The sequence below is a fragment of the Canis lupus genome, chromosome 9, assembly GCF_048164855.1.
Source record: "Canis lupus baileyi chromosome 9, mCanLup2.hap1, whole genome shotgun sequence".
Classification (NCBI taxonomy): domain Eukaryota; kingdom Metazoa; phylum Chordata; class Mammalia; order Carnivora; family Canidae; genus Canis; species Canis lupus.
Genome location: NC_132846.1, coordinates 38,182,190 through 38,470,547, shown reverse-complemented (window position 1 = coordinate 38,470,547; position 288,358 = coordinate 38,182,190). Strand labels below are relative to the sequence as shown.

The 288,358-nt window shown below is 38.5% G+C and overlaps 2 protein-coding genes and 2 long non-coding RNA genes across 14 annotated transcripts in view; 1 reads left to right on the top strand and 3 right to left on the bottom strand.

Annotated features, from left to right (window-relative positions):
* Window positions 1–2,568, bottom strand: part of LOC140639417 (uncharacterized) — a 9,945-nt gene extending 7,377 nt beyond the window's left edge. The window contains exon 1 of the long non-coding RNA XR_012036145.1: window positions 2,477–2,568. This is a non-coding gene — a long non-coding RNA (uncharacterized lncRNA). The remainder of the gene's footprint in view (window positions 1–2,476) is intronic.
* Window positions 2,569–33,315: 30,747 nt separating this feature from the next.
* LOC140639488 (uncharacterized) lies at window positions 33,316–51,411 on the bottom strand. The gene is made up of 4 exons (XM_072837745.1): window positions 51,349–51,411; window positions 49,906–50,495; window positions 39,511–39,626; window positions 33,316–39,400 (listed from the first exon to the last, which is right to left on the bottom strand). Exons 1-3 carry the CDS (start codon window positions 51,409–51,411, stop codon window positions 39,569–39,571), a joined length of 711 nt encoding a protein of 236 aa, XP_072693846.1. The 3' UTR covers window positions 33,316–39,400; window positions 39,511–39,568.
* Window positions 51,412–54,725: 3,314 nt separating this feature from the next.
* SYT16 (synaptotagmin 16) lies at window positions 54,726–286,923 on the bottom strand. Of its 11 annotated transcripts, XM_072838859.1 has the most exons (10): window positions 286,515–286,565; window positions 285,680–285,767; window positions 271,896–272,173; window positions 269,295–269,525; window positions 173,487–173,663; window positions 98,022–98,234; window positions 91,959–92,215; window positions 86,323–86,763; window positions 82,670–82,859; window positions 54,726–66,509 (listed from the first exon to the last, which is right to left on the bottom strand). In XM_072838859.1, the coding sequence occupies exons 4-10, from the start codon at window positions 269,305–269,307 to the stop codon at window positions 66,196–66,198; spliced, it is 1,605 nt and encodes a 534-aa protein (XP_072694960.1). In that variant the 5' UTR covers window positions 269,308–269,525; window positions 271,896–272,173; window positions 285,680–285,767; window positions 286,515–286,565; the 3' UTR covers window positions 54,726–66,195. The 11 variants fall into 11 exon arrangements, with proteins under 11 accessions (XP_072694960.1, XP_072694954.1, XP_072694956.1 ...); XM_072838853.1 differs by lacking the exons at window positions 269,295–269,525; window positions 271,896–272,173 and adding an exon at window positions 283,416–283,519 and having other exon boundaries at window positions 286,515–286,575; XM_072838855.1 differs by lacking the exon at window positions 269,295–269,525.
* Window positions 216,945–236,687, top strand: LOC140640069 (uncharacterized). Its single transcript, XR_012036729.1, has 2 exons — window positions 216,945–217,530; window positions 233,921–236,687. It is a non-coding gene; the product is annotated as an uncharacterized lncRNA (long non-coding RNA).
* Window positions 286,924–288,358: the final 1,435 nt, after the last annotated feature.

Sequence of the window (288,358 nt, the reverse complement as noted above, 5' to 3'; positions counted from 1 at the left end):
CCTAGGTGGCTCAGCAGTTGAGTGCCTGCCTTCAACTTAGGGCATGATCCTGAGATCCTGGGATCAAGTCCCACATCGGGCTCCTCAAGGGGAGCCTGCTTCTCCATCTGCCTAGGTCTCTGCTCTCTCTCTCTCTGTCTCTCATGAATAAATAAAATCTTAAAGAAAAATACTGGATTCTGGGTGTGCTGGACCCAGGTGGATAAAACATAATGCCGTATCATGGGAGAATGAACTTTCAGATTTAACACTCTAACAAAGACCTTTGAAAGTGATATACACAGCTAGGATGGCTTCTAGAAGCACAAAAAAGATGTTGGCCCATACTAAATGAAATAGAAATAGCAGACTTACTATGCCAGACAATGGAAAAAAGAGGCTAAAAGATGTAGAGAAATGGTTATGTCCAAAGGATGTTTATGTAAAGCCAGAAAAAGCCATCAGCTAATTTTACTTCACAGGAGAGCTAGAAGCATAGACCATATATCAAAGCAATGAGGAATATCTGGTGAGAGGGGTAAAAACATCACTAAGCAGTCTGGTGGTGGCTCTCCTACATAAGCCAGTACAGATAAGAGATGCAGAAATGGGGTCAGGCCTGACAACAATGGGCAGGTTAAATCTCCAAAACCACCAAGGCCATATGTTAGCATTTAACCAGAAGCCAAGTGGATACAAATTTGAGTGGCAAGGTTGAAGCGTCAGAAAAAGGGGACCTGACCAGCTGGGGGTTATAGAGATGGTTAATAGACAAAAGCTTCTACAGGGCTGAACTAGATGGGCAGTCAGTAAAGGTGCTTTCAATCTATATAAAAGAAATCCAAGATGATTAGTCAGGAGTCTGAAGGCAGTTACCCCAATAGGAAGTCATGATTCGTTTATCAGTCTTCACACCTGAGCCAGGTTTCAGACTCAGAACCCACTGAATGAAGAAGTCAGATCTCCAGAAGGAAGAACCCATGGCAAGTATACAAGGAGTGATCCCCCCCAATCCTTCCCCAGAGATGTAGGATGTAGGCTCTTGGTTTGAGAGACTGTACACTTGAGAAAGGGAAATACAAACACTGTAAGGGTTGTTGACAAAAGGTCTGAGTTGACAGTCACATTTGGATACTCAGAGTCTGCATCCAATGGCTGAACATCATAGGGCTATAGAAGGCCCAAGTCCCTTACCCCAAACCTGGAAGAGTTCCCAAGTGCCACCCAGCCACCATGTTTAGCTGAGTCTTTTTTTCGGCACTGCATTGCACTTCATCTTCTCCCATCTTTGCTCTTCTTCCATGGATGTTGATTACAAAAACAAAACAAAACAAAACAAAACAACACTTCTTACTGAATATCCTGCAAGCCAGTCTTCTAAGGTTAACCAATCTGCAACATTAGGCAAATTTGAGAAGCTGGTGGGAAGCAAAAGATTCCTTCTGCAGAATATTTCCCACTTGCTCATCCAAGTCTGTTCTGCACCCTCTTCTGGCTCTATTTCCTGTTCTATGGACTGTGTCACCCAAGTTCTGTGCTCACTAACTTCTCAAGGGAGCCTACAGGAGACTGGAAGGGTAGAAAAGAAAGCAATCACAATATTTATCACCCAGGTTCCTTCACTGACTTGCCAGTTTGGGTCATGGCTGCAACCCTCTACTGAAGAACTTAGCCCCAGGGGGTGACTCCTCTCCAGTTTCCCCTAATAGTCTCCCATCTCCTCACTTCATCCTTGCCTCTTTAAATATAGTAGGATAAATGATTCTTGTCTCTTGCTAGCCTGGGGGAGCCTCATTTACCTATTTTTTGTTTCATTTAATCCTGTTCACACGTTTGTAAAGGGCCTAGTTATTAAACTCTGCTTACTCTATTTGTTGATGTAATCTGTTTTCTGTTGTGCTTCTGGTAAATAGAGACTAGCTGGAACCATACTGCACAGGAGTTTATATATTTAAGAGATCTTGGGACGCCTGGGTGGCTCTGCAGTTGAGGGTCTGCCTTTGGCTCAGGTCGTGATCCCAGAGTCCTGGGATTGAGTTCTGCATGGGGCACCCCGGCAGAGAGCCTGATTCTCCTTCTGCCTATGTCTCTGTATGGGTCTCTCATGAATAAATAAATAAAACCTTTTTTTAAAAAAAATCTAGCCCATATGTGTTCAAATATCCAGTTGCATGATCTAAAACAAGTGATTCCAACTCTGAGTCTTAGTTTCCTTATCTAGCACACAAAAGAACAATGATACCTAGCTGTTTTAGGACACCTTCAGCTCTAAGCAACAGAAAACCTGAACCAAATAGGTCAAATTAATAATCACACTTATCTCCTATAGCAGGAAAGTCACAGGTTTCAAGAACTGGGAGCATAATACAGTCAGGGCTTTGGCACCATTTCTCTACAATTTTCTTGTTCTGCCCTCCTTTGTGTGTAGGTTTTGTCTTCTAGCTGGTTTACTCCACTGTTGAAAGGAAGCCCATAAGCAGCTACAAGAGAAACACACCTGCTGCTCCAGCCAGTGAAAGACAGTGAACCTCAACCGTCTGAACCTTAAGTTAAAGCTTTTTCTTCAGACTGGATCAACTTGGTTTGGTTGGCCAACCCTTTACCAGTAAAAATTGCTCTGATTGGCCAAGACCAGGTACTGAACCAATCATTGCCAAGAAGAATGATATCACTATGATGAATTCAAACCAGTTAGGATCCATCCCTGGAGCTGAACTCTCACAAGCTGGCTGAGTTTTACAGGCTGCCTGGAGAAAGGATAGCTACTGCTCAGGCTAAGGGCTCAGGTGAACCATCCTATGGAGAGCAGGCTTGGGCTGACGTAGAATGCAGCTGTGCTCCCAGGAAAGGCTATCATTCTTATTGTTCTCCACTTTCATGATCAAAAACAATTCAGTTTGGTATGGTGATGCTGTTAACTAGACTTACTGTGTTGATCATTTTGCAATACATACAAATATTGAACACCTGAAATTAATATAATGCTATATATCCATTATATCTCAAAAGTTTTTTCTAATAATTAAAAATGATTTAAAAACAATTGAGTTTGGGATCCCTGGGTGGCGCAGCGGTTTGGCGCCTGCCTTTGGCCCAGGGCGCGATCCTGGAGACCCGGGATCGAATCCCACATCAGGCTCCCGGTGCATGGAGCCTGCTTCTCCCTCTGCCTATGTCTCTGCGCCTCTCTCTCTCTCTCTCTGTGACTATCATAAATAAATAAAAATTAAAAAAAAAAAAACAATTGAGTTTGTTCACCAACTTCTCTGAGTCGAGCTATATATATATATACTTGTGGTTTATGCACTTTTCTAGATGTATGCTAAAAACACAATTTAAAAAAACCTCAACCCCACATTCCCCATCAACTATTACTCATCTTTCATTTCCTGTTCTAAGGCAAGCTTATCAAAGTGTAATGTGCCATCTCGCTTTTCTATCTTCCACTCATTCCTTAGCCCACATTCATCAGGCTATTTGCCCCCCCATTCCCTCATAATTGTTCTGGCTACAATCGCCAATAAGATGCATGTTGTTAAATCAACGGATGCATTACAGTCCTAACTTTGGCTTCTGAGAAGCATTCCACACAGCTGACCTCTCCTTCATTTCACTTCTGACTCCACACTTCCCCAGTTTTCTTGCTACAACTCTCATCATTCCTTGGGATCCTTTGCTTACTCATCCCCCTCTACAAAACTTCTAAATGTTGGAGATATATACTAGTAGTTCTCAAACTTTAGCATGAATCAGAATCACCTGGAGAGCTTGTTAAAACAAATTTCTGGACCCCACTCCCAGATTTTCTGATTCACTAGATCCAAAATGGAGTGCAAGAATTTGCATTTCTAACAAGTTTCCATGATGTTGCTGTCTAGAGATCATACTTTAAGATCACTGAACTACCTGTCTTCTGGACCCCAGATCTGTGCCTGTAATGATAATACCTGGATATTTGTCAGGTATTATAGATGCTAGTTATTTAAAGCTGACCTTTTGAGGTCACATAACCCACATCTGTTTGTCTTCCCGTTATTCACATTTTAATAAACTCAACTACTTGCTGAAGCCAGACAATGGGACACCATCTTTGATTACTTCCTCTCCCTCACTTCCCATATAATTAGTTACTAATTCCTAGCTCTGTCACCCCCTACATCTCTCTCAAACCCATCCTCTTCATCTCCACCACCAGAACTTTTGCCTGGAAGACTGTATAGCTTCCCCACTAATCTCCCAGCAACCATACACTGAGTCATTCTCCATATATCTGCTAGTGACCGTCTCTAAATCAAGTTTGATACCATTACTTATTATTTTTAAAATTTTTTAAGATTTATTTATTTATTCAGGAGAGATACAGAGAGAGAGGCAGAGACATAGGCAGAGGGAGCAAAAGCAGGCTCTGTGCAGGGAGCCCAATGCAGGACTCGATCCCGGATACTGGGATCACACCCTGAGCCAAAGGCAGACGCTCAACTGCTGAGCCACCCAGGCACCCCAGCATTACTTATTATTTTCTTATCTTGAACTTTCACATAGATTTCCAAATGCTTTTAGATACATTTAAAGTCCATAGCATGGCCTATAGGCTGTGAAAGATCCTCTCCATCCCCATCTCATGCTCCTCTCCACCAGGCATTTGGATGCAGTCTCAGAATCTCATGTGTATTATGTCCCCTCCTCTGGGGCTCTGTGCACTGCTTCCTCCCTGCCTCGTTTCCCCCAGCCTTCTCCCTTCACTAAACTAACTCCTAGTCTTCCTTGGCTTCCCAAAATAGATTGTTTTAAATTCTGTAAGAATTTACTTATAATTCTTACAATAAATGTACTTGTCTTTTATGATACTTTTGAAAATATTGTTATAATTACATGATACTTCATTTACTACTGAGCTCCGAGAAGCAGAAACCACATGTGCCTTATTTGCTATGAACCTCAAATGTAGTTGGCACTCAATAAACATTTTTGAAAGAAGAGTGAATGGTTGTGTTTGGGAGCACAAAGAGGGTAGTTACTATGTCTGGACCTAGAAAGGGCCAAGAGAAGCTGTGCAGAGAATGAGCTATTTGAGTAGAGTCATGTCTTGGAAGATGCACCGGAGTTTGCAAGTAAACAAGGACTAACACAAGAACAAGACCAAGGACAGCATGATTGTCCCAAAGAGCGACAAGATTCTTACACATCTCACCCATCCAAAGCATTTCTTCAATGACTGTAAAGAGGCCTCAGGCTGTCCTAAAAAATGGCCATCCATCCAGAAACTCTTGTATTAAAATTCAAGTTCTGTTTATGCAGGAGATAGGCTGGCCAGAAAGATTAAGAGAGAGAGAGATATGAGTAAGTGACTTGCAGGACACACAACCATTCTTGTCCTCAGAAAAGTGAAGATTTTCATGCCTGCCAATCAGGAAAAACCCAGAGACAGAAGATTTACTGGAGGGTCATAGTTGGGCCTAAGGAGGAAAAGTGAGGTGGTCCACTGCAAAGTCGCTTCGAGAAATAGCCTGAAAATGTGTAGTGTAAGCATTAAAACAAAAACTTAGTGGATGGGAGTATATTTTCATCTTTTTAAGTTGCATGATCCACAACCTCAGCCTTGTAAATACTTACTTACCCCTTTCTTCAGAGGCATGTCACAAAGAGCTAATGCCAAGAAAGAACTTGTGGCTTCTTGGCTTTGGATAAATAATACTTTATAGATAAACGTTATGTAACTAACCACTTCCCCATTGTTGTCTCTCTTATTTTAGCAGATCCATATACAATGGTGAAAACTGTCCTTATCCGTTCCATGCCTGGGGCATGGCTCTTTTAACATGATGCAACATCGCCATCTAGAGGAGAAGAGCATTTCTGCAGCTTGTCACCCAAAAAAGAACCTGCCCACTGAATCCTAGAATCACAGTTCATAACCTTGCAGGGAGCAAAGTGGCAGGGGCCTGTGGAGTAACATGAAAAGCCTTACCATTTTGGATACCCTTTGAGCTGGCAATTCTCCCTTTCAGGACTTTACTCAAAGGAATTTATTCTCAAGCTGGGGTCAACAAACCATCAGAAATCAAGAGGGAAATTACAGGCCAAATTTTCTAAAGTTTATGAAATGATCTTAAATATAAAGTAATGGATGCACCCGAAGATTTACACATTTCTTATCAGAAGGATGTTTGTAACAACAACAGAACTTAAGTAATAACAATGTCCAGCAATCCAGGCATTGTTAAATAAATTGTAGAACATATTTCATTCACTGATAATAATATTACAAAAAATATTTAATGACTTAAAAACATTTTCACAGAATACAGTGGGTGTATATGCAAGTATGTGTGTATGTGAAAAAGCCAGGTTAAAAAAATCTGGATGTCCAGATGAATGTCCATATCATCCTACTCTTGGGAGTGAGGGACAGAGAGAAGGAAAAACAGAGACAGAGAGGGAGAAGTGAGAGAGAATGAATCTGTATCAATATACAGAAAGTGATTATCTCAAATTGGTGGATTAAAAGTGATTTTTATTTTATTCTTTTACCTTTATAAACATCAAGGTTATCATTGAGGTGTTTGGGGTTTTCTAACAAAAACAAAAGTGCTAGTCTGACAAAGAGTTTATGAACACAAGTTCACGGCAACTTTTAGCATTCATCTATACCCAAAATGATACTATAGGGAAAATAATTCAATCTCTGGCATCAATGGGAATACCACACACACACACACAGTTGTACCATAATAGTTCAGAGTCTAGTAATGATAAGACCTGGTTACAGCAGAGATGAGCATGGTCCTAGCCTGCGTGACCCCATCAGATCCAGCTGTTTTAGGCTGTGGCAATATTTGGCAGCCAAAGGCTCCCTCCGCACGGCTGCTGTCCTGACTCCCATACACTACACCCAAGCAGTGTGCCCCTGACTACCCTTGTCTGAGTTGCATAGGCCGCTATTCCCTTTCCAATTCCAAGGGAAACCTTTCCTCACCATAGCTTTCTGGAAATTTGTCCACCACTGTATCCTAATTGAATACCTGAAATGGAGATATTTATTGTCCCCTATCTTTCTATGCCAGACATATTGGCCAGTCAGCAAGCAGATATGGCTTTAGTGCTTGGCAGCTCCTAAGTCATGATCAATCCATCGATCTATCCATGTAGCAGGGAAAGCCATTCTAATTGGGAAGGAACTGGCTCATGAAAAGGAGCACAGGTACCTCCCAGCACTATGATAACATTCTCAGAGCCAGCAGGGAAAATATCAAAGAGGTCAATAGCGTGGTCTACAAAGATAAAGGAATTGGTTGGATTATATCAGGCTCCAAATCCTGGAGAAGAATATACAAATTTTGCCTAAACTCTTATTCCCCTTTGTTCCTATCATTGATGCTTTTTGGCCCTTTTTAATGCGGTCATTATAATTTTTAATATCATGCTCAGTGACCTTGCATATTCCCTTTTATATTAGAAAAATTGCTAAACTTTTCATACTTACAATATAGGCGCTACAGAATTCTAACATTTGTTTTATGTATGGATGTTTCATGTTCAGAGGCTCAATCAAAGCTCTAAGCAGTGTCCCCAGTATCTAGAATGTTGAAGGAGGCTATCATGTGCTGATGGATGGTGAGTCAATGTTTTCATGTCCAGAGCTAGAAGAAAATAAAAGACCCTGGGGATGGGGATGGACTTCCTTAGTACAAACATTGCCAAAGAAGGGAAGCCTGCATTTACAGGTTACAAAATAGATAAAGTTACCAGTTGAATTGCCAATTTTTATATTAAGGGGGAGCCCTTTGTAAGACCTTCATAAATTTTAACAATCTATAAGGATTATTTGAAAGTGTCATAGACTCTACCATAGCACAATTTTATATTTACCAAAAATAGCAGAGACATTAATGAGAGGCATTCATTCAATAGGTATTCACTAAGGGCTTACTATGTACAAGGCTTGCGGTTTGACATTGAAGAAAAGGACAGACATTGGCCTTGGGATTATGGGGCTTATAGTTTATTGGAGAAGACTGATGTTTAGAATGCAGAGCTATGTGAGTTATCATATGTGGTTGCCAGGCATGCTACTTTTAGAACAGCCTTTGACTTTGTTCTGGCAGGCATCGATTCCACCTCAAAGTTGGTGCAAAGGTGGGCCATGTGACCTAAAGCCAAGCCAGTCAGCTCACTTTGTTCTTCTCTGTTTAGGGATAGGTTCAAGATAGAGCTCATGATCTAAGGAAAACAAATCAAAACTAATAAGACACAGTTCCCAAACTTTAGTTTGAGCCATCCATCAGAGAGAAGGAAGCTCTCATTTCCCACGTTCCTGAGTGAGAGAGAACAGAAGGTCGAATGTGGCAGCTCTACCTTGCCACCACAAAAGACAATGTTGGACAGTGGGGACAGCACAGAGGAAGCCTGTGGATACAGAGAGAGAAACTGACCCCTGAGATGTTGTCTTAACCCACATAAATTTCTCCTGAAACAAGCCCCACAATTTCAACATTTGTGTATCACAGGACTCAGTATTTTCCCTGTTTGGATCATATGAAAATGTCCAAATGGGTAGGTGAAGTTCAGCAGGCCATGAAGACTTACGGTCATCAGAAAAGGTTTCCCTGAAGTTTCTAGGAGTCCACAGACTATGTGGGGGAGGGGATAATAATCCCAGAAGAGGGAACAGCATACACAGGCCTAAAGGCCAACTGAGCAGAGCACCTGGGCTATCATGTTACACACTACCTGCAGCTATTTCATTCATATTTCTACTAGGAAGTGATCATTGCGTGTATACCTCACTTTTAGATGAAAAAAATATGTTTCAAAGTCCCTGAACACCCCCATCATTCTTAATGAAGGAGAAAGTATAAGAAGTCTGCGAGGTAAAGAAGGAAAACTAAAAAAGATAAAAAAGAGAAATCAAAAGCAAGTCCCACAGAAAACTTACATCTACCAGACTCCCTCTGCAGAGCTCCTTTTCCATATTCAGTAACAGGTAGACAAATACACACGTACTACACTACACTGTGCACATGTATACACATTCCAATGATGCTCTTAATAGTGGTAACAGGGACGCCTGGGGGGCTCAGTGGTTGGGCGTCGGCCTTTGATTCAGGGTGTGATCCCGGAGTTCCAGGCTCGAGTCCTGCATCCGGCTCCCTGTGAGGAGCCTGCTTCCAACTCTGCCTGTGTCCCTGCCTTCTCTCTGTGTCTCTCATGAGTAAATAAAAAAAAAATATTTTTTAAAAATAGTGGTAACTTATTATGTGTCTTTCATAGAAAGATCTAGAACCAGTGTTACTGAGGTATGGTGATGTGAGCACTTTCAGGTGCTACAATATAACCATTCTAAAAAATAATTTGAGAATACATATGAGCAGTCTTATAAATATTAACTTAATTAGATGTTGCGATTCCACTCCTAGAAATCTATAAGAAAATTGAAGAAGGCTTTATGTATATCGATGGCATCACTATTTATAAAATCAAAGAAAATAATTTAAATTCCCAACACAAAGGTAACATTATTATACTTCTAACTGAATAAATACTTTATACCAAAGGATACTTATAAAAGTCAGTAATAACAGAAGAGTGCATTTTGCTACAATGACAAGTGAAAAAAACAGGAAACAAATTTGCATGTACACCATAATCTTGACTGGAAAACAAACTATGTTCATTTCAACCTTTTTGTTGATTCACCTCTTAATTTGTAGGAATAAATGAGAAATTGATTAAACGTATTTCCCAGTGAAACTAATCTTAACTTTCCAGTATGATCAAAGTAGTCAGCTCGAGTTTCTCCTCAGTTAGCTAGGCGTTGGAGGTGGTCAGCTGCGCTGGGTGGTTTCGTTTACGTCAGGAGCCCTAATAGCTTAAGACTGATCAGCTAACCAGACAGCTCTTCCAGATCTGAGCTGGGCTGCCCACTGTGATCTGAGCAGTTGTTGATAATCGACACGATTTCTATTATCAATGTGATCACATGCACTGCTTATTGCTTAAAGTATAGTTCGTAGCTCACACTCCCATTTCTTCCCTTAAGTGTGCCTTATAGACATATCTTGCCAAGAAACTCCATCACTTATCCATTCAAGCAAAAGTTACAAATGCCTTATTTAAAAATACATTTTCTTTCTACCAGTATGTGAAATAATATGATTCACTTGGCATACAGCTCAGATATCTGGTCTATACAAAACAACTAGGCAATGTACTGTTAAGAGAGGAAAGCTGAGATGCCCGGGTGGCTTAGCAGTTTAGCACCTGCCTTCAGCCCAGGACGTGATCCTGGGGTCCCGGGATCGAGTCCCACGTCGGACTCCCTGCATGGAGCCTGCTTCTCCCCCTGCCTGTGTCTCTGCCTCTCTCTCTCTGTGTCTCTCATGAATAAATAAATAAAATCTTTTTAAAAAAATAAATAAAATTCTTTAAAAAAGAGAGAGAAGAAGCCTGTTCCAAAATTTAGAAGAAAACAAACAGGTAGTCAATTCAGTTCCCTGGTATACAAGAAGTCATTTGTGTAAGATTTATTCCTGGATGGCACTTCAGAGGGTGTTCTGTTATATCCTGGAAAAATAAGAGGGAATAATCAAGTTAAAGGTATATTTCACAAAGATAGTTTTCTACTCAGTAGAGAAAAAATTAATAATAATAATAATAATATTAACAGAAGAAATGCCTTAAAAGCTTAAAAATCTCTCATGGGGCACCTGGGTGGCTCAGTCAATACAGTGTCTTACTCTTGATTTCAGCCCAGGTCATGATCTCAGGGTTGTGAGATCCAGGTCAGGCTCTCTGCTTAGCCTGGAGTTGGTCTATCCTTCCTCTGCTCCTTCCCCTACTCACTTGTTCTCTCGCTCTCTTGCTTTCACTCTCTCTTAAATAAATTAAGTATATTTTTTAAATATTTTATTTATTTATTCATGAGAGACACAGAGAGAGAGAGGCAGAGACATAGGCAGAGGGAGACGTAGGCTTCATGCAGGGAGCCCGATGTGGGACTCGATCCCAGGACTCCAGGATCACTCCCTGGGCCAAAGGCTAAACCGCTGAGCCACCCAAGCATCCCTTTTTTTTTTTTTTTTTTTTTTTTTAAAAAAAGAAGCAATCTGTTTTAAAAAAAATCTCTCATAAATGCCTGGGTACAATCACCAAAAGCCTAAATCTAAAGACACATCAAGTCACTATGATGTTGAGAGGAACAATCATAAAAGCCCACCATATCCTTCCCTTGGCTGTTGGTTCTCATGTTTCTCACACACCAGACAAAGCTAATTACTACAAAATCCAGAGGGTACAGAGTCTAGTCATTAAGTTGGTCCCAACCAGCCTGAACAGTGCCCCAGTCGCTGCTGGGGTCTCAGCAGTATGGAGATTCACAACACCTCAGATCTGGCACAAAATACCACACCTTTGGGGAACGTTTAGAATCTTTGCACTTATCTACAAAATGTTTCTATTTCAAGATCTCTCCTTTCATGTCCAACTCACAGATTTTAGGTGTCTTAGGACAGGAAAAAACCATGAGGGGCACCTGGGTGGCTCAGTCGGTTAGGTATCTGCCTTCCATTCAGGTCATGATCCCAGGCCCCTGGGATGGAGCCTTGCATTGTATCTGGCTCCCTGCTGAGCAGGGAGTCTGCTTCTCCCTCTGCCGCTTGCCTTGGTTGTGCTCCCTCTATCTCTCACTCAAATAAATAAATAAAATCTTCTTAAAAAGAAAGAAAAAAAAAACCCCGAGAACATTCCACCCTATTCACAAGGTGGAGGATGGGCACAGAGATGGTGGCAAGGCAGTGATACTTACAAATGCAGTAGGGGTGCTTCCGGGGCACTTGGCTTCCTCAAAAGTCAAGATCCCTCATCTGGGTTTTACCTGGGACATGTGAGCTGCTAAGCAGGATAGCTGACCACACAGTCCCAGATGGTCATCACCTAATATAGATAATGCATTTTCTTTCTTTTTTATAACTAATTTTATATTTTCAGGGAATTTTTCTTTCGGTAAAATATATGATCCAACCACTTTAAGGGCTCCTTCAGAACACAGCCTATGACTTTTGCCTCCCCAGCCTCCCCTCCTCTGGGTAATAGAACCTTCTCTTCATTTTGAAAAACTGCATCTCCTTCACTTTCACTCTGTTATCATTAGGAGAATTACTCTTTGCTCAAATGCCCTTCCCAACTATCCCCAACTCACTTAAAAGCTACCCTTGTTCTGGTCTTATAGCAATTCTGGAGCCATTCTAGGTTCTTCTCGTTTCTTGAAATCCAACCACTGACTTATCCAGTGGTTGCTTCCTCTGCAAAGCACCCCTCCTGGCCTCATACCTTTCTCTCCCTTCCCCTTAGCACCCGACTCTGGGATTGCTAAAGCAATGCCCTGTTTGTTCTCATCATCATTTTTCTTCATCCCAATACATATTGCAAACTATTATCAGATTAAGCATCTTTTAAAAATCATTTTCATCCTGTTCACATCAAGAAGCTGCGGTGACTCTCTGCCATCTGCCACGCAAGCATAAACTCCTCTCCCTGGCCTTTCAGCACCTCAAAAAAAATCTGTCAATGTTTATTTTCTATGGCTCCTTGCAGCAATGAACTTTTTGCTGCTCTTGAACCCACTGTGCTCTTTGGCAACCAGTGTGTGAACACAATGCCCCCTCTTGTTGAAACCATCCCCATCCCCTATCTTCCAGCACCACTTTTTCCTTCATCTCACAAGACCCAAGTCAAAAGTCACATCCAAAACAGCTAGTCATTGGGATTCCGCAAAGTGCTAACATTTTAATATTCTTTACGTAGAATTGAAAGTATCCATCTTCCCACACTGGATCGTGAGACCCTCAAGGACTGCATCTCCATAGTTCCCATACCTGCCCCATAGGAGAAGCTTAATAGTAATAATAATAACAACAATAAGACACATTATTAACTAATATTTATATAGAACTATTTTCCAGGCATTTTCTAAGGAATTTATATGTGCGTTTAACCTTCACAATTCTATGGAGCAAGTACTATCATTCTCACCTTAAACATAAGAAAACTAAAGTTCAGAATGATTAAGTTAACCTATTTTATCACTAGTAAATAGCAGAATAGAGATTTAGACTAGGGGTTCTTGAGCCTATACTGATGAATTTATCAAGAAGCAACAAAAAAACAAGTTCTAGTTCCTAATACTAAACCTTCCATGGCTCAGTTTCTGCTCTGATTGGTCTCTTATTATTTCAAACCCTAGTGTAGTGTCCTCCTGTCTTGACTGTGGAGCAACTTGCCTTAGAAACGTGTACCTGTCAACTCTCCCATCTGTGCTAATATCCTAGACCCTGTACTCACCTTATCAGTCTGGGGCTTCCTAAAAGTGCATGCCATCCTCTGTGATGACACATATTGGTCATTCATTGCCTCCACCCCTCTTTTGTTTCATTTTCTTTTCTCTTTAGCTACCATTTATTGTATACTGTGCTATTTCCTTTATATGATTTATTGAGTGGCCCTTCCTTGGTAAAGCACTGCCTGAAATTTATTTATTTATTCATGAGAGCACCTGCCTTCGGCCCAGGGAGTGCTCCTGGAGACCTGGGATCGAGTCCCGCATCCGGCTCCCTGCATGGAGCCTGCTTCTCCCTCTGCCTATTTCTCTGCCTCTGTGTGTGTGTGTGTGTGTGTGTGTGTGTGTGTGTGTGTCTCATGAATAAATAAATAAATCTCCTTGTGTGTGTATATATACACACACACACACACACACAAATGTATTTGCTTATTTACAGTTATATATTATATGCTATCACTCTCAGCACCTATAGCATCCTATTTTTTATTATTATGGCTTTATAATAATATTCAATGTCTGGTTCAGTAAGTATTTTCTCATGCTCCCTCTTTTCAAAATTTTATTATCCATCCCCACATTTTTATTCATTCAGAAAGATATTAGAATCATATTGCTAAGTTTTTAAAAATAGGTTTTGTGTTCCGGTTCAAGGTAGCGACTTAAGATCCGAAATTCACCTCCTCGGGTGAACACAGGATATCAACAGCTATGTGTGGAATGCCTTCCCCCGTGTGTGTGGGGGGGTTGGGGGGGGGAACAACAACCTAGAAACTGGCTAAGTGATTCCCAGGCATCGTATCAGATGAAGGACAGATGATCCACATAGAAACAGGTAGGAGCAGCTGGGACCCAGTCTCACCCTAAATCTCACGCCCAGGGCAACAACCCCCAGTCAGAAAGAAACTCAAAACCCAGGGCTTCTCCCTGAGGACCTAATAGTTTGAATCCCACATAGGGCACCCCCAGCTTTTAAGACCTGGACCTGGGAGATGAGCCCCCAAAATATCTCGCTTTGGAAACCAACAGGCTCCAGCCAGGAGACCCACAGGGTATAAGGCCGTGCGACAGAGCTCTTGGGGGCTTCCAAGGGGACTCGCCCGCCCCAGCGCGCGGGTCAAGGCCCCGGGCCGACCTTGCGTGGACAGGCCCACTTGCTCCTCTGGGATTCATCACAGAGGCCCACCCCGGTGCGATGCACATGTGGGGCCCGGTGGCTCCATAAGAACCGAGCCCAGGGGCGCCTAGGTGACTCGGTTGAGCGACGGGCCCTTGGTTTCCGCTCGGGTCGTGATCTTGGGGTTCCGAGATGGAGCCCGGGGTCAGGCTCTCTGCTCCCCCGCTGCGCCCTCCCACGCCTCGCCCCGCCCGGGGACGCCCACGAGCGCCTGCCTCGGGCCCAGGGCGCGGTCCCGGCGTCCAGGATCGAGTAGGGAGCCCGCTGCTCCCTCTGCCTGTGTCTCTGCGTGTCTCTCAGGAATAAGTAAATAAAATCTTTAAACCAAAAGTAAATAAAATAAATACATCTTAAAAAAAAAAAACAAACAAACCACTGGCAGGAGCCCTCATTTGCTCTCCCTCTGCCTTTCTTCAGCTAGTGGGCACCACTTTTTTTCTTTGTAACTCTGGGCTTTTCCCCCATCTCCTGGCAAGTGGCCCCTCCACACCCCCCCTCTGCCGCTCTGCGGGTGGGCGCTGTCCTGGTGCTCAGGCTCCCCAGCCACCGAGCATCAGTACCACCTGGAGGGGAGCTTCTGCGCCTGTGTGGTACTGCGCTTTTGCGTCTGGTGCCCAGTGGTTGTGGCTGCCATCAGAGGACGCCTCTCCATCACCTGGCTGTGGTGGCCAGTGGGGCTTCCTCGTGTGGGTCCCACAGGACTGTGACCAATAAAGAGTCCTTAAACAGCAGCCACCTCCAGCGCCCAGCAAGAGGCAGCAGACCCAGGAGCTCATTCTGTGGAAGAGGCCTATTTGCTTTTCATCCCAGCTGCAGCCTGAGGGGCAGCCATCTAATTATACACACATTTAAGGGCTGATTTTCATCCTTTCCTGAACCGCAGCAAGTAGGTGCTGTCTTCACATGCTCCCTCTTCCTCACTCCAGAGTGCCAGTATCTCCCAGAGAAAGCTTGTACTGTCATCTGGAGTCCTGGTTTTTCAACAGCCACCCAGGGAACACCTCTAGATCACCTGGCACTGGTGGCCAGAGGGGCTTACTCTTGCTATCCCACAGGACTACATATATTTCACTGTACATATTTGCATGTTTTAAGAGCTGCTGTCTGAAAGTCTAGATTCTAATCAGCCTGAATCTAGGTCCTGAGGTCCTCCTTTTGGGAATGGTGACGGGTCTTGGCACTCTCTACACTACCGGGAGCCATTAAAAATAAAATAGGCTATTTGGACAATCACAAAAGTTTGAGAGTCAACCAAGAGCTAGGGCAGGTTTGAACAATATGTTTCATCTTTCACACAAGGCCATTCCTTCAGTACTGGGAGAGGTGGCTGTTTTATCTAATGCATAGAAACCAACACAGAGAATCAAGCAAAATAAAGAAATAGAGGAATATGTTCTAAATGAAAGAATAAGATGAAACCTTAGAGAAATACCTTAATAGACAGAGATAAATAATTTACCTGCTAAAGAGTTCAAAATAATGGTCATAAATATGCTCACAACACTTTGGAGAGCAGAGTATGAACATAGTGAGAACTTCTACAAAGAGAAAATATAAGAAAGAACCAAACAGAAGTCACAGAAGAAAATGAAAACACTAATCTGAAAAGATATACACACCCCCATGATCATTGTGGCATTATTTACAATAGGCAAGAAATGGAAGGAAGCCTATTTATTGATGGATGAATATATAAAGAAAATGTGGCATATAAACACAATGGATTATCCTTCAGCCTTGAAAAGAATGAAACTTTGCCATTTGCCACAACATTGGACCCTGAGGCCATTATGCTAAGTAAAGTAAGTAGACAAAGAAAGACAGATACCATATGATCTCACACATGAAATCTGAAAAAGAAAAAATAATAGACTCATAAATACCAGAGAACAGATTGGTAGTTGCTAGAGATGGGAGGAATGGATGAATAGGGTCAAAAGGTACTTTTTTTCCAGTTATAAAATAAATAAATCATTGGGGTGTAATATACAGCCTGGAGACTATAGTTAATAATACTGTATTATATATTTGAAGGTTACTAAGAGAGTTAGGTCTTAAAAGTTCTCAACATAAGAAAAACATTTTGTAACTATGTATGGTGACAGATGTTAACTGATCAGATGTTTTAGTTGTGATCATTTTGCAACATGTGTGCATAATTTTCATTATGCAAATACCAAACTGTTATGTTGTACACCTGAAAGAAATATAATGCTATTTGTCACATGTGCCTCAATTAAAAAAAAAAAAAAGAATTAACTTTAATTAAATTAAATTGGTTTTCTGGAGTTCAGGCTGCTGATTGAACATGAGGAATATTTGTCTCTATTCATGCTTAATGTGCTCTGCTCTTAAGAGTATAAGACAATGCTCTGTGGAAATAAATAGCAAAAAGAAGCCATGGTACTGTGTCACAGCAGATCGAGAGCTTACAGAATATGTATTAATAATTGGTACTTGGTGCAGTGTACCTACAGTCTCCAATGTTTCGAACATGAATTAAAATTTTCCCTATGAGTATAAATAAAAGCTTATTTAAAAATCAAAAAGTATATTTTTATTAAAATTATATTTAAAAAGAAATAAAACTATTCTAAATATATAAATTAATTTGGGAAAATTGATGTTTACAGTACTCATGAACCCTGTTCAAAAATATGGCTTAGCTCTCTCACATGTCCTGGTTATATTATGATAACTCCATTACATAAGATACACTTAATAACTCCTATTATCCTAGATATTTGTGTTTTTATGGCTCTTCTGAACTGTATCCTTATTCCATTGTTGTTATTTTTTTCCTAGTAGATAGTTAATAGTTAATATGAAAGCTATTTTCTTCCTTTTATTTTTAAAAGGCACTTAATTAATTCTTTATTATGACTAATGATTTGCATTATGTCTAAGAAAAAAATACCATCTAAAAATAATAATGTCTATTTTTTCCTGTACCTATACCTAGAAAGTCTAGAGCAACATTAAATAAAATAGTCAATAGTAGATATTCATAACTCATTACTGATTATTTTGAAAATGTTTCTGATCTTTAAGTACCTAATGTAGACTTTTGATAGAATAATATTCATTATCATCTTCTAAAACTTTCTTCTATCGGAAGCTTAAAATATTGCATTTTCTTCTCTTGATTCACTAATATAATATAGTATAATCAAAACATCCTTATATCTCCAAACTAAAACTGAGTTTGTCCTCATACATTATTCTCTTAATTTACTTCCGTATTTGGCATTTTGACACCTACCTGTACAAATTGTTGTGTTTTTCCTTTCTGTTATATTTGACTGGATTTGTTACCAGGTTTTTCCTAGATTCAGAAGTGAACTAAAGAGTTTTTCATTTCTTTTTATGTTGTATGACAGTTGATATAATGTCTTTAAGGCTTGAAATAATTCAAACTGAAAAGAACATCTACACCCATAGCTTTTTGTTGTTGTCAATTACCTATAATCTTCAAACTTTTTTTCAAATATTTATTTTTTCAGCTTATCAATTTCATCTTGATTTTGGTTATTTATCATTTCTCATAAAATTAGCCATTTTAATTAAAATTAAAATCTAATTAGATTTTCATATTTATGGCCATACATAGCTCTTTTTTATAACTTTAAAAATCATTTATGGCGTCAGAGCACTCTTTTTAATTATTTTTGCCTATTTTTCTGAATCCAGTCTGGCAGTGATGTTTCTATTTTATGATTTTTTTCTGAGAACTAACTCCTGAATTTACTTACCAATGCTGCAAATCGTTCTGTTTTATAATTCATTAACTTCTGAATTCATATTTATTACCATTCTGCTTTCTGTGTGTTTCGCTATAAAAAGAATAAATGTGATTATTTTTCTCTGAGCACATGCTCCATCATAACACATAACTTTATATATATAATGAAATATATGGTATATATTACGTATATTTATGAAATATATAGTATATATTATGTGTATTCTATATTAATAAGTATATGCGTGTATATATTCATAAATATATATACATATAAAACAAATATATATACATATAGAGTATGTGTTCTTAATTTTCAAATAATCCATACTTTTTCTCTGTTAATAGAATCATTTGCTTTTATTATGTCAAGAGCATATAGGTTATTTCAGCTATGATATGTTATGCTTTCAGATTTTGTTTTCTTACTTATTTTATAATGTGTGTTGCCTAAATGGAATGTATTTTCTTTGCTTTTATATTTTTCAGTGTAAGATTCCATGCTACTATAATCCTGATATAAAATGGAAGAAAAAAATCTCATTACAAATAAAGAAACAGGGGATCCCTGGATGACTCAGCGGTTTGGTGCCCGCCTTCAGCCCAGGGCATGGCCCTGGAGTCTCGAGATTGAGTCCCACGTCGGGTTCCCTGCATGGGGCCTGCTTCTCTCTCTGCCTGTGTCTCTGCCTCTCTCTCTCTCTCTGAATGAATAAATAAATAGAATCTTTAAAAATAAATAAAGAAACAAAGAAACAAAATTTCAAATAAGGCTTCGACAAATCAAATTCAGAAGAGAATTAAAAGAATAGTATATTACCACCAGATAGCATTTATCTTAGGAATGTTGTGAATAGTTTATCATTAAGAAATCTATTAAATAAAAAGTTATAAACTATCAAAGCATCTTGAGAACAGATGCCCCAAAAAAGAATTAAATAAGATTCCACATACTTCCTAATGAAAACCTTCAATAAGCTAACAATAGAATAAAACTAAATTTAATAAAGGCCATTAACAAGAAATGTACATAAACCTTATGCTTAGTTGTGGGATATTAAAATTATATCCACTAAATCAGAAACAAGATAAGGATGCCCATTCGTGCTATTATTAGTTAGCATTACAATGCAGGTCCAAGGAAGAATCAATAAATAAAAGTTAAAATGATCAGATTAAAAGCAATGACAATGCCATCTTTGAAGTTAATCCTATACTTAGGTAAGCCAGGTAAATCAAATGGAAAACTTTTAGAGTCAGTGAAATAACCAGATAAGATCAGCAACAACAAAAATGAACAGGTTTCCTATAACCCAACTGTGATAGATGAGTGAATTTTGTTTTTTAAAAAAGATCCAATTCACTATAGCAACAAAGCCCATGAACTAATTAGGAATAATGTTAATACAAATGTACAAACCTTAGAGAAATAAACTGTAAAACCCCACTGGAGAATATAAAAGAAAACTTGAATAAACAGAAAGACATGATTTGCAACATGATTTGCAGACATGATTTCTTGATTTGCAAATTGTCTCCTATACATAGAGGACAAGGAGAAACTAAACAAAGAGGCAGACCACTTCACGTTAGTAGGTGGCAGATTCCAAAAGTAAGGGAACTTACATATGAAGCTTGTCTTGGGCAGCCACGAGACCGGTAAATCTCCATACCCACCCACCAGAATCCTAAAAGGTTATGTATAGAGACCTAACTAGGCTCAACCATGTGGTCAGTCCAGATGGTCTCAACAGCACCTCACTCTGTCCTTGAAACAACTTCTAGCTTGGAGTGGTGGGTGGAATGCACTTTCCGAGGAGAAGAGTGGGAGTGAGGAGTCTCGAATTGTCCAGGTCCAGCTTGAGGGTCAACTGGTGGTCACATCCTCCTGAAGACCTCCTCCAACATGTCCCTGTATAGAAAGATTTGCTATTGTAAAAGGATAACTCCTCCCCAATCCATCAACACTGATCACTGATCCTAACAGCTGATTCCCAAATATTTGAGCAAAAACATATAGAATGTTTTTTAAAATGTGAAAAACAAGTGAATTACCCTACAGAATATCAAAATTTCCTTTAAATCTATGATAAAAGGTTGGAGCAATGGCACAAGAGTAGGGGACCCCATCAGTGAGACAAAAGAGAGATTTCAGGAACACACCCTGTATACACAGGAATTCAATTCAAGGTAAAGGTCATATTTCAAACAATAGAATTAGATGGTCTTGGGTGACTCCTGGTGAAAATGCAGACTAAGCAAAGGAAGGAAAACTCACCACCACTACACACCTTACTCCCAACAATTAGAATAGCCAGATTTTTTTGTAGTTCATTCTGCATAGCCCCACTTAAAAGCAGAAAAAGAACATCTTCTGGTGCCAGAAATAAAGAACTTTATTGAGTAGGAGTTGAAGCTATGTGACTCAGAGAAATCATTGGATTTGACATATACTTAGGGATTTTTACTTTAATATCTATACCTGCTTTATGTTAAGAACCAGGAAAGGGTGGTTCTGTCAGGAAAATACTGCCTACCAACAGAACATTGCAACTCAAAAGCCCATAGTTATTGGTAAAAACCTGGTAGACCTAGGAGCCCTTCCATTTACAACATCTCACCACTGGCAAGGAGGATGGGGCAGAAACTAGGCCTGGGACACTACACTATTGGTGATGAAATCATTGATACTATTCTTTTTTACTTTTTAGATTTTTGTTTTTATTTTAGAGAGAGAGAGAAAGAGAGCATAAGCAGAGGGGGGGCAGAGGGAGATGTAGACTCCCCTCTGAGTGGGGAGCCTGATGCAGGGCTAGATCCCAGGACCCTGAGATCATGACTTGAGTCAAAGGCAGACATTTAACTAACAGTAGATTCAAAAACTCTCTAACCATGGTACAGGTCTACAAGGCTTCTTGGTTTTCCAGTTTGAGTGATAGATCTAGTTCTAATAATGGTACATTGATAATGATGAAAAGTCAAAGCAGGAATTTTATATTTCTTAGTCCTTCAGTTTCCCATAGATGTAGTCAAGCCCTATTGCTCCATCATCATGACCACCCTAGAGCACTCTAATCATGCTGCTGTGGTAGACCAGAAGGTTATCGATGAGATCAACTGAAATCTCAGCACTGAGGTTACATGACACTCATCCCAACCACATGAATGGATGAAAACCTTGCAAGTACTCCTCAGACTCCTTTGTTTCCTTTCTTCCAAAGGTGCTGTTTGCCTTCCTCAGCTTATTCATGCCGTGTGATCTATTTCTGGATTCAGATGAAATGACATGCCAAGGGCATGGTATCTAAGTTTCCTGAGCGCCTACAGCATGATGAATACTGGATTCATGGGCGAACCTTGACCAATGGGAAACGGGATGGGAGGAAGTTGTGCTTACAAATCCTCCCTTTTTTTCCTTCATGGAACTAAGACTCAGCTTCTCTTTTGTTGCCTTTCACACAATACCTGTGTGCTGAGTAAACACTCCTACTCCATGACCTACCAAGTCTCATCTTACTTGTTGTGAAGCTATAACCACTATTTTGCTTTGCCTCTTTCTTGCCTCATTTCACTTTTTCCTCAATCTCGCCACCTTTGGTTTGTGTTTCCCAAAGAAAGGGTATTTTTAATCCTAACTCAGCATCTCCTTTTTTATAAGGCTTAGACTAATTAGCAAGATTTTGTATTCTTTCAATTAATTCCTCAAATTTGATAATGCCCTGAATAGTGGACTGATGAATTCCAAATCAGTCCCCATACGCATTTCCCTCTGGCCATACATGCCACCACCACAACTATGGGGCAATTACATCATAAATGATAGACTACAGCGGAGTACACTATCAGATAAAATATTCACTCCATTGGTTAAATGTCACCCTCCTCATGGTAAACTTACTTTCAGCTGTCTGCTGTACTGGATTATCTGAATCTCAATAATGTCCATGCTGCCTTTGCCACACCAGCCCAACTGAAGCATGCATGTATATATAGGTTGGTGCTGCACGAACTTTGAAGTCATCCCTAGGGGCACCTGGGTGGCTCAGTGGTTGAGTGTCTTCCTTTGCTTAGGTGGTGTTCCCGGGGTCCTGGGATCGAGTCCTACATCGGGCCCCCTGCAGGGAGCCTGCTTCACCCTCTGCCTGTGTCTGCCTCTCTCTCTGAGTCTCTCATGAATAAATAAATAAAATCTTTTTTAAAAAGTCATCCATAATTACCAGCCTGCCATTATCATTCTCTGTGGAGATCTAGTCAAAACTACTGGGAGCTATGTGCATCATACTGAACAATGGTTGTGAGTCCTGTGGTTGAGGACTTGCCTGCACCACACTAGACCTGATTTATACCAGACACACCATTTTCCACTGGTACAAAGGTGAAAGGTTAGAGAAAGGAGTGTGTCAGGCACATAAAGATATAAATGCTCTGGAAAGGTTTCTGAGATGGTTGAAGGCCGTAGAACTAAGGAATTAGGTGAGAGTCTATCATATTAATTTGTCCTCTGCTAGCTTTCACACTCCCATTGTCTTGAGTCTTCTCTCCTCTTTACTATCCACAGTGATCCATGAAAGTTATGTTTTCAAGAACAATTTTTAAAGGATAGTACAGAGCTTAAGTCTTTAACAGTATATACTTTCTCTTTTAAAAATGATTTTTTTAATATTTTATCCAGTTTTGTTCTATATTTCTGGGATGCATTTATACCTAATGTTGTCTTAACTGATTTCAATGCTCACTGGCAGGTTTTTAGACCAGTTTCCTCATTCTTGATTTCTTAAGTGTGAGTCAGCACTTATTTTAGTAACTGTTTAAAGAATATGTTGGACTGACTGCAAAAATGCCCTCAATTTTTCACACCCCTTCCCCGGTATCCTTGTCTTCTACAATATACTTTTACAGGTTCTCCTATTAAGAGGTAGTCTGTTTTCCAACTCTCATGGCCTTGTGACTTGCTCTGACCAAATCAATATGGTGGGAGTGATACTGTATCAGTCTGAGCTGAGGTCTCAGAAAGTCTTGTGTGCTTCCACTCTTGGAACTCTGAAACTACCACTTGAATAAGCCAGGAATAGACTGTTAACTGATGAAATGTATGTGACTCCCTCACCACAGTTGTCTCACCTCATAGCCAGGTAACCATCAGACCTGTGTGTGAGGCCATCCTAGCTCTCTGCCAACTCATTAGCTGACTGCAGATGCATTAGGAGGCTAACCAAGACCAACACAGAGAAACCCAGCTCTACAAAACTATCCAACTGAGTTGCAAACTTATAAGCAATAATAAATTTTTGAGGCTTTAAGGCACCAAATTTTGGGATGATTTATTAAGCATCAATCACTAACATACGAAATATATTAGGGTGACATTTTCTAAGACCTTACATATAATGGAATATGTTTACACCCCTTTATTACCTACCTTTAATTTAACTCACATTTAAAATTCTTGATGTATGAAGTTCTTTTCTCAATACTCTGTATTCAAAGCTTTACTATCTACCAGCATTTGCTAATTTGTAGTCCTTTATATGCCTTTATATTTCATGTCTGAATGAGTATATTTTTATTCATCTTTATAATGAAACATATTTCTATGATTTGGAATTTTGTCAACTTTTCCTCAAACATAATGAGCCCTTTTAATCTGTATGCTGAGACATATTTTTTTCAGTAACATCTTTTAGTATCACTTCTGTTTCGTTTACTCCTCAGTTAAATATCTACAGTTTAAAATCTTTCCCTTCATTGTATGCCATCTATAAACACTCTTTTTCACAATATTTAAAACTCCTTAATTTTAAGGGGTAGCCCAGGTGGCTCAGCGGTTCAGCGCCGCCTTCAGCCCAAGGCATGATCCTGGGGACCCTGGATCGAGTCCCACCCACATCAGGCTCTCTGTGTGATGCCTGCTTCTCCCTCTGCCTGTGTCTCTGCCTCTCTTTCTGTCTCTATGAATAAATAAAAATAAAATTTTAAAAAGTAAATTGTAAATAAATAAAATCTTTAAAAAAAGAAAGAAAAACTCTAATTTTAAGGAGTTTTAAATTTGCTTTCATATTACTATTCCCATTATTGATTTTGTATCAACAGTCTGCTCTTTTTCCAATACTACTTTCTGTCTACTCTCCATTTTTAATGTCTGGGTAAACTTTTCTCTTCCCATTCAATTCCATCTTCACCTCTAACTATTGACTTTTAAGTTCATCTGATCATCTTTTCTTCATAATTTGCTATCTTTGTATATTCTTTTCTATTTTACAGATGCCACATCTTTTTTTTTTAAGATTTATTTATTTATTTGAAAGATACAAGAGTAGGGGAGGGCAGAGGGAAAGGAAAAGAGACCTTCAAGCAAACTACATACTGAACATGGAGCCTGACACAGGGCTCAATCCTATGACCCTGCGATCATGACCTGAGCTGAAACCAAGAGTCAGATGCTTAACCAACTGCGCCACCCAGGCACCCCAGATGCCACATCTTTATATATGTTATTGTAGACACTATTATTCTTCTAAACTTTTTTCTAACTCAAGGGTTAATCATTTAGAGATATTTCTATTCCTCTGAGTTATAATAGTCACATAACACTACTTTTATTCTGAAATAGTTTTGCATATTGAGCAACACCCCAGCTGTCATTGAGGTCTGTTCTTGTTTTTCAGTTTACTCCTCATGGAATGAAGAAAGATACATCTAGATTCAATGTTTGCCGATACACTAAGATTGTGGTTTAGCTTTAGTACAGCTTATTATAATTGGAAGGAGTATTGATATACACAGCATTTAACTCAACTTCCAGGGCTTGGAGATATTCTTCTATTGTGGCTCTTCTGGATTTTAGTGAAATCATTAATCACTTCCAACTTATGCTTGATTATTTGATATTGTGAACCATCAGAGTATTAGGATTATTCTTGTTTTTGCCCCCCCCCATAAAAGTCTTTTTATATATTGAGACTACATCTTCAATAATATAAAGCAAAGTTCTGTCACCTTCTTATACCTAAATGCTCATTTCTCAACTTTGTGTTCTCTAGAAGTTTCAGCATCCAATTATGTGTAAAAACAAGTACTAATGAGGCAGGTGGACATAGAAGGGGAGAGAACATACTCAGGATTATGAGGACCCCGATTAAAAAGGCAGGCTGTGAGACAGGGATAATGATGAGTTTAGTTAAGTTCCAGGTGGCAAAATAGATGTCAACAGTCACTTCAGCTCCATTTGTCTTACATAATAGAAAATTTTCCCAGAAACTAGAAACAGGCCACAACTTAGTCTTAAGGATACTTTCAATTCTTAGCATTTGCATGTGTAGCAGTGAGGTGGGGCAGAGAGAGGCCTTGTAGGGAGATGGAGAGTAACTGGAACTTTAGAGTGGACATTGTAGAAGGAAGTAAGAACTAAGTCAAGGAATTCTTGACATATACATTTCAACCCAGGAGTTTTTACCCTACATGTTTCCTCAAAATTCAATTTCATTATTTATATAAGCTTGTATAAATCTGTCAAGGAATGATTGAGATTATCCATTATCTAAAAACTCTTGAAGTTGACAGTAACTTGATATGCCCCAAAGAAAAATACAGATAAATTCAACCTCAACTAGGATGAAGAGAGATTTAATTTTTAATTTTACATTTTTAATACTTTTTTTAAAGATTTTTTTTGTTTTAGAGAGAGGTAGGGACCAGATACTCATGTGCAGGGGGGAGTGGCAGAAGGAGAGAGAGTGAAAATCTTAAGCAGACTCTGCACTGAGCATAGAGCCCCCTCTGGGGCTATCCCAGGACCCTGAGATCATTACCTGAGCTGAAGGCAGATGCTTAATTGACAAAGTCATCTAGGTGTTCCATTTAAAAATGTTTTTCTTAAAGATTTTACTTTTTATGTAATCTCTATACCCAACACGAGGCTCAAACTCACAACCTCAAGATCAAGAGTCGCTTGCTCCAGCAACTGAGGCAGCAAGGCACCCTAAGATTTAGTATTTTGAATGCACATAAATACTACGAATGTACGTTGAAGTCACTGAAATTGCTCATATGTTATGAATAATACTAATTGCTGCTAGCAGAACATTTTTGTTTCACTTGGACTTGCAAATCAGCAGAAATCCAAGTCTGTTAAAAATTAGTGCAATAACATAATATTTCTGAAATATTACCAGATGTATTTTTTTATTTTCAGAGATTCTTGCTCCAAACACTAAAGTTGAGGCATCCAGTGCTTCAGAAAAAAAGATAGATACAGCCAAGAACAAGGAAGGAATTGTCCAACATTGATTTTCAAAGCAAACTTTCTAAAAAAGCACAAGCTGAAACAGTACTCCTCTGTTGCCAGAATCAGGCACTGGAGAAAGAAGAGCTAAATCCAACAGTGTCCCTTTAAATATGCTGAATTAGACCCAGCTGATGTTTTTCCCTGTTGCCTAAAGTAGTTGAGTTTCTGTCATGTGAGGGAAAAAGAATCATTATCCATATATTGCCTTTTTTTTTTTAATGTGCTAAACACTAACCTCAAAAAATGAAATGTGCAATATTAGAGTTTAATTGTAAGGTCAGTGAGCTGAGTCCTGAGTTTGAAATTCAGAACTCCCAATTATATATTTTCTTACAATTGACTTTCAATGTAAGATTGAACAATCCATCATTTTTCTACTTCTACTTTAATGGATTGTACCTAAAACCCTTTTCTTTGAAGTCTTTCCTAGCGCTGGATAAAAGTACCGTCTTAATCTTAATACTTCCATCTATTAATATAATTTTTTGCAACATAGTAAAAAATTAGCATATAATAAATACTCTCACCTCCTTTATTCATTTAATCTTGGCATATGTTTCTTATTCTCCTTGAAGATTTGCCCTGACCACATTGGCACCAGCTGTTTTCCATAGTGGTGCCCACATGGATAAGGAATCCGATCTGTTTTTTTTTTTTTTTTTTTTTTTTTTTTAGGAATCCGATCTGTTTATCTTGCCCTGAAAGCCCCTACTCTGGCAGAGCATGCATTAACATTGTGCTCCATTTTAGCACCCACATTTGTTTAAGGGAGTCTTTTACTTGGTAGTGTCACTTGCATGTTAGCTTTTCATTTGCAATATTGATTTGCTCTGATTGCAAGTTTAGTGAATAGGAATTGTGTCTTTTATTCCAAGGACCCGTTTTCCCTATCATCCTCATGGTTAAGTATAGACCTACCTGAGTGTCATTTTATGTGAAGTGCTCTGCAAGGAAATTTCTCGGACAGGTTCATATCTATTCATTTATAATTCAAGAAATATTTATTTAGTTCCTGAGGATGAAGAAAAATAGATGATCTTTCTCTTGAGTACTTTACAGTATAGAGAAAAAGAAAGACAAAAATCATTGATGACAACAAAGAGTAACATGGCTGTAAAATAAACTTAATACTGAAGCTTAATCCTTAAATTCTTTAGCATTCATTAATGATAATGTTAACAATAAAAAAGTTAGTATGGGGATCCCTGGGTGGCGCAGCGGTTGAGCGCCTGCCTTTGGCCCAGGGCGCGATCCTGGAGACCCGGAATCGAATCCCTCGTCCGGCTCCCGGTGCATGGAGCCTGCTTCTCCCTCTGCCTATGTCTCTACCTCTCTCTCTCTCTCTCTCTCTCTGTGTGACTATCATAAATAAATTAAAAAAAAAAAAGTTAGTATGATTTGAAAAATGTTCAGATCTGGTAAAGGAGTTGAAATTTCTGGTTTCAAATCCCATTTCAGTCCTGCATCACTTAACTTCTCGGGTTCTGTTCTCTCTATAAAATGAGAAAACCAAGCAAAATGGCCTCCAACATTCTATCTGGCTACCACATGCTACAAATCCATGATTCTCAACGCTGTAGAAAAAATTATTCTACTAGTTTAAACTCAACCTGTCAATAATGTACTTTTAAACACATGGCTTTGAAGTTCTGACTCATTGCCAGCTTGCCTAGCTGTGTTTATTTCCTCTCAACTTGAACTATCAGAGTGGGAATTAAAAATTGGACACATGACTGGTAATCATACCCAATTCCTGTGAATCAGATCAATAGCCATCTGGCCTTGAGTATGTTTAAATACACTGCCAAACTTGGGGAAGGGCCCTTACTCAAACTTCTGGCTTTAAGTACTGAGTCAGATTCTCTCTCTGATTGGAATCCTTTGTAGGGAGGAGGCTTTGTGTTTGGAGAGCCTGTGGTTGTGGTTATGTGGTTGTGGCTATCACTTTGCTCATAGGAATATGGCCTATGAAATACACAGAGGGAGTGTTGTAGCCACACTTTACTTTTTGTTCACCAATGGCAGTTGCTCTCAATTCATTAGTGATGTGGATGTGTACATTTCTTAGATTTCTTCAGCATGTCTTTGGAAGGCAGAAGGCTGATTCTTATCTGAACACCCTCTTCCCCCACAGATAATTAATATATACACAAATCATCATTTATAAAAAAGAAATACCTCATGCTTTAAGAACTCCCATTAGAAGCATCAGAATGATTCATTTGGAACCATTTTATATTAGGCCATTTTGGAAAAAGTGGGGAACCCAGGATAACTAGAAAACTAAAGATTTCTCATTATTTCTGACTTAGTAACAAATTTACTTAATTGTGTTAATGAATTGGCATTTTTATCTTACATGGTTATTTATTTAACATAGCTAAAATTTCATAGACATTAAGTCGAGGCATACACTAATTCATGTGATTCATGTAATAAATGTCAGAGTTAGGTGAACTCATTTCTTCTACTCTAGATACAAGAAAACCAAAGTTGAGGAATGCCCAGGTGGCTCAGCTGGTTAAGGGTCCAACTCTTAGTTTCAGCTCAGGTCATGATCTCAGGGTCATGAGATCAAGCCCCATGGGCTCTGGGCTCAGGGGGAAGTCTGCTTAAGAATCTTTTTCTCTGCCTCTCCCCTGACTCGTGCTCTCTCTCATTCTCTCTTTCAAATAAATAAATAAATCTTTTTAAAAAATTGAAAGAAGCTTGGAGATGTTCTTACTCAAAGTTCTGCATCTGTAAGTCCAACTAAGACTTGGCATTGGGTCTGACTCTGAAAAATATTTTCCTAAAAACTATCATACCCTGTCCCTCATGTTGAAGTCTCTGGAGTCAGACCACAGGAGTTCCAACTTTGGCTTCACCATGGACCAGTTGGATGGCACTAGAGAGGTTTCTTAAGTTCTCTGTGCCTCAGTTCCCTCATATATAAATATAGAAATAATAAAATGTAACCCATATGGTTGGTGAGAAGTAAATTAAATACTTACAAAACGTTTAGTTCAGTGCTCAGAATATAGTAAATACTCGATTAATGGCAACTATTCAAATCTTTATTTATTCAGCATAGCACTTGCCGAAAGAAGAAAAACTGAACAGTTTGGAGCAGATAAAGATAAATATGTGGTTTCTGTATTCAAGGTCCATAGAGTCTACAAGATAAGAGAGATACATAATTATGCAGCTTAATACAAGGCAGACAATGATGACAAAGACAGAGAGAGGCCAATAGAAAAGGCCAGTATACAGAGGAGAAATATGAGACCCTCTAATGAAAGAGACAATATTGTATCAGAGTTTATAGAGCATCTACAATTGCTGGGTATATTCTAGATATACCAGGACTGAAGAAGAATCTCACAGTCTAGTGGTGTTTTATGGCCACGAATCAGATTATAATATCACAAAAACATCTTTGTTTCCTTCTGAATACACCCAGACATATCTGGTGGTTTTTCTTAGTGTTAATGCTCAGATCACCACACCCCAGTGATCAGTTTGGACACAGCTATGACAGCACACTGAACCCTCACCTCTCACGGCATCCTAAGTCCCCAGCATTTTGCATATCATTTGTATTTGTAAGAATTTTAAATTAAAGAGTATTTTGTGAGGATAAAGGCCCATATGGAAAGTCAAAGAGGCCCATATATGTCATATAAAATCTTAAGAGGTATTCCAGGAGAGTTATCATATACTCAAGATGATATCATACTTTTGAATTATTATCAGGAGTTCTGGAAGATTTAACAACTGACTTTGTTACTAATTCCATACTTTGGGTCTGTCTGACTCTATCACCCTCTCCTAATTCCACACTTGGATAGTCAGCTGCTTGACATTCCACTTGAATGTTTCACTCCAAGCTAAAATGTTAAAGTCTGAGTTGGATATCTTTTTCTCAACTAGCTCCTGCTCCTCTTTCCTCTACATCCATTGATGGTGCACCATTTTCCTAGTCCTCTAGAGTCTAAACAAGCACTACCCAACAGAAATATGTTTATTGCATATGTAGTTTTACGATTTCTAGGAGCCACATTAAAAGTTTTAAAAGAAACATGTTTTTCTAATAATTTTTTATCAGAATGTAAATATCTCGTTTTTATATTGATTACATGTTGAAATGCTGATATTTTGTATATTTTGGCTTAAATACAATATTTAAAATTAACATGTTTCACTGTATCTCAATTTATTTATTTTATTTATTTATTTTTGTATCTCAATTTAGACTAGCCACAGATTAAGTGATGAATAAGCTACATGTGGTTGTGGCTATCATATTGGACAATGCAGGTCTAGACCTTATAGTTCCTTTCACTCATTCTCTCACTCTCCGTAGCCAAACACTTACCATGTCTCTGCAATATCTCTCATAACTGTCTTTCCATTTCCACTCACCACATTATTTCTTTATCTGCTAAGCACCTTAATTACTTCACAAGGCCCCATCTATTCTGTTTCCTTCTTCCAATCCATCAGATAAACTACTGCAGGACTGTCCCAAAGTGCTATGAAAAAAAACATCAATGGCTCCCCGTTACTTACCAAAAAGTACTCAAATGACTTACCCTAATGCTCAAAACCCTCCATAAAATGCCCTCTAATCATTTTACAATTTCATGTTTCATTGCTTCCCTTGCTTCAGCTAATCCAGTCTATGGATCATACCCCTACATTACTAATTCTGTCCCTTTGGTCATTGACCCGCATCTTCTGCCTATTAACATTTTACCTTTTGTTTTGTTTTGTTTTTCAGAGTTGTTGTTGAGCTCTACTCTTTCATTAATACTTGCCTGTTCTTCCCAGCTGGATGGTATCTTCTCATTCTTTCACAGCACAATCCTTGTAATTTATATGTAAATCATACATTTCCTCACCTTGTCTGGGAGCATTTTCCCAATACTATAATCTTCATTTTGGCTTCTCCTAGGTAACATCAAACTGTATATCCAGAACCATTAAGCCTAGGTCTTTGTTCTTTTTTATAGGACACAAGTTTATAAAGCAGTAGGCCAGTAGTATGTACCAAAATATAAAAGCTTCTTCAAAAGAAATCAAACCAATGGAAATAAATTGTTAAGTACATAAGTGAGAGCAGCAATCATTTCAGCCCATTTGTCTGAAACGTACTCACACCCTTAGAGCAAATTCAAAGAGGGAAAAACAGCACTGTCTAAGCTTTTGGACCCATGCCCAGGATCCTTTTCTTCTAAATATAGAAATAGATATTTAAGTCCCTGGTGCCTTTGTACCCACTTTCCAGGTTGCCTCTGTGATTCTCCCTCCCTACAACATGACTCTTTCTTATCTCTCCATCTGTACCAATCGCATCAATTCAATTCCATTCAATTATGCAAGGATCCAGGAAAGTGGACATAATTCAAACCAGAGACAGTGAACTACTAGGTGTTTCAGATTTTTCCCCCAGTTCCTAATAGCCTATAACTACAGCAAAAAGGAGAGTTTTTAGAGTCGGCTTATTTGAAAGCTAAACAGAGACAACAATTGCTGGTTTATTTAGTCTCTTCATTATTTAATATCGATGGTGAAAATTTCTTTGGAGAGTTTGACATGAGGAGTTTAGCCTATGTGTCTTTATTATAAAAATAGGGCAGTCAGGATAAGATTCCGTGGTAAGGAGACAATTTCCCTATTCACAATAATCACAAACCCAGGTGGTCTTGGTTTCTACAGTGACACCACATTGACACTTGAGCCACAACAGCCTCTGATGGAAAAATGAGTCACTCTAAGAGGTTCCCCCTCTCTCTTGACAGGCCACATCTGGCTAGTGACCCGTGGAAATGGCCCGGAGCACCTCAGAATGGGTTTTCCCAGGAGAAAGACTGGACCTCCTTCCAGTGAAGTCAAGTGAGGATGAGGTAGTCTTAAGTTGATAATTAAAAAATTGTAAACTATTTTGTATCACAAACTGATAAGAAGGGAAAATGAGACATACACACACACACACACACACACACATATATAAAACTTCTGCATTTGGCTTCCTCATAAACTATAGAGATAACTACAACCACAATTGGTCAAAGTGGTGCTGTATTTTCTTGTCATATAAACTTATAATAGATTGATATATCTTCTTTTCCCTTGAGAGGAGTCATGGCAGTCGAATATAATTTGTGTTTATACAGCACTGTTTCCAAGTATTCCTACCTATAAAATCCATGGGGCAACAGGGAGAATATCTTCCAGATAAGTGAATGTTTGAGAGCGCGTCTCACACTATGGAATATAATTAACTGAGAGGACCCACTTCAAAGAATTTTAAGAAAACTGCCACAATATGAAGAAATGCTGAAATGATTTAATCAAGGCTTTATAAAGATTTGTCCTGGTAGAGCTGAATATTTGCAAAATTGATAATAAACATCAGCTTCCAGTAGAAAGAGAAGAAATCTAACTTCCTGCTGTGTTCCACTTGTCTTTGTCCTAACAGATCTATGGAGAACCAATAGTGACGTCTGCTGCTACTCTATCCTAATGGGAAATTATCTTTGACTCTGAGATTTATACTGACAATATTTGAATAAGTCCTAAACTAGAATGAGTTTTATCATGCGTTCTTATGACTCATGCTGCCTAAAAAACATTTTGAGGTCAATTTTAGTGAAGAAAATTTGCCAGGAGATTAGAATGTCTTCCAAATACTTAAGCAAAATTTGTGTTGAAAGGAAATTGCTGGAAGAAATACAACTATAGCATTTTAAAATGAGACCTCTGGAATCGAGGGACATAAAGCAACAGCCGATTGTTCATGCCCCCCTCTCCTCTACTTAATAAAGGCACCTTTATTTCACCAGAAATAAAATTTTATTAGTAACATGTCAAATATGTTTTAAAATACAGTTACCTTTCTTCTTCCTCTCAGTTTAAAAAACAATCCAATAAAAACTCTAAATCATGACCCAAATATTTTTAAATGTGAAAATGACATATTTTAGATTATGTAACAGATACACAGTTTCCCAAATAAATGTTGTAGAACACCATCTGCTTGATATTTGAGTGCATTCCCACAGAACTAAATTTCTGCTTTTTTTTCCTTCATTAATGGTTTATGACAAATTTATGACACTATATTTCACAATAGCTATATCAACAATTTATGACCAAAGGAGAGCCTGACAAAAATCACTTGGCATGCTCAAATTAGACAATTTGTGCAACTCCCTCATTTACACCAATCCTCCACCCTCACTTAGACACTGACAACTAAAGAGAAACAATGAGTCCACAGCAAGGGGAGGATCTCTCGTGGAATAAAGCTCAAGAAAGAGTTCAAAACAATAAGTTGAAGATCCAGGTGCCAATTTTCAGCTTATGTTTACCAAATTGTTCAGCCTATGCGTTCATCCACAAGTCCGACTTTAATATAAAACGTTTTTATAAGGTTTTCTCAGATTCGGCCAACCAAGAACTTGCCAGATTCTTAACTGTGAACAAAATTTCATCTTTGCTCTAGTGTTACCAAATAAAGCTCCCTTATCCGCGTATAATCAAGAGAAAAAAACAAGAAGAGAAATTTACCATGTGTCATTTCCTGACTGAAAGAATGGTACATGACTTCATTCATGTTGCTTTTTTGCACTTGGCATACATAAAATTTATATGAGAAATCATTTTGTATGTATTTTGCTATGTAAAATATTATAATATTAATGGCCAACTTGGGAACTTTTTTATGTTTACTATTTTATCTTTCACTTCTTTAGATTAAAAAATTCTATAGAAAACAGACATAAACACATATGCTCTGAAAGTAATCAGAATATAGGCTTGAGTGTATATTTTGATTTTCAAAGTGTAGTAGAGCCTTACTAGTCAAAGTGTGGTCGGTAGACTAGCAGCACCCTTATCACCTACGAGACTTGAGAAATGCAGATTCTCAGACTCCATCCCAGACCTACTAAAAAGAATTTGTATTTTAACAAAATCTCCAGTGATTTATATGCACAAGAAGATTTGAGATTCCACTAATGTAGAGGAATGTTCTTTATCTACCTAATTATAGAATAATTCCTGGGGAAAGACAGAACTACTCTAATAGGAAAATTTTGTTCAAAATGTTCAACCATGAGTATAACAACTTTTAGACATGATTCACTTATAAAAACAAAAATACCCAAAACATGTCACATTGCTGATGTATAGAATGAAGTTTGAGAATGGAAAAAGGTAAATTAAAATTCTATATTACATAATAATCACGAACTGCTTGTATTAATTGCACACAATCTTTCATTGTTTCCAACCAAAGGGATTTTCTTTAGTAAAACATAAACAAGTGATAATTATGACACTGAACCCTAGATACATGAAGATTACCTTAGTAGTCAATTTTTTATGACTAAATACAATAGTTTTTAAAAGAATTTTCTCAAGAAGCTGATGAATTCTAGTTTGATACCCTTTCCCAAGGGAGAGTTCAACCAGTACTGCAAATTGTTGCTTTCTTCTAAGTATCTTTGAGCAATTCAATATCAATGCTGGGGGAAATGGGAAGGTGAAGAATTAGAACCAGAACCTCCACTTACAGTGGACTGCAAAGTCTGGAGTTGGGCTGTGGAGGGAAGGAAGAGCTAGCTCCATAGATGGTGTTAAGAAATCCTGAGGTTTATTCAAGCAGTTCACCAGCAAAAGGCAAACTAAAGAAAGTTGCTCTCCTAACCTTGACCGCACTATATGCAACTCTCAGGCTGTGATTTCCTGATTCTGCTTTTCCTTCAAGGATCTCCTTGACTTTAATATTAGCCTGATTCCCCTATAAAAGAACATGAAAGCTAGAGAAGTGGGGGGAGAAGGAATTCTTCTGTGCTTGCACTGGAATCCCTACCTCCCCTAGAACCTCTGTGCCCCAGGAGTGAGTTAGTGCCAGCCACACTTGCCGTCTACAATAGTGGCTTTCTATTATGCTTCTATTATGCTTCCAAGTATGAAATATGTTGCAAAGAAGAATGTACCTTGCTTCCCCTCTAGATCTAGTTCAGTGGACATTCTCTTCTCCTTGCTCATCTTCGTAGCTGTAAACACTTTTAGAGGCACATGTGATAACTATCCCATGGTTTGGAAAAGAGAAATACAGGTGCTACTCTCGATACTTTAAAAACAAAACCAAACATCTCTGAGTTCCTCCTTCATCAGTCAACTGTTTGAGAAAAAGACTGTGAATCATTCACCTCTGTATCCCCAACCCTGACACAGTGTCTGGCTTAAGTAGACGCTTCATAAATGATGGGGAATTAGACTTATTTCCAAGTCCTCTAGCACTGAATTATTAAATCTTGAATTATACATTGAAATCTGATCATATGTTTGAGCTTGTCCATTTATATACAGGCTCACCATTAGTCTTTCTCCTAACTTAATTAATTTCTCTCTTTTCCTTTATTCATCTACCCAGAGAGCTCAGTTTCAGGGATATTTCACAGTAACGTCACATTTCAAATAATACATATGCTAAATAAAATCTAGTCTTATGCATCATTGATGAATAAAAGAAAATATCGATACATATGGATATCAGGTTTGAGGGTGTACAGCAGATACAGGGAAGCAAAAATGAGTATAGCGAGTAAGCAATTTGCCCTCACAATGAAACAACTTTCTCTTTCACTTACTAATACTGTTTTTTAATCCCCCCCATACACACATTTTCCTTCCTCGACTCTTCATTTTCCTCTTCTCTCTTTTTAAAATTTTCTTCTTCTTTACTAGGCCTCTAGGCTGAGAACCCACAAGAGTGATCAATATTACCAAGAGCATTCAGATTTCTCATCCTTTCTTACTCTAAGGATGGCTTTTGTTACCAAAGAAAGGATGTCCAAGTTCAAAAAAATCATAACTAAAAAAAAATCATAACTGGTCTCCCACCTTTTGCTTCTTCCATAACAGAGCATGTGGGATGGGGTCAGCATAGCAGGTCTATATAGAGTCTTTCTATATATCAGTTTCTCAAGGTAAAATGACAACAATCATATTGGTTGATTCAGACAAGTTCACATCATTTAAATACAAATTATTTTTTTTAAGTCAAGAAAACATTAGTCTGCTCCTTATCTATGAATTGTTTATTGGACAAGAAATTAAATGCTCTTAAGGATCTTTTTTAAATAACTTGTTTTGAAATCATTTTTTTAAAAAGCATATTCACAAATACCACTGGTTTCTAAGACAGGTCTTTCTCTACACATGAATATATAAATCAGAGAGCTCAGTTAATGATGTCATGAAATAAAACAGACTTTACATCTGTCGCTGGATCATTGCCCAAGAGTTGTTACTTTGTTTAAGATTTCTGACATACCCTATTATAATTTCACACTTTCTTGGTAATTTTTTCTCTCCCTCTCTATTCTATTCCAAAGTTGCATTTCTAGCCTCAGACAATTTCAATATAGGGCAGTTTTGTAAGTTGCATCAATTTGCACTGGTGTGTTTTTCTTTTAGACTAACCAAATGTTTCCTAAACCAAATCAAACCAAATGTTTCTTTCAGTAAAAATGAAGTTAAAACTATTAGAGAGCTAATTCTATTTTTAAATCATATGTGGTGTAATCATTCTATCTAATTTGGAATGTATTCAATTAATATCCTCATTATTTAAGAAACCTATATATATTTTTTTAAATGTTCTTAGAAATCAGATATTGTATAAACAGTGAAATAAAGTTTTTGAACTTTGGTGCCAAATTTTGCCCTTAAATTAATTTTTAAATATTTTTTTTTCAAAGCTATCTCACCATTCAAACAAAATTGTCTTTAAAAATCAGCCCAAATTATAATTTTTCAGTTTTTTCTAAAGTATTTTTAATAATTCTGATTAAGCAATTAAATACAAACCTGATACTTTTATCAATTATAGATATATATCATCTTCAATAACACATGCTTATTAGGGCACCAATATTTAAACCAAAACATCCATATGACTCACCTGACGATTCATTAAAGGGAACAAATAGTGAATTGGAACTAAAAACAAAATTCTCTTGAATAAAAAAAAAAAAAAGACTTCTTGGTCACAAGATGGCATTCAATTAGGGAAGGTACAATGTTGACAAGTCACCATATTTAGATTTGTGAAAACATATGATCACCGAAGGCCTATAATATCGTCATTTAAAGCAGTGTCCTTGATTTTCATAACTACATATAAAGTGCTCTGAAAGCACACTAGTGAGCAAATCATTTCAAAACTCTTTAACAATGTTCTTCTATGTCTTGTGCAGTCCTTATTTTAGATTCCTATCTTCATTATCAAGGTCTCTCTAACACTCATCTTTGGGTCTTTGGTATTTTCTTGAATATACCTTTGGCACCTAGTTTTCCCAATCTGTTTTATCAGTTAATGATAGTTCTTTAAATCATATGCTCCATTGAACATAACTCCAGACACTGAAATCAGACATCTCACTCAAACCTCAAAGAACATTATGAACCACTTCAAATAATTTCAGGAATCTATCCAACCTGTTAAATAATTATCTTTCAAATTGCAAAATATAGGGACTTATCTAAATTTTACCCCCAATAGCATTCTGAAACATTTTGTCAAATAGTGAATGGTCAACTATTATACAAAAATCAGTGCAAAGTTTCATTCAGGCAGCCTTAAGTGTACTCTTCGATGAAGAAATAATTATCACGTAGAATTTCCGCTGTTTTCACCAATTTTTGCAGATAAGATATTTTAAAATTAAAAACAAAATTGACCTGCCTACCCTTTTCCTGAGCTTCACAGCCTAAAAAAATGACATCATAAATAAAATGTAAACTCTTAGCTGAAGGCCCACCACAAATTTTTAACTGACCTCTAGAACTCACAGGTAAGCCCATCTGCAAGGCTCCTTTTATTAAATTTTACTTTGAAGAGAAATGTCTATCAAGCCAAAAATAAAATAAAGTAAAATAAAATAAAATGGATCAGTTTGGAGTAATCTGGTTGTTACATTCAGCAGTTAAGTTGCAATACGTTTGCCCCATCTCGAATTGTCACTCATGGGAAGAGGAGAATGGTGTCAAACAATTATTTGGCACAATGCTTGACAAGCCAAAGCCTTTCAGAAAGAACCTATCTTCCCCTCATTGTTTACAGAAAACTAAATTTGTTCCACCATAATATTCAAGGACACCACATTATCAGCTCAATGTCATTTTTTTTGTTACTTATCACTAAGAGTGGCAGATTTGGAAAACAGGGGACTTAAAAGTTTAAATCTGTATAAGGTCTCCTTGAACACATCATCTTATCTTAAAAACCTTTGCCTGTAAAGCATTTATTTGCCACTTCTAATATGTAGACATATTTTCAATTTGGATGATACTAAGGACTGCTGAGTAATAACCAGGGTTCTCTCCACTCAGTTCAGCATGCATGTCATCTTTGATCTCAAGTGCACTGGTAATTAGTGCCTTGTTTTAACATCTTCACTATAAACAGTTCAGGCATTTAGAAACAAAGTATCAATGAACTTAACGGTTACTTTAATTCATTTTATAAATAAGCAACTGAGAATTTTGCTCCAAGTGGCTGCTACTGTAGCCCATTCCATAAATGGCATTCTCCGAAGCATAAGGCACAATATGATATGAATGCAGCTCTTCATAATAAAGAGATTGAGAACAGCATTCCTGTACCATGAACTTCAGCCGTTTTCTTGTATCAGAATAAGCAGTCTTATAACAGGGAGCTTCTTTAAAGTATTCATAGCTCTCTTTCTCCGTCTCTAGATGTATCTTCCTCAGCAAATTGTTAATTAACACAGACCTTCTTAAGTAGGTTTCTGGGTCTTCAAGAAACCTGAGCTTCTCCAGAGAAAGTTTGAGAATGCAAGTCCTGTCCTCAGGCAATATCAGGTGCTGGAAAGCAAATACATCATTATCTACGTGTTAGAAAAATGAAAACTGGAGCTTTCACTATTGACAAGACTCATAAAAAAAGGAAAAAGTAATGATAAGTCAGCCCTTACTTTTGGAAAATACCCATGGTAATCTTGATGTAAATCTTCTTCTTCTGCATATTTTCTCTTAAAGTAGGCTACTTTCGACGTTGTTAATGTATATGTTAATACTTTTGTTGGATAAGCTAAACAAAATAAAATAATGGGAGAAAAGTCAGATTTTACTGTGGTGATGAATATTTTATCATTTAAGTTCTACTTACAAAAAGAAACCGTTGACCCCTGAAAATAAAATTCTATCTTCATTTACTAAGCAATGTGATAAAGTAGTCAGGAGCAATTCTCTTTGTGACCAAAAAGCCTGTTTGCAGGCAATTGCCACTATTCAGATCCAAAACTGATGTTCCAGGTTGGAGAATTATATTTATTTCCTTATACTGTTCCTTAGGAATAAAATACTTACCCATCCCCTATTTAATTTCATGCCATTTAACGTTAAAATATGCCCAAATTTGAAGCTGATTCACAAAGTTGATGGAAAGAGGTAAATTACCTTTCATCATTTTTTTAAACTACCTAACTTACAAAGAAAATTTCATGTTGCTAGGTTAATAAAATTGATGTAAAATGGTTGGCAACCCAATTACACCTTAAAGAAATAATTATGTATGTCTCTAGACAAATCCTATGAAATGGTCATGGTCTGACCATCCTCATAACACAGAGGTCAATCATATAGAAATGAAGGTTTTAAAGAAACCTAGCAAACTTGACCTTGGTATAATATCTGAATGTGAACATCTTTGTTCTTGCCTTTAAACTACTATGGTTATTGCGGATTCCGTCTTGCTTAAGGAAGGACAGCACTGTTCCGAAAGCAGGTTTGCAGAAATCATTTGGTTTAAAGGGGGTTCCTAATGTGGACTGTAGGTGGCGCTCATCTCACAGACAACAGGCAAGTTGACCCTTAAAAGCAAAGGACAAGCAACTTCCTCTTTAAAGCACTGAATGAATTTAGAATACAAACTGAGTCCCAGTTAGTACGTTCTCATTCAATCTCAGGGGGCTGAACCAAAATAAATGCACATATTTATATATCATCTATCTTATTTTTAATCCACATCCTCAAATATTTCTAGGTGTTAAAACCAATTGATTCACAAACTGAGTAGTTTATTAACGTGTTGGTTAAATAAATTTATCATTAACACGTTTGATGGTTTTTTCTCTATCTTAAACTTTAAAAATCTTAAGTATTAAATATGTGCACTTCAAGAACTTGCTTGTTCTAGATTTCCTTCCAAATCAGTGGCACCTGTGTAACACTTCCTGCAGCTTTTGGTGGCTGGATGGTTTTCCTAAACCAGTTGGAAAAGCTACATAAATCACACCTAAAGCATTCCAAACTTTCCTTGATACGAATGAAACCCAAAGGATCCCAGAACCCAAAGGAGTTTTCAATTAGAGCTGCCATGGGATCCCTGGGTGGCGCAGCGGTTTAGCGCCTGCCTTTGGCCCAGGGCGCGATCCTGGAGACCCGGGATCGAATCCCACATCAGGCTCCCGGTGGTGCATGGAGCCTGCTTCTCCCTCTGCCTGTGTCTCTGCCTCTCTCTCTGACTATAATAAATAAATTAATTAAAAAAAAAGAATTGCCATGATTTGTTAAGGGCAGTAAGAACTTTAAAGCACTGGTCGGTCTGATCTAAAAAGAGATAAATGTATAAGGACTATTCACAACTGAATCAAAGACAATAATTGCTACTATATGTATACAATATCTGAATTCAATTTATATAGAGTTTTTAGAGATTTCAAAAGGTGGGGGGAGAGAACAAAATGGAGTATATTGAAAACAAAGCATTACTGAATCTAATTTTCTCAAGGGCTGTTTTAGGGTTTTTGTTTTGTTTTGTTTTTGTTTTCTGTTTTTTGGGGGTTTTTTTGTAAACCACATTTTCTTGTATGTATTTTTAAAGAATTTAATCAAATAAATAAATAATAAATTTTAAAAATCAAATAAAATTTTTTTAAAAAAAGCTTCGGATTATTTTGTGATAACAATTAATAATTGTGACTGAATTCTTAACTGTTTAAGTAGTTGATGCCACAGTGGTTCTCAAATGTTGGAGAACATCACAATCATCTGCAAGGCTCTTTAAAATACAAATTGCTGGGTCCCACCCCCAGAATTTCTAATTCTATAGCTCTGGACTGGGAGCAGAGAATCTACATCTCTAACAAATTTCCAGGTGATGCTGAGGCTGTGGTTGTGGAGACTGAATTTTGAGAGCCTCTGTACTACAGCCCTAGACAGGGATAGTAGTTGCAGTCAGTACAACAGCAAGTGGAAAAGCAGAACATTCAGCCCATCAGCTGATTGCTTTATCTTCAGAATGCCAAGCAATCAGCATGATTGATTTTTGTTGGTGGTAGTGCCCCTATCACAACACTGGCTACATTGGCTTCAGTGCTGTAGCATCATGAGCTAAGCCAGACTGCCTTTTAACTAAGTAGTGAAGGAAGAATGAGGTCACTTTTCAACATAAATTCTGGCTTCACATTAAGAAGTATCAATGACTGTTATTAGCATTAGAGCTAGACAGGTCACTGCTTTTTTTTAAAATAAGGTCCAGTGGATTATTACAGTAGGAAAGGATTGATGAAAGCCTTGGAAAGAAGAATGACTTTACCATAGCAAACATTTTCATCTCTATCTATTTTGGTTTTTTTAACATCTGCTCATTTTATTTTCCAAAGGAATGCAATGTCTACAGCATTTTTTTTTAAGATTTTATTTATTTATTCATGAAAGACACAAAGAAAGCCAGAGACACAGGCAGAGAGAAACAGGCTCCTTGAAGGGAGTCTGATGTGGAACTCGATCCCAGAACCCCAAGATCACGACCTGAGCCAAAGGCAGATGCTCAATCCCTCAGCCACCCAGGCGTCCCAATGTCTACACCATTTAAAATCAAATAAAAACCTTTGAATGAATGACACAAAGCAGGACAAGTGGCAGCTTAGAGAGCTGAATGTCAAACAAACCAGGTGATGTTCTGGGGAAGGTATTTTTAGTTCATAGATCAAGACCAAAAAATTGTACTAAATGTCTCCAAGTTTCATTAATTAAGATCCTGTATGGCTGTATTGGAGCTTTTAGCCTCAGATACAGAAGTATCAGACCCAGAAAACACAGTAAATTCTCAGGGGTCCAGATTTGTGTCTTGGCTCCATGGGCAACACACTTAGCCACTTAGTTTATTGCTCTTAAAAAACACCCCCAAGGGTTGTTGAAATGCTGAAAAGCTTTCACAGCTGGTATTGGTTTGACAATTACCTCCTTGCAGGCTGTTTAGCTATTTGCAATGTTTTTGGCATAAATGTTTTTGGAGGATGTTTTTAGCCACTTTGAGGCTAAAATATATAGCAAACATAAGTTCCTACATCTGTTTTCTTGGCTGGATTGAAACTCAAAAAATTCAGAGCTGGAAACTAATTTATTGGCTACCTGAGTCAGCCTCCAAAGTTTACAGATGAGGAAACTGTGGCTCAGAAGGGTTCCATGATTTACAATAGTTGTATGGCTGAGTTTAGGTTTTGAAGTCAGGTTAAAGTGGGTTTGAATTCCAGCTCTGCTGTTTTTAGTTGTATGGCTGTGAGAAAGTTATATAAACTCTTTACAAGTCTTGTTTGTAAAGTGAGGATAGAAATAACACTGGCTTATAGGACCATTGAAATAATTCATGGGAAATGGCTGGCACTGTGCTTAGCATATAGTAAGCACTCGATCAAATCCGAGCTTTATTAGTGCCAATAGGCAGAGACCTATCCCACAGACATAAATCCTAGCCTGGCCTCCTGGGTCTGACCCTAAGATTCTTTTCCACTGCCCCTCCTCCCAGAGATACTAGATTGTAATTGGAGAGTTAAAAGACTACAAAGAAATATTTCAAATGGTCAAGGAAAAAAATATAGTACAGGTGCTATAACAACTCCAACAAAATGTTTCTGGATTTACTGCTACTGGTCATGTGTTTGGGGTGAAGGAAATGCAAATGGTTTTTGAAACATCCTGATAGTCATTTGAGGGATTAAAGTTACTTTAGATATTCAAAGAAATGTGCCTGTTATGATCCAGTCAACATGTGGAAATCTGTTTATATCATTCTCCCATACTTAAAGGGCCAAATTCAACCCAGCTTTGACATAGAGAAGAAGTAAAATGACTTTGTGTGTTCATTTTTGTGTCCTGAGTTTTGAGAACAGGATATAAATTATAAAGCTGAGTTAGGCTGAGCCTGTATTTTGAGTAGAAAGGTAAAATAGTTAATTCTGACTTGGATATTCAAATCATTTTTAACTCTGTAACCCCCCGGGGCACATAAAATATCTGTGCCCAGCTCAATGTATTTCATAGTTTCAAACTTCAAGAAGCAACAAATGAGAAGTTACAGAACAGAAATGACCACCTCTGTCACTAGAGCTCCAGCAGAACAATTTATACACAATTTTAAAATAAATGTTTCAAATGTAATTACAAACGATTGCTCAAGCAGTCTTCCTATTGTTCTGCTCCTGCCTCCAGACAACCAAAATCCTATTATTGCACAAGTGATTTCATTAGGTACACGGCCCAGGGGCAGTACATTAAGGAAAGATCATCAGCAAATTAATTTACAAACACTTTGAGAGAACAGACAATAATAAAAGAACAAGACCTGTCATGGCAATCCGTTCTTTGTCTGAGATTGAAAAGCCTGAGAGATGGTGAAGAAATGATGGGTTTGACAGATCTTCATTTTAGTAACCTTTCTATTCTCTTCCCCACAACACTTTAATCAATAACCTGCAAAAACTGATCCTGCTATTAGATATGTGCATCGGTAGCCATACACAACAGAAGAGTCTGATCAATGGGGAGAATAAGGCAGGGTCTAGCCTCAGATCCTCAACTGACTTGTGTGATGGACAAATCACTGGCCTCGACTTCCAGTCTCTCATTGATTTCCCTTGGCATGGTGTTAGCCTGGCATGAGCCTTCAAAAGTACACGTCTCTACCCGAGTAAATAATGCTTTGCTAGTTGCAAAGCTTGCAGACATCCTTCCTTAAAGGCCACGACCACTTTTGTTTAGAAAGAGCTATCTGTCACCGTTAGCTGCATTCTTCAATCTTGCTACATGGCTTAAAATATTTCAATAGGATTTTCTGGCGTGGTTCCACAGCAGTAGTTCAAATCCCAGCTCTACAATTCATTTGCTTAGTGACTTTAGGCAAAGTATTTAACCTCAAAGAGCCAGAGTTTCCTCCTCAATTAAATGGCAGAACAATATCAAAGTCATTGAGTTATATGTAAATTGAGTTAGGTGATGTTTTAAAAGCACTTCCTCAGTGCCTGTCACATTTCCTCGTATTTTCTGCTCTACAATAAAGGTTAGGTATTGTGAGTGTAGTGATCTCATTTTAGAAATCACAAATATGTGTCCTATGAGGCAGCACTGTGTTTCTTATAGCAGGACATCTGTCCTCTCTTCTGTGTTAAGCACAAGAGCATGAAACATTCACAAGTCCTCTCAAGAAGGTAGATGGAGGCAATGTTCAAGGCTGTAATGCTGCTCTTTCTGTAGACCTTTAGCTTTGTGATAGCAAGATTCCATCGATTTTATTCCACAAACCCCGTTGCCTGGCACTCTTCTAAATAACATATTCTATGGAGCAGAACTCAGTGCCAGTTTTTAGCTCCAAATCAATGGAACAATCTGTTTCTTCAGATTTATCATCCACTCCAAGCAAAAGATTGACTGTGCTAGCAGTTGAGAATTCCCAATAAGTTGTGGCTCCTGGAAAAGTTTCTTGGGAACTTCCAGGGATACTGACAGGAAAGGAGTTAAAAAGTTTTCCAAGACCAGCAGCACTGTCTGGAACTGGATTCCATGTCCCTCAGGATATCCCCAAGCATAGGCATGGAATATGAAATAAAATAACACTCTTCCACAGCCTGCCTATCTTGTTCCACTGCTGAGGGTCTCTGAACCAGAGAACATTATTAAATGGGATATGACCAGCCATTTGGTGCATTTGCTGCACCAAAGCCTAACTTCTGCCATGATCTGGCCCTATTAATAATAGAGACCAAGTGCAGTAAGTTTCATGGGTAAAATTTGTGCTTTAGCTCCCCTTAGAAGTGCATTCCTTGTTTTGAAGGATGATGCTCCCTTTCACTACACCTTTCACCTTGGAAAGTGGGGATGGATTAGAAAGAAAATTGACAAAGAAATCTTATTGCTAGACATAGGTTCCAAGAAATATCTTACCGATAATGCCTAGGGAGATGTAATAATTTCCTTAGATACCCAGGTCTGTTGCTCAGACAGGAGGGTTTTTCAATCCCTCACAAGTGGACTCCAGAGATCTTCTGAAAAACAGCTCATCTATATCACCCTCATCGTCTTCCACTTTGACTACAATCAGCTTTGGGTATATTGCCGAAACCATTTAGCCAGGTATCCCAGAAGGGAGGTAGAAAAACATGAGATGGACTAATCATTAACTTTACTCACTAAGAATATAGGAGACTTTGCCCTGGAGTTGGGTGAACTCTCCACCTTCACTCATTTGACTGATTTGTGTTGCCACCTAGAGTTGCTCTGGTGATGAAATGTCCTTCATTCACAGGATACCTTCCTTCTAAAGACTATAGGTGCCTCGTTAAATTTCATTGTGTTCAAATGAAGCACTACACTTCAACTAATAGCTGGTTTTATCCCTCACATCAGTCGTGGTGAGCTGAGCCATAAGGCAGTAAACTAAGCAGCACATGCAGACAAAATTAAGCCTAGAGTCTCTAGGCTCTTAAGTTGTGATTCTCTTTGCAAAACCCCCAACTTTTCTTGACTTTTGTGACCCATGCTTCTTTTTAACAATCATTATAAAAATAATGCATACTCTGATACACCACCACCATGGAGGGGACTTCACAGCCTCAAACCTGTCCCTCCTCTCCTTCTAAGCATCACTGATGTGCAGAAGACTTCTCTACCTGCCAAGAAAACTTTTTGTTGCACTTTATAAGATGAAAAAAGCTTCAATGTTTCTAACCATAAAGCTATATTATAATACTGAACATAACACTAGCAAGGCCTTAGTGCTTTTTATTACTGTCCCCTTTCTATCCCCCACTGAGAAATACTGCAGTAAACTAGATGGCTCTGTCATTAGCCTATTAACATAAATGTAATTGGGAAAAATTCTGAAAATAATTATGTAGACTAAAAAGGGGAAACATTAAAGTAATATATTGACCCTAGTTAAACAACCTATTAGAAAGGTGGGAAGTGGGGGATGAGGTGGGGCTGATGACGAGCATCAGCTCCTCCTCAAAATGACAGGTGTACTTCTTCCTCAGTTTCAGTGGTGAATATACATGGTCAATTTACCCCTCTGCTTCTGAAATCATTATTTTATTTTACCTTCCTCTAGGTTTCTGAAGCATATTGCTTTGACAAATAGAGCAATCTGAATTGGTTATGCCTCAGCTTTAGAGCTATTGTAAGAGTGTCGGTGTTTTGACAGCTAAAGCCAGCTGGCATAAGTCCTCAGTGCAGAGCCCAGGGCTCTGGCATCTTAATCAAACCTTTCATCATTTCTCCATGTTTCAAAGCATCTTCTAAATCCCAGGAAAGCAACACGACATAAAATTAAACATGGAATGTTCATAGACACATAAACACTTCCAAATAGAATATGGAAGGAAAAACTGAAATTAGAACTTGGTTTCCGTTTTAACCTGCTTGATCTCAGCCTTATGTAAGCCTCATAGCCCCAAGTACACCTCTCTTTATAACTCGTGGTATGAACAAGTACAGCTGGCATTCCCATCGACAAGAGCGGCTAGATCCTTAACTTACAAATGGGTGGAATTTTTTTTCACTCTTCCTTAGGATCTACCGATGTCTGTAGAAATAATGCTTATATTATAATGATATTATCTGATTTATTTTTATTTATTTAAAGCTAACTGCCATGATGACATTTTCTGATGAATGACTTGAAGCAGATATGTTCATCAAGATTGCACAGTATACATTCTGCACATTATACATTCATGATAGAATCAAAATTAAAATTTAAGAACCCTCTTCACTTGACCTTCTTGATTGAAATAGTGGTCTCAATGAAAGGGCAAACCTGTTCATGTAAATTAAAGGGCACTGAATGATTTTAAACTCCTATGCATATTACATAAAAGATAAGATGCATATAAATTACTAATGCACAAGACTAATGCATAAACATGAACCAATACTTGTGGCTGCTTTATTCAAACTTTCCTCAGATTGATAGCAGGACTAAAACTCTACACACCACTCATGGCAGATGACAATAAATCTTATTGGTCTCCTTGGATTTGTTTCTTATCATAAAATATAGTAGTTATAATGGAGGAAGGAAAAAGGGTGGTGGTACTAAAGGCTAATGATGGCTTAATGGTCATCTTCAATGCTTAAAATTATTAAAGATATTTCACTAAGTGACTATGAAGACCAGTACTTTTAAAGTCTCACGATTATCAAAAAAAACTATACAGCTAGACCAGAATAAATGTTCAAATAGCTTTCTAAATAAAATTGTTCAATTATTTGTTTTTACAAAGAGAGGTAAAATCAAGGAAGAAACACAGCATGGTATATTTTCATGAACATGACTGCAATTTGCTAGGCTGGTTACCTACAGGAACTGCACATGGATAGCTCAGTACATGTGAAAGTTAAACACAGCAGTGGAGGGCTGAGCACTCATTAAACGACTGTATTCACTCTTGAAAATTTCGTTTGAAATACTTGACACTCGATGGGTTTCTATCATCATGGCCGTAATGCAGATTAAATCTTTAAAAATCACCATGATCTCCTCTTGCAACTTGAAGAGTTCTCTTCACTTCCTTCATTCAGACATGCACCAGTTTGCTCATAGGGCTTCCGCTTGACATGTTCCCCAAGGCAAGCTGCCTAATTTGGCCCAGTCTATTCACATGGGTCTTAGAGAGGAAAATCTGCCAGCCCACAAATGTCCTTTCTACAGAAAATCTCTATTGACTTCTACCCAGCAACCATCTATATACACAACCCCTTATATTGATCTTGTAAGTCATGGTAATGCTACATTAGCATTTATTTCTCTGGATACATATTTAAACAGTAATTTCTTTTAAGGTAGTGATTACCTGGTAAAGCTGAATCAATCTGAAAAGTGTATTTCTAGGACAGCTTGAGAAAATCTGGTGAGAGTTCCCCTTTGCACAGCAAGCATTTCTCACAGCCTCAGGCTCATGAATGGCTACCTGAGATTTTGAAACACGGAGACAGATGCAAATAACATTGGAAGAGTCAGGACGGCCCTCACTTGAACTGGTTATCACGTCAGGAGAACCCATGCAATAGGAGGACCCTATCTAAGATGTTCTAGGTGGGGCTGTTCTGGACCAGATAGATAAATAGATAAACCTTCAAGCACACACAATCATTCTGGTGTTCTCCAGATTGAATTTTAAACATAAGGGATCTCTAACTATCCTAAGAAATTTGCAAATAAGTGAATAACTGATTTCACCAATCATTTACGGGAGATCATTTTGGGGAGATTATCAGCAGGTTGATTTTTTGGAAAAATCACAGTCATATATACTTAATTTGTTTTCAAACACCAGATTTTGCATAATTTCAAGAAAAATTCTCTCTAAAGTAACAATCCAGCCGTTAGAACAGTAACTCAATCATTCTCTGTAAGACACACTACTTCTCACAGGATTTGAAATAGCCAAATGGCACTTTTTCTTTGAAGAGAGTTTTTCCTTAAAGGGCCATGCTGTACTGCACCTTTTCTACATGGATGTATGCTTACAGATCTCATCATCTTCTATATTTAGAGAGATGAGCTTTCCAAAGGAAGATAGGCAGCCAATGAGGAGGATCCCATCAAAAGAGAGGTGAGTTACTATGGTTACTTTTCAGGAGATTGAGTAACAGTGAAGGGCTGCTCCCGGCCAAATGGACCCTTTCCAGAGCAGGACCCAAAAAGATTGTTGCTCTCCATACGTGTTGATTCCATTAGTCCAGACTACACGATGTCATTTTAGCCCTAACCACAGGCTTTGCATGGGTGCCTACTGCTCCCAGCTCTCCTAGCCACACATGGGCAGCGAAGTCAAAGGAAAAACAAGGAGGGCTGAAAACTTCCGAGCACAAACCTAGAAACGACGGGCATGGGGAATCCTCCGGAACCAATTTCACGATTTAAAAAAAAAAAAAAAAAGAAAGAAAGAAAGAAACCAGGTTATGCGGGACCACCACCTGGCCGCTGTTCAATGACCGAGGGCAGAGTAGGATCCCAGAACAGTCCCTTGCCCTCACCCTCAATGAAATGGGTCCTTTCTGAGCCTTATTGTGCGTAAGTCCAGACATACCTTGCGAGCTGGGTCCGCTGACCAGGAGATGGGCGCATGCACCTGCTTCGTAGAGGCGCGGGGCTCGGGGCTCCCTCCCGCGTGTGCGGAGCTGTCACTCTTCGGAGGGGCGCTGACAGCGGCGGCGGCGGCGGCGGCAACTGCAGCTCGGCGGGCAGCCCTGGCTCCTGCAGGTCCGTCCCTCCAGGCTCTGAAGCGCCTCTCGCTCCGGGTTCGGAACGCGAGGCGGGCGCGCAGCTGTTCTCCGCTCGCATTGGACCAGAGGGAGCAGATGTTACCCGGTTGCTAGGAGCGTTGCTAGGAGGCGATGACGCCCCTCCACAGCTCGGAGCAACTTTCCTGTAGGTCGGGTGCGCTGGCGGGGGCTGCTGGGAGCCGGGTTTGAGAACTGCAGCGAGGAGGGGCAGCGAACAAAGAGCCCCAAACCGGGGGGCCGGAGAGCTGGGGAGCTGCGGGTGGGGGAGGGTCGCAGCTCCCGTGGGGCCGGGCGGGTGATGGGGCCGCCCCTCCCCAGCCAGTGCCACTCGCCGCGGGGCAGTAGCTGGGCGTCCCCTGGGGTGAGAGGGTTTGGGATTGGGAGTGGGACGGCACTTTCAGCAGAACTTGGTCAGTGCCTTTCCAACACTGAGACCCGCCGGGATGCTCTGCGCCTTGGGGCAGGAAGGACCCTGGCAGGAAGAGAGATGGAGGAGGGTGTGTGTGGCCTGGGCTGAGGCGTGCGGGATAAGGACTACAGGAACTTCTGCCTTCTGGGACTCTCCTCCCCAGCGTGTTTCTGTTTGTGTCTGCACAGTTGATAGATTTTGAAGAGGGAAAAACTAACCCATGAAATTCAGACCAGAGTCTCATTCCTCTACTGGGTATGGCTGCCAGTATGGTGCCAAAGATTTCAGAAAAATGCCCCTGTGGAGGGTCAGACATTCCCTTTATGGAGTGAGGAAGCCTTCGTTTTGATCCAGTGGCTAATTAAAAGTTCAGGCTAATATGTAAGTTTCTTTAAACTAAAAAATACACAAAACAGAAGGCTCTTTTCACAAAGGAAACTGGAGAAAGTATGCCTGTTTCAGTCTATTACACTGTAGTATAAATTCACCCAAAGGATTATATTGTCTCTGATGCTTCACTCAAGGCCTGCCCCCACCCCACCCCCTTTTTTTAACCAATGCTTTTTGCTGTCATTGTTCAATGGGGTTGTTATTCTTGGAGGGAAGGGACGATGAGAAGGTCAATGTGGACAAATCCAGGTAGCCAAGGGAGCCAAATTAAAGAAAGAAAAAATGACCAACCTAGCAGAAGACGTTCGTCCAAAGGAAAGAGGGAATCCCTCAGAGAAGGAATCTTATTGAAGAGGGATATACACCACTTCCCTTGTTTCCTATAGGGTCAGGCCAGGGCCTGAGAGGAAGAGAGCACCACTGGGAACCAATTAAAAAGAGGAGTTGCCATCTTCAGAGCCAGGGCAGGGCTGCCATGTAGTGCTGTGTTGAGTCCTGCAATGGCAGACATTTTGCAAGGCTGGAGGGCTACACAAAGTAGCCCAACAAATCTCACTGGCCACTGCCTCTTCAGGTTCCCAGTACCAACTTAACAGCTATGACCAAACTTGGAGTTAACAATTTGTTAGCCCTTAGACTTAAGAAGCAGATAGCCTTATGCTAATAGTGAACTTAGTTATAGGAATCCCTTAGCAATGTATATCAAATTGTCACAGGTACACTTTAAATATCTCATGATTGTATTTATCAAATATACCTCAAGGTCCAGTCATGCTTTGTTGTTGTTGTTGTTCCTTGAATGAGGAGGGTTCTCACTTCTCTCCGGCATTTTGTATATGCTGTTTCTTCATCCTTAAGGTGCTTCCCTTTTACCTGGCTTACTCCAACTCAGCTTTCATAGCACGGCTTAAATACCACTCCCTCATCGTGGCTTTCCCCTCACAGCTTCCCACTGGCTGGGTTAGCCTCCGAAATTACATTTCCAAGTCATTCTACTGGTCCCATTCCACAATACTCATCACACTAGGTGTTCAGCTAGTTCTACCTTGGTAATGCTGTGCTTCCAGTACACAGGGCCTGGTATATCAAAAGTAGTCATGAGCACATGTGAGTGCACGGAGCCTCCCCGCCTGGCTCAAAGTCCCTTGTTTTTACCTTAGCTACACAGCACAGTAAGTTCACAGCTAGTGAACTCACACAAGCCATGGGGGCAGCCATGAGTTTCTGTCCTTTTATTTAAGTAGAGGAAAGGGGAAGAACCCGTTTCATAGAAGATTGTTTTCTACCCTTAATAAGACATTATGTTAATAGAGCAACTTCTTTTCCTTCTTAAAAGCGTTTTTATAAAGGTCTGTACCTGGATTTTACTGGCATTGAGAAATTACCTCAAAGTTCTTTATATATTTTCCTAATTGTGTTCTCTCTGTGTCCTCCAAAGTAAGTATGATCCTCTGAACTAAGTTGTTTCATCTTTCCTTAAAATACTCCTCTACCTCAGGTAAAAAGTAGCCTCTGTCATCACATGCTGTATCTCTATGGAGCAAAAAATTAAAAGTTAGAAAAAAAAAAAAAACCCTCTTCGGAGAGCAGCTAGCTAACTTAACCCATATGGACAGCATTTCTAGTATAATTGAACAGAAGAGACTAGGAAACCTCTTTCTCTGTTGTCAATATAACTCACCAAATAATTGCCAAATCCCCTCTTCATCTGGGACCACCTCAAGAAAAATAACAGATGTGAGAAGACATGATGGAAAAGTCAGGGTAATCTCAAGATCATGGAACTACTTGGTGGCAAAGACAGAAATAAAGCACATATATGAGTTTAATCTTTACCGGACTATTTATGTCTGCAGATACAATTTTATGAGTACTTCAATTCTCCTGGGAAGTGATCAGAGCACATCTTCCACTAAATATTTTGGATTTTAAAATTAAATATTTAAATACCATACAGTCCACCTTAGAATCCATTTAAACTGTAATCATCTCACTCAAGACAACCCTTGAATCTTGTCCCTCCTTGAGATGATCACAGATGTAATGCTAATCCTGTCTCCTACCCCTTATCTTTTTGCTGAAAAGAATGAGATGCTTCATTATGTAGTAGAATGCATATTAAAATTCATCTGGACTTCAGATTATCACCCAAGATTCCTCTTGAGCCATGTCTCTGCATTTCCCTGGAGAGACTCTAAGGAAACTGTAAAGAGACTATAGAGTTCACAAGACATATGATGTGATTTGATTCATCAATAAAATGTTACTCAAGATATTTTTTTAATCACTACAAAGGACTTTAAGAACCATAGTCATGGATAACCATCTCAAGTATTTTAACGTTTAAAGATGAGTAACATCCCTGTTGAAGGAATGTCAGAAATAGCAATCATTTGTCGAGTTTTTGGTTCTGTAGATGATTTACTTTAAAACTCTATTCCCTCTCCAATATTCTGTTTCTGCTTACAATTTTATATGATTTACTTTGGTGTTTTTAACAGGTCACGTATGTATCTAGTGCACATACGCATGTAGAAATGCTCCATCCTACTCAGGGCTGTCAGACTCTGCCCTGTGGCTCTGGAAACATCAACTCAAGTGATCTTTATTTGTGAAAGCACCCCTGAACAGTGTAGAAATGCTCTAAGATAACTGGTGTGAGCAACTAAAATCCTTAGTCAGCCTGTAATGTTCTAGTGTCACCATGGGTTAGGAAGAACTGAAGCAACAAATGAGCTTACAGTTAGCAGGTTTTCTTTAAATAATCGCCACTCCTACAATATTGAAAATAAGATAGTTTTTTAAAAAAGGAAAAAAACTGTGTGTGCTACTGTGTAGAAGATTCTCACCAAATGGATTCATTTGCCTGTACACACAAACTATAGTTCCTACCCTTCTTAAATGTAGGTGGAGCCATGTGACTCATTCTGACCAAAAGAGTTTAGATGGAAGTGGCAATCATTGCCTCTAAGCCTGGTTCCTTAACTGTACATTTGATTCTCATGCTTTTTCTTCCTCCTCCAATTTGCATCGCCATATATCCCTTCAGAGGCCCTAAGGACTCTGGGATGGCTATCAGTCCCTGAGATGCTGCTAAGAAAGAAAGCTGCATGGGCAAAGAACATCCTAGGGAGAAATGAATCTATCTTATGCAGACTCACTGACATTTAGGGTTGTTTATTATAATAACGAGTAGCATTAATTATTTCAACTAATTCAATATGCAAAAATGGTAAAAATAGATTTCCCCTGAAACATCTAGAGAATGTTTTGTTTGTCTATTTGTTTTGGGGATGTCAATGATGTTTTTACTGCTATGGAGGTCTGACCATAATAGCTCTGCCCTTGTATTTCTAGCTCACTGCACCACAGCTTTGTAAACATGTTTGAACTGGATATACACAGAGGGGCCAGGACTCCTGACAAAAGCCTCCCTGCTGAACAATTACGTACCCTTTTGTACAGGATACCTATATTTTGCCTTCTCAGAATCCTCTTCAGGTGCAATTTAGTTATTTCAGGTGATCTTTATGTATTATAGCTCCTTACTTACCCAATATTCAATACTTTAACATTTGAGTTAAAATGTTGATTCATATATGTGTTCAACATAAAAGCCTAGAGCATCCTAAAATGAAAATAAATTATAGGGGTCATAAATGTAATATCATTCTAATATATATGTCTGTAGTTGGCATGGTTTTGGAGTTAATGGTTTCTGTATATACTAAAATAAGCAATATCATTCAGACCCATAAAATTTGCATGTTGATGCTGCAAAATTGTATCTTTTTTTAGCATAAAAATTTCACACGTATACATATAAGCCATCTGCTTAAACTTTATTGATAAAACCAGTAGCAGCAGTTTTACAAAATTAGAATGATTTTCGGTTTTGAACTATCATGAGTTCAGTTGCAGCAGACATTTTGTACAAACTGGGGCTAATACTTCTATGTTTCTGCTTTAAACAAAAAGCAATTCGAATTTATCCTCATGCATTTAAATATCTAATACAGAAATAGTTTTTAGGCTGCATAAAATATGCTTCCAACATCACTGTAAGACAGAACATCTGCTTTAAGCATTATTTGTACCAGAAAAACAATAATTCTTCTAATCACAAACTTATTCTCTATCACAGGTAAACAATTTTAAATTTTCTAACATACTTTCAAGGGTGTTTCTATCCCAAGAGTATGGATATTAAATATTTCCCTGGCTTGCCCAGTAATAACACAAGACATAACAGTACAGCCAAAATACATTAAAACCACTGTTATGAAATCTTGAACGTTACAAAAGGTAGAAAGGTATAACAGTTTTTAAGTTTAGCAATTAAAAAAAATTTCCAAACCTTTTCCTATACACTAATTATTCATCAATAGAAGTAATTTTAGAAATGGGTGGGTCATTACATTCTATAGCTGTTTGTTTTGGTAACAGCTGGAGATACATTCATGCTTCTTAAATAGAAGACACCGTTAAGTCAGTAAGTCATTCTGTGAGGAACACAGGGACACCTACATGGAATGTTCTGAAGATTTCCGAAGTTTCTAACATGAGAGTTCTCAACCCTTTGGAGGAGAAAATCCTTTTTGTTTCTCCCTTGAACTCCTGGACCACTCAGAGATTGCTTCTCTCTTGGAAAACTTTCGAGAAGAAAATATGACAGCAGCCCTATCTAGAAATGCCCATGAAGTAATGGGACAGGTTTGGGGCAGCTCCTACCTTACAATTAACAAGTCTGGCCTGAGACAATGGATTTGCCTATGGAAGCCTTCTTTTGACTTAGAAATTTGAAGGAAGACCAGATTTTAAGCCACATTATGCTAAATTGTCCCCACAAGTGAAATCCATTAAATTATTGACCGCCGTTCACAGCCACCAAAAATTCAGGACAGTTGATTGCATGTAATTCATTAAAGTAAACATGAGATAGAAAAGATACAGGATAACAATATTAATACATCTCCAGCATCCAGCTGTGAGTTGAACTGAAATACAAAGTACACTCCCTGCTGAGAACAGTGTGCTCCATGTAGGGTAATATCTCCCCAAAATAGTTACATATGTTCAAAATGAATGAATCATTCACATTTACTTTTTTTTGCATGCAAGTTCTTCAAGGACACCCATCAAAAGTTGAGATTTAAAGGAAAACCAATAAAATATTTTAAAACAACAGAGTTGCACACAGTATGCATATGGTGAAACATAAAAGTGTGAATGTGAACAACTGTTTCGGATGCCATATGAAGACCAAAAAAAAAAAAAATCGAGAGTCAGATTTATCTTGCACTGTGAACACCAAATATTGCTATGAAATCTTGGATGTACCTTGAAAATGTTTTTTTTTAAATCTTTACTTTTTTTCTAGGAGATGATAAATGGTATTTAGGAAGAAAATGATTATATGTGGGTGAGGAAAGTCACTTAGGAGGGGAAAGCTGAAGAAAGTTAATTCTCCAAGAGAAATATAATAATGTAGATTGAAGGACATTTTCTGGTGGGGGAAGTATCTTTCCAAATACTGTATTCAAATTCCATTTTGTGAAAAAAGAAAAAGTGCTATTCAACTTAATACTTTCCCTGTACTCAAAGTTAAATTGTTCCAAAGAAGAAAGATCTATGTTCAACTCGAAGATTGGCAAGCCTGCCAAAACAATGGATTTACAATTTGTTCCGTGGTCAGGGTATCTGAACAAAAGAATTTGAACCTAATACTTTATTTCTAGCTTCTCAGAGGCACAATGGTTAAAGACCATTTTGCCTGTAACTTTTAGTCAAATAACTGGCACTCTATGAATATAGCTCAATGACTGGCAGAGATCTAGAAGCGTCAATTACTTTGATATATTGACATATAGAACTGATTTCACTTTCAAATAAAAACAAGAAAATATCTCACCGCCCTCAAAAACTCTCAGTTCTGCAAAGTGTATTTCTATCTATTACCTTGTTATGCCTGTGACCCCCATACATAGTGAGGACTCTGGTCTGAGTGTTTGTGATATTAATGAAGGAATGAATGAATCTTATAACAACACGGTGAAAACAAGTAAAATGAGTATTACTATTCCCAGCTGACAGATGCAAAATTGAAGGCTTAGAGAACCTGTGACTTGACATTCATTTTAGAGCTCATTAGAGGAAGACTTGGTATAGAACATAGGCCTCATTAATTTTAATCTAATCCAATATTCTTTCCACAACCACACTCATCTCTGCAACAATGCCTCGCTCCACAGGTGCTGCAGCTACAAAGCAAAGGGCAATCAGTGCACATGAAAATGTCAAAATGTTTCCCAGATATTGATCATCAGTCAGGTCCTCCAATTCACCCAGTGTGATTATCAGTGTTATCACTCCAGTATCCACTACTTGTTCATTCAGCCTATGCATTATCCCAGGTCATCCTTCTATTCAAAATTCAGAGTTCCTGTGTGATCCAGATGCTTACATACCACTTTCAGCTAATTTGCACAATTGACTATGACAGGGTGCAATCACAAAGCTTCCTTTCTCTTGGCAGCAGTGGTAAATGTAAAGTCATACAAACTAGTAACAGAAGGTGGTTTTCTGTCATGAATCAGTAATAATGTAATTAGCACTTTTTATCAATGTACATTTAAATCAGTGCTCAACAAGAGAAAACACCACAGAGTCGCTAAATTTGGGGATCATATCCTCATTGCCTTCAGAACTTTCTCTGCTTAGATTCCAACTGTGAAATTACGTAATGTTTTCCATGAATCTTCTACTCAAAGGTGAAGCAAGCCTAATATCACACAGGTGAAATTTACACCGGACTGGAAATTGCTACATGTTACTTGATGCATCATATGAATTAATGCTCCAGTTTTCTTGAGAACATGAACATTGGCAAACTGTACACTGGCAATCAGAACCAAAAATAAACGTAAATAATGAACAGACCAGCACATCCAGACAATGAGATATTATTATTATTCAGCGCTAAAAAGAAATGAACTATGAAGCTGTGAAGAGACAGGAAGGAACCTTAAATGCACATTACTATGTGAAAGCAGCCAATCTGAAAAGACTGTATGATTCCAACTATATGACATTCTGGAAAAAAGCAAGCTATGGAGACAGTAAAGAGATCACTGGTTGCCAAGGGTTAGGGAGGAGGGATGCATAGCCAGAGCACAGAAAATGTTTAAGGTAGTGAAACACCAAGAGTGAACCCTCATGTAAAATATGTAATTTGGATGATAATGCTGTGCCCGAGTAGGCCCGTCACTGTAACATACCCACTCTGGTGACGTATTCCGACAGTGGGGAAGGTTGTGCAAGTATGGGGGCAGGGCATACACAGGAACTCTAGTTTCTACTCAAATTTGCTATAAACCTAAAATTGCTCCCAAAAAAGTTTACTGATTTTTTTTTTAAAGCAAGTAAAATCACAAAGACCATTATGCTTTTTTTCCTAGAAATAGAGGCCAAATCTTATTTCAAAATATTATCAGAGAAATGTCTCGGTCACACTGAAGTATACAAATACTAACTTCTTATTCACAAACTTAAAATAACAAAATCTGCAATATTAAAATTTAAAATTCTGGAAAACATTTTGTGTTTCATAATAATGAAATTTAATTTACATCTGCATTAGTATGGTGGCATAGTAAAAGACTGCAATATAATTTGGTGTAGTTGTGAATTAATAAAGCTTATCATGGCCCACAGGGAAATAGCAATATTAGGAAGCTTTGCTCAAGGTGCTACCTGTAAGAAACTTGACAAACTCTTAAGAGAGACATGTGGCCCTAGAATGTGAACATAGTATACAGAAGAGCTTACATGGAAATAGCATTCTTTTGATGTACATACTACTCACCAGTTTTTAGTGGCAGCCTTTTAATATCTTTTCCCCCCAATCAAGGTCCTTATCAAATAAGAGATGTTAAACTATTTTATTATGGACCATCCACTGGGGCAACACTAAAAGACTATCTTCAGTACGAATTTAGGCCACCAAAGATTCTGACCTGGAATCATGGATTGAGACATATTTAGTTGATATTTAAGATAAGTTTCTATGGTGTTAAAAATTATAAGTATTAAGTCCATACAATAAACTCCTTTGTCTCCTGTTATGAAATTGAATATAAGAGTTTAAGACTATCTGCCAAGGAAGGGATACTCGCAATGTTGACCTTTACCCATTTTACAGGGATGTCCCAAATGTGTTTAGTGTATAATATCTAGGACAAACGTTAATCAAAAGAAATAGATTGGTAAGCAGGAATCTTTGTTTCACACCGTTACCCCTTTATTTGGCAGCTATGGTTTCCACTTCACTCTTTCAAAAAGTAAAAGGTAGCAATGCCTTTTAGCTGTTAAAACATTGAGCTTATAAGAACCGTATTACATTTGTTTGTACATTCCAGGCTCTGACCTGCTTCCTGTTTTATAAAAGATATTCAGTATTCAATTATGTAAGTGAAAAATATTAAATATCCATCTATTTCAAGCTATAACTCATGTCATTACTGGAATGGAATGCTGCATTTCTTCCCTCAGATATAAAGCATCCATTTATTTTGAAGGGAAGCATAGACTGATAAACAGTGCATTTATTTCTTAACCAGAGGCAGAATAATAACTTCCACTTTCCTTAAATCTTCTCCCTTTCAACAGGGAGTAAAAAAAAAATTACAGAAATACATTTGGCAAAAATTAAAGGGTAATAAAAGATCTTATTGTTTACCTAGTTTAAAAAATTGAATATTTAGAAATAAAAGCAATCATTGAGCTCAAACTGTTCTACTCATCTACCATTCTCCAGCCCCTATTCCAGAACCTGGGATAAATATACTCAATATCTTTTGAATGAATAAATTTTAAAACAGTAATCAGATCCTTTAAGGGGAAAATGAAGTAGACAAAAATAATGCATAAATATGGTGGTATCAATGGGCAAGCAGCCTTCTTAGCATCCTCAGAGTAGAGTTGGTAGATAGCATTGCTGCTCAAAGGCATGAAGTAAAAATTCCCATGGAGACAGCTTAAGGCAGCATTAGTGAGCAAGGGAGCACAGGTAGTAACATTCAGGGGTGGTTTATTCTAGGAACGTCCACAGGTCTCGATGACTGCCTCTGAGTTTTTTCTATAAAGCCTCAAGCTGTTTTACAGGTTCCACAGTAGCTATAAATACAGCTGATTATTGTCTGTGTGTCTAGGATACTGCTTGGAGCCCCAGGGGAAAGAAAAACGCCATAGGAGAGGAAACTCATCCAGAGCCTGCAGGCATCCCCAAAGTCACTTAAACAAAGCCCAAACAGGAACTCCCCAGAGAATACCTCCTATGAAGCAGAGAAAAATCAATGTGGAAACAATGTCCAAAGGGGAAGAGGACAGGCCTAGAGTGTTGTTATTGTTGATTCTGTCTAGAGGTTACATATAAAATATTAGACTTAGAAGGAACTTTAAAAGCCTTCTAAGATGATTCTGTGCTCTCCTTGGACAATTCCTTCTCCAATGTGACCAAGGTCCACTGCAGGTCCCGGCTTCTTAGACACTCTCTCCAATACATTCAGTCAATACATTTCACCTCCTTTCAACAATAACCCATAACAAGGAATTCTGCTTTTTATAGCACATGATTGGATCAACTGAACAATTGTTGATAAACATTGTTTTTATCATGATGACTAATTGCTTCAATGTGTAATCACACCATTCCAAAAAGTTGGAGGGGGGAGAAAAAAGATTTTAAGTCCTGTATTATGCCAAATAGCCTGGTGCTAGACCCAGGAAAATCTGATGGACACATTTTGAATTAATGCAAAACAACCTTCAAATCCTTCTCCTTATATCTAAGGTAAACTCTTGTGACTTGATTTAGATGGAAGCTCTCACTCTGTCCACATGACCAGGAAGGGAAGGAACACATATTCTGGATAACTGTTTCTAGAAATCACTCCACAGTCTTTCAACTCCCATCCATTCCCTTTAACTGCCTACGTGAACTGTTCCCTACGTGAACTGTTCCCGACAAAACCCCTCAGCTAAATGATTCTCTTCTAGTGTCCCCATTTCTCCTTAAGTGGAAATCCCAGAACCTGATTCAGCACTTTGGCAGCCTGGCAATCTTGGGGATGTATGCTCATATTTCCCCATTCCAGAATCACATTTGGTTTAAGACATCAAGTAGTGCATGACTGGTTCATGGCACTTTGTTACCCTAAACTTGAGATGGTTTGTTCCTGACCACTTCTGCAGATCAAATGTCCACAAAATTCTCAGGAAATTCTCCTTTTTACTCACAGTCTGAACACTTGAACACAACTCAACATGTTTTCTATTACATCAGCAAATCACTCTTTAAAACCCTTTTCAAGAAGGACTTAATATGAACTCTAATAGAATTCCTTTCATTGTGATTTCCTCAGGGAAACAGTGATAAATGACTCGTCCTGAAAAGAATTATCCAGTTAAACAGATGAGTTTTGATAGCTGCATGAGAACAGTTTTAAAAATTTGCCTATGAAGATATCTTTAGTATAGGCTAAAAAATTGTCCATTTTTAAACGAGTGTCAGTGAATGGACATACCATTTTTAAAAAAAATGCTCATGCCAAAGTTGAAATATGTACTCAAATTGTCACCTGACCAACTCTTTTCATTGGTATACAGTGCTCTGTCCATGTCTGAATTGAAGAGAACAGGGGGTAAAGCAATTTACGAAGACGTGCGCAAGCACCAAGGTTTTGCATCCACTCCAAAGTAAGGGGGTGAAAGATGAAGATTGGTTATTATACATCATTTGGGGTTTATTAAGACTCAATATATCAGGCTTATCTCTTTCTAGGTTACCCCATAAGACTTCTTTTCTTTACAAATTCAGACCAGACTTTATAAGCCTACCCTTTTTAAAATATCTAAGAATTGTTTATATAGCCTTTCTCTGTTACTATTACTTTTGCTAGACAAAAACAAATCTTAAAGGCTTTATTCTTGTTTAAGTATGGTTGGGGATGGGGGAAATTGAATGCTTATTATATGCCAGGCTCAATGCTGTTATTTCATTACCATCTTTTAAAAAAAACCTGATGAGGTAGGTATCACTTTCCATTTTCCAGTTGAGGCATCAGGGATACAGACTGGCTAAGCATTTTCTTAAGGCCACACAGCTGGCAGAGTTCCATTCTAACCCAGGCAAGACTGCAGCCTTGGTCAACTTCATTGAGCTAAACTGGTCTCACTTCCCTCACTTTTAAGTATTTTCCAAAATTCCACAAGTTGTGAAAAAATGATAGCTAGTTAACCTGAAATGTCTTTTGGTTTATTTGTGTACTCTTCTTGAATATATGCCAGTGGAGGCTGAAGGTATCTAGCATAATTATTTATTATTTCATTCTTCCATACTTATGCTAGATGATTTGTCTTTTATAGTTTTGCCTAGCCTTTCTTTTTTGGAAAAAAAATTATTTTTTAAGACAAAATACTTTTGCCACTTCAGGATTATCTATTGTTTGTGTTTGTTGTGGATCAAATGGAATAGAATGCGCTTTTGCTACAGTTCCCTTAAACTAAGAGGAGACACTGCAGGTGCTTTCTGGTCCTGTTTGTTGTTAAAACATGTGCCTCTATTTGGTTTTATGTCATCTACAAATAATCCTCTTCTCTCACTTTTCTGATCTTAACATACTAACTTCTCTGCTGCAAAAGGATAGCCTGGCCTTTGGGGAACTCCACAGTTCAATGTCCACACTGAACCATCAAATTCATAAATTCAATGGCTATCAGAGAATCACGTTTACTAAACTCAATGGTAGTTTCAACTTAAATGATGAGTTACTTGAAAAGAATTTTTGGTTCTCCGATATGAGCATCTAGTACAGCCATAGTGTACATAGATGTGAAGCATAGTGTCTGACCAAGGGGTGTCAACAATTTGTAAAATGCCCCCAAAGCCCCTCTGCTGCAAAGACAGAGGCTATGTTCTCACCACAGCACCTCACACTGCGGAGAACATCAGTGTCCAAGCTCTATCAGTAACTGTCATCAAAGAAAGAGCAGAGTACTGGGTGCCTTAAGTGAAGGACAATGCAGTAGCATGCTCTCTTTGCCCCCTAGCAGTCACAGTGAGGATTCTTTCTCGAACTCTGTGCAGGTGGATGCCAAGAGTAATACATCCAACAGCGGTACAAGTTCTTCTACTGTTAAGGAAGGCAAGACCTCCTTCCAACAGCTATGCTACATCAGCATAAACAGGGGCACAAACAACTGCGCATCACACAGGGAGCCAATGAAGGAGAGAGAAGCCAGAGCAGATGCCTGGCTGCCTGGTGAATGGTCCATTTACAAATTCAACAATAGTCAGAGGGGAGCAGGGAGCACCAGAGCCACCACCATGATTGGTGAGACCAGCACTTCTCAATTCAGTGTAAATTACTGTCCTGAAAGAAGACACACTATAAAGCAGATTTGTATAAACCTAGTGCAGCAGTTACCCTCTATCGTAGTATTTAAAAAGCACTGTCTTCAAGAAAAATCATGGAAAGAACTACTCATGTAACAAATACTGGTGCTTCTTTTCTTCAATTTCAAATGTCTCTATAAGATGTTAATTCTTAGCTAGATAAAATAGGCAAAAGGAGCTTTTCTACCACTGAACCAACTAATTATCTTTCATAACTCTGTTAAAAAGCAAATGTAGATGTGAGAGCTCTAGTGAAAAGAAAAACATGCTGAGTGCATTGTGTCTAGACTTTGCCAAGCAAATAAGGGAGTTGAAATGTACAAAATCAAAAGATCTTACTAAACCAGAATTTCAAGTCAATGTAAAAAAAAAAATTCAGCCTCATATTTTAATGTATCTTGTCATTAGCATTTTATATTTACACAGTCAGTTTTAGATTGCTGTATATTCAAGATGTACATGCATCCTACGTGGTGAATAGCACCAACATAGTACAATTACAAAAATTAAAAAATGCTTTTCAGGCGTTTTGTTCCTTAAAATGCTGCACATTCCTGCAACAGTCCCATAAACAGACTATCAGAGAAGAGATCAAACCCAAAAGGATAGCTTCACTATACCAGAAAACCCTAAAAATTGATGGGTCAAGGCAGCAGAAAATGAAGCATAGGTGATTATTGGGCACCGCAAGACAAGGGATGCAGCAAAACAGAGCAGGAAAATATGAGGGGGAGAAATCCAGGATGGTCAGTACAATATATGCAGGTTTTTTTCAAATGTAAATTTTAAAGTGAATGCTGCTTTTATGTTACTGCATAAAGGAAAGCATAACAAGGCTGCTCTACTTCCCTTTAAACACAAGCGCATAAAGAGAGTAAGAGATGTGAAAAGCCAATTCTTTGTGCCGCTACTTAATCAATTGCACTCAGTTCTACTCGATGAGAGCCACACTGCAAAGACCACTCCGCAGTTAATGGATATAATGTTGGAAAAGCACTTTGAGGTCTTCTAAAGAAAGGTAGGGTAAAAACCCAAAGGAGCATGGTTTTATTACTTATTCCCAATAACCGAGCAGTATTAGAGATGAAACTCCCATGACCTAAAAAGAAATTAAGATATTAATTTATTTTGCTAATTCTGATTCTTCCACCTGAAATCACTTCTTCCAAAAATTGGTACTTGAAATCACAGAAGAATTATCCTGTGCCCCCGTCTCTTCTTGTCAGGATAACCATTACATACTGCACTGTAAGGAATAAATATGTTCTTCAAGTGTTACAGCCTACATTTACAATCTGTCAAAATGTAGAGCTGAGGAGGAGTTATGTGTTTTTAACTGTATACATCCATCACTAGCTATCACTCTTCCCACAGACAGCAAAAAGTCAACAATGAAACATAAAAGCTAAAAATAAGTGACTGAGCAATTGCTCAGAAGAGCTGCACATTAGGTGCCATATTACATGTACACACATTTTTCCCTTTTATTACTAACAATTTAAAGTAATTAAAATTAAGGACTCACATATAAGCAAAAGAAAAATAAACAAGCACTGCACAGATATGTAAAAGTCGGTTGGAGATACAATTTCATGCTCATCACTGTACAAGATCAGTGTTCTGAATGGCACATGCCCAGAATGCACATAGTGACTAATATATACTGCCGCAAATGCCATGGAAAATGACAATTATAGGCACTTTCAATGCTCAACAAAACAAAACAAAACAAAACAAACCCAACTCAGTGTCATTTCATACAAGCTGAAAATATTTCTTCATTCACAGGTATCATAACATGTTTATTTTTCAGAGTCAATTAAATCAACATTTATTAAGGACCCATTGTTTACAATTTACTATGCTCTAATGATGGAAGATAATTACATAAAAAAGAATATGGTTTACATGCAGGTGGACATTCAAAATATTTGTATGAGTATATATCACTGAATATAGAAAAAGTATAATCTAAAGGAGAACATTCGATTCAGAAAATCAACAAATCCATGACTTAAATAGGTTTTTTGTTTGTTTTTAGTTTTCTTCCTATTCTGTAAGAATTTATGAGGTGAGAAAAATAGCATAAAATCTCTGAAAATTATAAGTTGGAAATCCTACATATTAAAAGGAGACAATGTCTTTCAATAGTATTTTTCAATTGTTTTACCTTCAAAATGATTCATCTAACCAAATCTCATAGGAAACCGCAATACATAAATGAGATAAAGAAAGGTATTTAATGAACAAAAATTTGTTTTGTAAGTACGAATTTATAACATTTATTTGTTAGGTAAATAAGGAGTTTTCTTCATAAAGAGAAAAATGTAAAATAGGGGATTAAGGATGACAGTTACATTCTCTTATGAGCCTAGGCATCTTATTCATTTCTGCAGTGGGGAATTTTTGGCACCATATTAACAAAATTCTGATTGATACACATACCTGGTTATAATAGTGAGATTTAACAGCTCCCTTGCAATCTCAGGTGACTCTTCAAGCAAATAGAGACAGCAAGAGAAGCTTCATTCCACTGACTGAACCCAGACTCAATAATATATTAACACAAATTAACTCATCATCACTGTTCCTAACTGTGGTTAATTTTCCATAAAGTACACTTGACCGTGTATGTGGTTTTTTAAAATTACAATAACTGAACCAAATCAAACCTTGGAGAGACCCAAAGATCCTGCTTAGAATGTCCCAGAGGTTAGTAGATTCTAATACCTATTTGTAAGCCTGTCTTTCAAATGCCTACCAGCATGTGCTGGGTTGGTATCAATGGCCATAACACTGGTCACTGGGGCAGATGTAGCATGCAAATGCCTGTTGGCAAAACTAGGATTCGAGCAAGGTGTGCCACCTGCAGATTTGCTGACCTTTGGTTTCCTTCATTTCCTCCCAATGGTCTTGTTCCTCCTCTCCACTACTGTTTTGGCCCAGAGCAATCCAACCAATCATCTCTTTACGCTTCATAGTACGCCTGTTATAAACGGAAATCATCAATGTGACATCAGAGAGCTGAAAGAGGGCCACCTGGAAAACAAAGGTTTCCTTATAGACAGGATTGGGTTGACCACGTCGAATGGACGTCTTACAACGGGACATCTCTTGACCCACAGAATTGAGAAGAAAGAGCTTTCCATAAGTATCTAAGGAAAAAAAAACAACAACAGAAATAAGAAAACACCAGAGCTCTGTTCCACTAGTTTTGCTGTAATATTTACACAGGCTCCAAATTTTTCCTTTTTAACATACTGTTCAGCATCCTTAGGCCTGGTGTTTGCTGTAGGACTAACGTACTTCCCATGAAGGAAAGGGATCATTACCTTCAATGTTTAATGTTTCCTGCAGCCTGCTATGGGTACCTTGCTGACATTCATTAGAAGCTCTACATGTACAAAGGTGTATACATGCATAACCACAATGCTATTTGTGGGCATGCATGGTTCTTAAATAAATAAATAAAATGTCAGATAAAGGGCTAGTTTCCAAGATCTATAAAGAACTTATTAAACTCAACACCAAAGAAACAAACAATCCAATCATGAAATGGGCAAAAGACATGAAGAGAAATCTCACAGAGGAAGACATAGACATGGCCAACATGCATATGAGAAAATGCTCTGCATCACTTGCCATCAGGGAAATACAAATCAAAACCACAATGAGATACCACCTCACACCAGTGAGAATGGGGAAAATTAACAAGGCAGGAAACAACAGATGTTGGAGGGGATGCGGAGAAAAGGGAACCCTCTTACACTGTTGGTGGGAATGTGAAGTGGTGCAGCCACTCTGGAAAACTGTGTGGAGGTTCCTCAAAGAATTAAAAATAGACCTGCCCTACGACCCAGCAATTGCACTGTTGGGGATTTACCCCAAAGATACAGATGCAATGAAACGCCGGGACACCTGCACCCCGATGTTTATAGCAGCAATGGCCACAATAGCCAAACTGTGGAAGGAGCCTCGGTGTCCATCAAAAGATGAGTGGATAAAGAAGATGTGGTTTATGTATACAATGGAATATTACTCAGCTATTGGAAATGACAAATACCCACCATTTGCTTCAACGTGGATGGAACTGGAGGGTATTATTCTGAGTGAAGTAAGTCAGTCGGAGAAGGACAAACATTATATGTTCTCATTCATTTGGGGAATATAAATAATAGTGAAAGGGAATATAAGGGAAGGGAGAAGAAATGTGTGGGAAATATCAGAAAGGGAGACAGAACGTAAAGACTGCTAACTCTGGGAAACGAACTAGGGTGGTAGAAGGGGAGGAGGGCGGGGGGTGGGAGTGAATGGGTGACGGTCACTGGGGGTTATTCTGTATGTTAGTAAATTGAACACCAATAAAAAATAAATTAAAAAAAATAAATAAATAAAATAAAATGTGGATGAAGATAAATATGTACATTTGCTCTATGTGTATTTTTCTTTTCATAATCAAAATACTATTTTATGCCTAGATTAAAGAGTATCTTCTCTTCTCACTCCCTACATACAATATTCTTTCAATCACCTTACCCACTCAGGGACAAGTACCAAATCTGTATCTCTGGCCTAGGCTTCTCTTCCAAACTCAAGCCATACTTATTTCTTCCTGTGGACATAGATTCCACACGTGTCTCGTTCATCATGTCCCCAACTCTTAAAAACTTTCAGCTCCAGTATTCCCCATCTCTGCAAACAGTAGCATCATCCACTCAATTATCCAAATCAGGAGTCAGGATGACATTTTTGACAAGCCTGCCTCCTCACCCCTAGTCTAGCCAATCAATTACCAAACTCTGTTGATTCTGTATCCTAAATAACATCTAGGGCAGCCCATGTCTTTCCATCCCCAAGGCCCCTGAACTCAGTGTGCACGGCAAGCTCCAGTCACAAGCTTCCATTGCCTACATCACTGCAGGTCTCCTCACCCATCTCCCATCACCAGGCTGCCCAATCCCACAGTCATAGGGAGCTCTGTAAAATGCAAATCAGTTTATGTCACTCTCACTAATAGACAAAACCAATAATGCCCACTAATCCCAGGGTAAAAACAAAATTTCTTGGTAAAGATTACTTACTCTGACCCTTTACCTTCCAGTTTCACTGGGTACCACTGCTGCCTTTATATATAGCATTCTCACTCCACTGAACTACCTTCATCCCTCCAACCCACCTTTCTCTTTCCCTTTCACTTCTGTACCAACTGTATATACTCTGATACCACAAGTGATATCCACTTTCCCATTATTTCTGTTCATTAGTTGGGTCTGGATGTGGCTTTAGCCAGGAATTTTTGCTAACCACTTGTCCACATCCTGACCTGATCTGGTTAAGATAACCCCTCTGTGGGCTTCATCAAAACCTAGCTTCAGATTATCCCAGGACTTAGTACCTAGCATTATCACTGATTGCTTACTCATCTGCAAGGGTTTCAGTTTGAAAGAGGAAAGGCCTTGTTTATGACTGTACCTCTGGTTCCTGGCCTAGTATCTAAAACATGGTAGACATTCGATATATATTAAAGATTCTGTAACATATATACGTGACTATTCAGCAGGCTCAACTTTCTTTTTTCTTTTGGTCTTGGGTTTTTAAACTTGCAAAATGAAGATAAACCCCTTGGTTTTATCACCTTTGCACTAGAATGCTATAAAATGGTGACTAGCTTCATAAATTTAATGATTTATAGAAAGGAAAGAAAATATCCAAATTTTACTAATGTACTCTATTACTTCTGCTAAAATTCCTGAATAGATAATTATAAAGATAATTATCCTTGAAGACAATTATATTTATATTACAATCACTTAAATTGACAATTTCTTGACCCTCTCTCAACTATAATTTTTACCACTACTTGTGTGTGTCCTAGTCTTAAAAAAAAAAAAAAAAAACTAAATGTTAGGGCGTTTCCCAGATTCTGTCATTCTGTACATTCTGTTCAATGTAGGCTGAAAGCTGATTAGTGTTTACTGCTCACTTTCCCACCTAACAACCAGTCAAACTTTTAAAAGTGTAAATCCAGATCTCTGTAATTTACTGTTCTCTACAAGAGCATTGTAAGATAGGAAACAAATTACAACCTGCAGTTTTCTTTCTATGTTGATCTTTTTCTATTCCGGTTTGATGTGTTATTTTATTCACTTATCTGCTGAGAAACACAAGGTGTGAAATTACACTTCAGGTGTGAAAACACTTCTCTGTCTCGGAAACAGGGCTCTCCACTCTTCAAACTGCTCTACAGAGAAAGCTGTCAGAAAACCAGCAATAGGGGAGTGAATCTGTGTTTCCGCAGCTGTACAGCTACATGATTCCTATAGGAAAAGTTCAATCCAGTCACTGTACTGCTCTGGCAATTCTTTCCCCTCAGTTATGGCAGTGGGAATTGAGTTAATGTTGCAAACAAAGACCTGCTCATTTCACAAAGTGCAATTTCAATCTTTATCCTGTCACAGATCACATTCTAATTACAAAAAAGGCCATTTACTACCAAACCACCATCACCGAAGCTGAATTATATGTGTATGACAAAAGGGGAAAATAATCATTTTATCAACAATCCAGGCTGAGGGCACCTAACCAGAAGAAGGGAAATGTTGCTGATTGTTCCAGCTCAGAGGGAATCTTTCCTCTATAGTAATACTGTGTTTACTTTTCAGTGTCCAGAGCAAAGGCTGTGCCCAAGAAAGTCTACCTATGAGGAACAATGCAGCGTACACCTGGGGTCTTTTGGGATTCAATGACTTATTCCAATGAGCACCAGTCAGAATGGATAAAGAAAGAGTCAAGTGAATATAAAACGTAATTGAATTCTGTTTTAATTCTTTGGAATTGATAGTATTGCTACAAAACAATACCAAGTGATATTTTATCTTCTGATAATGATTGAGAATGCCCCTCAGTGGTTCTAGTAACTCAAAACCATCATTAAAAGTTTGGATGAGTCATAATTCTTTGATAGTCTTCGATGCTGTTCTTCTGACTCCGCTGTGTCAGCTGCTTTACCATCATTGTCTCCTCCAAAAAGGAAGATGCCATGTGTACCAAAAAAAAAAAAATTATAAGAGTACACAATCTTCAATTTATCATGGCACAAAAATATGTCATTTGAAACTCAGAAGTCATTTTTCCAAAGAAATAACACTGTCTGCCCATTTGCAACATGATTATCTACTGATAGTACTACAGACTCTGCCTTGGGACAGGGCACCATGACTGTCTGGGCAAGAGAAAAGAATTTGCTCATTTAACTTCCCTTTTCCAGGATGCCTAGGTGGCTCAGTGGTTTGGTGTCTGTCTTTGGCTCAGGGCATGATCCTGGAGTCCTGGGATCAAGTCTCACATCAGGCTCCCTGCGTGGAGCTTGCTTCTCCCTCTGCCTATGTCTTTGCCTCTGTCTCTCTGTGTCTCATGAATAAATAAATAAAATCTTAAAAAAAATAACTTCCCTTTTCCTGTTAATTTATCCATAATTACAAGATATTTTAAGCATATATAAGAGAGTAGAGAACAATGTTACACATACACAAATATCAAACACATGGACTTGTGATATTGAGCATTTGTCATATTTGCTACTGATCTTTTGCTTTTGTTGGATTTTTAGGAAATAAAATATAATTAAAGATCCTTGAGGACCCCTCCTTGATCCTATTTTATTTCTTCTCTCACTAAAGGGAATTACTACCCTGGATTTGAAGTTCATCATTTTCATATATGTTTTTAGATTTTCACTAGATGGGCACTGAGGGGGGCACTTGATAGGAAGAGCACTGGGTGTTATACTATATGTTGGCAAATCGAACTTCAATAAAAATTTTTTTAAAAAAACTTTTCACTATATAAGTAAACATAAATATATCCAAAATGTACTTAACAGAATTTTGCACATTTTAAAAAAAGTATTTAGCATTTTACTGTAGGTATTCCTAAAACTTGCCTTTTTTCATTCAGCATTATATATTTTATATTACCTATACTGATATATATATCTGTGATTCATTTCTTTTAAGTGCTGTATAGTATTCTAAACCATAATTCACTTGTCCATTCTCTTAATTAATGGATATTTATTTATAATTACCGAGAACTGAAAATAATCAGGTATCACTGAATATTTTTCATTTTATACTGTACAAAAATTTGAGAATTTTTTCACTATATGTCTAGGAGTAGATTGCTAGCTCTTTATAAATTCTAGATACAAAATCTTTGTTATAGTTATTGCTAGTATCTTCTCTTTGTATCCTTTTATTTTATAGTGACCTTTGTAGTATAACTGCTTTAAATTTTTTGTGGAGAGAGAGGCAGAGACACAGGCAGAGAGGGAGAAGCAGGCTCCTCACAGGGAGCTCAATGCGAAATTCAATCCCGGGATCACGCCCTAAGCGGAAGGCAGACACAACCTCTGAGCCACCCAGGTGTCCCTTATGCATTAATTCTTTAAGAAATCTTACCCAAACTCAATAGTCTCATATATTTTCTTTTTTGAGTCATAAGAATTTATTTTTCATATTTGATCTTTAATCTACCTAAAATTGATCTTTATATGTGATGTGACATAGGGATCTATATATTTTTTCCATATGGTAAGCATTATTCATTAAAAATCCTATTATCAAAAAAAAATCCTATTATCTCCCAACTGATTTGTAATACAATGTCAGATACCAAGTTTCCAGGCTTGAGTGTCTTTCTTCCATCTGATAATAGTTATTATCATCATTTTATAATATGCCTTTGTATCTGCTATGAAGAATACTACTATTGTCTTTTTAAAAACTTTTCATTATTTTAAGTTCTTGCTTGGTTTTACTGGCTGTTGCATATGAATTTAGAACCAGCTTGTCAGGTCCTATTTTTTAAAAAAAGCAAAATATACGAAAAAAAAACAAACCCTAAACCCTGTGGGGATTTGGGTTGGGATTCTAGTGGATATATAGATTAATGTGAGGAAAGTTTTTGTCTTCACAATATAGAACATTCCCACCAATGAACATAGTTTACTTATCTATTTTGTTTTCTTTTGTGTCTTTCAAAAAGTTTTACATTTTTCTCCATCATTTTCTTAGTCATCTCTTATTAATGTTACCCTTTGATACTTAGGTACTTCCTCACTGTTTTACATAGTAATGTTTCAAAATTCTACTTTCTTTCCTTTTTTTTTTTTTTTTTTTTTGTGGGGGTGGGGGGATGAGGAGGGGCAGAAGGAGAGGGAGAATCTTACATAGGCTCTGAGCCCAGCAGAGAAGCTGACCAGGGGCTGGATCTCAGGATCCTGAGATCATGACCTGAGTCGAAATCAAGAGTCAGCTGTTTAACCAAGCCACCCAGGCATGCCTTATAATGCTACTTCATAATTGTTATTGATGAATTAGAAAATAACTGGTTTTGTATGAGAAACTTCTTAGTTCAAGTTTGTAGATTTTCTAATGTAAACAATTTTTTATGAATAATGATAGTTTTGTTTCTTCCTTTCATATCTCAAATTTTTATTTCTCTTTCTTACCCTACTGAATTACCTTGAGCATCCAGTCTAACACTGAGTAAGAGTGGTGCCAGTGGGAATCCTTATTTTATTCCTGACTTATTAAAGAAATTTCAGGATTAAGAATGATAGTACAGATTTTCTGTAAATGCCCACTACTGAGATTAAGCAAGCTCCCTTCCATATCTCATATTAGTTGTTGATATTGAACACCATTTTCACCTTTCTGTGCAATTTCCTGTACCAAAGGGGCATACAACTTAAAACTACATTTCCCTAAATCTCCTGCCAGTAAGATTCCACTAATGAATGCTGTTTGTCTGAGACTGGAAAGTAGAAGAAAAGGGGAGCCACGTCTCTCTAGATCCAGTAGCTGGCATGCATCTAGGCACTACAGATGGCAAAGTAGGGGTTTTGCCCATGGTGTTTAAACAACCTTATGAGAATAACTCCTTTCCTACACAAACAGCTCAGACCATTTTGGCATTTTTCCTGTGATGTCTGTACTTCTATATTTCCTAAGGGAGCCCTCCCATGCTTCAACCCTATAATAAACAACATCTGACTCAAAGTATCCAGACTATTTCTATTTCCCTGACAAAATATGACTGATATTGTAAGTGATCATCTGGACTGGATTGTTGCCGTAATAAAAACATGAGAATGGGCACTGGCATCAAAGGTGGGTGCCAGATGATGAAGAGATCAGAGGCTAGGACAGTGGAGACCCATAATCCATTTTATGCGATGGTAAAATCACCATCTGATATAAGTTGGGAAGGAGGGCATAAACCCAGTGAGTTTGTTGCTCTAGAGAAACAGATTGGAAAACAGAATGTTAGAAGTGTATTTAGTACTACTAGCTTCATTTGGGAGGCAGAGATAGACAAAAGGTAAGCTTGGGAAAGAACTGGCCAGTGTGCAAGGAAAACAGAAGGAAAAAGAAGAAATACTGAAATTCAGACCTTTTTGTAGTTGGAAAAGCTGTTTCCAGACTTCCAAACAGTGAGAAATGGATTTTAAAAGAATTCAAACAACAAAGGCCCAACAAACCTTCTCAGCAGAGTAAGATTAGAATGAATCAGGTCAAATATCAAACTAAGGATGTAGTCTTCATACCAGATTTGAGTTGACCAGGCCTTGTGACTGACTGAGTTCTGAATAATTCCACCCAAGCAAGAAATTTCCCATGCTGTCTCTTCCCCTTCCATGACAACAATGAAGGTCACATTTTGAATATGGTAACATTGTCTCATTAGATGGAAAGAGCCTGTATGCCTTCGTCCCAGCTGAGAGGACTCACCTGGATCACTATAGACAATGATGTAAGGGAGCACTGAACTTTGCTGTGTTGAGCCACCCAGACTGCAGGGCTTATTTGTTACTGCATCTTAGCCTACCCTATACTAACATACCTTCTATTATCCATCTGCTGAGTTCTCTTTATCAATAATGCATAGTGCATTATTCAAAGGCTCCTTTTGCACCTGTTGAGATAATCATAATGGTTTCCCAGAAATCAGTTAATAGGGTGAATTACAGTAGCGGATTTTCCTAATGTCAAACCCTTCTTTATTTTTCTTTTATTTATTTATTTTTTTTGCTTCTTAGTCTCCTTGCTGAAAAGTTCCTTGTTAAAAAGTTCTTTTTTTTTAATTTATTTTTTATTGGTGTTCAATTTACTAACATACAGAATAACCCCCAGTGCCCGTCACCCATTCACTCCCACCCCCCACCCTCCTCCCCTTCCACCACCCCTAGTTCGTTTCCCAGAGTTAGCAGTCTTTACGTTCTGTCTCCCTTTCTGATATTTCCCACACATTTCTTCCCCCTTCCCTTATATTCCCTTTCACTATTATTTATATTCCCCAAATGAATGAGAACTAACAATGAGACTGAAGAAAGAGAAATTAAGGAGTCAATCCCATTTACAATTGCACCCAAAAGCATAAGATACCTAGGAATAAACCTAACCAAAGATGTAAAGGATCTATACCCTCAAAACTATAGAACACTTCTGAAAGAAATTGAGGAAGACACAAAGAGATGGAAAAATATTCCATGCTCATGGATTGGCAGAATTAATATTGTGAAAATGTCAATGTTACCCAGGGCAATATACACGTTTAATGCAATCCCTATCAAAATACTATGGACTTTCTTCAGAGAGTTAGAACAGATTATTTTAAGATTTGTGTGGAATCACAAAAGGCCCCAAATAGCCAGGGGAATTTTAAAAAAGAAAACCATATCTGGGGGCATCACAATGCCAGATTTCAGGTTGTACTACAAAGCTGTGGTCATCAAGACAGTGTGGTACTGGCACAAAAACAGACACATAGATCAGTGGAACAGAATAGAGAATCCAGAAGTGGACTCTGAACTTTATGGGCAACTAATATTCGATAAAGGAGGAAAGACTATCCATTGGAAGAAAGACAGTCTCTTCAATAAATGGTGCTGGGAAAATTGGACATCCACATGCAGAAGAATGAAACTAGACCACTCTCTTTCACCATACACAAAGATAAACTCAAAATGGATGAAAGATCTAAATGTGAGACAAGATTCCATCAAAATCCTAGAGAAGAACACAGGCAACACCCTTTTTGAACTCGGCCACAGTAACTTCTTGCAAGATACATCCACGAAGGCAAAAGAAACAAAAGCAAAAATGAACTATTGGGACTTCATCAAGATAAGAAGCTTTTGCACAGCAAAGGATACAGTCAACAAAACTCAAAGACAACCTACAGAATGGGAGAAGATATTTGCAAATGACATATCAAACCCTTCTTATATGCCTGAGCTAAGCTCAGTTCGTTGGTAATTAGAATTTTTTTTCTTATACATTATGAGGCCAGGTGGGCCAACATAAACTACAGTGTGAGTGGGAGGATGAAGGGAGGGGAAACAGGGAGAGACTGGGAGCAAGAGAGATAATATAGTGTTGTATCTATTTTTTACACAGCAATTTTAATCTCTTTACATTTATTATGATCACTGATAAATTTTTATTTATTTTTATCATTTTGTTTTTTTTTATTTTTTTTATTTTTATCATTTTGGTTTGTGCTTTCTAACCTGCATTTTCTATGCTTTTACATATCCTTTTCTGGTTTCTACTGATCCACTGACTTTTCTTTATTCTAATTTATTCCCTCTATTGGTTTGAAAGTTAGATGAAAATTTTAACACGTACTTTGATTTAATGTCTAAGATTAATATTTCTACTCCTCTTAAGCAACATAAGGATCTCACAATTCTTTGATTTCTATTTCCCCTTCTCATTCTCCATGTGACTTCTGCCTATAACTTCATTTCGACTTGTTGTTGTACTCCCAATATATTAGTCATTTTTCCTACTGCTGCTTTTTTGTTTCTTGCAGTATTTACCTACATGTTTACCAAGATTTTTGTTCATTATTCCTTCCTGAACTTTACCATTTCCTTCCAAGTTCAATTTCTTTCCTTCTGAACTACATCAGTTAGTAGTTCTTTCAGTGATAAACCCTTCCAAACTTTATGGAAAATATCTTTATTTTTCCTTCACTCAAACAGAATACTAAAAGTTGAGAGTGTTTTCCTCTCATGACTTTGGTGATATTGTCCCCTTGTCCTCTGGCTTCTGTCATTGCTGTAGAAAAGTCTATCCTTGGTCTTACTGCCATTCTTCTATAGGTAACCTGGTTTAAAAACAACAAAAACAAAAACAAACAAACAAAAACAACAAAAAATACCACCACCACCAAACAGCTTGATTGGGATATAATTCACATAACATGATAACCGTATCTCCCTCCTGTTGCTTTTCTGTCTAGATTTTTCTGACTAACTTCAATATTGTTGTGGGAGTTCAGTGGGTTAATGGAAGTAAAGGATTATCACCTACGCACTCAGTAAATTAGTGCCACATATAAAATCTCCATTTAATTCTGAGCACACAGTGGTTACTAATATACACTGATAAATACATATTTGGCTGAAAACTGGACCAGGATTTTGAAGGAAGGTGATATGCCCGATATCTGTTCATTTTCATTTAGCCCTTTTCCCCCTTAACCTGCACTCCATTTGTACAGCTCACCCCCTACATCCCACCTGTTCTTCGCACTCGACATGAGGCAGCTTGATATGCTTTTTTTTTTTTCCTTTGCTCTAGTCTCTGCTATTGTGAGTGCCAAACAAGGTTAATATGCTGGTGCTCTAAGTATTATCATTTGGGATGTAATTATCACATGTGGCTAATCATGCACATGCTGAGACACTGGGAACTTGTTGTTTTTAACTGGAGGGGACATCTTAATGATAGTTTTTGACAAGAACCATTATATGTGTGTATATATACACAAACATATACACAATGCAGTAATGCGCTATAGGAGACATAGTGAAAATAAAGATGGAGAAAGAGAACCTGCCAACAGAATAGCTAATATATTTTTTTAACTTAGCACTTGTATCAGTAACATTAGCTTGTTAACCTCATTTAATAGGGAAGGAAATGAAATTCAGAGAGGTTAAATCAAATGTCGAGGCCATGCAGTAATTGGGTGGCAGGCAGAACAGAGCTGTTAAATTGTTAGTGAATTGCTTTCCCATGAAGCCAAATTTGAAGGATAATCAAATGTTTCTAATTCTCCATGGAAACTTTTTCAAAAGCATTTGGTAATGCATATCGAGATTTCATATATCTACTAGGTACTATAAAACTGCTTTTTCACCTGAAGCATCCACCATGTATAGATATGGAGACTATTCCTTGCCATCAGTTTGTAGACTAGCCTATGCCACCCTAACAGCAATAACGACAATATTTTTGAACACTGACCACACATACTAAATGAAGTATTACCTTGAGAACGGCTGGCATGGTTCTTGGCACACTGTTACATGACTGAGGCTAAGATTAGTTCATGCTGTTGCTTCATTTATATGTTGTTTCTGAATTGGTTCAATGGGCTTCTTTCAGTAATTTTCAAATAGCCTATTTTATCATCCCTAGCCCACCTATTATATGAAAAAAAATTTATAACATGGGCATTTTCCAAAAAGAAAGAAAGAAAAAAGTATGTAGATAGATGCAAATCTAGATACAAACCTATCTATATCTATATCTATATCTATATCTATATCTATCTATATCTATCTATCCATCTATCCATCCATCCATGCATTGGATGAACAGAGAAAAGGTTAAAGTTAGAAATCAAGAGGTACTTGGTCACACACTTTTTCTTGGGATGGGTGTGGTTTATGGAGAGTGCTACAGAAGATGTCCTTAGGTTCAGTTGCTTGTTACTCTATCCTATCCATTTGAATCAGGGGGATAAAGTTGGACCTTGAGATGTCAACATAAATAATCAAAAACAATGTGATTCTAACCACAGAAGCTGAGGCTTATATTTTATTTTTACCCACTTGACCCAGCTGAACTATTCTAGACTAGACCAGCTTTTTCTGACCAATACTGTATAAGTAGAATTTTCAAGTACACTGAAAATTTGAAATAATTATACAGTGGACATCCATATATACTTACTGCCTAGATTCTACATATGTTATATTTTGCTTTGTTTGTACTATGGACTGAATGTGTGTATTCTCCCAAAATTATATGTTGAAGCCCTAATCCCCAACGTGATGGTTTTTAGATACGTGACCTTTGGGAGGTAATTAGGTCATGAGGGTGGATCTCTCTTGAATGAGATTAATGCTCTCATAAGAAGATATGAGAGATGATTTCTCTATCTGCCAGGTGTCTGTATGCAAAGCAGGAAGAGGGTTCTCAGTAGGAACCAAATCAGCTGGACTTTGATCTTGAACTTCCCAGCCTCCAGAACTGTGAGAAGTAAGTTTCAGTGAAGCCACTTAGTCTATGACATTTTTGTTGTAGTAGCCCAAGCTCATACCATTTTCTTTCTCACATACCTGCTTATCTATCTACCCGTCAATCCATTCTAGCTGTTCATCATTACTCTTCACCCATAAACATTTCAGCACGTATTTAATTAACCAGAGTTCAATATTTTATGGTTCTTTGTTATTTTAAGGAAAAATTAACACACAGTGAAATGCACAAAGCCTAGTTCCATTCAGTAAGTTTTGACAAATGCAAACATCCATTTAACTCATACTCCCATCAAAATATAGAACATGTCCATCACTCAAAATATTCTTTCATGTCTGTGCCCAGTTCATCTTAACACCAATACCAATCCTAAGGCAACTATTCTTCTGCTCATTTTCAGTATAGACGAGTTTTTGCCTATCTTAGAACTTCCTATAAATGGAGTCATGTAGTAGGTACTCAGTATATTTTTGAGATCCCATGTTAATTTCATTCTTTTTTAGTTGTTGAATAGTATTCCATTATATAAACATATCTTAATTTGTTTATTCATTCATATGAACATGAGGACTCTTGCAGTTTTTGCCATTGCGAATAAATCTGCTCTGAACATTCTTGTGCAGGTCTTTTCTTCTTCTTAACATATGGGTAAATGTCTAAAAATAGAACTGCTGGATTTAGTGCAAGTTTAGTTGTGTAAGAAACTGCCAGGCCTTTTCCCAAAGTAGTTGTTCCATTCCCACCAAGAATGTATTCTCCACATCCTCACCAACACTTGGTGGAATCAGCCTTACTTCTAACCATTCTGGCACATGTCATAGAGACTCATACCTAAGAATGCTCTCAGCAGCTTCTGCTTATCAGCAAAACCTGACTCTCGCTGAACCCTCTCCTTCAAGGATTTATCTCAGAGGTTTGAGAAGGAGGGCTTACATTTCAGTGGTTTATTTCTTCTAGGGCCCTAGTAGTGAAGAGGAATTTCATCCACTATCTGCCCACCTTTCCTCTATCTTGCTTAGGAAGAAAAGTTTAAAATATCCTAACAGTCATCCAACTGGATCAGGTTGGCAAGTTCAAAATTATCTTTTGTTTCATGATATATTTTGAAGCAAAAGATTCTCACTTGTAAATCTCAGCCTTTCTCACAGTTTCTAGAAATATTTAGAAACTTTGATATTCTAAAGAAGAAAAGTTCCCAATATTTAGGCTCAACCTATTCTCCTTTAGGCTTCTCTAAGGACCATTCTTCTTCAATTTTCATAGCTAGTCTGTAAAGCAGGATTGGTGTCCTCTCTTTACAGAAGAGGAAACTGTCCCAGAGCCCCAAAGGGTTTTACGACCCTCACACAAGTGTTACCACACATGTCTCTACCCTGGCAGGCAGTTCCTGTGGCAGCCTCTGATGCAGGCTCTGGTGGCACCTCTTGCCCTCTGTCCACTTCATGGGGACAGTGCACTTGGCAGTTTCCCTCAGCCACCCATCACTCCCAGGCTCATTCATCCCCCAGCTTGCATCCTCTCTTCTCCCCCTTTCTTCCAACTCTGCTCAGTTATCTCATAAAACTCTTGTTCTGTCTCTTATTTTCTTCCATATGGGGACTAAAAATGTATCCTAAGCTTGCCTGATGACTGCCAAAGTAGTGCTAGTGGCATAATAAAGTGAGACATAATGAAGAACAAATGCCATCAACATCTAAAGCCCTTGAAAATACCACGAGATCCCTTTTACAATCTCCACAAAGGAACCTTCTACTTTCTCAGCCCCTCCTGAATAAACGGGTTTTTCCTCAAGTACCAGACTCTACATAAACAAAAAACTGTTGTCTTCACTACTAGGCTTCTGTTTTAATGAACAGCATCACAGCAACATTGTTTTCTATTACTCTGGTTGCAAAGATACAGCATGTCAGTTAGGGCTTAAATTAAATTGCAACATTATGTCTACAAAAAAAATCATGTAGCAAATGCCAAACTGACTTAAACTTCTGGAATAGAATCAATTTCTAAATTAGGACTTGCCTTTTTTTTTCTTATTCAGTTTTAAATATTTGTTACAAGAATTTCCTCTTTGGCATGTTTTCTCTTATATAGAAATGTATAATGATACAATAGTACCATCCTCAACATCACAGCTTTCTATGTAGTATTTCTACCTAGAAAGTATATATGATTATAATTCCATTTTACAGATGAGGAAGCTGAGATTTAGTAAAGTTTAGTAATTCCCATCTAGTAAGTGGCAGAGCCTGAATTCACACCTTAGCTTATTAGCCTTCAGCTCATGCTTTCTTAGCCACCATATTACCACCCAGCACACAGATTAAAACTTCCCAGCATGAAATGGAATAGGTCATGACTGTGTGATTCACGTCCATATCATTCTTTGCCACACCACCATGTTCTACCCAAAGAATTACACAGATCTCAACACATTTCAGGAGGAATGTGGCAAAAGCTCTAATGGAAAAGCAGCGAATAGAGGTCTTTAATAAGTCCAGAGCTATTTTTAAAAACAAGGCTGTATCTAACAAAGAGACTAGCTGTGTGATTAATAATCAGCACCTATGATGCATTTAAATAGCTCTCACGTGGCTATGAGCATCAACCCAGAACATTACTTATGTATCTGCTCTCTTGTTATCTGGAGAGCTGGGTTTTCCAACTACCTTGCTCTAAGGGTATTCAAATAAATACAGATTGACTAACAAGATACCACTGAACAGAGACTTTGTGGGCTGCGACACAGTTAAAGCCTAAGAAAAGAGAGAGCCTGGATTTGCTATAGAAGCTGACACTTTTCTACTAGCATGGCTGGCTCTTCACCTGATGCTGACATGTGAGGCCAGAGACCATTAACTCCTTTAGCCTACCACGTTGTTAGCAACTTCATCCTTATTTCAGTAACACTCTGGTCCCTGGGGTGGATAGGCTCACTTGCCCTCTACTCTACCCCTTCTAGTTTGCCTTCTGGGCTTAAAAGGTTGGAAATTCAACAACATTTTTCAGACTCCCTTGCAGCTAGAACTCCAGGTACAAATTAGGTTCCTCTCATTATATGTATTTGCATGAGATCCAGAATGCAGAAGTGATGCAGAAACCATCTTCCTATCCCCCTTTTAAACTACTTTTGCTGACAATTATTAAGGACGAGCTAACTTTGAGCAGTATTATTTTGATGCTCAGTCTCTAACTTCTTGGGTCCTGATAGGCAGTTGTGGCTGTTTTCAGCAGCAGCATTTTTATTCCAGGTTTCTGAACACAGGACTGCAGCTATGGGAGTACCTTGAGCCTCTCTTTCCAGTGATGATCTCCAAAGTGGTAGCTCTCCTGGTAAGTCAGGTTCATATTACCCCAGATCCTCCTCTTCCACCTCCTCCTCTGTCAGCACCATAACCACTAATATTTCTTATATGCTCACTATGTGTTAGGCATTATGCTAAATGCTTTATGCAAATCGTTTTATTTAAACCTTCTGCCAAAAAACCCATAAGGAAAGTATTATTACCATCCCTTTGTTCCAGATGATTCTACTGAGATTCAGAATTGAGAGTTAAATTGTACTGGGTCAGAGCAAAGCTAATGGGTTAAGTGGGTAGAGCTGGAATTTGACCCCAGCTCTGCCTCACTCCAAAACCTAACTGTGCCTCTTTAAAATTATTTGCAGGGCTAGAACCTATAAGCAGATTTTAATTGCCCATACACATTATATTGCTGAAAATACATCACTTCCCTTTCACCATATACATGCAGAGGCCAGCCTATTTTGCATGGAGATACATCCAGGTATTGAAGAAGCCTTCAATCTAATTAGAAAGGCATTTTAATATTCATTCAGAGGTATCACTTTGTAAAAACGCGTCTAAGTCATACCAAGATCATTTCTTTATAAAAGTTAAAGAATTAAGACCAAAGCAAACACAGCCTTCTACTTGCCCCTGGTAGGCCCAGAACTGGGGGTATAGACATGCACTTACCAGGCGCTCTATTCACAGCGAGGTTTCGGAAATGGCTGCCTTTGATCATTTCCACAGATAATCGCCCCGTTGTGGCATTGTATGCCAGCCCCACCAATAGCTCTGGCGCCCCTCCATGAGACAGCGACTGCGTGGATGAAGCACTATCACTGTGAGAAACTGCAGATGGGCTCAGCGGAGACTCTCCACTCTGGAGGGGAAGAACAACAAAGAATCCATTGGTCCATGCTGTATGACTCTCTTACAGAAAGCCAATATTATGTGTGGTGAAATTGTGGCCCCATCTCAACTGCTGCCAAAGATTACTAATGGTGCACTTGGTGTGAATGATAATGGGCCTGGGGAGTGCAGGCCTGGATGAGATGCCCTGCATTATTAGCTGACATATTTGCTTCAAGAGCTGTCTCCATTCAACATTTCCTCTCTAAAGATGAAGCGGACAGAGATATTATTACTAGTGTAAATCAAACTCTCAGATACACGAAGAGCTAATAATACATTTAATATAGACCAAAAATTCCCTCCTGTGTAATTTGTGCTGAAATGCTTCTATGGAACCCATCCACTCTAGGCAGGAGTTTTGTTTCTGTTCTCTGTAGCTTCTTGATAAATGTAGCAATACAGGAGGCACTTTGTCTTCACTAGAAAAGAAATAGCCACTACCATCTACCGTCACATAGAACATTTGGCCTCTAGTTCTGCTTCATAGGGTCGTCAGGAATATGCCAGACGCTACATTTTTACCCCCCTGGTGAAATGAACTACATTGAAAATGGGCACTTTTATGACTGTTTGGCAAAAAAAAAAAAAAAAAAAAAGCGCCCATGTGTGGACTATAGATCTCAGAGACCTTGCATGCACCAGGTGAGCCTAGGAGACAGACTGTCTTCTGTCCTGTTTATTTACACGCTTGCTTCTCCAAAGTACCCAGACATGTTGGAAGGAGGAGAGCAAAGCATGTTGACTCTCATTCGAGAAGTATAGTGGGCAGTGGCTCCATGGGGACAAGATGACTAGCCTCTCAGAGGCTACCACCACTTCCTCCACCAGAATCAAGTGCATCAGACTTAGCTCAAACTTTCTTCTCAACATCTGAAATAATTTCCTAAAACTTTTTATCAAAAACTCCAACGAAATGAATACACTAAAAAGGATTAGATATTCTTCACATCTGTAGGAAAAGACCCTGTTTACCAAGCCATGATCCCTGCTATCTAGATAGATGATGACAGTCTAGTAGTGACATATTTGTTTAGTTTAGGGTAAGGATCCCCTGTGCTTCTACAGAAGCATCTACCAAGATACCTATCACTACAAAGCTTGCCTTTCCCATCACATTTTGAATCCTTATAAATCACTCTATCCAGTGCATAGTCCAATGCCTGGCATATAATCATGATCAACAGATAAATGATGAAGAATTTTTACCTTCAAAGTTCTTTCACACTGGCTCAGCTTCCTACTCAACTCTGTGCCCTTAGGACAAAACCTGGCACAGAGAAATAGGGTTGTGATCATACCTACTCCTATGCCTTATAGTGCAGGATTCTTTCTGACCTCCTCTGGCTTCCATTTTGCAGGGTTTCAGATATACTTTACACAGAGCTTAAGAAAAAAAAAGGAATTTAACCAGATATGAGACATGATCTGGCTTGTATTTTTTTTTTTTAAGATTTTTATTTATTTTAGAGAGGGAACACTAGTAGTGGAGGGGCAGAGGGAGCAAGAGAATCCTAAGCAGACACCACAGCTGAGAGCAGAGCCTGACCTGGGGCTCCATCCCAGGACCCTGAGACCATGACTGGTGCCAAAATCAAGGGTTGCATGCTTCATGTACTAAGCCACCCAGGTGCTCCTAAAAGTCTCATTTGGGTCCCTGGATTGGGAATAGTCTGTAAGGGGCAAATGCAAAAGCAGGAAGACCACTAGGAGGCCATTTGAGTAATCCAGCAGAGTTAGGTTCTGGTTATAGTTTGAAGATAGAGCCAATAGGATTTCAGGTTGACCTGAACAATTAAAAGGATGAAATTTCCTTTAGCCAAGATGGGAAGGCAGCAGGTAGAATAGATTTAGGGAGACAAGTCTGGAGATATTAATTTTGAGACATCTATTAAAAATTTCAGTGGCTGGATCTCCCACTACTACACTCCAGACTTTCTGGCTCCTTTTCTCCCCCTAGACAGGACAAGTTCCTTCCTACTCCTTGATGCCTGCATGTGCCATTCCCTCTGCCTGGAATCCTTGGTCATCCACATGTCATCAGTCTTGACCCCTTGATTTGAGGAGTTCTATGTTTTATTACCACTTCAAAGACACATTCTCTGACTCTTCTAAACCCAGAGCAGTCTCTCTCCCTCTCTTTCCCTTCATGTACCCTGGTTTGCAATTGTTGCCCCTCTTCCACCAGGTTGTAAGCTCTTGAGGGCAGAGGCATCACCCTTTCTGTTCTTTCCTACATCCCCTCTGCCTATACAGTATCTGACATAGCAGCCACTCAGTAAACATTTTTGAATGGATGACTGATTGGCCTAATAGCCAATCAGACAAGATAGCTCCCTGATCTTTCTCATGGTTTTTATAAAGGAGGCCCTCATATTAGATGACACTTAACCCCCAGAAATAGTGGGTTGTCCATTTTTTAGACATATAAGCTATGCTGTCCTTCCTCAAAACCCCAGCAGGAATGCAGAGGATAAGGCACATGGGAGTTGGCCAGTCATATAAATGGAAGGTCCTAGAGGTGCTGGAGATCAGGGCTGCTGTTGTAGCCCACTCAGAAATACATGTTAAGGAGCTCCCCTTGAATGTCCCATCTCTGAGATTCATCATAATGCATATTAAGAGTGGGGCAAGAGGGAGAGAGTCAGACCACAGGTCAGTTAATCAGCAAGCTAAGACCTTCCCCTACACTTGCTGTCATTTCCAGAAATGGACAGGGAATATATCCATCGGCTTATAAGGAAGAGAAAGAAAGAAAGAAAGAAAGAAAGAAAGAAAGAAAGAAAGAAAGAAAGAAAGAAAGAAAGAAAGAAAGAAAGAAAGAAAGAAAGAAAGAAAGAAAGAAAGAAAGAAAGAAAGAAAGAAAGAAAGAAAGAAAAGAAAGGAAGAAAGAAAGAAAGAAAGAAAAAAGAAAGAAAGAAAGAAAGAAAGAAAGAAAGAAAGAAAGAAAGAAAGAAAAAACTTAAAAGAAAGAAAAAGAAAGAAAGAAAGAAAGAAAGAAAGAAAGAAAGAAAGAAAGAAAGAAAGAAAGAAGAAAGAAAGAAGGAAGGAAGGAAGGAAGGAAGGAAGGAAGGAAAGAAAGAAAGAAAGAAAGAAAGAAAGAAAGAAAGAAAGAAAGAAAGAAAGAAAGAAGAAAAGGAAAAGAAAAGGAAAGGAAAGGAAAAGAAAAGGAAAAGAAAAGAAAAGAAAAGAAAAGAAAAGAAAAGAAAAGAAAAGAAAAGAAAAGAAAAGAAAAAAAAAAAAAAAAAGAAAAGAAGAGAAAAGAAACCATTGTACCATGAAATGCAAACCATGGCTTACAAGGATGAGGAGAGCCAAATGGAAAATTAAATTAAGGTGTTTGAATTCACAGGCTGAATGTACTAAATCAAGGGCTGACAATTCCAGATCCTTGAACATATCGCATCATTAGCAGCACCATTTAACATACTCACACTGATATTACTTCTTGGCTCCAGAACCAGAGTCACTTTCATTTCCCCTTCTGGGTGCAGGTGGCTGAGATGGAAGAGCTTCTCTCCCATCATTCTCTCACGGGTCATCATACGGGCAGCATACAGGCGGAAGCGGATAGCATAGGCAGCCACATCTCTGGGCTCCAGCTTAGCAAAGGTGACCTTCTCCTTGAAGACAGGGTTGGGGCCTCTTTGTATGCTTGTCCTGCCCCTCTGTTTCTTACTGGGCAGCAGCACCACATGAACTTGCCAGGAGTTAACACCACTTCGGTCCTTATCTGGGAGGCCCTGTGCTCTCACAATGGTCACCGTGAGCTTCTGGCTGGAAGCTCTATATTCAAAGATGACATCCAGGTCACCACATTTTGAGATGGGCTCCAAGACCCCAGTTGGCACCTGCAAATTGGCCCCACCCTGTTCCTGTTGCAGATAGAGGAAGAGATTAGGAATTGAAATGATAAGGCCCAAATACATTTTGGTGAGATGGTGCCTCTCTGTCCTCCTTTAGAACCTTGCACTTTTTGACCACTGGCATATATCCCTATACATATGAAGGGTCTGTTTACTGGTCTGTGTCTCCCCTAGACTGTGAATTCTTTAGGGGTACAATGCCTGGCATATGGTGAGCTTCATGAATGCTTTTGGCATGAATGAAGAAAGCTTTTATATTTACGAAGTGTTTTCATATACATGGACTCTCAGAAAGCACAACTGACCACTATCATGAAACTGAGATACTAAGTCTAAAATTAGTCAACTATGCAACTGCCAAGAAATTACTTTTTCTGGAGTCCCCAGGAGAAATGGCTGATTTTGGGCCTGTGCTCCAAGGGCCAGGAGTTCTACAGATGTGAATCCTAATGGGGCTCATGGACAGGTGATCCTTCAGTAGATTTTCAAGCTGCATTGGAGAAAAGGTTTAGAGTAGAACTTCCAAACATTCATGTGGACTTGAGTCACTCAGAGTTTCTGATTCCATAGAACTGGGATGGGGCCCGAGACAGCATTTCTTAGGTCATGAGTATTTCAGCGGGCCTCAAACTGCACTTTGAGTATCAAGAGTTTAGGAGGGCATCTGCACCAGCCGCTTAGCAAACAGTGACACTGGTTGTGGAGATAGAACACCTGGATTGAAATCATAACTCTACCATGCACTAGCTTTTTGATTCTGATCAAATAGGCTACCCTCTCTGTGCTCTAGCTGCAAAATTATCATGCCTACTTGATGGAGTGGTGTGGAATCCCAGTTGTATGGAATCAGAATATCTATTCTCATCAATGAACTGAGGCTACCTATTTTCAAACATGGGCCCCTCATTATAAAATAGCACCCTTAGACAACAATTCACCCATAGCCAGTCAGCTCTGATGACCTCACTGAGAAAACTGAGCTGCACTGCATTATCACAATGAAGTACTCTCCAAAAAACTATAAAGAATGTCAACATAATGATTTTTTTTCTATGAAGGCATGATACTTACTCATAACTAAACTTTGACCTGATTCTTATTGTAAATTGGAATCCATTCTCATTTATGTAATTGAACACCAGTCTTCACTAACTTAAAGACTATTTTTTAAAGTATATAGTGAAAATGTGCATTTATCAACAAAACTTTCCTGCAGAGTTGAGGTGAAAGTGCATGGTTCTCTGGAGTGAGGCATCCTTGGGAATCCCAGGTCTATCACTTACTCCCTCTATGGCACTGGATAAATTATTTAATCCTTTCCACTCTCGGCTTTCTTCCACAGTAAAATGGGGATGAAATCTACTTATAGAGTTGTTGTGAAAATGAATGGACTTGACACACAGGAGACATGGGATAAATGCCTTCTCTTTTAAAATTCACATTAGTCTACCAAGAAAATTTAGGCTTTTTGCAAAATAAGGAAGCTCCTTATATTCTTTCCTCAGCATGCATTCATGTGAGAGTGTTTCTATTCAGAGGTACTTAGTTTCAAGTGATAAAAGTGGTTGCTATAGAAACTTCTGAATACAACTGACTAGTGTAGATATAATATTAGAAGCAAGTCTCCAAGGAGTTAGGCTAACTCAGAAATCAAGTTGCAGTCTTCTGTCAAAACTCCCATCTATTTTAGCCTACTCTTGATCATCAATCTATTGGATCTTCTGATCCAAACACGTTGGATCAGAAGTCATGATGGTCAATATCCACTAAGTCCTATCTTACGCCAGGTGCCATATTAAATCCTTTACAGAGTGCAAAAGCCCACTCCTATGCACTACAAACCTTCTTGGCTTCGCCTTTTGTTACATCTCCCCTACAGGCACAGCCTGTTGGACTCTAGTAGCTTCAGCATGACACAGCCCAACAAGGTCTCACCTCCTGCCCACATGATTTGACTCTCAACTCCCACCACAGGCCTCTCTGTTGATGTTAAGGCTTGGAAAATTTATAGAGTCCTGCTTGGCATCCATGTATATAAAGTCCAGCTTGTGTGTGAGGTTACTGCCCCATGCAGTAAACATGTCTCCCCTTGGACGAGTGTCCTGAGATCAGTTAATATAGCTTCTTCTAGCATGGTCTCTCAAGATTAAGCCAAGAGTCACACTTAGTAGTAGCCAACTTGATTGCCCATTCTCATACTGGCTCTTTCTTCTTCCCTGCCTCACTCCCCCTTGTCCTTCACTCTTGTTCCAGGGAATGTATATCCTAACAAAATAGACTTTGCTTTTTGGGAAATGCAGCTAGAAAATGTGGTCTTTTAAAATATTCATATTAACCTAATGAGGTAGAAATTTCAATACCTTCATTTTATGAGGGAGGAAACTTAAGATTCAGAAACTCACTCCCTGCCCCCAACATCATAATGTCCCACCAGGGCTGTACAGGATTTACCAGTAGTAATACTCAAAATCTGAAACCTTATGTCAAGCCATGATGTCTCCCTTCTTCTCCCCAAGCCTCTCGCCATAGCTATTTATATTTGTAGTAAGTGTGTGGGGTGAGGCAGGAGTAAGATGAAAGATGGGAAGACACACTACTTTGAATTTCACATCCTTTTAAGTTCCTGCTCTTAATGATTGTTAACAGTCCCCAGTTTTGTCAGCAACTTCAATGTCAAGGTAAAAATATTCTGGTCAGTGAGTTTGTGTCCACTTATCTATCAGGCTATCTATTCAGACTAATGCTCACTCTACCTATAGGTCTGTGAAGTCCTTCGAAGGACTCTAAAACAACCCTCCTCAGAACCCTGCATAAGACAGAGCTGTAGACCACAGCCAGGCCCTGCACCGGGCCAATCCAAGCTGTGGCACAGGGAAGCTGGGCTTTGTGGCTCTTTCCTGGGTTGATCTGAAACAAAGATTTGTGAAGGCTGGTACTTTCATAGCAATTAATTATTTCAACACCCGTTACTTATCACCAGGTTCTCCTCATGTGGGTACTGTTAATACCACTAATCCATCTGACCTTCCTGCAAGGTAGAAATCTCTTCATTTTTATCCCCATTTGGCAGATTTTAATTAACTTCTCAAGGCCAACCAGTTAATCAGTAGAAAACAGAGATGAAAAGTGGGACACCTGCTTCCCTGCATGCTCAGAATCGCCAGCCACCCTCCCAGTGTCTTCCCTGCAAAGCCTTGGGTCTGCAGGAAAAAGTCGATGGCCTTTTCCAGCAGAGAGTGGTGCTAAAAAAATCCATCAGCCTAACAGGTAGTCATACCACATGACTGGTTTCCTTCTAAGGCAAAACAAAGGATTCTTTTAATTCTAATATCCTGATTTTTCTTTAAGATGGGAATACCTGTAACACTCTGACAAAACCCTTGTAGGTTTAAAGACTTTCTATCAGATTGAAAGCCTCTGTGTTTTAGTAAGATAGCATTGATGTCATCTGTGCGGCCCCAAGTAAACAGACCTGCAATCTGTTCCTGATGCCAGCTACACAGGGGAAGACGGGGTTCTTAATACAGCTAAGAGGCAAATAAATCAATTCTTAAAAGGCAAGCTAAGCCTGCAAAGCAGGCAGTTACAGGAACTGCCTCCGAGCTGCATCTGAGATTCTACTGTAGGAGCACCAAATTATAGTTTTTGTCTCAAAATAGATAGGAGGTTGAATGGAGCACACAGCGATGTCTGGGTATTTTTGGAGTCTGAGAACATTTAGTGCTCTCAACACCAAGTCTTCTATTAAAGCTCCATGAGTCAGGCAGATGGGAGGTTACCTGAAGAAAAGCAATCTCAAACCTAAGGGAACAGTTATCAAGGGGACAGTATCAATAGGCAGGTGAACAGTTTTGTTTTGTTTTTGTGGTGAGAAAGCCAAAAAGAATATTTTTAAATGTTAAATGTTATTGTGTGGGATTTTATAGGACTTTGGAGCAGTAGACCAACTGGGAAGCAGAATTAAAAAAAAAAAACTTATAAGGTTAATAGCTTTGGGTGTCTCTAGATGCAGGGTTGCTCTTGACAAAACACAAATCATGTATCTGAGTTACTATTTCTTGTCCTCAGCCATAACACCAACACATGGGCATGTGAACACACACACACACACGTGCACACCTCCTTATGCTCTCTCTACACATCCCACTGCATTAGCAGCTAGGTTTTGGAACATGATTTTCTGTGATTTTTTCTCTCTTGATGAGCATTTGGTATGTATGACAGTCTAGATCCTAATAAGAGAGTCCACCTGTTTATTTTCTCAGGCAGACTGATGCTAACAAACCATGCACTTTTCTCCTTCCTCTTGCCCCACAAATTATATTAATATTTTATATACATATATTATGTATTTCATCAAAGCTAATTTCAAAGGAGGCATTAGATATTATTTAACATCTCTTAATGTCACCGAATCATAATAAAAGAGATCTAGCTAATAAAGAATAATCATAAATGCCTGTTAGATAATGTTTGCAAATCTTCATCACAGTGCCTGGCACATAGTAACTGCTCAACAAATGTTAGTGTCTATAATAATGACCTCCAATCATACCTCTTGGTGGTTAGGCATACTCTGGAGCAAGTTTTAATTAATTAATAAATTTAGAAGGAGCATCTTTTATCAGAGATTTATTCTAAAAAACAATGTCAATAGCTAGAGGGTCATCACAAACTAACACCATCTCCTAGATCTTGAATTTAATTCAAATCTAACAAATATACTGCAAGATCTTCATTATAATATCTTGCATCATTTCATTTGGAGAGCCATTTTAGTTTAATTTTCAAATAATTCTTTTATTCAAGTAATTATAACTCAAGATATGGGGCAAATAAAAATAGACTCCACTTAATTGAAAACCATGAAGGAAATAAACCAGTCTTCTCGGAAGAACTAAAAATTCTTTTATATAAACAAGAAGTGTGATTGTTGCTGGCTCCATTCTGCCACCACTCCTTTTTTCCCAGTTTGATAGAAATTTATCTATGATTCTTTTATTGGTACACACAGGGGCTGTGACTTGGTCACCTGAAAAAAATTTATTTCAAATAAAGTTTCTTTACATCTTTGTTTTTCAAGGCAATGCTTCCTTTTTTGGAGAAATCTTTTTCTTGAGGCTTGGGGAGCAAGAGGAAAGCATGAACTCACCAGAGAGCACACAACATTTATGTATAAAAAGAATGGAAAACAAATAACTTGCCTCTGGACTCCACATGGAGGAGCTGTCAGTAGCATAGGAATCTTCAAATCCCCGGTTATTAAAAGCTGTCTCCAATTCCACGCTGCCTTCTGTGGACTGGCGACGGAGGCCTCGAGGCACATTGGTCTCTTGGGGAGATGTGCCATGGTGTCTGCTGTTCCCCACCTCACATGGGGCTTGTGAGTGGGCAGAAATGGGATCATCTTCACCATAGGACAGATTCTCAGAGTAATTCAGCTGGCTGGCTCCATCCAAATCTAAATTTGCAATGAGGAAACTATTTTAAATGTACTATTATTTTACACCTTTTTACCTAGAGAAATTGAGCAGTAGCAACAATACAAATACAAAGACCTCAAAAGCAAAACCTGCAGAAATATAATTCCAGGCCATCTGGTGGATAAACATGGTCTATATAACCAAAAAGACCATTAGTTCATCACATGGGATATAAGGTTTAATGCTTTCTAATAATATGAATATGAAGGATGTGTGCTCATGTTAAAAGGCTAAAATAAACACATTAGCATTTTGTTGGACCTAATGATCACAAGACTTTGGGGATAGATCTAGAAAGCAAGAACAGCAATCTACCACAGAGATCATTTTGTCTCTTGACTCTACCGTTCTTCTTTTTCTCTTCCATGTTCACCATCTTACCTCTCCTTGAAAGGCTTCAGTAGTTCTCACAAGTAAAAAGTTCTTTACTTGATTCATGGAAGAACACTAGACTTGGATTCAGATGATCTAGATTTAAACCCTAGATTTGCATTATGAATTTATGCAGTCTTTGCACTGTCCAAACTTTTGTTTCCTTATCTATAAAATGATGATAAAAGCCATCAGAGAATCATTGTGGACACATGAAAGAATAGCCACCTGGCATCCACTAGGCTTTCCATAAATATTAGCCTTGCTTGCTTGTCTGGCCCAAACTGGCCTCATACAACCCAGTAAACCCCATTTTCTACTGCCTCCCACATTGCTGTCACCTGTGGTCTCGTGGGCTCATGGAAACACTAGTTGTGTATTTCTATTCACTGTGGTCCTCAAACCCCCTCTCCTGCCCTTTCCTTCTTGTCTATCTAAAGCCCAACAACTCCCAAATCTTACCTGACTTCTTGGACTCAGTGTTCTTCTCTGACCTTAGTGTTATTCTATTTTCTCTGTTAGCACTCCCTCACTAAGCATCCCCTTCCTCTCCTTTAAAACCTAGATTACCCTCAGACAGTAAAGAAAAACTGCCAGGATCTTCCTAAGCAATAGCTTTCACCCTAAATTTTCTCCCACATCCAAAAAGTAGCCAAGGATGTATTCTCTTTTTAGTCCCCAGTCTCCTCCAGAAGCCACCATTCCAGAATAAGAGAAAATTTGAGATATAGATGGGATGAATGAGTGGGATAACAAAGTATGGATGATGAATTCAGCTCTTATTTATACTGTATGGTAGCAATAGTTTCCACCATTTGTCTTAAAGCCTCAGCAAGAACAATAGCTCCTTGAAGGTACTAAGCCACATACCTATGCTTTCCAGTCTTTATCCACCAGTAGGTTTCACTATACTCTCAAATAACTTTCAAGGCTAGGAGGGTAACAAATATTTGAAGTAGCCAGGTATGTGGCAGTATGGAGTAGTGGTGACACTGGTTTACCAGAGAGTTTATGACTGTCCTGTAGTAAACATGCAAACTTAAAATATATATTATCACTCTATGCAGACTATACAAAAACATCTTTAGGCAGACTTTGTACCAGAGTGCAACTTCAGACTCCTGACTTGGGATTTTGCAAAACCGTGGCAATCCACTGGGAATTTCCCCTAACTGCCTTGTTATTCTTAATAATTCACTTCAGGTCCCTTTGGAAACACTTTCATAGGACACCATAACATTTTTACATTCACACACTCTCAGTTATTGGGCAAACACACTTTTAAAAGGCCACAGAAAATGACAGAACAAGGGATATTCCATATGCAAAACCCTACAACATAAAGCAGAATTTTCTTCTAAGGCTCTAATTAGCACATCCATTCCTCATATACATGAACACTAAAATGTCCTATTAAACAGTAGGCTATTCATCAACGTGGGCAGCACCCAGCAGGATTTCAGCACAAAATCTAACTTTGCCAAGAAATTACCCCCATAAAATTGTCTCATGACTTTAACTCCTATGGTGATAATACCTAGATCAGTAATAAGGGAATTTTCAAAAGCTACATTAAGCCTTGAAAAGCTATTCATAACCGAAAAACATAAGAACTATATTAATGTAACAAACCATTTTCCTTGACAGACAAGCGAAGAATGAATTAGAAAAGCAAATCTGGGGTAAAAGTCATGAGGAGGAGGAAAAAGAAAGGGGATTCACCATTACATAAAGCAGTTTTCTCATCCTCTAAGTTAAAGAAGATTGTGTCACCTTAAACGCATACAGAAAAGTAACTGCCTGTTTCCAGAGAAAGGCATCCTAGCTTCTTAGAAATTATAGGCCATAATTATGTCACATAAACCATATTTATTTTAGCAGAAAATTTTTGTACTTTTTAATCCATATCCCACTTTGATATGGTATAACACTATTATCCAGTTACTTTATTTTACACCAAACCCTTCCCTCCTACCGCCACCCACAGACACATGCTTTTTTGCCCACCACCTGCAATGGTCAGTTTTATGTGTCAACATGGCCAAACTATAAGATTCAACTAATCAATCAAACACTAATTTAGGAGATACTGTAGAGGTATTTTGTAGATGTGACTAAAGCCCTTAAGCAGTTGACTTTAAGTAAAGGAGATTATCCTACATAATTAGTCCACTGAGAGTCTTAGGAGAAATGAGGTGTCCCTGGACACAAAGATATTTCACCTATGGATTTCAGAGCTCTGTATTTCTGTTTCCTAGCCAGGTCTAGCAATAGCATAGTCCAATTCTTTGCAATAAATCTCTTGAGATATATATATATATATATATATATATATATATATATATATATCACTCTGATACCACCTTTTAAAAATTTGTTCTAAGTAAACTCTATCCCAACATGGTGCTTGAACTCATGACCCCAATATCAAGAGTTGCAAGCTCTATCAAGTGAGCCAGCCAGGTGCCCTAGTGTCACCTTGGTATATATAAAATCCTAATAAATACACCATCCCAAACAAAATTGAGCACACATTCCAGGAATAATTGAGGTGTTTTAAATGACACCAGGAGTGTAACGAATAGCTTTTATGAAACATAGCTTTCATGTAGTTCCTAAGAACTACATATTTCACAAGCAAAAATAAGGCTTTGTTCAAAAATAAACGAACAAACAAATAAATGCTCCAATAAGTGGATTACTATTCTGCAGCCCACTTTTCAGACCTAAAGACCTGATAGGCAGCCTCTGCTCTGGATCACTTAACATAAACCCTCTTTGACATTACTGGGGATGCAGTGACAGTGAATACACAACTATACTAAGTCAGATAAATGAGACAAGAGATAACTTGCCAGGATTACGAAGACAGCATTTGCTTGGTTCTAATTACCTCACCAGTCCATCTAGAATGAAGGATCCCACTTTATGAAACATTAGACAAGCTACCGATACCTCATTCACCGTTCAGATTTTACTTGGATTTGGACCTTTACTTTCACTAGTCCAACATTTTGAAAGCACTTGTAAAGTGGGAGAATTGTCTACAATTAAATTTATCTTAGAAAATCATATTTAAATTAGAGTGAAAAAAGCTAAGTAGATAGAGGACAGGCAAAAAAAAAACCCACAACTCCTCTCTGGGGTGCATGCTTAATCTCTTCCTTATTCTTTATTGCTGAAAACAAATTCACAGATCTAAAGATGAGCAAAAAGAAATGACAAAGAAAAAAAATCACGCAATAAAAATTACATTAACATTTACATGGCATTTGATAACCTAAAATTTAGCATGCAGTTATTCCCTTCTATGAAGATCCTGCTGATTTTCTTCAAAATCTACAGGTAATTTACCCAGTGCAGGGTGCTTTTTCCTCCCTCTGATAGAGAAAGAAATGTGATCTTTCCTATCCCTCTCTGTCAAGAATTTCAGAATCACCAGTTATGACTAAAGTTATTGCTAATTCCAGAAAGGGTGAGGGTTACAATGGTTGTCAGAACTCTCAGAACATGGGCCATTTGTATAAATCAGAAACTAGACGTTTGGGCTTCTGGGAAATGGAACCATTAACTTTAGAATGCACCGAGCTGCTCCCAGGGAATCAGCTATTAACTTTCATTAGCTAACACTTGTCCTCACAGCGGAGAGGGAGGAAGGCTGTGATGTAACACCACGGAAAGAGACAACAGGAGAGGGGTGAGTGAATGACAGAGGGCTATAGCTATTGATACAATTAGGTCATTACTTACCTTGGGCTTAAGGGAATGGCAATAAAATATGTTATGTTGGGCAGCCCCGGTGGCTCAGCGGTTTGGTGCCTCCTTCAGCCTGGGGAGATCCTGGAGACCTGGGATCGAGTCCCACATCAGGCTCCCTGCATGGAACCTGCTTCTCCCTCTACCTTTGTCTCTGCCTCTCTCTCTGTCTCTCATGAATAAATAAATAAAATATTTTTAAAAATATGTTGGCCCATTTCAGTAAGTACAATTACATGACAGCTAATTATTACATTTCTGCTGACAAAGTTCTTCCTGTATGTTCTCTTTTTAAATAATTTTTACTTTGTTCTTTTTTGGGCAAGCCAGACATTTCTTTTCTGTTATCTTCTTTCAATCTTTGGATTCTTCTCTTTCTATTGGGAAGTGTTGAAAAATATGGAAGACCTACAACTATGTCCCCATTAGTTTAACTGACCACATGTCCAAAGGGAGGAAGGAAAATATTCAAGAGCCCAGGTTACTTAGTCCGGGTCACTAAAGCAGGTGGTGTTACACTTCTTCTAGCTTTCTGCCTAATATAATTCATAGACCCATCCCTGTTTCAATATCCTGTACCCCTTCAGGATTCTGGGCATAAAAGAGTAAGAGAGATGCCTGACCTTCACTAGGGAAATCACTACGAAATATTTAGCTGTTCTTTCTCCAGCTTATTTTGTGTGGTGTGGAGGGAGGACTCCTAACAAGGCCTACCTACCATAATGAGCCACAAGCTGTGCTTACTCTACGTCAGAGCATTTCTCCTCCCCACTGTCGAAGGTACTTAGTCTGAGAATGGCAGAAGACCTTGCTCTTGCTCTGCAAGCAATTCTCCTGTGGGGCAGGGGATGGAGGTGGGGCGGGGGGCAGGGGGAGGGAACAGAGACTACAGGGAATGTGGGAGGGTGTGTTGTTTGCAAAAGGTTATTCAAGGGGATCCCTGGGTGGCGCAGTGATTTGGCGCCTGCCTTTGGCCCAGGGCGCGATCCTGGAGACCCGGGATCGAATCCCACATCAGGCTCCCGGTGCATGGAGCCTGCTTCTCCCTCTGCCTGTGTCTCTGCCTCTCTCTGTGACTATCATAAATAAATAAAAAAAAAAATGTGTTTAAAAAAAAAAAAAGGTTATTCAATATTACTGTCATACATATTTTTATTTGAAAGATAAAACACACGTATTGCTTTAATAATGCGAACTATTGAAGGTTTCAAAAATGGTCAGAGCCTACATAGATGGATAGAAAATAGATTCTATGATTCCAAATGAGAGAAAAGGCAGAGAATCTCACCGTCAGCAAACAGGTATGTGAAATGTTTGTATTTATCAGAAGAGAATAAGATTTTATAAAGCTTAATAAATACCATCCTGATTCTAGCCATTAGTATTCAAATACAAAATGATAACCTACAAGGAAGGAAGGGGTCCTGCAAATCAGGGTCAAGATTTTGGCATTCCTCCTCTCAGTTCCCTGCATGACATCCCCTCTGCCGAGTTTTGAAAGAACCCCTTTACTCTGTTCCAGCCTCTAGGTCTTGCCCCATTTTCTTTTCCTCTCTGGACTCTCAGATACAAGTGTAGTGACTAAGTGACTCAAAGGTGCTCTTACCATTGTCCACCCCTGCTTTAGTTAAAGGAAGGGTTTCATGCAAAGAATACCTTCACAGGCAGACACTTCTCTGTTATCCTCCTCACAGGTAGAGAGCAGGCGGCTGAATTTTGATTTCTGCTCCAATCCCACCTGCTTTCCTTTCTCAGATGCTTCTGAATGGAAACTCTGGGACCGGGACACAGAAATCTCAAATTGTTTGATCACCTCTTCGTCACTGTCAGAAGACGTGCATGGCTCCTCATCATCTCCAAAGCTGTTAACTGGGAGCAAACAAGAGCCATGAGTCTCATGTGGGGTTCACAAGAATACAGAGATATGTAATCCAGAGAAAGAACATGAGTGATTAGTCTGGATAAAGCAGGCCTAAGCCAGACAGAAACATCTTAAAGCATTTTTTTGAAACAAATTTGAGTCTTAAGGAATAAAACAGGAAAAGAAAGTTTAGGTGGGCAAGTAGAAATATATGGCTAGAACCCAGGAGGAACCATCAGGAAGCCCCTAAATGACATAACAAGGCAGGGCCCTCTTGAGCAGGGCGGCCCTACTGATTTGCTGTGTTGCTGACATGTGTTTATAACTGCGAACAGGACATTTGACTTACGTTCATCCTAGTCAATGATGACTGAAAATATGCTCTTAGCCTCATCTCTGTTATCAAAACACAAAGAGCCAAGCCCCACTCCAGAGAGGACATACTTGCAACTGAGATCTTCCAAAAGTGTACTAGTTTTGAAGACACACCCATAGTAGTGTATGTTAAACAAAACAAAACAAAACTAGCTTATAAAATGCTGATGATTCTCAGCACCAACAACCCAACCCAAACACCCTTTGAATTATTTGTACTACTCTCCCCATATCAGCTCACTGGCCCTTTCATTTTCTCCAACAAGCCAAGATAGTTCTTCCCTTTCAGTTCTTTGCCCTTGTTCCATCCATCTGGAACCCTCCTGCCCCTGGTGTTTTCCTGGCTGGCTCCTCTCACCCCCTGAGGTGTCAGCTCCACTGTCACTTCATCCTAATTCCTAATCCCTTCCTCCTGGATTTGTTTTGCTCTTTTATGAAGCTGCTGATCCAAGAGCACAGCACTGTCAACTCACTCAATGCTGTTGGCTGTGACCAGTATCAATAAGATCTAAAAAACTAAATGTGAGAAGACACTAGATATCCTGCTAATACTAAAAAACAATCCCCATGGAAAACCATCATAAGAGGCAGCCTTCCCATGTCTTAACATGCTGTGCAAAGCACCTGTTGTGGGATAGACCATCACATATGGGAGAGGCCCAGAGACCAACGAAGCAAAATTTAACTCCCTTCACCATTAGTGCATAGGACCAGCTAAGCGCCTGGGAAATATGCATTGGAGGAAGCATTTGTTGGAGTTCTTTCTAAGTCTGAGATCCATTCCATTTGTATTATTAGGTCAGTTTTTAAAATGTAAGTAGCCAATAAAAAAATAAAAAAATAAATAAAATGTAAGTAGCCATAGTCATCAATTTCAAATTGACTGGATATTTCCTCATCTATAAAATCGATAATTGGAATTCATTAATTTTTTTTTTTTTAGAATTCATTACTTAACATTATATGTTCCTTGAGGTTTTGTTTCCCCAGTGAGTCACTGATCTTCCACAGAGGAAAGATTTCCATTTCACTAAACATAGACTATATTCCAGGCACCTTCTTGGACTTTACATATATTATCCCATGTAATCATCACATCAACACCATGAAGTAAGGATTATTATTATTCTCATCCTAGAGATGGAAATCAGAGGCACAGAAAAGTATCTTACCCTAGGCAACAAAGTTAGCAAGGTAACAAAATGGGACTTGAACACAGACCCTACGTTTTTAGCCAATGTGCATATCATCAGAAGTTATTGCATGAGGACACTAAAGCCATACCTAGTTTACTTTTCAGAGTGAGGTGAGGGCACTCTGACACTTCTAGCCTGAAATCTGCCTGGAGGTTCCTTCCTTTGTGAGAAGAGAAGTCTGTCCATGTGGAAATGAATACATACAGGCAGGCTGCAGTATAACTGGCCTATTGCTCTCCATGGGATTATAAATAAAACTGCTTATACTATTCTAAGTCTCACTCTCCAAGGATCTCAGGGAATTCTCCATTCAAAAATGAAAATCGCCATCCTTCCTAAAAACCACTAAGCAGCAATGAAAGTAACTAGTGGCACTATTACAAAAGCAATTCCATACACAGCACATATCATGAATACTGCAGGGGCTATTCTAGAACTTTACATATTTTAATTTATTTACTCCTTAACTCTTTAGGTTATACTAAATAACCTAAAGAATAGCTCCTTATCATTCCCATTCATTGAATGGGAAAACGGAGACAAAGTCAGGTTCATGATTGGCTATTGTCGTAACAGTTAGTAGATAGTGGAACCAAGATTCAAACCCAGGCTGTGTTGCTCCAAAGTCAGTGTAAATGAACATAATGCTCTCTCTACCATCTGCTGCCTCAAGAAAAAAAAATTCTTAAATCCTAGTAAAAATCTACACAACTCTGTTTTATCACTAAGAACACAAAATCACATAGGTTGAGCTGGAACGAATTTTTATAAGCATATTTTTTAAAAGATTCTTGCTATTTGCCTTGTAATGAGTCAATGTCAACAACTAAATAGCTGATCTGGTTTGCATTCAACTTAATTTTTTGAAAATCACAAAGTTTCAATCTCAGTTGTGACATTTATTTCAGAGATAAGATAATACTTCCTAAAACACCATAGAAATATCTAGTTTAAACTCCTTTCAAGCTAAGTAACCTAGGAAATAGCACAGTGGGAATTTGTATTAAAATCTTCATCCAATTAGTTTGCTAAAATAATAAGGAAAAATTGCACAATTACCATGGATGTGGATACATCTTAAAGTTGAGATTATTCATTTCACTCAAACACAGAATACAAAGGGATCATAGATAGCACTCAAATATCCACCACCAAAGAGAAGGCATATTCTTTTGCAACGTTTCTGATGCTTGGCCACCCACCCTCATCCCTTTGTTCACACACAGCCAAGGTGCTACTGAGGGCTTCTTCCACTGGTAGGAAGTTCATATCTCAGAAAGGTACAGAGAGCTAACTGACAACCCATCAATATTGAATCCCTACTACAATGGAGTCAGAATGTCCCTCCCTCTAACTTTTAATTATTTTTTTTTCTAGTTTAAGTAGCAAGGGGCAGAACAATGCCATCTTTATCTTTCACATTTAAGTAAAGAAGCTGAGGCCCCTGTGCCACAGAAACTGCCTGTCAAGTATAACATCAGTCAAGGTTAGAGTGGTTAAAAGAGTGTGGAATCTGGAGTCAAGATGCCTGAGTTTGAAATTGATGTCTTCCATTTGCTAATTTGAGACCTAAGTAAGTTCCTATTCTTTCTGAACTTCAGTGTCCTTATTTTGTGATTTCTAACTTCCTAATGTTGAAAGAAGTGAAATAAATCAGGGCACCAGGGTGGCTTAGTGGGTTACGCATCTGCCTTCAGCTTGAGTCATGATCCTAGGGTCCTGGGATAGAGTCACAAATCCTTACTTAGTGGGGATCCTGCTTCTCCCTCTACCCCTCCCCCTGCTTATACTTTCTCTCAAATAAATAAATAAAGTCTTTTAAAAATATAAATGAAATAAACTACTTAGCACATGCCTGGTACATGATATGCTAAAATATATTATTATTATTATTATTATTATTATTATTATTATTATCATCACCCATCATGGCAGTGCCCTGGGTGGAAACTCTTCTATAAAGCTTTGCATTCACTTGCAAAGGAAAGAATGTGCCTGTTCTTGCAGGGTCTAATTTGAAAACTCATCATCAGGGTTGTTGTAGGGGAAAAGTAGAGGAAACAAGGGCTGGGAGAGGAGAAGGATAAGGCAATAATGTGAATAATGTTACCTTCTTTACCTCACTATCCTTTTCCCCAAGCCTGGAGGTGGAGTGCTCTGTAAGAGCTGGCAATGCTGTCAGGATGTGGGCAGTGCCTAACACCTGCTCATTTTCTTGTTTCTTTTAAGGCAACAAAACCACCAACTGGTGATGCAAGGGGAGGATTTCTTAAGCCTGTCTGCTGGAATTTTACAGATGGAGTTTGAATTTACAAATGATCAGTGCAGCTCCAAGCTTATTAATTCATTCCCACCCACACAGGAGTAATTAGATGGAAGGAAGTCCTGCTCACATGGTATAGATGGGAAGTGGAGACAGGTGGGGGTGGGTGGTGCTCAGTGGTGCAGTACCTGGGTGCTACTTTTAGCTACAATTGCAGGAAATCCCTTATATATACTAGATTTCTCAAATACCCACAGCAAATGTCTGCCCAAAGTGGCTGGATAAGAATGGAAATAAGAACAAGAAGTTAATGTGATAAAGCAGAAGGGAGGTCATGTGAGACAACTGCCCACTTCAGATCCTAAGAACATAGCCCACATTTCTAGAGGTACGATCCAGCTAATATTGGATTCACACAGGAGAGAAAAATATTTTTATTTATTATTAAGCCTTAAGGGCTTTTTTTTTTCAGACTATGTTCTGTGGAAGTCTAGGGCTCTACAAAGGAGCTTCAATGCCACTATACAAGTGGAGGTATGGGTGGTTGCACTGAGCAAGTTGGGTCATATACCCTCAAGGCTATTTTGCTCTAATATTATTTACATTTGTATGAGATTCTGTTGGGAAAAAAATTGGAACCCTGACACTTTTTAAAAGTTTGAAAAACATTAATATAACCCAACTTCCTCATTCTACAGAATAGAAACTGGGTCTCAGGTCACTTAAGGGACTCACCCATAGTCAAATAGCTAATTGGCAGAAGAAGGACTAGCACCCAGTTCTCCTGTGCACACCTGTTTTGTCACCCTCCACCTTGTGTGAGAGATTTTGACAACTCCATTTTCTATTTGCACAGAGATGGCACTTGTAACAGTTAGACATGAGTGAGCCAAAAAGAAAATATTCTATTAAAACTAGTTACAGATCATTATACTAGGGAAAAATTACAATATTGAAGGTCCCAGTTCTGACAACAGCAGAATAAGTGATTTGAACTCACCTACGAATTACAAATTCAAGAAAAAAAAATTTAAGTCAACTATTTGAAAGCATAGAAAGTAAGCAAGAGCAGGGACAATCTGGAGAGGACCCAACTTTTTTTTTAATAAATTTATTTTTTATTGGTGTTCAATTTGTCAACATACAGAATAATACCCAGTGCTCATCCCGTCAAGTGCCCACCTCAGTGCCCGCCACCCAGTCACCCCCACCCCCCGCCCACCTCCCCTTCCACCACCCCTAGTTCGTTTCCTAGAGTTAGGAGTCTTTCATGTTCTGTCTCCCTTTCTGATATTTCCCACTTACTTTTTCTCCTTTCCCTTTTATTCCCTTTCACTATTTTTTATATTCCCCAAATGAATGAGACCATATAATTTTTGAGGACCCAACTTTTGAAAGAAGGAAACCTCACTGGGAGAGATACATGGTTACAAGTCTTTTCTGCTAAAAATACCAGCAAGTTTATGAAGTATAGGGTATCTCAGACTCTAGCAGACACAGGAGTCTTATTGAATTAAGGTGTCAGAGGACAGAATTCAAGGCAGCTGGAGATATAGAGGGAAACTCCAGAAAGGAGGGAACCACAGAAAAAGAACTTCAGAATCTGCATATGAACTCGGCAAATGCTGGACTAAAACCTGAAATATGAATACATGGGGGAAAAATCCAAGGAACCCCCAAAAAATAAGAGCTAGGGGGCTAAAAATTTGAGCCAAACGTCTAGGCTGCAGCCTATATCAGGGAAGACTGAGCCAGGACTTTGAATCTGGCCAAGTTAGAGACCCCAGGTATTCCATTAAAACTCTAGACAGATTAGCCTTAGAGCTAAGACTAAAAATAAAACTGAAACAAGCCCAACAGAACAAAGCATGAAGCCAATACCTCATGAGATCAAAGGAATCAACTCATAATTTAATTGTTTACTAAAACAAAAGAACTCCTTTCTCTTTCCCACCAGGCCAAACCCATCCAAGGTAAGAGAGAAGACATCATGAAGACATCTGGGGTGAGGTGATTGGCTCAGACTATGGGGATCACAAAAAGGCTGCACCATAAAAGGTAGTTTTTGGAACAGACCTGTGTCTGTACTCAATAGGCCCTCATTTCTCACTATCTGATTCTCTCAACTACAAATGTTTCCTGAACACTTGACTTTCACAATCACTTTCTGGTTCATCACTGCAACAGGGTTCACCTGGACAAGAGCAAGTACTAAAATATTAACCTCCCTGACTCTCTCCAGCTCTGGTCTCTAATATGTGTGCCTCCAACAAGGGAATTTCTTGATAGGACCCAAGTGTTGTGTTGTTTTCTGCTATAGTGGCATTTACATACAAATTAATGGCCATGTTGTAATTTATTCTGCTGAGAACTGTGGTGACCTGATAATTAAATTTCTCTGCAAATGCAAAAAAAAAAAAAAAACAAACAAAAAAAAAAACACATAAAATCAGAATGGTTGTTCTTGCTTTCTTTTTCCCAACCCCCAATACTTCTCTATCACTCCAATGAATCCTTACAAGCAAATGTGAATCAACATTTTAATCTACAAGTGTTCTGATTAGGAAGACAAAAAACAAATTCTATTGCCATGGATACTAAAATGAAGGGCCTGGGATGGATAACCAAGACTGAGAGAGATAATAAACAGATCTTGAGATGTGCAGGTGTTGTGAGTTTTTGAAATTCTATTTATTCAGTTCATTCACTCATCTTTCCAAAATCCCATGCTGCAAATCATTCTCAAGGCAGTTTCCAAAGTTATTGTTTTATCTTGAAGAGAGCCCAGTCAAGCTACAGAGATAATTTAGGTGAGGCAGTCTGAAACTCTCCTCGGTACCAAATCTACAGTAAATATATCCAAATATATTATGATAACTGAAAGAAATAGGCTGAAAATGCTCACTTGGCTAAGTAAGAGCTTCTTTAGAAGAAAAATAAAAGCTGTATTCCAAGAAAAGGCACATAATTCATACATCATATATTCAGCGTTGGTATGCATATATTAGAATAGTAGCCCTCAATGATGCCACTGATAATATCAGGTAATGAATAACTTCTCTCCACTTGGAGAAAAAGTTAATGGAAATTTTTCTAAATGTTTGACTTTTCCCATAAAGTTTCTATCCCTTGGATGCCTGTTATCACATATGCTGATGTGCACACCCAAGTAAAAAAAAAAAATTAACAAAGAAATGAAGTAGCTAATCATGCTTCTTTCCTCAGCTTGTTTTGTCATAGATATGCATACTCATGGCTGTGACTGTTATATGGCTTACATCATCTAGTCATATTTTCCACTGGCAAAATGAGTCCTGCTTCATAATGAAAATAAATACATTAAAATTGCATGGGTGCCACAAAAATCACATCAGTTTTCGGCATTGAGCCACCTCAACAAGTCTGGCACCACTGAATTAGAAAATGTTGCACTGGGTATAATCATGTCCTTTGTTCCATCTATATTCTTAACTGTCACATAGAACTTGATTTCTGTTATTTATCTTACTTGCATTTTCTAAATGGGTTTCTGTAGCTGTGGCTCCTCTAGCATGTTCAAGGAATTTGTGGTCCTAATTCATTCTTCTCTATTCTATCACCTTAGTGTCTAACATACTATGAGGAATAAAGCAAATCCTTTGATAATTAATAAACAAATGAACTTAGAATTAGTACAGTAGTGTATTAGCCAGGTTATCTAGATAAACAGAACCAATAGTGGTTTTATATATTTTTTTAATTTATTTATATTTATTTATTTTAAGGTATTGGCTCATATAATTATGGAGGCTGAGAAGTTTCAAGACTTATAATTGGTAAGCTGGAGACCCAGGAGACCCAAGAGACCCAGGAGACCCAGTGGTATAGTTCCAGGGTGACTGAAGGTCTGAGAACAAGGAGAGCCAATGGTGTACATTCTAGTCCAAGACCAGGTGAAGGGCAATGTTTTTGTTCAAGGAATCAGGCAGACGAAGTTCTCTCTTACTCAGCTTTTTTATTCTATTCAGGTCTTCAATTTATTGGGTGAAGGCCACCCCACATTAGGGATGGCAGTTTGCTTTACTCAGTCTACCAATTCAAATTTAATCTCATCCAGCAATATCCTCCCACATGCACCCAGGATAATATTTGACCCATTATTTTGGCACCTGTGGCACAATAAAATGGTACATAATATTAACTATCACAAATATCATACAAAAGCCAAGGGCAAAGTGAGAAGAACACCAAAAAGATGCAAGTCACATATAGGTTTTTATCCCAGCTCTGACACTTCCCAAATGAGTGATCTTGGGTGAACTTCAGTTTATTCAACTTTAAAAACTAGACCAGGTTTTGGAAGTCTGAGGCCATATAAAACCCCTCCTGCTACAAACTCATAGAAATGCTGACAAAATTAGAAAGATATCTGGTATTATCCCAGAGGGATAATCAATTTATTTGGCTGATATCTAGGATATTAATGGCCTTGGTTCATGCAAGGCTGGATTCAGGACCCTAGCATAAAGCTACTACTCTTTAATAAAAGCTGCCCTTTCTATGAAAAGAGGACTAGTAAATTTAAGCTAACAGTTTGAGCCTAGAGAAGTAGCAAGGAAGGTTACTACCCATTAGGGTTGTGGATGACAAAAAAAAATTATTCTGTGAGAAATAAAAATGAGTCTACCTCTCACAGAGATTTAGTACCAGCAGAGCACAGATATCTGAAGCTAAGAAATTAATATGGGAAGTGGGTAAGCACCTATGAAATCCAGGAGACCCAAGAGAAGTAAGTGCAAAATTACTCTATAGGAATACCTCCATAAATTAGTATACACAGGATTACACCCCTCATCAAGCACAAATATACCCCTTCTAAAGATGAGCTAATCCTGAAAACTCACAAACTATAAAACAAAGAGGAATTAAACTATCTTGAGATGAGATGGAAAACAATCTAAGAACACACAGTGATTTAAATATGTGGAAGATTTACAAAAATTAGCCATGTATTAGGCCACAGAGGAAGCCTCAAAAATATAATTATACCACATTCTAATCTCAAAACAGTTAGAAATAAAAGACTTTTAAAAAATTATAAAAATGTCTTTTGGAAACCAGAATCCACATTTTTAAATAATTGATGGGTCAAAGAAGAAATCCTAATTGGAATGATAAAATATTTATAACTGAAAAATAATGAACACCCCACATATCATACACTTGTGGGCTATATATTTAAAGTGGTACTTAAGACAAATTTATGGATTCATTTAAGGTATATGTTAGAAATCAAGAAAAAGACTGAAAGATTAATATGATGATAAATGGTCAATTTAAGATGCTATTGATCAACAGTTTCAACCGAAGTAAAGTACATGGAAGAAATAAAAAAGACAAAGAGCAGATACTAATAAAAATGTTACTACAAAGAAAATATTGAAACCTAGAGAAGATGAAGACAGTCTCCTAAAGATAATCCATTGCCAAGATTAAGACAAAGAATAAGTTTATAGATAAAATGGACATTTAAAAATCATAAGAGAACAAAAACAAGTTTAAACAATTTTTAAAAAGAACAAATAAATAACATACAGACCAAATGCCACTAGAGAAATAACAGGTAGAAAAAAATTCAAAAGGTGACACAACACATCCAGTGGTTTTGTATAATTCCTTCCAACTTCCAGGTGAAAAGATAACTGCTCTTTTATATAAGCCAATCTAGAAGGAACGCTTCTTGTAATACTTTTTAAGGATAGCATAAACTTGGATCCCTGGGTGGCGCAGCGGTTTGGCGCCTGCCTTTGGCCCAGGGCGTGATCCTGGAGACCCAGGATCGAATCCCACGTCGGGCTCCCGGTGCATGGAGCCTGCTTCTCCCTCTGTCTGTGTCTCTGCCTCTCTCTCTCTCTCTCTGTGTGACTATCATAAATAAATAAAAATTAAAAAAAAAAGGATAGCATAAACTCAAGTAAGGGAATTTATATAGTAGACCAATCTCTTACAATGCTAGTTGCAAATATTATAAACTAAGCAGGAAACAAAATTCATGATATGTCAAAAACAAATGCATTGAGAATAAGTTTAAGCTCCAGGAAAATATCTTAAATGTACTTAACCACATTAATGAAGATGAAAAACATCTCAACAGATGTGGAAAATCATTAAATAAGTTTCAAAACCTATTTATGACAATAATTTTCAGTAACATGAATAAAAGGAAATTTTCTCCACCCAGAAAAGAAAATGTACCATGCATTACACTCAAAAGTAAACTTTAACATTCCTTACAAACAAAAGACAAGAACACTTAACCTTATCACTTCCTTGCAATTCTTTTTTTTTTTAAGACTTTTTATTTATTTATTCATGAGAGACACAGAGAGAGAGAGAGAGGCAGAGACACAGGCAGAGGGAGAAGCAGGCTCTACGCAGGGAGCCTGATGTGGAACTGGATCCCAGGACTCCAGGATCATGCCCTGGGCTGAAGGCAGCACTAAACCGCTGAGCCACCCGGGCTGCCCACTTCCTTGTGATTCTATACTGGAGATCTCAAAAGCAGTATAAGACAAGAAAAATAAATGAAGGGCATGTGTTGGAAAGCAAGAAATGAAAGGCCAAAAGACTGAACTTTCCATGTCAAAAAAAATTCCAAGAGAAGCCAAGGCCAGCCTTTCAATTATTAAGGATTCATCAAGGGGACTTCTTCCTCTAATCAAGATGAAACAACAAGTACTAAATTTAGCCTCACACGTGGAATAACTAAAAACCTGGACAGAAAAAAATGGTTCTGAAAATATTGAACATTAAACAACTAAAAACAGGGATTCCTGAGAGATGAGAAATGAGCGAATAAGTTCTATGCTTACCTACACTGACTGCCTGGACAAAGTTTTGAGGCAAAGCTGGTGGTCTCCCTGATTTGAGGAGATGGAGCTAGAGGGCCAAGGCTGTGAGAACTCACCAAAATAGCACGGAAGAGAAAGCCACAAAGAGAACTCAGAGACCTGCTGGGTATTTGAAGTCTTCAGATGAATATTATTAAGTGCATGTGAGGAAAAATATTGAAGAGTTAATGGAAATGAAAAGAATTGATGGAAATGATTGGAGATAATAGTATCTGGAGCTCACACAGAACCAGGAACATCGCCTGGTTCAATAGCAAGCATAGAAAACAAACCTCCTCATTAAGTGGGGCATTGGTTAAACTACTCGGAAGGTTTTTGCCTCAGTAGGAAGGAACAATTAGCCTGAGATAAAACAGTACTTCAGCCCTACCTAACAAAGTTTAAAATCAAGACCTGAAAGGATCAAGCAGTTTCCAAGTAGCTTATCCACATTCCAGATCCAAGCTCAAGAACTGTTATACATCTAGCATGCAAAAGGGAAAATTTACAATGTATACCATCCAATCAAACATTTCTAGGCATGCAGAGAAGCAGAAAAATATCACCCATAATGCAGAAAAAAAGTCAATCAATTGAAAGGGTCTAAGAAATCACATAGATAATAGAATCAGTAGGCAAGGATGCTAAAACAGTATCACTGTATGTATTCCATACATTCAAGAAACTAAAAAGAAAGATTGAACATTCAAGAAACTAAAAAGATTGAACATAATAGAGATATGAAAAATTTGAATGAAACTTAGGAATGAACTACACTAAGATGAAAAAATACACAGATTGGAATTAATGGCAGATTGTGCACTACAGAAAGACTAGTGAGGGACACCTGGGTGGCTGAGTGGTTGAACGTCTGCCTTTGGCTCAGGTCATGATCCCAGGGTCCTGGCATTGAGATTCCCATCAGGCTCCCCACAGGGAGCCTGCTTCTCCCTCTGCATATGTCTCTGTCTGTCTCTCTGTGTCTCATGAATAGATAAATAAAATCTTTAAAAGAAGACTAGTGAGGTATCCCTGGGTAGCTCAGCGGTTTGGTGCCTGCCTTTGGCCCAGGTTGCGATCCTGGAGTCCCAGGATCAAGTCTCGCGTCAGGCTCCCGGCATAGAGCCTGCTTTTCCCTTCTGCCTGTGTCTCTGCCTCTCTCTCTCTCTCTCTCTCTATCATGAATCAATAAATAAAATCTTTAAAAAAAAAAAGAAGACTCATGAGCCTGAAAACATAGCAATAGAAACCCATCCAAAAGGAAACAGAAATATAATCACTGTAAAAACATGAACAGAGGGACACCTGGGTGGCTTAGCAGATGAGTGTCTGCCTTTGGCTCAGGGTGTGATCCCAGGGTCCTAGGATTGAGTCCCACATCGGGATCCCTGCATGGAGCCTGCTTCTCCTTCTGTCTGTGTCTCTGCCTCTCTCTCTCTCTCTCTCTCCCTCTCTCATAAATAAATAAAATCTTAAAAAAGAAAAAAAACATGAACAGAGAACCAGCGAGCAGTGGGACATCTTCAGGCAGCATAAAATAACATGTAATTGGAGCCCATGAAGGAAGGGAGGGGCAGAAAAAAAAACCTGAAAAAAAGCATGGACAATCTTTTCCATGTTTGATGAAAATTATAAATCCACCAATTCAAGAAGCTCAATACATCCTAAGTCCAAGAAGTATGGTGGAAATTACACCAACACACACCATAATCAAATAGCTGAAAACCAGTAAGAGATAATTGGGAACAAAACAGAGTGAACTCTAATGTAAACTATGGGCTGTATTTAGTAGTAATATATCATTTTGCTTCATCAATTGTAGAAATGTACCACACTAATCCAAGATGATACTAATAGGAAAAACAGGGCAGTAGGAGTGAGAATATGTGGTAACTCTCCATATTTTTTTGTCCAATTTCTCTATAAACCTAAAACTACTCTAAAAATAGTCTTAATTTTTTCAAAAGTAGCCTAAGGGAAAAAAAGACAGTTTATGAACAGAGGAGTATAGATAAGAACAGCAGGTTTCTCACTGTGAAATCCCACAGTGAAGAAATATTTTTAAAGTGCTAAAAGAAAAACACTGACAGAATTCTATACCCAGAGAAGATATCTTTCAAAAACAAAGGGAAAATAAAGACTTGTCAGGAAGAATTCATCACCAACAAAACAAGAAATGTTAAAAGAAGTCCTTCAAACAAACAAACAAACAAGCAAAAAAACCATAGGATATAAATCTGTACCTTTACAAAGAAATGAAGAGCAGAGCACCTGCTATGTGGGTAAATACATAAAAACTTGGGTTCTTCGTATTAAAATGTCTTTTTTTAATGTCCCAACTTTTATATATGTGTTATACTATACAGATGTTTATTTGACCTTCTAGAATCTTTCCCTCTCTTTCGGTAATGACATCCTGATTTTCTTTTTAGGAAGCCACACCTCTCCAAATTTCAAACCATGAGGTTGCAGTGAGGCTGACTTTCATTTTAGGGTAGGCAAACAACTCAAATCTGGTCAATGACAGTCAGCCTTGGGCCTTTGCTGGAAGTACTGAAAAGGAGCACTCCCACTCCTGCAGCTGGGGTTGATAAGCTAGTAGGTTGTAAGCCTGTATCTATCTGCCATCATCTGGAGGATAGCCTGCCTCAAAAAGAAGCCAACACCGAATAAAGGAGAACCAAGAATTGTAGATTCCTGATACCTGCTGTAAACTGAAGCCAATCATTCCTATACACAGAATAATCCACTGGGTTTTTCACTTATGTGAGCCAATAAACCATTGTGTGTGTGTGTGTGTGTGTGTGTGTGTGTGTGTGTGTGTGTGTGTGTTTAAGCCCCTTTTGAATCTTCTGTCACTGGCACTCAGAAGGATTGCGCCTAATATAATAATGAAGTGTAAAGAGTATTAAAGGTCATAGTGAAGGGATCTTCATTCTAGATATGCCTCTTTCAACACATAATTATGAAATCTTGGCCAAGAAACTTTATATCTTTCTCCTCTGAATTCCTACAATAAATGTTATCTGCATAATTCATTAAGCAAATAAGCATGTACTGCTGTACGACAGGTCTTCTCTCTTGGCTAGCTGTTTAAATCCTTATTAATATTTGATTCACTTAGTCTTATTTCCCCAATCAGATTATATGTCCTTGACTCCTCACACATAGCTGATGCTGCTCCCCTGAACCAAAACACACACATAGCACACCTAATATGGGTCAGCTCCTATTTTAAGGCCCTTTCAGTTAAAAACAAATTTATAATTCTATAAGAATTCCATGGCCCCAAATATCATGACTGTTTCCTGATTCCACAGCATATCACTCATATTGGCCAAGCTGCCCTGTTCTTTCTCCCTGAAATACCATGAGTTACTGGAAGCAGAGTCTACCTTAATTAAGCCTTTACAGCCCTGAAATGGAGAAGAAGGCTCTTGACACTGTCAGCATAATGAAAGAATTGGCTGAATTGAACTGAATTCTATCCAAATTTTCCTTTACATCCAGAAATATTCTCCTTCATTGAAGAAGAACAGAAGTGAAGAGCAAATCATTTAGAATCAAAAGACCTAAGTTTTAGGTTCTGCCACTTGTCAGCTATGTGACTTGCCATTTGTTACTTAACTTTTCTGGGCTTCCATTTTTTCTATACAAATGGAAACAATGATCCCTTACTTTTTAAGGTGAGGAACAAAAGCAATTATGTATAGGCAAAGAAGGACTCCAAGCAACATTATGAAACATTATTATGTACTCATTACATTACATATAATATCCCATTTAAAACTTAACAATGTCATTGGAGGTGGCTATTGTATCCTGACCTGACGCATGAAGTTAATGAGGTCCCCCAACAGCTAAATAATGTGTAAACTCTGACTCACAAGTCCATATTCCCTCTGTCACATTATTTTACTTGGTAAATACAAAGTTATGTACAAATAACAGGTGTTCCATTTCCCAGGTGCCAGGAAACTATGAAATAGTATGAGTCTGGGCCTTAAAACCAAAATGACAAAGAACAAATGAAGCAGGACCCAAAGTTCCTGCTTATCCATAGTAGGTAGGATTGACAAAATCATGGAACACATGCCATTACAACTCTTCTCTCCTTACCCAAAGCAGAGGATAGTCACTGACTGTGGCACTGAGTTGCCTGATCAGCTTGGGTGTGATCTCAGAATCTGCAAACTTCACTCCAAACAGCAAAATCCACCCATCAGAGCTGCCTGCAATAGGGAGCTACTGGTCATACTTGGGCCCTGTAAAGACCCTGCCTACATCCTGTTCAGAGACTGCAGAGTGGAGCTACAGCCACACCTAGAAGCAGGATGGGAGAAAAAAAGAGAGAATGCCAAAAAAAATTACTTATTTAAAAGTCCATCTGCTTAATAAACAGTTTAGGCCCTATGACATGCCCGGCTCAGGACCTGATGTCAGCATACAATGGCAAACAATCAATAGATGAGTGGATAAAGAAGGTGTGATGTGGAATATTGGAATATCATTCCAATATTACAATGGAATATTATTCATCAAAAAAATGAAATTTTGCCATTTGCAACAACATGGGTGGAGCTAGAGAGTATGACTAAGCAAAAATAGATCAATGAGAAAAAGACAAATACCATATGATTTCACTCATAGGTGAAATTTAAGAAACAAAACAAATGAGCAAAGGGGAAAATGAGAGAAAGAGAAAGAGAAAAATCAAAGTTATAGAGAACTGATGGTTACCAGAAGGGAGGAGTGTGGGGAGAGGGTGAAATAGGTGATGGGTATTAAGAAGGGCACTTGTCTCGATGAGCATTGGGTAATGCACAGAATTATCGAATCACTATATTGTATATCTGAAACTAATAAAATACTTATGTTAACTGGAATTAAAATAAAAACTTAAAAAGCCTCACATACATACAAAAATAGACCCTGGTCCTCACCTGGCATGGAAGTCCATGAAGCAGGCAGGAAAAGTAGGCTCTTTGAAGAAAGTAGAAATAGCCTAAATGGGTCAGTATTAAGACTGCCAGGTCCATTGCTGGAACCCTTGGGGCTAGATACATTTCAGAATTTGGGTTCTCTTGGATTTTAAAAAGCCAATATGGTGCACATACCATATATTATTTAACAAATCAGTGGAGTCTGGGGCAACACCTTGTAATAAAATACATTAATAATTAAAACGTGAATATTCACTCTAAGAGAGATGAGTAAAGGCTCTAAATAACCTCATTTCAACTCAAGTCATCTTCAACCTTACTAAATAATTCCAGTTTCCAATGTTTTGGGATTTTAGAATTTAGGACAAGAGTTTGTATACTTGTATTAAGGCTAATTTTGAAAATATCAGCTGAAGATAAAAGCTAATTTCATGTATCTGATTTCTAGAAGAGACATCCCAAGCCATATGTTAGTATTTTAATAAGCTATGGAAGTCCTTTCCACAAGATTTATTGATAAATTAGTATTTTTTAAAGATTCAGTAATCTCAAATATTCTAAAATTCTTATTTTAATATATTAAAGAAGCCCATTTGCAGAATAACATCCAGTTCTAGGGTCTGGAGATAGCAAAGAGAAGATGAGGAAATTTCACAAATACAAGGAAAATCCTAGTACAAAAATACCAGGATTTTCCTTCTATTTGTGTACAGGACTTGTGTACAGGGTTCCTTGTCATAACTAGGGTGGAGGGGCAAAAAGCCCATGCTCCTAAAAATCACTTAACATAGGGGCTAATGTTCTCAAAGCATCTGACACCTGCCTTTGTAACTCAGAGGCAAAGGTGTCTAAGTACACTGACTTGTCCCTTGTTGAAAGATGACTTTCACTTCTACATGACTACCCTTCTCACAGAATGTGACAACACTGAGGACATTCCTTCCCTGATCTTCGGCAGCAATGGAGCCTTATGGCCTTCTGCCCCCATCCTGAACCTCCCTGTTCATCTCTTGGCACCAGTCCTTAGGGTTCCACCCTGAGCACTTTGTTCAGTACACATGGTCTTCCGGCAAGCCACCCACAGCTCCAACTACCACCTCCACAGTGATGACCAGTAGAGAATCTCTGCCAGGCCTCTTTACTGACCTTACACTAATGTATGTACCCAACACCTGCCTCCAGTCTGGCTTTCTCCACAGCTGCCACCTTGCCCATCCGGTTCCCATCTTCCCCAATGTGTTACCTTCTTCCTTTATTCTCAACTTCTTGTCTCTTTGCCCAGAACGACATCTGCCTGCCCTCAACTTCCATGCTCAATCTGACCTCATTCTTCATCAAAGTGCTTCTGGCTTCATTTCCTGCAGGATTCACCCCCCATCCCCCAAAGACAAACCAAGCCTTTCCCTTATTCTTGCTCTTTCTAGCTTTCTGTGCCTACCCCCTTGAAAGCACTAATCAAAATAATTTCAAACTCTCCATTTACTTGTACATGCTCCCTCCAGACTGATGGCTCCTTAAAAGTGGGAGCAGAGTCCCTATCTCTGCATCCTCAGAACTAAGACAGTGCAGTGTCAGGCTGACAACAACTGCTCAATAAATATTAAGAACAATAATTAATTAACCCTATCCCATTGTTGTGGGAGAAGTTAGAAACCCCAAAAGCATCTAACACAGAAAAGCACCTATCACCATAATCAGGCACAGAATGGGTGCTTAACACAGATGTATTAAATAAATCAGTTATATACTTTATTAGCACTTATAGGACTCTTTGTCTTGTATTTTAGATACACACAGATTAAATGAATTTCTCTGGTCTGGACTGGAGGTCCAATTTTTAAAGGAAAATGCCTCTCAAGTTCCAAATAGCTTACAAAGCCACACTTAGAACACAACTCCTTGGTAAGCAGGGGCTGAGTGTATAAGAGTGACATACCATTTATCCAATTTAGCTTCTATTAATCTATTTTAAATTCTTTCCACTAAACCTGTCAATGGATAGCTACTTGTCTCTTTAATGGAATTACAAATGTTATCTCTAATTATTTCCCCCTCTGTTCTATCCTTCCTCTCTTTATCTTCATGGGTTTTTTCTTAATTAAATGAATTCAACCTTGTTAGGAGCTATTATATGATTTTTAAAAAGTGAACAGAATCATCTGACTAAATAATTAGGACAAGGTAAAAATTAAAGCAGTGTACAGCACAAACAGAAAGAACTCATATTTTCAAAAATAAGATGCTAATGAATTTTGGCTATGGCCCCTTAGAGCTACTTCATGCTACGTTCTAGAACAAATGGTAAAACTGATCATGATGCAAATTGGATTTAAGGAAGCTACCACCTCTAGCAATATGTCGAATAACCTGCATGGGGATTGGATGCCAAAAGTGCCCTAGGGGCAAGTGCCTTGGACGATCTGATCCTCTATACTCAAAACTTACCCACTGACTGCCCCAGGAAAGCGCATGTGTGCACATGAGTGCACACACACTTAAGGACACTTCAGAAAAACATTGCATCTATCATTGCTAAAAAAACTTCAAGGCAAACTGAAAGAAACCTGCAGGTATGATGTTTAGTCAATTCCACTGATGAAAGTAAAACTTTTGTTATTTGCCGGAAGATGTTTATGTGGAACAGTTTTCATTTTGCTTGTGATGAGGGTTTTTTTTTTTTTTTAAGATTTTATTTATTCATGAGAGACACAGAAAGAGAGGCAGAGACAGGCAGAAGGAGAAGCAGGATCCCCACAGAGAGCCTGATGCAGGACTAGATCCAGGACCCTGGGATCATGACCTGAGCCAAAGGCAGACGTTTGACCACTGAGCCACCCAGGCATCCCAGAGGATTCTTTTAAAACAGGCTTATAAAGATATAATTCACATGATATACAATTCACCAACTTTAAGCATGCAATTCAGTGGTTCACAGAGCTGTGCAACCACCAGTACAATTTTAGAACATTTTCAACATTCCAAGAGAAAATCTCCCATCTCTTTCTCATCAGCTGGTCCCCATAATCACCTCATTCCCCCCCAGCCCTAGCCAGCCATGTATCTACTTTCTATCTCTATGAATTAGCCTACTTTCCTTCAGCATAATGTTTTCAAGATTTAACTATTTTGTAGCATGAATCAATACTTCATTATGGTCAAATAATATTCCATTGTATGGATGTGCCATATTTGCTTATCTATTCAGTTAATGGACATTTAGGTTGTTTTAGACTTTTTCTGATGGTTAATGACATTGAACATCTTTTCATGTGCTGATGGTGATTGTAAACCCTCTCTGAAGAAATATTTATTCAAGTCCTTTTCCATTTTTAAGTGGTTTATTTTCATTTTGTTACTGAGTTGTAGGAGTTATTTATATGTTCTAGATAGAAGTCCCTTGTTGGATATATAATTTGCAAGGACTCTCTCCCATCCCTTAGGGTGTCTTTTAATTTTATTGATGGTGTATCATTTGCAGCACATAAGTTTTCCATTTTTATGAAGTCTAATGCATCTAGTATTGTGTATGCCACTTGTGTTTTAGTATCACATCTAATAAGGCTTTGGCTAAACCCAGGTGATAAGATTTAATCCTAGGTTTTTTTTCTAAGAGTTTTATAGTTCGGGTCTTACAGTTATGTCTGTGGCCCATTTTGAATTAATTCTTGTTTGTGCTATAAGGAAGTTTTGTTTTTTTAATTGGATATTAGTTATATATTCACAATTATAATGTATCTCTACATTTTTTATTTTCCTACATGGCACTAACCCATTCCCTCCTCTCTCTACTTTGCTCATACACTCTTTCTGCATAATGGCTAATGAACTTGTTGACACAGGATTTTAAATGTCTTCTAGAATGTCTGTCTGTATTTTGAAAATTAAAAGGTGAGGTAGTCAATGCTAGTTTCCATTCTTTGTGCACTAGGGTAGGGGAGGAGGGATATTCCCAGTTTGATAACAAAAATTTATACCTAGTGGATTTATTTGTCATATTGTCAAACATTTTATTTCTGCTTTTTACCTGCAGTAGAAAAAAGTTCAGGTTATTTCATTAGTAACAAAATCTGAAGATATATTTTTATCTCTGATTTTATAAAATGTCTCACAGCACCTACTTTCCAATTGTCCTATGGTTTTTGAGATGTACTTTTGCCTCAATATTTTCAAATAAAATATTTAGTCTTCTATATACATTTTTCTGAGATTATATTTTCTGAAATATTAACAAAAAAGTATTTTTCTTAAGTTTATTATGCTGAATTTATATCAGACACACTTTTAATTTCATTAAGTATAATGTCTTTCAAAGGTTATACTGTAATTTGTGATCTAGTGTTAGATTCATATTTAATTGTTCGTATATTTCTAAAACTACAGAATTCAAAATAAACCAATTTGGATGAGTATGCCTGAAGTAATTAGGAATAAATATTTCTTTCATCCATTGTAATGACACTTTCATTAGGTAAGTAGACTTAAAAACTTTGTTTACCAAAATATTCTTTTCCTGAAAAAATCATCAACCACCCCATTTGCAACCCTCTTCAATTCAATGTTTTTTAAAATTGTTATTACATATATTTTTTCACTAAGTTTAGGAGCTCTCCAATCTATCAAAACTTCTGGATAAGAGCATTTCTTGCGAAACCAATCAGGAATTTAGAGCTAAAAGATCATTATCATTGTTCAGTATCATTACCGTATGTGGATTCATGTTTATAAACTCAAATACATAAATATTTATGAACTCAAGCAAGAATATGCTGTGTACTAGGTAAACAAAAGCATCTTTAATGGATATTACAAAAAAATTGATTTGAAACTGTCACTATTTGAAGGAATTTTTAAATAAATGATCCTTGATTCTTCTAAATATCCTAGAATAACAGATCTACAGGATAGCATGCTATTGAAATTCTTATATTACAGAGAAAGTAATTAAAACCTAGAAAGATTAAATGTTTTTCCATAATGAATAAAATGACAAAAGTTATCTTAATAGCATCCTATATTTCTATGAAATTTTCAATTTTAAGATGTTCAATTGCTCGCAATAATACCAACATTCACCCTCTTTATTTTTAGGTTTCTACCATTTTTCTTTTGTAAATCCACTTTTCTTCCCATGCTTACCTTTCTTTCAATCTACAGGGTCATCTATCTCATCATTCCCCTTTCATTGATCCAAACCACCAAATTCCCTTCTACCCTCTCTAGTCATTGTCAAGGTAATTCACCTGCTATTCTGCACTACATTAAATTCCCTTCCATTTTTACAGTTTGAAAATCATGCTGCTGCCTTTTTCAGATTTCATTGTCTGCAGCCTCCTGCTTTTAGGGTTCAGATGAAGTTCATCTTTCCTATATAGGTCTTTCCCCATTTCCCATCAGTCTTTTAGTACCAGATAAATCTAAAGTCTTCCTCTTTGGGCCACACAAAACTATCTGACACACTCTTATCTTCAGTAAGAGGTTTGACTGCCTGGTGTCTAGGATCACTGAATTGAAAGTCAACACTTGATCAAGATTTTCCAATTTACCCAGGGAGATAAGTTTGACATTGAGTCACTGTATGGGTCATGACATGTGTCCCCTGTCACCACCTATTCATGTGATTTAGAGCAGGTTCACAATCTCCTCCAGATCTGTTTCCTGAACTGTAACACAAGGGGACTCTTCTGTTTTTTTCTGTTACTTTTAGCCTTAAGACACTATCCATTCTTCTCACTTCCAGGCTAACATTTGCCTTTCTTGTTTTCATGATTAGTAGAAGTGAAAAGATGCCCAAAAATTCAACTACCTGTTCATGTAGATTAGCAACTATCTGCCTTTCAAATGAGGTTGAACTATTTTTTCCACCTTTAAAATATACTGTGAACATCATCTCCATTTCTGAACAGCTCCACAGTGTTTTTCTAACTATAGTGTTTGTGCTAAATGTGAATAGACCTGCAAATTAATGCAGTTTAGCTCACTCGAAACCCAAATTGGCAAGTCTCTTTCTCTGAACTCAACTGAACAGGAGTCAGTTTTGAGGACATGGCTGTGTTTAATACAGGGAGGTACGTATTTATTTGCATATTGTGACTTTTTATCTTCTAACACATTGCATAGGTTTTCAAAGTGGCTTTAAGGCAATATAAGTTTCAAAGGGGCTTTAAGGCAATAAGTTTAAATATTAAACTAAATAGGTTTTAATAGTTCAAGAAAATCTATTCTGGATAGATTGTGTGCTTTTCAGTTCTCACATAGTTCTCACAACAATGTTATGAGGCATGTACTATTATTTCCTCTATTTTATAGATAAGAAAACTGAGGCACAGAGGAGGTAAGTTAACCTGTTTAAGCTCACCTAGGCTTCGATCCTAGACAATTTGTTCCATGGCACATATTCAACTTGAAATGATAGAGCATCCCTGATGCTTATTAATAGCCAAATGCAACAGATAAATCATAACCTTAATTCTCTTTCTTAGCAGCTTTTCATTTTTTTAATACAAAAGTCCAATGTCTAAAAATCCACGTTCTTTCATCTTTCTATGCTTGGCTTCACTCATTGATAAAACAGTCTATCGGCAACTGAGAGAAAGAGTAAAGTCACCTTTGAGTCTAACAAATAGCAAAATAAAAACCTCTGTACCCTTGTTGCAGAATGATCAAAGCAATATTCTGCTCCTGGCAAGGAAGTGAGACAGTAGTTCAGCTATACTGAAGACAGAAAGTGACAGTTAAAAACAATTTACAGCACTAAGCTATACAGGACTTGAATTGATATGGAGACAGCCTCTATGGATCTTTTACTTTTCTAAAAATTAAGGTAAATAAGGCCAGATTGGTCTCAGTACAACTCAACATTCAAAAACATTTCAAAATTATTTCTACACAAGGGATTCATCACTTTATGCAATGGGTGAATCTTCTATGAGAAAATTCTGTTTATAACACTTTAAACATTATTTTTCCCCTAGCATCACAATATAAAGTGGACAAAGCTACCATTCTATTGTTAAGAAAGCTTGTTTTTTAAAAGAGAAAGATTGGCAAAAAAAAAAATGGCTTTAATTTGAGCACAAAGATACACTTCAGTTTGGCTCTATACTGAATATTTTCAATAATTATCAAACTTTCCCACCATCCGATCTTCCCTAAAAGAGCTAAATATCCCATAGCTTTCCTGTGCTATCTGCTGATGCCTAGCCATGGAGGAGGGTAGGAGGAATGGGTGGTTGAGGGTGGTCACCTACCAGCTGCTGTTAAAATCTGTCAACTGGCAAATGAAGCCTCCTGATTTGTGAGCAATTTCCAAAAGAAAAAAAAAATCACAACTACCATCTGGGAAGTGGGAAGAAGATACCACTTGGCAAAAGTGTTTCAGAAAACATGGGCAAACACAGAAACACACACAAACACACCAGTGTGTACACACACAGAAATGCAATGCCCCCAAGTTGATAAACCAACAACCCTCCCTATTACTAAGCTCCCCCCCTAATTACCCTAAAATTAATTAAAAGGGAGATGAGAGAGTCGGCGGGTAATAGAACAATTCGATTCTGCTGGTAGTCCCACTGATGACTCACCACCCGACTTCAAGCAAACCACCTGTTATGAACTCATGGCGTAGCTTATCAATTTGCAAAGCAGGTGTGAGCATTCTCACCTTCCACAAATCATGAAGCTCATTTAAATGAGGATTTCAAAGAACTGTGCTATTCTGGGAATAGCATTCCCGAAAGGGAGTGTAACATATCATTTTTAGAGTTCCACATGATCTCCATACACTCATCAAGAATCTTCACAATCACGATAAAACCACCGGTGGGCATCGCAGTTTGTTCACACAGGTGCAGCAGAAAAGCCATGAAGCATGGCTGCTGCAAGTATTGGGAAGCTGTGATCGATGCTCTTTGTGTCTCAACTTCACCTCACATTCGCCCAAGACTGATCCAAAAGGGCCACTTCATTCCTAATTATGATATTCAGGCTGGCCCTATGGGGGCCTCTCAGATGAAAAGTAATTGTGCAAAGCATCACACACCGTTTAAAACTGGCCCCTGAATTTTTCACTGAGGAACAACAGACAGCTACTTTTGCTTTAAAGAAATAATTCCCAGAATTTGATATTGAAATGTTCTGTGTTTGTTTTTCATTATACCAAGTAAATTCTGCTGAGTTTCACCTGCTTCTTTCCCTGGATTACACTTCACCGTACTGTCTATATACTTAGTACTTTCAAGTTTGCATTTATAAATTAATTTTCAAGTTTCCTTTAAATTATCTTTTAGGCTCAGTTGAAAATATTAGCGTAATTCACTGCAACACACACACACACCCAACACTGGTTGTGATAATATCATAAGACTTTAGCCTTTCAGATGTTTATGTTTTGGTGACTTTTCCCTTTCAATAATAAACCCTGGTATTAATCAGTCTCTTCAAATAATTCTTAATTCTATTTTGCAAACAATAATTAACATGAAAAATTCCTATAAAATATCCCCCAACTTACCTAAAAGTTTAAAAGTTTAAACAAAGGGATGCTATGGATTATTTACAGAGGCAGCATAGCAATGTGATCCAGAGTCAGATTGCCTGTGTTCAAATCCTGATCTGTAATATACTAGTTATGTGACCCTGGGTTTAAATCATCTGTGCCTCAGTTTTCCATTTTGTCAAATGGAGTCAATAATAGTACTTACAGAATTGTATATATAAAGCCCTTAGAACTGCTTGACACACAGCTTTCAGGAAACGATATCTTTTATAATCACCATCATCACCTGTTCAATAAGTGCATAATCCACTTATTTGAGAATCTGATCAGTTTCAGGACAATAAATTGAAGGCAGAGGCCAAACATAAATGACTGTTCAGGGCATGGTGTGGTGGCACAATCCAACTGAGCAAATACTGCCTTCTAAAGCCCAGAGAGCAGAGAAACAGCACAGGCTTGGCTGTTTCCCTGAACAAAGAGATACTCAGATGGAACATGAAAGCTTTTAGTGACAAGGAGGATACAAAAACAATCATTTACAACCATTCTGGTGGAAAAAACCCAAAAAACAAAAAACCAGAGATTTCTCCTACCTAAGGAATCACATCCCACATTTGACACCCCCAGCAGTGAAGAAGTCTGCAATAAAAATGAGCAACTTTTCAGGGATGCACTGACTGCTCTACGTACAAAATACCCTTTGATATACAAAGGCTCTTTTCATGCAGTATGAAGGAGGGAACAGAAGGAACAGAAGACTCAAACATGACTGGCTTGAGACTTCTGAGTTGTGCTTCCAATCAGGTACCCAAGCCTGATTCAATGGGAAGGTCATGGAGAGTCAAACTCCCAACATTACATCAAACATGCAAGGTTATGAAACTGCAGGAACCAAAGGATGATGATTGGTGAAATGTCACCCGGAAGAGTATTAATACTGTATATGTAAGGCTGGATTGAAATACAATGGATGGCAAACTCATGCTTCAATCTAAAAACAAAAACAAAACAAAACAAGAACATAATATTACAGTAAGAGAAGGATTTTAAACATTTTTAGCAGCCAACAAGAAAACATTAGCATCAACCAATCAAAATAGTCTCTGGTTGTAAAAGCTCTTCTATCCATCCCTGCCATGTACCCTTAGGAAACCCAGGTCTAGAATCACCAACCAGAAAATAAGATCTCTCTCCAGTTCAGACCACAATCCCCCTCGACTTTTGAGCTTGACTTTTGAGGTGACTAGAATCATATCTCTTTCCAAGTCCTACATTGATATCATTAGGTCTACATTCATTCTGGAAAGTACTGCTATCAGAGTTGAAACATGGCCAGGCTGAGTTGGGATGTAAAACCATATACTGCATCTTATGGATAAAATCCCAGATACTAGAAGACAAAACAGGAAAACAAAGAGGTTCAACATACTCTTAGGGAACTTTCCCCACTTTTCCCACAGATTTTTTAATGAAGTAAGTTACAGGTTAATTTCAGGAAAAGATGAATTGAAGGCAAAGAGCATTAAGTGGATGGAGAAGTTAGTGTTACAAATGACAAAAAAGAAAATCCACAATGAAGACATCATCATTACAAACAATGCTGTGGAGAACACAAAGCATTTAAATGTATAAAAAACATTTTAATACACACATGAAAAAAATACTTCCCAGTCTCTAACAGAGCAAGTAAGCAAAAAGCAGTCAAAATATGAATATAATTAATAACTACACATACATCAAACACTATCACTTAAAAGCAGAAAAGACATCTTATATTCAAGTGTCAATAAAGTGCTTATAACAGATCATATACTTGGTCCTGAAGGAAAAACCTAATACATTCCCAGGAGGAAAAAATGTTATTTGTTTATCAAGTTTTATCAGAGTACCTACTACATTTCCAGGCTGTGTGCTGGTTCTGGTGTTATAGTAGTAAACAAGGCAGATAGGATGCCTGCCTCCACAGAGTTTGCACAGAGCTAGTGAAAGAAAGAGAAAATAATGGGTAATTATAATGCAGTTTGAAATACACTTCATTATGGGGAAAACATGAGTCAGTAGAGTCTCCTCCCCCTACACACTATGTGAGGCTTAAGGAAAAAGAAAAGTTTGGTCATGAAAAGCCATCTATAGAGTTGAACAAAAGTACATATAAAACAACTGTTTGAACAAATGTTTGAAGTTATTCAAGAACCAACACAGGTAGGATTAGGGTCTATGATCATCAAAAGGAAAGAAGCATTGAAGGTGAACTACACATTCATCTATACCACCTCCTTGAGAGCATATTTCAAAATCCCAGGATGGGAGACTAAAGAGGAAGATAAAAAGGCCAGGGTTTAGAAAAGCTGAGGCTTTGGGGCAAAATCCCAGGGAGAAACTAGCCTCAGAAGAATCTGAATAAAAATGTCCCTCAAGTTGTTGGCTTATTTCTAGGCTGTATATGCACTTTAGAAAGCTTACAGCTGGAAGGCTAAAAAGCTGCAAACATAGATTTTATTGGTTTCATGTTTTAGGAGAGACAGAAGGTGGAAGTCAATCTCCATGAAGGCAGAGCAAGTTTGATAAACACTCTTTTAGTGAGCCCTTAGAAGCAGTACAGATGAGGAATAAGAAACATTTCAAAAAGTAAAGACTGAAAAAAAAAAACCTGCTTCCAAATGCCTAAAAATACATTCTCACAAGTATCAATGTGATCCATTGGTACTCTTACTGCCTGCCAGCATAAAAATTTCCTTTTTTTGGAAGAACACAAAATCATCCAGAGCCTCTGTGATTTGGGGTTTATAATGTTGGTATTCAGTTACTATTAAAGATTTTATTTATTTATTCATGAGAGACACAGAGAGAAGGCAGAGACATAGGTAGAGGGAGAAGTAGGCTCCATGCAGAGAGCCTGATGTGGGACTCAATCCCGGAACTCCAGGATCATGCCCTGAACTGAAGGCAGATGCTCAAACACTAAGCCACCCACGTGTCCCAAAATTTTTAAAATCAATAAGTTTGAAAATATGAAAGTTGAATATTTAGACAGAGGCTTGAAGTCTGTTTCTTTAAAAAGTGAGTCAAATGGAAAGTCTAGAACTTAAATGTAAACTAATATTAAGAATTCAACTGATGGGCTCAATAGCAGACTGGACAAAGCAAAACAGAAGTGAACTGAAAATACCTATACTTAAGCATGTAGAGAAATAGACTGCACACATGGAATAAGAACCTAAATAGCTTATGAAACACAAATATATATATATATGTATATATGTGTGTGTGTGTATAATGTGTATGCAGTACATGTGTATATGTATGCATTATATGTAACTGAAAAACCAGGAGAAGAATATGGCAGAGATACTATATGAAGAAATAATGGTCAAAATCCTCCAAATGGATGAAAGACATCAAACCACATATTCAAAAAGCCTTCTGAACGTTAAGCAGAATAAATAAAAAGCAAACCACAACTAAACATATCATGGCAAAACTGCAAATAAACTCATAAATGAAGCCAGAGAAAAATGCATTAGCTTCAAAGGAGAAAGAGTGACTGAAGTTGAGGGCTCAAATTATACACCCCCCATGATCAAGAGGTATGTCCTCCCAACTGAGCCAGCCAGGTGCCCCTAAAGTCTAAATATATATTTTTTAAATTATGAAAGCTGACAGTGGAATGACATATTTAATGTAAAAATAAATAAATAGATAAAAAGCACTACCAGTTTAGAGTTTTATATCCACCAAAAATAAACTTCAAGAATACATTTCAAACACATAAATTCTAAGAATTACTAGTGGACTGGCACTGTAAGAAGTACTAAATGGAATTCTTAAAGCTAAAGGGAAATTATCCTGTGTGGAATTATGGATATGTGAAGGAATTAAATACAAAGCAATGGATGAATAAATCTTGCCTTTTTTGACAATAACTATAATATTCCTCCCACTAGAATATTTTGATTCTCTCCTACTCCTGCCAAAACAAAATAAAACAAAACAAAATGCAAAATTACAACTTTTCTTGAACCCATTATAGAGAGCTTATCTTTCAGGGCAACCAACCAACCCAACTAACTAAGGAAAGACAGGAGCCTCCAAAGAGGCTCAAGACACCAAAACTTGCTTACCTAAGGTAGACACTGAACACCAATCAAACCATTATGAATAATTCATCTAAAACTTTTAACAAATTGCTAAAAACCAAGTATGAGTTAGCATGAGAGCCAACCACTGCTAGGAGCTGCAGACACAAAAGATATTTACTCCCCTTCAGAGACCCTTCTCAACTATCCTCATCAAGTACTGTTAGAAAGATTGGAGGCAGTCTCTTTCTTAATGCAATCTTGTTAGAAGAAAACAGCAGCCACTGTGGAAAAGATCCACACCGATTCTTCCCTATCTCTCTAGGGCACAAGAAACATAAACCACTAGGGGGAAGACAGAAAATCCTGTTGGCTTTAGGGTACAGGTGAAGACCTCTGCAGGTAGCAAAAAGGAAGAGAGAACACTCTCTAACTCTACTATTAGAGGGTGGCAGGAACACATCCTATATCCCCACCATTAGCCATCCCCTAGCTCTCGGCAAGAGGCAGGATTACCAAGAAGTCCACACCCATGAGAGTCTGGGAGATAACACCCCCTAAAACCAAATCTGTAACAGAACAACAGAGAATACCAAGCCCTTCTGCCCACTAGGATAGCAATTATCAATAACTAGAGACAGCAGTCTGCTGCAGAGGTGTGTCAAGACCTTCTATGATGTGGAAACCAAAAAGTACACTTAAACCTAAGGGTGGAACAAACATTAAGAAAAAACCCTCTGGCAAACCTGCCCCTATCCTAAATTCCAAAGTAACACTAGAAGAATTTGAAGACTGTAGTGCCTAGAAGGTAATCTTAGCCATAATAAAATCTAAAGCTAGCTCAAATTTTGGCTATTTTAACTCCTCATACTAAAGGCATAGTAAAAGATAAGGTACAAGTATTTCTAATCATAAATGCATTTACCTTAGTTCTTAATCTATATATCTTACATAGGATGTCTAGATTTCAGAAACAAATTATGGGACACCAAAAAAAAGAAGAAAGAAAAAGAAAAAGAAGAAGGAGGAGGAGGAGGAGGAGGAGGAGGAGGAGGAGGAGGAGAAGGAGAAGGAGAAGAAGAAGAAGAAGAAGAAGAAGAAGAAGAAGAAGAAGAAGAAGAAGAGGAGGAGGAGGAGGAGGAGGAAGAGGAGGAGGAGGAGGAGGAGGAGGAGAAGAAGAAAAAAGAAGACACTATCAAGAGACAAAACAATTATGAGAACCAGGCTCAGTAGTGCCAGAGATGCTAGAACTATGAGATGAGGAAATTAAAACAACAATAATGGATATGTTAAAGATAACAGAAAAGGAAGATAACATGTATCATCAGATGAGGTATTTCAGAGATCGATATTTTAAAAAAAGAACCTGGTGGAAATGCTAGGAAAAAAGACACTGCAAGAGATGAAGAATCCATTTAATGGTATCAGCATTAGACTTAACACAGTCCAGAAAAAACATTATTAAATTTAAAACAGGTCAATAGGAATTATCCCAATTGCAACACAAAGGTAAAAAAAAAAGAGTTATATGTTTTAGAATAGAATATCCAAGAACTGTGGTCAACATGAGATATTGGAATTTCAATTAGTAAGAGAGAGGGAACAGAGCAAAAAAATGTTTAAAGAGATAACTGTCAATAATTCTTTCAAATTAATAAACAGCCAACCACTGGTCCAAGAAGCTTAAAGAATCTTAACACAGATCCAGCTAAATTAAACACACACAAACATATACACACATCTCATATTCAAACTGTTGAAAAACAAGGTTAAATCAATTTCTTGCCAGCTTTCAGGAAAAAAAGTATACATTACACATATGGGGGAACAGAGATAAAAATCCTTTGTTAAAAACTATGTAGCCATAGACAATTGGAATGGCATCCAGGTGTTGAGAGGGAAGCAATGAAAATATCTACCAAAAATGATATCAAAATATAGACATTTTCAAACAAAAACAGAGAACTCATTTGCCATACACCTGTACTAAAGACCAAGCTTTTCAGAGTGAAGAACTGTTCACATAGATAGACACTTGAACCTATATAATGAAATGAAGAGTACTACAGATGACAAAAGTGAAGGGAAATTTAAAAATTTATTTTCTTACTTCAATTTTTCTAAAAGCTAACTGTCTAAAGCAAAAATAATAACAATATCTTAGGTATTCAGTGCATATGTTAAAGTAAAATATATGATGACAAATGATAGGAGAAAATAAATAGAAATATAGTGTTCTAAGGTCCTTACACAACACATGAACATTTAAATTATACTTTACAAAACAAAATTAGGGCCACCTGGGTGGCTCAGTTGACTGAGTGTCCAACTCCTGACTTCGGCTCAGGCCATGATCTCAAGGTCATGAGATCAAGCCCCATGTTGGGCTGCATGCTCAGCACAGAGTCGGCTTGGAATTCTCTCTCCCTCTGCACCTCACCCCATTCTCTCTGTCTCTCTCTCCTTCTCTCAAGAAATAAAATATTCAAAAAAAATTAAAACTCCAAGAAATTAATTACAATTCCTTGGGGATTTAAAATATTTCTAGAAGTAAAAGATAGGACAACAAATCAAAAGTACAAAGGTGTGTATATGTGAAATTAAAATGTTATAAAGTTTTTGCATTGTTCAGAAGTAATAAAGTATTAATTTAGAGTAGACTTTAAAATGTCAATGATGAATATTATAATCTCTAGGGTAACCACCTATGGAATAAAATAATATATAACTAAAAAAGTTAAAGAAAATTAGACTAATCCAAGTGTTTGATTAATCCAAAGGCAAGGAAAAAATAATGGAACAAAGAACAGTCAGGATGAGACTAGTAAACAAAGAGATCTTAAATCCAACTGTATCAATAACTACATTGAATATAAATGGACTGAATACTTATAAGTATCATCACACAAGATAAAAGTAAAAGAAATCCAATTATAGCTATTTACTAGGTAAATAGGCCTACTTTATGTTTGATAAAACTAGAAAGAAAAAAGATGTAGCATGTAACCAAAAATAATATGCTATAGCTATATTAATATTAAACAGAGTAAACTTTAAGGCAAGAAGTATTTAATATATGAAACAATATTTCATAATAAGATGGTCAATTTAATAGGAAACATAACTTAAATATAACTTCAAACCATATAAAGAGAAAAGGTCTGTAATCTTATTTCAAGATTTTAAACAAACTTCTCTCTAAAACTGATAGAATTAAAAATAAATCAAAGTATATAAAAACAGTGTGAATACCTAAATCACTCAAATATATATATATAATACACACCTTCATGATATGTATTTTTTTCAAGTTTACATGGAATATTTATACCAAAAATGGACTATAAGGAAAAAAAGGACTACATTGCTGTACCATAAAGTATTACAAATTTCCAATTTCAAAGGATCAAAATTGCAAGAGTTTATTCTCTGACCACAGGGCAGTTAAACTAGAAATCAATAAAAGAAAGATAAACAAGAAGACCTCCTGGATCAAATTAGAAAATATGTTGAGCTTAATTATAAGGAAAATACATCATATTAAGCCTGTGGGAGGCAGCTAAAGCAGTGTTTTTAAGGAAACTTATAACTTAAAATGTGTACATGAGAAAAAAGTTATATATTTGAAAAGAGGTGACAAAAGAGGAAAATCCGAAAGGTTCATTATTTATTAAAGAAATTTAATTAAAAAAAAGAAATTTAATCAATTATTTCATTTCTTTTTACAAAGAAACTCCAGTCCCAGATGGCTTCACTGGTGAAATCTGCCTAACTGTAAAGAGGAAAAAATACCAAACTTGAATAAAAGAATAGAAAAAGAAGTAAACATTGCCCAAATCATGTGATAATGCAGACATAAACTTGATACTAAAATCTAAAAAGGATATTGCAAGAAAGGAAAATGATAGGCCTATATTTTTCATAAAGATGTAGAACTGTAACCAAGATATTTGAAATTCAAATTCCTTGGTATAAAAGAATTATATATCTAAACCAGGTGGGATTCATTCCAAAAATGCAAAGTTAGTTTAACATTTGAAAATCAACCAATATGGTAGAAAGGGAGGTGGGCGGGGGGGTGGGGGTAACTGGGTGATGGGCACTGAGAGGGGCACTTGATGGGATGAGCACTGGGTGTTATTCTATATGTTGGCAAATTGAACACCAAAAAAAAAAAAAAGAAAGAAAAAAGAAAAAAAGAAAATCAACCAATATAATCTACCCAGTAATAAATAAAGGAAGGGAAAAAATCATATAATTATATCAATACATGCAGAATAAGCACACAATAAAATTTATCTCCTGTTCTATTCCTAAACAAAGTAGGAAGAGAAATAAATTTCCTCACAACAGTGGTTACCTTAGGGGCAAGCATGAGGGAGCTGTCTGGGGTCTCTAATTTGATGTGTATGGTAATTACATATTACATTATGTGGAAACATAAATAAACATAAATAAACAGTCTTCAAGACTCATGTGCTTCATTGGATATAAGTTATACTTAAACAAAAGAATAAATAAAAAGACCAAAAAATAAACAAAATTTTAAAACCTAAGTACTAGGACAGGAGTTGACCAATAGCTAATGGACTAGGTAAGGCATCCCCACCACATATTAACAGACAGAAGAAGATGATAAATGATAAGGGAAGCTCTATAGCTCTACAAAAATCAACAGGGAAAAAACTGCTCAGCAAATTATACTTTGAAAAATATGCCCCATCAGAAAAACCTAGAACTTTACCTGTTACCATATACCAAAATGAACTCCTAAGGGAACACAAAGTTAAATGTAAAACAACCCTCTTCCCAACAACCATGGACAAAAAAGGCTAAAAGAAAATGTAGCTGAATATTCAACTGACAGAAGTTCAAATGGTTAATATATATTAAGAACCTACTGCAGGTCAGGCACTACCTAAATGCTTTGCATGCAGCACACATGAAATACAATTAGCAGATAACATAGATTGGAAAACTGAGGTTCAGATTCACCAAGAAATTTGCCTAAGGGTCACACAAGAAATAAATGTTTGGACCAGAATTCAAATCCAGATGGTGAAATGCCATGGAAACTGCTGCTTCAGAGTGATACCTTAGAAAATGGGACTTTACATAAAATTGCTTTGAGGTTTTATTCTTGCCTCTGGGTGATTCTGAACATAAAGACAATGAACAATCATTTCCTCCCACATGATCAACTGACAACTATATTAAAAGCGTATTTGGAAAAAAAATATTTGCAAAACATGCAAAAGTGTAACAGTTATGACACAGGATGAGTTCTTAGGAGGGGATGGCTTAAGAAGAAAACCCCCAACAATGAATAAAACCAGGAGAAGGGCACCTACTTGGACTGTCAGGAGACATGTTTTAAAAATTAAGCAGTTCACATTCCAAGAAAGGATAAAATTCTGCCTCTCATGAGTGTGAACCTTCTCAACTTATCTTTTTCTCAAGCCATCCACATCCTGAGAGCTCAGGACTAGAGTTGGCCATGTCCATGTGAATTTCCTTGCCTGCAGCAACCACCAAGGGGCACAAATGATGCGCACAGGCCCTGGGGATATGGGGTTCCCTAATCAGTGCTATGGGTCTGGTCTCTCCTGAACCTGTCAGGACCAAATTCCCAGCTCACTTAGTGATGTCCACCTTAATCCTCAGAGATTCCTGGTGTTCACTGGGAATTTTAGCTAAGCTTTGCAGAGACTTGAATAAAGACTCATTAGGGGTAGATGAGCCCTCATGTGGGGAGGCCAATCTGAGGTTCCTGCTGAGAGCCAGAGATGTAGCCCTGGTTGGTTAAAAAGGAATTTGTGGAGGCAGAAGTAAAAATGTAGAAGCTTTCTGGGAGATCAAGTGGTATCTCCATTACCTCGTGCTACTCTTTCCCCTTGCAAAAGGTAGAAAACTTTGAAAGTGAACTCTCCAAATTCAATTCAATATTTTCTTGGCGAATTTATAGGTAAATTTCAGAACACTCCAAAGATCTCTAGAGAAGTGATTTTGTTTTTGTTTTAAAAAGAGAGATGTAGGATTGTAGCTGCCCTCCTAAAAAAGAAATAAGGTAATAGGAATAGAGGAGGAAAAAAATCATGTAAACTTGAGTGAGATCATATGTTAATTTACTTTTACCTATCTACTAGCAAGAAGGAAAAACTTTAAGAAAATGAAAAAAAAAAAAAGAAAATGAAAACAGTGAGGGTTTTAAAGGTTTTAGAATCTCTAAAGTTCTTTCCAGCCTGCTAAAATAATCACAAGATAAAGAAATGTCCGGAATTCAACACAAGAACTCCAAGACTGTCAAGCTAATTTCTTTAGGAACCATTAAGTCTGATTTATGAACCGACCCAGACAAAATCAACTGCATTGCTAATCCAAGTGTATCTCTAACCAACAAATTAGAAAGGAGGAGTAGGAGGAAGAGGAGGAGGGGGAGGGGGAGGAGGAGGAGAAGGAAGAGAAGAAGAAGAATACTTAAGAAAAAGTTACCTGGCTAACTCTGTCTAGTTTGGGGTAAGTTCTCACATTTAACTAGATACTGCTATCCCCTGCTACAGATGAGAAAAGAGAGCCTCCTTAGGTTAAGTAACTTGTCTTTGCTTGGGTAAGCAAGAAAGTAGCAATTTGACATTTGAACCCCATGGTTCCAAGATCAAAGTCTTCACACACAGCTCACTGTGATAATTCAGAAAATTTTTTCCATGAGGAAAAAGGCATAAAATATCTTCATTTGTGAGGTTCCTGGGTGGCTCAGTCGGTTGGGTGTCCCACTCCTTATTTTGGCTCAGGTCATGATCTCAGGATTGTGAGATTGAGCCCTGTGTTGGGCTCCACACTGGGCATGGAGGCTGCTTAAGATTCTCACTCTCCCTCTCCCTTTACCTCTCACTCTGCTTGCTTGCTTTTTCTCTCTCTCCCTAGGGGGAAAAAACAGCTTAATTTCTGTGTTTTTCCCATGTTCCCAGATTCTTTTAAGAAATAAAAATATTATAATTCTGCTTGATCATCTATTAAAACCTAAGCCTCAAAATAAAGTCTTTAAATTACTACAGTGTTATTTCTCCTGTTAAAGTTTTAGCTCACTTCTAACACTTGTGAAGAGTGAAGAAAAACTACAATCCTTACATTTCAATAGCTTATTGTTCCTCTTATTGTAAGTCTAAAAGCATCTAAAAGCAAATTCTCTCACTCAATTTTTGAATACTGTCAGAATAAACTATTTGAAAATGGGACATGCCAAATACAAAAAAAAAGTATTCATTCTTTTATTCAACAAATATTTATTTCTTACCACCATACGGCAAGCACTTCTAGATGCAGGGGATACATCGGTGAATGAAATGGATAAAAATGCCTGCCCTTATGGATACAATAAGTACAACAGATCAAATAGTAGGACATGCTGTAGGAAAAAAAAATAATATAGAAAGGGGATGGGTACAGTGTACATTCATGTGATCAGGGAGGCCCCTGAGAAGGGCCATTTGAGTAAAGATTTGTGTGAAATGAGGTTGCAAACACCGAAGACACCTGGAGGATGGGCCTTCCAGGCAGAGCAAAAAGCTCATGCAAAAGCTGTGAAGCAACAGCACAGCTGGTGTTTTAGAAGATCTGAGGGGCCCAGAGTTGCCAGGACATAGTAAACAAGTGGGAAAATAGTGGAATGAAGTTGGAGGGGTGATGTGGGACTAGATTATGAAGGACCACACAGCCACTGAAAAACACTCTGACTTTTATTCTAAATCAGATGGAAAGTATTGACAGCAACTTAAGTTTTAAGACACTGAGTACTATGTTGAAAACAGGCCACAGGAGATCTAAGTTGAATATAGAAAAATCAGGATAAAAAAAAAAAAAATCAGGATATAAATTCAGTAATCCACAGGAAAGACAATGGTTTTTTAAATCACTATGATAGCAATGATGGTAGGAAGACACAACCTGATTCTAGATATATTTTTATTGCAGAGCCAACAGGATTTGCTGATGGATTATATGTAGGACAGAATGGAAAGGTGTGAATGATGACTCTTAAGATTTTTGGTGTACAAAACTGGAAGGATAAAATTGCTATTTAGAGACAGGCAATATTGTGGGAAGTACAAGATTTTGAGAGGAGATTGGAAATTCAGATTTGGATGTATTAGATTTGAGATCTCCATTAGACTCCCAGAGTTGCAAGCAAGCACTTGGATAGTTCAAGAGTAGAGTGCAGACTCATTAGCATATTAATGTTATTTAAAACCTTGAGATTAGGAAAGAGAGAAATCCAAAGGCTAAAATCTGGATCATGACATTCAGATGTCAGGGAGATGTTGAAGATCAAGCAAAATAGGCTAAGAGAAACTGACCAGTTAAGTAGAAAGGAGTATTTGCATTCCTACACCAACAATGTAACCTTTGGATCCTTAAAGAACCATTAATAAAATACGTGTTTGATGAATATCACTTTTTTCACACATTTTTTAAAATCCCAACAGTTAAAAAATTTCTGAATACATAACAGACCAAAAAAGTAGTCCACCAAGAATTTTTTCACCATGCCCCCAGAGTCAGTCAGTCATTTACTTATTCACTTACTATTTATTTATTTATTTATTTATTTATTTATTTACGCATACATGCATGCATGCCTGTAAAGCTATTCCAGAATCTTGGCAAAGTTTAACATTTCCACTAACTTAACTGTGATATATTTATTGTGACTCTAGCATATGCAAGTCACAGCACTAAATATAGTGTCAATGGGATATAAGAATCATTAATATATGGTCCAAGTTCTAGGGAGTTTATATTCTAGTGGGGGAACTTAAACATGGACATCAGAATAACAAAAAAAAAAAGTTAATGTAGTTAAAACACAGCAGTTTCAGACACACATTTAGGGCGGTCAAATTCTTATAGTTCAACAAGAGTTCCATTGTCATCAATGCCAAAACTATAAACCAAAAATATAATTGAAATATTTCAAAGACTCAGCTGATAACCAGCAAAATAAATATTCTTCTGCACTAATACTGAATGAATATTATATATATGACATCTCTCCCATTTTAGCTAAAAATCTTTAGACAAGAAGACACCTCTTGTGAAAGTGACTTGGGACCATGCCACTGAGTATTGAAAGAGCATGACTTCATTTCCACAGCTGGAGTGCCAAAGAAGAGCTACTCCCTTGATCTTCTGTCCCTGGTGCATGCTCAGGAGATGTTGCCAGGACATATCAATTGGCTCGCCACTGTAATAGCTTTACTACTGCCAAGTTGTCTAAGCCAGTCCATTCACAGCTGCTCTGCATGGTGATGCCATAGTAGCCTCCCCAGAGCTCTCTACTTCAATTACAAAGGCAAAGCTCATGGGTCTTACTTTGTACCTCAAAGTACAACTAACAACTACAAGTGAAGGCTAACACAGTAACATTCGCGATTCATTTTACTTGATTGGTAAGTCTTCATTAACACTGGATGGAGACGACCAAAGCAAGTCTTGAGATACTTTTTGTTTGTATCTTCCAACAGTGTCAAAAGTGTAAAGAAACCTGGAGGGTGTCATTGACTAGATTCTTCCAACAATCAATAATCTATAGTTAATGGTAGAATATTTACAGGCTGATCATTTTCCTGCGGGTAAGGATATGTGGTAATGACCACTAAGATTAAGGTTGTGTTCAATCATTAAGTCATTCCTTTTTTTTTTTCATTTCATGAAATTAATGTTTGCTAAATGCTAGAAATGCAAAGATTTTTTTTATTGGAGTTCAGTTTGCCAACATATAGCACAACACCCAGTGCTCATCCCGTCAAGTGCCCCCCTCAGTGCCCATCACCCAGTCACGCCAACCCCCCGCCCACCTCCCTTTCCACTACCCCTTGTTCGTTTACCAGAGTTAGGAGTCTCTCATGTTCGGTCACCCTCACTGATATTTCCCACTCATTTTCTCTCCTTTCCCCTTTATTTCCTTTCACTATTTTTTATATTCCCCAAATGAATGAGACCATATAATGTTTGTCCTCTGATTGACTTATTTCACTCAGCATAATACCCTCCAGTTCCATCCATGTTGAAGCAAATGGTGGGTATTCATCATTTCTAATGGCTGAGTAATATTCCATTGGATACATAGACCACATCGTCCTTATCCATTCATCTTTTGATGGACACCGAGGCTCCTTCCACAGTTTGTAGAAATGCAAAGATTTTTAAAAGCCTTGTATTAAAGAGTGTACAGACTTGGGTGGGTACACTTATTTTTTTTAAGTTACATACAATATAAAGCCTATATTGTTCAGAAGTGCTTAGCTATTGGAACACAGAAGAGGAAGCAGCTAGATGCCGGGAAAAGATGGGGGACTGGGGCACACAGGGGAATAGTGTGAGGAATATGACAGAAGTTGGAGAAGATAGGGAAGGATTCTTTTATGAACTAAATGGCTTTGCCCTGCCTCCAGTTCTTCTCTTGAAATCCTAAGCCTTCAATATGTTGGTATTAGGAGGTGGGGACACTGGGAGGTGATTAGCTCATGATGGTAGAGCTAAATGGGATTTATGCCCTTAGCAAAAAGACCCCAGAGCGTCTACCATGTGAGGACACAGCAAGAAGATGGCTATATATGAACCAGAAAGCAGCCTCTTACCAGATAGGATCTGCTGGTGCCTTAATCTGGGACTCCCCAGCATCTGAAATCGTGAGAAATAAACATCGTTTAAGCTGCTCAGTCTATAGTATTTTTGGTACAGCAGCCTGAATGGACTAAGAGAGCTTCCCAGAGAAAATGATACTTGAAAGTATCAATATACTCTTGAAAGTGAGCAGTTTTCACTAAGCAGGCATAAGCACAGGGAGAAAGAAACCAAATGTTTAGGTGTGAAATGGGCTCATTGTTTCCAGATGCTGGAAGATGCTGGGCCCAAATCATTGAAGCCTATGCATCTTTCAAAGTAAAGAAATCATCCTGGAAGGCTTTTTGTATGAGAAAGTATAAAATCTGATGCAGAGTTTAGAAAGAACATCTTGAGGGGAACCCCAGGAATGGAGATAGATGGGAAGAACACAGAAATAGAAAGGCCAGTTTCCATATTATAGCCATAGACCAAGCAGAAGAAGATATATATCTGAATTAAGGTAGAGGGATAAAAAGGAGTTGGATGGACAGATACAAGAGAATTTGGAAACAGAATCGATAGGATTCAGTACATACTGAAAAAAATACAAGTAGAGTAGGGAAGCTGGAAGAGATAAGAAGCTGAGAGAAATTTCTCTTACTTTAATGACTAGCTTACCATAAATGAAATAACAAAGAAAGATGATTAGCTATGTTTTTCAACATGTAGAATTTGGCATGTATGAAACCATTCAAGTGAAGGCAGTTGAATATATGAGCCCAGAACTCAAGAGAAGGTCCAGACTAGAGATACAGATTTGAAGTGGAAGTTATGGAAGTGTGTGTTAAGAGGGAAACCAATATTCAAGGGATAGGAAGAGGAAGATGAAAGGGAAGGAGTGAATAGATGAAGCAAGAGGAAAACTAAGAACATGAGGAGTCCAAAACTCAGGTAATGAATGAGTTTCAAGAAAAGAATATTTAGCAATGTTCATAGCCAAATAAGTAGAACGGGGATGGTGATGCTGCTTATGTAATGACGTGCATGGTCACTGCAGTGGAATAGTAGAAGCAAGGCTGTGGTGAGTAAAGAAGCAAGCAGGAGCTAGGGAAATGGAGACTGCAAATATAGCCAGTTCTCCCATTAATTCCTTAAACTCAGGAGTTCACTGTCAGAAGCTATAAGGCACAGTAATTTGTTGCCAGTAACTGTTGTGGAGCTGAAGGTGTGGGTTGGAAGTGGGAGCAATTCAGCCCACTTTAGGACAGCAGCTACATGAGGAAAGCACCTTGATGTTTTGAGTCAGACACATGTGGTTTGGTATCCCAGCTTCTTTACAGGCTAGGGACATTGAAGAAGTAACTGAACCTCCCTAGAACTCCTGACTTTTCTTTAAAAATAAAAATAATCCATTCACTCACAACAGACCATATTTCACAAAATTATGATTAAGTGATATAATGTTTAGAAAATATCTAGCCCATAATCAAGGTTATACTTTATTGAATACCTATCACCATTATATTTATTATTATTGATATTAGCAAACCAAGAAATTCATCACCTGCTGTGATCTACAAAATCAATAAGAACTCTTGGCAAGGTCCCTTGGGCACTTCCCATGAGAAAGCATATGCCAGTAGTGAGTTTTCCTGCAGTCTTCATTCCCTTTACTCTCTTTACCATTTCAAAATCAATTCAAGTCTACAGATTTAGTTTCTAACCAAAATCTTTTTATGAACAATTCCTGGATGAACAATTTGCAGAGCAGCCAAGAGAAAGGAACAGTTGTCTTTAAGATAAAAATACAATTTCTTCACTTGAAAAAATCTTTACATTCAAATAACTCAAATGAAGGTATATAAGTAGCTCCTACCTTTTGTGTAGCTTCTCTATTCTATTTAAATAACCAATCTAGGATGCTGTGGTAGGTGGATCCCAAGGTAGTCATCCATACCCCACCCCTGCCTCCTAATATTCATACCTTTGTGTAACCCCTTCCCCCTCAGTATGGCTGGGACTTGTGATATGCTTCTAACCAGTATACTATGACAAAGGTGATGGCATGTCATATCCATCATAACATTACATAATACAAGATTCCTTGTCAGCAGGATCTCTTTGCTAGCTTGATGTAGTAACAACCACACTGAGGAAGCCCATATGGCAAAAAAACAGGAATGATACCTATGAACCACATGTAGCCTCCAAGCAATAACCAACATAAAGCTGGGACCCTCAGTCTATAACTGCAAGGAAACTAATTCTGCCAATGACCTAAGAAACCTGGAAGTAGATTTTTTCTCCAGTCTAACCTCCAAATGAGAATGCAGCTGAGCTGATATTTTGAGGCTTGTGAAACCCTGACCAGAGGACCCAGCTAATCTATGCCTGGATCCCTAATCTATAGAACCTGACATAATGAACGTATGCCATTTTAAACCATTAAGTTTGTGATAATTTATTATGTAATACATAATTTATTATTATTATGGATAATGCAGGTCCTATATAGTTAATTGTGCAGTTAAGTCAATCTAAAAAGGGTGAGTTAGAGTGCGCCTGGGTGACTCATTTGGTTAAATGTTGACCCTTGATTTTAGCTCATGGCACGGCATCAAGGTCATGAGATCTAATCCTGTGTTGGGCTCTGCACTGGGCATGGACCCTGCTTAGGATTCTCTATCTCCCTCTCCACCTGCACCTCTCCCCACTCTAAAAAAATAAATAGATAAGTAAAAGGGTGAGTTAGGGAGATTTTCTAACATTCACAAGAGGAGCCATGATCTAAATCAGAAGTATCAAATGAAAAATTGTTTTTCCTGACTTGAAGTAGATATTAATCCCTAAGTACTGAGAAGAAGCAGGTATTCATAGCACCTATGGTGATGTAAGATATATGTGGTGATGCAAGGAATCTAGATTCATCCTTGGAACAGGCTTGCAATCAGTGTACAATGTACAGACAGTAGAAAGACATTGACTCCTCTGAAAGAGCTCTTGGTTTTTTGTTTGTGTTCTGCATTGTTTTTGTGATTTGTCCCACACAACCAACCACCTGGACCCACATGCACACCTTCAGGCTAAGGAATGTTATTTGTGAGAGTCGTGTTGTATGAATAACCTTGGAACCCTGGTTGCTTAAAATATATTATTTGGCCTCAACGTCATAACTGGCCCTTTTGTTCTGGACACTAAGGGCTCAAATCTTGTCCCCCATCCTGCTCAAGGCTGGGCTGGCCACCTAGAATGTAATCCAAGAGAAGAGGCAGACACACATAGCCCAGGCTCCTTGAAAATATAGAAACATAATAATATGGAAATACAACTTGCTCCAAACTACACATAGCAACAAATGTTTAATTTCAAACCTTGTTATTTGCCTTATAAATATGGCCCTTATGGGGATGGCCATTTGGAAGTCTCACGTGAGGGGAAGACTCTCTGCCCAGGCCTCTCAATCAGGACTCCAGCCTGGCTGTTTCCACAGAGCTTCCCCAGCTGAGGAGGTTGGATGTTGTAAGTGCCCAATTTGATGTAACTTTGCCTTATTCTCATTCATTACCTATTACTACCTTAATCTATTTGTAAATTCCTTTCCTCTTCTGTTTCTATTAGGCTTCTATAATAATGATAAAATTTTCTTTCCTTTTTGAAACTGAAACACAGCTGTTGTGAATCTTCTGTTCAGAACAGTTTGGGGATGCCTGGGTTAGCAGTTGAGCACCTGCCCCTGGCTCAGGGCATGATCCATGGTCTCAGGATCAAGTCCCACATCAGGCTCCCTGCCTGGAGCCTGCTTCTCCCTCTGCCTACGTCTCTGCCTTTCTCTATCTGTGTCTTTCATGAATAAAAAAATAAAATCTTTAAAACAAAACAAAACAAAAGAACGTTTGGCCACCCAACATCTATTCTTCCAACTTTTGAAATTCTGATTTTCTTCTGGTAAATCACTTTTCCTCCATGATTAGACCATTTTTCCGGTAAAGCTCTATCTATACCATGTTCAGGAATGACATCTGACATGGGTCTAATAAGAGCATCACATTTCCCTGATTTCTAAGGTTTGCCACATAATTCAAGCCATGCCAAGCCAGGTAAATAGAAACCAATTAGTGCTAATCCTAGAATTATTTTTTCAAATTGTCAGAAATTGGCATCTCTTTTTCCATTGGATTATAATCCAAGAAGATATAAACCTGAAGCTTCTGGCAACCATGTCACTACACACAGAGCCAAAGAATGGAGCCAGTCCAGATGAAAGCAGAGACAAAAGATTAGAGGTAGGGGAAGAAAACCCAAAAGATAACATTTGAACTCCTAGATAGAATTCAGGAAACCAGATTCACTCCAGATTTATCAATTACTTGAGTTCAGTCTCTCTTTTTATTTACTGATAAGAAATTGAGAAACTCCCAGTATAACTTGAATTTGTTTCAATTATGATAATAGCATGGTTACTGGGACACAAGCAATATTGCCTCAATGCCATTTTATGGTTAAGTTCAGCCTTGCAAAGGGAAGTATCAAGAGTCAGAAATAATGGTTTATATACAAACTGATCTAGCACAGGTTAACATAAAAATAACTGTGTCATTATGGGTCTAAATGCAGGAAAACAGTTTTCCAATTTTTCATACATAAGTTTAGCAGTGGCTACTTTTTGCAGGATCAAAAAAGAATAAAAACCAGAAGAACCTGAGTTCTAATTTGGTTTTGAAATGGGCTCTGACATTACAGCTTAAGAAGGTAATGCTTGAAATTTCAACTTCATGTTTCTTCTTATCCCTTCTCCACAAAGAAACTGATTTTTGAGATGATATAAAAGTTTTTCAAGTCTTTCCATGAACAAGAATGTCTCCTATGATAATCTCATACCTACCTCCTTAAGCAAAAGATTTAGGAGACATCAGAAAATTTCTCAAACAGCAAAAATTCCAGAATAACAACTGGACAGTATTACTGATGGCCAGATGTTGATAAGCTTGGGCAAAGCTGCATTTTACAGTCAATCAACCAAACACACTTCTCACCCTACTCAATGGTTTGCCCAACTACCTTCCCTCTGTCAGCAATGCTCTTCCCTTAGATATTTGCATAGCTCACTCTCTCACTTCCTTCACAGCTCTGCTTAACTGCTGCCTTCCTGGAGAGGTCATACTATATAAAATATAGCACCACCTATATAAAATATAGAACCACCCATATAAAATGTAGGTCATTCTGGGGACCTGGGTGGCTCAGTCTGTTAAGCATCTGCCTTCAGGTCATGATCTTGGGGTCCTGGGATGGAGCCCCAGTCTTCTGGCTCCCTGCTCAGCAGGAAGTCTGCTTCTCCCTCTCCCTCTGCTCCTCCCCCCTGCTTGTGTGCTCGCACTCTCTCTCTCTCTCTCTGTCTCTTTAGCATGCTGTCTCTTAAATAAATAAATAAAATCTTTTAAAAATCAATTATCTTTTAAAAAATACAGGTTATTCTATATAAAATATAAGATCACATCCTATATAAGATTCACTCTCCTGATTAATTTTTACTCCCTTAACCTTCTTTATTTTCCTGCATGGCACTTATTATCTGACATGCTACATTTGTTTGCCTGGTGAATATCAAATATGGGTAAGACTTAGATGCTCATTTTACCAGTTACCTATCACTTCCACAAAGTCCCAGTTCACACGCACATTCTAGCTCTTCCATAATTAATATGGACTACTTCAAAATCTATACAACTGTTCGGACAATACTTTAATTACTATATTGGTCAAGGTTCAGCTTGGAAAACAAAAATCACAACAGCCATTTCAATAGAGGGAACTTAATATAGAGAATTGGTTCTATAGCTATTGGGTATTGAATGAATAGAAAGAAGAACATGGAAATAGCTCAGAGATTATAACTGCAGGAAGCAGCTACCACCCCTGCAGCTAGAGAAGTAAAGGGAAGCAGTCAAGGTTATTGGAACTAGAAGCTCAGAGATGAGGCCCAATGGATATGAGACTTGGATATTGGATGTAGGAGATGGGGTATCACTGGGCTGTTTTTGGTGGTTCAGGATCTCAGAAGAGGAGCCCCACCAAGTCTGGGCTCTGGGGAGGGGAAAATGCCTGGATAGAGTTGTCACCTCTGAGTAAAGTATCATGAGGCTGGTTCTGGAATGCTGAAAGAAAGTGGAAACTGGAACCCAAACTGCTGACAGCAGTGTGAAGGGCTCTTCTGGGATTCCAGTAACAGCAACAGTGAGGAGAAGCAGGAAAAAGCAAGTCCTTTCTCCCTTCCTCCCATCTTCCAATATCCCTCCACCACTTCTTTCAGCACAACATAGGAGAATGCCCCTATGGGGCATTCCTATACTAAAAGGAAGTATAGTTTGCAGAATTCCAGCCCCAACATCCAAAGCAGGACATAGCAGAATAGATTGGAGCATAAAGAGAACAGCTTAAGAACAACACAGACCCTAATGTATTTCTTCAATTTTATTTTCTTAGGAGAAAAGTAAAACTTCAAATGCAATGGTATAGTGGTTGACTCCTGACTGTATTATCACTAGCTCTTTTTTGTAAAGCCTTATAGACTTTAGAGTATCACAGATGAACTTCACATGGTCCATAAACCCATGAAATTTCATTATAAAAAATGTTTTGAAAGATCATGTGTATGTTTTTGAATAAGTAGTTTCATAACTTTTGTTAAAGTTTCAAAGGAGCTTGTAACTCCCCTAAAATTTGATATCACTACCCATGTTCTCATTCAATATTTAAACTTGCTACGGAAAACACACACAACTTTTATATTCTTTTAATGCCTTCAGCATAGTATTGGTTATGAATCTCTTGGTTACAGAACCAGTATGAACCACCTTAAGGAAAAGTGGAGGAGGACCAATGAATCTATTCAAAGGACCTCAATCCAGGAAGAAATTACCTAGCTAAAGTAAGGGGCTCAAAATAGTTCATCTCCTTTATACATGCCATCTAAAGAATCTCCAGTAAATGTGCTCAAAGATACATTCATGTTGCAGAATTATTCATAATAGTGAAAATTTGGAGATAAATTCAATGTTCATAGGAATGAATAAATTGGGATGCCTGGGTAGCTCAGTGGTTGAGCATCTGCCTTTGGCTCAGGGCGTGATCCCAGGGTCCTGGGATCAAGTCCCCCAAGGAAGACTCCCCTAGGGGAGCCTGCTTCTCCCTCTGCCTGTGTCTCTGCCTCTCTCTTGTCTCTCATGAATAAACAAAATATTTTTAAAAATTTAAAAATTAATGGATAAATTATGATGAATTGCTGATTTCTACTCCAGAAGCCAATATTGTACTCTATGTTAATAGACTAAATTTTTTTAAATGGATCAATTAGATCCATATGAATGTATAAATGGCATGTTACCTAATATAGTGGACTACTATAAAACAGTTAAAATAAATCAAATCTACATGTGTCTGAATAACTCAAAAGCATTGCATTGGGTGGGAAGCAAAAACAAGTTGTAGAATAACATGCTTAATTTCATACCATTTGTAGTATTTTAAAACATGCAAAATTATGTTGTGAAAAATCTACAGATACAAATACTTGCAGCAAAAGAATAAAAACACACTGGGAATCATGCCTCCAAATCTAGATTTGTTTTACTCCTAGTGAAGAGAGAAGAGAAAGTAAAGAGACGAGTTCACAGGGAGTTCTATTTACATTGGTCCTAGATGACTTCTGTAAAATAAATCTCACTTCAATATGGCAAAACCTTAAGATGTGGCAAAGTTAAGTAGTAGATTTGTGGGTATTTGTTATACCATGCTATAGTTGTTTTGAATATAGTTTTGAAATGTTTCATAAATTTAAAAACTAGGAAATGTAAGGGCACTAAAAACTCCATTAGCAGTGGTCAGGACCACCCCCTGAGCATAATTAACAGGAGCTCAAGGGAAGAAAAACTCATCATCACAAATCAGAAACCCCATTATAAGGCTCTTCTTCAGAAACAAGACCCTCAGAGATGGATTTCTGACAAGAGTACCAGGCAAGAGAAAAAGGGGATTTGCCAAAGAAAGATGAATAGAAGAGGGGAAGATAGTAATGGCATCTCAAAGGATGAGTAAACAACAAAGAAACACACAGGTTAGAATCTCCCTCAGCAAGAAGAAACAAGATAGTAAATGAACAAAAGATCTTATTAAATTTATAACTGGCTCTGGCTTCCTCCCCAGTAGGCTAGATAATTGCAAAAAAGTGTCACCTGGCTCTATTACTGTCTGAGTCTCAAGGCAAGGAAGACTCGAGTTTTTTTTTTACTACTGAACTATTTTATTATCAAGTAATTTCATTATTGCAGAGAAATGTCTGGAGGTGCCTGGGTGGCTCAGTTGGGTGGGCATCAGACTCTTGGCTTCAGCTCAGGCCCTGATCTCAGGGTCATGAGAATGAGCCCTGTGCTGGGCTCCCTAATCAGCAGGGAGTCTGCTTGAAGATTCTCTCCCTCTGATCTTCCCAATCTCACCTGTCCACATGCACACACTCTCTATATATATATCAAATAAGTCTTTTCTAAAAAAGAAAAATCTGTGGTTTATTGGGAATTGGAAAAATGGAACGTAAGCTTATTTGTAGTATAACTTACCTCTAATCCTTCTAATCTATCCCTAACGATGGTAAGAATGGAAAAACAGAAAGTGTACTTTACTTCCTCATTTTAAACCTGTCTTCAAAGTGTTCAAGCATTCTATTGTAGTAGCATCCAGAAATTGTGGTAAAAATTGAATCCACATTGTGACCATTTGGATAAGTCATATGTTCTAACTTCTGTCCATATAAGATTTTGTTACAAGCCTAAAATTTCCTTTAAAAATGACACAAAATTGCAAAATAAATAACAGTGGCAATAACAATCTCCTTGCCTTCACTGTCAAGGCTCTGACAATTGTATGTCAGATCCTAGCATGTTCATTAATACCTATCTTTTCTAAAACATCCAAGTCAATGTATCAAAATTAACTTCAAAAGGTTTTTAGAGAACAAATTCTGAAGATTTTGCAGAATACTCATGGACAGTCTGGATAACCAAGGAACATGATGGTATGTGCTAGCAAATGAAGGACTAATGAATGAAGACAAATTTAATTAGGGATAGTTTTACTTTCAAGAAAGCACTTGTGCAGTGCAAAAGCAAAGTTCCTGTATTGCAAATAAAGGAAAGGCAGGATGCAACATTTCATGTGCAGTAACACGTCCTATCGAAAAGAAATGAAGCCTGTATGATTTATAAATCAATCGCATTATATTGCCTGATACATTTAGTCTCAATTGCCACAAGCAATCCTAAGAACACTGACAACACAAAATACCTCCAATTCATAAAAGCTTGAGACCAACCAGTGACTAAGAACACTGTAGGATTTTCCTTTTCATGTTATATTAGCCTCATAATCTGACTGGAAAGTCAAATTGTATCACCATGATTCCAAAGTCTGCTGTTCTGTTTTTTTTTTTTTTTTAAATTCATTCCATCTAGCCAAGAGTGTTTCTGAAGTTCTATATGCCAGTGTACTTGGAACACATTAATTCCATTAGCAAGCTATTTCAGGAAATAGTGAGCATATTTCTTGGAAACAAATACATGTGGTTAAAAAACAGCCTCAAAAAAAAGTATGAGGTGAAAAACTGAAAACAAAGATGATTTTTAAATGCAATTAGAACTCTTTCCCATCACATATCAAAGGTGTCATAACTGCTTCTTGACTGAGAAGCTGGTGTTTTGGATTTGGGTCTTTAAACCAAAAAACCTATCTTGAGATGGCACTATAAGGAATCTATCTGCCTCTTAATCATAGGCAACTGCTAAATGAAGTGTATCTCTTTTCTCTGTTACATTACTATTGGCAACCAGATCCTCAGCAAGTGCCCAGAAATGTTTCCATGGTTACAAAAAGCATTCAGCATCCCTCTTGTTTTGGGCCAATTTAGCTTAAAATCTATTGTGGAGAAAAAATATGGCACATTAAGGAACATAAAATCAAGATACAATGTTATGAAAAGAATTCAAGGTTAAATGGGAAAAGCAGGCTTGACAAGGCTTTTTAAAAAAATGCATATAAATTACTGATTAAAATGCCGCCTTTTCTTAGAGTATCTCCAAATACATCTCTTTAATAGACTGCAGAGCAGCCATGTACTGCAGCTGCCGTGATCCGCTCGTATAAAAGAAAAAAAATGTGATGATAATTTAAGACTGCTACCAAACAGGTAGAATCTGCACACCCCAAAAGAAGTATTTAATAATCATACAGCTAAGAATCCAGTCCCTTATCCTGGTTTCATAGGTGCTCAGGGCATGTAAATATTTTGAGAAAAGAGGAATAAGGGCTTTTGTTCACCGGTTATAAAGCATTTGAAGTAAATTAGTGGGATATATCACATCAGGAAGAAAGACAAAGATGGAAGTTCCCCAGAGGCAACTTAGTAAAGCTCCCCCACCTATAAAGTCATGAGTGAACTGGGCCAATGGGACTGTCTCGTTCCAAATCTCTGCTGCACCCCCACTCTCACTGCCACCAATAGCCATTAAAAACATCTGTTCATCTTCTAGAATGTATTAAACAAATGGTATAAGCTTTTCAATAATCTGGAGAGGCCCCATGGCTTATACTTGTGTATAGTAGTCCATTCCCCATAGTGCTTTGTACATGGTAGACTTCAATAAGCATTTGATTAACTGAGAACAGCCATCAGACAAAACCTCTCCTTTTAGAGAAGTGTTTCTCCCCATATTGACCGATAGATACATGTCTCCCTTTATAATTTCCTATTGTTCTTGTTTTCACTGAGAAATGGAGAGAAGTGGGTGAGATTTAGTCACAATGCTGTTAAGGACTAATTTGAAGACTTGCACTTCCAGGAAGATAGAATAGATGTCTTTTCCCCTATTCTTCCCCCTAAGTACAACCAAAAGCCCTAGACACTATATATAAAACAAAGGTAAGAAGACTAAAAGGTACAGAGAAGATGGCAGACTGGTCAGTTGACCATGAAATTCAAGGAACAATATGGTGGTGAGTTTCCTGGGTTCATTTGCCACACATATCCCTGAATAAAGCTGAAGAAACTGGCAACCCAGAAATTCTAACAGACACAGGTAACAAAGGCCCCAAAAATAGCCTATTCTCTCTATGCAAAGGACCCGGGAAGAGGCACTCTAGCAAAACAGAAAACTCTTAGACAATAAATGTTCTACTCTAGACAAACAGCACAGAAAATAACTGTTACCTACCATGATCCATGCCATCAAAGTCCAAATGGGAAGCCTAGACTTCCATCCTCACCAGGATGTAATGAGGCAACCAAATACCCCCACCAGAGGGTGCTAGAGAAGGCAAAGTAGGGATCCAGGACTTTCCTTTTTGATAGCCAGTAATGAGTATCCTCCACTTCTATAATATCAGAATAGTCCACATGAGGAGCCTGGACCCCCACCTGAAAGTATTGAGGCACTCCTGCCACTTCCAACTTGGGTGGTATCAGAGGAGCTCTAGTGGAGACACGATTTTCAACATCACCTAATAGTAATAAAACTACCTTCAACTCAGTGGAAATCACTGGGAAGGAAAAGAAAGAGCTTCCATTCCAACCCAACATTAATGAGGAGCACCCCTTCAAGAGTAAAGGAGGCCAAAAGGGAAACTTGGACTTCTGCCTCCACTGTAATAAGCCAATGCCCCATTGCTCTGTCAGAGCCCTGTCAAAGACTCTTTTAGATGCCTTTTTGATGACATCATTTTGTCATGAAAATAATGTCAACTATTTCTCTCTCTCTCTCTCTCTCTCTCTATATATATATATATATATATTCATATTGTTTCAGACACTATTTCTTCTTACAAATTACTACAATACCTCCCTAACATACATTATTTCTCCCAAATTAGCCTCTAAACTGGTGCTAGAGTTAACCTTCTAAAACAAGGCTCTGTTGGTATCACTTGTGATTAGAGTATTTTTGAGATTCCTAAATGTTTACAAAATAAAAGCTAAATCCTTAACATAGAAAAACAAAGACCTTCCTAATTGCATGCTAAGATCTAGCCTCATTTTCCAACCCTAAAAATGTCAGACTTGTCCACATGTCTAGTGTTCATGCCATTTCCTCCAAAAGGAATGCCTTTCTCCTTTCATTCACCATTAAAGGTGAGTAAATAAAACAAAATAAAAACTTCCACCTCTGGGAGAAGAAGTCAGGGTCAGACCACTGTGGGGAGGTCAGACACTAATTATTGAGAAGGCCCTAACCCTAAGACATCGGGACATAAGACCTGCCTAAAACAGGCTGCTCCCAAACAGCAGAAAACAGAAATTTCCAACACAACCACACCACATTAGCAAATACCAAGTAATAGATAACAGAGCAGACTCCTTCTGGAAAAGGGACAAAAGCCTAAAAAAAGAGACACTTCCTGAGGCACAGACAAAAAGAGGAAACTCAAGTTGAGGATTGGGCAGATTTTACAAAACTCTGTAGAAAACAAGCCCCTACCCTAAACATAATGTAATAATAGAAAAATTTGAAGCCTATATAGCACTGAAATTAGTAATAACAACAAAGCCCAAACCCAAATCAAATTCTGATTAAATTGACTCAACCCTCTCTGAGCATTAGAAAGACTAACCTATTTCCAGACAGAAATACTATTTACATTCCCTACCTATGTTGTTTGATTTTGAGTCAAAAATTACAAGACAAGCAAAATAAACAGAAAGGAAATATACACTATCAATAGACAAAGCAATCAAAAAAGCCAAACTCAGAGATGACTCAGATGTTGGGATTATCAGACAGAAAATTTAAAATAACTATAATTAATATGTTAAAAGCCATAGTGGGAAAAGGGGGAACATACAAAAACTCATGGAGAACTTCAGCAAAGAAGACTGAAATTATTTTTTTAAAAATCAAATCAAAATGATAGAAATTTAAAAATATGATAACAGAGATGAAGAATGCTCTCAGTGGACTCATTATCAGAACTGAAACAAAGAAAATATTAGTAAACTTGAAGAATGTATGATATTAGATTGTACTACCTAAACTAAAATTCAAAAAGGAAAAAAGAATGAAGGAAAAAGAATACTCAGGAGCTGTGGGATGATATCAAATGGTCTAATATTGGGGATCCCTGGGTGGCTCAGTGGTTTGGCACCTGCCTTCAGCCCAGGGCCTGATCCTGGAGTCCCGGGATCAAGTCCTGCATCAGGCTCCCTGCATGGAGCCTGCTTCTCCCTCTCCCTGTGTCTCTGCCTCTCTCTCTCTCTCTGTCTCTCATGAATAAATAAATAAAATCTTAAAAAAAAAACAAATGGTTTAATATTTGTGTAACTGGAATACTAGAGAGAGGAGCAAAAGAGAATGTATTAGAATCAATATTTGAAGAGATGATGGCCAAGAATTTTCCAGAAGTAATGAAACTCACTAAACCATAGACACAAAAAAGGTCAGAGAACACACACACACACACACACAAATGAATACCAGAACACACACACATACATACACACACCCCAGATACAGCTGCTGAGAACCACAGATAAACACAAAATCTTGAAGGTATTTAATAGAAAAAAGATACATTACATGCAAAGGAACAAAAGTAAGAATTATGGCATACTTCTCAAATGGAAACTGTGCAAGCTATAAGACAGTGAAATGAAAACCTTAAGGTGCTGGGAAAATAAGTGTTAACTCAGAATTCCATACCTTGCTGAAATACATTGAAAAATAAATATTTTTCAGACAATCAACTAAGATAATTTATTAGCAGCATATATGCACAAGCTAAAGAGCTTCAAACAGCATAAATGAAGTAAATATAAAATTCTTTTTTTTCTTATTTTAGTAATTCAGAGAGACAACCAACTATCTAAAGCAAACCAGCTCATTGTATTAAGCACTGCATGTATAAAAGTTAGTATATCAGGGTGCCTGGGTGGCTCAGGGGTTGAGCATATGCTTTCGGCTCATGGAATGATACCAGAGTCCGGGATCGAGTTCCACATTGGGCTCCCTGCAGGGAGCCTGCTTCTCCCTCTGCCCAGAATGGAGATGAAATAGAATCTTAAAAATACTCAATTCAAAAGAAGATGTGAAACAAAAAATAAGAAAAAACAGACAAAGAACTGATGAAACAAATAGGAAATAATCTAACAAGATGACAGATTTTAATACAATATCAATAATTACTTAAATATAAAGTTAAGACCAAGTAACAGTGAGAGAGACCAATTAACCCTGAAAATTTGAAAGATTGTATTAAAAAAATAAGACCCAACTTTATGCTATGTACAAGAATCCCACTATAAGGATAAAGACAAATTTTAAGTTAATGAATAAGGTGTGGTCTAAGTAAATGATTATCTAATTTTGTCACCTGGGTGACATCAGTCATTAAGCATCTGCCTTCCACTCAAGTCATGGTCTCAGGATCTCAGGATCCTGGGATAGAGCCCAGTGTCAGGCTCCCTGCTCAGTGGGGAGTCTGCTCCTCTCTTTCCCTCTGTCCCTCCCCCTCTGCTGTGCTATCCCTCTCTCTCTCAAATAAACAAATAACATCTTTAAACTTTAAAAAAAAAATAAAGTTAATGAATAAAAAAGAATATATCATACCAACACTAATCAAAAGAAAGCTGGAGTAACCATATTAATATCAAAATTGACTTTAGGGATAAAAAAGGTATATAATATAATGACCAATTAATCAAGGAGACACATATTTCTAAAATGTGTATACAATTGACAACAGAGCTTTACATGAAGCAAAAACTGATAGAACTCTAAAGAGAAATAGACAAATCCACAAGAATTAGAGACTGCAATACTTTTCTCTCAGTAATCAACAGAACAAAATCAATTGGCAAAATTAGTAGATAAAATAAGTAAAAAAAAAACCTGAAAAAACGGCCTCAAAAAACTTGAAGTAATTTATAGAGCACCATGCCCAACAACAGCAAAAAACGCACAAGTCTTTTTACAGTCTTTTTCAAGTACACAGGAAATATCCAAAAAGTCAGAACATATTCAGAGTGATAAAACAAAGCTTAATTAATTTAAAAAACCAAAATCATGCAATATATGTACTCAGATTATAACTAAGTTAAACTAGAAATTGGTTACAGAAAATTATCTAAAATATTCCTAGTACTTGGAATATTTCCAACATATTTTAAAATAAACTAGGCATCAAAGAGGAAGTCAAAGGGAAACTAGAAAATATTTTTAATAGAATGACAACATATTAATAATTTTTGGATGCAGATAAAGCAATTCTTAGGAAAAAATTATACATTAAATAATTATATTAGAAAAAAGGACAAATTATAACCAACAGAGGCAGAAGGAAGAAAAAAATAAAGATAACAGCAACAATCAATAAAATTAGGGACAGAAAAACAATAGGGAAAAATTAATAAAACCAAAAACTAGTTCCTTGAAAAAAAATAGAGAAATTAGATAATCATTTACTTAGACCACACCCTCTGCAAAATAAGAAGACAAAAATGACCAATATCAGGAAATAAAGAGGGAGATCACTGTAATCTCTACAAACATTAAAAAGATAGCAAGGAAATACTGTCTATAAGTTTAATAACATAGATGAAATTTTAAAAATTCTTGAGAAACACAAACTGCATAAAATCACTCAAGAAAAAAACATTTAACTTGAATAATCCTATACATACTAAAGAAACTAAATTTGTATTTCAAAATATCCCCCCCACCCACCCAAACACCCCACTACACACACACAAAATTTCTGGTTCAGAAGGTTTCACTGGAAAATTGTAGCAAACTTTTAAGAAATAAATAATGCTTATTTAATAAGAAATTTTCCAGACCACCGTGAAAGAGAAACATTTCACAATTCATTTTATGAGGTCAACATTACACAGATACCAAAACTACACAAAAACTATACAAGAAAAATACAGACTAATATCTTAATGAAAATAGATGGGAAAAAAAAGAAAAACACCTCAACAAAATACTAGCAAATCAAATTCAACAATGAAATACATGAAAAGAACAGTATACCATGACCAAGTGGATTTTATCCCAGGTATGCAAGACATATTCAACACTCAAAAAGTAATCAGTGCAATTCATTTCAACACTGACCAAGAAAGATTACATAGTTATCCTAATATATGCAAAATAGCATTTGACAGAATTCCTTTTTGATGAAAACTCTCAACAAATTGAAATAAAAAGGAACTTCTTCAATATAATAAAGAGTATCTACAGAAACCTACACCTAAATACTAGGTAATAATGAAAGACAAAGTTTTTCCACTAAGCTCAGAATCAAAGCAAAGATAACTACTTTTACCACTCTTATTCAACATAATATAGTGTACTCAGTCAAGATAAATCAATAATAGAAATGAATATTGGGGAGGAAGAAATAAAACTGTCATTTTGCACACTAACTATATAATTTTCTATGGAGAAAATTCCCAATATTTTGGGAAAGGTATCAGAATGATAATCAGTGGGTTTGGGAAGATTACATGATAGAAGGTCAATGGAATTTTTATATATTAGTAAGCAGCGGTTTCAAATTGAAAGTTATAAAAGCACTATTTACAGGGGATCCCTGGGTGGCTCAGTGGTTTAGCACCTGCCTTTGGCCCAAGGCGTGATCCTGGAGTCCCTGCATGGGACTGCATGGGACAGTCCCTGCTCCATAGCCTGCTTCTCCCTCTGCCTGTGTCTCTGCCTGTCTGTCTATCTGTCTCTCTCTCTGTGCCTCTGATGAATAAATAAAATCTGTTTTTTTAAAAAAATGTACTATTTACAATAGAATCCAAAAAGAAGGAATTACTTAGGTATAAATCTAACAAAATAGAATGAGGCCTTTATGCTGGAAACTACAAAATAAAACAGACAAAATCACTACATACCTATGAGAATGGCTAAAGAAAAATTTTATAATAACATGCTACAAAGTGCTGGTGTGGATGTAAGTGACTAGAAATCTCACACATTACTTTGGGAATGTAAATGGTACTTCAGAAAATAGTAGAATTTTTTTTATAAAGTTAAACATATACCTCCCATAGTACCCAACAATCCCACTCCTAGGCATTTACCTAATTGAAATGAAAACTTACACTTGCACCAAAACTGTTTTGTGACTGTTTATAGCAATTTTATTTACATTGTTAAAAACTGGAAACCACCCAAATATTCCTCAACTGATGAGTAGATCAACAAACTATGGTGCATTCATGCAATGGAATACTACTCAGCAATTTAAAAAAAGTGAACTACTGAAACACACATCTATCCAAACATGGATAGATTTCAAATGCATTACTGTAACTGCATTATAAAAGAAGCAAGACTCAAAAGGCTACCATCTGCATATTTCCATTTATATAGCATTCTGGAAAAGACAAAATGATAGAAAATATACTAGCAATTGCTAGGAGCTGGAGATAGGGAAATGAGTACAAAGGGACTTGAATTTGTTGAGGTGATAGAACTGTTTATACCTCGATTGTAGCAGTGATTACAAAACAGTGTGTTAAAAACTCACAGAACCATATACTAATGAGAGTGAATTTCACCATATGTAAATTATACCTTGAAAAGGAGGAGAAAAAAAGAGACAGAATATGTATAAACTCTAGAATCAGACTCCCTGAGCTGTGCCTCTTTTTAAATATGGATCCTGGACATATTCTCTAACACTCTAAGCATCAATCTTCTCAACTGTAAAGTGAGATTAGTTAGCTTTCCTTGTTGTTCTTCCATCATTATTATTTGGTGTCCTGTTACATACCTAACATTGTGCTTGATGTTAGGGATACAAAAATTAACTTATGGTGTGGCCCTTGCCTCCCAAGAGGCTACAACCTAGTGAATAAACATCCCCTGAATAAACAACTGAATATAATTGTTTTATTACAAAAATTTTTAAAACCCAATATTAAGTAATTATTAAGCCAAATTCACATTAATAGTTTCTAATATAGTTCAACTTTAGCAGGAATTTTCTAAAATAGGAATAGAAATTTCCAATCAAATCTAAGAAATCCTACTGGATGCCCTTATTTCTAGAATTATCTCTACAGATAATTTTAAAGACTTGAAATTGCATTTATTTATAAGTTTATCAGGTTCAGAAAGAATATCAGCCTACTCTACCCTGTTTTTGCCATTTTATTCTAGCATTTCAACATTAAGTAAGAGTATCAAGAAAATACTATAAAAATAATATGAAATTATGTTTCCTCATTTTCTAAGGCTTCATGTATCTTGATAAAATGTTTCCCTAAAAAGAAAAAGCTAAGAGGAATCCCTGAAAATGGATGAAGAAGCTTTGAAATATCCCAGAAAATCTGCTCCCTTTAAAAAGAAAAGAATTAATGACTTCACCTTTCTGTCACATAAAAGATCCAGTAATCTTTGTGAGAGATGTATGCATTACAACTACACATCACAAATACACACCCAACACCTTTCTTGGCATATCAGCCATCTCTGTCCTCTCAACCAAATGGGATGTCCTTACTTCAGGCATTAGAAGCCTGAAAAATTCATGCCAGGACATACTACAGCTACTTTTATAGCGTCAATTACATTTTCACTATATTCAGGATATCTGACAGGATAAAGCTCTAAAGACAGTTTGTTTTAAATGTGTCCTTTCCACTCAAGGCTTAAAGAAAATCAAGCTATTCTTATTTCAAAGATTTCCTATCTACTGTCATCTCACATCACGTCTCAGTGAAACACTGTGAAAAGTGTTCTTGGAGTGTTATCAACTAAAAATTTTGCAACAAGTATGGCTTTTTGCACAGGATTTCACACTGAATAATATAGTAACATCTAGAGATTCCTAACCTAGTGAAAAAAAGAGAACATTTTAAAAGATATTTTAAAAAGCATGACATATGCACAAGGGCTTCTCAAACAGAACCCATCGACTTGTTTTAACAATTTTATTTGATCTGAACTATTGTTCTGAAATATGGAGCCCACAAATATGGGTCTCCCATAGTTTTATATGTTGAAAATATTCCTAAGAAGAACATCTCTCAATAAGAAGCCAGCATATTGAAAGGTATAAAGAGAGAGAAAATAAAATTCATATGATAACTAAAACAAGTCAAAAAATAAGATTAGTAGAAATGCCCTTTGGAAGAACCCAGAGAAAATGATCACTGGCTACCTTACCTTGCTTTTTTCCATTAACATTTTCTAAAATACCAGAGAGCTGGCTGTTAAAGCTGTGTTGAAGGTCACTCCTTTGCTTTTCAAGGTGATGTTCTTCCTCAGCAATAGAAGAAGGCACATGTGGTAGCTTTTGGTCATCAAGGGTCTGACTGGGCCACTGGGACATTATAGAACATGAGTCCTTTGCATGTTGGCTAAGTCTGGGGCTCAAACTTTGGGCAGAGTCCTGCAAATCACTATTACAACGGGAGAAATGATCCACTTCAAGAAACAAGGGATTTGCATCCTCTTGACGCCAATCATTGCCTTGTTCTTCATCTTCAAAGTAAGCTTTCTGAATCTGAATATCATCTAAGTCCTGGTCTAGCTTGTCACTCAATTTAGAGTCTTGTTTGCTTAAGTTAACCAGCGAAGCAGATAACATATCTCCTGCTTGCTGGAGAGCTTCATAAACCCGAGATATCCAGGAAGAGAGAGGCTGGAAGAAGTTCTGAGCATCCTGAGACGCCATGGCCAAAACCATGGCCAGCTATCTGATGTCTACAAGTCGACTTGTTCAGCTCCTTCAGTACTCTGGACTTAATGTGAACTATAGAATAAGCGTGATGACAAATTAAATTGGAGGTCTCTTAATGGCTGTGAATAGTTCACTCTCAAAACTTCTCAGCTGAAACAGAGGAAAGAAATACTTACACCTATTACAGTAACAACCTCAGACCCACTACTGATACCTGTAATCAATGTCAAACAACATTCAGGGACTAAAAGAGATCATCATTGAAATCTGAAAGTAGCTAAATAAAAATTACTGTGCAAGTCTAAATGTAGATTACTTCAATGCGTATTCACCTGCTCAGGCATGTGCAAAACTTTCATCAGCAGTAATGGGCTCTATTCATGTGGACTGAGAAGTCGATCCCCACATAGACCATACATAACAGTGTGAAAAGGATAAATGAATCTTCATTAAGAGGTTGGATATGACATTTCAAAATACAAGAAAGGTTGGATGCTTCATCTACGAACCTGCAGATCTCAGCGAGCAGGCTAATAAGCATCTCTGCTTCATGACACAAAGATTTATCCTTTCAAAAGGAAATGTGTGCCTGGAATTAAAAAGCTTTTAACAGATCTTAAAGTAAGACTGTATATTTTTATGCAATTTCTACAAATCATATCTATTCTTGAGGAGCAAAGAACCACTAAAAAACAGTGCGACAAGTGGAATATGCAGCTTACTGGGGACGTGATCCTAGCATCTTGTTGCCTTTGTCTATGTTCTAACCTCCCAAAGACAACCCTCCACAACCTGGAAGACTCCTGAGACACCCTCCTTCCCCCAAATTCACAACCTAAAGGAGGCAGCTATAGGACATCATCAGAGTAACAAGGCACAATGAAGATTCTGGACCTAAACATCTATACTTTTGTACATATACACTCATACAAACACATACAAACATATACATACATGTATTTGCATAGGTATGAGTATTGTGTGTGAGTGTGGAAATATATACATATATATATATATATATATATATATATATCTTAGTGCCCTTACAATGCTCATCAACAGCTCAAGATGAATTTTATAATGTCAACAGAGCGTAAACTCACTGCTTGCACTTAATTACCCCATCTCTTTTATAAAAAAAAAGCTTTCTTCTGATTCAGTCTACCAGCATTCCTATATGTTTCAGCCTTCTTGACCTCCAGTACTGCAATTAATAGGATTGCTTACATTTTCCTAAGAATTTCTTTTTAGTTTTTATCTTTTGTAATAGCCATTCATGCATGCATTGATTCATCAATAAACAAATATTGATTAAGTGCCTATTAAGTTCTGGGCACAATGCCAAGTATAAGGTAACCTTGAGATCTCTGTCCCTATGGAGCCCACATTCCAATTAAGGGGAAACTGAGCTCTCTGCACTTTTCCTTTATGTTAAATAATTCATGAGTCTGTCTTTCAGGCTCTTCCTTGACTTCCCACCAAGTACATATATGCAACCATTCATTTTCCTATGGTTACTCCTCCTGCCCCTTCATATTCAATCAGCTGCAAGAGCTGACCCATCCATAAGACTCAACACTGTGTTTTTTTAACTCTAAAATATACATCACCAGCCTATAGTTCAATCCCTTTATACAGGCTTGTATCTCTTGTCATCTAAGCTAATGATTACAAACTTTGTATGAGAATCACCTGGTAAGCGAAAGAAGAAAGAAAAGAGAGAAAGAGAGAAAAGAAAGAAAGAAAGAAAGAAAGAAAGAAAGAAAGAAAGAAAGAAAGAAAGAAAGAAAGAAAGAAAGAAAAGGAAAGAAAGGGAAGAAAGAAAGAAAGAAAGAAAGAAAGAAAGAAAGAAAGAAAGAAAGAAAGAAAAGAAAAGAAAGAAAGAAAAAAAGAGGCTCAGATGGGTTAAAGGAATAGGCCCTGAATCTTTTTATTTTTGTCAAGTTCCTCGGGTGATTCTGACACACACCAGAGTTTGAGAAATGCTGATCTAAGGATATAGCGACACTTGGGCATCTCACCAAAATCTCAAATTCAGCCATCAAAACCTAGCACATCACTTCTACTGCTACAAGTGTTCAATACTCTAGACTCACGATTGTGAATTTCTCTCTTCAACACTGCCCCCTTTGATTCCTTCCATTCCAAGTTCTGATAGCTTTCAGTCTATGAAGACTTCCATTGTGCTTTGTATGGTGATAACCTTTCCTACACTCTAATTTCCCCAGATGTTACATAACTAGTTGGTTTCCATCTCAAGTCTTCCAAGCTTCAGTCCTTCCTCTAGATTTGCTCACCATTACCTGAACTTCTATTACTTTTATTGCCTGTCTCCTCCTCTAGAATAGACATATCTAGAGGGCAGGGACCGTATGTTTTATTCTCTAGCTTATCCACAGTGCAAAGAAGTGTTCTAAGCATGTACTCAATTCTCAATAAATTTTTTTAATATTAGTAACAACCAATAAAGATGAAAGGAATGTCATTGATATATTCCCAGGGGCTATACCACATTTCTTTATCATTTTAAGTAGAATTCCATTTTAATTATAAAAATGTTTACGTAAGGTCATTTTAAACATAGAAAATGACTAAACAGTAAACACTAAAGAGTTGTTTCTATAGGGGGGATAATTATCAAATTCCTGAGCCATTGCTTTATCACATATTTTGATCATCCTCACCAAGGGTAATTGTGAACAGAAAAGAAGTGGTTCCATGCCCAGAATAATAACGCTCATGGTCCTTTAAAGGCTGTTAGTTAAATCTTTCTGACCCTATTTTCTATCTGATAACAGATGCTTGGAAGGAGAGAGGAAAGTTACCACCTAAGAAGAAATACTAGCTTCTGGGAGGTATGCCTTAAAAATGAATGGTATTTTGGTGAAAGATAAAGTGGAAGCCTGTATGCCTGTGTGATTTTTAAAGGATTATGAGCTCCTGGAGAGAGTCAAAAACATTGAGAGAAAAGAAAATGTTTCTAATAATATGGTCCGCAGGTAACCTAGCACCAAATCAAAATCTTATACCAGTTTATCTACTGAAGTGTGTTAATGTTTAGCAATTTTTTTAAAGGAGAAATCACCCTGGAAAATCTATCCTCCTTATTCTCTACCAAGATCTGTAGGGCAGTCATAAGTAAAAGTCAAGAATATTGGGTTTGGAGATGGGTGAATTAGATGTATGAGGTACAAACTTCCAATTCTAAAATGAATAAGTCACAAGGATGAGAAGTACAACATAGGGAATAGAGTCAATAATATTGTAATAACGTATGGTGACAGATGGTAATGACAACTACCATGGTGAGCAGTGCATAATGTATAGACTTGTCTAATTACTATGTTATATCTGAAATCAATATAACAGTGTTTATCAACTATACTTCAATAATAAAAAAAATATGTAAAAATAAAAGAATATTGGGTTTATCTGAAGTGTCTTTTTATAGTCATTGGTTAACTCCCTTGTGTCTTCTCTTAAATGTAAGTTAGTTATCACTGACTTCTTAGAGTGGTCATAAGGCTAATTAAGTCTAAAATTTTATGACAATTATCATACCTTTCAGAGAATGGCATCTTGCATTACCTAGTGTGAACAAGAAAGCTTAGAAGCATGAATAACACATAGAGTCAAAATAACTATAAAATGGGCTGTAATCCATCTTCAACATGATTCAAAAGAGACTACAGGTGTTTTCTGTTAAGAAAAAATGGTATGGAATATGGGTAGGAATATCTGTCACTGAGATGAAATATCTTTTGTAGCATTTGTCCAAAATGTGATCTAAAGGCTGAAATCCTAAATATAAAAACAGACTACTGAGGACCATTTACATCAATGATATGGATACAATACAATACAGCCATATTTTCATTGCTAGGGTATGTGCAATACAACAGACCCTTTACCACTAGACTTCAGGTGGGTGGCCAGAAGAGGGGAGGCAATTAGCGTAAAGCTAAATGTGAAACTGCCCTATTACCAAAACATACTTTCATCAGTAGACATTGAGAAAAATGAGACAGCATGAAGAAAAGCAGTAGCAATGGACTTGGAATCACACAAAACACTGCTCAATGTTGGATAATCTTTCAGTTATGCCACAGCATGAGGCAAATCACATTACCTGAGTGCACTTAAAGTGTCTTCATCTACAATATAGGGAGTACTACCCTCTGTCTTACAATTCACAGTGGAAATTAGATTCCTCGATATTTCTAAGGCACCTAGAATAGAATCCAGTACATAACAGGCACTGATTATCAGTTATTCATTACTAAACCCAAATTTGTGACATTTTAAAGGGCAAAAACGTATCAAACTCTTTTAATCCTTTCTCTAATGTGCAAAGACCCAGAAACACAATACTACCATTATAGGCAACATTTGCCAAGCACTTTACAACATGCAATGCTTTTTGACAACCTATATAAACAAAAACTCTTTGTGAAAGATAGTAGCCTTTGCATTTTGCAGTTGAAAAAACTGAGGCTCAGAAGGGGTGATTTGCCCCAAGGTTCACACCTATAATAAATAATGTAGCTAGGATTCCAATTCTTCCTTGAATTCCAAATTCTTGCTTTAACCACTATTCCAAAAGACCTTAGAAATAAAAAATGTAAAGGTATTTTCCTCATTAGTGGCCAAGGTGAGGTTCAAATCCAGGTTTGTCTGACCTCAAAGTCTATTGTCATTTTGTTTCCATTCCACCTTTGCTGCCTATTTCATTATAATGAAACTCTTTAAAAAATGAAACTATTGGGATCCCTGGGTGGCGCAGTGGTTTGGCGCCTGCCTTTGGCCCAGGGCGCGATCCTGGAGACCCTGGATCGAATCCCACATTGGGCTCCCGGTGCATGGAGCCTGCTTCTCCCTCTGCCTGTGTCTCTGCCTCCCTCTCTCTCACTGTGTGCCTATCATAAATAAATAAAAATTAATTTAAAAAAATGAAACTATTGGAATTATTTTTCCAAAGTAAGTATAGTAAAGTTTTTTAAATATTCTAAACTACTGCTTAAGTTGAGGAAGATTTATTGTAAAAATATTTTTCAACCTATCCAACAGACAGCTTTGTGTTTGAGCATGATGACCTTAACAAAAAGACTAGGGTGGGTTCAACCAGAGCTTTCAATTGCTCAATGCTTTTGCTATTGTAACAATAGCACCTTTTATTCTCCAAATTTCTTAAGCCCATTCAGTATTTTAGACTATCTACTATGACACATAGTTGATTGTGTCATTCCATTTTTGAAATGACTTAAAATTACTTTTACTGCTCCTAAGATGAAATCCAAAATCCTTCATAGGACTTGGAAGGCCACGCATGGTTTGACCCCTTCTTATCTGTAACTACTCTCTATCTGCTCTTTGTTCTTCAGTATCTCATATCACCCCTTCATCTTACTTCAACAAACTCCTCCAACTGACTGAGACCATGCTCCTCCCTCAGGCTTTCTTCCCCTGTCCCCCAAAGCCCATCCACCTCCTTTCCTGTCTCAGCCTGACAACAGCCGTCTCAGACTCAAGTATGTCTTCTTGAAATAGTCTCATTTAAAAATTATTTATTTATTTGTTTGTTTGTTTGTTTGTTTACGAGAGGGCACACAAGGAGAACAGAGTGGGAGGGAGAAGGACAAGCAGACTCCACAATGAACATGGATTATGATGCAGGGCTCAATCCCAGAACCCTGATAATATGACCTAAGCCAAACCAAGAATAGGCTGGTTAACCTACTGAGCCTCTCAGTCACCCCTGAAATAGTCTCTCTTAGCACCTCTTATTCCTTCTTATTAACACTTCCTATATTATAATTGCAGGGTTTTTTACCCCCCTCAGCTACCTCCCCTCTGACAAACATCAGTTTGTTCTTTATAGCTAAGAGTTTGCTACTTGATTTGTCTCTCTTTTTTCCCTTTGCTTGTTTTGTTTTGTTTCTTAAATTCCACATATGAATGAGATCATATGGTACTTGTCTTCTTCTGAAGAAGACTTCTTCTGACTGACTTTACTTCACTTACTTTCTAGCTCTATCCATGTTGTTGCAAATGGCAAGATTCTTTTTTATGGTGGAATAATATTCCATTGTGTATATACACCACATCTTCTTTATCTATTCCTCAGTCAACGGACACTTGGGCTGTTTCCATATTGTAAATAATGCCACAATAAACACAGGAGTGCATGTATCCCTTTGAATTCACCTTTTAATATTTTTTGAGTAAATATCCAGTATTGAAATTCCTAGATTATAGGGTAGTTCCATTTTTAATTTTTTGAGGAGCCTTCATACCATTTTCCACAGTAGTTGCACCAATTTGCATTCCCACCAACAGTTCCTTTTTCCCACATCCTTGCTAACACTTGTTTCTTATGTTTTTTGATTTTAGTCATTCTGAAAGGTTTGAGAGTGATATTTCACTGTGGTTTTGAATTGCATTTCCCTGATGATGAGTGATGTTGAGCATCTTTTCATGTGTCTGTTGGCCATTTGTGTGTCTTCTTTAGAGAAATGCCTTTTCATGTCTTCTGCCTGTTTCTTAATTGGATTATTTGTTTTTTTGATATGGAGTTGTATAAGTTCTTTATATATTTGGTATACTAACCATTTATCAGATATGTCATTTGTAAATATCTTCTCCCATTTCACATGTTGCCTTTCAATTTTGTTGATTGTTTCCTTCGTTGTTCATAAACTTTTATTTTGATGTGGTCCCAAAAGTTTATTTTTGCTTTTATTTCCCTTGCTTTAGGACACATACCTAGAAAAATGTTACAGCTGATGTCAGAGATATCACTACCTATGCTGTCTTCAAGGATTTTTATGGTTTCAGGCCTCAAAATTAGGTCTTTAATCCATTTTGAGTTTATTTTTGTGTATAGTGAAAGAAAGTGGTCCAGTTTCCTCTTTTTGCATGTAGCTGTCCAATATTCCCAACACCATTGTTGAAGAGACTTTTTCCCATTGTATATTCATTCTTCTTTTGTTGAAGATAAATTGACCATATCATTGTGGGCTTACTTCTGGGTTTTCTCTTCTGTTCTGTTGATCTATGTGTCTATTTTTAGGCCAGTGCCATACTGTTTTAATTACTACTGTTTTGTAATATAACTTGAAATTTGGAATTGTGACACCTTCAGGTTTGTTTTTCTTTTTCAAGGTTGCTTTGGCTATTTGAGTCTTTTGTAGTTCCATACAAGTTTTAGGATTTCTTATTCTAGTTCTATGAAAAAAGTTGTTGGCATTTGGATAGGGATTGCATTAAATTGCATTAAATCTATAGATTGCTTTGGGTAGTATAGACATTTTAGCACTATTTTTTCTTCCAACCTAGGAGGATGAATGTTTTTCCAATTCTTTGCATCATCTTAAATTTCTTTCATCAGTGTTTTATAGTTTTCAGAGTACATTTCTTTCATCTCTTTGGTTAAGTTTATCCCTAGATGTTTTATTATTTTGGGTGCAATTGTAAATGGGATTATTTTCTTAATTTCACTTTCTGCTACTTCATCACTTGAGAAGAGGAATGCAACAGATTTCTGTATGTTGATTTTGTAATTGTTCCTAAGTTTTAAGAACTGTTTTTGAAGACTTGGAGTATGGAAACTTAGAAAATAAGATTCAAAATGGTTTTGGAATTCCTAAATTCACACGCTTCAAATAATACCTGTCGCCTTGTTGTTAAACCTCATTCAGTAAGCCTAGGATAAAAGAAACTTGCAATTATTATGAGAGCTTCTGTGAATAAAGCATTTGCTCCTTTAAGTGGGTTTTAGAAGAATGCAGATATAACCATAGACATGTTTTTTCTTTTACTTTAATCTGTCAGGCTAAGAAAATGATGATATTTTAAAGCTGTTACTCCAATAACTAGTTTAAAACTGAGTACTCAAATAGCTAGTTCAGCATATAAACTCATAGACACCCACTTTAATGCAGAAAATTATCTGTGCTACTATTCTACACAAACAATAATCCTTTCTCCTTGCCACCCACCTACCAACTGAAGGTTTTCTTTTTATGTAAGGCATGTATATCTTTAAAGTATAATAAGCATTGCTGTCTTGCTGACAGGAGAAGCACAAAAATCTAATGTCCTCCAATAAATGTAACTTTTGTCACCTATGCTATCCTCCAGATACTGTGTATCTTTGGAAGACATTACAAAGAGAACAACTGGGGACGCCTGGGTGGCTCAGTGGTTGAGCGCCTTCTTTCAGCCCAGGGTGTGATCCTGGAGTCCCAGGATCGAGTCCCACATCGGGCTCCCTGCATGGAGCCTGCTTCTCTCTCTGCCTTTGTCTCTGCCTCTCTCTCTCTGTGTCTCTCATGAACACATAAATAGAATCTTTATTTAAAAAAAAAGAGAGAGAGAGAACAACTGTTGTTAACTGTGCCATTCTTTAGCATGTGTAAACACATAAGCTCTAAACTTAAAAGCAATTTCCTGATCTATAAATGAAAATAATAGGTTCATCTCCACTACATCAAAATCCCTCAAAGCTACCCATAAAGTTGGTGAGTTAGTTTCAGCATCTCCATTCAAAAGGGTGTATGTTTAAGGCCTCCTCATATAATTCTGATGATCAGTTCTGAAAAAAGAGGAGAAAGAACTTCAATCCACCAAGCAATAAACATTTAGTGAGTGCCTCTATGTGAACTGCCATGGTTGACAGAGGTCTACCTAGAACTCTGGGATAAAATTCTATGCTATGGCTATTTCAAATGCAAAAAAAGCTCCAGAGTTTCTGCCAAAATTCAGACTTAGGACTATATATGTTAGATATATAGGCATACACACACACACACACACACACCTCCATATGTTTAGAGTCATTGGAAAAGTGAAAACTCATCAAAGAAATTTTCTACAGCTTCTGAAATGGTGATGTGTGTTTAGGGAGTTCTCAAACTTAGGTGTTAAACATTTCCACAGCATACTTACAGAGAGCTTCAGATTTGTTTTTATTAATATCCTAGCATCATAGAGGAAGCTCAAATGCCACAAGAATCTGTTTCTAAGGTAACTCATCATATACCCTTATATAAATAGCTCAGAAAGCAGAGATCCTTATATTCCAACTATAAATGTGCTCAGATTTGTCAAAGGTCCTCTGAACCCTTAATCTAATGTCTCCCATCTCTGGCAATCAGCTAGTGTGTAACATGTTCATTTGCTGGGTCAACTCCTTGAACTGGGGATAATAACCCATCATTTAAGTTGCAAGAAAACAAATAGTAAGGGATGAGACATTTTACAGGGACAGACATCTAGTCCCTCTATTTCTCAAGGAAAACAAGGAAATGGAGACAATAGGGTTTAAATTAGAAATGAATTCTCTTTGCTAATAATTGTTGAAGTTGAGCTCTAGGTACATGGGATTCATTATACAATCCTTTCTCTACTTTCCTGTCTGTATAATAATGTCCATAATAAAGTTTTTAAAAAGTGAAGATCTCTTCCCAACCTCCCAACTGTTAAGGAAGGAAACAAGAATATGAACACAGATGTTAAGAAAGCACCTGTGATGGTTAATTTTATGGATCAACTTGACTGAGACATAGTGCCCAGATATTTGATCAAATATTACTCTGGATATTTCTGTGATGTGATTTTTATGAATGAGAGTAACACCTAAATTGGTAGACTTTGTGTAAAGCAGAATGCCCTCCATAATATGGGTGAGCTTCATCCAATCAGTTGAAAACTTTAACAGAAAAAAAGACTGACCTCCCAAGAGCAAGAAGGAATTTGGCCAGCAGATAGCATTTGGATTTCAACTGCAACATCGGTTTCTCCCTGGGTTTCTAGTCTATCGGCCCATCCTGTAGATTTTGGACTTGCTAAGCCTCCATAATTGTATAAACAAATTCCTTAAGATAACCTCTCCCTCTCTTTCAATGTATCTCCTCCTCTCCATCTCTAGGTACATTCATGTACATAGACATTAGATCATGTACATGAATGTACCTAGAGATGGAGGGGAGGAGATACACATACATATATACACAGAAATGGAGAGAGAGCTATATCTCTCTATTATATAAATATGCTTATATGTATATAAACTATTTAGATATAGACATAGGTATAGGTTTAAATATTCAGTGATAGAGATAAATTTAGATATAGGGTAGGATAACCAAAATATCTGTAGTGGCTATTAGGAGCTATATAAGGGTTCTTCAGAGAAACAGATCAGTATAATGTGGTGTGCATGCATGTATGTGTTTCTCTCTCTACCCAACAATGAGCAAGATGTAAGATGTGTTCAACTCTTATCTAGAGTAAATCTCCCCACTTTGTCAATTATCATTTTAATCTCTAATAGTATTTGTAATAACCTATATTTTGTCTCTTTACTTTCGATTTTGTTTTTGTCTCTCTTTGTCAAAAAATTTAATTAATTTCCAAAGGAGTAAGGACTACATATTTCTTTTTCATCATTTCATTTCTAGCACTTAGCACACTATAGTATAACACAGATTCCCAACAAATAATATTGAATGGATGGATGAACATTCTCAAACCAGTAACTTCTCAACTAGGTTCTTTGGAATTCATACCCACCAAACAAGGTGCAATTAGTGATACTTTGATAAGTCCATTGAGAAGTATTCTCAATTATCTGTGTCTTAATCAAGTCAATAAAACAAGTACCTGGACAACACAATGAGACATACTGTGGTTTGTCTTAATGTTCAAACTTTTACAGCACTTCAATTCTCAATTTTTCATCTCATGTATTATGTTGAATCACATGAAACTTCTAATCTACAAAAAGAGTAATTTATTAGAATTCAACCTAATATGACACATAGTTAGAGAAATGCATATTCTATGCAATGAAAGCCTTAAAATCAAAAGAGAAATTACTTTTAAATCTAGATTGTTGAAAAGTAAATCTTCCACTCTAGCTACTACCTTCAAATTGGGTCTTGTTTTGCATATTCCTCATGGGGGAAATATGACATAAGAATTATAGAGGGGCTATTCCATTTATCCCACTATTTCAGGAAAAAATGGGGAAAGAAGGGGTAGTTTTAAGGATTATAAAATCCATAACTCTAAAATAAGTTATTGTGCAATCCAGAAGTTTTTAATTGTATAAAAAGCATTTCAGTGGCATTTATAGTTTTCAATTATCCCAAGACTGGGGCGCTTGGGTGGCTCAGTTGGTTAAATGTCCTACTCTTGATCTCAGTTCAGGTCTTGATCTAAAGGTTGTGAGTTCAAGCCCCACATTGGGCTTCATGATGGGGAAGGAAGGAAGGAAGGAAGGAAGGAAGGAAGGAAGGAAGGAAGGAAGGAAGGAAGGAAGGAAGGAAGGAAGGAAAGGAAGGAAGGAAGGAAGGAAGGAAGGAAGGAAGGAAGGAAGGAAGGAAGGAAGGAAGGAAAGAAGGGAGTGTGGGAGGGAAGGAGGAAGGGAGGAAGGACAGATGGAAGAGGGAAGAAAATATTGAGCTTTTTTTAAAATTCCAAAATATCTGATACACTTATTTTTTTTTTATTTATGATAGTCACAGAGAGAGAGAGGCAGAGACACAGGCAGAGGAAGAAGCAGGCTCCATGCACCGGGAGCCCAATGTGGGACTCGATCCCGGGTCCCCAGGACCGCGCCCTGGGCCAAAGGCAGGCGCCAAACCGCTGTGCCACCCAGGGATCCCCCTATCTGATACACTTATAATTCATCTGAGTAGTTTATGCCCAAAATCAATGCACAGATCTATAGGTGAAGATACCTAGACTCTGGGTACAGGTAAAATAAAATAGACTGTTAAAAATGACATCTAAAAAACCCCCAGTAAAGTATGGATTGTATGGTGTGTACAGTATCCTTTAAAAAAAAAAAACCACCCTTTTCTGCCTATAATTAATTAATCAATCATACTAAACATAAGATACAAAGAAGAGGATGTTGGTTACTTACAACTGTAATATGAGCACATGGCTATATGTCCCTCTTACCTCAAGGAGCCGAAAATAAATACAAAAGTGAAACCATTCCTATCTACTGTTAAGTACCCTTTATATTTTTATTTTTATATATGTTTCAGATCCTGATTCATACCATTTTGTAATGTTTATCATTGCTCTTTCTTATTTGGGCATAAAAGGAAAATAAAATGTTGTCAAAATCACTCATAAAACATTGGAAGTTTTATCAATGGAATGGCCACACTCTTCTGTTTGGGCCAAATTCACTAAAAATTTGTAAAAATTTTCAGTTCAGGTCTTGATCTGAGGGTTGTGAGTTCAAGGCCCACATTGGGCTTCATGATGGGTATGGAAGGAAGGAAGGAAAGTAGGAAGGAAGGAAGGAAGGAAGGAAAGAAGGGAGGAAGGAAGGAAGGAAGGAAGGAAAGAAGGGAGGGTGGGAGACAGGGAGGGAGGGAGAGAGGGAAGAAAGAAGGGAGGGAGGGAAAGATCTTGAAAATCTTGAAAGATTCTGAGAGTTTTCAATTGTAATTCAATTGGAATTGCTTGTAATTTGGCAACTCTGAATAATTTTATAAAGTAGGTACTTTTCCTAAATATCTTATTTTTTTAAATCCCTGTACAGAAGCTACTGGTTATGTTATGGTATATACAGGGCTTTGGAAAGGGAAAATATCATAAAGAGAAAAGCTTGCTTGATGACCAAGGCAGAACTGAATTGAAGTAGTCAGGTAAGGAAACACGTAGGGAACCACCAGATGGATACCTTGTGGGCAGAAGCAAGGGTGGATTTGGTGAGTGTTAACACTCTGCTCGCACACTATCCTTCCTGACCTGAAAGGGAAAATTAGCAGTGAACCTATCTCCATGTCCATCCATGGTACTCCACCGTGGCCACACCTTTAAGTCACCTAGTACTCTTTGTAAAGCTATATGATTTCCCTGACACTACCACTCTCTATTCTGATTTGATTCATTTGCAGTGAGCTTTGGGCACTGTTTTTGTTTTGTTTTTTAAGTGTCTCAGGATTGAGACCCAGGGCAGTTCAACAGGGATTGCAGTTAGAAAGCAAACTGACTGATGATTACAATCCATATTATAAGCATTTGACTTAAATTTTTGTTGCATCTCTTTGTAAAAATCATTCTAACACCAGGAGGGGCATGTGGAATGCCACTAAGGAAAATAGAGAAAAGAGAATCCTGCATCCAATTCTTCATCAACTCTCCTAATTTGGAATGATTAAAAACCACTTCCAGGTTATGCTTTCACTTCCTCTCCCCCTTGTTAGTGGCTAAATGGTGGCCCCCAATAAAGATACACCCGTCCTTATCCCTGGAACCCATGAATGTTGGAAAGGTCTTTGCAGATGTAGTTAAGGATCTTGAGAAGAGATCTTCCTGGATTTTCAGGATAAAATCTAAATCCAATGATAAATGACACAGAGAGCGCAGACACACACAGGAGGAGAAGGCATCATGAGGATGGAGGCAGAGCTTGAAGCCAGAAGCGTGTGGACCTGCTGACATCCTGATTTTAAATTTCCGGTCTCTAGAATTGTGCCAAAAATAAATTTATGCTATTATAAGACACCAAGTTTGTGACATTTTGTATGGCAGCCACAAGAACCAAAACTAACTTTCCCTTATTTTTTCTCATCCCAGAAATTCAACAGCATGAAGTAGTGGACTGAGTTGGGAAGATTAGCTGAGCAGAAAAAAAGTCTGACTAAGATCTGGGCCTCTGGCCTAAGGCACTCCCAGATGCAAGTCCCAGCTCTGCCACTTAATGGGGGGGGGAATGTCTCTGAACCCTAGTTTCCCCATCTACAAGATGGAGATATTAGGACCTCTTTATTTAATTGTTTAGTGGGAATGTTGTACTTGAACATATTCTGACCTAAATACAGAAATGAAAAAATATATATATTTGACAACAGCAGCCATCATAGCCCAAACAGAAGGAAATGGCACAGCATGGAGACTCCTCCTGGACCAGAAGCTAACCCATTTAGCTGCAGGTAAGGGTGGTCTTGGGGGAAGACCCAGTCAGCTGGGCCCTCTTCCCAACTGGTGGGGAGAAATTGCTGTATTTTAACCAGAAAGCTTTGAAAGAAAGCTTTTGAGGGAGAAATAAACAGAAAAACAAAATTATTCTTCCTCTCTCTCTCTCTCTCTCTCGCAAAGCTAGGTTTCTTCAAAAACTATTTCATGATGGGAATTTCTTTCTTTTTTTGTTTTATTGTTTTTTTGTTTTTTTGTCTTTTTGTGGGTATTTTTTTGCGGGTATTTTTAATCAGATTTTTCTCTCTTGAATCTGAAAAATGCCTCCTTTGTTACAAGTAGTACCAGCCCTTTCCCCAAACAACACTAATACCTTGCATAAAGAAACCAAGTAAAACTTGTAACATACTTAGCAGGTGCATGGTAATATTAAATGCTAAATAAGTGATAGCTATCAAGTGTCACTGCCAAATTATTATTACTACTTGTGTCATTAGGAAGAAACAGTTGCAGTTTCTTTCTCCCTTTACCTAAATCCACATAGAACCATATGTGTAAGTTCTTTGAACTTTGAAAATTTTATAGCCTAAAAGAAAGCAAAGTATTTTGTCAGGTAGGTGATTTTGCATGATGGCTTCAGAAAAAAAGACTGCCTCTGATATTACTACACAAATGAAAAGAATTACTTTATTCTTCAGAATATCACATATATTCAATTATAATGACTAGCTTGCAGATAGCCATTTCTTGGGTCTATAAAAACGGCAGTTTCATATGGTTCAATCTAAGAGTGGGATGCTCTAGTTGACTGTTAATCATTTCTATTAGGTCTCTTCCATTCATAGACTGAGATCTAAAGAAGAAATTGCTATGGTAACCCTAAGAACCCAAGAGGACTGCATGAGGGAAATTAGGAGAGAACGAGTCCAAACTCATCACTTTGAAAATGAGGACTTAAGCCCCAGAAAGGTGACATGAGCTTCCCAAAATATCACAGCTAATTAGTGGCAAAACAGCTCTGGCTGTCTTCACTATGCTTCTTTCCACCACATCAGGCTGCCTTCCTTACTTCTCTACATTTGCCAAATTTCACTGAGAAATCAGTGTTCTGAAGATGGTAATTAAGGCAAATATCAAGACTTAGACAAAATCTGGGATACAAGCACATTTCTCAAAAAGACTTTTGATCAGTGATAATTAGACTTTTTTTTTTTTACCAAAAATTAAACTTTTAAAAGGAGCAATGTCCTAATGAAGGTGTATAGTTCTTAGACATTATAATTTGGGATTCTCCTGATTAAACTATTTTTTTTTTGATTAAACTATTTTTAAAGCTCTCTTTCTATGATCCCACTCTAAGTTTGAGACATAGATTTTTTCAGTGTTTCTTCAGCTGACAGCTTCTGATTCATGCTTTATTGTTATTGTTTCAACATTATCTTTAAACCTTATTTGCAAGTATAATTCATAATTGTCTCTAAAATACTCAGATAACATGTCAAACAAGACAAAAAAAAACTTAAATAGCTCTAACCTTAGTTCTCTGTACCTGTTATAGTTTGCAAAGGAGAAAACATCGCCAATTTTAATTTCCCAATTTAAGTAATGAATACAATGTGTTTATAGGTGATGACAGTCTTAAAAGCCATTACTGTGACTGATATTTTATTAACGCTGCATGGCTATGATTCTATTAGGACTTTTACCATAGGTACCATGCTGATATCTTTACAAAAGTAATTCATTAATCTAGTTTAACCCTGTAGAAGATGTATTGATTATCCCAAAATACAGATGAGGAAATTGAAGTTTAGAATGGTTCCATAATTTGCTAAGTCACACAATTTGTGCCAACCAGCTGATTATGGGGGGAAAGTAGAATTGCTATGAATCTTACCTCCATACGACCCCATGACCAAGCAGAAGTCTATTCGTCTCACAAACTTATGTCCCAGCTGGGACAGTAGTGGCTAAACCACTTGTAAGTCCCAGATTTTACCTGACAAACTCATTTTACCTGACAGAGAAGAAGAAATGAGGATTGGAATGATTTTTTTACAAAAGAGAGAGAGCTTAGTTGTCACCCGTAAGATAAGAGCACTATCTTTAAATGCCCAGCTTCTGTGTGATGACAACCATCACTCTGTGGTAACTTCCTGCACTACAAAGTTCTACACTCCAGCAATTAAAAATAAAATATGTCCTTTAAGAACAGGAAGCCAATTATTTATTTGAGTATATTATTTTTCTTCAACAAATTGGCAGTTAGTAAATTATGTAGTAGATTCGGTGACCTTAAGGAGTAAAAAATTCCCTTTGGAAAAGTAATTATTGCCCTGTGAGGTGGGAAGTGGATCAGAGCAATGAAAATCTCAGAAACAGCTAACTGAAGTGAAATGGCAACACTGCTGCAATATAATGAGACTAAAACATATCAAGGTTCTTGTCAATGAAAAACCACTTTTTTTGTCAAGCATTAGTCAGAGGGAAACTCAACACACACATCTAAAGAGCTCAAACGACAGGAAGTGGTGGTCAGCCTTTTCCCATCTGCTCTTCAAACTCAAAGAAGGGCATTACTTTCACAAAGCTAATGTATTCTTCGGTAATGTCTGTTCATCATGTCTACCACAGCAGCATCCAAACAGCTCACATGTGATTTCTTAATGGGGCCTATCGTGGAAACAGTGATACTCCTCCCCTGACCAAAACCACAGCAAGTTGCCAAGCTCAGGAAAATGTAAGGCGTCATGCTTACCCAGCCCCTCATGGATCCCAGTCTTGTCTTTAGAGTGCTTCCTTTTCCCTCGTTGCTCCAGGCATGGAAGGCCTATTTTTTCTAAATATATCTTCTTGTTGATGAAGAGGAAGAGAACAACCAGAAGAACAATAAAGACCCCAACTGCTGATAGGAAGCCAATGGCTTCAGGAGGAACTGGCAAGAGAGCACAAAAGAAAAAAAAACATCATCACAATTAAAGTAAACCAACTTTTACTTCTAACTGATCAAAGTTTATATTTATTAATTAAAGTGGCAAATACTCTACAAGTCTTAACACTTGCTGGCAGTTCCAGGACTGTGTACAGGAAAAAGGAAAAAAAAACAATTGTTGCTCAGTACATCCCGCTAGGCTGGTTCTTCAGATGACAGACCTCACTATTCTTTTGCACTTGTGCTTTCTTCCTATCCTCAGCCTAATATTCAGCTTCAAACACACAAACTACAGGAGATATATCTGTTAAATGGGTTGAGCTGGAAATGGTTGATCAGTGTTTTAAAAGCAAATCCCTGGAAAACACAGCTGCTCAAAGCTTAAAAGATAATCTCTTGAGACAAACTTTCAGACATCTTCCTTTCAATATTTGCAGTTGGAGAAAAAAATCATTTCCTGGATATAGTTTTGCAAACCCAACTATGCAATATGATGATTATCATTATCAATGGAGACAAGAAAATTCCTAATCCATGCCATCAGTGTAAGAAATTGGAAATATATTTTGGCTGGTAATATTTTAGAAACCTGATAAATGAAATTTTATCTTCTTCCTCCTCTTCATCAAAATATCCTGAGTTTTATTTGACCTTGGTTAAGTGCTACCCAATATACCTTAAAGAGTTCCAGCCACTGAATTCAGCTATGAAGTGCAAATAGCAGGGAGACTAGAACTAATTTAGGATTTTTTTTAACTAATTCAGGATTGAGGGAAGATTCGTCTAAGGAAATGACATTTGGGCCAAGACATTACTCAGTAAAGAAATCCAGAAAGCAAATTATTAAGGAATTAATTACAGAGCAGGTGTCAATAGAGTTATTTAAGGGAGTTGAGTATATGTGAAAACTTATTAAAATGAATCTCCTAAAATGCAGCTTTAATCCTTTGGCAGGTTTAATATGTAGACTAATAAATATGAAGGGATAATATTTACCTCACCCTACCATCCAGATACCAGAGAAAGGATGAATCAAACCGGTTCCAATGCCATGAAAAGATAAAGAAAATAAATGGTACTGCCTCACAGAACCAATCCAGTGGCAAGCCAATGAAAGAATAAACAAAGATAATAGCTTGGTAGTCTGCAAAATGATAATAGTGTCTGCTATCAAAGCCAACATTTACCATGAAAAAAAAGTATGCACATATTGATTATTCTCTCTGTCTTTAGAGGCAGCATAGGTAGTAGTGCTTACTGGCATGGATTCAGCAATTATACTGCCTGAGAGAAAATCACACTCTGCCACTTATTATCTGTGTGGCCTTGAGCAAATTATTTAACCTCTCTGTGCTTCAGTTTCCTAAGCAACAAGAGGACATAATAAATATAGCTATATAAAAGATTAAATGTGTTAACACATGGAAAATAATCAGTGTGGCACCTGACATATAGTGATTTCTCCAACAGAAATAACCATCTTCCCCAACATCATCATCATCATCATCATCATCATCATCATCATCATCTTTGAAGAGCTGTTAAAATATCTAGGAGCAGTAATTTGAAAAGGTACATGCACCTCTATGTTTATTGCAGCATTATTTAAAATACCTAAGATAAGGAAGCTACCCAAGTATTCATCGATTGATAAATGGATAAAGAGGATATGGTATATATACCAAATGGAACGTTACTCAGCCATAAAAAAGAATGAGGCCTTGCATTTACAACAACATGGATGGACCTAGACGGTATTATGCTAAGTGAAATAAGTCAGACTAAGAAAGACAAATACCATATGACTTCACTTATATGTGGTATCTAAAAAACAAAACAAACAAAAAAGCAGAAATAGACCCATAAATGCAAAGACAACTGATGGTTGCCAGATGGGAGGGGTTGGGGGTGGGCCAAGTGGGTGGAGGTGAGTGGGAGGTTCAGGCTTCCACTTATGGAATATATAAGTCAGGGGGATGAAAGGTACAGCCTAAGGAATATATTCAGTGGTATTATAATAGCATTGTATGGTGACAGATGGTAGCTACACTTGTGGTGAGCATGACATAATGTATAAACTTGTCAAATCACTATGTTGTACACCTGAAACTAACATAACATTTATATGAACTAAACTTTAATTAAAAAAAAATATCTAGCAGTGGAGCCTGGGTGACTCAGTCAGTTAAGTCTCTGACTATAGCTCAAGTCATGATCTCAGGGTCCTGAGATGGTCTGGCTCATGCTCAGCAGATATTCTCTTATCCCTCTGTCTCCTCTCCCACTCACTCATTCTCTCTTTGTCTCTCTCTGTCTCTCTCTGTCTCTGTCTCTCTCTCTCTCAAGCAAATAAATAAAATATTTTTTTAAATGTCTAGCAGCAAACATGGTATGTATGCACTGCTTTGTGCAGTCTGTGCTCTGGACCCTATCTCCATCCCGTTCATCAAAACAATTACCTCTCTCTGTGTTTGCCCCTCATTCATGTATTTTCAACTACTTCCCCTTATAAATACATCTTTCTCACCTGCATTAATCTACAAAAAGCCCACAGCAAATATCATTCTCAATGGGGAAGCACTGGGAGCCTTTCCCCCAAGATCAGGAACAAGACAGGGATGTCCACTCTCACCACTGCTATTCAACATAGTACTGGAAGTCCTAGCCTCAGCAATCAGACAACAAAAAGACATTAAAGGCATTCAAATTGGCAAAGAAGAAGTCAAACTCTCCCTCTTCGCTGATGACATGATACTCTACATAGAAAACCCAAAAGCCTCCACCGCAAGATTGCTAGAACTCATACAGCAATTTGGTAGCGTGGCAGGATACAAAATCAATGCCCAGAAATCAGTGGCATTTCTATACACTAACAATGAGACTGAAGAAAGAGAAATTAAGGAGTCAATCCCATTTACAACTGCACCCAAAAGCATAAGATACCTAGGAATAAACCTAACCAAAGAAGTAAAGGATCTATACCCTCAAAACTATAGAACTTCTGAAAGAAATTGAGGAAGACACAAAGAGATGGAAAAATATTCCATGCTCATGGATTAGCAGAATTAATATTGTGAAAATGTCAATGGTACCCAGGGCAATTTACACGTTTAATGCAATCCCTATCAAAATACCATGGACTTTCTTCAGAGAGTTAGAACAAATTATTTTAAGATTTGTGTGGAATCAGAAAAGACCCCGAATAGCCAGAGGAATTTTAAAAAAGAAAACCATATCTGGGGGCATCACAATGCCAGATTTCAGGGTGTACTACAAAGCTGTGGTCATCAAGACAGTGTGGTACTGGCACAAAAACAGACACATAGATCAATGGAACAGAATAGAGAACCCAGAAGTGGACCCTCAACTTTATGGTCAACTAATATTCGATACAGGAGGAAAGACTATCCATTGGAAGAAAGACGGTCTCTTCAATAAATGGTGCTGGGAAAATTGGACATCCACATGCAGAAGAATGAAACTAGACCACTCTCTTTCACCATACACAAAGATAAACTCAAAATGGATGAAAGATCTAAATGTGAGACAAGAGTCCATCAAAATCCTAGAGAAGAACACAGGCAACACCCTTTTTGAACTCGGCCACAGTAACTTCTTGCAAGATACATCCACGAAGGCAAAAGAAACAAAAGCAAAAATGAACTATTGGGACTTCATCAAGATAAGAAGCTTTTGCACAGCAAAGGATACAGTCAACAAAACTAAAAGACAACCGACAGAATGGGAGAAGATATTTGCAAATGACATATCAGATAAAGGGCTAGTTTCCAAGATCTATAAAGAACTTCTTAAACTCAACACCAAAGAAACAAACAATCCAATCATGAAATGGGCAAAAGACATGAAGAGAAATCTCACAGAGGAAGACATAGACATGGCCAACATGCACATGAGAAAATGCTCTGCATCACTTGCCATCAGGGAAATACAAATCAAAACCACAATGAGATACCACCTCACACCAATGAGAATGGGGCAAATTAACAAGGCAGGAAACAACAAATGTTGGAGAGGATGCGGAGAAAAGGGAACCCTCTTACACTGTTGGTGGGAATGTGAACTGGTGCAGCCACTCTGGAAAACTGTGTGGAGGTTCCTCAAAGAATTAAAAATAGACCTGCCTTACGACCCAGCAATTGCACTGTTGGGGATTTACCCCAAAGATACAGATGCAATGAAACGCGGGGACACCTGCACCCCGATGTTTATAGCAGCAATGGCCACAATAGCCAAACTGTGGAAGGAGCCTCGGTGTCCATCAAAAGATGAGTGGATAAAGAAGATGTGGTTTATGTATACAATGGAATATTACTCAGCTATTAGAAATGACAAATACCCACCATTTGCTTTAACGTGGATGGAACTGGAGGGTATTATGCTGAGTGAAGTAAGTCAATTGGAGAAGGACAAACATTATATGTTCTCATTCATTTAGGGAATACAAATAATAGTGAAAGGGAATATAAGGGAAGGGAGAAGAAATGTGTGGGAAATATCAGAAAGGGAGACAGAACGTAAAGACTGCTAACTCTGGGAAACGAACTAGGGGTGGTAGAAGGGGAGGAGGGCGGGGGGTGGAAGTGAATGGGTGACGGGCACTGGGGGTTATTCTGTATGTTAGTAAATTGAACACCAATAAAAAATAAATTAAAAAAAACAATTTTCAAATAAGACATAATTTTATAAGAACAGGGACTGTGCTTCGGTGACTCATTGCACTCTCAGCAGCCAACATAGGGTGGGTACTCATAAATATTTGATACCTAAATAAATGTTGAACTCCTCTTTGTTTAACACATTGATTAATGTAACTATTAATGTAACTATCAATGAAAACTTCTGGAAAGAAAAGATAAACTTCAAGTGGGTCAGTAACACTAAGCAACACAGGATATGATTTACATAATATTCAGTCTTAGAAAAGAGAGTTTATCTATCATTCATAAGCAGAAACATTTGGACCTAATGTCATTCATTAATGAAACGAATTTTTTATTTTTGTACAAGTATATTTTTCCATTAGAAAGCAACATGAGGCTCATTACATAAAATCTGCAAAATATAGAAAAAATTAAGACAACCATCATTAAGATTTTTGTACTTCCTTCCAGTCATTTTGACTACTGGGAAAATACTAAATTGTCTATATTGATTTTACCTTTTTGGTTCATAAAACATTTTTACTAGATTAAAAGTTCTATTATTTTTAGAGATGTTAGATAAAAAATGATTCATTCATGTAGTAGAATATTTTGATAACAACGAAAATGTAAAAGAAAAGATCATATGGAATCTTACCACCCATCACTGTTAACCTTTTTTCTTACAAATTTTTAACTATCTTTATCATCACTGAAATACTATTTGATATGCTGATATTAATGCACTTAATATAAAAATACAGATTTCAGAATGGAAACAACATGAAGAAGTTATTCAATATAATATCCAAAGATGCAAAAAAATGAGGGAACAAACCCTTTTGTTCCTCAATATAACTTTGTTTTTTGGAGATGAAAATATTTCTGTTAGCAATAATTCTGGTAGCAGGGCAGCCCAGGTGGCTCAGCGGTTTAGCACCACCTTCAGCTCAGGGCCTGATCCTGCATGGAGCCTGCTTCTCCCTCTGCCTGTGTCTCTGCCTCTCTCTCTCTCTGTGTCTCTCATGAAAAAATAAATAAAATCTTTAAAAAAAATAATTCTGGTAGCAGTGAGTTAACTATAGATAGGTATAAAATTCTAAAGTCTCAATATCTTTTTCTCCCAAAAGCTGGGTAGATATTGCTCCATTACGTTTATCTTTAATGTTTAAAATAAGTGTGATTCTATAGCTTACTTTTTTTTTTTTCTACTTTTTGAATGGGCAACAGAATGTTTTGGTCAAAATGTTGCTAGAATATTTTAATGCAAAAATTTTACCAGAAGGTGTCTCTTTGTGGGCATCTTCTGTTGATTTTTTTCCTAGAACCCAGATTTTCTACCCAAATGTCCATGGCTTTTGTAAAGCTTGGGAGAGTTTTCTTCAGTTACGTCTTTGGCAGTTTCTTCTATTGAACTGTTCTTGTTTCTATATTAAACTGGGTAAGTATTTCTTTGGCTACCAACTTCAAGTTTTTTCCTCTTTGTTTTTTTTTCTTATGCTTTCTGATAGATCTTCTTAAATACAGACTATACATTTTCACTCAAGTAAATAGGTGAAAGTATGCTCTTAACCACTATGCCATACTCATTACTGTAAACCCTGAATATCTCAGTTAGTGCCACATGGGGGGAAGATATTATCTTTTTCCCTCCTTTCAAGTTGGATGGTGGAAAACTCTAGGAATAAGTACACATCTGGCTAAAGCAGAGAGAAAGCTGATTTTGGCAAGTTTGGCTATTTCAAGAGTTCATGTGCATCCTAGAATCTATCGATTCTAATTTCATCTTTTTGCTATGTGTTTATCAGTACTACGTGGAAAGTCTGAACAGGTTCATGAGGGGTTGCTAGAGAAATGCTATGTTAAACTGTAGGTCAGCTTATGTGCTTTCTACACGAGCTTTCTTCTTACATGGCTAAGAAGTTGACAGTGATCGCAGACTTGTAACAATTGCTTTACCAAGGTTCCACACAAACTTTCCTTTTTAAAGGTGACTTAAAATTCCAACCATAATCTAGCAATTCCACCTCTGGTATATAATCAAGAGAACTGAAAATATACATTCACACAAAAATGTGTTCATGAATGTTTGTAACAGTATTATTCATAACACCCAAAAGGTAGACATAGCCCAAATGTCCATCAACTGATAAACAAAATGTGATACAGTTAAACATTCTGCAGTGAAAAAATGAAGTGGTGATACATGCTGCAACATGGATGAATCTGGAAAGCATGCTAACTGAAAGAAGTCAGATACAAAAGGCCACATAAAGTACAATCCCATTAAATGAAATGTCCAGAATAGGCAAATCCATAGAGACAGTAAGGATATTATCTGTTCCCAGAAGGTTGGAGAAGGGAAGAAGTTAGTGGTGTCTACAAATGGGTATGGGTTTTCTTTCTGAGGTAGTGAAAGTACTCTGGAATTAGTTAGTGGTGATGGTTGTGCAACTTTGTGAATATACTAAAAACTACTGGCTTCTACACTTTAAAAGGGTGTTAATTTTATAGAACATAGATTTTATCTCAAAAAGTTAAAAATGCAAATATGTCATTTTAATAATGACTGGAAGGAAATATGAAAAGAATTATAATAATTTTCTTCAATTTGGTTTGAAAGTGACTTTCTTCATGTTTAAACATTCTGTAATTTTATTATTCAATATGTAGAATTAAAAATAAAGTTTAAATATTATAGGTTATGAGAACTGGAGTCAGCACAGCTCTACCCTCAATGTGTAACACTGAACACAGCAAGCCAACAGTTCTATCAGTATAAGCCAAGGAGGGTTTGATGCTGCATTTGGGTCTAAACAAAATTAGAGACTTTGGCAGGGAAGCTTAAATTCATTTTACATCCCATATATACAAATGCTATAGTGAAGAACAAGCATTACATGTATCATCTGCTATAGATGACAAGGGCACATATGTCAAGAAACTTAAGTGCCATCTGCAAAGTAACTCATCTAATTATTCCAGTAATTACTAAATTGGAAATCAGATGGCTATGAAGTTTGGTCACATAGTTTATATTGAAAACTTCCTTAAAGTTAAATATATCTCTCATGTTCCACTGGATAGCCCCATCTGTTGATTTTCAAGCAATGGCTCAAGAAGATAGAGCAAACAGTGACATAAATAGGGAAGTCTCTGCATGTCACACAGTCACTAGATGTTTGTAAATTTATTTCCGTGGTTGTTGAAAAGGTTAAAAAATAAGGCTAACCAACTACAGCCATTTGACTCACAAGAGCTAGAAATAAGATGGGAGGAAGCTGAAAATTTATTCAACAGAATGGTAAGGGGAATCCAGATTAACTGAGCAATGACAATAGAAATAATTTAAAAGTAAAGTTATAATTTCTCAGGAATAAACTCTCTTGACATCACTTTGAGGAACATGAGGAATCTCAAAAACATGAGGAAAGGGCAGCTCAGGTTGCTCAGTGGTTTAGTGCCACCTTTAGCCCAGGGCCTGATCCTGGAGACCCAGGATCGAGTCCCATTTCAGGCTCCCTACATGGAACCTGCTTCTCCCTCTGCCTGTGTCTCTGCCTCTCAATCTGTGTCTCCATGAATAAACAAAATCTTAAAACACACACACACACACATACACACAAGGAAAGCCCGAAAAAAATCTAAAACTCTACTCACTTATACAACCCTACTCTCTTTGAGTGTCCTTCAACCTGGAAGCCCTGTTTTCAGAGATATAATTTCAATTTCACTCATCCCTGTAAAAAGTAGCATGACTTTAAACTTGTTTTTATTATATTCTTAAGCATGGTTATGCAAAAAAGTCCCTGACTTGAGCCTAAGCTTGTTTACCTTAGAATTCTGGGATAAATCTAATGCACAGCACAGTGATTACAAACAATGCTATTAATAAACCTCAAAGTTGCTAAGAATCTAGATCTTAATTGTTCCCACTGCAAAAAAAAAAAAAAAGATAATTATGTGACATAAGAGATGAGTTAGCCAATGGTACAGTGGTAATCATATTGCAAAATATAAATGTATCAAATCAACCCATTGTACACCTTAAACTTATACAATGTTGTATGTCAATTATATCTCAAGAAGAGTACATTGAAAAAAGAATTCAGGATTGTCTGGGTATGGCTACATCCTCTTCCAGGGATCCATCCACCTAGGGCTTGAGAAGCTTCCCAGGAAGGACAGTGAACAAGGTCAGAGTAAAGGTAAACTGAGTATTGCACAGGTTTAGCACAGGTCTACCAGTCGGGTTGACCCAAGCCAGGATTCTAGGGTGAAGAAGTGACAATAAAAGCTATTGTGTTAGATATCGGAGGCTTTGGCAAACAAGGAGATGTCTTCAAGGCCAATTTTGGGATAATAAAAGTTGAAGCCTGGGACACCTGGGTGGCTCAGTTGGTTAAATGTCCAACTCTTGATCTCAGCTCATGTCTCAGGGTTGTGAGTTGAAACCCCACATTGGGCTGTACAAAAGAATTGAGACCTTTGACCTATAGTTTATGCTCAGACTTTCTTTGCAACTACCAAAAAGAACAGAACGTAGAAAAAGAGAAACTTTTTAAGAGTTGAACACCAATTTGCCAACTCCATAGATAGATACTTCAGTGCACAAATTTAAAATATACATACAATTAGACTCATTTATATCATTAGATGTGTTTTTACAATAAACTATGAAATTAGGGATGCCTGCATGGCTCAGTAGTTGAGCATCTGCCTTTGATCTTGGTCCCGGGGTACCAGGATCAAGTCCCACATCAGGCTCCCCACAAGGAGTCTGCTTCTTCCTCTGCCTATGTCTCTGCCTCTCTCTGTGTGTCTCTCACAAATAAATAAATAAAAACATTTTAAAAAATCAACTATGAAATTAGTCACTTTTAAAAATTAGCATAGAACAACTTAAACTGAGGGTTTAATTTTCCTTTTTTTCCTTTGATAATGCTTCCAGAACTAAAAATATTAATAATGATATAAGAACAAAGGCTTTGATACTTAGCATATTATGTTTCCATGTCTAAATTTAAGGCTAGTTATTATAACCTCAACAATCTTCGTGGATAGTCAATAATTTTTCTAAAACTTCCTAGGCCTATGAAATATAAAATATTTTACATAAAATTTATATATTTAAAGAAAAATGGGTAGTTCCACTTAAATTTTCTTCCCAGTAATAGCTAACCAGGATATGTTAACCACATATTCAAACAAATCCTTTGGAAAGAAAAAATAGACCTTTCAAAAAATGGCTTAATGAAATCTAAGTGAGATTTTAACATGTTCCAAAATAAAACATAGCAACATATGGAGTCACTAGCAACCAATCATTTCTCAAAACAGTTAAGAATACAGCATTTGGGGGTATACATGGTGTGCTATCTTTAATATAATAATATATGTGTGTTGAAATGTGTTCATCTTCTTCTGAGAATTAAGTAACCTAACCTGCCTGCTTTACATGTTTAAAATGTTAATTCTCCTTTAGCATTCACAGACACACACATACACACACACACAAACACACACGCACACACTTCTAGAAGCCAAGAATCATCAGCAATCTTGCTCTCCTTTCCCTTCATGCTCAGATGGTTAGCTCAGAAGCAGCATTTAATGATGAAAGTGGGTGAAGTGCACCAATAGGTCCATGGAAGGAATCTTTGAGACTTTTTTCACTTTTTTTTCTGAGTTTCCCGGAACACTTAGCTACTCTTCACTGTCTTCGATCTCTCTATTTCCCCACATCTTCCCAGATGAGGAAGAGGACAGAAAATCAAAAGGAACTAGATAATGTTGATGATTTATAAGGCTACCATCAACATTTTTGGATTGTTGGATTTTTAATGGCATAATTATGTTGCTGAATTTAACTGAGTAATGTATGGTCATTGTACAATTTAGATGTCATTTGCCAAGTAAAAGCAATCAGCTAGCATGGATATAATTCATTATAACTTTAACATTCCTGAATTTAATATAATTATATGACAAAATTAGGAACATATGCCCAATGAAAGTATGTCATGTTGAAACATCAGAGAATATACATGTATATCATTTTGTTTGAATGGTTGTTGAATCAATGTGGCAATTTAGCTTTCAAGCACAAAGAGAATATTTTTATAAATGAGAGAAATTGAGAGACAAGTCTACTTCAGGCAGACAAAATATCGGAAGAAAGATATCCAACTTTCTTCAACTCTCCAAAACAAATGCATTTGGAAAGCATTTGGAGTGAAATGTAATTCTGATTTGTTTATAACTTCTTTATTTTTCAACTCACAGAATACTGCCCACACAGTGAGACTGAAGTTTTAACAAAATTGTTTTTTACCAACCAATACCCTCAAAAAAAAAAAAAAAAAAAAAAGATTTGCTTGCAGTCTAGCACAGTTAAATTTTTTCAAAGATTATTATAAAGACTTCAATTTTTAACTTTTTAAAAGAGATGTTATTTATTTATTTGAGAGAGCACATGTACAAGCAGGAGGAACAGCAGGGTCCTGGATCAAGCCTGACATGGGGCTTGATCCCAGGACCCTGGGATCATGACCTGAGCCAAAGGTAAATGCTTAACCAATTGAGCCACCCAGGTGCCCCCAAGTTTTAACTTTTGATCTCAAGAAGTAGAATGTAGAGCTTTATGCTCAAAAACTAAGCAGCATATAGGACATCAGAAATAGGATGAAGATTTAAATGCCCAGTTTCTCAGACAATACATTTTTGTGTATTCAGAAAGTTATCCATCCACAGAGATACAAGTTTACCCTGTTAGTGAGAATTTGCTGGGAACACTGAAAATCCACTGACATTTCAGCTAAGAGCATAAAGTATAGTTCTAACAATAAAATCAATTATCTAGCATCAGCATCCCTGTCTAAAGTTCAGACCACATGCAACCATTTAGGTAACAACATTGAATAAAATTATAATTGTATTCAAATAAAATAGCTATCTTTTACCTATTCTTCTTCTGTAGTAGAAACTTAGAAGTTTCTCTGGAATTAATTTCTGAATAAAAACCCCTTTCCAAAACAGATGGGAATCTAATCGATTCTCATATTTCTCTAATAGAAGCATTTACTGGCTCTTTTTTAATTATAAAAAATAAGGAAAAAAGAAAAAAACAGCATAAATTGTCTGTTTTACTGTCTGTGCTAATTTCATTTCATTATATCCTTGGAGTAAGCTATTATTTTCCCACTGGTTCCCATGGCATTCTTCATTATCAGCTGCTAATTGTCTAGCATTCACATAGGACTGTGAACCACGTAGGCTGCTGCGTGGGCTGAAGTTCTAGGGGAAGCTGAACAGCAAAAGGATTCTGCATTGTTATTATTGTGACACATTAGAAAGTTTCCACCCACTTACGTGCCCACATCACTCTGCTGCATAGCGTCCCTACCCAGAAGGGCCATGTACTAAAACACGGGAGGCCATCTGCACCAGGCATTCCACTTGGTAATTACTGCACCTCAAGGGAAGAGTACACGGGGTCAAACCGTTGTAGGTACAGAAGCCAGAGGTCTGGCTCCATGTGGTAGCCATGAGTATTGATCTTAAAACACAACTATAATAGGTCTTTCTAAAAGGCTTCCTTTATTCCCAGCCTTGAGCATAAGTACCTAACACGGGCCAATTACTCCTTCAAACGTCTCCTCATTTACCCTTCCAAAATCAAGGCCAATTTAGAGATTTAAACATTTTTTGAAAGATGCAAAAATGTCAGAGACTTTTAAGTAAATTTTGAGATGCACTGCTCCTTGACATTATTCCCAACAGAGGCTTGAGTATCTGGAGCTAATTACATTTGACCTTATAAATTCAGAATGTGCCAAACAAAAGCTATTAGAAGAGCCAAACAACATGCAACATTTTACACATTTAGGTCAAGAGGGAGTTGTGAAAGTCTCTTAATTAGCAAAGCAAACAAGGACTATAAAAGTAGGGCTTTGAGGCACAGAAGATAGTGTTTTATTCTAGTGCTTTGCAGGCACCATGTTGCAAAGTCTTGTGGAACAAAGCTCTGATTTCATAGTGCGCTATGCACTGATCACTTTTACCAGAAAAGTGTGGCCCTTGAAACACCTGTGTCTCCTCCAGGCGCACTTTCTTAGGGTAAGTGCTACCCTCACCAGATCAGAATCACAGGGAGCTAAATTTCTTTTGTGGGCTAACCAGGATCCTTCTGACATTGTAAAACATGAAAGAGATAGGATGATGGGTTCAAGCTGAACCTCAATTATTGGTACATCCTTGTGAGGCCACCACAGTCTGATACTATTCCAGGGTTTAAGAATATGATATTTAAAGTTTACCATGAGACGCTCAGACTCTTGAGGACTAGTTCATTGTAGTTAAATCAACCAGAGGCTAAAAGCACAAAGGCAAAGTAGATACAAAAAAGCTTTTGGACCTTAGTTAAGGAGATTCAGGTCCAGCACTATACTACCTAATTCTATATCCCAAGGTGATGTGAGGTCCTGAAGGGAGGACTGTGTGACATCTATGTGCTTTTCCGCCAATAAGGTATGTGACAAATCAGAACCCCAACCTTTTTATTATCATGGTTATTCCTGGCCCAGGAACTACAACCAACTTTGTATCTATAGAACTACAGCCAATCTTACATCTGGTAGTTGGCCACTTAAGATGAAACTATGGGTCAAAGGTTGCCTGGTGAGCAAGAAAAAAAGAGCATGAAAAGTAGGGTCTTTCTGAGGCCTATTTCCACCCCTGAATGATTTAAATTACTTAGGTACCTTCTCACAAAGACACTCTTGCTCAGATCCCAGAATAGTCCTTTAAAATCAGAATGCCCAAACCTCTGGGCAGAGCTAGAACCCACATCACACATCTTTGCTCTTCAACTTTTCTTTCTACATGCCTAAGTCATCACCAGAATTTTCCAATTTAGGCTTTGCTTCTTATCACTTCACCCACTCTCTCAGAGCTCCACTTCTCTGCTCACGTCTCAGAGTTTTTTATTCTTTAAGATTCTGTGTTTGGGTTCCAGTCCTTCATATATTTTGTGTATTCTCATGACTTCAGCTGTCATTGAGGGTTACTAAGTATGTGTCTATAAGCCAAAACTCTAATTTGACACAAATATCTCTTCCAGGATATCCTGCAGGCATTCCCAAAACTACCAAGCCTAGTACTTAACTCATTATCCTTTTCAAAAGCCTTCTGAAATCTCAAAAATCTTCACCATTCCATTCTTAGTTCAGTGCTTAAGTCAGATTCTTATCAGGCTGAACCTCTACAAAGATTACAAATTGAGGGGATCCCTGGGTGGCCCAGCGGTTTGGCACCTGCCTTTGGTCCGGGGCGTGATCCTAGGGTTCCGGGATTGAGTCCCACTTTGGGCTCCCAGCATAGAGCCTGCTTCTCCCTCTGCCTGTGTCTCTGCCTCTCTCTCTCTCTCTCTCTCTCTCTCTCTCTCTCTTTCTATCATGAATAAATAAATAAATAAAATCGTTAAAAAAATTACAAATTGATGTCATCTGCCTTCCCTGTCTCCCTTCCCTTCCCTCCCCTTCCCCCTCCCCTTCCCCCTTTCCCCTTCCCCCTTTTCTTTCCTTCTTTCCTTCCTCCCTCCCTGATATTTTTTATTAAAGCCTAGTTCAAGTTTTCAACTATTTGATTTCTTAAAAATATAATTTGGGTCTCTGGCAAAACAAGACTTAGCTGGGCTCAGCTACTTTAATAATAAACTTACAGGATAGTGAGGTTCAGATTGAGGTCATTTCATGAATATGGCCGAACATTGATTATTACACATACATACATGTATGCTGGATACTGTCAGATTCCCCACAACACCAACCCATTCTACTAACCCCTAACAGAGTTAGCCATATGAACCACAGACCTACAGTCATGCATAAACGATTCTAGGACTCTCCACAACCTCAAGATCAAAGCTCAAACAATTACCGTAACATCTGAGACTCCCTCCAAATCATCCCAAAACCACCTTTTCAGTCTGGTTACCAAGTACATCTCCCAAGTATACCACTCTTGCCTTTGTCAGAGAGATATTCACTGTTCTCTAAGCCTTCGTGTACTTTCAAACCCCTATGTGTTTTCTCAGAATAATCCCTCTCCCTGGAATGACCTTTTCCAAGGTGAAGTCCTGCCCCTCTTGTAAGGACCCACTGGAAAGAACACTCCTCCAGCAAAGCCCACCCCTGTTCCGCCAGGCAGACCTTATGACTGTGCTTTTTGCACAGTGCTTATATCTTTACATCTAACTCATGACGTTGCATCACTGTTTGTTTATTCTAGCTATGATTTCCCACTAGACTGTAAATTCACTGAAACCAAAAATGGTGTCTTCTTATTCATCTTTATATTCTTGATGCCTTGCTCATAATAGATCCATTATGCATGCTAGCTTAATTAAATTAACAAGTATAACCTCCAAGATTATGTTTTATTTAAATTACTGATGAGTTTATTGCATATAAACTATCACTGAATTAGAGTAGGGAATGAGGAATTCTCTGGAAGAGTCCTACAAAAATAAATTCTGTGTATGGTATGTTCTATCAGCTCCAACAAACATTGTTCTGCCACTCTTTTATTATGTATGGTTTAGGCCCATCAGTGTTCCAGGCCTGCAGTACACTAGCAGATGTGCAGGCTGGGAAAACTATTATCTTAAAGCTGATGATTTAGAAGGAACCCTGGAGGACACTGATTCAAACCTTTATTTTGCAAAAATAAAGGCTAAAGCCCAAACACCCAAAAATAGGGTGGGAGAGCCAAGACGAGAGCCTGGGTTTTCCCATGCATTTGGACAGTTCTGATCTCCCCTCTCTCTGCTGCTTCTCCCTGAAATCCTCTCCTAAAATCACAGCATCTTTGTAGTAGTAGCCTTCTCCCCACCAAAGACCTCCTACATCTCACTCAGTGAAGGAATCTAGTATATAACAAACCTGACAGGCATCTGCATCTGTTCGAACACTTCTGGTGACTGGGAAGCTCACTAATCTGCCAACCAACCCATTCCTTCTTTGTCCACATCTTCTGGGTAGACAGTCTTCTTCACAGAGAAAGCCAGTATCGACCCTGCCAATAGCTGAAGATGGCACTTAGGCCTCCCCAACTTTTCCTCTACCGAAAGGACTGTAAGCTTCTTCAGCTATTCCTCAAAGCATATGGTTGTGACTCTGGATTTTACTTGTTGCCCTCTTCCCCCACAGAATATGACCTAGCTTTAAACAGCTTTGGATTTTGGAAAGAGAACAGAAATAAAGCCTTTGAAAAGAAATGTCCTTTGATGCCTGTATCTCTATTTTTTTCAATGCAAAATTGTCACTTTCTTCAGCTCTGCACAATGTCTGGACAGTAATATGCAGGAGCCATCCACAGAAAACATTAACTGAGAATGTTTTGGTTCTGAACCAGTTTATCTTTGGTAGGGTTGTAAGGATGATAAACTATAATCATTATTGCAAGTCTCCAGGAAAAAAAACTTTAGGTCTATAATATCCTAGAACATAAGCAAATCAAAAAACTTCTCAGAATGCATTGAAACATCTCAAGACATTCTCTATTTTTTTCTCCTTTCAATCCTCATCCCAAGTTTAAGAAAGTAGTCAGTGAAATATCAATTCTAAATCAAAAATATTCTGTACATATCTTTCATAAGATTGCAACTACCTAAACTCCTGCAGAGATTCTGTTTCAGAATCCTACTGTGAGTAGAAAAAGAGAAGAAGAAATTTATCTCTCAGCTTATCTGACATCTCTCCCAGCTAAACTTTCATTATTTCAACCTAGTGGAGTCCCATTTTGATTACACCACTGATATCTCCACTGAAGAGAGTAAAGATTGAATAGAGCCTGTTCTCCCGCCTGGAAAACCAACCTATTTACTGAGCACCCACTCATGACTGCACTGGAGTCTGAACTTCAAAAAGTTTAATAAAGATTTTCAAGGAAGGCTTTATACATGGAAATTTTTTCACACAAAACAAGACTTGAATAAGAGGATATAAAGATCAATTCTTGTAAAATGGGAAAAAATTTAAAGGAGGTTGAGTGACTTAGCAAGAAATGTTCCAACAACCTGACTTTAAAACATTCCATATCCCCATCTATAAGCAGTACCTTATCTTGTTAATAGTTCCAAAATAAAAATAAACCAAAATCTGAAATTATTCTATAATTTACCTAATATATCTTGTCAAATTATAGTGAGATAGTATGCCCTGCCAATTTTTTGAATGTCCTTAATATTGGTAAACAAATTACTTGGTAAGTAATATTTTTGTATATATGGCCAAAGAAGCCTTGCCTGGCAAAGGCAAGGACCCTCCTTTGCCCTTGGATGAATTTCATCTGGCTCCAGATATTTTCTGAAATCTTTGTTGACTTGTTTTTAGATTACCATCTTTAAGATAAATCATTCCAATTGTCCAAACTAGAAATTAAGGGCCTGCCCCACACTTCATTGAGATAGCTGCATCAGCACTTGTGTGGGGAAAGGGACACATGTATAGCCTTGGTAATGAGGTCCTCCACCTGGGGGGGGGTGGGGGGAGAAGAGATGGAGACTGGGGAGAAGGCACTAAATGAGCCATTGAACTAAGAAGAAAAAAGGGATTCTGTTTAAGTAGGTAAGGGGAAGCTACAGGCTGCAGCAAGAGAGGACATAATGAGAGGTGCTGAGCAGGAGGTGCTATCTCACAGAAGCAGGAGCAGGAAGGGAGAAGGATCAAGAACTTCTCAAAAAGTCACTAAGGATTACAAAAAGAACCCCAGATTGCAGGGAAGTACAGGGTTATGAATGCAGATTTCAAAGATTACAAAACAAAACTAAACTAAACAAAAACTGCCACCCTTTGCCCAAGACAAAGAATAATCTGAAAGGAAAAGACACTGGAATAGACCTGAATTAGCACTGATTTGTACATGAGTTGGTGCCTTGATGAGGAAGCTGTGAATCTCGGGGCTCTAGGGAATCCTGTGGTGATGGAACATTTCACAAGGGGCCCACTAGGGACTTAAAAGGCCCCCAGCAGCAGCCACCAGAAGGCAGGTCACAGGTACAGGGAGAAGAGTTGATATACATCTAGCATGACCATGATCATGCAGAAGTCCATTTAAACTGAGAAATGGGGAAAAAATAATAATAATAATAATAAACTGAGAAAGGGGGATGCCTGGGTGGCTCAGTGGTTGAGCATCTGCCTTTGGCTCAGTCGTGATCCTGAGGTCCTGGGATCAAGTCCCACATCAGGCTCACTGCAGGGAGCCTGCTTCTCCCTCTGCCTATGTCTCTGCCTCTCTCTCTCTGTGTCTCTCATGAATGAATAAATAAAATCTTAAAAATACAAATAAACTGAGAAAAGTAGAGAAGCTTATCTTCAACACCACCAGAGATGTATTTTTCCTGTGGATCCCAATTAAGACAATAAGAAGAGTCCTACCCCCGCCCATTCTGACAGATCATCCAAACTTCTCCTGGATCATAAAAGTCTCCTGACTCTAAACAGGTGGTACTTGGGCAAGAGAAAGGGGCAAATGTCTCTGCCGAGGCCTGAGCAGCCCCTCCCTTCTGTGGAAACTTGGAGGGCCCACAGTGGCTACATGGGGGAACTGCCCTCCAGGCACGCCTAAGTGGAAGGCAAAGGCTCAAGCAGAGTCTGTTTGGGACTGTTCTAGCAGAATTGCTCCCAAGACAAGCACAACTTGCAGATCTTGTCAACTACTTCTGGTTATCAGTCTAAAAGACAGCTGGTCTGAGGAGGATTCCAGGGAAGGCTGCCCAGCCCTACATGGGTTACAAAAGGGAAGCCTGGCAGGGATGTAATGCAGAAGGAGCCAAGCAAGATCTGAATCTCCAGGGAAGCTACTCAGAACAAAGGCAAGCAAAATAATAATTATTATAGTTTACACTCACATGGCATTGACCATGTGCCAGGGACTTTATACTCATTTAAAACTTACAATCCTCTGAGGCTGGGACTATTATTATCCTCACTTATCAGATGACCAAAAACAAAAAAACAAAAAAAAAACAAAAAAAAAACCTGAGGTTTGGAGAGTAACTTATCCCTAAGTTGCAGAGGAGTGTCAGAGCCAGGATTTGACCCTGGCAATGTGGCAGGAGTCCCCAGTTTTAATCACTCCACTATCCTGCTTCATTGTGGTTTTTCTGAGACTAGAATTCAGTAAACATGCTCAGCAGAGGCTCAGCCCAAAGTCCCAAGTAGAACAAGAATTTAGAAGTGAGGACAGAGGGACGTGGGGCCTCAGTCTCAGCCATCTGATGGGAACAGAGGACACTAGAAATAAAGCGGTCATCTCAGAGGAACAGATGAGAGAAGTCAGAGATGAGAGAAGTCAGAAACAAGTGCTAGCCCTGAAAGGAGGACACTCATGAAAACCACCCAGCTGTAATCTAATGCATCCGTTTATTCTATACATTCCATTTATCTTCTGAGATTCCCTCCCAGTGTTATAAAAATGATCATCCACATAAACAGGCAACTGCAATAAATATGGTAAGAAACTAGCATTGCCAGAGAAGTTAGAAGGGAAAAAAAAGGAGAAAGGCTGCTAATCCTAAAATTGGGAGTTGAAAATCCCCCAGATGACATCAGCCTACATTGTCCTAGAAAAGGATGACAGAAAGCTGGCTCGGGAACTTCTGTTTGGAGATGGCCATTTTACCACAAGGAGCTGGGAGCCAAGAGCCTGCATAAGGGGTCAGGGAAGATGCTTGGCCCTGGTCCTCCTGCTGTGCCTCATCTTCTTTCTCCTTAGGTGCTGTTACTGATTAAATTGTGTCCCCCACAAAGTGCCTATGCTGAAGTCTTAACCTCCAGTACCTCAGAGTGTGACCGTATTTGGAGAGAGCATCTTTAAAGAGGCAATTAAGTTAATATGATGTCTTTCGGCTGGGCCCTAACCCCCTATGCTGATGTCCTTATAAGAGCAGGAAATTCAAACCCAGGACTATGACAAGACCAGGTGGAGACAAAGGGAAAAGATGATCACGTAGAATCTAAGGACAGAAGTGTCAGAATGAAACCAACCCTGCACACACCATGCTCAAGACTTCCAGCCTCCGGGACTGTGTGCAAATACACAGGGATTGTTGAAGCCACCCGTGTGTGGTGTGGCAGCCCTAGGAGACTAATATAGGTGTTTCCTCTTGAACCACATGTGTACATAAGAGAATTATTAGCTGGCTCACTGAATAAACATGTTCCTGTTCCTGACCCTAAAACAGACTGACCGTCAGTGCCTGGAGGAGATGATGCATCTAGTGGGGACAGATAGGAAAATGATTGAATTCCTGCAGACTTCTAAATTTTTTAAAGATTTTATTTATTTGTTCATGAGAGACACAGAGAGAGAGAGGCAGAGACACAGGCAGAGGAAGAAGCAGGCTCCATGCAGGGAGCCCGATGCAGGACTTGATCCCAGGACCCTGGGATCACAACCTGAGCCAAAGGCAGATACTCAACCACTGAGCCCTAGTCGTGCAGACTTCTGCAGCCAAGTTTCCAAACACCAGGACCCCTCAGTTCATGTCCTTTATATATATCCCATATGAACTACCACAAAGTCCCCTTAGATTCTGTTTCTATACTCTCATGGTCCCCTAAATATATCCTTAGCACTACACCAAATTAATCAAATACCATTTGTACCATGTCACTCTTATACAACTGGTGTAAATGGTCACTCAAGTGCTACAAGATAAAGCCTAAATTCCCATTAAGGCTATATGTGGTCTGACTCCAAGCAATCACCCCAAGCTTATCCATCTGTACCCCCAAGGGAAACTTACAGTTCAGCAAAATTAGCATCCTTAACTCACTGTCTCTGGGTAGAGTGGTACTTAGCCACTTCTAGGTTCCTGGTCCTATAATCCAATCTCTCCCCAGGAATGCCTTCCTACTCTAAGCCTTCTCTTACCGGTTTCCTCCCAACCAACTGTGAAGGTGAACCAAATAGCATTTCCACACCACCTACCTGAGTGGACATTTCATACCAGGCAAGCGGGGCGGCTTTTTATAGCTAAACTGTGCTGTGAAGACCTTGAAGGTAAATGTCTAATAGTCCTTGCACCCTGCCCTACCCCCAATCTCATAAAGCATCTGTCATGGTGTTTGGGTACAGTACTATTCACTAAACACCAGGGAAGGGAATAAGAGGAAAATGTGTAAAGAGATAGTCTGTAGTAGTTCCTACCCGTTGAAGCATCTTATTTCTTACAAATTTCTTTTTCTTTAGATAATTGAGAATTTAAACAAAATTTACAGGCTAACCATGTGTAATCTCTTCCCTTCAAGCCACCTCCTTATAAATGTGTGTGTGCATGTAGAGCTGGGATGCAAGGAGGCTCAGAAGAGGCATCAGATGAAAATATGACTGGGTATTCCTCACTGTACCACAATGTGCCCAAACACTCATGTGCACATTTACACACCCCACTACCTGTGCAAGCTGGTAATGTATGGAGTCACACGAATGGATGGATTCTAAATTGGCTCATAAACATGATTCTGGAGTTTCCCACTGTCACAACAAGGAGAAGTTTCCATTCTTGCTTCCCCGCTCCCCCTTTTTGCTTTATCCTCCAGTTCTCTGACCCAACAAACCAAAAGCCACATCATACCTGGAAGTCTGGTACTTAATATGAACCACCAATTCTGTTATCTAAAAGAACAATACTTCTACTGGAAACTCTCCAATAGTGCCCTGGTCTGCATGCAAGAGAAAGAAGGCTTGGTTTCCTGACCATCAAAAGAAGCTGTGTGCCGAGACAATTACCTTAACTGGTCCTGAGGTCAAAAGCAACTTTGCCAACACATGCTTCAGTGATTTTAACCAAAAGAGCAAAAGAGGTAGAGCACAGGTAGGTGTTGACAACTTTTAAATAAAACCTAAAAGCTAAGTAGGTCTTACAGTTCCCAAATCTCTTTACTTTCAGGGGACATCCCTTCATGAATGATGGGATAGGGAAGTTAGTCTTCTCCTTACGTAAAGGTTCATCTTGACTTGTCTAGAATTTATTAAATCACTCAACTCTGTTAACTAAGCAAAGAAGAAAAAAAAAAAAAGCTGCAAACTGCCAGATATGGTTGCCACTAAAACTATACTTGCCCCAGCAATTTTGAATGATAACCAACTTTGAAAATCATAATGGAAGACTATTTCAAAGCAAAATTAGTTTAAAGCAAATGGAAACACAGAGACATCATGGCCCACCTAACCACCACCAAGATGGGTAATAACATTGTTCCAGGCACACTCACTTCTGCTGGCTTTGTTGTCTGTAAGACAAATCCACACTTTGGCGGGACAGCTGCTGAGGAGGCTGTTTCAGTACCTCCAAATTCACCAATGGGAATGCTTCATTCAGACTGAACAAAACAAAGACATGCAGACACACCTTGTGACGTGAGGTAAAAAATGCTATTTTTAGGAGAACACAGGCTGAATTGTTTTAGGAAGGGAACCACCAGGCCCAGCAGCCTGAGAGGGATGGAAAGATGCCAGGGACAGCGGCCAGACATGTGACCCCACTCTCTAAGGGCCTCGGCCACCATCCTGTGCCGCTGACCTCTGCCTTCCGAACAACTGGAACCACAGCTGTAGGAGCAGCCACAGAACAGTGAAGGGGAAGGGGTGGGACAGGGAGCAGAGGAGGGGCCTCAGGAGAAGATGGGGGGAGGTGAAAGGGAGGAAGAAAAGGAAAGGGAGAAGATAGAGCAACATCAGTATTTCCTCAAATGCAGACTCTCTAGTGAATCTCAGGGGCAGTAAGGCAGGACCCCAGCTGTCTCAAGCCTAGTCAAAATGCCTAGTATTCGCTGACATTGCCACTGGACGACCAGGAAAGATATTGTCTGCCTAGTGGAGCTGGGAGTCAGTCACCTTCAGCTGAGAGTACAATGCTCTGCTCTACCCGTCCCCAAACAGCCGGAACAAATTTAGAATGATCTGCTGTCAACTTTTTCACTTATACTAAACCATACTTACCAATGCTTTTCTGTTTGCTAGAAAATCATGACAGAAAATGATGACTCCTCATGCATTACTATGGAAACCCTAAAACTTCCACTAGAAACCATCAAAAAAGGCAGCATTTAACCCCAGTCTGACTTTCCATCACGATTCTCTCCAAGGAGGAAAACTGAAAATTAGATGGATGAATTCCGAGTTTCCTTTTCCAATCAAACAGATGGGATTTAGATAAGCTCTTAAAGCAAATTGTGATTCATATAATAATATGTAAACTTATCTCAAACCTCAGAGGCCTTTTCTAAAAAACATTCTGATAATTAAAACGTTCCTGTACATCTCAAATTCCATTAAAGCAATATAGTTAAGTAAAGTCTCTCCCAGCAAAAATATTTGCAAGCTCTGGTCAAAGAGCCAGAATATTTGTGCCCTTTGCTCAATTTATTCAAACATTGCTGATTATGAAAAGTGTAAGAATGTGCATAACAAATTCTTTCCTATGTCCTTGTTTAATAGTTTTTAAAAAGCCATTCAAAAGATTTTGTGTTTAGAGGTGGCTGGGTTGCTCAGTGGTTAAGCATCTGCCTTTGGCTCAGGGCATGATCCCGGAGTTCTGGGACCGAGTCCTGCATCAGGCTCCCCACAGGGAACCTGCTTCTCCCTCTGCCTATGTCTCTGCTTCTCTCTCTATGAATAAATAAATAAAATCTTTTTAAAAAATAAATAAATAAAATAAACTGTGTTAGAGTTCACTACAGTGAAATTGTGATAATTTGCCCAGGCCACCCAATTTTAAACTCCAGTAGGTTTACTGAAAGTCCATTCTGTTTGTCACAAATGAATTAAATTGAGCAGAGTCAGCTTCAAGCCACTGAGTTTTAGATCTAAAAGGAACCTCAGAGGTGAATTAGAACAATTCTATCACTTTACAGATAAGGAAACTGAGAATATTGTACAAGATTCCACAAGCAAATAAGTGGCAGAACCAAGAAAACTGAGCTTGTCCCAGTCCAGTCCCCGGCCAATCTCTGTCCACTATGCTGTATCACATGCTTCAGGGATATCTCCTTGGCATTGGGTACAGTGCAACTCAGTGTATTCTACAGTGCATTTTACCCACCAGTGTAGTCCTAAACCATATCTCTTCCTGAAGTTTCCTTTGCATTGTCATGCTCCAATTCTGGAGCTAACACGGCAGCTTTAGGATTTAAATGTTCATAAAGCACTCCATGTTTTCAGTCATTAGAGAGCTTTTCTCAGGCTAATTCACTTAGCTTAAAAAAAAATTATGTAACTAACACTGAATGGGCACTTGCTGATTTTCTGGATACCTTTTTTTTTCTGAGTACTTTTTAAAGTTTTTGACACACAATTACATGAGAAGGTAAGCCCACAAGTCTTTTTAAAAATACAAAATCAAAATCAAGAATTACCTAAATGTCAAACACTGAAAGAAGGGTTGAATCAAACCGTAATATCTATATAATTTTTACAAAGATTACACAATCATTAAAGTTACAGGCATGGAAATACCTCATGACACATGGTTGAATGAAAAACTTAGACAAGCATATGCAGCAAATCCCATGTTTCTACAAAAACAATAGCAATGCACATATGTGAATGTATATGCATCTATACATACACATATATATGGAAATACACATATACATGTGTGTGCACACATATATACCACATGTAAAATTTGTACCAAAATCTTAATTTTGGGGTTGGGGGTGTGAAATATAGGTGATCTTTTTAACTTTCCCCTTGTTTTGTATTTTTGTAATTTTTCAACTATATAAGGGTATTTTTACTTCAAATTGAAAAATGTTTTCTCTAATGCTCAAATGATTGGCCGTGCAGGCAATCCTAGTTGTGTCTGGTCACCTACATCTCATGATCCACTCTGAGCCCACCCATGTGAAAGAAGCCCAGATCCCCAGAGTCCAAGAACTGTGGAGCCCTGCACAGCAGTGGCTGTGCTCACTGGGGAAGGACCACACCACGAGCACACACTCTCCACAGAGCGCAGACAGGAGGGCAGTGATGGACCTTCTTTGTTTCAGGACCCAGGGGCAGGCTGGAAGAGTTTTCATCCCTTAGACTTTCAAGAGATAATAATTGTACTATCTGTCCCCCACATCTAGGGGTGGGGCTGGCAGGGTGGGAAAACGGCGAAAAAGAGGTTTGGGGCTTTCAGCATTCAACGATTTTCCTTTGTAATTTCAGAGACACTGAGTGATTGTCCTTGCTCCAGATTCAGGTGCCCTCTGTCCACAGCCACAATCTTTGTGAAAGCAGACAGTGAGAAAGGAGCTTTGTGGCTTGTCCCTTCACCTTTACCCAGCTCTCAGCTCTGTCAGATGGCATGTGATTTTAACTGTCAAACACTAGGCAGCACAGCTTTCAAGAGGCTCCACAGACCACTCCATAAGCCAAAAAGGGACTATAACAAACAAACAAGGGTCTGAAAGCTTTTGAGTTGCCATAGCAACTAGACTCGCTTTCCTAAACTCACAGGGTTAGAACTACTCTGCTAAAAAAGAACGTGCAACTAATAAACTTGATATTTTATTAATGCTTCAGTACCTGCCAGGTCAGCGTTTCCAGAAACAGCCATAGCCAAGGCCAACTGCTAATCATGTCAAAAGTGCCTGGGCTTGGAAGACTAGCAGTAGGTTTTCGTTGTTAATGTTTGAGTGAGCAGAGATGTCAGGCTAGTCCACTCAGCAGACATTTATAGGACTCATATTTCACCACAAGAGGAGACTTCCATACTATATAACATGCAGCAACTGTATACATGAGTCAGAGTATCTCAAATTCATGAGCAAATAAGGCCTGGAGTAAAGATGGGACAGGGGAGCTCAGGGAGATAAGAGGGTCTATGTGCGCCCATACCAAGTTTCCTTGACAGACTCCTGCCAGAAACAGAAGCCTACACAAATCGGTGGGGGGTCATGATTCCATCCTTGGTTTCTGGAAGCTGGTGTGCTGGGAAAAGGGAGGCAAACCTACACTTTTCTGAGTAGCAATGGTACCAATCCTCTGGAGAGGTCAGGAGGCTATCTCAGTTAGGAAGGAGCCGGATGTGCTGGTTGCTGACCACTGCACCCAGTCTATGTTCAACTGGTTTCAGCGGTGCCCACTTTCAATGTAAAATTATCCTCTTTTCACCTTTGATATCATTCGCTCTAATCTTGCCATATATCCAAAGATGGCAAGAGCATGAAGGTTAACTGGATGGAAGAACACCACTGGTGGGAGTGCAAATTGGTGCAATTTTCCTGGAGGGCAGTTTTGTGATACATATCAAACACCATGAAAACTCCTGAGTCTCTGACCCAGCAATTATTCTTAAAGAATTTATTCCAAGGAAATAATAATAGACATGTATGAAGATAATGCAAAGGTATTAGCTGCAGTGCTGTTCATAGAAGAGAAGAGCTGGAAACAAAAGTTCAATAACACAAGAAAGGTGTTAAATGAATTTTAGTACAGCCCCACAAAGGAATTCTGGAAATCCACTAAAAGGGTGATAGAAAAATGTTCACATCACACTAAGTCAAAAGTTTTAAAATACATAAAATGTCCTTTTTTAAAATATAGATGCAGATGTATAAAAACTAGGAAGGTACATATATCAAAATAATAACAGTGGTCCTCTCTGAGTGGCCTCATTATGGATTTTTTTTTAATTTATCAAATTGGCTATAACAGAATGCTACAATGTAATTTAAAACCAATAGACACTTTAAAAAGAAGAAAAGATAATATATATTTTTACTTCATCCTGTCCTCAGAAAGGAATATATAAAACTAAAAATCAGTTGGTTAACTTATTTTTATCTCCTCAAATTAGAATTCACGAATTGGACCAGGAAGCTGAAAATGGGCTGTTTCCATGTATTCATTAAACACTGATTCATTGCCTCCTATGTGCAAAGTGTGGAGATGCTGTGTAAACAAAAACAATGCAGGGGTGGGGCAACCATCAAATGATTTTAAAGATAAAGGAGTAACATGAGGTGTGCAAATGGATTGAGATGAGGGCAAAAGAGAAGTAGGAAGGGTGGGGTATTCATTTCCTGTTGCTGCTTTAATAAGTTATCACAAACTTAGTGATTTAAAACAACACAAGTTTATTATCTTCCATTTCTGTGGATCAGAAATCCAAAAAGGGTTTCTCTGGGCTAAGACCCAGGTGTTAACAGGGCTGCCTTCCTTACTGGAGGTTCTAGGACAGAATTCATTGCCTTGCCTTCTGCTTCTAGAAGCAGCTCAGATTCCTTGGCAGATGACCTGGACTAGCAGAGCCAGCAAGAGCAGGTCAAGTCCTCCAGTCACATCCACTCTGAGCTCCACTTCTGTTTCCCTCTTCTTCTTGCCTGGACTCTCGAGATTATATTGGCCCCACTTGCATAATCCAGGCTACTCTCCTTATTTTAAGGTCAGTTGATTAGCAGCCTTACCCTTTGTCATGGAACCTAACATATTCACAGGTTCTGGGGATGTGAACCTCTTGGGGAGTGGATGGGCATTATTTCACCTACTAAACCAATTTAAAAAATCATTACATGGATCCAAATGAGAGCCTCAAGGAAGGCAATAGCCATGTAGGTAGGAGAGAGCAGTTCCATTAGTTATGAGGAGGTTGAAACCTCTAGGGTTTGTTGGCCAATCAGAAATGGGGAGTGAGTTGAAGCCTAAGTGGCAGATGGGAGCTGTTACCACTTGCAGAGACAGGAAACACATGCAAGGGACCAGCTGACAGAGAGTTAGCCATGTGGATACATGTGGTACTCGAGGGGCTCATGGGACTGTGAATCGACATTCCCAGTAGCATTTGGCTCTCTAGCAGATGGTCTGGAAGGAGGTCTGGACTGGATAAAAAGAAGTGAGATACAGCAGCAGCAGCACAGAAGCTCCTGGATGAAGCAAAGGAGACAAGCAGGCCAAGCTGTCTGCTCTAGCATAAATCACATGGAAAGAAGAGAAAAACCTTTCTTTATGGATCTCCTTATTTTGTACTCAGCGTCCAGAGGTTGAAAGTATGAGAGAGGTGAGCACTACATGAGGCAAGGAGGATTATTCCCAAAGTGGATTAACCAAGCTGGCCACTTTCTCACTCATTTAAATCCATAGGAAACAGTGCCTTATGTTTCCAGAAATTCTAAAGTACTCCCTTAAGTTAATGGCTCCACATAACTGCTTTATATATAATTCAATCTGGTAAGCTGAGTTCTTACAAAGACTATGGTATCTTTCCAGCAGTCTTAACTATTCTCTCAGTGGGGGAAAAAAAGTCAATTAAACAACATTTGAAAACATTTAAGCTACCAGAAGTTTTAAATCACTCTTACTGCTAATTTGGGGAATGCTTTTTAGAAGCACTCATGGAGAAAACTAAGAAAACCCATTTGATCACCCAAAGTCACATTTGAGCTTCTCATAACACATATCGTCCAGGGACAAAAATGCTCTAGCAACACAGGAGTAACAGAAATCTAATATATTTCAGATGTGCCTTCACTGTAAATTCAGAGACCAAAGGAAAAAGAAAAAAAAAAGTTTAAAAAAAGGAAAAAGCATTGGTTGTGTCAGTTTTTGTCCAATTACTACTGAAGCAAATACTCTTCTCTGAAATATTTAAAGTCCAGGAAGAGCGATGTGGGTAGTACGTAGGCATCCCCAAAGTGAATTCAGCTGCCTCTTCAAGAGGATGCCACTGAGGAACAAGGAGAATTAAGGACGTGCCAAAGGCTGCTCCACCACCTTACCCAGCAGCCCAACTCCCCAGCTAGTCTTCTGCACACAGCCTGTTCTGAATCCATCCCCTCCACTGTCCAGTACACATTCTCTTCCACATACAACACATACATTTTATCTGCTCTGGTCCATCTCACTGTATGAAATTATAGATACCTAGAATTTTCTCTCCTCATTTCATACCCATGACTCAAACCTCCAGTGACTCCAACAATGTTTCTCTGGTCTGCCAACCCTGAGAGGTTAGTGAGCAGGCTGGACTTGAAAACTTCATTGATTCTGTTCTACCAGTGCTTACAGAGAGTTACTAAGCATGGCTGGAGAAATGGCTACATAAAACATAACTGGAAGTTTCTTCACTAGTCTCTCTGGATCACTGTTCCTTTGGGCCTCAAAATGGATAGAAAAGCAAAAATCAGCCACTACTGAAGAGGCAAAGCAGCAAAAATGTGGTTGGCATGAGGATTTTTCATAAACATTTAACAATGTTCTGCTCCACAGTACAAAAGTACTTCCCTACTCTCACAGGTTGTTGGTAATGACTATGAACACAGGAAGTGTTGGGCTTATTCCTATTAAATTGCCTTTCTTCCTGCAAGAGACAGTGCTTTGAGATGGGCTTTTATCCTTATTTATGTACTTACCCTCATTATCATGTTCCTGATAACAAGCTGTATGCTATCTACACTCTAGCCCCCAAAGCAAGCAATGCTCAGTTCTTAACCCAGGTTATTAAAAAAGATTAAACAGCCGCCTCCAGTGTACCTCTGAATGGAGGAGTAGCCAATATCTACAAACATGAGCCAACCTTATACCAAAGAAACAAACTTTGCAAATGCGAACAAAATGTATTGCCACCACCTGCTCCTGCTGAAGCCCAGAATCCTGGCCTTCTCACCTAGATGTAAAAGAATCAGGTGTCCACAGATGCCAAATTGTGTTGTCATGGGATTTCTGAGGACTATAGATCATTAATCCTTGTATACAATCCCACCTGGCTAGGTATTCAGACACACAGGAAGGAGGTTGTATGTAGGCTGCACCAAGGGCAAAACTAGTTTGAAACTTCACAAGAGCATAGATGTGAAACTTTGATTATATATGATCTTCCTGCCAATTGTTGCACAGCAAAAAACCTTCTAACACCTCCTACCCTCAATGTCCCTGAACATCCATTCCTATATCTAGTGATGAGAGAGAAAAGCAAAGCAGTCCCATTACAGCTCTGGTCAACATCCCTTCTCTCCTTTTCAGGCATACATCCTCCTCCAGCCTCTGTCCAGCTCCAAATCCTAACCTCGGTTTCTTGCCACAGTCAGATGAACTAACACTACACAGATCCACCAGGGATTAAACACCTAGCCTTGAAAGACTCCCAAATCAATTTAAAATAAAACCAAATTTCAATAGATTAAATATCAATTTTATACCTGTTATTGTTCTTATATTATTTTCAAAGAAAACTGTCCCCCTCCCTTACTTAGAATGCCAATGTTAGCCCAAGAATTGTTCACAACAACTCACCTGGTTCTATGATCATTCACAACTGCAAAGCAGGTTAATAAACCAGGCATGGCATTTCCTTGAGAAAGAGTTGATTCAGTAACTGCTTGGAGGCAGACCTAAATATTTCTTGAAAATGCACCCACACCTCCCCTTCCTCTAACTCTTGGTTATTAATTTTTCCTAATTTGAGGTCCTAATGCCTTTTTACCCTCCTTGGGATCAATAATGTACATCCCAACTGCACAAAACTGCAGCTCCCACCTAGAAGGGGTAAAGGAAAGCTAGTTGCTTGAGTGTGAGAATCACCAAAGGAATGTTTGCTAAAGAGGAGGTAGAGAAACTGGTCTGACTCATCATGATAGCTATTGGAACCTTCTGCCTGAATCATTTAATAATTCTTTCTTAGACTCCATAACCACCTGTTCAGTGGCATTATTCGTTCTCTCTTTACGGGCAAAATTACCTTCCTGATAAATTTGCTCCAAATTGTTATTCATTTGCTATCAAACGCTAAGTAATTATTCCCTTTAGGGGACAGATGTAATTTGTTGTCCTGGCTAAATTCAGAGTCTGGCTATAAATATTTTGGTTAATCATAAGAGTGCTTTGTTTCTCCTAATTGTGCCTAGAGCCCCTACGTGAAAAGCAAATTCAAGACCAAAGCTGGGATTTTTGATGGAGAAAAAAATACCTAGTCTCCCATGAATATCATAAGATGGAATAAAAATATATTATTTCCCAAATATTAATCACTCATTTCTTCACTGAATAGCTCTATAGAGCTTCAGGCTTAGATGAAGCCACACTTTCTGGAATTTAAAATCTGGGGGGTCATAGAAAGTCACAGGTAAAACTGAAGCCAGGAGCAGCAACTGAGAGTTACTGAGAGTAACTTTGTGAAAACTAAAAATATGAAGTTATATGGCATGAAGCGCCATTATTGTTGACTTGTAGCAAATTTTAAATACTCCTGCTTCATACAAAAGAAGTGATATAAATATAGCTGAGAAATTGTTCCAGAATAACTAATTCATTTATTTTCCCTATGTATGAAAGACCTGGCATTCTATTTTCATACATACTTTTTTAAAAAGCATAAAAACTCAGTTATAAGCCACACCACAGTGGTTCACATCCCCGGGGCTAAGGACCCCCTTTGAAATTAATGAAGGCTCTGAACCCTCTCCCAGAACATAAACATACACAAACAAAATTCTGTAAATCCCTTCATATAATGTATGACACTCCTTTAAGATGCATCCCTATAAAGCCCTCGGAGGTTCTCAAAGTCCGGGTTAAGAGTTCTGTCTCAGGAACAATAGCCCATGCCTCAGTTTACTTCTATTAAGCCACACAAAAAAGCAATCCCTCTTTCATATTACAGCTCTTCAATAGAGTGGAAGGTGCTCTCCTTCCAACTGACCTTCACCAGACATTTTTACACTCCTTTATTTTCCTGGTCACACTCATCTTTTCCCAAAGCATAGATGCAGAATGCTTCTTAAAAATGAAATGGTATGCCCCAAACTTAATTGAGTTGCCCACCATTGGGAAGGTACAGAGAACAGACTCTCGTTTTTAGGGATGTAACAGAGAAGATCCAAGGATCAGAAAGGGAATGGGAATAGCCTCTGAAGTCCATTCCAATCGGAGATTTCATGATTAAGTTGTACTTCAATGCCTATATGTCCATGTCTTTCACTGGATGGCACTAAAGACTAAATACTTTGCTTCCCATGAAGTTCAACCAGGCACAGCACATATTCTACTTTGTGTGCATTAATTTGGGCAAGATCAAATTTTATATTACCCTCTAAGTAAGCAAATTCCTTCTAGCATCTAATGACTCAATTTTTTGGAAGTCACAACTCCTATTGAGTTGGGGTTTTTTCTAAGATTTTATTTATTTATTCATGAGAGGCACAGAGAGAGAGGCAGAGACATAGGCAGAGGAAGAAGCAGACTCCCTGCAGGGAGCCTGATGTGGGACTTAATCCCAGGATTCCAGGATCACAACCTGAGCGAAGGCAGATGCTCAACCACTGAACTAACCAGGCATCCCTCCTATTGAGTTCTAAGTCAATTAAACCCCTATATCTTTTAAACATGTGCTGCTAAGTCACCATCACCCACCATTGTTGATGATTCATTTATTCAATTTGTTCATTTAGACAATATATTTGTATTGATAGCCTACAGTATATCAAACATAATCTACAGATACAGTCAGTATTAAGGCAGAAAAAGTCTCTGCCCTCACTTGATGGGATGAGCACTGGGTGTTATACAATATGTTGACAAATAAATTTAAATGTAAAAAAAGGAAAAAAATTTGTGTAGTAAAAAAAGTCTCTGTCCTCATAAAGTATATACAATGGTCTTTGAACCATGTATATACTTTGTTTTTTTTTAAGATTTTATTTATTTATTCATGAGAGACAGAGACAGAGAGAGAGAGAGAAAATGGCAGAGACACAGGCAGAGGGAGAAGCAGGCTCCATGCAGGGAGCACGACCTGGGACTCGATCTGGAGTTTCCAGGATCACACCTTGGGCTGAAGGCAGAGCTAAACTGCTGAGTCACCCGGGCTGCCCCCATGTATATAATTTGAACCATGACTCTAGTCCTAGATCCTAGTTTTAGGATCTAGGATGATGATCCTCAATAGGAGAGATGCCTGGTTAGTTCAAGTTTTCCTCTGGTTTTCCATTCTTGTGAAAAATCCACAAGAATGGAGAATAAAACAACTCCTTTTCCTTGAGGATAAAGCACCAATCATATGCAAGCCCTCATAGAGCTTTCAAATAATTCTTTTAAGACTTCACCTTCAAAGTGAGAAATTCTGACTCATTCACTTCAAGTGAAGAGTGAGAGAAACATAATCATTGCATCATAGACCATTAGAGGAAAATAAAGCAAAAACATGAAAGACAGCCACAATAAAGCCTAACCTTGAAATTATCCTAAGAAGAGAATACATAGGGAAACTGTGCACAGGAAAACTATAATTATAAACTCCTAAGAATCCTAGAGAAGAATTCTTTCTTTTTCATCTATTAATTACAATGGGTCTATGCAGTGCTAAATAGTTTCTGAAGTAATTCTGGAAAGTGTTTGTTTTCCACAATTTTAAATGCTGAGAATATAATTAGCTACTTAATTGCAAATGCTAATACATCGGTTTGTGTCCACAGTGAACACTCTTTGCACAACACATGATTTGATACTAATCTATGCCAAGATTTTCTTCCACAATCACAAATTAACTGAAACTGGCCACAGGAATTCCTTCTTTACTGCCAAAAGCTCTTTTCAGGCTTAACACTTTCCAACCTACACAGAAGACTCATCCCAGGTAGAAATAGCTGAAAAAAAAAGAAAAGGAGGACGGAAGAGAGAAGAATGAGCAACTGAAGAGCATCTTACATTAGGCATGTAAGGTTGCCATACCAGAGACTGCTCCTTACCCCCAATACCTAGTCCCTCCTTCCTCAGGAATAGAACCACCAATTAGCAACTGGGCAAATGGCTGTCCCAGAATAAAGATGACATTTCTCAGCCCTCCCTAACGGTAGATAAGGTTATATGACTAAGAGCTGGCCAAGGAGATACAAACACAAGTTTTAAGATTAACTTTGAGATATGTTGAAGATGATGAAGCAGAAAGACAGAAGGAGCGTGGGTCCCTGATGGTCAGGAAGCCAATACAATGGGACAAAACTAAACTACCTGTGGACTTTAAGTGAGAGAGAAATAAACTTCCAACTTGTTTAAAGCACCATAATTTGGGGTGTCCTGTCTCTTGTAGCTGAATTTAGTGTATAGCAACCTATTTAATCCATGCAATATTTCAATTAAGTAGGTATTGTCAAAAAAAATAAGTAGGTATTGTCATTACCATTTTGCACAATAATAAACTGAAGAACATTTTTGCTAGGTCCCTCATAAGCAAGAGAATCCCATACATGAAAAGAAAATGTGGTAACATGAGAAGAAACCAGTGCACCTTGGTGCAAAAATAGACAACAGCATTAACTAGATTGTCAAATAAATTTTTTACACATGATATATATGGTGGCACCCAGACTTTATTTGGCTTAAAGGCCTCAAATGCCCTCAAATATTCTCAAAGACCCACAAGTTATCAGGGGTCTTGTGGTGGTTTGGTTTAATCATCTCAATAAATAAGCTTCACCCAAATGATGTCACCCTCTTCTTTCTTTACTATATATATATATTTTTTTAAATCTCTCCATGGCCCTTAAGCACAGTGCTAGGTATAACTAATGGCATCCAAAAAAGTCATTTGAAGGGTCACCTGGGTGGTTGAGCATCAGCCTTTGGCCCAGTTTATGATCCCGGAGTCCTGGGATCAAGTCCTGCATTGGGCTCCCTATGAGGAGTCTGCTTCTCCCTCTGCCTATGTCTCTGCCTCTCTGTCTCCCATGAATAAATAAATAAAATCTTAAAAAAAAAAGTCATTTGAAGGAATTGTATCATTTGCAAAAATTGCCATCTTAATTTTTATGTCAAAATACTTTCAATGTCTTATATGCCTTTCCTTCTACCCTGATTCAGCATGGACAGTTTTTCATATACAACATTATATAAGTATTAATTTTTTATTGAGATTTAACTTTTGAGAGGAACTTTTCATTTCTGCAAACCAAAAAAAAAATATTTTCTTAAAAGACAGCAGTCTCAAAATATATTAATTGTTAATGAAGAATGTGATATTGTAATAATTTTTGTCAACACGGTTTTGAAGGAAGGTCAAATTCCTACTAATAATGTGTTGATTTTGAATCTTTATAAAGAAGTGACAGTATGATTTTCAAGAACTTTAGAAATCAGACTAAATACTAGATAATTAAGTTGTGACAGTCAAACACTTAAGCTGAAAATGTATTTCCATTTGTCTAGCATAGATATTTAACTGTACTGCATCCCAACAATTGCATTAGGATGATCAGAGGATATAAAAGAAGTTTTCCTTCAGATCTTACTAGGACACCCAATAGTAAACAACTACACAATAATTAAGTTGAAGTGCTTGCCCTCGCTCACTGGCTAAAACACAGGAATGGATTGTCATCTAGTGGTGAGGGGAAAGAGTAAGAAATTTGGGGAAGAGAGGTTTGGGATCCCTGGAATGATTGACTTTGTGCAATAAACCAGAGCAATGGAAATCAATATAACTTATCACCAAAATCAATGCAGTTGCAGCCACATGGCATTTTTTAAAAAGAAAAGATTAAAGAGACAGCTGGTGGATTTTCCTCATATGCTTCCTATGAATGAGTTTGGTACCATAGTTCCCATGACTTGTGGCCCAACTCACTGGAATATTCTTTTGTTACCCTAATAACTTTCTATAGAATTAAAAATTCACAGGGCCTATTTTCACTCAGTATGCCATAATAGCTGAAAGAATGGAAAATAATCACTCTACCTCTTTTTAGGTTAGTTTCATCACCACCAATAAGAATTTATGAAGCATTTCTGTACTTCTTCTTCCAGAACCAGGTTGAGACCTAAGTGTGCTCTTTCTTTTGAAACGGTTCACTGACTATTAAATACATGCCAGATAGTCTCATTTTTGACATAAGAACCCTGGGCCCACTTTAAAGCCAAGAGGAAAAAAAAACTCATAGAAGTACTTGCTTTGTGTAAAATAGTGTTTCACTAAAGCTAAGACGTGAAACCAGGTCTGTTTGCTCTGAAGTCCTTTCTCTTAAACACTGTACTGTTTCATCTCATTTCCGATACATGTGCTTTGAGGCTGTTGCCCCACAGGTGACAGACTGGTATCTCTCTTGCTGGGTCCCCCATGTGACTAATAGCAGCCTACAGAGTAGCTGTTGGGGTTAGACAATATTGAAATGGGAAGAGGCCAAGAAAAATGGTTCTTCTGGGGCTCTGAGCCCCTTATCCTAGCCAACAAAACCACCAGGGCTCAGGGAAGCAGCTGACAACCTCAGGTGATAGTATTCAATAAGGAATGCAGACAGCTGACGAGAGAATTAAGAGTGAATATAGAAATAGGGCTGACACAAAACTAAATATTGACACTGCCCTCAGAGCAAAGGTTATGAACACAACAGGAACACAGAAGTTTCCTGTTAAGAGAGAATGGGGCTAGGAAAACTGCCCCCTTGCTTGTTATTAGTCACAGATGGTTTCTCAGAGGAGAACTTCAGGTGCAGTCAGGCCACAAGGAAGTGGCTTGTGACCTTTGCAATAAAGGGCAATGATACTAGACCTGAGTCAAGGGCCAAAATCAGCAGAAGGAGGTTTTAAGACAACCCACTGCTACAAAAACAAAAGTTATGTGATAATGATGAAGCAATACAGAAGCATCTATTTGGTTCAACAAAATAGTTGTTCATTACTTACTGTGCCAGGTTCTGTGCTAGATGCTAAGGGAACAAAGATGAATTAGTCAGTGAAGATTCGCCAGAGGGGGACAAGAGGCAAACACAGATTTAAGCATCACATGTTAATTATGAGGCCAGAAGTAAGCACAGAGGATGGAGGGAACACAGTGGAGGTGCCCCCAAGTCAGCACGGAGGTTTGAGGAGAGTTTACTGGAAACAAGCTGACAGCTATTTGGCTGTTTAACCTGGTAGTTGAGAGCACAAGATCTGTAATCAGACTGTAAAGGTTCTACCTCACTGCTCTGTAAATTAGGCAGGTGAATTTCTGGGCATTGATTTCTTCATCTGTGAAATGGAAATAAGAATAGTATCTACTTTATGAGAATGTCAGAAAGCTCAAAATTTAGAAAATAGTCTGTCACATACAATAAACAATAAAAGTCACCTAGTTGTATTGCTGAATGAAATAATGAACATGTATTTTTAAAAAGTGAACAGGTTCTACAATTGAGGGGTGAGGGGAATCAAGAGGAAGCCTTTCTTGAATATCTACAATGCCTATGGGACACACAAGTAAAGGCTGCTTGTGGTACATGGAGTTGTATGTACAAATCTAGAGACAGGTCTGGTGCTGGAGACAAATATTTGAGAATCATTAGGTTGTTGAAGTCATGAGAAAGGATGAGATCATTTAAGAAGAGAGAGAGGACCAAGGGGAAAGTTATAACCAAGCCCTGAATAGATCAACATTTAGAAATCAGGAAAAGAAGAGGAGCCAGCAAAGGGAAATAGGGAGGTAGGAGGAAAAGCAGGTGCATAGTAACCAGATGAATGAAAGGCAAATGGACCAGCACGAGCTAAGACAAGGAGTGTGAAATGGCAATGTGCATTTATGCAAAGTTGGGAGGGGAGTGAAGATTAGTATGAGTTCAGTACTACCTGAGCATAAACTAGGAGGCAATGGGAAGATGGAAGACTGAGATAAAAGCAAAGTCAGAGGGTGACAAAACTTGTATGTGAAGTCAAGGACTTTGGATAATTAAGAGGCTCAAAAAGATCTGGCCAGGTGTGCATACTAGACAGCTTATTCTGGTAGCTATGTGGATAACATCTTAGGGAGGCAGAATAATGGCCCCCTAAAGATATCTATGTCCTAATCTCTAAAATCTGTGAATGTTAGTTTACCAGGCAAAGGGGCATCAAGGTTGCAGATGAAATTAAGGTTGATAATCAGATGACCTGAAAATAGGGAAGTTACCTCAAATTTTCAGAGGAGTCCAATATAATCACAAGTCCTTAAAAGTGAAAGAGAGAATCAGAAGAGAAAACCAGAGAAATGGTAGCAGAAGAAGAAACCACCCACAGTTGTTAGCTTTGAAGATGGAGGAAAATGTCCACAAACCAAGGAATGTGGACAGCCTCTAGAACCTGGAAAAGGTGAAAAAATTCTCCCTTAGAATCTCCAGAAAAAAATTTTGTCTGGCTGACACCTTGATTTTATCCCAGTAACATATATTTCAGACTTCTAAACCCCAGAAGTGAATGATGAGCACTGGGTGTTACAAGCAACTGATGAATTATTGAACTCTACATCTGAAACTAATGATGACCTATATGTTGGATAATGGAATTTAAATTTTTTTAAAAAAGGAAAAAAAGTAGTAAGAAATTAGAAATTCATGTACCTTTAAGCCACTAAGTTTGTGGTAAATTGTTAAAGCAGCAATAAGAAACTAATACAATGTCCTTGAAAAGTAAAAATATTGGAATCTGAAAAACCAACTGGGAGGCTGTTGCATTAGTGCAGAGGAGAGACAATGAAGATCTGCTTAGAGGGCTGTGTGGCTCAGCAGTTGAGTGTCTGCCTTCAGCTTAGGGCGTGATCCCGGGGTCCTGGGACCGAGTCCTGCACTGAGCTCCCTGTGAGGAGTCTGCTTCTCCCTATGCCTGTGTCTCTGCCTCTCTCTGTGTGTCTATCATGAATAAATAAATACAATCTTAAAAAAAAAAAAAACAATCTGTCTTAGAAAAATGGAAAAGGGGTAGGAAAGAAAGTGGTGTTTCTCTGGACATCTATTGTTTACTTCTTGCAATTATTAACACATCTCTATCAGATGGGCATGTAGGTCTCTTCATGGAACATACACACTTCATCAAAGTTAAGATATATTCCCACTGAAGAAAAATTGAGTTGGAAACTACCAAAGGAAGTTTAAAATAGTGATCACCCATAGTTATACTGAACCTTTAAGACCACACTCCAGGATCTGCCTTTTCTTCTATGAATCCTACCCATATGTTGTGGTTTTGTATTATTTCCAAAAGTTAGAAAAATGTTTTTTATAACTTTTAATTCTCTCCTCTACATTTCTCTGACACCTAAAAATTCCTTGCCTACGTGCTTGCAATACTAGTAATTTTCTCTCTCAGAAGCTACCTTCTGCTTCTCTTTTTTATGCAATGAATTCATATTCATTTTAGAAAAATTAGAACACAAACAAGCAGAAGAAAAAGAGGTAATCATTCTAATCCCACCCCCTTGAGAAAATCTCTTTTTTTGCATTTTCAGAGGTATCTTTGAGAATGTTTTAATATTTATACACATTCATGCATTTTGTAAAAAAATATTTTTTAAAGGAAACACACTCTTTTAAAATGTCATGCTTCCATGATTATATGGTCAGTTAATCTTCAACAAAGGAGAGAAGAATATGCAATGAGAGAAAGACAGTCTCTTCACCAAAAGGTGTTGGGAAAACTGGCCAGCTACATGCAAAAGAAGGAAACTGGACCACTTTTTTACACCATACACAAAAATAAACTCAAAATGGGTTAAAGACATAAATGTGAGACCTGCAACCATAAAAAAATCTTTGAAGAGAACACAGGCAATAATTTCTGACATAGTCCATAGCAACATTTTTCTAGATATATCTCCTAAGGCAAGGGAAACAAAAGCAAAAATAAACTATTGGGACTACATCAAAATAAAAAGATTCTGCACAGCAAAAGAAACAATCAACAAAACTAAAAGACAGCCTAATGAATGGAAGAAGATATTTATAAATGACATATCTGATAAGGAGTTAGTATTCAAAATATATAAAGAACTTATACAGCTCAAAACCAATAATAATAATAATTCAATTAACAAATGGGCAGAAGAACAGACATTTGTCCAAAGAAGACATAAAGATGGCCAACAAATACATAACGAAATGCTCAGCATCACTCATCATTAGGGAAATGCAAATCAAAACCACAATGAGATATCACCTCACATCTCTCAGAATAGCTAAAATCAAAAGCACAGGGTACAAGTGTTGGCAAGGAGGTGGAGAAAAAGGAACCCTCATGCACTGTTGGTGGGAATGCAAACTGGTGCAGCCACTGTAGAAAACAGTATGGAGGTTCATCAAAAAATTAAAAACTAAATTACCATACAATCCAGTAATTCTACCACTGGGTACTTACCCAAAGATTATGAAAACAGTAATTTAAAAAAAACATATGTACCTCTACGTTTACTACAGTATTATTTACAATAGCCAAATTATGAAGGAGCCCAAATGTCCATTGATAGATGAATGGACAAATGTGTGTGTGTGTGTGTGTGTGTGTGTGTGTGTGTGTGTATACACACACACAGTGGAACAGTACTGAAGCATAAAAAAACAAATAAAATCTTGCCATTTTCAACAACATGGAGGGAACTAGAGGGTATAATGCTAAGCAAAATAAGTCAAAGACGAATATCATATTATCTTACTCATATGCAAAATTTAAAAAACAAAACATAAACAGAGAAAAAAGGGACAAACCAAAAAATAGATTCTTAATTATAGAGAATAAACTGATGGTTACCAGACTGGAGGTAGATGGGGTGAATGGGTGAAGTAGGTGAAGGGGATTAAGAGTACATTCATCATCATGAACAATGAGCACTGAGTAATGTATAGAATTATTGAATCATTATATTGTATACCTGAAATTAATATAACACTGTATGTTAACTATACTAGAATTATAATTTTTAAAACAAATTTAAAAAATAGGGGATCCCTAGATGGCTCAGCTGTTTAGTACCTGCCTTCAGCCCAGGGCGTGATCCTGGAGTCCCGGATCAAGTCCCACATCAGGCTCCCTGCATGGAGCCTGCTTCTCCCCTGCTTGTGTCTCTGCCTTTGTCTCTCACTCTGTGTCTCTCATGAATAAATAAATAAAATCTTTTAAAATTTTTTAAATTTTTTTAAGTAAAATTTCATCCATTTCTTATAGCATATCACAAATCTTTCTATGAATATAACAAATACTAGGTAGTTCAACACAAGAATATGCCATTATTTTCTCAGCCCTCTTCTCACTGGACGTTTGGTTTTGTTTTTCCTTTACAACCCATCTTCTGTGTTCCCCCTTCTTCTTTTCGCCCAGGTGTTCTCAGACATCACCACTGGTTGCCTTAAGTTAGTCTTGCTGCGGTATATGGCTCCTACTCCTACAACTGTTCTGCATAGCTGCCATATATTACCCATGTTACAACTCAGATCTCCTGAACTTTTCTTACCAGGATGTTTGGGTAGTATGGAGGCAAAAGTGTATTTAAAGCAGAACAACAAATTCAACCTATGTCTATACTGTTAATAATGACCAGTGACATGTATCAGTCTGAAAAATTCCTCAGTGCTAAAGTTTTGATTACAAAAAATTAAAAAATTCCCAACTTTGTTATTGCTTATAGTTTATAGTTTTATGTTTATTTATAATTAGGAGAGTCTTGCTACGTAGAAGTCCCGCTTCTTATTTTCAAGTGACAAAGCCAACTCAAGTAGTTTTAGGTGAAAAACAAGTTGTTTCACATAACTTAAAATCAGATGTGATCAGATCCAGATGCTCAGACAGTACCAAGAAGTTGTCCTACTTGAACTCTTGTCTCTGTTATCAATTGTGCTGGCCTTACTTTCAAATTGAAAGGTTTTCCCCCTACAGTGACAGCAGCACTTCCACGTTCCAATCATTATAGCTCCAAGTCTAGTAGAAGATTGCTTCCTTCCTCAGTATCGAAGGAGGGGGAGGAGGAGGGGGGGAGTGGGGGAGAGGGAGAAGGGGGAGGAGAAGGAGGAGGAGGAGGAGGAGGAGGAAAGAAAGATAACAAATCTTGGAATTGGCCTCGTTAGACCACTAGGGTCATTTACTTGTCCCTGTGGCTCAAAGGATGGTTATGCTCATTGACTTAATTAGAGCTAGGTCACAGGCCTCCCATACTATGTAATAAGTATGGTCAAAGACATTAGGTACAATTATCAGAAGGAAGGAAATGGATGCTGTGTAAGCAATACAATAGGCTTCCGTTCAAGAACAGAATTCTCTAGGACAGTGACCTTAACTTTTTAGGGTCATAAACCTCTCTGACAATCTAACTTCTCTGTAGAGGAAAATGAGGAAAAACACATACAAATACACATTGGCATATGATGCATTTGTGGACAGAATAATTATTTCCTTCCCATAGGTAGAATATCAAACAGGCTTACAAAGAGTTATGTTTCTTATTTTCATGTAAAAATTGAGAAGTATTTTCTGAGCAATAATTGAAATAAAACTAAATTTCATCCCCCCATAAAACCTGCTTAAAGGTCAATTTCAACATGAAGGTTGAAATTGTTTGACTTAAAGTTGAAATTATGAAATGGCTTTGAAATAGAACTCAAGCCTTCTTTAATATTTAAGCAACTCTTCATTTTGACAGCAACTAGTCCTTAAAAAAAAAAAAAAAAAAAAAAAAAAAGACACACAGCAGCCAAGAATCAAAGCACCCATCTTTCACCTTGACAGATGGACAGGCTTGTATCAAGGAAGAATGCTTCAACTTTTGGATGAATTCATATTGTACCATTTCCTTTGTCCTCAAATCCATGAGATCATCTTTGGCAAAGACTGTTTCATTGATGCACTGATGTCAGCATGGAAAGGATTAATAATCCATGCTTTAATATAAAGGTCTTCCAAAGCAGAAGCAACCTTCAAACAAAGTCTGCAGTGTTCCCAGAGATCTGTACATTTCTGCCCATAGGAAGATCAACTGACAGGGCACAGTCACACTGGACTCCCATCAGGAGAAGCAATTTTTCAGCAATGGAATTCTTATTGGTATCTACTTCCTTTATAGCGGCAACCTGATCAAAAACAATCATCCATCATGGTGAGCTGGGAAATAAAAATATATACCTAATCATTATATATGTGTGTGTGTATACATGTATATGTATACATACACACACACACATATTTACAAATAAATAATTAATTAACTCTTCCTTGGCAAATTGTTCCAAGCAGTTTTTTTTTTTATTTCTTTCAAAATAAATTAGTTTAGATTTGTACCTATAGTCCAATCAGGAGTTTGCTTCAGAAATTTGATGTCAAGAAATTCTTTAAATTTCTAGCAGTAGGGAATTTCATGTTGTGGTCCTATTTCAGGGCTATTTCATAGTTATAAAACAAAGATATATATAAAACACATAAATATGCAAACATACATATGATATATACTTGATAATGCTTTTAAACCTTAAAAAAATGATTTATTACCTTAGAAGATAAATTCCATGAAAACAGGGCCTTTGTTTTCTTAACTACTGTTATCCCTCTTTGTCAAAGGTCTAAAGCCATGTTCATCCATCAGTTTTCTCATGAAAAAGGTTGATATTTTGTTTACTATCTGGCTGTCCTTTTTGTCCTATTTATAAAATCAGAACATGACAAGAAAAAGGGGTATTATTTAATCTCTCTCCCAAAGCACAAATCTATGAAGAAAAATTAAGGCTTAGGTATAAAGAATGATTGGTTTTTCTTCCAGACTAAATGACCAGGAACACAGTAAGAAGAACAGGAGGAAATGAGATTACGTCAGATCATGTATGACCCTCTCGGCAATGGTAAGAATTTGGATCTGATCCTAGATAGGACGCAAGCCATCAGAGGGTTTGAGCCAGCGTGTAACAAGACCAGCTTGATAGCTAAACAGGCTCATTTTACTGCTGTGTGGAGAAGAGGCTAGAAGAAGCAAGGATGGAAATAGGGAGATTAGTTAGGAGTCTCCCTCAATAGTTCAAAAGAGGAATAGTGGTGGCTTGTACCTGGGCAACAACAGCAAAGGTGGATATACTTTTGAGAATAGAGCCAAGCCAAAATATACAGCTGATAGATCAGATGTGTGTGAAGAAAATGGAAGAGTCAAGGATATCTCCAAGTTCTTGGCCCTAGCAACCAGATGGTGCCGTTTACACAACTTGGGAAAACGCTAAGAGAAACCGGCAGTAGGGAGGAATTAAGAATCTGTCTTACACACATTCAATCAGAGACGCTTACTGGACACCGAATGAGGATATCACTTGGATAAACAAGTCGGGATTTCAAGGCAACTGAAGATAAGAACGAGGCATCTTAAGAGAGTACTAAAATAGTATGTATGGGACTGAATGAGATGCCTTCATAAAGACAGTGTGACTCAGCAAAACACAACACATGAAGCTTCTGCTTCATCAAAACAGCAAAAATAGGTATGTTCATCTTGCTTCATCTGGGTTCAGAGGCCAAGGTTTTCCTTCCAATTGGAGTTTTGCCTGGGAAAAAACTTTGCTTAGCCTGAGCTTCAGAGGTCCTGAGGCTTTTCCAATGCTGAAGTGATAAAAAAAAATATTACAAAGAGATGAATGCTCTCCCAGACTGAACAAAACTCCCTAAACCATCTCAAAGATATCAATAGCTTTTAAAGTTTCCCCAAAAAGGTGCCTAAAATAGGAAAACCAGGAGAAGTTATCCCAAGAGATCTGAGTAATTTCATCCATTTGCATGCTAAAGAAATGTGACCTAACTGATTTTTCCAAGAGCTGCTTCAAAATATTAGACTTGCCAATAAACCTGGAACTTCTCCAATTGTGGCTTCCTTTCCTTGCCACTGCAATAAGCAAGTTCATAAACAGGCTGCTATGTTGGAGAAATCCAAGTTTTGCCCTCTTCTCATGGTGAAGATCTATTTTGCCTCTGTATGTTTTTTTAATTGAAGTATAATTGACAATGTTACATTAGTTTCACGTGTACAACTTAGTGATTCAATAACTTTATATGTTATGCTATGCTCACTACAAGTGTAGCTAGCATCTATCTCCATACAATACTATTACAATACCACTGACTATATTCCCTATGCGGGGCCTTTTATCCTTGTGACTTATTCATTCCATAACTGGAAGCCTGTACCTCCCACTCCTGTTCACTCAATTTGCCCATCCCCCTACCCTCCTCCCCTATAGTAACCATCAGTTTGTTCTCTGTATTTATAGATTTGTTTCTGGTTTTTGCATGGTATGTTTTTTTTTTAATTTTTTATTACTTTTTAAAAAAGATTTTATTTATTTATTCTACAGAGAGAAACAGGACAAGCAGGGGGAAGAGCAGGCAGAGGGAGAAGCAGCACCCCGCCCCCCCCAGAGCAGGGAGTCCACCGTGGGGCTCAATCCCAGGACCCTGGGATCATGACCTGAGCCAAAGGCAGATGCTTACCCGACTGAGCCACCCAGGTGCCCCTGCCTGGTGTATTTTCAACATGTAGAGATGTAAGATCTTCCCTTCAGCTCCATGGTCTGCAAGCTTTCTTTGCCCAAAAAAAGGGGCCACCCCAAAAAATGGATAATCTGATTTTCTTCTTTATGTTATCTTTAGTTGAGGCTAAATCAAGTGCAAATCAAGTCCGATGTCCATAATCCTAACAGGAAGGTGTATTTTCTTTAATTTCCAACAACAGGAAATTGTTTCATTTCAAGACATGAAACATAACAGTAGTTGCATAACAGCTAATAGTTATATCAGCATTCCATGCCACTCTACTCTTAACTATATGATATCATTTTTTTTTCTTAGTGGCAATATTATAAGGTATAAGAAGAAAAAAAATTGCCAGCCCACCAATCTCCTCAAGGTCACTATGTCTTTCAAGACTAAAGTATAAAATCAATAAGTCCTCATCCTTCCACGGTGGTGAATTTTACTCCCAGAATCCATATCCATTCATTCACTTACCCTTTCAACAAATATTTGGTGAGCATGTACTATGTGCTGGGCACTAAGGCTCCTGGGATACAGCAGCAAGCCAGACAACATTCTCATACTACAGCTCACAGTCTCATGGTAGTAATAGGCAAACTAACAAGCAAATCAGTGTATATCATATTGTCAAGTAGTGACAAGTACTAAGAAGAAAAGTATAGTGAGGTAAGGCAATAAGGATAGATTTGAGCTATTTGCAGGGTAGAGGTGGTAACAGGGAGAGGGTTTTAAAAGAATGTCACATTTGAGCCAAGACCCAAATGCAATGAGGAAGAAACAACACTCCAGATTCCCCAATAGAATTCATTACTTCCTACTTCATGTTTCTTTTGCACTTTATACCTCCATTCATCTGACAACTGTTTCTTGAGTGCCTACTGCATCCCAGGCACTACTCTGGAGCTGTATACCAGCTTTAGCATATCCTGTTTCTATATGTCTCCACCAAGACATTACAGTGATGAGAACAAAGTCTTTGTAGCTCCTTGAATGCTTTGTATTTTGGAGTACAAAGCTTCTGATGGAGAGATGAATAGATAGATAGCCCAAAACTCAAGTACTTCCAAGAGTCAAAACTGTTATTTCCCTTGCTGCTTCCCCAGTCAATATTCACCTTCTCTTAGAAGGAAGCCAAAGTTACACACACTCCTCCTAGAGAACTCAGCATAATAAATCAGGTTAGGCCTACTGGGAAATAAGGCGTTCGAGTAAAAGGAAATCTTTGATTAAAAATGTAGTTCATTATTCAACACTCTTTGGTAGACAGCAAATATAAAGGCCATAAACCTTGTCTTGACTTAATAATTCAAACAGTTCCCCAAGCACAGGGTAATGCAAACTGACTCTTGAAATTGAACCCAACAAGTGACTCACTGGTCATAAGTACACACACTATGTCACACTTGTGTGATGCTGTCAGTGTGATAAGAGTATTCAGATGTCAAAATCCAAATGGAAATAAGTTTAGTAATCCTATCCACATATTTCTCCTTTTATATATGTAACTCTGTGTTTCTTAGTACTTAGAGAAACCTTTCCAAATTAGAGGTGAGTTTTGATAAACCAGTCTCCCAAAATGGATTATGCACCCAGAGAAATAACACTAAATACTATCTGGTTGAGCAAGATGAATTATAAAGTATCATTAAGCCTGAAGACACACTACTCTCACCATACTGAAAATATTCATGACATTAATGAATCTTTGCCAGCATCCCTTGTAAGGTATGTACCAAAAAACTTAGCAACAATTTTCTACCTCTATAATCATTTAGTAAATTGCAGCAATAATACACTTGTTTCCCCATAATTGCACTTTTTTGGGCAATACAGATAATATTCATCATGTAAACCTCTGTTTCTGTTGTTTTAAAGATCAAACATCTTTTCACCTGAGAAGCACAGAGGGGCTGGTTTCCCTGGCAACATAATTTGCTTCCAGTTCAATGGAACATCGAGTCCTTTTTCATGGGTTCACTGCACTGAGCGGCCAATCCTAGTTCAGAGAGCCCCACTTCCTTTGCAAAGAACTATAAAAAAAAAAGTCTGTTGCTAAGGTGTTTTTGTTATGGTTAAATGAACCTCTTAAATATTGATTTTAATGCTTTCAATTTTTTAAGCTGCTCTGCTTTCAGCTTTTTCTTAAACACGTAGGACACAGCTCCTCCAAGCCTCTTATTCATCTGCCCTGGCTCTTTCATTTCAATGATGCAAATCAGCTGGCATCTTCTTTTGTAGATTTTTCAACTGAAAACAACAATCATTTGACTGAATGAGAATGGGCTTGGGAGAGCACCTGCTTTTCCAACTCTGGTGTGATACAATCCAGAACCCTAACAAAGTAAATGCCCTTCTAAATTGGCCAAACTTTGACTTCTAGACCTAGAATACTTAAAGGTACCTATATCATAGTTGAGTTTCTGTTAAAGCAAACAGCCTTGAACCATTCTGGCAAATGTCTAGTTTTGATAGCAGATCTTCAACCTAATTAGGTTCTAGTCTGTGTCCAGTCTTTCAAAATTCAACCTCTGCACCCTTTCAGGGATATCCAGTTACACAGCTGGAATTCCTATGAAATATTTGCCCATCAGGATTAAAGAAATCTGTATGAGGGAATATCTTACAAATTTTACTCAAAAAAGTCCAGGTGGGTAAATTTGATGTGCTGCCTACAACTTCTAAATAGCAAAATCCCAGTGAAACAACATGCTGTTGCCAAAAGACAAGCAGCAGCTCAGGGTAATATATGAAAATGAAGTACAGAAAACAAACGCAGGAAAACAGCTTCTGAAAAATGGCAGAAAGCCATTCGATACTGTACATGGAGGCTTATTACCTCATCTCACCAAAACTACCTTCAAGTTTTAGAACACGCTTAACGACAGTGGACATTTGGCAGAAATTATTAAGAAATTTTGATGTCATATTTGGAAAAATAATAGAGAGCTGGAGTACCTATATTTATGGAGATATGACAGCAAGTAGGAACAGAAATAGCTATGATAATGAAAATATGGTTGTCAAATTTCAGACAGAAACTTCCTGTCTTTAAGACTGAACTTTAAGTGAAAGCAAACAGAAACTGAAGACTTAATTGTATAGTAGTCACTGTGTCAAAAAGCAACAAAACCAGTATGATACCCAGTTCAGCATAGAATGTAGAAATGGACTAGGCATGCTAGAGAGTTATGCAGAGGCATCTTAGGAGGAAAAGACACACAGGTATGGACAAGTTGAAGGACATAGCTAAATGCTATCTTAGCCATTCTTGATTAAAGGCTCCATAAATATTCTGATAAAGAAAAATTGATAGTTAACTCCACACATTACAAGTTATATTATATGTAGTTTGCTTTCAGTTTTACGGTAAAGAAGTATAGTAGGTTGAATGGTGGCTCCCAAAAAGATATGTCCTTATCTTAACCCCTAGGACTTGTGAATATGATCTTACAAAAAAAAAAAAAATCTTTGCAGATGTAATTAAGGATCTCAAAATAGGATCATCTGGATTCTCCAGGTGAGCTCTATATCTAATGACAAGGGTCCTTCTAAGAGACACAGAGCAGAGACCCACAAGAAGAGGGGAAGATAGAAATCAGAGTTATGTAACCACAAGCTAAGAAACACCTGGATACATCCAAAGTTGGAAGAGGCAAGAAAAGATTCTCCCCTAGGGCCTTCAGTGGGAGCACAGCCCTGTCAACACCTTGATTTTGCATTTCTGGCTTCCATAACTGTAAGAGAATAAATTTCTGTTGTTCTAGGCCATGATTGTAGTATTATGGTGGCCATAGGAAACTAAAAAATAAGTACATAACATGTGTACAATGCAGTAACTCTTGGGCAGGGATGGTTAAAGTTAACATATGAGGCAAAAATTGCAGAGTCTAAATTATCTTGAAAATTCCTTGAATTACTCTGAAAGTACGTTCATAAATATCCAGTGTAGCTCATTTTGATTTCACTGTTTGAAATGGATTGCTGCCTCTTGGTTGAGCACCAGATGCAGAAGCTGGCTTGAGTTTCATATATATTTTTTAATCCTATATCTCCAAGCACTAGATTTTCAATCAGGGAGAGATATTCACAGCCAGAAGGCACTACAGAGTCCAGACTACAAAGAGAGCATCACTCAACCAGGTCTAAGTAGTTTTGCCATAAACTTCTTTGCAATAGACATCTTTGCCACAAATATTTTTCCATATAACTAATTGGAAATAAGGTAATTTTGCCAAAAAAATAAAATACCAAATAATAGCATAACAGTGACAATGATAACAAAGCTCAGCTAAAAATGCATTATAGCATTAACATTTCTTCCACATTTTCCATAGAACTTTGGAATGACTATCAATGGACATGTGACACTATGCCAAGAACAAACAACAATATAGAAGGCTTTTATAATACAATACAAAGCTCATTTAAAAATATGCATTCTAGTATTTGCAATTGATATCTCTCTTTATGAAGGAAGAAATTTTAGGAAAAAAAAGTGTAAGGCCAATGAGGAACAAGTCAAGCAAAAAAAAAAAAGTCTAATACTATGAACAAAAGGACTTTAAAGATAAGTGCTTAAGTATCATCCACAAAATAAAATCACTTATTTGTATGTATTGACATGAATTCATACTAAGCATTTTGGATATACTCAAATATTTTATATTTTGCAATAAAGTCTTTTTAATTTTGCTGTTCATTTTTCATGTTTCACTATATTCTTTTTATTAAAGAAGAATCATTATGTTATACATCTTTTTATTAATGCCCTTATTTTATATTTTGTGATTTTATCTTTTACAACAAAGTTGCCTTACAGCCAATTAGTTATATGGTGAAAATGTTTGAAGCAAAAAGGCTTGCAGGAAAGATGCTTACAGTGAAAATGCCAGACAGATACCCATCCTTGTTCATGTTGGAGCAATTCTTCATCAAGAGAAATTAGGAAGCCAAGTTGCCTGTTTACTAAATTGCTCTCTTTATTATTATTTTTTTTTTGCTCTTTATTTTACTTCAAATTGCCCAAACACTTATATTTGAACCCAAGTTAAATGTCCACTTGAGGGGGATGCCTGGGTGGCTCAGCAGTTGAGCATCTGCCTTCAGCTCAAGATGTGATCCCAGGATCAGGATTGAGTCCCACATTGGGCTCCTTGCAAGGAGCCTGCTTATCCTCTGCCTGTGTCTCTGCCTCTCTCTCTCTCTCTCTATTTCTCATGAAGAAGTAAAATCTTTTAAAAAAGTAAAAAATAAAAATAAATAAATGCCCACTTGACTGTCCCCACTGTGATCTAACTCAGTGTTTTTCAACCTTATGGAACCTAAATATTACCTGAAGTACTTTTTTAAAAATACAGGCTTCTCATAACACTCCCTGATTTTAAACTATATTATAAAGCTATAGTAATGAGAACAGTATGTTATTGCTATTAAAAAGATACATAGATCAGGGTGCCTGGGCAGCTCAGTCAGGTAAGCATCTGACTCTGATTTCAGCTCAGGGTCATAAGTAGGGAGTCTGCTTGAGATTCTGTCCCTCTGCACCTCCCCCCTTCCCTTGCTCTCTTTCTCTCTCTAAAAATAAATAAATAAATATTTTTTTAAAAGATACACAAATTAATGAGACAAGGTAGCCCAGAAATAAACCCATGCATATATAGTCAATTAATTTATGACAAAGAAGCCAAGGATATAACAATGGGGAAAGAACAATCTCTTCAATAAATGGTGTTGAGAAAACTGGATAGCCATGTGCAAAAAAATAAATCTCAACTACTATCTTATACCATACATAATTTTTTTACCATACATAAATATTAACTCAAAACTGATTAAAAACATGAATGTAAAACCTGAAACCATAAACTCCTAGAAGAAAACATGGGCAGTAAGCTCCTTGATATTAATCTTCATGATAATTTTTCAAATTTGACACCAAAACCAAAATTCAACATGTGAGACCTCCATTAAACTAAAAAGCTCTGCACAGCAAAGGAAACCATCAGTAACCTACTAAATGGGAGAAACTATTTGCAAATCATACAAAATAAGGGGTTAAATCAAAAATATATAAAGAACTCCTACAACTCAACAGCAAAAAACAGCAAATAATCCAATTTCAAAAACTGACAGAGAATCTTCTCTTTTATAGAAGACATACAGAAGGTCAACAGGTGCATGAAAAGGTGCTCAAAGTCACTAGTCATCAGGGAAATGCAAATCAAAACAATGAGATATCACCTCACACCTGTAAGAATGGTTATTATCAAAAAGACAAGAAATAACAAGTGTTGGCAAGGATGTAAAGAAAGGGAACCCTCATGTACGGCTGGTAAAAATGTAAATTGATGTAGCCACTATGGAAAATAGCATGAAGAGTCCCCAAAAAATTAAAAATAGAAATACCACACGAACCAGCAATTCTACTTCTGAGTGTTTGTCCACAGGAAAAGAAAATACTAAAGATATATACATCCCTGTGTTCATTGTAGCAATACTTACAATAGCCAAGATATGGAAATGACCTAAATGTCCATTGACACATAGATGGATAAAGAAGTTGTATAAATATGCAATGGAACATGCATATTGGAACATAATGGAACATTATTCAGCCATAAAAAAGAACAAAATCTTGCAATTTAAAACAACATGAATAAACTTTGACAGCATTCTGCTAAGTGAAATAAGTCAGAGAAAGACAAATACTAAATGATCTCACTTATATGTGGAATCTTAAAAAAAAATCTTTTTTTAAAGCCACATAGATACAGAGAATAGATTAGTGGTTGCCAGCGGTGGGAGTGGGGCATGAGTGAAAGAGAGTTAAAAGGTATAAACTTCCAGTTATAAAATACATAAGTCATGAGAATGTAACGTACAGCATGACTACTACATACTAAAGTTCTCATCACAAGAAAAAAATTGTTAACTATGCATGTTGATGGACGTTAGGTTTACTGTAGTGAACATTTCACAATATATGCAAAAACAAAATCATTATGTTATACATCTGAAACTAATATAATGTATGTTATTATACATCAATAAAATAAAACAATAAATGAATATTAAAAATTTTAAATGAAATAAAATTTTAAAACATGGACTTTTCCTCAGAAGATCCTGTTTAGCAGGTCTGGAGCAAACTGAGAATTTCTATTGTTAACAAGTGGCAGGTAATTCTTAACCAACTAAGCCACTCAGGCACCCCATTGTGGCAAGGAATTCATATGATCAGGCGAGTTTGTAAACTACTGATTTAGTCCATGCCATATGCTTGATCCTCCTCAGCTTACTCTTGCTGCCTTTATAAACTTTTAAATTAAAGGAACACTCTACAATCTCACTAAGCAGCTAAACCCAGCCACCCAATAAACCAGCAGGTACAGAAAAGGGGCAAGTAAATAAGAGAAGGTCATCATAGGTGAAGCCAGGAAATAGTTTACATTACTTCCATACATATTCTGCTGGCCAGAACTCAGTCATAGGGGCCCAGAGAGATGCAAAAAGGGCTGGGAAATACAGCTCCTGTGTAGAGAGCCACTCTTCTGCAACCACTCTGCACTAGAAGTGAGAGCATGAACCTCTGGAGGGCAGCTAACATCCCTTCATACAAAGGACTCGCATAACTCCTTCATACAAAGGTATCAGTATTTGATAACAACTTGAAGCTTCCCAAAGAAGATTTGTTAGCAGAAACCAGCTTTTAAGCTAAAGAGGCAGGTTAAATATAATAGTATTGAGTTTCACTTGGCTTCATGGCCCTTGGGAATAAGTTAGTGCTGGTAGGTCTTCTATGTTAGGTCATTGAAGGAGCAAAGAAGAAATGTAAAAAGAAGGTTTTCAAAGTGGGTGATAAACAAATACATGATATTCCACTTTGACCTCAACTGCAATAGAAGCAGTTAGATGGGATCATAAGTCTTAGGATACTTAAGAAAATTATGTTCACAATTATTCCTTCATCTCCTCTAAGTGAATTTTAATGATATCCCTCTTTCAATAATTGCTATGTTTCTAACTTCCCAGTGGTCCTGCATATTCAAATGAATTGTGATGAGGACCTGCTAATTATAGTAATGAGATTTAGGAAAGGGAATAATTCATAAATATAATACCTGTGCCAAAAGTGGGTCAAAGCCTCAGCCAATCCAACTTCTTCAGAGGCCCAGTGAGAAGAATGTAATATGTCAATGAGCATTCCCAAACCTTGACCTATTCCACCTATTTACGCACCAGCACTCAAAGGGCACACAGAGTTTTCTCTTTCCCCACTAGCTCCTCTTTATCCAAAGTCATTACAACTGTGGGTCCCTGGTGTCCAGTCAGTCATTCAAGTGACCACACAGCAAATAAGAAAGAGTATGTTTTAATGATAGAGACAAATTCCAACCATGCTATGTAAAAGGAGGCGAGGTGGCTTTTGTTCTTAATCCTGAGATGAAAATTAGTTCCACATATTACATTTCTAAAACTCATGATTCAAGCCAGAGAAAGCCAGCACTCAAGGCTCTCTTCATAACAGTTTGATCCAAACATGAAGTGATTATTAACAAACACAAACTTAAAAAAAAAAAAGATTTTAGTTATTTATTCATGAGAGACACAGAGAGGCAGAGACATTGGCAGAGGGAGAAGCAGGCTCCCTGCAGGGAGCCTGATGTGGGATTCCATCCCAGGACCCTGGGATCATGCCTAGACCCAAAGGCAGAAGATGCTCAACCACTGAGCCACCCAGGTGTCCCAACAAACACAAACATCATAAAATCATGGACACTCAAAACCAGCCCTCCATTGCCTCTGAGCTACTGGGAATCCCAGATTTGCATTTCATGTTCTACTGAGTTGTTCCTCAAGAAACCCTAAAAGGAAGCTGGCATCCACCTTCTGTAACATGCTATGGTGGGGAAACTGACCATATACTTAAGGACAAGGACTCCAGTGGGAAAGAAAGAAAGTAAATGAAACAAGGCAAATTTTTACCTATCCAGAGCTGTTAGTCCTAGATCAAGTTCCAATACGGTATAACTGAGGGCATCCACAGTACAAAACCACAGAAGTGGGAGACTTTGGGAAAAGCCAAGGATGGGTGCTTCCAGTGAAACCAGGCAATTGTCAGTTAATGCCAGTTAGTGGACAGGGATTGAACTAAATATCTAGTTTGGGTGGTACAAAGGAGCAAAATTGGATTTCAGGGTCCTATGATTGGGAGTTTTCAGGAATAAATAGAAAAGCAGGGTCCACTTCTCTCAGGAACTATATTGGCAAAATTTCCTTCACTGCAACACACTTGAAAGACATGAGGAAGCCCACAAAGTCTTCAGGAGGATGCTGACCTATAAGGTAATAGGCAAATTGCAGTGCCATCAGCACCCCAGCATTGGTAATCTTTATGCCAGGTTTCTACCCTCTGACTAGAAGCTAGCAAAGAGCACCTTTACTTGCTTGAGGCTGTGAATTCATCTTAACAACTACAGCAAAGACCTGGCCAGGGCAAAGACCAACAAAGTGTTTCTAAAATTATCTATAACTTACTTCCTATAATCTTAACCCACTCATTCAATAGTTTCTATCCAACTCAAAAAAATATGAATATTTAGTAAAATTTATTTAGCACCTACTCTTTGCCAGGCATGCTATAAGCACTAAGGATATGCTATTCAACCAAATCGGCAGGGTCACTGATAGAATTTACATGATAGCGAGAAGAAATCCTAATCTGCTTTCCATTGTATTCATAATCTATTTAGGAAAACCCAACTCCTTTCTTTCCTTCACACAATTTTCCATCTCACGGAGAGAGTTAAACACCATACATTTAACAAGGCCCATAATGAGATAGAGCAAGTGGCACAAAGATAAGGTGTGATCCACAGTCTAGTAGGAGAGACCACACATTTACAAAAGTTTACAATGTAAACAGATGTTACGGATTTCACTGTGCCACACACAACCCCCCCCCCCCAAAAAAAGACATCCTGATACCCCAACCTCCAGTATCTCAAAATGTGAGCTTAATTTGGAAATAGGGTCACTGTAAATATAAGTAGTCAAGATGAAATTATAGTGGAGCAGAGTTGGACTCCTAGCCCATAATGACTGGTCCTTACAACAAAATAGCCATGTGAACACAGAAACATCCAGGGAGAGCACCACATGACTACATAGGTAACATGCAACTAACTGCAAGGCAAGGGATGCCAAAAATTATCAACAAACTACCGGAATCTAGGTTCCAGAGGAATCATGGCTCTATGACAACTTTATTTTGGACTTCTGGCCTCAAGAACTGTGAGACAATAAGTTCTGTTGCTTAAAGCAACCCAGCCTGTGGTAATTTGTTTTGAGGGGCCAAGGAGAGTTATTTACCAGGTAAGTATTTTAACATAGCTATGGAAACAGAGGAGGAAACAACTATACCTGTGATAGGTGGGAAAACTTCCCACAGGAGATGCTATTTGCACAGGGCTTTGGAATATAAGACCTTTGTCAGACACACAGAGAAGTCAAAATGCAAAGGTCCTTTTAGACTGTGCCAAGGATGAAGAAACATCTGTTGAAATAATGGCAAGTAATTTGGTGGAGCTGCAAAATTCTAAAGCACCCAGAACGCCTTAGGCACTCTCCTAACTGATACACAGAAGATGCTTGGAGGTGGAGGACTATGGGCAAGGGGCTAAGGAGTAGACAGTGAAACTGGAAAGTAAAGTTAGACCCAAATTATGCTGGCACAGTAGATAATGGGAAATCTTTAAGTAATTATAAGAAGATGAACAAAATGACCGTGTTGAATTTTTTGGTACAATATCCTTGGCAAGGGATCCCTGGGTGGCGCAGCGGTTTAGCGCCTGCCTTTGGCCCAGGGCGCAATCCTGGAGACCCGGGATCGAATCCCACGTGGGGCTTCCGGTGCATGGAGCCTGCTTCTCCCTCTGCCTATGTCTCTGCCTCTCTCTCTCTCTCTCTCTCTCTCTCTGTGACTATCATAAATAAATAAATTAAAAAAAAATTAAAAAAAAAAATATCCTTGGCAACAGGGTGCTGAATACACTTGAAGGAGTAGCATGTTAACTGGTCTCCAAACAGTTAAGGAAGCACTCAAATACAGCATGTGTAACACCGTGATGTAATAAGACATAGGTATATTCAATGGTCCCAGTTCCAGGCACAGAACTTCTAAAACACTTGGAATTTCCTGAGTGACTGAGGGGAGAGAAGCATCTTTTTTTATTCATTGGAAGCCCCTTTCAACCATACCTTAAGTTTATGCTAATGGCAGACACTTGGAGGATGGGGGCTGGTAGCATGGCAGTGGGAATACAGGGGATGAAAAACAGAATTACTAAATTAAGAGGTAATACGGATGAGTGATGGGTGTGGAAGGTGCAGGAGACTGAAACAGTTGAGACTAGTCAAGGGCATTTCTGCCAGAATGCAAAGTTCAAATTCTGTTCTAGCCACTTAGAGTTGTTTGACCTTGGACAAATTACTCAACTTCCCTTGCCAGTGTCCTCAGCTGTGAAACAGAGATATGGGCAGCATAGAGTAGGAAATTGGTGGGATTAAATGTGTTAATACACAGATGGTACTTAGGAAAGACCTGGGTCATATGAAGTCCTTTGTCTGCATTTGCTATGGCGGCAGTGATATGTATGGAAGAAATTCTTGGGCTAGGAATGAGGATTTTGAGAACATTTTCAAAAACAAAAAGTTTTATGAGAGTACACAAGAGGAAGAGATTAGCTCCTGGTAAACAGCAGATGGAGCAAAGACACACAATCAGAAAGGGAAAGTCAGACTGGGGAAAACAGATGACATGTGAAGGCGACAGACAAGGAGGAGCTAACACAGGCATGTCCAGAGAGAAGGTAGAGCAATATCACAAGAGCCTGTCCAGTTCACCCCAAGAAACCTATGCTGCAGTCAGTAGAGCCTTGGGAGGCTGAGCCCTTCCAACAAATGGGCTCGTGTGGCTACTTGGCATCCCCTTCACCTTTTTTTTTTTTTTTTGGTACCTCTCCACCTCTTTCCTTCAGGAATTACCTCTTCTTCATTGGATTAGTCTGTGGGACTTTTATAAAGAGGTTTTGCCTTCCCCTAGCCAGGAGGTGGGTACGTAGTCCAAGCTGGGCCAAAGAGAACCTATCTCATTAGAGTGGAATTGGGAGGAAAGTGAGGGAAAGGCTGAGTAAGACTGGATTCACTGACGCCAGCCATAGTGCCAAGATCAAAATATGAAGCACTTCCTGCCCGAAGACCTTCCTACCCAGTTCCACCCTCTCTGGGCCAGCCGCTTCTCTCCTATGGGCTCTCCTATACCACTGCAGTAAATTCTCTTTCTATTTAAGGTAACCAGAGTTGGTGTCTGTTACTAACCACCAAAGACCCCTAATACCCTAAAGTCGCTCCAACAGATAGATAGGCGTTCCTGACGATCTGCTCTCAGAATAGACATACCAACAAGAAAACAGCAAAAAGCTGGAAGACTAGGCTCACTGCCTGGCAAGCAAAGTCACTAGCTGTGGTCTGACAAAGGCATGTTCTCTCCTCTTTCCCTCAGAGAAATCTGAAGCCTAGTTGTATTTCCTGTCTTCAATAGTGTGTTGTGATAGAAGTTATAATATGACCTAGATTTCCTACCTCCATCTATCATTTTATTAATTGCTTTTTTAGTTTTGTAGACACCAAGAAAGGGGTGCTGTTTCTAGAAATGAGTTCTCTCTTCTGATCACAGTCCCACCATGGGAGATCCACTGACTCTGACTTCCCTCATCAGTACCTCATTGATGTTAAGAATAAAAGAACCTTGTCAGATCAGATCAGCCTCTCTCAGATCTGAGCCCAATTGTTCCCTAGGGTTTTGTTCAGCTAGGATTATGTTTCTAACCAATAGGCCTCTAGCACTGCCTAAGGCAGAGACCATTCTAAAGTCAAATCTGTATCTACCAGAATCAGTGTTCTGATCCTTTCAAGTTCTCTATGAACATGGTTGCAATATTCTTGATGCTTCATTTGAAATTAGACATTCTTTCTCTAACTGATGCTGTATACCTTTTGAATTTTTTCACTTCAACAATTTATACTGAATACTTTCCAAGTATTAGAACCAAATGTAGGCAGGTTGTCAAATCCCTGGAGGGAGTGAATGCTATTCATTTTGTATCCCGTGTCCACCAGAGCACCTGGCATACGAAAAGATCAGACAGGTTTCCTTGTCAAAGGAAGGTTTGCTTCACTGAGTTTTCTGCAAAGCAGGTTTCAATGGCCTATCATAATGTCTTATCTGACCCTCAAGTATTACAGCATATGGAATAAATGGAACTCCAGAATTATACTGCTTGGTCCCAAATCCTAGCTCCACCCCATCTGACTATGTGACCTTAGGCTAATCAATGGACCTTTGAAAACCTTAGTTTCCTCTGTAGAATAGGATTATTAATATCTGCCCCATGAAGTCATTAGAAGAATTAAATAAGAAAATGCCCATTTAGTACTGTACATGGCACATAGTAAGTGTTTAATAAATATTATTCTATCAGGGCACCTGGATGGCTTAGTTGGCTCAGGTCATGATCCCAGGATCCTGGGATTGAGCCCTGAATCAAGCCCTGCCTCAGGCTCCCAGGGAGCCTACTTCTCCCTCTCCCTCTGCCCCCCACCCTCACCCCAACCTGTGCTATCTATCGCAAATAAATAAATAAATAAAAATATTCTAAAAATTTAAAAAAAGCATGACTCTAATATACATATTATAATTTGTTTTTTTTTTAAGATTTTGTTTATTTATTCATGAGAGACAGAGAGAGAGGCAGAGACATAGGCAGAAGGAGAAGCAGGCTCCATGCAAGGAGCCTGGTGTGGGACCCGATCCCGGACTCCAAGATCATGCCCTGAGCCAAAGGCAGACGCCCAACTGCTGAGCCACCCAGGTGTCCCTAGTATAGATATTATAATCACAAATTCTGGTACACAAGAAACACAATATAACTATAACTCAATTTAAATTTTGACTTTGAGCCCCTCTTCCACCTCATATGAAAAGTAAAACTCAGTTAAATAGAAAAAGTACCTCTTGTCCCTCTCCACCTTGCAGTTGTCCCTAAGTTCCAGACAAGGCCACCTTGGTAATGGTGGGAATAGGGGCTTGTGACCTTCTTCTAAGAATGTAACTCACCTTACCCAGTCCTTGACATAGGCAATGGGCCATATTTTCATGAACTGCTCCCTGGAGATAGTGATCCACAGAAATGCCATGGAATACCATGGCCAGAGTCTACATCACATCTTTCCTGCACTCATCCCCCTGTGCTATCTGAAAGACTCTTTCAGGTCTCAGATATACACTATCATTTGCTGTCTGTGACTCAGTGAAGGAAGCCATAAGAACTTTTGGATGTCCTGGAGTATGAGTGAGTATCTGCAAAGATCTCTGAGAATTTCTCCAGCCTAGACATACCTAGCAGCTAGTTCTACTACACAACAGTACCATGATGACAACAGAAATACCTCCATAAGATTGGTCATTTCCTGATCATCCTCCAGGATGCCAGGCATGAATCCTCTCTACTCTCATACCCCTAATCAAAAAGCAAGGGGGTCAGAGGACAGTAATTGTGTCTCCCTTGCTGGGAGCAAGAAGAACAGGGTGCAAACACTGGAGCAGGAGAGAAGAAAGTCCAAAGAGGAAAGGAGGAAATGAGAAAGGAGAGCCAGAGAAGGGAGAGAGCAGAGAGAAGAGAGAAGAACAGGATAAGGAAGAGGAAAAGAGGTCTCTCTCTTGCTTCTGCCTTACTTCTCCCTTCTCTCTCTTCCTGGTCAGAGGGTCTTTACTCAAAGAGGGTAAGTGGGAGGGGATCGGAGAGGAGAAATATCAGGAAGAAACTCAGAGAGAACTATTCTGACTCATCATATTTACTTCCTCAATCCCTGTCTCACTCTTGAATTTTGCAATTTGAAGCTAAGCTTTGCCACATTTTCCACAATTCGCCTCTGGGGGGTAAGTGGTGGCTAGGAATGTTTAGGGAAAGGATTAAAAGAAGAATAAGCAAGGTTAATCCAATGATTAACCTCTGACATCATTAAGAACAAAGCATCATAAAAATGGGACTTGTGTTCAGATGTGGAAATGTTCTTTGAGTTTCTACAGGAAAGCCCTTACAGCAGGTGCAGTACTCTAAGAGGTGGAATTCCATGACTGTTAAGAAAGCCCACCAGGCCCTAGGAGAAGACCTGAGAGCTCCAGGAGGCAAGAGGATTCAGGATGGGAGGGTAAGCCCTGGCCTGTCCCTGATCCAAATGTGCCAATGGCTCTCAAATGGTTTTTACTTTCCTTTTCTCTTCCAGATGGTTCTTGCCTGCCTCCCTTATCTTGTCAATATGGAAATCTCTTCAGTAGCTTCTTGACTTGGGGAGAAAATCAGCTGTTTGACTCTCTTACTGTGTGCTAGCACCTTCCATCACATATTCCAGGACTATTGGTGGCTATTTATTTTTTATCTACAGATGGCTTCATAAAAGCCATTCTCCTTCTACTGAAAAAAGTCCAAGTGGTGGCTGGATATTCATTTAAGATGCAAATCAACTTATGCAGGTGGCATAAAATCACAGCAGGCTTTAAGAGCCATAGAGGAAAGTGAAAATGACTCAAACAACTCAGTTGCTTAAGGAAAGCACAGCTCCTCCCACTTGCTCTCCTTAGGATCACGCCTTCACAGAGGGGCTATAGGTCTTTGACCTCTGACCTAGATCATCCCAATTAAGAGGATAAAGCTCAATTCCAATAACTGACTAATTCTGGTCCCAAGTAATATGTGAAAGGGAACTTTAATAATCCATCTGTTTTCAAGTATATGACATGGAAGGGGGGGCTAAAGTTTATATATCTCTTTTTAAATAATCCAAAGTTATAAGATGAGCATAAACTGCATAAAATAAACTATTTTCAAGCACAAAGTCTATAAGTAGAAACTTACTCTCATTTATCCATCACAAGTATGACAGGGTCCCTATTTGGCAATATTTTATTGGCCTATGTTGAATGAGCCTGTATTCAGTCAAAGATAATGTATTTGTCTATCATTCTTTGTCTATCACTACCTATTTTCAGTTTGAATTAGTAACTTGATCATATCAAAGAATTTTATTCCAGAAAACTGTTAAGGCACATGTTGCTCATGGTTGACAATATACTTCTTGAACTCTCACTGGTCACCTCCATGCCATGATTTGATAGCAACTGCTTAAGGACCTAGCCTCCTCCCAATGCAAGTTTCCTAGCTCCACACTTGAATTGCCTCCATTAATGATGAGTTTTGATTTGATAAGTTAGAAAATAATAAAATCTGGCAGGGATGGGTGGGAGGAATACAAAGGTTAAGTAGGGAATTACAGAACATCCCTTAAGTTTGGGGCTCCCAGAGTGTAGTGCAGACAGCTTGTAGGCCTTGCAGAAATAGCTCTGATCCACCTTGGTATGAGGCCAGCAAGAGGCCAGAGAACATCTGAAAACTTCCAATTGGTGTCTGTCCATCCCATCCTCTACCTCCACTAGACCCCAAAATGGCTCAGAATAGACCACCTCAGACCTCAGAGATATATACAGACAGAAGCCAAAGAACAAATTGCTGTAAGGACAAGGTTTTCCAGCACAGATAGAGGGTGATGATGGACCTCATGGCCCTGCCTCCCCTGCAAGGTTGGATGGAAACCTCAAATGGTTAGCTCATCCTCTGAGGAGAATTAAAGTGGTAGAAAGTGGAGTTTTCCAAAGGAGCTATTTACCTAAAAATCTAGCAGATAATAAATTTCCTTAAATTGAATCCGATATTTTCTGTAATTCAGAGAAACAGAGGCTCCAAAATCCAGATTAAGAGAAGTCACATAGTAGTAGTAGTAATAATAGTAGTAATACAGTAGTAATAGTAGTAGTAACAATACAGTAGTAGTCATCACAGTCATACTAATAGTAACACAGTAGTATAGTAGCAGTAATAATACAGTAGTAGGTAGTAGTTTGGTGGTAGCAGCACTAAACAGCCACTAACATTTATTGAGTACTTCCTATCAGCTGGGCCTTCTGTAAGTCTTTTATATAAAAATGCTTATTGAATACCTATGACAATCCTATGAAATGGGTATTTATCCCCATTTTAAAGATGAGAAAACAGACATAAGAAAAAGATAAAAGCCTGAACAGAGAAAGACTCAATGAATATTTGTTAAGTGAATGAATGGGTTCATTTGTGAAATCAAACATAAACAGGATGTGGTTCTCACATAAAATCAGAAGGTACAGGCAACTCAAAGTCACTGACAATGCTTTTTAGTGCTCTATATTTAGAAACCAAAGGTAGAGGAAGAACTTTTAATAAGAAGAAGAAAACAGAAATAAGAATAGGTAACCATCACAGGCTAATCTACTGACTTACTTTTTCTACCTTATAATTTCCTCCACCCCTTCACATCAGTTCACAATAACTTCCTTTACTCTTCCTCTAACATAATGCTATATATAACCTCTACCAACTTCCAAAATGAAGTTTCTAGAGACAGTGTTTTTCCTGCTCTTCCACACTACAACTAGTAGGCAAGGCTGAGGAGGCAGGTGGGAGGCATCCACCAGGAAGAAAAGGCCATTAGGACCACATGGGCCAAAGACAGGTGAGATCTTTGAGCTCAAAGCTACTCCTAGTCCAGACATGGCCCCACTCCCCAAGCCATGGCGCCAACTCTTTAACGATATAATACCCTGCCATTTGATTGCTTTTTCTCCAGGCAAAAGTCCTCAGTGCTATATATTTACTTTATAATTAAAGTGATTTTAAGCTTGAAAACACACACACACACACACACACACACACACACACACACAGGGAAGACTTGCAGTCTCTGTTAGGAGGAGATGAACCAAAGTGATTCTGCAGTGTGCACAGAACCCAGGCCTCCCTCCTTTTCTAAGACAAACACTGGGCCCTGGCTGGTCACGCCACCTAGCGGCACATTGTTCTTCCATGAGCCTCCCTCCATCTGAAATGAGGGTGCCCAGCCATCAGTTAAATTATTCCATCTCACAGCCTATGAATTTCAATAAATATACCATCTGTTCACCTTCTGTGTGGGAGTTCAATCATCTTCTTGGCAGCGGTATTATTCTACAGCAATTACCTATGTCTTTATCACCACTCAATGAGCTGCAGCAACGTCTCTGTAAAACTGACAAGTTTTAAACATTTTCTGTAGACAGGATGGTCTCTATGGTTAGAACACGAAAAAATATCCCCGTGTGAGTGTGGGGGGGGACCCGCAACCTCATGAAATGGGCAGACTTTCCTTTCAGCCACATTGTAGAACCGTGGAGCCTCGGTTTCCAGCTCAGTGAGGTAACAAGACTGGGAACAGGACAGGCCACACTGAGAGGAGCCTCATGCTGACACATGTGCTGTCGGGGGGTGGGGAGATGGCTCTCCAGTTCGGCCACCAACCAGCCTGCTGCGTGACCGCGTGCACAGGCAAATGCCCTCTCTGGGCCTCCAAATGCCTCTGGAAAATGGAATGGATGACTGAAGAACTTCTCTTTAGCTCTGAAATTGGAAGATTCTAGTGGATGAGAATGGGAGCCTACAGCGCAGCCCACGCCCAGATGTACCACTGACTTGCTGAGCTGCGCTGAGTTGCTAAGTAAAATCACAGCTATAAAAAGAAAAAGGCACAACCACCAACGTGATTTGAATGCTTTTAAAATGTGGATTATTATTAATGATATTTTCTTCCACAGTATATGAGAGAGGAAAGAAGGTCTCAGAGAGGCTAATTTGCTCCATGTTACCCCCAGAATATGGGGAAGCTGGGGTTTAACTCATGCCTGGTTCCAAAGTCCAAGCTTTTAAATACAGTGCCATATTGGAAGGCTTCATGAAAAAAGGAGACTTTCCGGATAAAGCCTAGATCTAAAGAAAGTATGGAAGGCATTTCAGAGAGAAGCGTGTATGCCCATCTCATAAATATCCAGCATTAACTTTCTTTTGGTTCAGTTCTGGCTACTTGCCTTGCAGCCACATATCCAAACAAGCTGACTATGTCCCTAACAGTGCTATATGTTCCCCAAACCCTGCTCATTTTCTTTCTGGGCACACAAGAACATTAAATTTTTAGCATCCCTTAAAGTTAAAGTGGGAACAAGGGGTTGGGTTCCGGCCAGTGGGATGTGGGCAGAAATTCTATATACCATCTCAGGGTGGCCATAAAATCCTGTGTGCTCTGCTCTCTTTCCTCCCATTCAGGCAACTGGAAGTGAAGGATTCTGGGAATAGCAGCACCCTGATAAGAGTCACAACCTCCGAGTTGTCACATTGAGGGCAGCCTTATGGAAGGCCACCCCACTTGCACTGGACTATAGTAAACTGAGAAACCTTTATTTTGCATCCTCCTGAGATTTTTAGGTTGTTTGTTTTAGCTTCTTAAATTTGGATCGTAATATTAAGGCTAGAATACTTTCAGTAGAATACTCCTAGTCAGTAGGCTGGCCAGTGGTAACAGGAGTGGCACATTACTTTTTTGCTTGTCCAGGATCCAACACTTTTTCTTCTTTCTTCTGAATCCGATTCCCAACACTCCCTCTCTAGTGCTTTGATTTTCCTGAACTTTAGTCCACAAGGTTTTAAAAAGGGGTACCACCGTCCCTTGTCAGCCCTGAAGCCTGTCTACATATTCCAGCCTCACAGAGCCAAATAAGAGGCAATCCTGGGACTTTTTTCCTAAAAATATTGTGAACGAGAAATCCTTTTTCCACTGGGAAGGCTAAGCTGGATAGCACTAAGTCTGGAGCAGCCATAAGTTCACCATAGAGAAGAGCCTGCCCTAGAGTAAGGTTAGCATGTGGGACCCCAGAACTCTACGAGGGGCAGGGACCAGGGAGCAAGAGGACAGAAGAGGGAGACTGGGAGGTGCATAGCTGAGCCAGAAAGAAAATGGAGGCAGGGAGACAAAGGGTGGCCAGGGGAGCAGGAGCGAGCTGAGGCGAGGCAGGAAGAGAAAGGTGTATGAAGTATGAAGGACAATGGGATGGAGAGCTGGAGCGAGGGGCCGAGCAATAGGCTTGAGGGCAGGAGACAGAGAGAATAGGATGAGAGAGAGAAATGGGTAGCGACAGAGAGAATGACAGAGAGAGAGAGAGAAATACACTTAAACATATCAATATTAAAAATACTGAAACCAAAGGGGCTCCTGCCTGGCTCAGTGGTTGAGCATCTGCCTTTGACTCAGACTGTGATTCCAGGGTCCTGGGATTGAGTTCTGCACCAGGCTCCCCACAGGAAGCCTGCTTCTCCCTCTGCCTGTGTCTCTGCCTCTCTCTGTCTCTCATGAATAAATAACTAAAATCTTAAAAAAAAAAAAAATAGGAGCCAAATTCTCTTTTGCATTTATCCATTTTCATTGAGATCTTGCCACTTGCTACACTGATTTTTTCCCATTTTCTAAGACAACCTTAAAAATATATAAAAGCAATGTGTGAGCATCAAAACATGGGCACATAATTATGTAAGACAGTCAACAAAAATGAATTGGCTACTTTTTACCAAAATGAGAATTTTCCAATATTCAGAGCACCTCTATCAACTTATCCTTTTGGTCTTTCCCCATTGACTTCTTCAATCCTCTCCTAGCCTGGGATTCCATTCTATCATGTTTTCTGGCTGATTCTTTCCTCTCTTTTCATCTTGTTTCCTATTCTAATAAGTTGTCTGGGCTTTATCACCTTTTCCTGATGCAAAATGCCTTGTTTCTGCCTTTCACATAATCATTTAGTATTCTGCAAGGTCCCAGGGTCAGTTCCTCTAGCCCCACTGTGGCTCTCAGCACTATGAGGTACATGAACCTGATCCCATGGGCTGCCAGCGCTAGCAGCTGCCACTCAAATCACCCAATGTGAGTCATCAGGGAGCTGAGATTCATTGTCCTGAATCCCCCTAACATCATATCCTCAAGAGTGGAAGCAAGGGGAGCAGGAGCGAGCTGGACTATATTTTGTTGGCTATTTTGTTGGCTCAAAATGCAAGTCAATGTCAAATTTCCAAGGGCAATAAAAAGATGAAAATGTGCTTACCATGAAGAACAGACACAAGAGAGACAGAGACACAGAGTCATAACGTGTATGAACATGGGGGTATATATTCTAGAAGGAGGGGTTAGAAGGCAAATCAAAGGATCCAGGTCTCAAATGCACATAAGGAAATAAAACACTGGCTTTCTCTATCTAGAGCCAGAAGAAAAATGAAGCATCAGAATTTTAAGAGGCAAAAGAAAGAAGATACCTTAGCAAGAGCCAATGAAACAGTTTCACAGCTGGGGACCAAATGTCATCTCTTCTCTCAGTGAAAGCACCTGAAGTGGAGTAGCCAACAGGGAGTCCCTGCACTCCAGGGACTTATATTTATTTTGTCAGCATTTTTCATAGCCATTCAAGCAAAATGATATGTATGACATTTGGGCACAAGGTCTTTTTCAAAGAGAAAAATCAACCCAGCCAAGCTAGTTTTCCTCATTCACCAGCCACCACCCACCCACTGCCAGCCCTCTACCATTCACTCACAGAACCACAGCCAGGAAACTGTTCCATACAACCCCAGAGGCTTGGTTTTCATCTGCTACTCTTATGCATAATTTAGTAACATACACAATTCCTGTCAACAGTGGCCTTACTTTTTCATGTATCAGTGAATTTTAAGGCTTTATAAAAATCTGGATTCAGATGAAAAGACTGTAGACAAAGAGCTCAGGTTTCTTTTTTTCTAAAAAGAAGCAAAAATTGTATTTTCTATAGAAAGTTGAGTGGTTTGGGTTTTCTTTTTCTTTTTTTTTCTTTTTTTGTGGGGAGTGGGGGTAGTGTCCTTAAGAAAGCACTCTTGATGAGATTTAAGATGATCTAACTCCTTCCTTCATCGGGAACTCCACACTCAGGGGACCCAAGGGACTAATGTAGCCCCTCCACTTTGAAAAGGGTAGGGAATCTGAATCCTTGCTCCTCTTACTAACCTATGAAATGTAATGGCACTTGAGCAAAAACCCAATATCCCTTTTCTCTTATTCTCATGCTCTGCTCCACACCCACAGCTCCAGTAACTGCCCTGGCTCCTCCTTTTATTTAAGGCAATAATCCTCCCTCTAACCCACCCACCCAAACTACCCATGGTCACAAGGTCCTTGACCCCTCCAACCCTCTTCACTTCCACCAAAGATATCCACCCAGTCTTCCAACATCTGAAACTAAAGGTGAAAAGAGAGGAAAAGTGTGCCCGTGTTCCTCCAAACTCAAAGCAGAACAATGTCCTGCCTCTTCTTGATCTTTAACCACTGAAAAGGGTTATACTCATTCACCGGTAGCTGGTCTAAGTTGCATGTTCTTGGTGGCTGCAAACCTCTTTTTTTCTGCAGTAGCTACAGAACCTTTCCCTGGGCCTCCTATGAGGAATGTGATCCTAATGTCTTGTACCAATGCTAGCAAAAATCCAACTGTGAGAGAGAATTATAAGATGTAACATTATATAGAAAACTATTAGCTTTGTTCTCGTCATTATAGCTTTAAAAAATAGATATAAGGGGCACCTGGCTGGCTCAGTAGTTAAGTGTCTGCCTTTAGCTCAGGTCATGATCTCAGGGTCCTGGGATCGAGCCCCACATCATGCTCTCTGCTCAGTAAGGAATCTGCTTCTCCTCCTCCATCTGTGCTTGTGTTATCTCTCTCTCAAATAAATAAATAAAATATTTTTAAAATGTATAATATTTAAAAAATAGAAAAAATCTTTCTATTAAGACACCCTAAAATATAATTTTCATTTTATTTCCAAATATCTGCTTGCTTTGTCAAGGCTCAGGCGACCATTTATTAAACATTAACCTGGCTACATGTGCAAGGATTCATCCATTCACAGATGTTAACCCCAGGCTGAATTTACCTTCAGTGTCCCCTGAAAGACCAAAGGAGAACTTTTGCCCATAACCTACAACCACAATAATAACAGTAATAATAATAATAGCCATCACAACCTGCCATGCATTTTACATAAATAAATGTAATTATCACAAAAACGCTGTGGGAGATACTATCATTTCCTCCATTTTATAGATAAAGAAACTGAGGCAGAGCAGATAAGTAATTCATCCAAGGTCACACAACCAGCTGAGCCAAAATCTGAATCCAGATCTCTAATTCAAGAGCCCATGATTAAGCATTCCATTCCACTATTTCCCTGTGCCCATTTAAATAATGTATTTTGTTATACAACGTTAGATAGATAATGTATTTCTAATGAAACTTTCTGAAAAAGCAGCACCTAAGAAGAAAAAAAAGCAGGTTGGTTATGCTCAGCCAAAGAAATCAGTAAAGATTATTTTGCTCAAATCTTTCATGGGATAAATCATTCCATTATGTTTATGGCCCTATGTCAAAAGAGGACAGTTTGACTATTTCCTGGAGTCCTCTGGTTTTTAGTGGGTCCCAAGTGAGAAATCTGCTGGAGACTTTTCAACGTTGCACAAAGCTGCCAATCACACTTATTGACTTTCTGCCCTACAAACAGTGGGAAGAGTGACTTCATCCCCCAATCAGCATAACAGATCTTGACACTGAATGAGCAAAAGCTTTTTGCACTCCAGAAAAGCAATTATTTTCTGAAGAAAAAAAAAACAGTCAATTTCTTAGGCATAATGAACCCACCTATTAATCTTGTCCAGCTACTCTTGCTAATTCTGAAAATAGGAAAGTAGTCACGCCTAGTTGGTCTCAGATTTAAAAACCATGCACGTCATCAAAAACAAGAGACTTTTCAACTTTGTCCTTCAATTGGCCATGCTTTTTTTTTTTTTTCTAAGATTTTATTTATTTATTCATGAAAGACACAGAGAGGGAGAGACAGACAGAGACACAGGCAGGGGGAGAAGCAGGCTTCATGCAGGGAGCCCGATGTGGGACTTGATCCCGGGACTCCAGAATCACGCCCTGGGCGAAAGGTGGCACTAAACCACTGAGCCACCCGAGCTGCCAAAGGCCATGCTTTTCTGTGAGCAACTACTTAGGCATAGACCGGTGGAGAAGAGAAGCTATTTAATTACCACTTTAAATCAGGGTTTTGGGTTTTGTTGTTGGCTATCTAAATATCTAAATATCATTGACTAAGGCACAGAGCCTTTAGTAATTATAATATTCACTTCCTTGGGTCACTCATAACAATCCTTAATATTAATGTGGGGAGCCTGAGGAAGGAGTTCTATTTTTAATGTTTTTACAAGACTGTTATTGTTGATGAATGAATTGCCAGGCTGTGCATCAATCCCAGATAACTAGTTCTGCTCATACATTTTTTTCCAGTGATTAGTGCAAATCTGCCCTCTGCTATTCAAAGTGTCTACAGATTTCAATTTAAAAGAGAGGTAAGGAACACCTGGGTGGCTCAGTTAAGCGTCTACCTTTGGCTCAGGTCATGATCCCAGGATCCTGGGATAGAGCCCTGTATCTGGCTCCCTGCTCAGTGGGGGGCCTGCTTCTCCCTCTTCCTTTGCCTGCAGTTCCCCTTGCTTGTGCTCTCCCTCTCTCTGTCAAATAAATAAATAAAATCTCTTTTAAAAAATAAAGGAGAGGTAAGTATAAAAAGAGAAAATGCCTAATGGGTCGATGTCTATAGAAGATAAAACAGTTGTAGAGAAATCCAAAGAATGTTCTGAAGATTTGGGAAAATAGTGACATGAAAATGAGATACAAATAACTTGATAAGCATTTGATACTTTATATATGATAGTACAGCACTGCACTATCTTGCTTACCCTACATGTTCATTCTATTTTTATATTTTGAGGGCCGATATATAGTACAGTTTCTGCTATGGGAGGATGATTTAATAAGACTTATGTTTTCAAAAGTGCCACCATTGGCTGTCATACAGAACCAATCAGAAGGGAGCAATGTCAGAGTTTAGAACAGCTCAGAAAAAAAAAAAAAAAAAAAGAACAGCTCAGAACAAGAGTCCAGATGCTGTTTCAGTAACATTCAACATGGTGGCATGCCAGAAGGATGAGAATTGGGGTGAAGGGAAGTAGATGGTTTGATAAAGATATGTAGGAGTGGTGTGATCAGGTACTCATGTTGGATTGGGTATAGGATGACAAAGAGGAAGGAGTTAAGATTTCTGGTTTAATGGATGGTAGATGTGTGCCCTGAGAGAGGACATACTAGTGGAGGAGAGAGTTTGCAGAATAAGATGAAAGACACATTTGGGACCTGTTGAGTGTGAGGTACCTGTAAGGCATCCAAATAGACATGACACTAAAGTGACTACCTATGTACTGTCACCCCAGAGGCCCAGGGAACAAATTTGTCAACCTACTACATACCAGACACTGGACAAGATACTGGGGATAGAGTAGGGAAAAAGTTAGCTCTCACCCTCATCCTATGGAACTTAGAGTCTAGGTAGAGAAAGAGACATTAGACAAGGAACCCCCCCCAAAAAAAATGAATAAATAGAGCCGTGAAAACAAGGTATTGGCAAGGGCCAATTACATCAAGTGATGCTAAGAGATGGAGAAGGATACAGACAGGGCCTTCTATTGGATTTGGTCTCTTGGAGGTCACTGGAATCTTGATAGGAGCTACTTCAGTAGAATACCAAAGACAAAAGCCAGATTCAAGTGAGTCAAAGAGAAAACCATAAAGTGAGAAAGTAGAGGGACTGACTATGAGACATTTGTTCAAAAAGTGTTACTGAGAAGGGGAGCAACAAAATGGAGCCATGGCTAGAAAGAGACATAGGTCAAGGAAGAGTTCTTTGAGAAGGATGATTTGAAAGCATGTCTATATGTTTCTGGGACTATTCCAGCAGAAAGGGAGAGTGTGATACACTAGAGAGAGGAAGCTGTGAATAAGCCCGTCAATAAGACCAGAGAAATAATCTGGGTTATTCTTCAGAGAGATAGTGATGGAAAGGAGCATTAGGGGGCTTCTGAGGTAAACGTAATGCTCTGTTTCCTCATCTAGGTACTAGCTAAATAAATATGTTCATTTTGTGAAAATGTATCAAGAGGTAAACTTATTTGGGTTGGGCTCTTTGCTGTATATATACGGTGTGTCAATAAAAAGAGGGATTTTTCTTTAAGCAGAGGATTGAAAAAGAGGAAACAAATAATCATTTTTGCAAATGATATGATTATCTACCTAGAAAATCCTGACAAACTTATAAACTATTATGAGTAAAAGGAAAACTTAGCAAACTGGTTGCATATAAGACAAGTGCAGTAGAACAACAACAAGTCAAGACATAATTTTTAACTTCACCATTTACAACAGAAATAAAACCTGTAAAAATACCTAGTAAGAAGTCAAAAGAATATCTGCTCAAGTTGGATACAGGAAATTATGACATTTTACAAAAAGATATTAAGAAAAAACTAAATAGACCAATGCATGCATTAATGAATAGGAAGATCTGATTTTTATAATGATGTCAATTCTCCCCCAATTGATCTAGAAACCCAATGAAACTCCAACCAAAACCCCAACAGGATTTGTGAAATTTGCCAACTGATTCTAAAATACATAATATTTTAGAAGAGCCAGTACACTTATAAAAAAAGAAAGGAGCATTTGCTCCACCCATGTGTCAGGACTAATTATAAAGCTAGGTAACTAACCTGTGAAGTAACTAGGCCAAGGTAATGTTGGCATAAAGATTATCTGAACAGTGAGTCTAGAAACAGATCATCCCATATTTGGAACTTAGTCATATGACAAAGGGGCCTGTATAATTTATTGTCCGAACTGGGACACTTATATGGGGAACTATTTTTTTCATAATTATGTCAGGCCAACAAATGCAAACCACTATTAAACTGGACAAATGAGAATATATCCTCAGTATATCTGTGGCAAAGTTTGAAGAGAACAAGTAGGAATAGCCTTTGATGGGAACAAAGACACTTCATCTACAGACGCATGTTGGAAATGGAGTATAGATAAAGATGCAAGAGGGCTGTTAGGTTTGATGATAGGTATTTGCCTTACTACTTTTATTTTCCTAATAAATTGCGAGGCGAGGGCATCAGCTGAGGGTAAATGGAAAAGAAGCCTAGGAAGCTGGGAGCAATAGTAGTCTAGAAAGTAGAATAAATATACTAAGCAAGTATAAGAATTGCCAGGTAGCATCAAGGATTAATTTTAGATTTATGTCATGAATTTATAGTTCAATGAGGACTTTTATGTATTTTTCTCTTGCAATATTTAGCTGCTTAAATAACTACACTGACACATTATGAAATCTAAACTAGTTTTTTTTTTAAAAAAAAAAAGGAAAGTAATGAGAAAAGGGATATTGTGAATAATGAAAATGTGGTGGGGAAATGGTTAGGTCTGCAAGGCTGATGGGACCAGAAAGAGTGAGCAGGGAGGATGGGATAGATATCAAAGAGCAGGCTCCCTAAAATGAAGATGTCAGTGATGGTGCCATTTTTTGGCAATAAAAGGTCATGGGACCATGGGAATGGGGGATCTAGGAATAATATTTGGGTCACAAAGTCATGGATCATAAAATGTTACAGCCAAGGACCAGAGAGGTAAAGTGATGTGCCCAAAGTGTTAAGGGAGAACAATTACTGAGCTCTTTCTATTTGCCAAGCGCACAGAAGTAAAGAAGCAGTAAGTATTGCTGGTGTACTGCTGAAAGGCATCCTTACTTCTTGGCAGTTGCAATCCCTCCATCACTCATTTTGTTAACTTGGAGGCCCAATAGGAGGCAAGAAAAGACACCCTTCTCCTTTTTGTTTTTAAATCATTATGTGAGCCATCTAAGGAAATTAACAATAAAATATTAGTAATTAATAATAAAGCCACTAAATGTTTGCCATGTGTAAACACAGTGGTAGCTGCTTTGGTTGTATTCTGGGTGGAATATAGCTGACCTCTTCCTTAGAAATACATTAAGTCTATCATGAGAAGTGGACTCACAAAAAGAAACTAAATTAATAGCAGAAAATTATGGGGAAGAGGTACTCAACTCTGCATATAAGAGACTGTTAGTAGCTTAGAGTGATAGCACCAGCAGGTGGTCTAAGGGTTTTGAGCCAACACCGTCATCATCCTAAGTAAACAATATTAAGTAAATGTGTGTTCCTCACAGACATAGCTGTGAGACAAATCCTCACAGCTCCTAAACTGCCACTCCAAGCCACTCCCACTTGGCATTACACCTCCCACTACAGGTTAGCTAAAATCTTCTAATGTTCTCTGATCCATCCTAGCCCACATCACCAGAAGGAGGAGAGCTTCAAGTTCATTTTGGATTCTGTGCTGATAATGAAAGAAGCAAGTGACAAGGGAAGGAGGGAAGGAAGGAAGGAAGGAAGGAAGGAAGGAAGGAAGGAAGGAAGGAAGGAAGGAAGGAAGGAAGGAAGGAAGGAAGGGGCGAGCAAGCAAATGGGGGCTGAAAAGGAATCAGTAATTCAGATTGCTCCAAAACGCAAGTTTTGATGTGAATCTGGTTGAACTTTCTTCTCTTTCTCCTTTCCAAAGTCCTAAGGATTTGGCAAGTCAGTGTGAGAAATGTGAGTTTGTTTCAAGTGTGACCAAGTAGCCAATGAGATTGATTTCCTGGCCAGGTATACCTGAAAGTCAGACCAATGGTGCCTTAGTCATAACAATGCCAGCAGCGGGGAATCACACATGTCAGAGCTGCCGGAGGAGTTTCCTTTCATGCACATGATAGCAGGGCTCCATCTCACCTCTTTTTACAATGAGATTTCTGGATCAACTCTGTTGTTCCCACAAATAGACGTTTACATAACTGAGGAAAAAAAAAAAAAAAAGAGCCAAGATATAACTGCCTTTGGCTTTCTAGGAGGATTGTTCAACTTTTTTTTTCATTATTATACTGAAAATGTTTTAAAGGTTTTATTTTATAATCACCCTCACTTTCAATGTAATAAAAATCGCTGACTTTCTTTGTAAAACAAATAAATAAATAAACAAGGTAAGTAGGAACTACATGTCATTCACTTTTTAAATTATTTGCTGCTGCATACTACAATACTCTGAGTTTCCTCAGACCCCTAGAGAATGGTGAGGGGAATTAAGAGGCATTCACACACCTGCAGGGCCAGAGATATTTATGATATGTGCTTACGTGCCTAGAATGTTCTGCTCTTATCACTCTTCCTGGTCAGAAACGCCCAGGGATTAGGTCTCTGCTAATCAGCTTCCTGTAGCCTAGTCACCTCCTAAATATTTTCACTATGTTTCTACCTGACTACAAGCTTCAATTCCCCTTCTCAGTGCTCCTGAGAGAGTAAGTATTCCCATTACAACTATGAAGACCAAGGAATCCATCTTTGTGGGAACCACGTGACCATCAATGCAGAGAGCTTCCTAGGGAGAAGGACATAAGGCAAGCACTTAGCTCTGGACAGGAATGAGGAAGCCCAAGAACTTTGTGCTGGGCTATCTGTCCCCCACCTGGTTCTAGAGGCCTGACACTTAAGCAGGGGCTGAGTAAGGAGAAAATGGGAATGACTTTTAAGGTCTAATTACCTGGAAAAGTTTGAAACCCATAGGGTCCCAGGCTGCACCAAGGATCCAATGAGTCAGAATTTTGGTGAGCAGTACCTTACAAAATATATTTTGTAAAGCTCCAGAACAGATTCGTATATACAGATAAGGTTGCAAAACTTTGCCCTACCTTCTTAGTACCAAGAAGTAGGCCCTCAGACTTCACAGAACATCAGTGTTTCTGCCTCCTTCCTTGACTCTAGACCTAATGGTGAGAGTGCATGTGTGACAACCTGCCCTCCTTGAGGTGAGAATGCCAACAGGATGTCAAACATCATATGCCATTGAGATGAAAGGCTGAACGCTATGCTCCACTCACATGGAGCTCCATTGGCTTCACAGTAGAGTAAAAGAACCAAGGGCCAGCTCCTGAAGAAAATCTATTGGTTTTACTCTCAGTTAATACAGATTTCTGACCTGCACAGTTTTGAGACAATGCATTAGGAGCATTAGAGCATCAGCATCAATTTGCTGAGTGGAAGACAGCTGGGGGGGGGAGGGGGGCATGTGTCTAATGAGAACACCCGCTCACAAAGCCAAGAAGAAAACAAGGCTCATTTCAGCTCTGTTTGAATAACTGATGGGTGAACTCTCAAAGTAAATGACCTGGTTCCTCCAGTGGTACCAGAGCCACAAGATATTTCTGTTCCTAGGCAACAGACAGATGCCTTTATTTCTCATCATTGCTCGGACTGGAATAATTCAATTCCCTGTTGCCCTTAGAGCCCAACCTCTGCTTCCTACTTCTCTGTGGAACAGAGTCTGAAATGGTGCCCTGCCCCTTCCCCGATGCTCTCTCACACACAGACCGTGATTTTCTGAAAGACTCGATCCTGTTCTTTTTGAGCACAAGGAAAGGAACATAATCTAGAACGCCATCTGCCATCCTGAAATAGCCCATAGTGGCACTATTTTTACCCAGTAATTATCAAACAAATAGAGTCATTTGAAAGAGTCACAGCTGTTCCTCAGTGTTATCTCAGTACAAATATGACACGGTGCGTGCTGAGTTTGTTTTCTGCTTTGTGTCTCATGTACACAGAGGCAGCGATAATTTCTCAACCTCCCATCAGAACACAAGTCAAAGTGTGTACTCCACAACTGAGTCACTCTGGGGCAAATTAAAAATCTCTCGTTATCTTGATTACATGGTCGGGGTTTCACTAAATGTGATTCTCATTTAGAAAGTGAATGTAATGAACTATTTCAGAGTGAGTGCTAGGAAGCTTTTCAATCCCACAGAAAACATCAAGTTCTGTCCTGGTTAAATGCAACCTAGAAAAATGTTTGGTATTCATGATATATATATTCATGTTCATATACATGAGCACTTTTAACAAAGAAGGAAGATTCTGCAAAATGATCCTATTTTTCTTTTTTTAAAAAAAAGATTGTATTTACTTACTCATAAGAGACACAGAGAGAGAGGCAGAAACACAGGAAGAGAGAAAAGCAGGCTCCCTGTAGGGAGCCCATTGCAGGACTCAATCCCAGAACCTGGGATCACGCCCTGAGCCAAAGGCAGATGCTCAACCATTGAGCCACCCAGGCATCCCCTATTTTTCTATTAACAACCTTCATCATAAAATCAGAAAGGTGTCCAATTGAAATAAATGTGCCTAGTAAACTGAACACACTCATTTACACATGCATGTGTGTGTATGTGTACACAAACATACACACACACAGGCAACCCTAGCAAACACTTATCATTCTTTTTGTCCACCTGCATCTCAACCCTGCTTCTGTGTATATGGAATTCCCCAACCTAATGAGGTAGCGCTCACATCCCATAGTGACGGGGCAAATGCCAAAAACTTGGCTTTCCCAGCTTCACTTGCAGTTGGAACAAAGGTACATGATCTGGGCATAACCAATCTGATGAACCCACCCAAAAATACAGAGATCACTCAGAGCGCCCTCTGGGAACAGAGATGCTACAAAGAATGCAGAATTCCAGCCACAGCAGGAATGGCCTGGGCATGCAGGGTTCAGTACCAACTGCGCCCAGGCAGCAAGCTGCAGTCTCTACCACTCTCAATAACCGGAGTGTCCACCAGACTCACTCTGCAAGCTGACTCAGGCTCCAACTCTGGCTGCACAGCCACAGCCTGACTCTCCAGCCTTCCCACGGACCCTGTGAGCCAGGCAACATCATTTCGCACAGTTTAGTTGCTATTTAAATCAACCAGAACTAGTTGATAGCTACAACCAAGAATCCAGAGTCAATGTGTACCTTTTTAAATGTTTTAACCATGTGAACATCAAAAATAAGCTTGGAGTTTCAGTTCTCCTTCAAAATTTTCCAGCTCTTTCCTAATTACTCAGTCTTTATGTACATACAATCCACAGGAATTTCTCTAATTCCCCCCTGTTCTGCGACTTCTTACTTTCAACTACCAAATGTATCCAAAAGTAGGAAGTTGTAGGAGGAAAATGCAGATTGACAGGGCCATTTTCTTATAAGACTAGCCCCTGGGGAATCAAGAAGGATTATGTATCCACACGCTAAAGCCACAGCACTGACCTCAGGTGATGCATAGGCTGGTCTCATCATTTTCAAGTAGTGCCCCTCAAACTCTCATTTGCTTATGAATCTCATAGGGATTGTGATAAAAATGCAGACTCTGCCTCAGCAGGTCTGGGAGACTACAGCTTCCCAAGCTCCCAGGTGGTGTCCGTGCTTGCTAGTCCACACCTGCATATTGCATGGCAAGGTGCTCAAGTGCTTGGGCACTACTCCTAAGTCACCAAAATGCAACTGTCTCAGGCCAGCAAAACAAAACAAAACAAAAAAACACTCAGTGTGTTCTGTCTCCATTTCTGGAGCTCATCTCCTCTACTTCTTAATTTTATATTTAGAATAACTAGACTCTAAAGTGGCAATACATTTCATCATTTGGCACACACGGCACACCAAATGGAAAATTTCTATGTGCAAAGTGTTAGAACATATAAAACAAATTAGATCTTGCTTCGCTGGTTCTGAAAAATCTTAAATCCTATAAGGCTAGCCTATTTAATACAAAGGCCACTTTTGGATCCTACAGATTAAACAGTTAGGGACCTCCACTCTTTTATGATTCCCAAGATTTTCAGTTAGATGGCCTTTAATCTTTTTTCAAATGTAAATGAAAAGTACAAAGGCTTATCTCTGAAGCACAGTAACCCCTGAACACAAGAAATATCCTTTGTACCTCACCCTGGCATAAAATTAAATTTTGTATGTATTTTCTTATCTCAGTTTCCTCTCATGCACTTGATGGAGTTTCCCCACAGCAATGTCTTTAGAAAGAGAATAACTATTTCTCTGCAACATCAACAACACTGTCTTGCAAAGGGTTGCATAACTAGAGTCCATAGCCACCATCTTCTATAGAACTCATATACAATTTCAGAAGTAACCTTTTATCCTCAAAATTGGCCAGTATATTTTTCTGAGCATTAATCAATGTAACTTCTGAAGGCAGAACTACTTTTTTGTAACACTGATAACTTCTCATTAAACATGCCCCAAATCCCACAACATGTAAGAAAAGACAGAAGGAGCCACAAGCTCTTTTTTTCATACCTCTGAAAACAATATTGTCAGTCTACAGTTTCCTAGAAGGCCACAGGGTAACTAAGAACATCACCTTACTTTTAACTCTCCTTACATGAAATTCCATCTTTATTATGATGGATAGCTGGGATTAATGGTCAAAAGCAGGAAATAATTCACAAATTATCAAAATATTTTATTACTTCTATTATGAATATTAATCCCTCATGTGTTACAAGAAGATTCTCTGCCCCCTTGGCCCTCTTTGTATCATTCTTCTTCAGGTGTAGAAAAATTATTAGAATAAAAATTATATATTAAAATTATGCTATGAGTAAATGTTATTCACAAAAGAGATTTGTTTTCTGGTAGACATTCTAAAAATATCACTATCCACAACCAACATCTGAACAAAAAGTACAAAGGAGGAGAGGCAAGTGACATGCAGAGTCCTGGTAGAAGGAGGATAGAACACATTATAGCACAGCTGAGATCTCATACCCAAATTTCGCAGGTTTTTACAATTCACATGCTCTTTTCCCAGCATTTATCTACAGTCAATATTTTAACTCATTCTCATTGAGCTATCCTTAACAAATAATTGCTTTTCACAAGAAACCAAACAAGTAGGGATAATTTGCTAATATCACTCCATATCTATGGATATGTTTTAGTATGATTCTCTTCTATAGTGGACTCAAAACAGGTTCTGTAAAGTGAATTGCTTGACAGAAAAGAGTAATGAAGTATTTTTACCAAAATATAAGCCAATTGTGCAAAGCTAAACTCAGTTTTTAGAGATGGTTACACATGCAAACAGACAAGTGTGAACTCCTCTCCTTGAAGAAGAAAACAAGAGGAAATCTGAGCTGGGATGAGGGCCTTTAAACCAAAGTCAGTCCTTTCCTGAACCTTGAGACAAAGATTAGAATTCAGGGTGAGATGTGCCCTTGGTCTCAGCAAGTAACTCCTTACTACTCAGCTGTCTTCTTGGCTACCATGGACAGTAGTGGAGAAGAAATTTTCTTCCCTTGGAAAGAGATAGAAAAGGGCCAAAGAAGGCAGAGTGAGGAGTCGGGGCTACTAAAATCCAGTTAATTTCAGGTGAACTGGTGCAGGGAGATCTCTTACACAGGTTTCAAACCAAGATGGAGCTTCAAATTGGCTATATTAAGTATTTTCTAATTTACTTAAGACAGCTACAAGTATGATAGTGAATTGTGTTCATAGGAAAAATTGTAAATAAATAATCCAGGCATACGTTATGTCTCTAACCCAGGGAATAGTTTATGATTATGCATTTGGTAATTCACTATGCATCAACAAATGCTATAAAACAATGCATCAAATGTTTATAATTGGATTTAAAATCAGGATATGAAGCCATATTCATAGTGTGATTACAACTATTAATAACAACTATTTATTGATTGCTTCTCATATTTTACTTCCAATCCATGACATAATATTGTAAGGGAGCTAAAATCATCCATACATTTACAGATTAAAAAAAATGAAGCTTAAAGAGGCCAAGTAACTTTTCCAAGTTAAATAGAAACATATTACTCCCTTAATCCAAAAAAAGGTAGGAAACAGAAAAAAATAAACAAGGAACAGATAAAACAAATATAAAATAAACAGTATGATGGATTTAAATCCAACATTAATAATAATTACCTTAAACAAAAATGGTCTAAACTCACCAACTAAAAAACAGATTGTAATACTGGATAAAAAGTAAGACTTAACTAATGCAAGCTACTATAAGAAACTTACATTAAGTAAAAAGATATAGAAAGGTATGTAAAATAAATAAATAGATAGAAAAAGAGGAACCACATTAACACTAACCAAATAAAGCTGAATGGCTATACTAAGATCAAAGTAGATTTCAGAATAAAAAATAGTACCAGAAAAAAAAAAGGATCATTTCATGATAAAGGGATCAATTTATCAGGAGTACATAATTACCCTGAATGTTTATTCGAATAAAAAAGCTTCAAAATGCATGAAGCAAAAACTGAAGACATTAGAAAGTGAAATTGACAAATTCATAATTAGTGTTCAAGAATTCAATACTCCATTTCAATAATTGATAGAAAAAGTAGACCAGAATTCAGTAAGGATCTAAAACACTAAAAAACACTAGCAACCAAAAGGATCTAACTGGCATTTATAGAACACTCCACCCAACAACAACAAAAAAAATACACATCCTGATCGAGTACCCATGGAACATTTACCAAGACCACAATCTGGGCAATAAAACAAGTCTCAATAAATTTAAAAGGATTCACCTCATACAAAATATGTCACATAATTACATAAAGGTAAATATGAAATCAATAAAAAACTATTCTAGACCATCTCCCAAATATTTGGAAACTGGAAAACACACTTCTAAATATCTCATGAGTAAAATAAGTCATAAAAAATTTTTAAATATTTTGACCTGGATGAAAATGAAGGCAAAATATATAAAAATTTGTGGGATGCAGCTAGCACAGTACCTATATTATAAAAATACAAAGATTTAAAATCAATGCTTCCATCTTAAACTATTGGGACTTCATCAAAATGAAGCTTCTGCCCAGTGAAGGAAACAATCAACAAAACTAAAAGGCAACCTACAGAATGGGACAAGATATTTGCAAATGATATATCTGATAAAAGGTTAATATCCAAAATATGTAAAGATCTTATAAACCTCAACACCCAAAAAATGAATATCCAGTTAAAAATGGGCAGAAGAGGGGTGCCTGGGTGGCTCTGTCAGTTGGGCATCTGCCTTTGGCTCAGGTAATGATCCCAGGGTCCTGGGATCAAGCCCCGCATCAGGCTCCCTGCTCAACAGGAAGCCTGCTTCTCCCTCTCCCTCCGCCACTCCCCCTGCTTTTGCTATATCATGTCTCTCTCCCTCACTCTCTGTCAAATAAAAAAATAAGTTTTTTTAAATGGGTAGATGATATGAATGGACATTTTTCCAAAGGAGATGTATAAATAGCCAATAAATATGTGAAAAGATGCTCAACATCACTTATCATTAGGGAAATACAAATCAAAACTACAATGAGATACCACCTTACACCTGTCAGAATGGTTAAAATCAAGAACATAAGAAACAACACATGTTAATGAGGACTGGAGAAAAGGGAATCCTCTAGCTCTGTTGGTGGGAATGCCAACTGGTGCAGCCACTCTGGAAAACAGTATGGACGTTCCTCAAAAAGTTAAAAATAGAACTACCCTAGGATTCAGCAATTGCACTACTAGGCATTTACCCAAAGAATACAAAAATACCAATTCAGAGGGATGCATGCACCCCAATGTTTATAGCAGCATTATCTACAATAGCCAAATTATGGAAAACAGCCCAAGTGTCCATCAACTGATGAATGGATAAAGAAGATGTGTTATGCCTGTGCATATGTACATGTATAAGATGGAATATTACTCAGCCATAAAAAGAATGCAATCTTACCATTTGCAACAATGTGGATGGAGCTAGAGAGTATTATGCTAAGTGAAATAAGTAAGAAATAGACAAATATTATCTGATTTCACTCATATGTGGAATCTAAAAAACAAAATAAACGAGCAAAGGGGGGAGGCGGGAAATAAAGAAAGAGGGAAACCAAGAAAGAGACTCTTAAATATAGAGAACAAACTAACAGTTTCCAGGGGAGCAGGCGGGTGGAAGGGATGAGTGAAACAGGTGATAGGCATTAAGGAATACTCTTGGATGAGCACCAGGTGTTGTATGGAAGTGTTGAATGACTATATTGTACACCTAAAACTAACATTACACTGTATGTTAGTTCTAAACCAAAAGTTATTTCTTTGAAAAAAATAATAAAATTGATAAACTCCTAGCCAGGCCTATCAAAATAAAAAAGAGAAAACACAAATTACTATTTTCAGAAATGAGAGAAGGAAAATCTCTAGGAATCCTACACATATGAAAAGATAATGGGAATATTATTAACAAAATTATGCCAATAATCCTAACAAACTTTAATGAAATGGAAAAATTCCTTCAAAGACACATCTGACCAAAGTCCATTCAAAAAGAAACAAATCAGGGCAGCCCAGATGGCTCAGTGGTTTAGTGCCACCTTCAGCCCAGGGCACAATCCTGGAGACCTGGGATCGAGTCTCGCACGTCAGACTCCCTGCATGGAGCCTGCTTCTCCCTCTGCCTGTGTCTGTGCCTCTCTCTCTTTCTGTGTCTTTCATGAATAAATAAAAATCTTAAAAAAAAAAAAAGAAACAAATCACTGATATTAACAAAATAGCCATTCAGAGGTCCTCAGCCTTCATCCTCCCCATAGAAACATGGATTTGACAACAATCCATAGACAAAATACCTTTGTGAGAGCTTTGGGATCTAGGTAGGAGATTAAGACTCATGGTAGAGTCCAACAACTAGGAAAGCCACTTTGAAAAGGCAGGCTTGCCATTTTCAGACATGGCTGCAGACCCAGGAGCAGCCCCATCTCCCTGTGGACTCAGTCCAGCCCAGTTTATCCAAGATCCTACCATCAATCCCACCTGCCCACAATCCTAGAAAACAAGCCTGCCCACCATGGACCCAACTGTGGACTTAGAATTAGCCCTGTGACTCTACTCTTATCCCATTCAACTACAGTCCCAGAGGCAGCCCTGGATACCAGGACATCCAGCAGGAGCCATATTAACCTGTGCCCTGGTAGCAGGTCTACCAACAACAGGCCTAACTGTGGACCTGAAAGCAGCCTCCTCAGCCAGCTTCAGCCCCACTAGATTGTGGCTCTGAAGGGCAGTTCCATATGCCTGTGAACCCAGCAGATCTTTATCTGCTGAAACCAGTCTGTAAATACTAGAAGTAATTGCTCCTTCAAATGCAGATGCCAATGCAAAGCTACAAGGATCATGACGAATCAGGCAGATATGGCGTCAACAAAGGAAACTAACAAAGCTCTAGTAATGACCCTAAAGAAATGGACTCCATCAACTGCTTGATAAACAATTCAAAATTATCAACTTAAGGCAGGTCAATGAACTACAAGAGAATACAGACAACAAAATGAAATCAGGAAAACAATACATGATTAAATGAAAAGTTCAACAAAATAAAAGAAACTGTAAAATTTAAAAAGACAAACTGAAGGACATCACAGTTTCACATATTTGAAGAATTAATATTGTTAAAATGTCCATATTTCCTAAAGTGATCTATAGATTCAAATGCAATCCCCACCAAAATCTCAACGTTTTTTTACAGAAACAGAAAAAAGACCTGAAATAGACAAAACAATTTTGAGCACAAAGAACAAAACTGGCAATATCACACCCTAATTTCAAAATACTATAAAGCTACAGTAATCAAAACACCAGGGTACTTGCATAAAAACACACATAGGGGCAGCTGGGGTGGCTCAGCAGTTTGGCGCCAAATTCCACCCAGGGCCTGATCCTGGGGACCCGGGATCGAGTCCCACATCGGGCTCCCTGTGTGGAGCCTGCTTCTCCCTCTGCCTGTGTCTCTGCCCCTCTGTGTGTGTATGTGTGTCTCTCATGAATAAATAAATAAAATTTTAAAATAAAAAGAAAAAAACACATAGACCAGGGGTGCCTGGGGGATGCAGTTGGTTAAGTGTCCGACTCTTGGTTTCATCTCAGGTCGTAATTCCAGGGCCCTAAGATCAAGCCCCACATGGGGATCAGAGCAGAATCTGCTTGAGATTCTCTTTCCCTCTCCCTCTACCCCTCCCACTCACTCTCTCTCCCTATCTCTCAAATAAATTAAAACACACACACACACACACACATACACAGAGAGAGAGAAATAGAACAGAGAATCCAGGAATAAACTGCATACGCTATTAACTGATCTTCAACAAGGGTGGCAAGAACACACAGCGTGAAAAAGATAGTCTCTTCAATAAATGGTGCAAGGAAAACTGTATGTTCCCATGCAAAACAATGAATTGAACCCTTATTTCACACCATATAAAAATCAACTCAAAATGATTTAAAATCTAAACATAAAACCGGAAACAAAACTCTTAGAAGAAGCCATAGGGGAAGAACTTTCTAAACATTAGACTAGGCAATGATTTCTTGGATACAGCACCAAAAGCAGAGACAACAAAAGCAAAAATAGATAAGTAGGATTACACCAAACTATAACACTTCTGCACAGCAAAGGAAATAATTAACAAAATAGAAAGGCAATCTAAGAAAAAGGAGAAAATATTTTTCAACCTTATTTAAGATAAGAGATTAATACCTAAAACTATACTATATAAAGAACTCACAAGCTCAAAAGCAACAAACTCTGATTAAAAATAGGCAAAGGACCTCAACATATATTTCTCTGAAAAAAAACATAAAAATGGCCAAAATGAGTATGAAAAGGTGCTCAAAACCACTAATCATTGGGGAAAAGCAAACCACCTCACACATGCCAGGATGACGATTATCAAAGAGAAAGAAAAGAAAGAAAAGAAAGAAAAGAAGAAAAAAAAGAAAAGAAAAGAAAAGAAAAGAAAAGAAAAGAAAAAAGAAAGAAAGAAAGAAAGAAAGAAAGAAAGAAAGAAAGAAAGAAAGAGAAAGAAAGAAAGAAAGAAAGAAAGAAAGAAAGAAAGAAAGAAAAGAAAAGAAAAGAAAAGAAAAGAAAAGAAAAAAAAGAAAAGAAAAGAAAAGAAAAAAGAAAAGAAAAGAAAAGAAAAGAAAAGAAAAGAAAAGAAAAGAAAAGAAAAGAAAGAGAGAGAGAGAAGGAGGGAGGGAGGAAGGAAGGAAAGAGTTGGTGAGAATGTGGACAAGAGGGAGTGGTTGGTGGGAGTGTAAATCAGTGGAACTATGGAAAACAATTGGGTGTTTCTTCAGAAAATTACAAATTACAAATTGGTGTTTCCTCAGAAATTGATCTAGCAATCCCACTTACAGTTATACATCCAAAGGAATTGAAATGGCGGTCTCAAAGAGGTATCTGTACTCCCATGTTCACTGCAGCATTATTTACAATTGGCAATATATGGAAATAAATGTCTATCAATGGATGAAGAAACAAAGAAAACGTGGTATAAATATACAATGGAATATTATTCAGACTTTAAAAATAAATCTTTCCATTTGCAACAACATAGGTGGTCCTAGAGAACATTATGCTAACACATATGCAAATACAGAAAGACAAATACTACATGATCTCACTTGTATGTGGCATCTAAAATAGTCAAACACATAGAAGCAGACAGTAGAATGGTGGTTACCAAGGGCTGGGGAAGGGAGACATGGAGGGGTGTTGGTCAAAGGGTACAAAGTTTCAGTTATGAAAAATAAGTTCTGGAGATTTATGTGCAACATAGGGCCTATGATAACAATATATTGTATGCTTAAAAATTTGCTAAGAGGTAGATCTTATGTTAAATGTTCTTACCACAAAAAAAAAAAAAAACTTTAACTTTTCGTATGGAAAAACAAACAATCCAAATGGTTCATATCTGCTAAAGAAATTGAATTTGTAGTTTTAAATAACAACCTCCACAGGGGATCCCTGGGTGGCTCAGCGGTTTAGCACCTGCCTTTGGTCCAGGGCGCGATCCTGGAGTCCCAGGATCGAGTCCCAGGATCGAGTCCCAGGATCGAGTCCCAGGATGGAGTCCCGCGTCGGGCTCCCGGCATGGAGCCTGCTTCTCCCTCTGCCTGTGTCTCTGCCTCTCTCTCTCTATCATGAATAAATAAATAAATAAATCTTTAAATAAATAAATAAATAAATAAATAAATAAATAAATAAATAAATAAATAAATAAATAAATAAATAAATAACAACCTCCACAACCAGAAGGCTTCACTAGAAAATCCTACCAAACATTTAAAAAAGATAATACCAGTTTTGCACAATTTAAGAAAATAGAAGATAAAGAAACATCTCCCCACTCATTCTATGAGGAAAGAATTATTTTGATACCAAAATTGGGCAATAACATTAAGAAAACTTAGACCAATATTTTTCATGAACAAGAACCTAAACACAAAAATGCTTAGAATCTTATCCAACAACACATTAAAAAAGGATAATACATAAGATCAAGTAGGCTTTATCTGTGTAATGCAAAAATAGGTCAACATTCAAAAATCAAAGTAACTCAACATATTAACACTCAAGAAGAAAAACTAATCTTCTCAATAGATGCAGAAAAATCAGACAAACTTCAGCATACATTCTTGATCAAAATGCTCAGCAAGCTAGGAATAGAAGGCAACAGCCTCATTCTGACGACAGGCAACTACAACAAACCTACAGGTAGCATCAGACTTAATGATAAAAGACTAAAATGCTTTCTCCCTAAGACTGGGGAGATAACAGTCAAAACTATAATGTTTTGTTACATTGTTCTATAAGCATTTCATATTTTGAATGCTAATGTACGTAGTATTGCTTTTTAATTATAAATATTAGTGTTTTAATTGCTAGTAATACAGAAAATTTGTTTTTTTGTATATTTTATCTTACATCCTATGAAATTGCTAGACTCATTTACTACTTCTATATTTCTGTAGATTCCAGTTCATAACTCAGGGCATATCAGTCTTCAAGGTTTGGAGTATTGGGGCAACTCTCACTGAAGATGAACTAGCAAGATTCTTATAAACCACATAAGGAAATGAAACACCATGAGGATGAAAGTGCAAATAGTTTTATTTCTTCCTTTTCCATTTGTACGTCTTTTATTTCTTTTCCCCCCACCATATTGCACTGTACAACAAGAAAATCCAGCAAGAACACAGTCATAGAAATTGACATGCTAATTCTAAAATTTATATGCAAATACAAATAACCTCAATTACCTAAAACAGTGTTGAAAAGAACTTATACTACCTGACTGCAATACACACCTACATACATACATACATACATATATACATACATACAGTAATCAAGGCAGCATGGTATCTATGTAAAGACAGACAAAAAGATCACTGAAAAAGAATAGATTCCAGAAATAATCCCATACATATATGGTCAATCAATTTCCAATAAAAGTGCCAAGGCAATTTGATGGAGAAAGGATAATCTTTTTCAACAAGTGGTGTTAAAACAATTAGAAGTCCATATGCAAAAACAACGAACCTTGACCTTTAGCTCACAACATAAATATTAAATGGATAATAAATGTAATATCTAACATTTTAAAACTTCTAGAAAAAAACCATGGGAAGAAATACTTGTAACTTTCAGTTAGGCAACTATGTCTTAAAGTAGAACAGTAAGCAGAAAATATAAGTTAAAAAATGAAAAATTAGGTTTTATCCAAATTAAAAACTTCTGCTCTTCAAAACACATAGAAAAATGAAAAGGCAAGTGACAAACTACAAGAAAATATGTGCAAAACGTACATCTGACAAGGGACTTGTATACAGAATACATAAGGAACTTTAGTAACATAATAAAAAGACAAAACACTTTTTAATTAGACAAAAAACTAGAACACACACTTCTCTAAAGGAGATATATAGATGGCAAATAAACACATGAGAAAATGTTTGACATCATCAGTCATTGGGAAAATGTAAAAGCCACCATGAGATATCTCCTCATACCTACTAGAATGGCTAAAATAAAAATAAACTGACAATAGTAATTGTTACTATGGATGTAAAATAACTGGAAATCTCATACATTGCTGGTGAGAATATAAAACGGTACAGACACTTTGGAAAACATTTTGGCAATTTTTAATAGTTAAATGTACACATGCCTACCATATGATCAAGCAACTCACCTCCTAGATGTTTACTGAAGAGAGATGAAAACACACATCCAAACAAACATTTGCCTGTGAGCATTCATAACAGCTTCATTCATAACAGTCAAAAACCTAAAACACCAAGTCCACCAACTAGTGAACGTACATCCATAAGATAGAATACTCCTCCATGTAAAAAAGAACAAACAACTGATATATACAAGAACAGTGACGAATCTGGGCAGCCCGGGTGGCTCAGCCGTTTAGCACTGCCTTCGGCCCAGGGTGAGATCCTGGGGACCCAGGATCGAGTCCCACATTAAAAAAAAAAAAAAAAAAAAAAAAAAAACAATGATGAATCTCTAAAGTACTATGTTAGAAAGAAGCTGGTCATAAGACAACATAGTATATGATTCCATCTTTAAAATGAAAACTCCAGGCCTGAAATGGCATCACCTAGATTAAGTCCTCAAATCAGTAAATCAAAACATAATACCTAACCCACAGTTTCAACCCCCCGTAATGTAACCTTCAGTCAGTCAACATCGAATGGTCAATACTAGGAAACTGACTGATCTGTCTTTTCTGCTCGTCTTAAAAGGCCAAACTTGCCTAACCAATATGCATTTCTTGGTAACAAATTCCTTTATTTTTTCATGCCCACCATCTTGAAAAGGCTTTTTTATTTTTGTTTAGTTTAGTAGAGCTCCCCTCTACTTGCTAAATGGGATGCTGCCCGATTCATGTATTATCTAATAAAGTCAATTAGATCTTCGGATTTTCTCATTTGAATTTTGCTTTTTAACACTAGCTATATGAAATTTTAGAAAAGGCAAAACTGTATGATAGAAAACATGACTAGTTGCCAGGGGGTGGGAACAGGGGGTAGGGGACTGTCTGCACAGGGGCATGAGCAAAATTTTGGGGGTGAGGAAAATGTTCTAATTATAAATGCAGTTACAAAACCATACATTTTTCAAAACTTACAGAATAGTGCACTTAAGATTGGCAAATTTTGTTGCATGTAAATACTTCGATAAAGCTATAAGAATATAAGCATATAGCAATAAAGTATGAAAATGTTATTAAAGAAAGTAAAAAGCACCTGTAATTCAACCATCCAGACTCTACCATGGTCAAGACTTCTGTGCATTAAAATGTTTATATTCCTACCATTAAAAATGATCTTTGTAACTGAGGATTGATGGAGGGAGGAGGTGGGGGAGGGGCTAGATGAGTGATGGGTATTGAAGAGGACACTTGTGATGAGCACTGGGTGTTGTACGTAAGTGGTGAATCACTGAATTCTGCTCTGGAAACCAATACTGTACTGTATGTTAACTGACAAAATTTAAATTAATAAAAAGAAAAAATGATCTTTGTAAATTTTCAAACTTAATTTTGTGAATTATTTTGTAATCTACTTTTTCTTCACTTAACATGAGCATTTCTGTGTCCATAAAGAAATAGTACAACATGACTTCTAGTGCTTCAAAATTGTCCACTGTGCACATGCAAAATAACATGTTCAGGTTCATTCCCAGGGTTTGCTCTGTGAGCAATGTGGTGATGAATCTCATTACTGAGAATCCAGCTCTCTGATCACCACTTCCTATATTTCTAGTTCACTCTTCTTAGAGTTCCCACTCTAAACTACCCCTCCCCATTCTTCCAGGACCTACATTCCTTGGACCCCACTTCCTTTCCAATGCCCCTCACCCTCCTCAAGATGTTCTTCCTCCCTCTCCTAGCTTACAGCTTTGCAGTTCACTGCACACTCCCTCTACTCACTTGCATCTTTCCACTGCCTGGGACCCATTTAGCAAAACCACACCCTGCTAAAAGCCAACTCTCTGCCCACCCTGCTGACTTTCCGTCTCAAGACAGCTGAGCAAGGCTGGAGAAAACGCTGGGTGAGCTGAGTAGCCTTGTGTCATATTCCTGGCCACAAACCTCAGAGGGATTCTCAATGCTTGTGGCAATCTTTCCCTATGTCCCAGTCCACCCTCCACCCAACCCCACTCTCCTAGTCCTGTGCCTCACTATCTATTGGGAGGGGCTGATGTTCTTATTTCCAATCCATTACAGACCAATACTTTTGTAAAAGACTATTAAACTATCTCAGCAATGCCAACTGCTACAAAAGTTTCTAAATGCTTAGTCTCACTTTCTGTACTTACCTCCTGGAAGGGCAATAACCAAGAGCTCACCAAGGGTTCCTCCCCACTAACCCCTGCCACCCCTTACACTGCAGTCTCAGAGGACCCGCACTCCCTCTCCTTTCTCCCCAAACTGCCAGCACATCCTACTGCTCTTGGCTGACCTTGTTTCCTCTTTCACAGACAAGGAACGAAGGACCTATCTATCTCAAGGCACTCTTCCTCTCCCTGTACTACCGATGAAGTGTCCACATTCCCATCTAAGGCTAAGGTTCCATTTAGACACTAGTCACACCGATTCAAAGGCTGGATTCCATCCAGTCCTCTTTCTCTCCTCACATACAGTTTCGTCTCTACCACATCACTCCCATCAGACTAAATGCTATTGTTTCTCCCATCTTAAATAAATCTCTCTGATCTCAAGTCCTGTGCACCCTCTTAAAGCACTCTCCTTTTATCCTATTGCACTTTCTCCAGTCATTCTTCTCCTTTCCTTAACCTACTCCAAACAGGTTTGCCTGGCCCCTCCATCAAAGGGTTTCTCAAGGCCAAAGTCATCTACTTTGTAAAATGTGACAGTCAGCGGGCAGTCTTTGAAGCAGACACTTGTGATGGTCTGCTTCACATCCCCTGGGCCCACCTCTGGTCTCAGCTATAGCTGTGATTCTATGCCCACTGACAACATTGCTTATCAAGCACCCACATCACTTCTCTCTGCTTTTCTGCCTCAGTCTTTCTCCCATGGGAACTTGCTAAGTACAGTAGAGGAGAGAAAACCCTTAACCAATAAAAATCCCAGCTCCCCACTATTTGAATAGACATTCTGGTGGCACTCTGTATCCTTCTCAGAAGTGTCAGGGAAGTTAATCCCCATAATCAAAAGCAGTCACCTTGATAACACACCCTTTGCTGGCATTCCTCCTCAAGACCTCACCTCCCCCAGTTTCTCACTCCTACTCCTAGGATCACCCCCAAAAAATTTTTTTAAGATTTTATTTATTTATTCATGAGAGATACAGAGAGAGAGGCAGAGACATAGGCAGAGTGAGAAGCAGGCTCCCCGCAGGGAGCCTAATGGGGAGCCCTGGACCCAAGGATCACAACCTGAGTCAAAGGCAGATGCTCAACTGTTGAGCCACCCAGGTGTCCCTCACCTCCCACATTAATATCTGTACCCAGGAACCTGTCTGCAAGGCCTGCTTTTAAAAGAACCCACACAAAGGTAATCCTTACCTAACTGATCATATCTGGCATGGTTGATCATTCTCTCTTCCTCGAAACAAATTTTTACTTGGCTGCTACAATAGTTAACTCTCCTGTTTTTCCTCCTAACTCCCTGATTGTTCCTTCACAATCTCTACTAGTCCCCTCCCTGACCCCTGAATCCTTGGCCACTTCTTTTCCATGCTTATGCTTACTCCTTTGGAGATCATAGCTTTAAATATCACCCAAATGCGGATGACTCTCAAATTTCTATACTGAGACCAGCTCTTTCCCCTGAACTCCAAACTCAGACATCCAAATGCCAAATCAGTGTCTCTACTAGGATGTTTCATAGACATCTCAGTTTCAATATTTCCAAAGCTAGACTCCTGATCCTTTCCTACAACCCTCATCTGCCTAAGCCTACTTTTCCAATCTTTCCTCCAAGTTCATGGCAGCCCCTTTCACTTGCTCCAGTCAAAATCCTTAGAGTGATCTTTTGTATCTCTCTTTCTCTCCTACCCCAAATTCAGCCTATTAGCCAATGCTATCAGTTCTATCCTCAAAATAGGATATATCAGATTAGAGATTGGTGGGAGACAGCAAGGCGCAAATGTGTACATGTGTGTCTATCTCCAAAATCTGACTAGGTCTCACCCCTTAACACTGCTACCCACTGAATCAAGCTACATTTTATATACCTGGTGTCACCCTTTATTTACTTTTAGTCAATTCTCAAAAAAGCAGCCAGAGCAGTACTGTTAGGATGTATATTAGATCATGTTACTTCTGTTATCAAACTCCTTTTTAGCTTTGGTTCTCAAAATAAAACTCAATGTCTTCCTACTTACTAGGTCTCAAGTCTACCCCAACTGGCCCTCAACCATATAAACTCCCCTCCTCCACTCTCTCTTGAGTCTAGCTAGGCTGGCCGCTTCACTGTTCTTCAACCACACCAGGCACATTCCTGGCACTTCCTTTTCAGATTCCTTTGAGGGCTATAGGGATAACATTTGAGTAGAAAGATACGAAGTTCATGTGTTAATTTGACATTGATGAAAAAAAGACTCTCTCAGTCTTTTTTTCATCAATGTCAGTTTTAAATTTATACAAACCACTCAAGTTTATTATAAAAAATCTAGATCCCCTTTCATGTAGAAAAACTTTGCCTGGGGATCCCTGGGTGGCGCAGCGGTTTGGCGCCTGCCTTTGGCCCAGGGCGCGATCCTGGAGACCCCGGATCGAGTCCCACGTCGGGCTCCCGGTGCATGGAGCCTGCTTCTCCCTCTGCCTGTGTCTCTGCCTCTCTCTCTCTCTCTCTCTCTCTGTGAGACTATCATAATAAATAAAAATTTATTAAAAAAAAAAAAAAAGAAAAAATTTGCCTGGATATAAGGATTGATAAGTAAATGAATAACATAATTACCAATCTATTCTTATGGTAAATTATTTGGCATAATAGTTTTGAATAGCTTAACAATCATCCTATTATATATACATGTACATCTGTAGTTCCATGCAAAATTAAGGTTTAATTAATCCACCAAGAGGCATAAGATAAGCTTGTTCCTTTAACTCTCCTTAGCAAATTAACTTGGATTCAGATAGCATTGAAAAGAGTATGGCAGTGCAAACATGCCCTCTACCTTGGTCTCCTATTAACTTGAAGGACTTTGTGATTTATAGTTAATGAATTTTAAAAAGAAAAAAGCTTTGTGGAAACACGAAGCTAATATCAATAAATTTATCTGGGTCCTTTCAGAAAAAGAATAATACTTATTCAGTAAAGTACACATAGTTCATATCATCTTGCCTCCTGTTTCCTATCAAAACAAGTGTCATGAGAGAAAAATCCAAGAAAACGTCTTAAGAACCAAAGTACTAGAAATTAAGATCCCAAAGTTCTTTCTACAGACAAGTGAAGTGAGAGTGGGGAGGTATTTGCTGCATATGTCACAGCTATGCAAGTAGGAAAAAGTAAGCAAAAGTATTTGTAAAATTTAGGTAAACCCTATGGGGTACATTTGCTCTCTAAGTTTGAGTTGCCCAATTGCAAAATGCAGGCTTCCTCCTGCCAATTAAAACTTGAATGAACAAAAAAAATAAAAATAAAAAAAATAAAAAAATAAAAATAAATAAAAAAACTTGAATGAACATAGCAATGGGGACAAAGATATCCAGCCTGTAAAGGGCCCAGTAGCCCAAAGGTCGGAAATGATTTCAGTTCTTCTGGCTTTAAAGCTGTGTTTGTTCGGGACGCGTAAAGAACAATAAAAAGTTAAACTCTGTGCTTTAAAAAAACAACAGTAATTCAACAGGCAAGGAAACTCTGTTTATAGTAACAACTTGAATCGAAAGAAAAGAAAGGAAAAGAAAAGAGAAGAGAAGAGAAGAGAAGAGAAGAGAAGAGAAGAGAAGAGAAGAGAAGAGAAAAGGAAAGAAAAGAAAAAAGAAAGAAAGGAGGGAGGGAGGGAGGAAGGGAAGGAAGGAAGGAAGGAAGGAAGGAAGGAAGGAAGGAAGGAAGGAAGGAAGGAAGAAAGAAGAAAGAAAGAAAGAAAGAAAGAAAGAAAGAAAGAAAGAAAGAAAGAAAGAAAGAAAGAAAATCCCAATTCTTTCTTTCAAATAAAAAAAGGTCTTGAATTTTTAAATGATCCTTTAGAGCAACTGTCATTTTCATAACTTCCAGTTCAATCCCTTCGCTCTGTCACAGTCAAAAAGATGTGATGTTAGCCTCAAGAGTAGTCAGAAGAATGTTCAAGTTCACTAATGATCACTGACATGTACAAGAGCAAACAGAAGCAATAGACACATTTCTCCAAAACAACAGATTTTGTCAAATGCATCTGATACAGAGGACATCAAAGGGATAGACATAAGAGAATCCCTTTCTATTTCTTCACTTTCTTCAAAGTGTTCACAATCTAGCTACTGGGTAGATTTAACAAAAGCAGACCAAAATGTTTTTCAGTTTAAAGATAACCAGTTAAAATTAAAGAATTTCAAATTAAAGAGACTCAGATTTCCAAAAGACTTCATAAAAATTGTTAATCTAGAAATTCTCTGTGGCTTCTAATCATGTGTATTTTTTGAATACAAAAGCAGTGACACAGGATTGAGCCATTCCTTTTTCTAAAACCAAACTGAGTGAGCTAGGGTACTCCCCAGCATTCTCTGTAACTGAAAAAAGCCAGGGATCCAGCTGTAAATGTGTACCCACACAGGGACTACTGAGTGGTGCCTTGCTATTGTTTTTTGTTGTTGTTTCTTTAATTTTAATCACACATTGTTCCCTCCAAAAGGATCCTGATAGTCTGGGAGACCAAACTGCTGTCTGTAGATGAGCCTAGGAAACCTTCTGTTACTTCCTACACATGTAAGCATTCAGCCCCGGGGAGATCCCAAGGGATTTCTACCCCATTTCAGTAGATTCTGGAGCCAGATTGGTCCCTCATCCCCAAAACTAGTTCCAAATGACAGGGAACCACAGGGCTAACCTAATCCAATGACTTCCTCTCATTTGGGTGACTGTACCATTAATTATTCTGTTTGTCAAATCTTCAGGCTCTCCCCCTCCATTGGCTTTTGCCCATCAAGCCTATAAATATACTCAAATCTTTCCTTGGTTAAGGGGATGCTAAGCCACCCTCTCATCTCCTTACCTTGTACGGATTTCTTGACAAAACAGCCTATAGTCACTGGCTCTACCTGTTTGGCTCCCTTTATCCTTCATTTCTCTAATCTGGCTGCTTCAATTCCCTTAAGCAACTAAAGGGAATAACCCACCAGTCTTCAGCCACCTCTCGTCACCGCCACTTTGAAGACCTTTGTTCATTATCTTGATCTCCAAATCTGCTTCTTCTCTTACCTTCTGTATCAAACAATGAGATTTTCATCCAACCAGTTGTCTAATCTTAAAAGCTCTATAATCTTTCATTTCTCCTTCACTCTGTGTATCTAATCTCAAACATATAAACCCTGGATTCTACCTCCACCTTGTCTCTTTCATCCCTATTTTCCCCACACATTACCTGAGCTCAGTCCCTGAGCACCTCTTGTATGGCTTGCTCCAATAACTGCTAGCTCACTTCTGCCCCTGCCCCATCCTGCACCTCCTGTGTCCCCCACCCAGGTTTCTTCATCGTCTCTCCCTCTCCACTGTGTTCCACAAGGCTCCCTCCCAGCTTAATTACAGTTTCTTGAACAGGAGAGAAAAAGACAAAAGCATAGTTAGCCCTGAGGGACTGACACATTTCCCTAAGTAAACCCATAGGAATCAAATGCAATAGCAAATGGACTGTGACTTGCTGGCCTAAAAGATAAATGAAAATTTTCTTAATGCCACAAATGAAGTCCTCTGGGACGAGGCTCCAACCCAGCTCACCTGTACTCGCCCCCATGCCCCTCCCCAGATTGTTCCTACATGTCCATTTCCCATGATCAGCTGTGTACTTCCAGTACTCAGACCTGTGCTTGGGTGGACCCCACTGCTTCCATGTACCTGCATGCCTCATTTCTTTCCCACTGTGAAGCTTTCTCTGCTATCTCCAGGCCCCATTCAAATGTCCTCTCCTGCAGGTAACTTTTCCTGTTGCATCAGTGGAATTGTCACTTCCTTCAGCATTTCTTCACAACTCTGGCTGCACGCTCTCCTGGCACATAGTGTCCATTTGCATCAGGTACTTGGGACTGCAGGGTCTTCATATTGCAAGAACCCAGTACAGTACTCAGCCTGTAGTCAAAATCCAATAAACAAACACCTTTCAGTGGTTAGGGCTGACCCAAGTAAAGAGATGTTTTTGCCCTGCAGAGGCCTCCTACTGTCTACTTCTCCTACTGTCTACACCAAACATGATGGAGGAGTTGCATAATTTATTGAGATGTCAGTCTGTGCTTTCTTCCTGCTTCTATTGCTATCAGCATTTTTCCTTCTCCCTCCCAAGAAGATAAAAAACTGTATGTGTGGAGTTCTGGACTCCTTGGCCAGAGTCACATGAAATGTGTAATGGTTTTTTGTATCGTAGGGTGAGTGGAAGCTGCAAGGTATCCAAGCAAATTTCTGTTCAGACAGTAGTTTGTGGAGGAAAGGTAATATCAAAGGGGAATAGAAATGGATATCCTTGAAGACCAAGAAAGGATTGAGTTTAACAGACTGTACTCTGTCAGAAACCCAGACCCCATTCCCACTGTGCCTGCATAGGTGATAGGAGGGACCACTCCAGGAAACCTACAGTGAATGTACTATGAATCAGAGGGGCCACTGATGTGAGCAGCTGAGAGTCAACTGGCTTGGCTTTGATGTTATTCCAGTCTTCAGCTGCAGCATATAAGACTGTGCAAGCGTCATGATGGAGCCGATGGTGGACAGTAGACTGGGCCCTATGCCAAATCTGTGCACTGCATCAGCCTGGGATTCTTATATGAGCTCAGGGAGTGGGCAAAGTTACCTTAGTAATGACTGAGATTGAATTTCCCCTCCAACCGGACAACTAATTCCATGTAATTTAGAGAAATAAAGGAATGTGACCTAAAACAATGAAAATATTGTAATCTAAAATTAATACCTACTATACAATGTTCACTCAAATCCCTAGGAAAATTACAAGATCTCCCAGAACATCCTTCAGACAGCTTTGGGACAGAACATTGGCCCATTCTGGCTTTGAATACACATTACCTAATACACCACGATGCTCTTACATAAGAAATAAAAGTTTCTTGCACATATACATCTGTTTGAAACTGTTAGAAAGGGCAGCCCGGGTGGCTCAGCAGTTTAGTGCCGCCTTCAACCCAGGCCCTGATCCTGGAGACCTGGGATCGAGTCCCACATTGGGCTCCCTGTGTGGAGCCTGTTTCTCCCTCTGCCTGTGTCTCTGCCCCCCCACCCTCTGTGTCTTTCATGAATGAATAAATAAAATCTTTTAAAAAAATGAAACTGTTAGAAAGTCTTCTTTTTGTGTGTGCTGTGACTCTTCAAATCATACTCGTTCTCAAAGGCAAAGGCAGAAACAACCCAGGGTGACCAATTTCAGCTTTGCAAGGTACAAGGATGTAGAGAAAACGCGGCCATCTGGGGAAGTACAATTCTCAAGCATGGCCACAAGGTGGCAGAGTGACCCTGTCACCAGAAGCATACTGTCAACGGGTAAGTTTGGAACCTAGGATGTTGAAGAATCCAAGCGACCTTTAATATAGGTGAATATGAAAAGCATGCTCCTAGAGGACTCTCCTGCTGAGGGATTTATACTCATATTATTAATATTCCAGGTTTGAATGCCTGGGCAGCTCAGTCAGTTAAACATCTGCCTTTGGCTCAGGTCACAATCCCAGAGTCCAGGGATCCAGCCCCCGCATCCAGTTCCCTGCTCAGCGAAAACAGTCTTTTCACCCTTTGCCCCTCACCCCACTCGTGCTCTTTCTCTTGCAAATCTTTTTTAAAAATATTCCCGTTTTAGAAGCAGGCCTTCCACGAACCTTATGGATGCTGAGCCCCTGGCTCAAGGATCAGCCTGCCATGTTCAGTGGAGGATCACGCCTGTAATGACATCTGGCCCTGATTGCTAGCAAAAAGTTACCCCTTGAACAGGGGTCTCATCTGAAACCCCCTCAATCCCAAGGCTCTGGCAGAGCCTCCAAAAAAGAAAGAGAATAGATGGTACATATCTGCATTGAGAAAAACGAATTCAGCTCCTCATCTGGGTGAGTGCCATGTCGACACAAGAGCTGCTATCAGCACACTGAGCTACCAAGAGACTCTGAGAAGCAGGAACAAAAAGCTGGAAGAGACTGTGATAAATCAAGTGCCAGGAATTAGATTTCTTTGACCTGAATGAAAAAGGATGTGAGAGTCGAGAACTGCAGCTGACCTCAGAGTTACACAAAAATTGGCTTCTAGCCCAGTGGTTCTCCAAGTTGGCTTGCCTCAGAACCCTGGAAGTGATTAAGGCAGATTGCTGAGCCCCACACACTCCCCATCAGGAGGGCTGGAGGGAGACCTGACCAAACATTTCAAACAAGTCCTGGAGGATGCTAATGCTCTTGTCCCATAACCACCTTTGCTAACCACTGTTCTAGACCCAAAAAAGGAGGTCTCACTAACCTGGGCATGGATACGTTGGGAGAGATAGCATGCAAGTCTGTGAGCCAGGCTGAAAAACCTTTTGTTATATTATCTACAGCTTGAAATTTATTTTTGTAGAAAAAGTTTGGCTAGTTTTTTTTTTTTTTTCTTAATCAGTACACTGCTGGTGAAATTATAAGTTGCTGCAATCTTTTTTTTTTTTTTTTTTTTTTTTTTTTGCTGCAATCTTTCTGAAGGAAAACTTGGCAACATCAGATTATCAAATGAGCACATCCTTTGATTTAGCAGCTCCATACCTAGAAGTAAATAATAAATAAATGTTCATTAAAAGACAATTGTTAAAATAAATAAGTAAATAAATAAAAATTTTAAAAAGATAATTGTTAAATCATAAAATAATCATCTTCCATGAGACAATATTCACAATGTACTATTAAGTGAAAAAGTGAGTCCATGTAGTATATATTATTGTACTACTCAGTCCTAATCAAAATGCCAGTCTATTAACTGATTTTTTAACTTCAGTGAAGATATTAATTGCACTGCCTCCTTCATTGAAAATCTTTTGTGATAGCAAATAATGTAACAACTTCTCTTAATCTCAATGTCTTCATATGCTAAATGGAGATAAAAATCAGGATTTATGAAAGGTAGGTTTCTTTAAGGCCTTAAAGAAATTAAAACAAGTGCTTTGAAAACAGAAAGACATCATCAAACACCTGTTCAGTTTTATGAAGATGCTAGGATATGTGCCATCATATTAATACAGCAAATACCATAATACCTTTTCAAGTAATAGTTAATTACAATATAGCAATGTGTTTAATAAATAATTTCAAAAGAAAAAAGCAGAGCACCAAGGAGTATTTATATGCCAATACAACTAGATGGATGAGGGATCTACCTCAAATGTGAATTCAGGACTCTGGCCATAGGATGCAGAGTTGATTTGGCTGTACCCTTCCCATGACAGGTGCGTATAATTCCAGAAAACACATAACCAGAAAAATCAATGTAATTACATAGGTGAGCTCCAAAAGACAAATATCCCTCAGATTCAAAAAAAAAAAAAAAAGAAAAGAAAAAGGAAAGGAAGGAAAGGAAAGGAAAGGAAAGGAAAGGAAAGGAAGGAAAGGAAGGAAATGAAGGAAGGAAGGAAGGAAGAAAGAAGAAAGAAAGAGAAGAAAGAAAGAAAGAAAGAAAGAAAGAAAGAAAGAAAGAAGAAAGAAAGAAAGAAAGAAAGAAGAAAGAAAGAAAGAAAGAAAGAAAGAAAGAAAGAAAGAAAGAAAGAAAGAAAGAAAGAAAAAAGAGGGATCCCTGGGTGGCATAGCGGTTTGGCGCCTGCCTTTGGCCCAGGGCGCGATCCTGGAGACCCGGAATCGAATCCCACATCGGGCTCCTGGTGCATGGAGCCTGCTTCTCCCTCTGCCTATGTCTCTGCCTCTCTCTCTCTCTCTCTGTGTGACTATCATAAGTAAATAAAAATTTAAAAAAAATACCTGAAAGAGAGAAGAAAGAAAGAAAGAAAGAAAGAAAGAAAGAAAGAAAGAAAGAAAGAAAGAAAGAAGAAAGAAAGAAGAAAGAAAGAAGAAAGAAAGAAAGAAAGAAAGAAAGAAAGAAAGAAAGAAAGAAAGAAAGAAAGAAAGAAAGGATCAAATCCAGAGCCTCAGCAATTCTACTGGGCTTTTTTTTTTTTTTTTTCAAGATTTTATTTATTTGAGACAGAGGGGAGAGAGAGAGAGCCTGAGCAGGGGCAGGGAGAGAGGGAGACAACCAGACTCCCCACTAAGTGGCTTGATCCCAGGATCCTGGGATCATGACCTGAGCCAAATGGCAGATGCTTAACCAACTGAGCCACGCAGGCGCCCAAAACTAAATACACTCTTATAACACAATCCAGCAATCGCACTTCTTGATATTTATTCAGATAAGTTGAAAACTTATGTCCACACAAAAATGTTTATAGCAGCTTTAATCATAACCGCCAGAACTTGGAAGCAACCAAATTGTCCAGTATGTGAATGGGTAAATCAAATGTGTTGCATCCAGACAATGGGATAATGTTCAGCACTAACAAGAAATGAGCTATCAGGCCATGAAAAGACATGCAGGAAACTTAAATATGTATTTCTAAGTGAAAGAAGCCAATTTGAAACGGCTACCAACTGTACAATTCCAACTATATGACATTCTGGAAGAGACCAAACTATAAAAAAATCAGTGGTTGATGTGGTGGGGATGGTGAGGATATCCAGGGAGAGCACAGTGAATCTGGGGAGTAAAAATGCTCTGGGTGCCTGTCATTCTACATTGGTCCAAACACACAGAACACACAACACCAATAGTGAACTCTAATGTAAACTATGGACTTTGAGTGATTATGATGTATCTATGAAGGTTCATCCTTAGAAAGAAAGAAAAGAGAGAGAGAGAGAGAGGAAGAAAAGAAAAAGAAAGCACCATTCTATTAAGTAATGTTGATACTAGGGGAGATTATGTATAAGTTGGGACAGGAAGTATATGGGAAGTCCTCTACCTCTCAATTTTGTTGTGAACCTAAAAAAATTCTTTGAAAAAAATATACTCCCATTCATGGACTGAAATTGAAATTGAAAATAAAAGAAAAAAATTAAAATCAACCAAAAGGGAAAGATAATGTATCTAAAACTAAATTATAAATCACATTTCTCATCAATGATAGATGCCAAAGGACTGAAAAATAATATATTAAAATGTTGAGTGGAGTTGGGCATGTGGGTGGCTCAGTGGTTGAGCATCTGCTTTTGGCTCAGGTCGTGATCCCAGGGCCCTGGGATTGAGTCCCGCATCAGGGTCCCCACAGGGAGCCTGCTTCTCCCTCTGCCTGTGTCTCTGCCTCTCTCTGTGTTTCTCATGAATAAATAAATAAAATCTTTTTAAAAAATGTTGAGGGGATCTCCACTTTTGGACAAGATGAAATAAATGTTAAAAAATAAATAGCTCCAAGAAGAGTCCACTCTCTGTAGCTCAGGGGTTCTCAACCTTGACATTATTGATATTTCAGACGAGATAATTTTATTGTTGTTGTTCAGGGTAAGGGCAGGACTATTTTGTGTACTGTAGCATATTTAGCAACATCTCTAATCCCTACCCACTAGATGCCAGTAACAACTTCCCACTTCTAATAGCAAAAAATGTCTTCAGACACTGTCAAATGTCACCCAAAGGGCAATTCATCCCCAACTGAGGTCTCTCCTCTCTAGCCAAAGGTCTTGGAAGAGGACAGCTCTAAAGGATAGAATATCTTTTAATATACCTAGCCCACTCTAAGCAAACACCATGAAAAAGCCACATCCCTGTGCCTCTCCACCAGGCACTGTGCCTGAGGGAAGGAGCCCTGCTGACCATCCCCGCCCTACACTAACAAAGCAGAGGAAGCAAGCCTCCTCTGCCCAGGGTGTGCCACCCATGGGGCAAGGTGGAGTCTCGTTGACCATCCCTGCCCTGCACTAAGATGAAATCAGGAAAGAGACAGTGCTCATTCCTCTCTGCACTGCCACAGTGACCACCAAGGCTACAGACTATGAAGGAAAGTACTATCAACCACCACACTGGACCACGTGGAGGACAACAGAGCAGCTGCCTCATCTTAGCTGGAGGTAGGGGGTGGTGGTAAAGACTACAGAGAAGAGGGAACTGGATAAACTTATAAAATGGTCCATGCATAAAATCAATCTTAACACAGGAAAGTTTTGAAAACTGAACTACATTGAAAGAATACACAGGCACAACATTCTAGTAGGGGTGAGGATGTCATCGTTCCTTATGTACCATCTACCGAATCTTTTTTTTTTTTTAATTTATTTATTTGAGAAAGAAAGAGAACACAAGCAGAGGAAGGGGCAGAGGGAGAGGGAGAAGCAGGCTCCCTGCTAAGCAAGGAGACTGTTGCGGGGCTCCATCCCAGGTCCCCAGGATCATGACCTGAGCCGAAGGCAGACGCATAACCAACCGAGCCATCCAGGTGCCCCCCCCCACCCCCATCTGCCAATTATGATAACAGTCAAGATAAAGGAAAATGAATAGACAAAGACAATATTGGAAATATTATGAAAGCAGTTTTGACCTTACTGGCCCTCTAAAGTCTTAGAGACCTCCACCATGCAGGGTTGCTAGGTCCACACTTTGAGAACGTTGGAATAAAGAGGGGCATCCAAAGAAGAGTCTCATAGTGGAGAAACAGACCAAATGTGGCAACCATGTGTGTGGTTACTCCTTGCAAAGCACCAAGCTTATTCAATAGATTGACAAAAATTGAGGAAATAAACCTAAAAGTAGATCTTTCCTTAAAGAACATACAGACTAGAGAAAGGGAAAAAACGAAAAAAGAAAGAAAAAGAAAGAAAAAAACTTAGGAAGTATAGATAAAATGAGCAATGGATTCTGTTGAGAATCTGTTGGACATTTGTACCTATTGGAGAGTTTAGAAAGACTTCAAAGAGAAAACAGCATGTGATTTGGCCACAATGGGAGAGAGAATCCCTTTTACAAAAATAATTTCAGGTTCCTACCTTCTAATAATTTTATATGGGCTGATTTATGTCAGATAAAAATGTACATGTTTGTCTCTAGGATCCAAATCAATTTATTAAAACTAAGATAGTCTTACCTTAATTATGAGTAGCTAACGGCTGTGATTACATCTCTTTTACTGTAGAATAGCTTTTGGGTGTTAAGTAGCAACCAAAAAAAAATCAAGATGTTCAAAATCTCAAGAAAAGGACATGCAGTAAAAATCAACATTTACCATTGAAGAAAACCTCTTTGAGTAGTTTCATATTCTAAACTCTGAGTCAATTTTAAAGCAAGAATTCAGCATGCAATTTGCTACACAGAAAAATATTATCAGTAGTCAAGAATTCTCCAGTTTCCAGGCATCCGTCATCCTCTCAATAAGTCAAAAACAATAGTTTGAGATGAATAAAATCACAAATAGAAACTTAAAAGCTTAAGTAGTCTCTTACCCCCTTACAATGCTTCACACACTGACAAGGCACCTTAATAAAATCCATTTGCCCCCATAAGAAAACAGCTTCTCTTTGATGGAGTTCTCATTCCCCTTATTTTTCTTATTCTGGGACCTTCACTGACTTTTAGCCCTAATTTCATAGCTTTGTCCTGAGTCCATCTTTTAACTTTTCCAAAAATGAGAACTTTGAGTGTTTCAATTTTTAAAAATTCTTTTTTTTTTTAAGATTTTATTTATTTATCCATGAGAGACAGAGAGAGAGAGAGGCAGAGACACAGGCAGAAGGAGAAGTAGGCTCGGGCAGGGAGCCTGATGCAGGACTCAATCCCAGGACCCCAGGATCACAACCTGAGCTAAAACCAGACACTCAACCACTGGGCCACCTACTGGTTTTTAATTTTTAAAAATTTTTAAATTTTTAATTTAAATTCTTAAAAAATTAAAAATTTTTAAATTTTCAAAAAATTTTAATGGTTTTCATAAAAGTAATTCACAAAGCATATAGGCTTGTTTACTTGAAATCCCCCTCAGCAGCACCTCATTCAGACATGTCTTTCCCAATAACAGCTCCAAGACCAAAACCTCTCCTTCCCTGCCCCACCATCATTCCTACAGCACAACAGCTCTCTGGTAGGAGGAAAGAGAATGATTTCTTTTCTGAGCAAGGCAATTATCATTTCAGGCTTTACCGCCTCAGTGTTATCTAGAGTTTTAAAGAGGAATGTGATACTCCAAACAAAAAGCTAGTTGAAGTAGATGCTAAAAGTTTTACAGGGAGTATGGCTGACAGACTCAAAGATGGTCTCCAACTGCCCTCATCTTCTGATACTCACACCCTTGTGTAATCTCTTCTCTTTGAGTTCAGCAGAATCTCTAATTTGCTTCTAAACAATAAAATACATCAACGGTGATGAGATGTCACTTCTGTGATTCTATCACTTAGGATTTTAATACCTATCTTGCTAGGAGACTTCGTTTCTTGCTAGCTGTGATGAAGTAAGTGGATATACTGAAGAGATTCATGTATTAAGGACCTGAGAGGGAACTCCAGCCAACAAGAAATGGAGATCTTCAGTCCACGAGACTGCCAGGGTCTGAACCCAGCCAACAAGTGATACGCTGATAATATGCCAGCATAAGCCTGGAAGTAGATCCTTCCCCAGTCAAGTCTCAGGCCTTCAGATGAGAACCCAGACCTGACTGACACCTTAATTGCAGCTTTGCAAACTCCCAATACCCAGAAGTTCCATCCAGACTCATGACTTAACAGAGCTAGGAGACAGATGTGTTGTTTTAAGGCACTAAGTTTGTGGTAATTTGTTGCACAGCAAAAGATAACAAATACGGGGGGGGGGGGACAAATACAGGGGGAGCACAAAGAAAAATTATAATTACCACCACTAACATCTAACAATTGATTTTATGCTGATGGACCAGTCAAGAGGAACATTATAATGTGCCTCTAAAAAGCCTAAGGACAGGATGGTAAGAGTCTGAGGGATGAAGAGCTATCTATCCTCTACTTTCTAATTATGGAGAAGCAGGGGAGGGCTGGTTGAAAGCAGCCTAGCTGCTGGGGACTCTACAAACCTGAAGTTGACAGAATCAGTGTGGTTCAACCACAGTTCAAAGGAATAATGAAAGTGAAGAAAAAACAGATTGGCAGATAAGGAGAGTTAGAGCATGGGCTGAAATGCAAGAGAAACAGGAAATATCAAGATGGGCAGTGGGAGTATGAGATGGAGAAAGGTTACTCTCAGTCAGAACCTGGATTGCCAAGAACAGGATCAGCAGGGACATCAGGCAGATGAGGTCATCATGGACATTATTAGAAGACAACGCCTTTGTAAAGCTTGATAATGGGCCGACCAGAAATTTCTTCAGGTTTATCAACATCACTGGTCAGGCTTTTATAAGACTTCAGAACCAGGAGGGTATCAAACTCCAGGGAGACCCCCTAAAATAACATCCATCCAGTACTACAACCACCCATCAGTCATGCCCAAGGGAGGGGCAAAACTACAAAGTCCAAAGATATCACTAGGAGCAAGTTAACATAGAGGATCCCATAGCCCTTTTGGATCTTCCGTAAAAGACATAAATAGCTGTTGCAGTGCCTCTAAGAGCCCATCACTAAAATTGTCCTAGATTATTAAAAATTACATGTGTTCACATGCACCGCAAACCCACATGTTCATGGTACATGCTGCAAGTATACTTGTGCAAAACTGATAAGAGTTGGGAAGGAAAACGTCATGATTTAATACATCTATTTTAAATCTGAGTTGTCTACCTTAGGGTGATTTCTCCTAGATTCACTTCTGTAGAGTCCTATATTTCTAAACAGATAATTTGGTATTCATTTTATATTCTTCACAAAGAAAAGTGGAATCAATGACTAGGACTCCATTTCTAAAGGACAGATTATCTCTGCAACATGAACTATACATACACTACAGGCTGGATCTTGTAGAGGGTGAGGAGACATTTTTAATGCCTACTATGTGCACCATCTTATTTAATTTTTACAACTTCTCAGAGTGGAATAAGATAGCTCTGGGAAGTTAAACAATTTACCCGTGGTTACCCAGGCAGTGAGTGTTAGGTCCAATGTTCAGAGCTCAGGCACTTCTGAAGCTAAGCTTATACTTTCTTCCACTATCACAGAGTTCATCAGCCTTTTCAATTGTCTATTGAGCTAAGTCAGTGGAAAATCTAAGTTTCATTGGTAATAGATTAAAGGAGTCTATAAATATGCAAGTATGTAAGCCAGGGGAATTTTCACAGAGGGTGGATAAAATCATTTTATGTTTCTTAATCTTTGTTTCATTGCAAATCAAACTATAAAATGTGACACTGCATTCCTAAAATTAGAACTCTCAAGGATCTCATACTCTTATTTTCAATAAGAAAATCTATCATAAAGGGATGGTATCTATGCATACATTTAAACAACCTAAAATCATATGTGTATAATCTGTTAAGGGAAGTATAATAGTTGTGTATAAGAATTTTATTTGTGCTTCAGATACCTCCTTAATTTAGTAAAAAGAGCTGTCAAAGATTTTACCATCATTTTACATACATAATCATTGTTAAAAGGCATAGTGGGCATCTTTTTATCAATCTATTATGTTAAATAATAGCTAATAACTAAATGATATTCTAGTGACCTAAAAGAACAAATGTCATCCAAATTTACCATATGCAGGAAAAGGCTTATTCTTCCCAAGAGATCTGGCCCATTTCTATACAAAACATTGGAAAGTCAGCTCAGCAAGAAAAGGCTTCTCTGGGCTTACCAAATCAAAGATGCCATGCTGAAATTAAAGCAATGGAATTCTACTCATTCAGCATGAAGTTAGTCATTCTGACTTTCAGAATCTTTCAATAGGGTAACAGCAAATAGGTAAATCAATCCAGAATACTGTCTCCATACACATCTTTATGTTTTCTTCAAGTATTTAATTCTTGGTTGAAAACAGGAGGAGGAGTTTGGAAAACAGAACAAGAACAAGCAGCTTCTCAGATTCTTTTTTCTAAACTATTTATAATTACTAGGCTTAGTCAGCTTTTCAAACTTAAAACAAGCGTACAACCCTTGTATGTCAAATCGATATGTCCTCAGCACTAGGGTTACTATTCTAACCAATCTAACAATATCTAAATGCTATCATCTCTTATTTTGGAAGTGTTCCTTTTCCTAAGTACACTAGCAGCATGGGCGTTCTGGGAGGGAAAAAGTGTGCACAGAGGCCCACTGAGGCATCAGTGGTTAAAGCGACATGATATCTGGAATTTGCTTGCAGAATACCTTCTCTCAAAAACATAGTGGAGAGATAGATGCAATAAGGTTGGCAAAATACTGAGTACGTGGAGGTTTATTGTACTCTTCTCTCTTCCTTTTTATGTATGAGGTTTTCTGTGATTAACAGCTTTATTAGTGTTATGATCTCAGACCAAAATTAGGAGTCCAGAATTAAGGGTCTTTCAACAAGATTTTTTTTCAGAACATAAACTTAATAGTATTAGACCACATTACTTAGAACTACAGACTGTCATCCCACCATTGTCATTTCTAAATTGTTGGGTTTGTTTGTTTGTTTGTTTGTTTGTTTCTTTCTTTCTTTCTTTCTTTCTTTCTTAACAGAAGAGTTGCAAGAATAGTTCAAATAATTCCTAGATTCCCCAAATGTTAAAATGTCGCCACATTTTCTTTCTTTCTTCCTTGTATAACACACATATACATATAAATGCACACTTATGGGCAGCCTTGGTGGCTCAGCGGTTTAGTGCCGCCTACAGCCCAGGGCGTGATCCTGGATCGAGTCCCATGTCAGGCTCCCTGCATGGAGCCTGCTTCTCCCTCTGCCTGTGTCTCTGCCTCTCTCTCTCTCTCTCTCTTTCTCACTCTCTCTGTCTCTCATGAATAAATAAATAAAATATTTTAAAAAAATAAAAAATAAAAAAAAATAAATGCACACTTATGTACTTATTTCCTCCTAAACCATGATATTTGGTTCCAGACATCATGTCCCCTTAGCTGTAAATACTTGCTTCCCTTAAGAATATATTCTCTCCCAAACTACAATAAAAATATTATATTTAAAGAATTTAACTTTGACACAAGGTTATTATCCAATATATAATCTATATTCAAATTTCACCAATTACCACCAAACACCATTGTCCTTTAGAGCATTTTTTTTCCCCAATTTAGGGTCTGACCCAAAATCATCCACTGTGTTTCCTTGTCTCTGGTCTCCCTCAATCTCGAATAGTGCCTCAGCCCTTTCTCATGCCATAGACTTCTGTGGAATGTCTCTTGATTTGCATTTGTCTGAGATTTCCTCTTGATTAGAATCAGATTATACATTTTTGGCACAACTGGCATTGTGTCCTTCCACTGTCTCATACCAGGAAGCACAGGATATCCATTTGCCCCATTACAGGTGATATTAACTTTGATTATTTGTACAATGGAGTATACACCCATGTTTCTCTACTGTAAAATTAACATATTCCCCTTTGCAATTACTATAAGTCATCTGTGGGAAAATTCTCCAGGAATGTAAATATTCTGGTCTTCAAGTTTTCACACAATAGTTTAGCATCCACGGATGATTTTTGCATGAATCAATTGTTACTATGATAGTTACAAAGTAGCAATTTTCCAAGTCTTAGTTGGTCTATATTTTTTAATTGGCACTATTTGTAAGCTTTTTAATAATTATTAGAATTGGAAAGAAATTTACTCAAGAACGGGTCCATTTTCACTCAAAGTCAAGCAATTTTCTTTTAAATCCTGAACAGCACCTTTCTGGCAGAAGTTCCCATCTTCACCTGCTAAGGACCTGCATTTGATTTTTCCTTTCGCTGCTCTCTCTTCCTTCTATCCTGAGCACTAAGCACAGGGTAGAAATTGCTGATGGGGGCAGGTAGGATGAGGAAAAGAAATTCCAGGTTACTGACCAAAAGCAGAAAGGAGGGAATGGCCACTAGCAGAGGTGGCCTGTGGGGTAGCTTGTGAATGGACCAAGCCAAAATGACACAAGATCAACCAGTAAACCAGGAGCAACCAGATGGGGACCAGATGTTCCCCTTATGAAGCCAAATGTTTGTCAACACAGCCACAAAGACCCATCCACTTGAGACTTGCCTGAGATTTCTGGGGTATAATACAATTACATATTTCCAACATTGCCCAAACAGGCCTACCTATTCCTGGGAAACTATTCTTTTTTTTTTAATAAATTTATTTTTTATTGGTGTTCAATTTGTCAACATACAGAATAACACTCAGTGCTCAAAAAAAACAAAAAAAAAAAAACAAAAAACAAAAAAAAACACTCAGTGCTCATCCCGTCAAGTGCCCACCTCAGTGCCCGCCACCCAGTCACCCCCACCCCCCACCCACCTCCTCTTCCACCACCCCTAGTTTGTTTCCCAGAGTTAGGAGTCTTTCATGTTCTGTCTCCCTTCTGAGAAACTATTCTCATAAACAGACTACAGTGACTTCAATAATAAGGACTTCATAAGGAGAAATATTAGTAATAAAACAAATGACATAAATGGAAGAAAAAGAAAAAATACTTCACTGTGATTTGGAAACCCAAGATTATCTGGAACACTTGTTACTGGGGCAATCACGACACATAGTTCAAATACCTGAGTACCACCACTTTATATAATATACTGGGCTAACAGCAGTTTTTCCCTACTAGTCTTTTTTTCCTATTACAATTCTTCCAAATTTTTCAATCTTTTAGAGGTCTTATAACCTCAATTATCCAAATAAAAATATGAATAGCCCAAGAGGAATTTAGTTGGAGGATCGAAAGTTCCTTATCATGTCATGATAACTCACTGAAAACCAAGCTGAAGTCCTCAGCTTCTCCATTCCTCCTTGGGAATGGGCTCTTAGGCATAAGATATTTTTCTTCTATTTGTTACATTATTTTTTGTCAAGGTTGTAAGCTGCCAGGCAAATATTTTTAAAGTATCTCTGTATTTTATATCCATTTACATACCACATTCATAAAGGTACTTCTGGATTCCTTCCAGAAATGACTGGAGTAGAGCATTCAGATTTTGCCTGGCTTTAGAACCAATATTTCTCTCAAGCGGAAATTTCCTGGGGGAGAAAACGGGGAGAGCAGTCAGCTAGAGCCCCACGGCAGCACTGTGCCCAGGTGTGATATCTTCATGAGGCCATGTACTAAGCGCACAGCAAAAGGACAGGATTACTGAAGAAGTGACTGTCATTCTGTGCGCCCACCTGCCTCTCACCTGCAGAGGTGGTGAGAAGGATGGGAAGCACAGTAGCTTCAACACCATCTGGAACTTGTTAAAAATGTAAATTCTCAGGCAGCAGCCAAAGTTCCTGTATCAGAAACTCTGGGGTGGGGCCCAGCAATCTTTTAACAAGCTCTCAGGTCATTAGATACACATTTAAGTCTGAAACTTACTACATTAAAAGATAGATGATATTTCCCACACATTTCTTCTCCCTTCCCTTATTTTCCCTTTCACTATTATTTATATTCCCCAAATGAATGAGAACATATAATGTTCAGAAAGGGAGACAGAACATAAAGACTGCTAACTCTGGGAAATGAACTAGGGGTGGTAGAAGGGGAGGAGGGCGGGGGGTGGGAGTGAATGGGTGACGGGCACTGGGTGTTATTCTGTATGTTAGTAAATTGAACACCAATAAAAAAAAATAATAATAATAATAATAATAAAATGAAAATATTACCCAAAAAAAAAAAAAATAAAAAAAAAAAAAATAAAAGATAGATGATGATAGATAGATAGATAGATAGATAGATAGATAGATAGATAGATAGACAGATAGATAGATGGATGCCTGGGTGGCTCAGTTAGTTAAGCATCTGCTTTCTGCTCAGGTCACAATCCCTGGGTCCTAGGATAGAGCCAGGCTTCTTGCTCAATTGGGAGCCTGCTTCTCCTTCTCCTTCTGCCTGCCACTCCCCCTGCTTGTGTGCTGTCACTCTCTCTCTGTCAAATAAATAAATAAAATCTTTAAAAAACTATTAGAGAGATACCAGAGTATTTTTTTTTTAAAAAAAAAAAAGCTCTTGAGGTAATTATAATATGCAGCTAAGCTGAGAACTCTGTGTCCGGGAAAAGCCCTGGGCTCTAGTTTCAGAACCAACTTTATGATAACTATAAGAGGACTCTGGGACTTGAAGCTGTAAACATGGTCAAGATTTAGGGAGCATTTTTCAAGACAGTGGCTGAAAATACCTCCCTTCTCTTCATTTCCATAGTAGAAACACGTAGGAAGTCTCTCACATTACTTCTGAAGAAGAACAAAGACAAACTAATTATCCTCTACACTCTGGAAACTTTTCAGATTTCCAGCTTCATCCCAGCTGAGAACAAACAGATTTTAGACCATGCCAAAAAACCAGCTCATGAGATAATCTGATTGAATCTTATAATTTTTTCCACAAACAAAATAAATGGAATAAAGTTTGGTTCTTCAGTAGAGTTAAGTATACCATGTAAGGAAGTAGAAGAAACATTTATCTAAATACATTGGGACAGAATATGACCAATTTTTTTCTAGAATACCAAATGTATCATCTTTGCCCAAAATATAGAAAATGAATAACACTGTCCTACTGCATTTGTGTGATGCAAATGCCTATAGATACTTCACGCTCCTCCGGTTTTGTTTTCTTTAAGAAACACAAGAATAAGGCCATATGTAACGATCCTCCTCTTTGTTGGGTCTTACTTTGGTAACAAAAGCCTAAATCCATAATTTCTTTTCCTAGCCTCCCCCCCTTAAGAAAAGTTAGCCAGATCACCCTTTTATAAATGAGGAAAGAAAAAAGGAGGCTTGGCCAGATTAGCTGATTATCAAAACATGATCTACATTTTTTCCATTTAAAAAAGGGGAGAGCACGTTGGTGTCTCCACACATATAAAATGATGGTAAAGAGGGTGAGCAACCACCCTTTACTGAGGGCCAGCTCTGTGCCCATCACTGTGCAAAAGATACGTCAGCTTTGTCCTGACTTTAAAGATAAACCAAGGACATCGGAGGTGGCCCCGCTACTAGTGAACTTCAGAAGTTTAAAATACAGATCTGTTTGGCTACCCAAACCCATGCTCTCCACACTATACCAAACTGTGTGTTCTTGGCTGGGATAATAGCTTGTTTAAAAGAAAAATAATCATTATGGCAGACATGTGAACCCCCATCTTCCCATATTTGTCCCATCTCACCCCTCAAAAATGCCAACCAAAGCTCCTCTCTCACCAAGACATGCATTCGTTTGTTCATTCATTCCCGGATTCCTTCACATGCGCCAGGTGTGTGTGTGGCGAGGGCTCTGGACGCGGCACCTCTGCAAGGTAAGGATAGGGCAGGAGTGGCTGTGGCTCTGCTCTGAGCTCCCTCTGAGACCCTATTAATAAGTATCCAGCTTCCAGTACTTCTTACTTAACCAGCTTTCATAGACGTGCTTGCATTTCCAAAGCACCGAGCCAAGAGAGCGGTGGTGCCAGGATGCTCAAGGGAGGCCAGCTCAGCGCCTTCCCCACTTCCATTCAGTAGTTGTGACCTATGTGCGCGCGCCAGCCTCGCCCCCTCGCCCCGTGCGCGGTGACCAGACGCCGGCTCTGGCCGGCCCTCGGCTGCCCGCTGGGGACACGGCCCAGCGGGGGCCACCGGGCGGCCGACCGGGCAGGCCCCCGCATCCTCAGGAGGCACGCGGCGGGTCACCCGAACTCGAGGCGAGCCTTGAGCCGCCGGCGCCTCGGTGCCAGGGCTCCCCAAAGCCTGGGTCTGGCGCCTGGGGCACTGCCCCCGGGGCTCGCTGGCAGGCCCCGCGGCATCGCTGTGTCCCCTCCGCGGCGGCGCCCGCCCCCGGCCACAGCCCTCCCGGGCCAGCCGCCAGGGGCACCTGCGCCCCTCGGTCCCGCCGGGCGGCACGGGGTGCGACGGGCACCGGGGCGCAGGCGCTCCCCCGGGGGCGACGGGGATCCCACCGCTGCTCCCGCGAGCCTGGCACAAAGGCAGGCGTCAGCAGGAGGAGACCCCCCTTGGGCCCCGCGGCCTCCCCCCGGGGCCTCGGCGGCCCGAGCGCACTTACTGCCAGTCGCCATGGTCCGGCGAGGGGCTGCCGGGCGGCCGCCCGCGGCTGGGGTGGCGGCACCGAGCCGGCCGGGCGCGCTCCTCGCCAGGCCCCGCGCGCTCCGGAGCCGCGCCGCGCACCGCCCCTCCCGCCGCGCGCTCCCGCCGCGCCGCCCCGCGCCCCCGCCCCGCCGCCGGGTCGGCCCTGCCCCGAGAGCCCGGCCCCGAGAGCCCGCCCCGCGGCCGCCCCCCGCCCCGCCGCAGCCCCCCGCGGCCCCTCGCGGCCCCGGCCTCGCTCCCGCCCCCCGGACGATGCGGGCGCCCCGGCCGCGCCGGGGTCTGCCCGCCGCGCTGCCTTCCGCTCCCGCCGCGTTCCCCCGGGACGTTCCCGTTCTCGGCGTCGCGTCACCTTCACCGGTTCCACCTCCTCTGTGCCCAGGCTTCCTGCCCAACCCTGCGGCCTGGGACCCACGCTCAGCCCCGGCTGGAAAGAGCCGAGCGTGGAAAGGGGCTGAGAGCGGGAGGCAGCGCTCCCGCAGCGACCTGCCGGGACACCCGCTCAGCGCCCGCCGGCCCGCAGGTCCCAGGGGCCTGTGTCCCCACCCGGCACATGGCGGGCTCTCGACAGCCACCCGTCGCCTGGGCGGACGGACGGCTGTATGACCCGAGGCCTGCAGGGGCATGAGCACATGAGGGACCGACTACACGGCCAGCTGACTGCGGGCCGACTGGACGAGCGACCGAGTGACAGGTGACCACGGCCCAAACCACAGCCCCGCCAGCGAAGGATGGACGCCGGACGCCCGGGGAACTGCATCAGCCCGAATGAGTGAGGCAGGCGGCTTTGTGGCTTCATAGACCATGGCCGGAGGGCTCGGAGTCACAGCCTTCTGCGACACGTGTCTAGCTCGAAGTTCACACACTGATTTCTTTTTTTTTTTTTAAGATTTTATTTATTTATTAATGAGAGATACAGAGACAGAGAGACAGAGACACAGGGAGAAGCAGGCTCCATGCGGGGAGCCCAGCGTGGGACTGGATCCCAGGTGTCCCGGATCACACCCTGGGCCGAAGGCGGCGCTAAACCGCTGAGCCACCGGGGCTGCCCCACAGACTGATTTCTGATGGACTTGGTATATCGGCGGTGGTACGTGAGAACCCCAGATCCTTTACATAAAGAACCAAATAGCTCAAACATACGTTCTAAAGCACAAGGCAGCCTAGTTACTCCTTCCAAATATTATCTATTTGATGCATTTGAGGATCCACATTCAACCCACCTCATAGGGATCCCGACAGGGATCTTCCCAGCCCCAGGCTAGACACCAAGAAGACAGCGGGGTTAAGAGGTAGCTCCCATCTGACTGGGAAGAGCAGGGAATAACACAGGAGTCCTTTCTGATCAGTCCACAGAACACAGATGAGCAAGAGGTTGATAATCGGATCAGGTTCTACATCCAAAGCCAGGACAACCTGAGTGGGACCCACTGGCATCAGTTTTTTTGTTTGCTTTTAATCCCTGTGTGTTTAACACAGGTGATTCTGAGGCATACTTATATTTAACAAGCACCAAGATCTGGCTCATTGGTCTTCAGAGCAACCCTCTGGGGTGGGTCCCCAAAGCAAAAAGACTTGAAATGGATCAGATGCGGAAAAAGAAAAAAGAAAAAAGGGATCCCTGGGTGGCACAGCGGTTTGGCGCCTGCCTTTGGCCCAGGGCGCAATCCTGGAGCCCCAGGATCAAATCCCAAGTTGGGCTCCCAGTGCATGGAGCCTGCTTCTCCCTCTGCCTATGTCTCTGCCTCTGTGTGTGTGTGTGTGTGTGTGACTATCATAAATAAATTTAAAAATTTACAAAAAAGA

Coding starts and splice junctions, on each gene's coding strand:
- SYT16 (XM_072838851.1), bottom strand. CDS start 156,790: ATGGTTTTGGCCATGGCGTCTCAGGATGCTCAGAACTTCTTCCAGCCT. Junction 92,216..98,021: donor AGAAGTGTCTGCCTGTGAAG/GTATTCTTTGCA, acceptor TTGCAAATTTAG/ATTTGGATGGAGCCAGCCAG. Junction 86,764..91,958: donor CCTCCATGTGGAGTCCAGAG/GCAAGTTATTTG, acceptor TATCTGCAACAG/GAACAGGGTGGGGCCAATTT.
- LOC140639488 (XM_072837745.1), bottom strand. CDS start 51,411: ATGTCTGCCATTGCAGGACTCAACACAGCACTACATGGCAGCCCTGCC. Junction 50,496..51,348: donor CTGCCCTGGCTCTGAAGATG/GCAACTCCTCTT, acceptor TTCTGCTGAAAG/TGCCGTCCCACTCCCAATCC. Junction 39,627..49,905: donor CAGCGGACCCAGCTCGCAAG/GTATGTCTGGAC, acceptor TATTTTGTTTAG/CTTATCCAACAAAAGTATTA.